Genomic DNA, 288,358 nt, shown 5'->3' with positions numbered 1-288,358 from the left:
ACATTCGAATTCGAATGTGACATTCGAATTCGAATGTGACATTCGAAAACTGTAAATAACATTCGAAAATCGAATTTTTAAGAATATTCGTTCTTATCAACATTGTATTATGTAAATCGAATTTCTACAATAACATTCGTTCTAACATTCGAATTCGGATATAAACACATTCGCCCATCCCTAGTTTGCGCTCATCAGGTTTACTGCTTGTATTACGAGTTGAAAGTAAACATGATTGCGTGAGCGCAATAGTGATTTATGCTAGAATGATTACAACAACTTCAGAGCTTTGGTTAACTGTTTTGCAAAACATAAAAGTGTCATAAAACACATAAAAAATACATTACAAAGTATAGTTACACTTAGAATAACAACATCTAATAAAAATTATTTAAAAAAAAAATTGCACACAAAAGTTATCAAGGCTCAAAAATAGGAGGTATCAGGTGTTAGAAAAACCCAATGTGCTTTAACATAAAAATTCATACATATACATTTCTAAAGATGTATATATATATATATATATATATATATATATATATATATATATATATATATATATATATATATATATATATATATATATTTATATATATGTGTGTGTGTGTGTCTTTATATGTGTCTACATGTATTTATATGTGTATATATGTATTTACAGACATACAGTATATACATATATAAATGCATATGTATACATATATAGAGATATACAGTATATGTGTGCATTGGAGCCCTTTCTTGTTGAAAACATGTAAAAGCATATTTATTGAATATTCATATTTAATAAAGGTTTTAACTATGTAAATATTATACATTCCAATGTTCTGTTATGTATTTCTAAATAGATATATATATATATATATGGATTATGTATATATCTATACCTATATATAATTATATAGATATATATTTTACCAAAAAACATCAGATATATGTAGAAATATTTATTTATTCTATTACGTGCAGAACATAGGAATGTGAAATATTCACATTTACATGTTGGGTTAGCACAAATGAGAATATGCGATCGTGTTTGTGCGAGAGTGGGGTGTTTTTTTTTTCACTTTTTTTCCCCATTGACTTCTTTGGGGGAAAACGTGAACACGCAAGCAATATTCTAAATGGATTTTTGCACTCATTGGGTTAGCACGAAAACATTTTACTTTCAACTCATAATACTAGTGCAACCCATTGAGCGCAAAAATCTTACTTCTAGCACAATTAACGCTCAAGCTGTAATCTGGCCATTAATGTTTAGACTAAAAGTCAGTAATTGAATGTTAAAAGATTAATCTTTCTACAGAAATCAAAAAGGAATAAAATATCTTACTGTACAATGTCTTGGATTTTTTTCATTTTCAGGTGAAAACACTGTATATCAGCTCACCTTTTCTTTTTTTAATTATAAAAACATTGAATTAGAGAACTGTTTAACCCTTTAAGGACACAGTTTGCTCAATTGTTTTATGACGGAAAAATTCCGCCATATGTCCTTAAGAGGTTAACAGCAAAATTGGGTTCAATGCACAAAAACCTTCATATTTGATGCTGTATAAGTAGATTAGTAGTATAACATGACAGAAAAGCAATGCCATATTGATGTTGACTGACAAATGTTTCTGAATGCAGATTTAATTTTACTTAAAGGGTCATTAATCATCTATTGCTTTTGTGTAAAAACTGTGCTTTATCACACGCTCCTAAAAAGCTCAAAAAGCAAAATCTGTAACCTAGGTTTTCAAAATGTTGCAAATTGCCTAAGCTAGCCCTTGATTTGCATGTGTAGGTTATATTTCCTTTAAGAGGGCAAGAACAAATTTTACACAAAAGCAATAGGTGTTCAATGCCTCTTTAACAATTAAAGGGATTTTGTAGTGGAAAAATTATATGCTGTAATTCTTGAATGTGAAATAGGGTTAAAAACAGATTAAGTTCCACTCGGGAGCTGCAAAGAAATGTTGGTCCCAAGCTTTAAACAGCAAGGGAGCCAGATAGCTGTGAAGTCACATGTCACTTACAATCATGAGCTGTGTTGAGCTCAGAAGCAGTACTTGCAGCTCCAGAGGTGGTCTTTACCTATGTGTTTAACCACTTTTTGTTAGTAGTGCAAAATTGCCATGTCTGAAACTGCACTGCAATGTCCCTTTAATATAAATGTATGGCTTTTGAACTGAATTATTTTTTGTGACTAAGTAATTTTATAATGAACATGTTTATAACTCAACAATCCATTACAAATTCATAGGTTCAACATTTGGAGAGCATAGTAGTATGAAGGCACCAGGAAATAGAACTACTCCTCTATGTGTGCATTCCCCCTTAAAGGGACATAATCATAAAAATTGAAATGTGCATTAGTGCATCTTAATTTTGAATACAAGTAAGTTTGCAGTATATTTTCATTAGCAAAAAAGCTTGGATGAAGACTTCGCCGGGATGGAAGACTTCTTCTTTGCCGCTTGGATGAAGACATCACCCGGATTGGATGAAGAGTTCGGCCCGGCTGGTCGAAGACGACTCAAGGTAGGGAGATCTTCTGGGGCTTAGTGTTAGGTTTTTTTAAGGGGGCTTTGGGTGGATTTAGAGTAGGGGTATGTGGGTGAGGGGTGGTATTGTGTTTTTTTTTTACAGGCAAAAGAGCTGATTACTTTGGGGCATGCCCCGCAAAAAGCCCTTTTAAGGGATGGTAAAAGAGCTGGTTAATTTTTAATTTAGAATAGGGTAGGGCATTTTTTTTATTTTGGGGGGCTTTATTATTTTATTAGGGGGCTTAGAATAGGTGTAATTAGCTTAAAATTCTTGAAATCTTTTTTTATTTTTTGTAATTTAGTGTTTGTTTGTTTTTTGTAATTTAGTTTAGTGTATTTAATTGTATTTTAGTTTAGATATTTGTAGTTTATTTAATTTATTGATAGTGTAGGTGTATTTGTAACTTAGGTTAGGATTTATTTTACAGGTAAATTGGTAATTATTTTAACAAGGTAGCTATTAAATAGTTATTAACTATTTAATAGCTATTGTACCTAGTTAAAATAAATACCAGGTAACTTGGTAATTTTACAGGTAACTTGGTAATTATTTTAACAAGGTAGCTATTAAATAGTTATTAACCATTTAATAGCTATTGTACCTAGTTAAAATAAATACCAAGTTATCTGTAAAATAAATATAAACCCTAAAATAGCTACAATGTAATTATTAATTATATTGTAGCTATCTTAGGGTTTATTTTATAGGTAAGTATTTAGATTTAAATAGGAATATTTTAAATATTAATATTAATTAGATTTATTTTAGTAAGAATTTAGTTAGGGGTGTTAGAGTTAAATAGGGTTATTATACTTAATATATATATAATATAATAACTATATTAACTATATTAACCCTAATATAATTAGGGTTAATATAGTTAATATATATAATATAATAACTATATTAACTATATTAACCCTAATATAATTAGGGTTAATATAGTTAATATAGGTGGCGGCGGTGTAGGGGGATTAGATTAGGGGTTAATGTATTTAATATAGGTGGCGGCGGTGTAGGGGGATTAGATTAGGGGGTAATACATTTATTATAGGTGGCGGCGGTTTAGGGGGATTTAGATTAGAGGCAAAAGAGCTGATTACTTTGTGACAATGCCCCGCAAAAAGCCCTTTTAAGGGCTGGCAATAGAGCTGTTTACTTTGGGGCAATGCCACGCAAAAAGCCCTTTTCAGGGCTATTTGTAGGGTTAGACTTAGGTTTAGTGGTAGGGATATTTTAGTATTTTAGGGGTTAATTAATTTAATATAGGTGGCGGCGGTGTAGGGGGATTAGATTAGGGGTTAATACATTTAATATACCTGGCAGCGGTGTAGGGGGATTAGATTAAGGGTTAATAATTTTAATATAGCTGGTGGCGGTGTAGGGGGATTAAATTAGGGGTTAATAATTTTAATATAGCTGGCGGCGTGGTAGGGCGATTAGATTAGGGGTTAATAATTTTAATATAGCTGGCGGCGGGGTAGGAGCTCACATTAGGGGGTAGGTAATGTAGGTGGCGGCGGTGTAAGGGGCTCACATTAGGGGGTAGGTAATGTAGATGGCGGCGGTGTAAGGAGCTCACATTAGGGGGTAGGTAATGTAGGTGGCGGCAGTGTAAGGGGCTCACATTAGGGGGTAGGTAATGTAGATGGCGGTGGTGTAGGGGCTCACATTAGGGGGTTATACATTTAATGTAGGTGGCAGCGGGGTTCGGGAGTGGCGGTTTAGGGGTTAAATACTTTATTAGGGATTGCGGCGGAGGATCGCGGTTGACAGGTAGATAGACATTGCGCATGTGTTAGGTGTTAGGTTTTATTTAGCAGCTAGTTTAGGGAGTTACGGGGCTCCAATAGACAGCGTAAGGCTTACTACGCCTGCAATTTGTGGCAAGGTGAAAATGGAGTAGGATTTCTCCATTTTCACCACGTAAGTCCTTACGCTGTATATTGGATACCAAACTGCGCTGGTTTGGTATACCTGTCTATGGGCCAAAAAACTTAGGCCGAAGACAGAAATATACAAGCGTAACTTCTATGTTACGCCGTATATGTGATACCAAACAAGCTTTTGCGGGCGACGCTGCGTATCGGATAGAGGCCATGCTGCACAGGCCCTGCGCACTAGCATTCAAACTCCACAGCTTCTCATAGAGATGACAGAGGTGTGTTTTGTATCAGCAAACACTTAATTTGTTTCTTACAAGCTACCACTGACTCTGTGAGCAGGCAAGGTGTCTGGTGCATGAGGGCGTATGAGGCTGAAACAGGATTAACTTTTATAAGAAGCATATTTACTAATCTAAGTAAATTGCAATCATGCTTCTATTTCAAAATGAAATGCACTGATGCACATTTACATTTTGACTGCTGTGTACCTTAAAAGGGACATTAAACCCTAAAATGTTCTTTCATGATTCAGATAGAGAATACAATTTTAAACAACTTTCTAATTTACTTCTATTATCTAATTTGCTTAATTCTCTTGATAGTCTTTCTTGAAAAGCATATCTAGATAGGCTCAGTAGCTGCTAATTGGTAGCTGCACATAGATGCCTTGTGTGATTGGCTGACCCATGTGCATTGCTATTTCTTCAACAACGAATATCTAAAGAACGAAGCAAATTATATAATTGAAGTAAATTGGAATGTTGTTTAAAATTGTATTCTCTATCTGAATCATGAAAGAAATTTTTGGTTTTTAATGTTCCTTTAAATCCTGCTGCTCTAAACACAGCCCTAGTTATCCTAGTCCAAAATAACATCAATGGATAATAGTACTTACAGTATCTCCTAGGTACCTATATAAACATGTATTGTATTTAGGCATATATTGCCATAAAGTGGATAACTTAAAGGGGCATGAAACCTCAAATGTTTCTTTCATGATTACGATAGAGCATACAATTTTAAACAACTTTCCAAATTACTTCTATTACTATTATTTGCTTTGTTCTCTTGGTATCCTTTATTGAAGGAGCAGCAATGCACTACTGGAAGCTACCTGAACACATCAGGTAAGCCAATGGCAAGAGGCATATATGTGCAGCCTCCAATCAGCATCTAGCCCAAGTAGTGCGTTGCTGCTCTTGAGCCTAGGTATTATTTTCAAGGATAACAAGAGAACAAAGCAAATTAGATTATAGAAGTAAATTGGAAAGTTGTTTACATTTGCATGCTCTATCTGAATCATAAAATAATAAATTTGGTTTGATATCCCTTTAATATAATACTACATAGTCATAGCAACCCACCTTATTACTTACCCACCAATGACATATTCACTCTCAAAAATTAAAAACACAAATAAAAGATATCAATGACATAAACACTTATCTAATAACCATACTTGAGAGAATTAACCTACCACAACTCTATCAAAGAGAAGAGTGATATAGGATATATTGACCATAGGTACTTTCACCAAATGCTGTGTAAGGATTGATGATGTGCATGGAATAATCATAAACCATTTATACATTGAGAGAGTGGAGAGGTTTTTTGATCCTGGCGTGCAATCTATGGCCCCTAGGACATCTGGCATTCCTCCCCAAGCATAAAAGCCCTTCTTCACACTGAATCATCCCTCAATGTCAGATCTCTGCTATGTTTGTCTAGTTTCTCATCATGTTTACATTAAGGGTTTTTTGACACTGTGTCTGGCACTATTCATAATATGAAATCTTTGGTGCACTTGTCCGTTTTTAAGTATTGATGTTCCTTTTTAAATGCACATTTATTGAGTAGTATCATTGTTCTGTCTTAGTGTCAGTCTTCTTACTAGATCTAAGGATTTCATCTTCTATGAACTTTGCTATACATTGCACAAATATAATCTATTTTTACACTTACCCAGTTCAGAGAAACAAATCTCTATGAGATCTGGGGATTGATCCTTATTTCTATGATGATCACATGGCAGCTATAAAGTCATAAAACCCCTCATTTGAATGCTAGGATCCCTCTTTCAATTTAGGGGGTCTTATAGTTTCTTCTAGAGTGGGGTTGTAATTGAATCTTTAATGCCACAAGCACCCCAAAACAGGATCAATGCTCTGATGTATTTGTTTTTGATATTATAATTGCCTGGCAACAAGACAGACACAGGACCACACATATAAAAGGGAGGATTGCCTTAGAATGTGGGTTCTAACACCCTCTGCACCCCCCTCCCCCAACATGATTTTATTCATATCAAATAAACTAAACCCCATATGAGAGCTATTATGTGTGAGTATGTTGTGATATGTCATTAGGGAAAAAAGATTCCAATGGAGCCACTATCCTGCCACTGCATAAATACATTATGTGTGCTCCATTAGCGCCATCTCCACCACAGACAAAATAGCAGTTTAAGGTGACTGCCATTGTTATGTCAAGTATCTGCTTCTTAAAGGGATATGATAATAGTCATTTGAAAGAACAGACTTCCCGAGGCTGAGATATAGGGCTCCATATATCAAGTAGTGGATGCTGATTCAGAGGTCCCTCATTTCATGCTTGCCTGAAACAAAAATTAAGAAGCTCCTTAACCTGTCCGCCTTTTAGATGGCGGAGTGAAATCATTCCTATCCGATACAATCAGTATGATTGACAGCCCCTAAAAGCAGCCGATTGGCTGCCAGTGAACACCAGAAATACTTGTGCAATAACAAGTGCAGACAGCATATGCTGTCTGCATTTAGCGATGTCGAGCGGACACAATTCTCTATAGCGAATCATGTCCACTTGACAAATGATAAATCAACCCCATCGTCTCTTTACGTATCCACAAATACATGCAACTGGCAATGAGAAATGACTATAGCCCTAGCTGTGTTCTCCTTCCTTGTAATATCACCATGCTTATACATGCTAATTTATAAATCTAGAGCTATGGATTGCATGGTTTAGGCCTGAAACAGCAGCTTTGCACAAGGTTGCAACACCGACACCCCCACTCCACCCCCGGCAATCTGGGTTGTTTCACTGAACCTGAAATCTATCCGATATGCAGCGTCGCCTGCAAAAGCCAGCGACGCCGGTTTTTGCACGTTTTTGGTATCTTATATACAGCGTAGCATACAAGTTACGCTCGTATATTTCACCCGTCGGACGTAGTTTTTTTTACCCATAGACTAACATATAAAAGACGCACAATTTGGTATCCAATATCCAGCGCAAGGACTTACGTGGCGAAAATGGAGAACTCTTACTCCATTTTCACCTCGCCATAAATAGCAGCCGTAGCAAGCCTTGCGCTGAGTATTGGAGCAACATAACTCCCTAAAATGCCTGCAAAAAACCCCTAACGCATGCGCAATGTCTATCTACCTGTCAACCGCAATCCCCCACCGCAATAACTAATAAAAAAGTGTATTAACCCCTAAACCGCCATAGCCCACAACGCAATAAACCTATTCTAGTATTAACCCCTAAACCGCCATAGCCCACAACGCAATACACCTATTAAAGTATTAACCCCTAAACCGCCATAGCCCACATAGCCTATTAAATCTATTAACCCCCTAATCTGCTGCCACCAATGTCGCCGCCACTATAATAAAGTTATTAACCCCTAAACCTAACCCTAACACCCCCTAACTTAATTATTATTTAAATAAATCTAAATAATATTACTATTAATAACTAAAGTATTCCTATTTAAAACTAAATACTTACCTATAAAATAAACCCACAGGCCTAGATTTGGAGTTCGGCGTTAGCCGTGAAAACCAGCGTTAGAGGCTCCTAACGCGGGTTTCTTACGGACTCCGGTATTTAGAGTTCAGTTACCGACACTCAAAAAAAACCTAACGCTCACATTTCTACCGACACCTCAGACCCAATAGTAAACATATACCGACAAAAAAAAGATCCACGAATCAAAAAAAAAATATTACACAAACTACACTTACAGTCATACAAACACTATACTATGTTTATTTTTCATATTTAATAATTTTTCATCAAAATACAAAGGATTAAAGTTGCGAGATCTCGGGTGTTAGAAAAAAAACAACACAAATCCATTTTCCCATTGACTTACATTGACACACGGGAAAAGACCCTCATATACCTACATCTAACTAATAACATTATCACAAACATACACTCATCGATGCATACAAACAATATACACCACATGACATACACAAAATATTTATTTATTACAAAAAGAACACAATTTAGTTACTTTTTCACAAAAGCTCATGACGTCATTCACTTTACGAGGAAAACCAGTCTTAGAAAAAAAACAAGAACAAATTTTAGAGCCTCCATTGACTTCTATTGGGAAGACGTGCTCGTGCACGCGAAACCCTCATTTCCCTAACGCACGCAAATAGCGTAGACAGAAAAACTCCAAATACCAGCGCTAGAAAAGACATGATTTCATGCGTTAGACCCAGCTATGATAAATAGATCAAGAAATGACTATTTCCCTATGGTGGATTTATGGATTTTACTGTTTGAATATTCACAACACCATTAAATTGTTTCAGACTTTTATATTACATCAACTACAAATCAACATCACTAGTAACAACATTTTTGTTTTAAAAATATTACATTTAAACGGACACAAAAATAATGTCAACTTTTCAGGATTCACAAACACTACACAATGGGAAACAATTCTCATTTACCTTTATTATTGCATTTCAGTTATTCAACTCATATGCTTGCAGCAACAGCATATCTACATAGGCTTAACACATGATCACTCATGGATGCACATACATTACTTTTAACATTCACTCATACATGTGCATTCAAATGATGGGGGAAAAACACATTACATTCTCTAGAGGAATCACAAAACACAACATATGGATTTTACTGTACTTTTAACATCATGATTCCATCACCAGAAACCATTAGGAATTACGTACAACAAGAACATCAGTACACCAGATTACAGATGTCACTTTATGGGAAGGAACAACAATGCCAGACCGCTATACAGGGAGTGCAGAATTATTAGGCAAATGAGTATTTTGACCACATCATCCTCTTTATGCATGTTGTCTTACTCCAAGCTGTATAGGCTCGAAAGCCTACTACCAATTAAGCATATTAGGTGATGTGCATCTCTGTAATGAGAAGGGGTGTGGTCTAATGACATCAACACCCTATATCAAGTGTGCATAATTATTAGGCAACTTCCTTTCCTTTGGCAAAATGGGTCAAAAGAAGGACTTGACAGGCTCAGAAAAGTCAAAAATAGTGAGATATCTTGCAGAGGGATGCAGCACTCTTAAAATTGCAAAGCTTCTGAAGCGTGATCATCGAACAATCAAGCGTTTCATTCAAAATAGTCAACAGGGTCGCAAGAAGCGTGTGGAAAAACTAAGGCGCAAAATAACTGCCCATGAACTGAGAAAAGTCAAGCGTGCAGCTGCCAAGATGCCACTTGCCACCAGTTTGGCCATATTTCAGAGCTGCAACATCACTGGAGTGCCCAAAAGCACAAGGTGTGCAATACTCAGAGACATGGCCAAGGTAAGAAAGGCTGAAAGACAACCACCACTGAACAAGACACACAAGCTGAAACGTCAAGACTGGGCCAAGAAATATCTCAAGACTGATTTTTCTAAGGTTTTATGGACTGATGAAATGAGAGTGAGTCTTGATGGGCCAGATGGATGGGCCCGTGGCTGGATTGGTAAAGGGCAGAGAGCTCCAGTCCGACTCAGACGCCAGCAAGGTGGAGGTGGAGTATTGGTTTGGGCTGGTATCATCAAAGATGAGCTTGTGGGGCCTTTTCGGGTTGAGGATGGAGTGAAGCTCAACTCCCAGTCCTACTGCCAGTTTCTGGAAGACACCTTCTTCAAGCAGTGGTACAGGAAGAAGTCTGCATCCTTCAAGAAAAACATGATTTTCATGCAGGACAATGCTCCATCACACGCGTCCAAGTACTCCACAGCGTGGCTGGCAAGAAAGGGTATAAAAGAAGAAAATCTAATGACATGGCCTCCTTGTTCACCTGATCTGAACCCCATTGAGAACCTGTGGTCCATCATCAAATGTGAGATTTACAAGGAGGGAAAACAGTACACCTCTCTGAACAGTGTCTGGGAGGCTGTGGTTGCTGCTGCACGCAATGTTGATGGTGAACAGATCAAAACACTGACAGAATCCATGGATGGCAGGCTTTTGAGTGTCCTTGCAAAGAAAGGTGGCTATATTGGTCACTGATTTGTTTTTGTTTTGTTTTTGAATGTCAGAAATGTATATTTGTGAATGTTGAGATGTTATATTGGTTTCACTGGTAAAAATAAATAATTGAAATGGGTATATATTTGTTTTTTGTTAAGTTGCCTAATAATTATGCACAGTAATAGTCACCTGCACACACAGATATCCCCCTAAAATAGCTAAAACTAAAAACAAACTAAAAACTACTTCCAAAAATATTCAGCTTTGATATTAATGAGTTTTTTGGGTTCATTGAGAACATGGTTGTTGTTCAATAATTCAATTAATCCTCAAAAATACAACTTGCCTAATAATTCTGCACTCCCTGTATAGAAGTCAGCATATGTGGGACACAATCACAATATATACGTACATGTACATAACACGCATCACCCATCACGCAACCACAAAGCACACATTTAGATTTTATTCAGCACACAATAACAATGTAGCACAATACAACAACACAATGAGGATTTCAGAACTACATAGGCAGGTTAATAATATCATGACGTCATTAGAAGATTCAACCATACACATCACAGATTCACGACTGTACCGCCACTTTCGGAACTTTAACACTCAATACTACAATACAACATATACGTAAATAACAGTTTGGAACAGCATTATTAAGGCGATTTATATTATTAATATTAATAAATATTAATAAATATTGTCAGATCGCAAATCACTTATATATATAATACTACAGATGACAGCCGGAAGTTCTTCAGTATTAGTGCCATTTGAATGGGACGCATACAATATTGACATCTCGGCAATCACTTATATATACAATACTACAGATGACAGCCGGAAGTTATTCAGTATTAGTGCGATTTGAAAGGGACGCATACAATATTGACATCTCGGCAATCACTTATATATACAATACTACAGATGGCAGACGGGAATTTCTGAATTATTATTGCGATTTTAAAGGGACGCGTACAATATTCACATCTCGGCAATCACTTATAAATACAATACTACAGATGGCAGACGGGAAGTTCGGAATTATTATTGCGATTTTAAAGGGACGCATACAATATTGACAGCTCGGCAATCACTTATATATACAATACTACAGATGGCAGACGGGAAGTTCGGAATTATTATTGTGATTTTAAAGGGACGCGTACAATATTGACAGCTCGGAAATCACTTATATATACAATACTACAGATGACAGCCGGAAGTTATTCAGCATTAGTGCGATTTTAAAGGGACGCATACAATATTGACAGCTCGGCAATCACTTATATATACAATCCTACAGATGGCAGCTGTTACTTTATCCTTTACAAACAATATTGCAGCAACATTGATCGATCACATTCGATGCACATTATACACAACTATGCACTTTCATTCATGTTAGCCTGGACGTGTGTTTGTTACTATAAGATCGCGTTTAAGAAATATTGATTACGCATATGAACAAACATTACAAACATGCACTGTATGTGTGATCTTTGACACTTTCACATTGAGAATCATTGTTTGAAAATAACATTTCAGCAAACAACAAATAAACGCCCACTGTGAAAGCATTCGCGCCGCTCACATACAAACAGGTGAATACAATCAGCAATCATTACAAACTCACTACCATTGGACTAATTGTACTATAAATCCCCCAAACAACATGGCCAATGCATCACTTGTGATCCACATTAGATCAAGTACTTACCTTGTTACGCTGTTTTGAAAGATGGATGACGATGACATGGTAGACGCTGCTGGGGCTGCTATTGGCGAACTAGCTGTTGGTCAAATCAGGCAGCCTCGGCGGCTCAGACTGAGACGAAGGGGTCATCTGGTTCGAGGTCCTCGTGTCTACAGGGTGAGACCCACCTTGGAAAACATGAGCGATTTTGAGGTTTTTGATAAGTATCGGCTCGATCGCGAACAGCTTATTGGCCTTTACGATCTTCTTAAACCTCATTTGGAGCCACGTATAAGAATAAGGACTGCTGTTCCCGCCATGAGTAAGATGCTAAGCTGTCTATACGTCCTGGCCTCCGGGAGTTTTCAATCCGGAGAACTGTACATGCATGGCCTGGCTCAAGGTACATTCTCTGGGGTGTTTGATAACTTTCTGGACGCCATGGTACGTATCAGTAAGCAATACATAGGATTCCCACAGAATGATGGTGATTGGAGGCACCTGAAGCGGGAATTCTTTGATATTGCTCAAATGCCCAATGTCTTGGGAGCCATAGATTGTACCCACATTGCGCTGCGTGCTCCAATTGATGACTCGCCCTTCAGAAATCGCAAACATTTTCATAGCCTCAACGTGCAGTATGTTTGTGATGCACAGATGAGGATTATGCATGTGTGTGCGAATTTTGGAGGAGCTTGTCATGATGCCCGCATCCTCTCTCTGTCATCCCTGTGGAGACAGTTTGAGGAAAGACAAATGCCCCCTGGTTATCTCGTTGGTGAGTATTTGTGCACAACATGGTTAATTATTTTGACAATTGCCACTGTAGTTTTAAAATGTTAGCGTAATGTTCAGCTATAGGATGCAATTTAACCATATATTTTCCCCCCGCTAATGTCTACTTTTAGTTCAATGCAGATATGTAGCATGTCTTACCTTAAATGCTCAGATAGAGAATGTAATGTAACCATGTAGTTATCATTTTACACAAGGCTTGATTTAGGAGAAATACGCATATGTAGCATGTCTTAGCTGAAATGTGAAGATATTAGCTAATGCAATTTAACCATGTCATTGTCTCTTTCCGCAAATGTCTTTTAGTTCAATGCAGATATGTAGCATGTCTTACCTTAAATGCTCAGATAGAGAATGTAATGTAACCATGTAGTTAGCATTTTACACAAGGCTTGATTTAGGAGAAATACGCATATGTAGCATGTCTTAGATGAAATGTGAAGATATTAGCTAATGCAATTTAACCATGTCATTGTCTCTTTCCACAAATGTCTTTTAGTTCAATGCAGATATGTAGCATGTCTTACCTTAAATGCTCAGATAGAGAATGTAATGTAACCATGTAATTAGCATTTTACACAAGGCTTGATTTAGGAGAAATACGCATATGTAGCATGTCTTAGATGAAATGGGAAGATATTAGCTAATGCAATTTAACCATGTCATTGTCTCTTTCCGCAAATGTCTTTTAGTTCAATGCAGATATGTAGCATGTCTTACCTTAAATGCTCAGATAGAGAATGTAATGTAACCATGTAGTTAGCATTTTACACAAGGCTTGATTTAGGAGAAATACGCATATGTAGCATGTCTTAGCTGAAATGTGAAGATATTAGCTAATGCAATTTAACCATGTCATTGTCTCTTTCCGCAAATGTCTTTTAGTTCAATGCATATATGTAGCATGTCTTACCTTAAATGCTCAGATAGAGAATGTAATGTAACCATGTAGTTAGCATTTTACACAAGGCTTGATTTAGGAGAAATACGCATATGTAGCATGTCTTAGCTGAAATGGGAAGATAGAGAATAATATTGAACTATATATTTTAAAGTTAAAATAAACATTTGTTAATGGATTATCGTGTACAAAACTTTTTATTGTACTACAAATACTATTTTGAGGATTCTGTTGGAATTATGTTCTGTTCATAATTTATAGGTGATTCTGGGTACATGAGCCGGCCTTGGCTCATTACCCCCTTGCGTAGCCCGACTGATGTGTCTGAGGAGCGCTACAATAGGGCTCATATGAGAACCAGGGCGGTGGTTGAACGGATGTTCGGGCTCCTGAAGATGAGGTTCAGGTGCCTGGACAGGTCGGGAGGAGCCCTCCAGTACAACCCAAAGAAGGTGGCTAAGATCTTTGTAGCCTGTAACGTCCTGCATAATATTGCACAGCGGGCTGGGATGCTGCAGGCCGTCCGGCCGGACAGAAACCTCCTCAGAGATGAGGAGGATGATCCTGTTCTAGAGGGGCCATTCCGGGATGAGGGGCTCAATGTCAGAGCAGACATCATCAACCGCAACTTTAGACGGTAAAGAATAGAAGTTAGACTGGAGTATTATCAATAGATGTGAACTGTAGGGAAATGACAAGTAGAGAATTGTGCAAACTTGTTAGGATTGTTCATCAAATGCTAAAAATGTGTTTCATTTATTAATATAGGTGATGCTCTGGCCATTGGGTCCTGTAGCGAGTCTTTGACACCTGGTTTTTAAAGAGGACATCAGCTGGTAAGTATAAATGTCTGGACTGTTGCTGGCATGAATTGTACACAAATACATCATATGGCATACATTTTCTAAACTAGTATTTAGTTTACACATTACTTAAAATGAAAATACTCAGAAAGGGATCCTCTAGCATGACTATGGTTCAATGTCACACATTAGAGGTTTGTTCTGCTCAATATGACTCATCTTCACACTTGATAGAACATAACACAAGATGCTACACAGTAAGCTAGTGACAGAAATTTCTTATGAAATGGTGGGTGGGAGAGGGCTAGAGAAATGATTCACACACTTGTAGTAATTTTGAATAAACCTTTTATGCCATTAGGGAGCTGACTTAAGCTAAAGACTGAAAGGGAAGAATTAGAAGCCTGACAGTGAAGATTGCCCAGACTGACAGTGGAAAAAGCCAAGATTGAAATTGAAGTATACCAATGGGATCATGTCTGGCATTATCTTTCAAATCTGCTGACCTTGAAAAGCATACAAAGACATGTTCACATGGTAAGTGCCAACTATTTAATAGAATAAGGCTGTTGAGGCATCCTATTGGAGACACTTAGATGATTTTCAAATTTTTAGATGGTATTTCACAGTCCTCTATTTTTGAAATGATGAATAAGACACCTATTGAAGATCAACTTTTTACCCCTGAATTGACTTTCAAAGACCATGCATTATCCAGGTTGGTGTACCAATGCATGCTAGTTAAGAATCACAGGAAGAATGTTGAATATTAGTAGCTTCCATACATTAGTCATATTTAGTTCTTAATTAGATATTTAGGGATCACAATCAGACACTTAGATGAATTTCTAATTTTTAGATGGGATTTCAGTCCTCTATTTTTGAAATGATGAATAAGACACCTATTGAAGATCAACTGTTTACCCCTGAATTGACTTTCAAAGACCATGCATTATCCAGGTTGGTGTACCAATGCATGCTAGTTAACCCTTTAAGGACACAGCTTTCAGTTTGCTCAATTGTTTTATGACGGAAAAATTCCGTCATATGTCCTTAAGAGGTTAAGAATCACAGGAAGAATGTTGATTATTGGTAGCTTACATACATTAGTCATACATATTTCATCATTAGATATTTAGGGATCACAATCATAAAAAGGAATACATATTATAGTTGATATAGAGGTATTTGAATGGACATGAAATATGACATTTATGTTCAACATATATATTATTGAAATGTGATATACATTTTTATGTATAATTAGAAAATCAGATTTTTTTTTTTATTTTATTACACAATATTTTTTTATTTTTTTAAAATATAATTAATAAATATCTTTAAAAAATGTTGAACAAAGTTCGAGCATAGACACAAGATGATTGTAAATGTATTTTATGAATCTTTGACTACGTGTGTATTAACTTTTGTAAAAAAAAATTTTACATTTCAGATTGGCATCTGATAACTTCCAGGAATATTTTTTTATTTTTGGTTCAGAAACTATTAAATTTTAAAATGGTAATAATAAACATTTTAGTATTAAATACACTCTTTGGAACAGATTATAATAAATATCCATATAATCTGTCAATAAAAATCAATTTGACTCCCATGACTGGTAGTTGTCTATTTGACAAGCACATGCATAAGATCAAATAATGCATTAATTGTGGAAAATCCACTGATTCAGAGAATATTACATTAAACTATCTTTTTTAACATTCATTGGGGAGTGAGATCCATCGATGCTTTTCTTTTGAAATTCTTAGATGTTAAAATAATTTCGGATATGTAGTCAATTTCACAAAAAATAATTTTTTTCACTTTTAAGAAGGGGAAGTGGTTCAATTACATTAAAGTGACAGTGTTGTTGAATGTAAAATTAATTTTATAAGATCTTGCATCTTCCTTAGGTATCTCAAAACATTATTTGCTAAATTATTTTAATTTTTACATTTATAAATGGTAGGTCATTTAACTTTATATTTTTCACAAGCTAGTTATTGGATGGCAGATTAATCGATTTGATTTTCTAGTGGAGTCATTTAACTATAGTTAATAATATTATGTAGTTTTTAAAATCTTACCTCTTGGGTTAGACATCACATATCTATATATAATTTTCATTCCCCTTTAGTTTATTTTGACAATGTTAAATCAACATTACAAATGTTTTGGTCCTTAAAGGGACATTCACAAAGTATATTGTGTATTGATTTTTAAATAATTCATAAAAGAATTTAAACATATTTAGAAAGTACTATAGAATTACATTCAGTCTTTAAATATACTTTGTAAAAAAAAAATCAATGCACATATCTTAGTCAATTACATAAGGTATCTATGTGCAACCAACAATCAGCATCAAAATAGCCTATGTAGATATGTATTTAATCCAAAAATATATATAATTACAATCTAATGATTGAATACCAAAACATATTAAGTTGTTCAAATATTATAATCTTATCCAAAATGCATACATTACATATAGCTTAATGTCCCTCTAAGCTGAAGACTCCGAAATACCTCCTTTACAATATATATTTCAGTCAGTGTGTAAAACAATCCAGAAGTTAATCTAAATTTTATATACTCATATGTTATACTAATTTATCAAAAGGAAGGTGCCTAGGTTTCTGATATTTCAAGCATTATTGTGAAATGTTTATTTAAAGGGACATGAACTAAAAATATACTTAAAGGGAGACAGTTAAAAAATTAATGATTTATACATTCTGAATGAGTATTCTATTTTAAGCAACTTTAAAAATTGTCTCATATTATGAATGCTCCTTGTGATGTTGCTATCATTACTTTAAAAATAAGGCATTAAATAGATAATTTATTAGCTTCAGTACTCTGGACTGAACTTGGTTTTTTGTGGTGGATTAATTTATCCAACAATCATCAAGGACAACCCAGGTTTTTTGAAACAATTGTCCGTAATCTCAAATATCATTATTGATTTGCAAAGAAAGATAACAAGATAATTGTTAACATTTGAGAATCGGATTAAATTATAACGTTGATTAACATTTCATGCTCAATCTGAATCACCAACGCTAAATTTGTTTGGACAGTGTCCCTTTAAGAGATTTAAAGAGTGTATTTACTTCTCTTCCTATCTTGACATACTTTGCTTGAAAAGCATATCGAGATAGGCTCAGTAGATGAAGATTGGTGGATGCACATAGATGCCTTATGTGATTGTCTCAACCATGTGCATTTAAATTTCTTCTGTTGAGGATATCTAAATACTAAGATAAATTGATTTACATTTTAAAGTCTAAACAATCTTCTATCTCTACAGATCATTTGATACAATTGTTTGTTTGTAATGTCTATTTAAAAATAAAGACGCCATTGCACAATAACATATATGAGCACTTCAGACAAATACAAGCTCGAGGTTTATTTACTAATAACAAACAAACCTGTAGTTTAACATTTATAAACAGATTATCCAAGTGAATGACCTTATAACCTGAATTTGAACATTCAGAAATATTGCGTGGGAAACGCATCTTGAAACACCAGATTAGCATCTTTAAACATTAAAGTCTAATGTCACGCAATAGCACACAATCAATGTGCATTATGAAATACATTTAATAGAGCAATATCAATACTTCACAATAAGTCAATAAATGGATTTTATGAACAATAAAGACATACAATATTAAATGTGTATTTGTATTAAAGAAACAGACCGTTATTAAACCGAGAAATGTCTACAACATTAATAATGTGACAGTATTAGATGTTAAATAGAATTTAATCATTAATATTTAACGGATCACGGATATTAAATCTGCGTCACACATATCCGCATGACAGGCCCATGAGTTACAAATAAGTCTACATGAAAAATGAAGTTACAGCACCACCATGAGGTATGTGTAAGGAAATTACTAAGATATGAAACATTAAGGAACGGCCAATCAGAGTTCATCACACAAACACAACTTGAGTCAGGATGGTCTCACAGACATTCTAACAATATTTCAAACTTTTATCCAATCAGATGTACAGATAACTTGTCCCATGGTGCATCTCATGTTTACTTCACCATATAAAAGTCCATTACACGTTGCCATCTTTGTCAGTTCTCTAATGCCTGCAGGCAGTTTATATTATTATTATAATATATTTATTGGACAACCCAGCAGGCATGTCAGCTCCCAGGTTCACCAAGGAGGAGAGCGCTGCACTGGTCCACGCCGTCAAGGACTTTTATCCCCAGCTGTTTGGGAACAAGAGGAGGTTGACAGATGCGCCTGTTAAGAAGGCCCTCTGGGAGTCTATCACCAATGCGGTTAGATTGGTGTGTGACGTCCAGAGGACCCAGGATCAGATCATGAGGAGATTCGGAGATATGAGGTTGCGGTTAACCAAAAAAGTCAACCTCATAAGGGACTGGGTACAAGCCCGTAAAAGAGGTGGCAAAAGAGAGGCCCCGCGGAAACTGTACCTACTCCCTTATGAGGTGACTTTATGCGAGCTCCTCAATCTCCGGGTCCCCAAAAGATTCAGATCCTCGCCATCCTCGGCCTCCTCTTCTTCCCTCCCAGCTGCGGGATCTGAAAGTCCTGACGCGGGGGCCAGGGCAGCTGCTTCTCCGTCCGGTGGCCTGGGAGGAGATGGAGAATCTGAACCAGGTAATTATCCAACTTCATATAATATCTTATTTTTTTTTTTTTTTAATCAATAAATGTGTATATAGTCAGATACTAAAGCTATACAGATCTCACAACATACACTACATATGATGTTTAGATATCTGATTTTAGATTAGTGACACATGAAATAGGAATGATGTGTCTTGCGCTCTACAGAATATGCGTCACAGAGCAAAAATGGAATTGCGCATACACGTTAACATGGCTTTGCTGTAAGTGGCATTGCTTTATACATGTTGGTCAAATGACGGATGCGTAATTCCGCTTTGAATCATTGCGCAATGATCGCCAAAATTGAATTGCGCATACATGTTAACATGGCTTTGCTGTAAGTGGCATTGCTTTATACATGTTGGTCAAATGACGGATGCGTAATTCCGCTTTGAATCATTGCGCAATGATCGCGAAAATGGAATTGCGCATACACGTTAACATGGCTTTGCTGTAAGTGGCATTGCTTTATACATGTTGGTCAAATGACGGATAAGTAATTCCGCTTTGAATCATTGCGCAATGATCGCGAAAATGGAATTGCGCATACACGTTAACATGGCTTTGCTGTAAGTGGCATTGCTTTATACATGTTGGTCAAATGACGGATGCGTAATTCCGCTTTGAATCATTGCGCAATGATCGCGAAAATGGAATTGCGCATACACGTTAACATGGCTTTGCTGTAAGTGGCATTGCTTTATACATGTTGGTCAAAATGAAATGTGAATTATTATATATGTGAAGAATACAGTATTCTTATTTTCAATATTATACATAATAAAAAAAGAAGAATCCAAATAAATTATAACATATGCACATCAATTGATGAGAATGAAATAACACCAAAAAATAATTAAAGCTACAGTAAACAACACAACTGATTGAAAATAAGAGTACAGGATATATTTATCATGAATTGAATTGAGGAAACAATTAACTCATGGGACTACCAAAGGATTAATAGTTTTAAATTGATTTGCTAATAATGTAAAGATTTTAAACATGGCATGATTTGTATTAATGATATGCAATCCTCATTTAATATATTACAGATATGGATGTTGCTGCTGGATCCTTAAGGCAGGGCTTGTCACAGTATGGTATGTCTCATTTTAATTGACATTTGTCTTAGAAACATGGACAGAACATTACATACTAAATCCACATTGTTCAATATTTATATGTAATGTCCCTTTAATAGATGAAAATTAAATAATTCTTCGGATATCCTTAAATAACATATTAGATTTGAATTGCATGCTCAATCCCATTCATTACATCAACATATGGAGTAGAGAATTCATTAACACCAACATTGTCAAATCAATATAATTTTATATTAAAGGGATACTGATCTACAATTATTAATGTTGTCATTCAGATAGAGTATGCAATATTAATAAACATTTAAATATAATACTATCATCATATGTGACATATTCTATTGCTAAATGTATTTTAAAATCAAGAATGTACGTTTATCTGCATCTCAATTTTGGTTGAACAACCTGGGTTTTTATTGATGATTGGTGGATACCTTCAACAAACAATATTTATTGAATACAATATTGCTTATCTGCCTTTAAGATTAAAATGTAGCAACATTCAAATTATAATAGGAGTCAATGTTAAATCATTTTGAACAGTTTGAACAGAGAAATCAATTATTTAAATTAATCATGTCAGTGTCCCTTTAATAAACAATAGATTCATTCATCTTTACATTCTTTGGATTAAACAATATTGATATATAATTCACATATTCACTGTTGGAGTTACTTTATAGATATCAGCATACTCTAACAGCACCATGATTACATATTTGTACTAATCAATTTGGTTTTGTATTGTGATAAATATGTGTTGTGTCCTAAACAAGATTACTGTACATTGCACAAATGGCTCGATGTGCCACATGTGTTTGTTTAGATTTGTCAACAGCTGATCTTCAAAATGTGGTTTGTGTGTATTCTTTTAAGAACATTGATCAATGGGTATATTTAGATATGCAATAGCATCGTATGAGATGAGTTTGATGTCTAATATAGTCTGAAATTAAACATATGTTCAATACATCATTTTTAACAGAATCCCCTTGATTCAATCAAGCATTTTCTGGTTTAATGACTGCTCTATTCTTCACATTTTCAAGTTGATTAATCTTAAAATTCGATACAGATGTGATTTAGTGATATCCCAAATGTGTTTCCTAATATATATCTATATCATTCATAGAGAGAGTTGGTGTGGTGAGCCCACAGGAATCCAGCAGTGACATAGAGCCGCCTTTGCGGTCTCCTGGTAAGTCCATTGACTCATTTATATGTCATTGAAGGTGTATTGGTAATCAATATTATGAGCATGATTCTGATGAAGCATAACATTTGAAACAAACATATAATTTTCTCTTCTGATTATATATTAATTTTCTTTTAATATGGAAAGATTAATAATTAAAACTTTATTAGTCTACACATTTGTTATTCAGAAGATGTATAGCATATGTTTGCTTCCATGTTCATTTTTGACAACAGTCATCAAGTGATACACACATGAGAAATCTTAAATGTTCTATGTACTATGCTTTTATGATTTTTAAATTAATACAAACAATACATCGAAAATATGAATCATTGAGAATAACAAATCTAATGTAATTTGTATGCTCCATCAAAATGATGTAAATCATAACTTTGGGTGTGTATATCTTTAATGCAACATTGATGTGTGTCTTTGAACAACAGTAACATAAGTTATAATATCTGTTCTTAACGTGTACACAATATGTTATGTTTTACAGAGATTGATTTAACATATGTGACGGAGGAGGAAGAGGCTGCCTTGGAGTCTAATGGTATGTGAAATATATCTATCATGTTTCCAACATGTTGCTTTATTTGAAATCATTTCATTGAAGACATTCAAAGTCTACAGCTTTTGCACTTTAAAAAGGAATATTATTTGTCTGTTCAAATACACTACTGCCCCCTTTCTATATCAGGCAGCATGAAAATATTATTTTTTTAAAAAATGTATAATTCATGCCATCATTATGTCACATTTCTAAGTATATTGAAAACATAATCAATTTAAATGCGTTGATTTGATTTCATGATGTATGAGATGTTAATATATATTTATTAAATTTTCAGATGGATCCACCACTTCTGGTCATCTGGTTTCCGCCCCTGCCCAGTCCCCTGACCAGTCACAGACCCCTGCCCATGCCCAGACCCATGCCCAGACCCCTGCCCATGCCCAGACCACTGCCCAGGCCCAGACCCCTGCCCATGCCCAGACCACTGCCCATGCCCAGACTCCTGCCCATGCCCAGACCCCTGCCAGCCCTTCCCATTTATCATTTCATGCCCCTCCCAAAAAATGCCCCTACAACCCCCTTCGCCGCTCTCCCCGTATTATGGCCCGTACAGCTGCCCAGACCCCAACTCCCCACTCCCCAGCTGTACGGCCTACCCCGGAGCATCAGCTCATCCCTCCCCAAGCCAATCCCATCCCTCCCCAAGCCAATCCCATCCCTCCCCAACCCAATCCCATGCCTCCCCCCTGTCTCAACCTTCATTGTCCTGGGTGTCGGATTGTCCTTCCCAGGCACAGCTGTAAGTATCATTCAAAATCAACATTATAAGATACTTAAAGGTACACTGAAGGAAAATATTTTCTATTGTGATTCAAATAGAGCATGCAATGTTAATCAAATTTATAATTTACTACTCTTATGAATTATTCTTCATTCTCTTGATATCTTTATTGAAACAAAGAAATGCCTATAATTATTTTAAAAAATAAAATAATTGTGGACATCATTTCTTTATTGTTGGATGAATGTATCCATCAACCAGCAGGGACAAACAAAGTTGATAAACAAATATGGCCTGCCCTAAAAACCGACATTCTTGCATTCAAAATCTAGCTATAGAATTCAAACATTTAAAGAATATGTGTAATTTTTAAATATTTGTAATGTCATGCTCTATCTGAATCAGTCAATTAAATATTTAGGTTCAGTGTCCCTTTAATTGGATATCACTACATATACCAATCACCACTACTTGGATCCAACAATTAATGTACAAATGTTTATACATTATCTCTTGTCTAACCCAGTGGGTATGTAATTTCTTCAGGTTGCTATGTTTACACAGCTTGTCCTCAATGCCAAAATGTTTAAGGATAGGTGTGCCTACCACAGTATAATTAAAATATTTAAATTGCTAATGTAAGTACAATGTAAATCCTTTAACAAGATTTTATACACTCAAGCTGTATAAGTGGATCATCTAAAACCAATTAAAGGGGACAACATGTTTGAGTAAACTGTCCCTTTAATGATTTCGGTCTGTCTGAATAACATATTTCATGTGTAAAGAATAAATTTAAACTAATTGATGTAAAGAATGATTTGTCTTTATGATGACAATGTATCTTTTCTATTTTTTTCGTCTGTTGTGTAATTATCATTAATATTTAATTTATTCTTTATTTTAGGCTGTGACTCAGCATGGCTCATGCTAGAAGGTATAGCAAGAGTAGAGCAGGCCGTGTTGAGGAACGCAGCTGTCCTGAGAGGGATGAACGACACCATGCAGGCCCAGCTCCGGGTTCAGGACTTGACTCTGCGTGAAATTATGCGATTAAGTTCAAGGCCTGAATCTGGAGCTGGACATGCACAGGACGATGAAGAGGATGACCAGTAAGTGGAGGATCTGGAGATGCTCCAAGGTGGCAGATAAGAATCCTCCGTCCACATGTTGATGTTTTTTTTTATTGTTGCCATTTGGCCTTTTTAAAAGTTTATTGTTGTGCCTGTAGCACTCTTTTACCTTGTCATATGTCTCCAATGGGGCTATGGTGGCCCTTGGCAACTCTCTTCATGGACTGTGATGCACTGTGTTACCTTGTCATATGTCTCCAATGGGGCTATGGTGGCCCTTGGCAACTCTCTTCATGGACTGTGATGCACTGTGTTACCTTGTCATATGTCTCCAATGGGGCTATGGTGGCCCTTGGTAACTCTCTTCATGGACTGTGATGCACTCTTTTACCTTGTCATATGTCTCCAATAGGGCTATGGTGGCCCTTGGCAACTCTCTTCATGGACTGTGATGCACTCTTTTACCTTGTCATATGTCTCCAATGGGGCTATGGTGGCCCTTGGCAACTCTCTTCATGGACTGTGATGCACTGTGTTACCTTGTCATATGTCTCCAATGGGGCTATGGTGGCCCTTGGTAACTCTCTTCATGGACTGTGATGCACTCTTTTACCTTGTCATATGTCTCCAATGGGGCTATGGTGGCCCTTGGCAACTCTCTTCATGGACTGTGATGCACTGTGTTACCTTGTCATATGTCTCCAATGGGGCTATGGTGGCCCTTGGCAACTCTCTTCATGGACTGTGATGCACTCTGTTACCTTGTCATATGGCTCAAATATTCCTTATTTTTACAAGATTATTTCTAAACGTTGTTGATGTTTTCTTACATACTAATAAAAGACATGTAATTGCACGATTCTTTGTCCTCATTCTTCATGTTATTTTTTTAAAGCTCTAGTTTATCTTGTTGATCCTTAAAGGGACCTACCAAAAATATTTTTTTTTTAAAAATCATATATGTAAGACAATTGTAAATGACTTTAAGATTAACATCTCCAATGTAATCTTATTATTTGTCTTTATATATTTTTCTCTTAGCTTTATCATTGCATGATTATGATTAGCATAGTAATTGTTTTATATATGTATATATAGATTGTTATTTGTGTATATATGTATATTTCAATTTTCACATCCATGTGTGTATTTAGAAACTCTGCATGAATTGATGCACCTTTAACAAATGATCTGAGGATTGATACAATGATATAATCCCTGTAAAGTGTTCATTTTATTGAAATAGTATTGTCTATGTGTATCCTCTTTTTAAAAACAAAATAATGTCCCTTTAAGGGATGGTGAGCACAATTGTTAATGAATGTATTTCCATTTCTAAAGCGTTTTTGTCCTTTTTACATGAACAAGGACATATAATCTTATTAATAAACAATCTTATTGTAATGTTGACAGCACATGTATTTCATTTTCTATTCTATCTTATTGTAAAAGTGTAACCAAATAAATCTCTGTGTGTAATGCAAATATTTTAGATGATGAATATTTTTTTAAAAATATGTTAACAAAATAATTCTACTCCCATATATAGCTATAGGTAGGCTGACCATATTTAAACTTGAATAAATGACACGTTTAATCAATCCATGTATCATTATTGTTATTCCAAAACAATCAAAACATATCTTAAAACATCAATGGCATATGTATTTCTCATGTGTATCTTTTAAATGTTAAAGATATACACCATAGCTATAGTTCAAGGGACAGTCAAGTCCGAAAAGATGATTCATGATTTGGTGACATTCCTAGATAGCAATCTAGACACATACTAGTTCCTAAAATATAAATACGTTTTTTAGTGATATGCCAAGCTGTCAACTGAGTCCTTGTATTGGCTGCGGTTTTTCAGCTATCTCGGATGCGCCATGTTGCTTAAAACGTCACCTGCCAGGCTGTCCAATGATTCCTTGTATTGACTGACGTTCTTACGTGATCAAGAATGTGCCTTTTATTGGATGGCGTTTTGACGCGATCAAGGATGCGCCTTTTTTTTTGGGCGTTCTTACGTGATCAAGAATGTGCCTTTTATTGGATGGCGTTCTTACGTGATCAAGGAAGCGCCATGTTAAGACGTCACATGCAAAGGTAAAAAAACGTATGATTGGATTACGTAGTCCCGCAATATTTGTTTGTGCACGTTAAACACGTTTGTGACTGCAGCCAATTTTAAAAACCTTGCGAATATGTATTATTTGCATCATGTTACATTGTTGACCCGTAGCTGATAAAGACCACCACATTCTCTTTTGCTGGATGTCTGGTTGAATAAACGAACGAAAGCAAAATGTTTTCATGCATATGATATTTCGAGGCAAGTGCAAATCTCTATAGTCCATGTTGTTTAATATGTTTGTCAACAATATGTTCCTTTTTCATAAAAATGACTGTTGTTTTTAATGTTAAAGATATCTAATTAATAAATATGCGCTATTGTGTTAGAATAAAGTAATCAATATGCATTTAGCTTTATCATATGCTAAATATATGATGCCGACTTCTTCTAAATGTAATTTCGTTGTATATTTTATTAAAGGTTCATTAGACACTCACATTATAAATCAAAACTTTTTATTTTGTCTCTAGTTAGATAGTCCATTGTTTAACAAATACACGTTTCATTTTGCTTCTGTTCAAAGAAAATGTAATTAATTTTCAGACTCCTCGCCCAGCCTCTGAGTTTTATGTGAGTACCATCTCCAGCTTTCTCCTGTTTGTGTAAAGGGTCTTTTCATATGTTAATGATGGGGTATTGTCATGTTTTACGGTTGTAATGGGGGTTCATCTATATTTTCAATAGAGCTAACCCGATTTTCTTTGAAAGTGTTTGAAGCTTTGTAATATTGATATCAGTATATGTTAATCTTGTTTTTTGTAGTAGTGTCTATTACATACAGTTCTGTTAAAAATATAGTATACTGTCCCTTTAATGCAAATGTTGATTTTTGTATCATGCATGAGTTCCACATTGTTTAATCTTCAAATATATTATTGTTAGCATATTTTCACCCCCCACTCCTAAAAGGACTTTAAACCATATTCATTGTTCAAACAAATGTCTTTCTAAAAAAAAATTACCACAATAATGTCTCTTTAAGAAAATATACTTTATTTAACACGTCAATATAAATCTGATTTCAATATTTAATTTTTGACCAAGTACATGTAGATATACCAACAAGCTTTAAATATGTGTTAGCATATGTAATTTTGTTAAAGGGACAGTTTAGAAAACAAATAATGTTTTGCATTATTCTAAAAGTCAATTTTGTAATATCAATGATATCAAAGGTTTCTCACCAATTAATCATTTGTCTTTGTTTATTTAAATTTGCTAGCTAAACCTATGAGGTTTGTGTGCTCATTTCTTCGAGCTTGAAGAGTGCATGTAATCATTATACAATTTGACCACTAGAGGGCATTTGGATAGCATTTGTATATGTAAAACCTTGTGCTCATACAGCATATTATTTACCATGTATTGATCATTGATATCTAAAAGGTTGTTATGTCAGAACAACAAATAAGTGGTCATTTTTCCTAGTCATAGATACAAGGTTAAGCACATAAGTCACACGTATTTCTCCATGTTTTGTTGTTTCCAACTTGATAATGCGTAATACAGTGTTTTCTTTGTAATCAATAATTTTCTGACTGTCCCTTTAAGCTGTGTTATTGGCATTCAAACAGTAATATGCCATCATGGATAATTGTAATGGTAATTTTGTTTGCGATTTGGGAAACAGTTTGGACATCATCACATCACAGAAACCAATCAATATCATGAACAAGGATAGGTATGTGATGATGTGGTTTCACACACTTATAACCCACACTCTGCAAACAATCTTCCTCCATGGACCCGGTCCCATAGAAGTAGATTATATACAGAGTGTGGTCCACAAGTGTATGAAAACCACATCATCACATACCTATCCATTACACATTAAATAAAAAAAACATTAAAGATGAAAATAAATACTTACTTCCTCTTCCTTCCCCTCTTCCCACGGGGCTGAGGCTCTGGGAGGGGCAACTGCCGACTCCGAAGAGTTCTCCTTGGAGATGTTGTGGGAAGAGTGGAAGGAAGAGTACTGGGACGACCAAGGTGAGGAGGAGAAGATGGCTGAGGAGGAGAAGATGGCTGAGGAGGAGAAGATGGCTGAGGAGGAGAAGATGGCTGAGGAGGAGAAGCTGGCTGAAGAGGAGGAGATGGCTGAAGAGGATGAGATGGCTGAAGAGGAGTAGATGGCCCGGCAGGAGTAGATGGCCCGGCAGGAGTAGATGGGCCGGCAGGAGTAGATGGGCCAGCAGGAGGAGATGGCCCAGCAGCAAGAGGCCCAGCAGCAGGAGGCCCAGCAGCAGGAGGCGGACCAGGAGGTAGACCAGCATGCGCCTCCCGGAAAAAATTGAACATCTCTTGGTGCAGATTAAAGATTCTGTTTTGGCCTTGTTCGATTCTATTGAGTATGTTTATTATTTGGTTTTGTCCTTCAATTATTTGATTTTGTCCATCAAAAATTCGAGTGCGGCCTTCGATATTTTGTATCCGGGAGTTACGCATCTGGTCTATGTAGTCCAGTAGAACCCGCACCTCCGCTATTTCCTCTTGTTGTGCTTGGCGGGGTACCCGTGCACGGCGGGGTGCCCGTGCACGGCGGTGTGCGGGTCCTTGAGGGTCCTCTGGTTCCGCGGGCTCCTCCTCTGCTTCCGGGGCCTCTTCATCAGCTTCCGTGCGCTCTTCGTCACGGGGGGCCTCTTCCCTCCGAAGTGGAAATTCCTCCTCACCACTCTCATCCCGGGGAGATAGATGAGGCTGTGTTTCTTGTGCTGCCTCCTCCCCAGACTCTGTATATTAAAAAAAAAAAAAAAAATGTATATATTAGCATATTTGCAAATCAAGCTTTAAATGACTTAGCTTACGATACAATTACAAATGCAGAATCATTAATCCACTTTGAAATCTAACAAACAATCAATATGATTTCCGCTTTTTCAAAACCGTGTTTGTGATATCTCTGGTCAATCTGAATGTTTTCGCGTTTGTTTTCAGTCTGTTTAAATGCACACCTAACCTATAGCCTAGATACTGATGTAACCGCAAAGTAATTGCATGCGTGTAAACAACGTTATAGCATTAATCTGATCCTTAAAGGGACATGAAACCCAATGTTTTATCTTTCATGATTTAGAAGCATTCATTTATTATCAACTTTCTAATGTACTTTTCTTATCTAATTAGCTTCATTCTCTGGATATTCTTTGCTGAAAAGCATATCTAAATATGCTTATAAGATGCTGATTGTTAGCTGAATATAGCTGCCTCCTGTGATTGTTTCACCGTGTGCATGGCTATTTCTTAATTAAAATATATCTCAAGAATGATTCAAATTAGGTAATATAAGTACATTTGAATGTTTTGTCAAATTGTATTCGCTACCTCAATCATGAAAGTAAAGGTTTGCGTATAGTGTCCCTTGAAATACATTCGTAAGTGAAATTATTGTTCAATGAGCTTACCGTCAGATGAGAGTGGCAGGTTCCCGGTATCAATTCCTCCGATACCGACTATTTCCACCTCGGAGATGCTGGGCCGCAACATTTCCTCCCATCGGCAGTACTCTATTTCCAGGGCAGGTCCGCCACCGGTTCCTGCGGCATGTCGGGCCTCCAGGCTTAACTTTTTCTTGAGATCCATCTTACAGTCCCGGTAGCGATGTTTTATCGAATCAAGATCTCTGTTCCGGCCACCCACTGCATTGACTGCATTTCTTATCTCATTCCAGAGCCTCCTCTTGTCAGTCGGGGTAGTCTTCTGGTGCTGCAGCCTCCTATACCTGGCCATATAGGCCTCTATGAGGGCCTCCTTCTCCTCCATCGAAAACCTCGCCTCCCTAGTCGCCTTGGCCTTCCCCTGTGACGATGCCCTCTGTTTCCCGGACTGTAAAGCCCTACTCTGTCCGCCACTGGGCCCAGCCACTTGTTCATCTTGAACCAAGTGGCTGGGTCCACCCACCGCTTCCACCCCCGCTTCCTGCCCCCCTTCCTGCCCTGTTCCTCTCCCCCTCCCTCTCCTCCCCCCTCTACCTCTCCCCTGCCTGGCCTCCATCTGTTCCCTAAACTAAACCCCAAATAATCAAACAAAAAGTGAGTGTGATGAAATGAAAGGGGGTCAAAATAAAGAACTAAAAAGACAAAAAAAGTGCTGAAAGTGGGAGAGGGATGTAAAAAAACAAAGAGGGTAAGGAGTATTTAAATAAACCAAAAGAAGAAGAAGACTAAAAGGAGGATATGTAAACTAAATGTAACTAGGGGATGGGTATGGGATGGGTATGGGGTATGGGATAAGAGTAAATGGGATGAAAGGGAATGGGACTAGAGGGAATGGGGTATGGAGTGTAGTATGAGGGGGTAGGGGGTATGGAGTGTATGTAGTGTTATTGATAAGTGTATGTATGTATTGAATGTGTTTGCGTGTAAATGTGTTACGTGTACAGAAAAATCACTCGCTCGCTAACTCACACTACTACTAATTCTCACTAACACACTACTACTAATTCTCACTAACAAACACTCCCACTAACTCTCACTAACTACCACTAACTTACGCTCCCACTAACAACTCTCACTAACAACTCCCACTCCCACTAACTCACTCACGCTCCCACTAACAGACTCTCTCCCACTCCCACTAACTCCTACTAACTCACTCACGATAACACTAACAACTGACTCTCTCAAGCTAACACTAACTCACTCACAATAATGCACCAACTCTCTAATCTTAAACCTCCAATCTCCAAAGACCCACCAGCAACACAGTCAAAGAAGCCCTGCTTGTGTGGTGCTTATATACCCTGTGTAAATGTTTAATGATGTACCAATTTCCGTTGTAAATTGTGTTCAGGTGTGCTTTATTAGCAATTAATATTAGTGCAATGTGTATTAGTTGTGTGAATTTGCGCATGCTCATTTGGAGTTAGTATTTGTGGAATGTGTAGAATGCGATGATGTCATAGTGGTCGTTTTCTCTAACATTGTCCAATAGTATTCTTTTTAAATGTGAATTTGCGATGGTGTGTTATTAGTGAAGTGTTGTATATGTATGTTTGTCCTAATATATAGTTATATTGAATGCGATTATTTTTCTAGTGTATGTATATATTTTTTATTCCTTGTTGTTATTTTGCGAATTTCCGCATCTTAAAGTATATGCGTATTCCCCGTATTAAATTTTATTAAAAATCTCCCCGCTTGTGAATGTGTAATGCTTGTGTGCTTTGTTGATTGATTGTTGTTGTGACATTTGCAGCGTGTTATTGTTGTGCATGATGTGGTATGCGTCATATGACCGAGCTGTGCGTATTCTCGCGAGATCGAGTGTTAGGTGAAAAAAGCTATTTTTTTGCTTTCCCATTGATCTCTATGGGAGACTGTCTTACGCGGGCAGTATTACGCGTGTGACATACACGCGTTAGGAGCATCGTTAGATGGTCTGTTTTGAACTCTAAATACCGGAGTCAAGCAATGACGTGCGTTAGACATAAAACACGCGTGGCGTTAGCAACCCATCTACCGCCGAACTCCAAATCTAGCCGTAAGATAGCTACAATATAATTAATAATTACATTGTACCTATTTTAGGATTTATTTTTATTTTACAGGCAACTTTGTATTTATTTTAACTAGGTACAATAGCTATTAAATAGTTAATAACTATTTAATAGCTACCTAGTTAAAATAATTACAAAATTACCTGTAAAATAAATCCTAACTTAAGTTACAATTACACCTAATGCTACACTATCATTAAATTAATTAAATAAATTAACTATGATTAGCTAAAATTAAATACAATTAAATAAACTAAACTATAGTACAAAAAAAACAAACACTAAATTACAAAAATAAAAAAAAATGACAAGGTTTGAATTAATTACGCCTAATCTAAGCCCCCTAATAAAATAAAAATACCCCCAAAATAATAAAATGCCCTACCCTATACTATATTACAAATAGCCCTTAAAAGGGCCTTTTGCGGGGCATTGCCCCAAAGTAATCAGCTCTTTTACCTGTAAAAAAAAAAGAACAATCCCCCCCCAACATTACAACCCACCACCCACACACTCCTACTCTAAAACCCACCCGATCCCCCCTTAAAAAACCTAACACTACCCCATTGAAGATCACCCTACTTTGAGCCGTCTTCATCCAGCCGGGCACAAGTGGTCATCCGATCCGGCCAGAAGTCTTCATCCGATGGGGCAGAAGAGGACATCCAGACCGGCAGAAGTCTTCATCCTATCCAGGCAGAAGAGGACATCCGGACTGGCAGACGTTTTAATCCAAGCGGCATCTTCTATCTTCATCCATCCGACGAGGAGCGGCTCCATCTTGAAGACATCCGGCGCGGAGCATCCTTCCAGCACGACGGACTAACGATGAATGATGGTTCCTTTAAATGACGTCATCCAAGATGGCGTCCCTCGAATTCCGATTGGCTGATAGGATCCTATCAGCCAATCAGAATTAAGGTAGGAAAAATCTGATTGGCTGATTTAATCAGCCAATCGGATTGAAGTTCAATCCGATTGGCTGATTGGATCAGCCAATAGAATGCGAGGAAAATTCTATTGGTTGATTAAATCAACCAATCGGATTTTTCCTACCTTAATTCTGATTGGCTGATAGAATTATATCAGCCAATCGGAATTCGAGGGATGCCATCTTGGATGACATCATTTAAAGGAACCGTCATTCGTCGTTAGTCCGTCGTGCTGGAAGGATGCTCCGCGCCGGATGTCTTCAAGATGGAGCCGCTCCTCATCGGATGGATGAAGATAGAAGATGCCGCTTGGATGAAGACGTCTGCCGGTCTGGATGTACTCTTCTGCCCGGATAGGATGAAGACTTCTGCTGGTCTGGATGTCCTCTTCTGCCCCATCGGATGAAGACTTCTGGCCGTATCGGATGACCACTTGTGCCCGACTGGGTGAAGACGGCTCAAGGTAGGGTGATCTTCAATGGGGTAGTGTTAGGTTTTTTTAAGAGGGGATCGGGTGGGTTTTAGAGTAGGGGTGTGTGGGTGGTGGGTTGTAATGTTGGGGGGAGGATTGTTCTTTTTTTTACAGGTAAAAGAGCTGATTAATTTGGGGCAATGCCCCGCAAAAGGCCCTTTTAAGGGCTATTTGTAATTTAGTATAGGGTAGGGCATTTTATTATTTTGGGGGGCTTTTTTATTTTATTAGGGGGCTTAGATTAGGTGTAATTAGTTTAAACTTCTTGTAATTTTTTTTATTTTTTGTAATTTAGTGTTGTTTTTTTTGTACTATAGTTTAGTTTATTTAATTGTATTTAATTTTAGCTAATTGTAGTTAATTTATTTAATTAATTTAATGATAGTGTAGTGTTAGGTGTAATTGTAATTTAGGTTAGGATTTATTTTACAGGTAATTTTGTAATTATTTTAACTAGGTAGCTATTAAATAGTTATTAACTATTTAATAGCTATTGTACCTAGTTAAAATAAATACAAAGTTGCCTGTAAAATAAATCCTAACCTAAGTTACAATTACACCTAACACTACACTATCATTAAATTAATTAAATAAATTAACTACAATTAGCTAAAATTAAATACAATTAAATAAACTAAACTATAGTACAAAAAAACAAACAAACACTAAATTACAAAAAATAAAAAAAATTACAAGAAGTTTAAACTGATTGCACCTAATCTAAGCCCCTAAAGGGTTAGGTTTAGGGGTTAATAACTTTATTATAGTGGCGGCGACGTTGGCGGCGGCAGATTAGGGGGTTAATAGATTTAATAGGCTATGTGGGCTATGGCGGTTTAGGGGTTAATACTTTAATAGGTGTATTGCGTTGTGGGCTATGGCGGTTTAGGGGTTAATACTAGAATAGGTTTATTGCGGTGTGGGCTATGGCGGTTTAGGGGTTAATACATTTATTATTAGGAGTGAGAGGGGGGATTGCGGATATAGGGGTATAAGTGTGGGGCTTATTTTTGAGAGGCGTGTTAGACAGTTACGGGAGATTTAAAATTTTTGTTACTTTTATTAGGCGCCGGCAGTTTCTAACGTGCCGTAAGTCACTGGCAACTCCAGAAATTTGTACTTACGCTTATTTCTGGACATCGCTAGTTTATCCGACTTACGGCACTTAGGAAATGCCGGCAAAATATATGTAATACTCCGATGTGTGAGGTGAAATTACGGGGGGCGCGGGTTTCCATGCTTGCGCCAAAACCTGCGCCGTATATCGGGTAGCGCCCCTGGTTGATAGTTTTTCAACTCGCAAATTCTTAAATATACAATTGTATTTGTTTAATTGAGAATAAAAATTTCTATAACATACTACAGCTTGAGACAGCGAAGATGGGAGAGAATTCATCGGACAGAGCAGATAAGCTTTATGCAAGATTGAAAAATCTTTTATCTCTGCATGATAGATCGCTCTCTGCCAAAGAAATATGCAACCTCCGCAGAGGATCCCAGCAAAATCCTACTAAATTTCACAAGATAGGGGATATGCAAAAAAAACCCTGCTTATTATTCTGCAGCAGCTGAGCACTTAGGTAGGCAGCATGCATGTCTGGAGCACTGTATGACAGGAAAAAGAGCTGCCATCTGTATAAAATCCTTGTAAAACTGCTGCCATCTAGTGTTCTTCCAAATGTATAAAATCCTTGTAAAACTGCTGCCATCTAGTGTTCTTCCAAATGTATAAAATCCTTGTAAAACTGCTGCCATCTAGTGTTCTTCCAAATGTATAAAATCCTTGTAAAACTGCTGCCATCTAGTGTTCTTCCAAATGTATAAAATCCTTGTAAAACTGCTGCCATATAGTGCAGCGGACACATTCATACTTTCCTGCTTTTTAACAAGAGATACTAAAAGAACAAAGAAAATTTGATAATATTAGTAAATTGAAAATTAAAGGGATATGAAAACCCCAAAAATATTTTATGACTCAGACAGAGAGCACCATTTTAAATTATTTCCAATTTACTTCTATTATAACATGTACTTCGTTCTCATGATATTTTGTGTTGAAGAGATAACTAGGTAGGCATCTGGGGCACTACATGACAGGAAAAAGCTGCCATATAGCGCTCCATAAATGGGCTTGCTACTAAGCATATATTCCTGCGTTTCAACAAAAGATATCAAAAGAATGAAGAAGATGAACATCAGAAGTCAATAAGAAATGTGTTTTAAATCACATGCTCTATCTAAATCACAACATACATTTTTGGGGTTTCATATCCCTTTTAAATGCTTTATCTGAATCACAAAAGAGAATTTTGGGGTTTCATGTTCCTTGAAGTTGTGATACATTCAATAGATCTAATCATCATTTTAGATTAATTTAATAGGTTAGAGTTTCATTAGATTAGATACTTCCTTATAGAGAATTATTCATTCATTTATTATTATTTTTTTAGATTATTTTACTAATTAATTTCTTGAGTAAGTGCATAGATTTTGTGATTATGTATTGATCCCTAATATCAAATAATAATTATTTACTATAGTATATATCTAGGACACGTTTTAAGTTACTTAAGGACAGATAAGAGTGGAGTGCAAATGTTTGCGCACAAGTTATTACAGGTTGCAAGTAAACGCGGTCGATTGAGCGCAATTGAAGTTAACACTCATCAGGTTTGCACATCCTCAGAGCTCTGGTTAACTGTTTTGCGAAACATAAAAGTGTCACAAAACACATAAAAAATGCATTACACAAGACAGTTACCCTCATAACACTAACTAATAAACATTATTTAAAAACAAATATTGCACAAAATAGTTATAAGGGCTCAAAGAAACGAGATCTCAGGCGCTAGGTAAAAAAGGCAGGCAAAGAGCTATAACATAGACATACATACTGTACATATACATGTCTAATGATGTTTATGTATGTATATATATATATATATATATTTATTTTTTTAAAGGGAATACAGGGACTCAGGTCGATGATATGAGATATACTGAAGTCCTGTGACCTAATACATGCTTCAAGTGATGTGGCTTATTGTCAATGTTTGCGCTAATCCCTTGAATATTATTTAAAGGAACAGTAAACATTATTTTGCCAATATATATATATATATATATATATATATATACTGTATATATGTCTATGTATGTATACATATGTTTTTATGTATTTACATGTGTATATGTATGTACAAGAAACAAAGATGTAGAGCAATATCCTTTTAAATAATACTTAACATTTATTATATCCAGATAGGAATTGTATTAAAAGTCCAAATCCACACCAACAATAAAAACAAACATCAAAGAACAGCTGTGTGCAGGAGCTTACGCGTTTCAGCTATAGAGCCGTTGTCATAGCTTATCTTAGCAGTGAAAACCACACTACTTATAACCTAACTAACACAGCCATAGGTTAAGAACAAAGGTTACACAGCTGAATGATAATGATAAATTAAGCCTTAAGGGATCAACTCACTAAGATATAAGGAAAATACTTAGTGTAAAAGTCTTATTCATATAATAAAGCATACCAATTCTCTATACAAATGCCAGATAATAAATAAATCTTGAGACTGTGTGAACTGTACATATTTATAAGGTTTAAGGCGAAAAGATTAGATACATGTTGACACAGATTGCGGTATTAGAGCATATATATTATATGCACTCAATTACTAAAACAATAAATAAAAATAATACTGACTAAGGTCTCTTAGGGTAAGCTGATAGTATAAATTTAAGGACCCTGATGTCCCAGGAAACCCTCATAGGAAAAATAATAAATAAATATAAGGGATATTTACACATCTGAGATAATTCAAAAACCCTTAATAGTAAAAGTGAAACCATAGGGGTATCAAACCTGGGATGTCGGTATCAAAGGTTACTATGCTAGCCACTCTGTCAGGAGGCATTTGTATGGCTATATGATAATAGGTTATTAACTAAATAAGGTATATAGCCAGGTACTCATGGCAAATCCAGAGAACACGTCAAATTACAGATAGGAGAAAGTTTCCCTCTACCTAATGCTCAGTGAGTTTGAAAAAATACTACTAAATTAGGTAAAGTACGTTAGAGCATTGAATAAACGTTAATAAAGGTAATATAGATGTCAAAAATGAATAGTTGATAATTAAGTGATCTGGGGGTATTTAAACCCTGGTCTTTGGCATCAAGGGTAATAGAACTGTTAGTGTACCATACTAGATAGATGTCTACAGTCAACAATAAAGTATATGTCACAAACATACAAAGAATTGTCTATAATCTATGCCTTAGCTATATAATTCAAATAAGATGAAGATTTACTGATAATAATGGCTTATAACAATGATAAAATCTACAGAGGTACATCTAATTCTGCCAATAATTAATCAGATCATATTCGGAATTGAATCCCCGCGGAGTTCGGGTATCCAGTCTATATATCCAGTACATTTCATTTCTGCTCAAAATTTTATTTTTGTCACCTCCTCTCTTGGGCAGGATAGTTTTGTCTATATCCTGCCACCTAAATGAATCCTTAAGGGAGGTGAAGGGACGCCCGACAGTGAGCGGCATTGGCTCACTACTCGAGCACCTGTCTCAATGGCTTGATGCCATCCTTCGCCCCCTGGTAGTCTCGCTGAATAGTTAACTTAGAGATACCAAGCACATTTCGAAATTGGTGAGTGACATTAGGTGGGTTCCATCAGTGCACTCCTGGCTCTCTATTGATGTAGTCGCTTTGTATTCTTCCATACCCCATCAGAGAGGGTTGGAGGCTATATGTTTTTTTCTTAAAAAATACTCTGACTACACCCCTGAGTTCCAGGAATTTGTAGCTGATGTTACCATTTTTTTGCTCACACATAACTTTTTTAAGTTTGAGGGCACTTTCTACCTACAAATTTGTTGGACAGCCATGGGGGGAATCAATCAATTATCTTGGCGTTACTTTAAGGGCAGGAGGGGATGGCAAAATTACCACAGATGTATACAGGAAGCCCATAGCAGGCAATACCTTACTGCATGCTAATTCCTGCCACCCTGACTTTGTACCCTACACAGTAGCCAAGAGGCAATACGTCAGACTTAAGAGAAACTGTAGCAACAGTGGTCTATATCACACCAGAGCCGATGAACTCAGCTCTCGTTTAAAACAGAGAGGCTATCCCTACAAAGTAATTTATCAAGCCCGTACTGAGGTGAATGGGATCGATTGCGACCATCTTTTACAGGATGTGGTTGAGGCTAGATCTAAAGAGACTACTAATCAGTTTTTAGGAGTGACTTTTGTCACAGGCCACAGTGCACAATATTGTTAAGAAGCATTTCAAACTTCTCATTGTAGACAACAAACTTATTGACTGTGTAGACAGAGGTATCAGATGCTCATTCAGACGTGGCAAGACTATTGGGAATATTGTTTCTCCCTCTGACTTGCCCCCTCCCTCAGTCGAACAAGAGCTTGTGGCTAACCCATCTGTTTATGTTCAGGTGTGGGAGAAACAAATGTAAACCTTATGACTATGCCTTAATCTCCAAGACCTTTAAATCTGAAGTAACACAGGAAAACTTTGACATCAAACACTGCCTTAATTGCAATTCTACCTATGTTATATATGTCATCACATGTGTTCTGTGCAATCAGCAGTATGTTGGACAAACGACACATGAAGTGGGGTCTAGAATAAGATTTTTCAATTATTTCTATAGGAAAATCTACTGCCCCACTTGTCCAACATTTTGCTCTTTGCCATAACAAAAGTTTGGATTCATTCAGGTGGCAGGTTATAGACAAAACTATCCTGCCCAAGAGAGAAGGTGAGAAAAATAAAATTTTGAGCAGAAATGAAATGTACTGGATATATAGACTGGATACCCGAACTCCGCAGGGATTCAATTCAGAATATGATCTGATTAATTATTGGCAGAATTAGATGTACCTCTGTAGATTTCATCATTGTTATAAGCCATTATTATCAGTAAAATCTTCATCTTTTTTTAATTATATAGCTATAGCATAGATTATAGACAATTCTTTGTATGTTTGTGACATATACTTTATTGTTGACTGGAGACATCTATCTAGCATGGTACACTGACATCTCTATTACCCTTGATGCAGAAGACCTGGGTTTAAATACCCCCGGATAACTTAATTATCAACTATTTATTTTTGACATCTATATTACCTTTATTAACGTACTTTACCTAATTTAGAAGTATTTTTTCAAACTCACTGAGCATTAGGTTGAGGGAAACTTTCTCCTATTTGTAATTTGACGTGGATTTGCCATGAGTACCTGACTATATACCTTATTTAGTTAATAACCTATTATCATATAGCCATACAAATGCCTCCTGACAGAGTGACTAGCATAGTACCCTTTGATCCCGAGGTCCCAGGTTTGATACCCCTCTGGTTTCACTTTTACTATAAAGAGTTTTTTTAATTATCTCAGATGTGTACATATCCCTTATATTTATTTATTATTTTTCCTATGAGGGTTTCCTGGGATGTCAGGGTCCTTAAATTTATACTATCAGCTTACCATAAGAGACCTTAGTCAGTATTATTTTTATTTATTTTTTTAGTAATTGAGTGTATATATGCTCTAATACCGCAATCTGTGTCAACATGTATCCAATCTTTTCGCCTTAAATCTTATAAATATGTACAGTTCACACAGTCTCAAGATGTATTTATTATCTGGCATTTGTATAGAGAATTGGTATGCTTTATTATATGAATAAGACTTGTACTTTTACACTAAGTATTTTCCTTATATCTTAGTGAGTTGATCCCTTAAGGCTTAATTTATCATTATCATTCAGCTGTGTAACCTTTGTTCTTAACTTATGACTGTGTTAGTTAGGGTATAAGTAGTGTGGTTTTCAATGCTAAGATAAGCTATGACAACGGCTCTATAGCTGAAACGCGTAAGCTCCTGCACACAGCTGTTCTTTGATGTTTGTTTTTATTGTTGGTGTGGATTTGGACTTTTAATACAATTCCTATCTGGATATAATAAATGTTAAGTATTATTTAAAAGGATATTGCTCTACATCTTTGTTTCTTATGCTTCCGTGTTCAGCATAGAGCATTATCCACCCTTGCCTTCTGATTATCGGTGAGTAGTATGAGCCCATTTCAGCCTGCCTGGAAGTTTAGCCTGATTTGCCTCAGATCTCCTACATCCAAGTGCACCCTTTACTGGAAGGACTCTCTTCTTGTTTTATATTTAAAGATCAACTTCGGAGGTGCTAGCCGCCTCACTGGCCAAGTTTTGCCTTACCGCAACTATACAGACCGGAGAAGGTTGCAGCGGATTGGCTGGCATAGCACATACCCGGAACAAGCCCATGTCTTGGCGTCTGGCGTTACAGCAGTATGGCCGGTGTCTGAGAGGAGCCCATCCGTGACGTTGTACGCTAACCATTTGGAAGAAGTTAGCTATCACTGCATATAACGGAGGAGCCTGCTGACACAGTGAAGGATCTGCAATTTCAGCATCTGAAGTGGTGGGACAGACCCAGGGTTTCTTTGTGGGGTTCTTGCAACAAGCGCGTTTCTTACAGTGGATGCAGGTTCTTGCAAAGCCAATCTTGTACACATGTATCCTACACGCATGCCCCCATCTAGAGGTCACTCACTGATTTGATATTGTTTAACAAGTGATCATTTATTGGATTTCTCCTCTGCTGGGCTAGGCTTATTTGGGCTCCCCTCACATATATATACATATACTTTATTATTTGAATATCAAGCCTTCATTACAATAATTAATTTGAAGGATATCCCTGACTCTATACATTCTCCTCTTGAACTATATGTATTTACAGGCATATATACACATATAAACACATAAATACACATGTACACATATATAGACATATATAGAAGTACAGTTAAGAAGCTGAAAACATTTAAAACCATTTATGCAATATTCATATTTAAGAAAGCGTTTAACTATGTATTTACTGTAAATAGTTAGCATATTCCAATGTTCTGCACAGAGCAGAATATGTTCTTTTTTTCTCCATTGACTTCTATGGGGGAATAGGTTATTGTGTACGATATTCTAAGTTCAACTTTTTGCGCACGTCGGGTTAGATCGAGAGCGATAACTTTTTACATTCAACTCATAAAACGAATGCAACCCGACATGGCCAAAAAGTTTACTTCTAGCGCAATTAGCGCACTAGCGGAAGTGCTAAATAGAGCTCCACTCATAATCTGGTTCTTAGCAGTTTAAGCCCTTAACTGCTGAGCCATTTCCACCTCTGTATTGAGCTGTTTTGGAGTTTTTCCATATTTTGAAATTGTAGATCTTTATCTGATGATAACAGTGACCAGTTCTCTCTTAGTTCTTGTACAAAGCCATTCTTTCCCAAGGTGAATGTAGTAATGAAGGTCATTCTTTCTTCCTCTTTTGCTTATTCTTTAGTTTTTAAGACGTCTTGTTGTGTCAAATGTATAACTCTGTCTTTACACTCCTTTAATAAGTCCTTTTGGTAGCCCCTCCTGAATTTTTCATCCATTTCCAACAGTTGTTCAGTTTTGAATTGTGGATCAGTATTGTTCCTTATGGTTCTCTTATACTGTGATACTGGCAATGCTTTCTTTAGGCTTGGTGGATGGCAACTAGTAGCGTGAAGCACTGAGTTCTTATCTGTATCCTTTGAGTATAGTGTTGTGCAGATTCTGCCATTGTTCTTATAAATCCGCAGGTCCAAGAAGTCCACTGTGTTTTTATCATACGTCAGTTTAAACTTAACTGTAGGGTGGACTTTATTTAGATCCTCTGACCATTGTAAAAATCCCATCTCTGATCCTTGCCATAATAAGAACAGATCGTCTATGTATCTGCGGAATAGAATTATTCTTGTGTCTGTATATATATGAATATCTATTTAAAAACACTTTGAAAATATTCTGCTAAGTGCAGAACATTGAAATGTGAAATATTTATAGCAAATACACAGTGTAACACTTTATTAAATATGAATATTGCATAAATATGTTTTTACATATTTTCATTTACTTAACTACAAAGGGCTCCAATGCACTTCTATATATGTGTACATATGTATTTATGTGTTTATATGTGTATACATGTCTGTAAATACATATGTACACATATAAATACATACAGGTATGTACACACACACACATATATCTATACACATACATATACATATTTAGAGATGTATATGTGTGTATCTCTTTGTTAAAGTCCTTTGCCTCCCTTTTTTCACACACCTGAGACCTCATATATTTGAACCCTTATAACTATTGTGTGCAATATTTTTATGTGAATAATTTTTATTAGACTGTGTTATTATGAGTGTAACTATACTTTGTAATGTATTTTTGATGTGTTTTGTGACCCGTTGTTGTTCTGCAAAACATTTAGCCAGAACTCTGAAGTCACTGTAATCATTCTAGCGTAAATCACAATTGTGCTCAAGTGATCGTATTTACTTTCAACTTGTAATTCCAGCTGTAAGCCCAAACACCTGCAATAAACATCTTTTCATTCTAGACATTTTTGGAATTCAGCATTCGTTTGCTAAACAAATACAGACTATGACACAGGCAGCAGCAGCAGCAGTGTGCAAACCCCAATCTTTTTGTGTTGCACTTTTACACTGATAAATCCCACAACGAAAAGACCCAGACCTACTGCATATGGCAAACAAATGTCAATTTTAAAAAAAAATTGCCCATGCCTAGTTTATACCCTATTTGATGTCTTCTGTTTCGTTCTTTTCTCAACCATGTAAATGTAATGGGGATTACACATATAATGCCTCAATGTATATAAAAATGTTTTATGACAAATAATAAAAATAATATTCTAACATTAATGTGTACCATGAAATAAACCCTCTGTTTTGTGTTTGAGAATAAACACATTTGTCTTTTCTTGTCTGTTCATGTTACAAATGGCATCTTCCTCATTTCTTCTTAAATGTTCCAAATCTATCTAGGCAATCCTGAAAAACAATAACGTATCATTTATCTCATCCTCCCTAAGGTGTACAGGAAAAGATAACTAAATCAAGGAAATTACATGAGAACTTCACAAAACAGCATTAACCATGCAGTGTATAAGATCATAGCCAGCAATTGAGGTCTTTTATTAATATTTAAGTATAATTACTAAAATACTGCTCCAGGGGAGTCATTAAAATAATAAACTTCCCAAAACAATCTCCAACTGACAGAAACAGAAATAGCAATTGATAATTGTTCGCCCACATACAATAATATATTTCTGATTTGCATTTCAAATTAATTGAGAAGAAAACGGGTATTCTCTACCATTCATTTTAAAATGACAGGGATATCTCTAACCAATTACTATTTAGTCTTTAACAGTAATCCATTCTAATTCAGCAAATTATCATTTGATTTAGAAAATGTAGTTTCTGTCTTTTTGTTTACGATTTTCATTATTGATAGTTCTTTGTATGTATGTAGTTTGCTAATGTAGCTAAAATATTTTATTGTATAAAATAGAGTTACATTAAAATGATAACAGGAAATTTTAGCTGTTTGTTACACCTCGTATATCTCTCCATTTTTATGATTAAGCCCAACAGAACAACATAGGAACTGGTGGGATGTTGCATTGTTAGTACATCTACTGGAGCATCTTTCTTGATTATATCATAGTGAATTTTAGTATTTTACAGCCTCTCACTCTTCTCTATTCTCTCCAGTCTTAACAACTCCTGTATTATTCTATGACCCTTGCCAACAATTGTGTAGAATTCTCTTCACCATCTACAAAGACCTTTTCTGCTTAACCAGTTCCTGATTCTATCTTATTACAATGGGGTTAAAAACATAGGTCAATTTGTGCTTGTTAGCCACAAGGATTGCAGTCCCTGAGAGAAGCATGCCTGATGAGCCAATCAGGAGTGCCAGTCACACTACATGCCAATCAGCAGCCATGTTCTGCTCAGGAGTTGCAATGCTTGTTACTTCCAAGAATAAATGGAGGTAAATTTTGCAGTCATGGAAATTTAATGAGTGGATGCAAATTAGTGTGAATTTGCCCATGCAGAAAAAGCCAAACAAAATGCTGCTGGAGGTCATCTGATCTAATCATTGAATCGAAAACCTAATCACATATCTAGTAGCTGGTTCTCTCAGACGTTTTCTTGATGATAGTTTCTTTTTTTTACCTTACGCAGTTTTATCCAGTAAAATGATTGCTCAGATATTTTGGGGCAGTTGTCATTTTACTTGGAACCTACTAAGAAGGGTAACAGCTCATCGCCACACTCAACTAACCCTTGGGAATGATTGGCTATATATCACCACTGGTGCCTGGAACCATTACTGGGTGAAACTATCAGAGGTACAGATCATAGACATAGTTATACATATTTAAAATAGAACTAAGTTAAAAGTCAATGTCAAAAAGGGAAAAATAATTGAACATGGGTCAGTTGGTCATAAACAATAGATGAACTGTTCAGGGAGGATGGACAGTGACCTCCATCTCTGTCAGCCACTTAAAAGGGATTAATGTTCAAGTCAAATGAGGTAGCTGTAAATATATATATATGAGTTATATGTGAGAGAGTTGGATGGCCACAAAAAGAGTGATATGTATGTAGGGTAAAACCGAAGAAGGCTCAAAGAAGACCTGTAAGGCAAACAGCCACATGGAAACTATTCAAAGGGTTCTGCTTTAGGGGCTAACAGATTTAGAAAACACTTGAAAAAGGTACAGTATATGCTAACCTGAGGTTCATTTCCAGAAGTACTAGTCAGTTGCTGACTACTGTTTAACTTACCATTGGATACTAAATTTGTCCTACCGAGGCTTCCATTGGAAGTGCACACGAACCGGTATTCCGTGCAATTTGTTACAACAAACAAATTCAGCCTGCAATGAATGTTTGTATGGCTTGGCTGTGTGGCTCAAAGCAGCAATCAAAGTGGATCCAGATGACAGAGAAACGCTACAGTTACTTCCCTGAAGAAGTCTCTCTTATGAAATGATATCTGTGATCCTAGAAATGTATTCTATAACTAGCATCAGAGTTGTAAAATACGGAATAAGCCACATATCGACAAGAGTTTGTATTGTTTATAAAAATAGAGACCTATTTGTCTCTCCTATTAACTTTTTGTGGAATAAAAACCTTTGTGGAGCACATTTTACATCAATAATTAATTTGTGGAAGGATAATTTCAAGTGATTTTATGTTTGTCTTGACATACTATAAGCACTGTGAACTGTGTAAGCTTGTAGAAGGACATTATTATTAATAGGGGGGAGCTTGGCCATGCTGGTAAATGGCTGCCTTAATGATTAGCTCCAAGGCCCTGAGTCCCACAGTCTGACAAAAATAGCACGTCTACGACCCTAATCACCATTCCAACACCAGCACAGGGCAGGACGAAGTACTGAGACCACTATGAGAGCCCTTTGAACATCTGCACTCCATTACTGACAAAGAGAGGGTGTGAGGCTGCAGGGCGTGACTCCCTATTATGGAGGAAATACCAAATAACATAATAACATAGTAGATGAGATTAAAAAAAGACCAAAGTCCATCAAGTTCAACCTATACAAATCTAATATACTGTACTTACAAAAAGCTCCAGTTGAGCTTAAATTAATCCCACTATAAGGTGATCTATTTAATACAAGCAATCATATCCATGAATTTTGTTTCTAGCCAAAAATCTATCTAAACCATTTTTAAATGTATCTAGGGTATTGGCATTCACTACCTCCTTTGGTAATGAGTTCCAAAATTTTATTGCTCTTACAGTGAAAAAACATTTCCGTTGCAGGAGATTAAATCTTATTACCTCCAACCTTAAATTGTGCCCTCTTGTCATAAACAATTTTCTTGGAATAAACAGAGTTTCTGCCATCCTTGTATATGGGCCTTGAATATATTTATAAAAAGCAATCATGTCACCACTCAAGAGCCTTTTTTCTAGAGAAAACAGACCCAGTTTGGCTAGCCTATCCTGATAGCTTAAATTCTCCATTCCCCTTATTAGCTTTGTGGCCCTTCTCTGAACTTTTTCTAGTCCTGCAATATCTTTTATTACGATTGGTCCCCAGAACTGCACTCCATACTCAAGGTGAGGTCTTACCAAGGATTTATATAGTGACTGAACTATGCTTTCCTCCCTTGAATCAATGCCTTTTTTAATACATGCTAGTATTTTATTAGCCTTTGAAGCCGCTGCCCCCGCATTGTGCACCCATCTTTAGCTTGTTATCTATTACTACTCCTAAATTCCTTTCCTCCTCTGTTTGGCTAAGTCTTGTTCCATTTAAATAATACATTGCCTGCTTATTTTTACTTCCAAAATGTAGAACCTTGCATTTTACCTAATTAAATCTCATTTTCCATTTACCTGCCCATTCCTTGAATTTTTCCAGATCCCTTTGTAACAAAAGTTCATCCTGCTCTGAACTAATGACCTTACTTAACTTAGTATAATCTGCAAAAATAGAGATGTCGCTATTTAATCCTTGTTCCAAGTCATTAAAAAAATATAAAAAAGAACCAAGGCCTAGTACTGATCCCTGGGGGACTCCATTGATTACCTTTGTCCAATCTGAGTATGACCCATTTACTACTACTCGTTGCTTCCTATCTTTTATCCAGTTATTTATCCATGAGCTAACATTTTCAGCTATTCTCAGTCTATTAATTTTGTACATTAATCTCTCATGAGGCACTGTATGAAATGCCTTTGCAAAATCTAAGTATATCACATCAACTGCTTCTCCTTTATCTATATTTTTGCTTACTTCCTCATAGAATCTAATTATATTAGTTTGACATGATCTATTTCTCATAAAACTATGCTGATTTGAACTTATAGGGGCCTATTTATCAAGCTCCGTATGGAGCTTGATGCCCTGTGTTTCTGGTGAGCCTTCAGGCTCGCCAGGAACAATTTATGAAGCATAACCTGTCTGCCTGCTCTGAGGTGGCGGACAGTCATCGCCGGAAATCAACCCGATCCAATACGAATCTGCAGGGGGCGGTATTGCACCAGCAGGTCACAAGAACTGCTGGTGCAATGATAACTGCTGACAGCGTATGCTGTCGGCATTTATCGATGTGTGGCGGACATGATACGCAATATCAGATCATGTCCGTCCGCACAATAATAAATCGGCCCTTTAATCTTGTTTACACGAATATGCTCATCAATATAATCCCTTATAATGCCTTCAAATATATTCCCCACTATTGATGTCAGACTAACGGGTCTATAGCTTCCTGGATCATCCCTGCTTCCCTTTTTGAAGAGTGGCACCACATCAGCTTTACACCAATGTCGTCGCTTCTCCCACAGCTACAGCCGCAGCTAGGTAGCTAACACACCCACATCCATAGGTGTCTCCCATTGACGCAATCTCTACAATACTATTTCCCATACCAGATATGCCTAGCAAAAAAACAGTAAAAGATGGAGGGCCTACAAAAATCAAAGATGATTAATCACTACCTAAAACAAGCCGATAACACCAAACAGGTTGAGGTGAAACAGACAAATAACAAAGCCATATCCATTGAAGTACAAATACACCAACCACTAACTGAACATACTTCAGTTGGTATCACAAAAGAAGACTTAAAACTACTGTCTTCAAAAGAAGATGTGAAGGCAATGATGTCAGAGATGCACAACTTGTCCCGGGAACTAAAAAAGGACATCAAGCATGTAGATCAATGAGTGTCCACACTGTAAAGTGGCCACTCTACTACTACACAAGACCTAAAACAAGTCTCATAACTCCTTTATTACCAAGATGAAGCAAAACGATATTTAATGGACAAAGTGGAGGACCTAGACAATAGGGGACGCAGAAATAACTTCCACATAAAGGGAATCCCTGAGAATGTACTACCAGCAGCCATCCATGGATATTTACAAAATCTTTTTAGGACCATCAATGGCACTGCAGCTTCTCCTGATGTCCCTATAGAAAGAGATCATAGAGCCACCTGTCGAAGCCCCACCACGAAACATAACAGTAAAATTATTCAACTTTAAAGATAAAGAGAAGATTATGAAAAATGCTTGCCTAAAACTGCAGGTCATGCATGCAGTAATCCACATGCAAGTGTTCACAGATTTAAGGCCAACCACACTTCAGAAGAGAAGAGACCTGCATTACAGATGGGAATTTCCAGTCAGCATACTAGTATACAAAGGATATACAATTGCTACATTTAATAAAATGGATGACCTACAGTGACTCTCCAAATAAAAGTTCACCCACCAACTAATCAACTACCTGCTCTCAAACCCTCAAATACTAACGTTAACCCACAAAAAGAGGCAAGCTCTTAATCATGCCAAATGGCTATACTGAACATTATTACCTACTCTCATTATACTACCGGTGGATGAGACTCCACTGTACTGGTTGCAGCTAACAACATGCATCATAACTAGGGTGATCATATTGCAGCTTTAAAAAGGGACACATATGAAAAATATATATGTCAGGGGTCTTATACAACACATTTCTTTAACAAGCCATGAAAACAGCCCTAACATGTATTTTTTACATGTGTCCCTTTTTAAAGCGGCAATATGGTCACCCTTATCATAACCTACTGACTACATCTGGACTACCTTGGCCTAAGTTAGACTCCAGTATGGGCAAGTACAAACACATCCCAGGGACAGTTTAAAGGGACAGTCTAGTATAAATTAAACTTTTATTATTCAGATAGGACTTTTAATTTTAATCAACTTTCCAATTTACTTTTATCATCAAATTTGCTTTTTTTCTCTTGGTATTCTTAGTTTAAACTAAACATAGGTAGGCTCATATGCTAATTTCTAAGCCTTTGAGGGCTGCCTCTTATCACATGCTTTTTAACTCTCTTTTCAACACAAAGAGACAGAAAGTACACATGGGCCATATAGATAACACTGTGTTCAGGCACAGGAGGTTATTTAAGATTTAGCACAAAACAATGCTAAATTTAAGACAATAGATAATAAACAGTCACAGTCATGTGATCAGGGGGCTGGAAGAAGGTTCTTAGATAGAAGGTAATCACAGAGGTAAAAAGTATATTAATATAACTGTTGGTTTTGCAAAACTGGGGAATGGGTAATAAAGGGATTATCTATCTTTTAAAATAATAACAATTCTATGGTAGACTGTCCCTTTAAATGTTTGCTTTCATTGCTTATTGTTTCTACTGCACTTGATTGTTTGGTTTATAATACCTGCCCCCCCCCCTTTCTGGAGATGTTTCATTAAGAATATATCACTCTTGTTTTTTTTTTTGCTATATGTAATGGCCTAGTACGCAGTCCTGTTTCTCTCTTAAATGTGTTATATACATGGGTCTCCAGGAATAATGCTATTGCTAACAATTTTTATCTATTTCTATTCACTTTAAATTGTTGTCTGGCTGGGGGTAAGGGATACTACCCCCAGTGGTTTAATTAAAATCAAACTGTTGCATTGTTTAGTAAAACTTGAATACAGTTCTTACTCACCTACCGTACATCACATTTCCTCCCACATTACTGGCAATAGCTGTGGATTCATTACCACTTACTGTTACATTCAGCAGTCCCCTCTGGAAATAAACCACTCTTCCAATCTAACTAACGAGAGAACCTTTTTCACAGATTCCATTCTACACCACCTTATCTTTGCACCAACCTTTTTCTTTCTCCTTACACAATGCCCAGCCCCACAAATGAGGCGTTTGCCTCCCGCTCACTACAAATTATTACAATAAACACCAAAGGGTTGAATAGTCTTGAAAAAAAGAAGGATGGCCTTCAGAGATCTATAGAGATCAAATGGAGACATTATTTACTTTCGAGAGACACACTTTAAAAAAGGTATGGGACCCAAATTACTTAGCTGCAAATAACATACAGCATTCCTATCCTCTGGTCCTACCAAAACAAGTGGTGTTGGTATATTGCTCAAAAGCTCATTGCAGTTCCAAGCTACACACATCAAAAATACACTAATGGGAAGTTTGTCATTGTGGTTGTTCTCCTCTTTAGAATGCCGATAACACTGGCCAACATGTATTTACCCAATCAAAACCAACATGTAGTAATGAAAAAAAATGAAAAAGTGGCCCTGAAAACAGCCCTGGCATGTATTTTTTATATGTGTCCCTTTTAAAGCACCAATATGGTCACCTTTATCATAATCTACTGACTACATCTGGACTACCTTGGCCTAAGTTAGACTCCAGTACGGGCAAGTACAAACACATCCCAGGGACAGTTTAAATGTTTGCTTTCATTGCTTATTGTTTCTACTGCACTTGATTGTTTGGTTTATAATACCTGCCCCCCCCCCCTTTCTGGAGGTGTTTTATTAAGCTTATATCACTCTTGGTTTATGCTATATGTAATGGCCTAGTACGCAGTCCTGTTTCTCTCTTAAATGTGTTATATACATGGGTCTACGGGAATAATGCTATTGCTAACAATTTTCATTTATTTCTATTCACTTTAAATTGTTGTCTGGCTGGGGGTAATGGATACCCCCCCCCCCCTGTGGTTTAATTAAAATCAAACTGTTGCATTGTTTAGTAACACTTGAATACAGTTCTTACTCACATAAATCACATTTCCTCCCACATTACTGGCAATAGCTGTGGATTCATTACCACTTACTGTTACATTCAACAATCCCCTCTGGAAATACACAACTCTTCCAATCTAACTAACGAGAGAACCTTTTTCACAGATTCCATCCTACCCCACCTTATCTTTGCACCCCCTTTTTCTTTCTCCTTACACAATGCCCAGCCCCACAAATGAGGCGTTTGCCTCCCGCTCACTACAAATTATTACAATAAAAACCAAAGGGTTGAATAGTACTGAAAAAAAGAAGGATGGCCTTCAGAGATCAATATAGATCAAATGGAGACATTATTTACTTTCGAGAGGCACATTTTAAAAAAGGTATGTAACCCAAATTACTTAGCTGCAAATAACATACAGCATTCCTATCCTCTGGTCCTACCAAAACAAGTGGTGTTGGTATATTGCTCAAAAGCTCATTGCAGTTCCAAGCTACACACATCAAAAAATACACTAATGGGAAGTTTGTCATTGTGGTTGTTCTCCTCTTTAGAAGGCCGGTAACACTGGCCAACATGCATTTACCCAATCAAAACCAACATGTAGTAATGAAAAAAATGAAAAAGTGCCCCTAAAGATACTTGAACTTTCAAAGAGTACTTTCAAAAGACTTACCAGCCATCCTAAAAGGGTAATTAATTCTGTAAATACACAACTAAAACAGCTTCTACTACACAACACCTGGAGAGTGCTACATCCAGTGGAAGAAGATTACACCTTTTACTATCACCGCCATAACTCATACTCCAGGTTAAACTACCTTCTGATTGACTCAGCAGGATTATCCTTGGTTCGTAGAACCTCTATCCTCCCACTAACATGGTCAGATCACTCTCTGGTGTTGTGTCAGTTTGACTGGCCAAACATTCCAGTTCTACTTTTCATATGGAAACTAGATGAATAGGTCTTAGATATTATACTAGTTAGATCACAGATAGCTAAAACATTACGGGAATATTTTAGCCTTAATTAGCCGACCCCCTTCCACTTTCTACCATATGGGAAGCACAAACATGCATAGAGAGGAGGGAATTACTCAAGCTGACAGCACACCAGCAAAAACAAAACAGACAATATCTAAATTCCTTATTGTCCCAGGTATCGTATAGGGAGAAAGAAAATATTAAATTATCCCACATCAGCTCTAGTGTCACAATCACTAGCACAGACCAAGGAACAACTTAACTCACACTTGTTTAAGGCAATACAACAAAAGACACCACACCTAAATCAATGATTCTATGAACATAGAAACAAGCCAGAACCACTCTTGGCTAGAGGCTTAAAACGTCAATAGCTAAAAACTTTTATCCATGGGATTACAGATAACCAGGAAAAAACATCTAAATATAGCGTATCCAGAGTAGAATCCTTCAGAAGCTGCTTGCCGGGAACAGCAGTTAAGAAGCAGCGGCATTAAGACAGCTGCTCCTTAACTAGTCTGTCGAATCTGAGTGGCGGACAGCAATCAACCAATCAGATACAATCAGGTTGATTGACACCCCCTGGGGTGGCATTGCACAAGCAGTTTACCAGAACTGCTGGTACAATGCTAAATGCCGACAGCGTATGCTCTCAGCATTCAGCGATGTCTGTCGGACACGATCCGCTGAGCGGATCATGTCAGACAGACATATGATAAATCGGCCCCTATATCTTAAAAAAACATCCCAATACACAGCAGAGCCCACTTACCCAGACACCTGAAGAGCAGGGTCTGGAACAATACTTTTCAGACCCTAAGCTGCCAACACTATCTGTTGAGGAATCAGATTTCTTAGACTCCCCTTTATCTAACAAGAAGATATCTAAAGCAATCAAAGATATGCCGAATGGAAAGAGCCCAGCTCACAACGGTCTAAGCATTAAATATTACAAGACCTTTGCAACTCAATCCCTTAACTCTTTATTTTTATATAACTCACTTTTGGATAATGGGGGGTTTCCTCCAAGTATGTTGAAGGCACACATCACTGTGCTTCCTAAACTGGGCAAACCCCCTAACAGACCAGAAATGTTTTATATAATTTATCTGCTAAATGCAGATGTAAAATGTTTTGCTGAAATTCTAGCTAACAGGAGAAAAGGGATTTTTACCTAAATTAGTGAACTAGGATCAGGTCTAATTCATACCAAGGAGGCAAGCCCAAGACAACACATTCAGTGTACAGCTCATTTCACACACAACATAATCAGATTCCCACATATTTAATCTCTACAGATGCAGAAAAGGCCATTGACAGAGTGAACTGGTCTTTCCTCCTAACAACACTAGGCCACATGAAATTCAGCAACAAATTTATTAACACAATTTGTACACTATATGGTTCCCCCTAAGCAAAGGTTAAGGGGACAGTCTAGGCCAAAATAAACTTTCATGATTCAGATAGAGCATGTATTTTTAAACAATTTTCCAATGTACTTTTAGCAACAATTTTGCTTTGTTCTCTTGGTATTCTTAGTTGAAAGCTTAACCTAGGAGGTTAATATGCTAATTTCTTCAACCTTGAAGGCCACCTCTTTTCAGAATGCATTTTAACAGTTTTTCACCACTAGAGGGTGTTAGTTCATGTATTTCATATAGATAACACTGTGCTCGTGCACGTGAAGTTATCTGGGAGCAGGCACTGATTGGCTAAACTGCAAGTCTGTCAAAAGAACTGAAATAAAGGGGCAGTTTGCAGAGGCTTAGATACAAGATAATCACAGAGGTTAAACGTATATTAATATAACTGTGTTGGTTATGCAAAACTGGGGAATGGGTAATAAAGGGATTATCTATCTTTTAAAACAATAACAATTCTGGTGTAGGTTGTCCCTTTAAGGTAAACAGACTACTTTCAGACAGTTTCCAAATTTCCAATGGCGCCCAGGCAAGGCTGCCCCCTTTCCCCGTTACTTTTTTGCATTATCTATAGAGACCCATAATGAACCACAAATTACAGGGATAAAAATTGACGATTTAGAATACAAATTGCCAATGTATATGGATGACGTGCTCCTAACCCTAATGAATATAGAAACCTCACTTTTGAAAGTTTTACAGATATTCCAAGATTATGGCAAAGTTTCTATAAACTTAACCTGAAAAAAAATCAGAAAGTCTGAATATATCAACTTTTATATTATGCACTTTGATTGTGAACTCTCCACATGACAATCACTCACAACATGGATAAGCCGACCCTTGGTGTTACGGGAAGACTAAAACAAATTGAAAGACTCTTCTATTTTACTTCAAGGCAGAAAAGGACATTCTTGGACATTAGAAACATGTTGATGACTTGTTTGTATTCTATTCAATTTGTAACGATGCATTCTGTAACAATAAAAATGATAATTAAAGGGGGAGTGGCTAGGCAGTGGCCATGTTAGGTCGCAATATCTGTTGCTCCTAAAGTGATCTGCTTAATCCGCCAATTTAAGCAGTAAATCTGCAAAATACAATAGCACCCGTCTCATCCTGGACTGGACAGAGAAGAGCAGTACTGATCTATACTAAATTTGCAGAATCTATGACCTATAGGACCCAGATCTGGCCGTTGAGTTCTTGGGAGGCGGCCTACAGTAAGGTTCAACACCACTTCCCCCCCGTAAGCCGGGGTATAGCAGTCCTCAGTTGACTGCCCGTTCTACCAAAGAAGGGAACCATCTATCAGGATAATTCATTCACCTGTGGGTGTATGTGAGGAGAAACTGTACAAGCGATGCAGCACATTGAGAATTATTTCCAGAGCTTAGAGGAAGAGTTATGTGGACTTCTCCTGGGTTCTGTAACTACAGTGGTTTCCCTAGATGAAAGCAGCGAAGAAACTATGTCCTCCTGGTCAGACCTGACTAGCGAAGAGATTTCCAACCCTCACACTCAAATGGATGCCCAGCAGGAATTGAAACCTGTGCTGCAGATCATAACCACATGTAGCAGGCCGGTGGAGGAGCTCTATACGATCACAGAAGAAACCGCTTTTCAAGTGATAATGGGGGATGAGTTCAAGATCAGATCTATCTTATTTGGAAATCCCAGCTTATTACCTCTTGTCCATTCTCCGCTGGTTGTGACCGGAGCGAGAGAACAAATAGGTAGCAGTAAGCTCCTAACTATCCAGGGAAATTGGGGCCTTACAGAAATAGGACGCTTGCAAGGGCTACATTCACAGAAAGTGTGCTTCCTTTACTCAGGGTGCCTCATACGAATGAGCCACTCGCAAGATCACCGACACAGAGTGGGCTGAGGAAGAACTGAATCCCCAGATACGAGACTCACCCTTGAGACTGTTATTCTGGATAGAAGCTGGGGAAAATCCCTGCTATTTTTGCAAGACTTCACAACTGGATCAGGTCTGGGCGCGGGGTAAAAACCTGGTGTATATAAGCTGACTTTATGTCCATATCTTGAACGGCAGATATACACTGTCCAACTGTCCCACTTAATTATTTTAATTATTTTACTTAGGCATATTTCTTGTACTTATTGGAATTAGTGGGTGCAACGTCTTGTATGCCATTTATATTTTTTCAGTTCTGCTGTTCTCCTGTCGGTAATGTAATCCAGGTTCCCTATTTCTTGCATAACCTAAACTAAGCTAGCTCTGACCTCTGGTTATAGTATATTGTAGTGAGGAGATCTCCCCAGCATTGTTTAATAATATTACTGTTTGCTTAACGCTATGCACTCTTTGTCACATATATGCTCCTCATTTTGGCCATTCTATTCCCTGAGTTCCTCAAAGCACACGTTAACTTTTTAAATAATTCTGTATCTGATGTGACTTGTAGTTATATACACTTAAGGTAAACTGTTTTTCTTATATTAGACCTCTGTCTGCCCTGTTATATGTATAGGTCTTTATGAGAAGCAGAGTTCTAGATACATGACAAAAACCTGATATATACAAGCTGATATTGTTATGGAATTATGACTGTTTGACATGTTTTATTTAACCCTGTCACTTAGCCCCAGCATATTATTTGTACTTATTGGTCACAAAGGGTTTGAAATCCAAAATTTATGTTACTTATATGTTTCTTAGGTCTTAGATAAGCTGTTCTTTTGCTATTTATACTAACTTGGATATCTTTTTATTGACTACTTAACACAGCTGGGTCTGTCTCATAGATATATCACACTGATGTGAGGAGGCCTACCAGTTTAGCCATTTTACCCCTATACATCAATTTAACCAGTTAAACTTTGCCAAGCCCCTGAACAACTAAGTATAAAGCTCAGTGATCCCTTATATCAATAATTTAGGCTCTTGATTTTCAATATTGTGGATACAGATACATTTACTCACTCCCATAGCCATAACCATATCCTCTCAGGAGTTAGGTAGAGGGGGTTATACTCCAAAATAGTAGCTATTAATGAGTTGTGTACATACCTTAACCCCTGATTAATTAGTATAGTCTCTTATAGCATTTTAGCCCCATCCTGAACACATTTGTAGCTTTGGCTCTGCTGACAGGGGTGTGTATTCTATTGAAACCTCATACTTTCTAATTTGGTTATGATAATATGGGCTCAAATTAGAATTCATCTACTCTAATCCCTCTATGTAGAAATTTGCTTATACTCTGACTTGGGATAGACGTGCCAGATTATATTTCCTGTATCTCTGTTTTTTATAATGAGGCCAGTCATGCCTACTCCTCCTAACAGCTTAACTCTGAAATGTTCTTAACAATGGTTCCCTTACTACTGCTATTACTATTACTAATATATTTATACATCAATAAAGCTCAATTTAACGGTCTTATATAAGTTTTTTTAGTTTTCGCAATGGATCTAAACCCTATAAAAATAGAAAAAGGAGATTCCTTAATAGTGATCCATGAGTGGTCTCTCTAGTTTCAGAAGTTACCTTCCTGGATTATGTTCAAGATTGCATAAGGGGCCCAAAAGTGGTCCTGTTGGTTTTGTTGAAGGTACAGAGCTGTTTTGGCATTGACTCTCGTAAATCTGTGTTTGTATTGATATATACCTCCACTCCACTCTATTTAAATTATATAACAATTGTTAGCTGAATATGTGGAAACCATTTGTATGTAACACTTTCGACATGTTTATGTTTGTTTGCCTTTTGATGAATCTCAATAAAAACATATTAAAAAAAAAAAATGATAATTAAAAATAAATTATTATTATCATTTATTTGTATAGCTCCGCAACATTCCGCAATGCTGGATCTTCTTTTTTTGAGCATATGCCATGTTCTGCTTTTGTGTATTGTTTCTATCTTCTAAGGTTGGCCAACCGATCTTTGAATTATATTTTTATATTTACTATTTGTTAGAAATATTATTTATTAGATATCTCTTTATAGAATAAATTTGGTTTTGATTATTTTTATTGTGTACCTCTACCAATACTTCACCGCCATATCCCGGGTTTTTTGAGGTTTTATCTTGGGTTGATAGTGCTCCCTTTAACTCTTTTCTGTATTCATACTCTTTGTATTGTTCTAGGGGGAACACTATTAATAGGGAGTTTACCTCCATAATGCGAGATAGATAACCTACCAAATTACCTGTTCTTACTCTATCAAGCGGATCCTTGCACAGATTTGAATGTAAGAAATTAAAATATTTTCAAACTATATATCTTTTATATATATATATATATATATATATATATATATATATATACTTGACTCGCAGTGTCCCCTGCTTGAACAAAGTGATCCAAGACAGTTAATGTCATATCCTAATTATATATAAAAGATGTATGTAAACTGATCCTGTCCCTAATAGGGCTTGTTGTTTCTCCATTATAGCATGTTAATAAGTATGTTGTCTCCTACCATTGCTTTTGCTAGGAATCTACCTTTTATCATTGAATTACACCATGTACAAGGAAAGTATGAGCATGAACTTTTCTTTGGTGTAGTTAAATGATTTTTATTGCCTGTTTCACTACTAATCACATATGCCTCAATTGTTTGAATGTATTTAAAATTTAAAAAAATAACCCTTGTCTCTCATTTTCATTCCTTCTTTTAATTGTAGTAGCAATATTGGTCTGCTCACGTATCTGTCCTTTTTGTTATTTAATGACCACTGCTTAACACCTTTCAACAAGTTTGCTATCCATAATAGTGTTATTGACTGTTACATAGTACAATGTACGCCCATAACAACTATTAATTACATTAAACAAAGAGATACATAGGCCACATAGCAGTTACTGTGTCCAAACACATTATTTATGGATACTGTTAGTATACACATAATATAAAGTACATTTCATGGCATATTTATTTATAAACACTCCAGTAGTATAAAATATTTTTGGAAGCACTGCTGAGATATCATAACCTAATACTGAACCAGTATCCTATCCACAATTACTAACTCTAGCCTCAGCTTTTACCCCAACCATATCTTGACTTGACTTTGTATAACTTTGGACCTTTAACATCACTCTGTATCTATCTCTTTATTATGCAGCTTTTACTTTTATTGGTACCATTGAAAGGGTCTTTTAATTTAAGAAAAACTTGGGTGGCGAGCAGTTGAGAGGAGGAATATTTAAGGGTGGAAGTGGCACAGGGAAAGTGGATGATGTGAGTATATAGGAAGTTAGTTTGAATCGTATTGTTTTAAGGGATAATAGAAAGCAAAGGTCACATTGATTTTCCTATCAAATTTTGAACTATTCATAGTAACTATTTTGCAATGCATTTTCATTAAAGGGACAGTCTAGTCCAAAATAAACTTTCATGATGCAGCTAGGGCATGTAATTTTAAACACTTAGTTGAAAGCTAAACCTAGGAGGTTCATATGCTAATTTCTCATATGCCTCTTCTCTCAGGGCATTTTGACAGTTTTTCACCACTAGAGGGTGTTAGTTCATGTGTTGCATATAGATAACACTGTGCTCATGCACGTGGAGTTCCTAGGAGCCAGCACTAATTGGCTAAAATGCAAGTCTGTCAAAACAACTGAAATAAGGGGGCAGTTTGCAGAGGCTTAGAGGCAAGATAATTATAGAGGTAAAATGTGTATTTATATAGCTGTGTTGGTTATACAAAACTAGGTAATGGGTAATAAAGGGATTATCTATCTTTTAAAACAATAACAATTCTGGTGTAGACTGTCCCTTTAATTACTTTGCCCCCTCTCAACAGTTAACTCTAAAAAGTGTGTTTTTCCTAGGTGTTTCATAAGCCTAGATTTGTTACATTGTACTGAACTGTTTGATAAATGCAATAGCTCATTACCATCACTTTTTTGGCTTCAGGACAGGTGATATTATATGAGAATACGCCATAGTCTTTTTAAGGGGTGTGCCCATTGACAGCAAAACAAAGCAAATTTAGCTGACAAAGGGTTAATTCCAATGTCAACCAATATCATTTATCAGCTGTTTTTTGGGCTTCCAGTCCAACTCAAGAAATAGCATTTCTGTATTGGTAAACGTTCCGGCTGGATCCAAGCAGATAGTGTGAAAATCATCCATATGATGCATGCACAGCAATGACTTTAGGAATAACAATTCTCTCGGCCATCGAGTTTTATACTTTATTTAGGCAACAAAATGGATACATCAAGCTCAGCACATGAAGGATGCTGTTAGAATGCCAAACTGAACGTTTTAACAATTTTGGCAGTATTCCAAGATGATTTGGAATAATCTTTTATTATTTTTTATTTGGAAAATAATCTTTTATTATTATATTTTGCACGTGCAATACAATCTGAAATGACATAGATGACACAAGAAAATGGAAATTATGATTGCAACATTGAAAAATGTTGTTTAGCAATTGTACTTAATATTTTTATATTTCAGTCTCACATTTTTAGGATTTTAAAAGTACAGTATTCTCATCAATAGGAAAAGGGTTTTTCACTCAAGTAAGTTAAGTATTTGACATTCAGTCTTGTTTGTTTAAAAGCACAATCTTCTTTAGTTATAGAAATGCAGCAAAGAGAAACCCCATTCTGTACAGTGAGGTTTGGAAATTGCGGCCTGTACAGTGGGTTTTTGAAAATGCGTTCTGTACAGTGAGTTCTCAAACTTTATACTGTTTTTAAAACCTCTTTACGATTTACAGTGTTAAAATCCCGATACAGAAGATAAGATAATTTGCATCTAAATGGGAATTAAAATCCTGCATTGTTCTTTTCTATTTTAGTTAAAAAATCTCGCCAAAATGGAAAAAAAAAAGTTTTTCTTAAAGTATTAAAAAATGTTTTTTTAAAAATTAAAGTTTTGAAAAACATCATTGATCAAGCATGCCCAGTATACCCATAATGCCCATATACACATTTCATTCAGATTGTTCAATTAACATAAACACTACACTATCCAATTGCTAAACACAGACAGCGATCAGCATCCATTATCTGCAATTCCAAGTGGGAAAATTGGGATAAAATCTAATGTGGATAAACAATGTCAGCGATGTTTGACTTGGAAAGATTGTGATCACTTTGTTAACAAAAAAAAGCTATTCTCATTTTTACAACATCAAGAAAAACCCCAGAAATATAGGAATTTACCTAACAAAAAAGATTTCTAAATGGAGACCCTTTGAAATACAGTGCTTAATTGCTAATATATGCCATGCCATTTGAAGTGATTTGATAGTAAGATGGTTCATTATTTACGGTGAGGATATTGCAGAAGATGAATATGGTGGCAGTTATTTGTGCAGCAGAGGTGCTATCGCCAGTGTGGGTAGCATGGAGGCTTTGATAACATTTGAAAACATAAATTCATGGCTCTTAACAAAACTGCACAACCTTAAATCCTCAAACCACAGCTACAGATATACCTCCAGTTATCTCTTAATTATCCTCAAGACATAGAGGTAGATTTACCATAGGTCGAGCGGACGCATACGCTGTTGGCATTTAACATTGCACAACATTTACATTTAACATTGCTTGTGCAATGCCGCCCCCTAGCAGGAGCTGTCAATCATCCAGATCGGATCGGGATGATTTCAGTCCGCCACCTAAAAGGAGAAGTTAAGGAGCAGCGAGACGGAAACAATGGGCGTAAAATGCAGCATCTGCTTCTTAATAAATCTACCCCATATACTTTTTTTTTATATAGCTATTCATCCAGCATTGTAAATGCTATATGAAGAGATATGTTGCTTTATAAAAATATGTATGACTACTAGTGATAAACTGCTGTAACAACCATGTTTCTTATCAGTAGACTAGATTCACTAACAATCTCTCCAAACCCAGCAAATCCTGTGCTATTCTATGGATCTCATTCAATTAAAAGTGAGAAAACACAGCATAAAATTTCACCAAACGAATGCCAAATCTCAAAATGTTGCCCATGCCTACTGCACACCTTTAGTGCAAGCTTAAGTAGCATAGAAACCAGAGACTAGCAAGACCAGTGTTCCCTCTAAGACCAGATTTTTTGAGCAGCCCAGCAGTGAAAAAGTTAATAAGGTAACCATACCTTGCTGTCTGCCTTGCGTAGTGTTTGCTCGCTGCAGGGTGTGGTTCACTAATTAACTGTTTCACTGCTGGACTGCTCACAAAATCTGGCCTTAGAGGGAACATTGAAAGACATTAGTGAATTTAGCCCTCTGTGTTTGTTGCTCATTTATAAAAGTGCTAAATATATATCAATGGTGGTATGTTAATAGAGATGAAATATTTTATTAAAAAATGTACAATATTTGTGTTACAAAGAAGTAAAAACATGTATTATAAGACAAAATAAATACAATGCAACACAATGAGAATGTGCCTTAAAGGGACATAATACTTATATGCTAAATCACTTGAAACTGATGCAGTATAACTGTAAAAAGCTGACAGGAAAATATCACCTAAGCAAATGTATTTCCCATTTAAATCAGAAAATAATTAAAGGGCCATAATACCCAAATGTTTAAACACTTGAAAGTGATGCAGCATAGCTGTAAAAAGCTGACTAGAAAATATCTCCTGAACATCTCTATGTAAAAAAGAAAGATATTTTACCTCAAAAGTTCCTCAGTAGCCACCTCCCATTGTAAAGGATTTCTAAGCAGCATATTAGTGTGTCTGTCCTGGGACATCTGAAGGGATGAGCATTGTGCACTCTCATCTTATTTCACCAATCAGGTAAAGGAAGTTTACAATGAAATCTCATGAGAGTCAAGTCAAATCTCATGAGATCACAGTAAAAGTTCATGACCTCAGCACTGCTGATGCTGATTGGCTGCTGTTCATTTCTTCATTTTTTTAATTTTTTTTACCTGTAGCTGGGAGCAGTTGAGTATAACTTTTTTTTTTTTTTTTTTTTTTTTTTTTTAAATATTTTTTTATTGAGGTAATGCGTAATAACATAAGAGCATAACATATGTCCAGGTACATAATAGGACTGCAAATGAAAACGTAAACTATACAAAGCAACCAAACCACAGGTCTGACAAGGAGAGAATACATTCTGGCCAAGAGTACGAGAGTATGTCTAGGGTGCAGATTATAGAATGCATAGTATACAGGAATGAGAGTAAAAAGAAAGGCCTTGCGTGTTGCATAGATGGTTAACTGGAACATATGGTAGAGAGACCTCATTTTACAACCTTTGGCTTATTAAAGGTTAGAAAGGTCCCCAGCTTACTGTGAAAACCTTAGAGTAATGTATCTATTCAGAGTCACTTGTGGTAAGGTGGGGTTAGCAAAAATGGTTTTATTTTGGGGGTAGGGGAAGTCAGCGGACCAGAGCCGCTCTGGTTAAAAAATAAGGGGAACAGGGGGGGGGGCGCGTATCCGGGTGTGTGAGAGGTATAGCATTGATGTTATGGATTAGTAGGAGTTCTAGTTCTGTGGAGCACGTTGCAAATTTAATGGGGTGAGCAAAATGGCGGTTGAATCATGTCTTCCTCCTAAAACATCAAGAGCTACTCTGAAACCCTACCAAAATTATGAACTAAATGAAGGGAAATTAGCGTATTTAGAGATCATTGTATGGGCTAGGGAGAGATTGATTGGAGATTAGCTGCTGATACAATAATAAAGAAAAAATAGAGTGGGTGGTGTATAATGTTTAGAAACCAGATACTGATATACATTCATTATTATATAAAATGGCAAATATATGGAGCTCGCGACTTGACAGTAATAACCACGGGTATATTATATACATAGTACCTTATTTTATAAAGCTATGATGGCTGGATGTGTGGGATGCTAACTGCAAACTGATCTAGGGGAAGGGCCAAGGGACTGTAGGGGGGGCTTAAAACTGTTTCAGCGAATGGCTGTATCTCTGATCCTTTGGGAAACCTTAAAAATGTTAGTCTGATGATTTAAGTTAACCACTAGAGGATTGCTCAGGACCAATCATGTATTGAGATTGTGGGACTATATATCCTTCCCTAGAGATCCTATCATGGGGACTCAGGGGGCATAATTTTGCGTTTAAAAAGCTTTACAGTATAATAAAGATAAGGGGAGTAGTTGTCAGATACTAGACGATAATTATAGAGCCCAGACGAAATACTAGGCTATATCAAGATTGAGGAAGTAGTATAATTTGCTTCAGGAATAGTTGAGGCTTATTAAGGGTATGAAAGTGGTAATGGGAGGGAAATATAAGAGCTATATATATGTATAAAGGTAGTCAGTATATGTATATATGGCGTTATATGGACTGGCTAGGAAGGGAGCAGGGTCATAACCATGTAATATGTAAAATTAAGGATTAAGCAATGATGTCTGATAACTCCACTAGCTAGGATGAGCATATCATGGAGAAAGTATACTAACGGGTAAAATTGGGGTTATACCATATGTCCTCAGTGGTATTATAAATAAATACAGAGCTCACTAGTATGGGTAGATAAAGAAAAGAGATATGTAAATATTTCACTTAAACCTACATTCATTTGAAACACAATGGTAGTTCTGTATATGCAGTTAAACCCATTTAAAGTAAAAGGGAGTGTCATTACAGCAGAGAACAGATCTATATAGTATGAGTTTGATTGCAAAAATATAGGAGCTGTATTTTCCCATGAGCCCAAATATCCCAAGAAAGGTTACCTAAACGCCAAGTAAGTAGAAAATACTCATGTCTAAAGGCCAACTTCTGCAGCTTAACTTAGAGAGACAATCTTATGTGCTGAAACCTAAAAGTATTAATACATACAGATAGATCCTAAAGAATAGGCAGATGTGGCTCCTGGAGACACCCTATATTGGTAATAACATGGAGATGTAGGATATAGATAGTAGAAAAGATAAGAGTCTTGTAAGAACCCACATCAGATAAACCCCAAAATTAGAACATAATAAGTCCTCTCGATGAATGTAACATATATACAAATTAGCATGTAACCAAGATGGGGGTATATCTCAGGCTGTCAGCCGTCATCACAGGGTAAGAATGTCCTCTTTAGAATGTTCATGGAAGAGTATGCCATGTCTTTCAGAACTATGGGTACTTGAGGGCAAAGCATCACAAATTACATCTAAATCACATCTAGCCGACTCCAACTCTGCTATCACCGCTATAGGGAAGTCTCATGAATGTGATTTTCCCAAGCCCCATGTGTGAACAATAATTAGGGCTGCAGACAAGGAATGTAGTGTTCATTACCATATTCAGGAGATTGAGGCCTGTGTCAGAGGAGAGTTCGTTACGTGTAATACCGGTTTTCTGAGTTACTTCTAGGAACTCTTTGTCAAGCTGGAGCAACGTGTGAGTCAATCCCATCAGGGTTTCAGCTGCCGCTGTCAAGAGAATCATCGGGTCAAGTGAGATTATGGGTGACAGGGCTAGAGATGCTGCGTCTAGGCGACTGTTGGAAGACGGCTGGGGTTCATGATTTGTGCTGGCAGGGATGCCGGATAGGAACTCTAAGATGGGGTGAGTCACGGCAGTATCCGTAAGAACTTTCTCTTGTAGGTGCGTTTCAACTGCGGCTTCTCTCTGCTCCAGCGATCCCACCTTCATGAATATCCGAAAGCTAGGGGCTTGCAGATCGCCGTCGCTCTCAGGAGGCACTCCAAAGCAGCCTATGTCGGTGGGAGATGTTTGTGGCGTAGGTGATTGAAGGATCTCCACCAGCAGCGCAGCGGGGGTCTCCCCTGTCATGGTGTCAGATCTCGATGAGGTAGTAGTGGCCCTCCGATCCCAAGAGGTGGTCTCAGTGCCGACATCAGGCCAGCCATGCCAAAGGAGCTGATGGTATGATGTTATATCGCACTCTGGGGATGTCTCCTGAAGGGGATCTTTCAGTGGAATGCGATCAGGGGTGTCAGTAGCCCCTCCCGCCATTGCTGTTGTTAATGTATTAGAGAGGTCTGAGAAGTGATCATCCATCCGGCCGATCAAACTCAGTAGCAAAGTCTGTAGTGTCCGCTGGCTGTCTTCCATGTAGGCTATTATTATCGGTTGTTCCGAGAATAGGTTAGAATTAATAGCTATGTGTAATACACCGGGAGAGGATGGCGGGAATCTTGCGTACAAAGGCCTCACTGGTCTGGATCAGGCTATGACCGCTATGAAACTCATAAAGCTGGATAGTTTCTTAATCAGCAGGCTTTCATGTAGATAATTAAACCAAGATGTTATCACATTTGTTGCTTAGTTAACAAGAAAAATGAAGATATTTGAGCTCTCTAGCTGGAGATGAGTGAATTTGCGTCCTCTCCCGGTGCTGCTTGGACACGCCCCCCCGAGTATAACTTTTTACACAGAACTTACTCTGCTGAGCTGAGGAGATTGTGAGGTAAAATATCTTCCTTTTTTACATAGAGATGCTCAGGTGATATTTTCCTGTCAGCTTTTTACAGTTATACTGCATCAGTTTCAAGTGATTTAGCATATGAGTAGTATGTCCCTTTAAGCACCAATAATGTCATCTTTATTAAACAAGAATGTTAGATAATTTTCACAGGCATAGATTTTCTTATGCTAAGTACATACAAAAGCAGATCACACTATAAAGTTTTACAAAAACAAATACACCTTGTCTCACAAAACGATGGGTACTGCTGGTATAGAGTGATGCACTATTACAAACATGCATGTGCATCACACACAGGTAGGTACACATAAAAGGAGGTGTGTGTTAATATCTTTGCTACAGGAGAAGGTTGCAGTCCACAGTGTCTCAGGTATTGAACTTTATTAAGCTATAAATGACAAGTAATTTTTTATATTTATTATAAATAAGTAATTAAGCATTGCATCACAAAAAGATGCAACTTTGGAAGTATTGTGGTGCAGGCTCCCTCATGCAAGTCTGCAAAAGGGAAGTTAAAAATTAGTTAAAAGACTGCAGTTTCCTAACTTTCCTATTCCTCAGAGCTGATGGAGTTAAACCCACATTGGTCACTTTTGCTCGGGGTGATTGGGAAACGCTGCTCTTGTGCGATTGGTTGCGCAATAGCAGGGAGTGGGTCTACACAAGCGATAGCTTGTGTAATCATAAAAATTGGCTGCTCACCCCATATGTGAGTAGACAGGTTACCTGCCTATGAACCTTGATTGCCCACTGATTAGTAAATGGGGGTTTTGTGTTTATAATCATAAGTCCTAAATTTTCCCTGGTGTCACTACCATCTCCATCTTTTCAAACATTTCATTTATGTTTCAATTTTCCTGAGAAATTTAAAGGAACAGTAAAAGTCAAAATTACAATTCATGATTCAAACAGAGCATGCAATTTTAAACAACTTTCCAATTTACTTCTATTATCAAATTTGCTTTGTACCTTTCAACAAAGCCATGTGAAAGAAGCAAATTTGATAACAGAATTAAATAGGAAAGTTGTTTACAAATAAATGTTCTATTTGAATCATGAAACATTAGTTTTGATGTTACTTTCCCTTTAAATAAAGTTGTTGTATTTTTCAATTCCCTGCACTTTAAACTTTTATGTATTTGGACTAGATTAGAAGTGGAACACTATTTATCACTCCCACTCATGCGTTAACTCCACTAGACCGACTTTTTGTGTGCGTCAGGTAGCGCGCATTGGGTACTACAAGTTGAAAGTAAAAAGTTTTCAATGGCACCCTAACTGGACGCGCACAAAAATACGAAATCCGACTATTGGAAACGTGTTAACCCCCATAGACTTTAATGGACACCCTTACATGCAAACTGGTTCACATTTTCTCAAATGCCCTAACCCAACAAAGAAGATAGAATATGTTCTATTTATTCATAAATACATATTTATATATATATATATATATATATATATATATATATATATATATATATATTTTTATATATATATATATATATATATATAATATGGTATTATTTTACAATATATATAAACAGTATATATACCTATATATATTTAGGACTATACGTAGTTATATATATATATATATATATATATATATATATATGATAATCTATTTAAAAATACTTAGAACACATTCCCCTATGTGAAGAATATTGGAATGTGAAATATACACAGTAAATACACAGTTATAACACTTTATCAAATATAAATATTGCATAAATATGCGTTTACATGTTTTCATCTACTTTACTGCAAAGGGCTCCAGTGTACATATATATATATATATATATATATATATATATATATATATATATATATATATATATACAGTATATATATATATATATATATATATATATATATATATATATATATATATATATATATATATATATATATATATATATATGCACCAGTTGATTGGAGTAACCGTGTTAGTCCAGAGATTTAGATATCAAAAAAACAGTATTGCATTGAGCAATGATACTTTTTTAATCTTTTTTTCTTATAAATGTATAGTTAGTCCAATAAAAAAATTATCATTGCTCAATGCAATACTCTTGTTATTTTGATATCTATCTATCTATCTATCTATCTATCTATCTATCTATCTATCTGTACATATGTATTTATGTGTTTATATGTGTATATATTTCTGTAAATACATACATACACATAAATTCATAAATACATATGTACACATGCACGCACACACATATATATATATATATATATATATACAGACACACATATTTAGACATGTGTATGTATGTATCTCTATGTTAAAGCCCTTTTATTTCTAACAACTGAGACCTCATATCTTTGAGCCTTTATAACTTTTCTATGCAATTTTTTTTATTAGACAGTGCTATATTGAGTGTAACTGTACTTTTAAATGTAATTGTGATGTGTTTTGTGCAACTTGTTAGTTGATCATAACAGTTCAGCAAAGTTCTGAAGTCGGGCTATACCGACGTGCGGTAAATTCAATTGTGGTGGAACAAACGCATTTACTTTCAACTTTTAATACACGTGCTAATTCCAACGTGCACAAATAGTCGTGATAAACCCCTTTTAACTTGCACGCAACAATTAGTGATCCACTCATAATCTTTTGTAGATGACATTTTCATGATTAAAAGAACAAGAATAGCTCCCTGGAGGAGAGCATCGACGTAGGGGATGGTGACCCCTATCTTAGGCAGTGGAGCAGTCCTGGGAGATATTTAGGCAGAGTGCGGAAGTCACCCACCCTCTTTCTGTTCCTGCAACCACAAGGTGAAGTTTGTTCCTGAGGCTTGCAGTTGCAGTAACTGAGAGGATGAGTGACGTTGCAGAGCAGATGCAGCGGCTAGCAGAAGCGAAGGGCCTGGACTGGCTGAGGTCTTACTTGGCGGCGGCGCATCCCTCTGGACCTGGATCTTCGGCAGCTGCAGGCGGGACGGATCACGGCAGGCCACAACGGCGGTCGAGGCCTCCGGAGCGGCTATCTCCCGACGGCGACAGGACTCAGAGGAGCAGGAGCGGCGCTGGGCCTGAAAGAGATGATCCTGAGCCCAGGCGCCGGTCGTCGAACAGAGGAGGCGGGTCGCAGGAGCGGACGCGTGTGTCGGGTGAGGAGGCCACGCGGCGGATGTCTGTCAGGAGCAGTGACGCGGCAGGTAAGGCCAGGCGGGGAGAGGGGCTGGGCCTCGATGGCGGCAGCAATGGGCGGGAGCCTACGGCCCAGGAAACTAGGCCTGCAGATCAGGGAGCCGGTGAGACGGCGGGGGAGGGTTCTCCTCAGGCCACACAATTACAAAGGGAACAGGGAGAGGAGACAGGAGTGCAGCAACGGAAGGGGGGGGGCTATGACAGGCAGGAAAGGGGCTGATGTAGGTGAGGAGCAGGGGGCAAGGGCGCCCAGGAGTACGGGGAATGAGACTCCTGGGGGGGGCAAAAGAAAAGGAAAAAGTGGTCAGTTAGCAAGGGCGGTAGCGGCAAGGAGTGATGAGGGGGGGGGGTCCCCAGACAAAGCGCGGCGGAGGCCCAAAGGGGGGATAAGGGGCAAGAGATGCGTGATCGGAGGGGGGATGGGATTAGAGTGGCCAGTGTTGGAGATGGGCCATTGGTAGCGAGGGGGGAGGCATATGGGGGGGAGCCTGCCAGGGGGAGAGGGGGTGTGTGCCCCGGGAATAGGGATGAAGGGGGGGTAGGGGTTGGGAGGGGGGGGGGATATGGTTCCCACGCGAGGGGGGGGGGAGATAGGCCTGGGCAAGGGAAGCCTGGGGGTGGGAGGGGTCGGGGGGTTAGAAGGGTCGCTAGAGGAAGGGGAAAAGGAAAGAGGGGGCGGGGAGCTTGGAGGAAGAGGGGGACGGGCGGACCTGGGCAGGGCTAACGTGTCTTCTTTATTTCCAGCAGGTGATGAGGAGGAGTTGGAGGGACAGAGGGGTGGTAGGGCAGAACTCTCTGCTGAGCCTGCGGGACCGGACCTGGAAGGAGATGCACTGTGGATAGACTATTCCTACAGTGATCTGGAATCTGACGATCCTGGAGAGGGCACTTCATCTGGACCGGTGGCAACACGGCAGGTAGGGGAACCTGGCCGCCTTGGAGCAGTTAATCAGGTCCTTGGGGGCAGGGGGTCTTGGGCGGGATGGTATTGGGGGGAGCGTGGAAGGTAGGCAAGGGTTGGGATCTAGAGAAGGAAGTATTAGGAGTGTAGGACAGGTTAGGGATGTCACTGTCTCCTCTTTACAGATACGGCCACGGGAGGAGGACCCCCTGGCGCGCCGCAGCCCAAGAAGGTCGGGAGCGGAACGGCGTCGGGATAAATCCCGCTCGCCCAGGGAGAGGACGCAGCAGCGGAGAAGGGGACGGTCTCCTACGTGGGGGAGGATCGACAGGTCCCGGGAAAGGAGCAGTCGGAGGAGGAGATCTCGGTCTCCATCCCAGAGGAGGAGGACGTACAGACCCAGAGGGAGGGAGCCTAGGAAACAGCCGGACACTGGGACAGGAGTAGCGGCAGCGCCGATGGAAATGGCCGGAGCTGGGACGGCGCCCAGGAGTGGAGGTGAGGGTGCTATCACTGACACGGGTGTGGCTGGAGGAGAGCATGGCTTAGGTGTGCAGAATATGATGAGTGGTTTAAGGGATCTGCTGACGCAGTTTGAAAGGCGGCTGGTGGGGCAGCAGGGGAACGTTGCAGCAGCTTGGGGCGTGGGGTCCGTGGCAACAGTGGGGGGCGCAAGTCAGGGGGCTGGGAATGCAGGCCAGGGAACAGGTGGGGCCGTACCAGTGGCTGGGTGGTAGCTAGTGCTGGTGAAGTACGGAAGGTGCCGGAGAGCGCAATGAGAAGACCCTGCCTGTGCTCAATTGGGCCGCTAGGGATTCATCTTACTCAGGAGCTTAAGGAGAAAATATGGAAGAGGGAGTTCTTGGAAATATTTTCTCTGCTGCCGCTGGAACAGGTGATGGAGATTAAAGAGGACACGAAAGGTGACAAGGAGAAGAAAGAAGAGGACGAAAGGAAGAAGAGGTATCGTAAATTGCCAAAAACTCTATCTAATTGGTCGAGGGCATTCTGTATTCTAGCGGCGGTGGTAGGCGAAAAATTCCCGGAGCAATGCTCCGCGTTGTTCTGTTATTACGACGAGATCTCTGGGGCGTACAAGACCTATGGTGGCCTAGCGTGGTGGCGGTACGATGAGCAGTTCCCCCAGAGGATGGCGGTGGGACGACAGGGATATGGGGATATGGCTGGAGTTAATGACTCCGCTGCGTGGGTCCTTTCGTGGCATCGGGGGAACGGGGGGAGGTGGAACGTCCTCTAGCAGCGTTGGGGGTGGCGTAGCAGTTGCTATTAGAAAAGGGCTCTGCTCCCAATATAATGAAGGGCAATGTAAATTCGGAACCGGGTGCAAGTACAAACATGCTTGCTCAGGATGTGATGGTGCCCATTCGTGCTTCAAGAGAAGCGGGGGAGGGGGTAAACCGGGCGAGGCTGTAGGAAGGATGGTTCCTTGGTTAGAGCGATTCGCTAGGGTCCGGGGTAAGGCGGGTGACGCGGAACTCTTGCTGACGGGTTTTAGCTCTGGGTTCTGGATTCCATTTGAGGACAAAGGGGGGGTTCAAATTTCGGGGGAATCTAAAATTGGCAAAAGAATTGCCGGAGGTAGTTCAAGGTAAACTCGACAAAGAAGTGGCTTTGGGGAGGATGGCGGGCCCCTTTTCTCACCCGATGTTTCGGAATTTGAGGGTATCTCCGTTGGGGGTGGTGCCAAAAAAGGCAGCAGGTCAGTACCGCATGATTCACCATTTATCCTATCCTAAAGGGACATCAGTTAATGATAGGATCGACCCCGCAGTAGCGGCCGTGAGGTATGCATCATTTGATAAGGCGGTGGGGTTGGTAAGGGAGGCTGGCGTTGGTGTATTAATGGGTAAGGTCGATGTGGAGGCTGCCTTTCGGCTATTGCCAGTGCACCCGGTGTGTCATCATTTACTGGGTTGTTTTTTCCGTGGTTTCTTTTACGTGGACCTCTGCCTCCCGATGGGCTGCTCCATATCGTGTGCTTACTTCGAGAAGTTCAGCACCTTTGTGGAATGGGTGGTGCAGCTGTGAGCGGGGTTGGCATCGGTCGTCCATTATTTGGACGACTTCCTATTTGTGGGGGCCGCCGACACATTGGATTGTGTTAGGCTAATGGACCAATTTTTTACGGGAACTGAGGAATTCGGAATCCCGGTTGCCCATGAAAAAACCGAAGGTCCATCCACAACGTTGAGTTTCTTGGGGATCGAAATTGATTCCATTCGTATGGAGTGCCGGTTGCCGTTGGACAAACTGGACGACCTAAAAGGGGTCATTAAGGGGGAGCTTGGGAAGCGCAGGCTTCGCCTTTGTGAGATCCAGTCGTTGGTGGGCAAACTAAACTTTGCTTGTAGAATTATTCCGGTGGGGAGGGTTTTCTGTAGGAGGCTCTCCCTGGCCACGGTGGGAGTCACAGCCCCCAAAAGGTGGATTACCTGGGGGCAGACCTTAAGGAACACTTAAGAATATGGTTGTTGTTTTTGGCAGAGTTCAATGGTCGGGCGTTGGTTCACGGGAAAGCGGTGTCGAATGATGAGCTGCACCTGTTTACGGATGCAGCGGGGTCCCTGGGTTTTGGAGCCTATTGCCAAGGGGAGCTGGGTGGCTGGGAAATGGCCAGCACAATGGGTCAGCCAAGGTCTAACGAAGAATCTGGTCTTTTTGGAACTCTTTCCGTTACTGGTAACTGTGAGGGTGTGGAGGGACAGGATTAGGGATAGGAAGGTGGTATTCCATTCGGACAACCTGGGGGTGGTCTTTGCTGTTAATAGGTTGACGTCTTGCTCCCTGCCGGTGGTTCGCCAGTTGAGGCTGTTTGTGCTGGACTGCATGCGGATGAATGTGCTGTTTCACGCTGTGCATGTGCCTGGTTACCAGAATACCATAGCTGACGCTCTTTCTCGCTTTCAGTGGTCGAGATTTCGAGAGGTGGCACCAGAAGCGGAGATGGAAGGAGTCAATTGCCCGCCAGAGTTGTTGGAGCTGGAAGTATGGAGTTAATCAGGGTGGCAAGGGGAGCGGTAGCTCCAGGTACGTGGAATGCTTATGTTCGAACATGGAAGCAATGGTGGGAGGTGATCACGACAGAGGGCATGGTAGCTTCTAGGGAATGGTGGATTCAAGGCTTGCTGTCTTGGATAAAAGAGTGGAACCAAAGGGGGCTCTCTAGGTCACTGGTAAGGAGAAATATGGCGGCATTAAGATTCCTGTTTAAACTTTTGGGGTGGGAAGATTTGACGGGGTTATTCCTTGTCCGTTTGGCAGTGAAGGGGTTGTGTAAGAAAAAAGTGGAGAAGGACAGACGGAGGCCAATTGGTTTCCAACTTCTGCTGCGGATCTTGGCCGTCGTGCAGACGGTGTGTACCTCAGGGTATGAGGTATTGTTGTTTAGAGCAGTTTTTTCGACAGCATTCTTTGGGGCTTTTCGGGTATCAGAACTGGTGGGGGCGAATAAGTGGGATGGGGGGGGCCTACAGGCCAGGGATGTGTCAATTAAGGATGAGGTGGTTTGAATTTGGCTCCGGGGGTCCAAGACTGATCAGGAGGGGCGGGGTAGGTTGATAAAGCTTGGGGAAGCACGGGGGCAGGGTGCCCGGTTGCCCACATGAGGGCATTTTTGGATATCCGGCCACAGACTTCTTTGCCGTTGTTTATACACAAAGATGGCTCGGTTTATCTCGCTTCCAATTCTTGGCGGTGCTTCATCGGGCATTAAGGGACTTAGGGTACACAGCGGAAGAATTTGGAACGCATTCGTTCCGAATTGGGGCTGCCACTGAGGCTGCTAGTTTGGGTTTGGGGGAGAGTGTGATAAAAAGGATTGGTGGTTAGAAGTCTGGATGTTTTCGTTCATATGTTAGACCTGACCTGGTGGCTTAGGATGTTTTTCTTGTTTTTCAGGTCAAGTTCAGTGTTGGATTGTGGGCCACTCCTATATATATTGGGCCCGTAAGGCGGCAGCGGTCATGGATGAAGGTGCACAGTTGAAATTTAAGGAGGAGGCAGTGTTGTTGCGGTGGCTTGGGGTCAGGGGATTGAGGTGGGACCAGGTTCTGAGAAAGGTGGTAGACCATGCCAGGTTATTCCAGCCTCCGGACATTATGGTCGTCCATGCGGGGGGCAATGATTTGGGGTTTTTGTCCCAGAAAGATTTGGTGGATAAGATCAGGAGGGATTTGGGTAGACTGAGGGAATTATTCCCTTGGGTGATAATAGTTTGGTCCGATATCGAACCACGTTCATAGTGGCGGGCGGCATGGGATTTTAGGAAGTTGGAGGCCTCTAGAAAGAAGATTAACAGGACAGTGACCAGTTTTGTGGGCAGACTTGGAGGGTTTGGCATTCGCCATGTAGAATTTGAAGGGGAGACAGGTCATTGTTTTCTCTTAAAGGATGGGGTTCACCTCAATGAGGTTGGATTGCACCTCTTTAATTTTAACATCAAAGAAGGGGTGCAGAAGGCCTTAGCCCGGGTGGGGTTGGCTCGTCAGTGACGCGCTGTGGCGGGGGTGCTTGTCTTTTATGTGTGGTTAGGTGAATGGGTACCTCCCTAAAGAGGCGGGAGAGAGTTGGGGGGGATGTACCTGGTGGTATGCCAGTGGAAGGTACATCTCTTGGCAAGCATCCCAGGTTATGAGGTTAATGTGTTAACGGTTTAAGTAATTTGTTGAATGTATAGTTATATATCATAAAAGATTTAATAAATGCGGGCTACGGCCTTTACACCCACTTTTGTGTCTTGTATCCTTTATTAGCGGAACGCATGCCTAGTATGGGGTCATAGCTCCCTGGAGGAGAGCATCGACGTAGGGGATGGTGACCCCTATCTTAGGCAGTGGAGCAGTCCTGGGAGATATTTAGGTAGAGTGCGGAAGTCACTCACCCTCTTTCTGTTCCTGCAACCACAAGGTGAAGTTCCCTCCCTCCCCTTTTGTTGATGTGTTCGTGGCTTAGCAGGTTGCGGGGGTGCTTGTCTTTTATGTGTGGTTAGTTGAATGGGTACCTCCCTAAAGAGGCGGGAGAGAGTTGGGGGGGATGTACCTGGTGGTATGCCAGTGGAAGGTACATCTCTTGGCAAGCATACCAGGTTATGAGGTTAATGTGTTAACGGTTTAAGTAATTTGTTGAATGTATAGTTATATATCATAAAAGATTTAATAAATGCGGGCTACGGCCTTTACACCCACTTTTGTGTCTTGTATCCTTTATTAGCGGAATGCATGCCTAGTATGGGGTCAACCCAAATATTTTCTTTCATGGTTCAGATAACGCATACAATTTTAAACAGCTTTCCTATTTACTTCTATAATCTAATTTGCTTCATTCTCTTGGTGTGTTTTGTTGAAGGAGAAGTAATGCACTACTGGGATCTAGCTGAAAGACAATGATAAAAGGCATATATATGCAGTCACCAATAAGCAGCTTCTGAGCCTACCTAGCTATACTTTTGAATAAAGGATACAATGAGAGCGAAACACATTAGATAACAGAAATAATGTGGAACTTTATTTAAATTGCATTTTCTGTCTGAATCATGAAAGAAAAAAATTGGGTTTAATGTTCCTTTAATTGTTCCAGTCACTTAAAGGGAAAGTCTAGGCCAAAATAAACTTTCATGATTCAGATAGAGCATATAATTTTAAACAATTTCCCAATTTACTTTTATCACCAATTTTGCTTTGTTCTCTTGGTATTCTTAGTTGAAAGCTTAACCTAGGAGGTTCATATGCTAATTTCTTAGACCTTGAAGCCCACCTCTTTCAGATTGCATTTTAACAGTTTTTCACCACTAGAGGGTGTTAGTTCATGTATTTCATATAGATAACACTGTGCTCGTGCATGAGAAGTTATCTGGGAGCAGGCACTGATTGGCTAGACTGCAAGTCTGTCAAAAGAACTGAAAAAAGGGGCAGTTTGCAGAGGCTTAGATACAAGATAATCACAGAGGTAAAAAGTATATGATTATAACTGTGTTGGTTATGCAAAACTGGGAAATGGGTAGTAAAGGGATTATCTATCTTTAAAAACAATAAAAATCCTGGTGTAGACTGTCCCTTTAACAATGGCTTTTTTTGGTGTCCGTTTAGGATGATTTGAATAAAGGTGTTTTGATGTTCTAGCATCTAGAAACAAAAACACAATGTAGATCTGTAAGAATGCACATGGCTCACCTAAAACCGTTAGAATGCTCCAGCTACCAGTTTATACAGAAAATCAAATGCTTAACCAACAAGATGATTGGGTACACTTTGAATTATTTTTTCTGGCATTACATCTTGTGGAGCAAACTATTTTCAGACATCAAGTCCTAAAGTACAAAAGCGGGTTATGTTTTCCATTTACCAAGATGCTAATTTTACTTGACCACTGTCTAGAGTTAGTGCTGAGTTAAGTAATCATACATTTAAATATTACTTTTACTACTGCAATAAAATTGAACTTCATTCATCATAAAACAAATTGTGGAATCAAATGGAATTTGATAAATATACTTCTTATTGCCACTCCTCAGAAAATTACAGAAGGACTTAACCATGTCTGAACAAGGTTGGTTTTGGCAATTTTTAGGATTTATTTATTTTATTTTTTTTAACTTAATTTTGAATTATCCTATTCAAAATATCCACTTAGTGGTAGTATAATATAATATAAAAGCTACCTCTACTCAATAGATTGTATAACTTCTTATAAACACTGAATATTTTATGAAATAATTGTTCCTTATTTCTGTCTAATTCAACAGACTCAAAATATGATTGATAGTGACCGTAATGTAAGGCTATAAACATTAACTTTCCTAAAATATCTGCTTAACAGTCGTTTTGGTTTCTAAATGGAATCATAAAATTATGAAGTCATTTATATGTATTAACTGTGTAAACGTAAAAAAAATATATATAATTTGAAGTACCTATTAATTTAATTTGTAAATTAAGGGACATAAAACACAAAATTTTTGGTTCATGATTCAGATAGAGCATACGATTTAAAACGACGTTCCATTTAATTCTATTATCTAATTTGCTTTGTTCTTTTGGTATCCTTTGTTGAAAAGGATATTGAGGTCGGCTCAGGAGCTGGGAGCTTGTTGCTGATTGGTGGCTGCAATGTATATGCCTGTTGACATTTGCTTACCAATGTGTTCAGCTAGCTCCCAGTAGTGCAATGCTGTTCCTTCAATAAATTATACCAAGAGAATGAAGCAAATTGCTAATATAAGTAAACTGGAAAGTCACATATCAGGTGAGCCAATGACAACAAGCATATACGGTATGTGCAGCCACCAATGAGCAGCTAGCTGCCAGCACTGTATTGCTGCTCCTGCCCCTACCTAGGTATGCTTTTTAACAAAGGATACCAAAAGAACAAAGCAATTAAGACAATATGAGTAAATTGGAAAGTTGTTTAAAATAGCATGCTCTATATAATGCAAATACATCAAATTTCATGTCCCTATATATAGGCTGACCATATTGCCGCTTTAAAAAGGGACACATGAAAAATACATATGTCAGGGTTCTTATAACAGAACATTATTCAAAGCATTTCTTTAAACAACCCTGACATATGTATTTTTCATATGTGTCCCTTTTTAAAGCAGCAGTATGGTCAGCCTACGCCTATATAGAACTAGTCAAAGCTGTATGAAAACCCTGTTACTTTTACAACCCTATATTCAGCAGAGCCTCATTTGCACACTCCCTTTTTTGCCTGTTTTATATTTGTCTCTAAATGTCCTCAGCAGAAGAGATAGGTAAGGGGAAAGCCTTGGTTCCAACACGTGGCACTGGTTACTTTATAGAAACTAAACCTTTCTTCAATATTTAAACTAGCAGATTTTTTTTAAAATATATATATATATATATATATATATATATATATATATATATATATATACGCACTATTATCAGGTTAACCTTTGCTTTAAACACATCAGTATGCCTAGCATGTATTTAGTGTTTAATATCCCTTTAATTAAGGCAAAACATGCATGCAATCAATGAAAATAAGTACTTAACTGTTCTTTAACTCACAAACATTCTATCATGTCTATGAAATAGCAGCAAATAGACAAGTTAAATGATTTATTTTGCATGTAAATGGTTAAAGGGACATGAAACCCAAACGTTTTCTTTCATGATTCAGATAGAGCATATAATTTTAAACCAGTTTCCAATTTACTTTTATTATCTAATTTGCTTCATTCTCTTGAATTAAGCAGCAATGCACTACTGGAAGTTAGATGAATGAATTTGTGAGCCAATAGCACAATGTATCTTAAGTCAACCTAGGTTTCCCTTAAGAAAAAAAAAAAAAGATATCAAGAGAACAAAAAAATTAGATAATAGAAGTAAATTGGAAAGTTATTTAAAATGACATGCTCTATCTGAATCATGAAAGGAAAGAAATGGGTTTCATGTCCCTTTAAGCAAATGCTGTTTACATTAAAAATGAAGAAAGGAAAGAAATGGGTTTCATGTCCCTTTAAGCAAATGCTATTTACATTAAAAATGAAAAAAGCAGCAAACGCATGTTTGTAAACTTTAAATGCTGCATTAATGCTGCCCATTGGCTGAAAAGGACAGTTCTCACGGATGTACTTGTGTAGAACAATAAACCTTTGCTCAGAACATGAACATCCAACTTTGTGAAAAAAACAAAACCCTGTAATATTAGATGGAACACACAAAAGTACAGTAACTAATTAAGTATAAAATGTTTACATGCAAAATTAAAGACGTGATAATGTTTGAAACTTTTTATTTAAATATGTGATGGAGGATTTTGGAATTTAAAGGAACATGGAAATCAAAATTAAACATGTAGGGTTCAGACAGAGCAAGCAATTGCAGACTAAGTAGCAAGCATGCGTTACTGGGAGCTAGCTGGTGATAGGTGTCTACACACATATTCCTCTTTTCATTGGCTCACCAGTTATGGCCAGCTAAATTCCAGCAATGTATTGCTGGCTCTGAAGCTGACTCTCATTGATACAAATATTTTTTGTGCTTCTTATCCTGAAAGTATAAAAACTATCCTACAAATATTATTATATATGTAACCTATGCACTTTGACATTTCACACTAATAAGTCTGTAGCTTTATACCCTATGTTAAATAGGATCTGACATTACAAAATGTTATTTACAGTTTCACAAATTATTTTGTAGGAATAAATAAACATGACTTTTAAATCAACTTACAAGCCATTTGAATTTTAAATAATAAAAAAAAAAATTATATTTAAGATTTTTCTCCAAGTCAGTTATTTCACCTGACCTTAAAAAAGTTGGTATAATGTCAGTTTAAAGTCAGATTTTTGTGAATAGACTCCATGGACCCATTTTCCATTTGGACGTATTGATCCGTATAGTAAACATGTAGCCTGTGATACTTCTATGGTAATAAGTGCTAAAATATTAACATCTTTACTTTAAAAAGTCAGGTAATAAGAAGTCACTTTTATGTAGCTCTGCTATGAGGCCGCTGAAACAGAAAACATTACACAGAACCATGAGGGCCAGCACGTGGCTGTATCTGCTGATCTCTTTACATGCAATGACTTTAGCCCATAGATCATAAATTGTCATTAACTTGTAGACAGATAGTTGCCTGATTTTTTTCAAAAGAGAAACATAATTACATATCACAGATCAAAGCAAAATAATTTAATATATTTATATATAATATATTCTATAGAACCTTCCTAAATAATTGTATAAATTTATATTTTTCCTCAGCATAGTAAAATACTTTTTTGTTTACTTTGCTACCAAATAAATGATTATCATCATTTTTTTAGTAAAGAAAATTGAATTGGTCACATCATTATACATACTTGCTTTTCCAGCAGCAAGTTGGATACAAAGCACCATATAATGGAAATACATCTAATGTCATTTTAATTATATGATAGTGACATATTGGTATCTATTCAATCAAAATGGTGATAGATTTTGACCATATTATGAGTTTATGGTATGCAAATGTGATCATCTTTCATGGCAGCTATTTTGTTTTTTTAGTGCCATTGAAAATATTCAAAGTTGGAAATTAAAATTATTATACACAGCAGATATATAAGTAACAAGTGGCAAATATATTTTTCACTAGTATTATGTAATTTTTGCTTAAATATATGAAAATGGCTTGTGTCAACTTGTACATAAAAACTTTGCTGAATAGATTCCATTAGTGTCTCAATCATAAAGTTCAAAACACTATATTTTAAAAAAAAAAGACCATCCAGATGGTCTCATAAATTTCTAAAAGCACATTATTTACAACAGATTGTTGTACTGGTTTTTAAATCTGATGAAACATACAAAAAAACCATTGCAACAATTAAATAAAAGCACCATTAGTGTTGATAACAGTTGGCAGCCATTTTGTCTCACAAGTTCAGAGTTAAGGACTTTTTGCTGTAGCAGCTGGCGGTTTCATGTATTCCTTAAAGTTAATAGAGATGCTCTACAGAACCATCAATTCTAATGTTTGTGGCCAAGCAGAATAATAATTGACCACTAGAAACTTCAGTTCCTGCTGTTGCCAGATTTAATGCATTACTCCCTCAGTCTGGTTTTTCCCACCTACTGTTGAGGCCTCTTACTTGTTTGACCTTTTCAGCCACCACATTTTAGCTAATTGACAGTTTCCTGTTATATAAAGTCTGATTGATGCAGTCTTTGAGGCCACTTGGATATCTTTGACTTGTTCAAAAATTCTGTTACAATTTCACCAAATAAAATCATGATATCTGTAAAATGCTAATAAAATTAGCTTTAAGTACATTGCCTCAGCATGTTTCAGGAGAGAAATAAATGTGTACAAGATCAATGGATCTTGTGTAAATAAACTGGCAAATGGCAAAGCTTTGCTTTCCCTGAAGGCATAGCACTTTGAAACACAATTTCCTTTCTGTATAATTAATTATTATTTTCAACTGGCAAAATATATCCGGAAACATTAATTTTAAAATGATACGATCAGCTTATAAGGTATTTCAACATGCTGGTAGATCAAAAGGTATTTAAGAAATTATTATTTCCGTGGTTTCATGGCTGCCACTCTGCCAGAGGAAAGCTGTAGTATTGACAATTTCAAATATAGTCATTAGTGGGTCAAAGTGTGTCGCTATAGTTTTTCTTTTTTGTACACGAGTTACAACATTGCTTTCCATAAAATTTGTGATTGCAGACACCATGCTGTGGAACCAGTGAGCACCAGTTGAAGTAATCTACACAAGAGGGATCATCTGCAAAAAAAAAAAAAAGCAAAAAAAAAAAATGAGAATTTTTGACCAATTACTTCAGAGGTGTATAAAGTTGACTCAATAATTGCATTTAAGAAACGATTCCTGTATACAAACATAAATTCATGAAATATGTCAAGATAACAAAACTGTGAAGTTTAAAGAGGCAGTAAACCTAGAAAATAATTTTATATAATTCTGCACATAGTGCAGAATTATATAACATTATCTTAGCCAAACTTTATTCAACATAATATTGCCGGTGAAATTTGATTAAAAAATAAAAAGAGGGTTTTTCAGACCGCCGCTCTTGCTCTACTGAGCGGGTCTGGTTTTCCCCCTGAGCACATCTGGGCAGCTGTCTAGTCACAGCCCGGCCCGATCGCGTCATTACACTCAATGCAGCTCGCTCCTGCTCTGTCTGATAGCTGGAGCGAGCTACATTGAGTGTAATGGCACGATTGGGCCAGGCTGTGACTAGACAGCTGCCCCGATGCGCTCAGGTTGAAAACCAGACCCGCTCAGTAGAGCAAGAGCGGTGGTCTGAAAAACCCTATTTTTTTAATAAAATTTCACCGGCAATATTATGTTGAATAAGGTTTGGCTAAGATAATGTTATATAATTCTGCACTATGTGCAGAATTATATAACATTATTTTCTAGGTTTACTGCCCCTTTAAGGGGCCGATTTATCAAGCTCCGTATGGATCTTGATGCCCCTTATAATTGTTGCTAAAACACTTTAAGGGAAGATACGTGAGAAGGATTTCCTCCTTTTTTTCTACTGCCCAGGTGTGAGCAACTATGTATGTTTATACACCATATAAATATGCAAGATTGTAATTGGTTAGCACGGATTCTTTTGTTCTGGGAAATTAAATAGCATATACATTACTCATTTGAGAAAATAAAACTGCACTATTAATAGAAAATTGCTAAAATGCAGCTGGTAATCAACATTCAAATGCAATGCTAGAATTTAATATCAAAATGTTAATATTTGTAGAACAGATATCAAGTGGAACATTTTCCCTAACAAGAAAAGAATATAGAGAGAAAAAAAAGAGAAGGGGAGTATGATTAAGCCTTAAGTTACTTAATCAGTTGATTACAAAAAAGATGAAGTGGTGCCAGAGAAACAACTAATATAATGACTAGTCGCAGGGACCAAGTGAGCACTTAATCTGTCAGAGAAACAAGAGGTCAGCCATGCCAAATGCAACTGAGCTTTCTGGCATGAGTAGTGAAGACACATCTGTATTGATTATAATATCACTTATTAAATAATATGATGAAAATACTGTAAATATTATACCTTTCCTTTCTGTTGGTGGGCAAAAGTTTGTATTACAAGCTTGAGAATTTGGAGGTTTCTGATGTGACAAACAACCAGAGGAAGGTCTTCCATGACGAAAACATTGTACGATCCGAACTTGTACACCTCCTCCACAGGTTACAGAGCACTTAAGTAATGCAAAAAAACATTAAGTTATTAATGTAAGTAATTGCAACATTAACACATGGAACATTTTTAAAGACTTTCAAATTCTTGTGAAAAAATGTTTAAAATAAAACCGGTTACTTACTTTTAAAATGACTGTAATAACTGTTAAATAGGTCTCAGTTTTGTACAATCCCTAAATTAATAAGAGCTCAATATTTATGTGCTGCCCCTTAAACTGAAATATATCAGCTTTGCTCAAAAATGTGGTGTTATTATATCATGTGCCTGTTCACCTCTCTCTTTATTTGTCTGCACCTCGATAATGTCCTTGCCTCTAAGCTGTATTTATATAACTCATTAGCACATTGTTAAAGGGACATGAAACCCAATTGTTTTTCTTTTATGATTCAGATAGAGAATACAGTTTTAAAAATGTTTCCATTTACTTCTATTATAAAATTTGCATATTTCTCAGGTTATTCTTTATTCTACCATCTACCAACTTTAAGTTCTGATACCATTCACTGCAACCCCCAATACTGCAAGAGATTACCCCCTTATAATACCCCATCTATTCAGGAACCTTTAACCTAAGAAACCTTCTCACCATAAGAAAACCCTTTTACCATAACCAGCATTATCTCTATATATTTTCTCAAACAATCTGAATATGTGGAGAGCTTAATTATTACATTCTGTCCTTATATTTATTGGTTCACTATGTAACCCATCATTGATATTTTTAAAATAATTTCAAAGGAAAGAATTGCTTATCCTATATAATAAAAGGCCAAGTGTGTTTGTTCGAAGCTGTCATGCACAGTAGAGACTGCGCAAGGACAAACACACTTGGCCTACCTCACCTGGCATCTGGCATGGAGTGGGTGTAGCCAGACGGGCGTGGTGTGGGCGGGTCAGGTATGATGTGGGCGGAGCTGGTGTGACGTGGGTGGGGTCGGGTGTGACGTGGGTGTGGTGGGGCGTGGCCGACGGGGCATGGGTGGGGCCGGATTTGATGTGAGAGATAGTAGAGAGCTCTAAAGGGGGGGAGACAGCAAAAGAGAGGGGGGAGAGACAGCAAAAGAGAGGGTGGAGAGAGAGCAAAAAGAGGGGGGGAGTGAGCAAAAAGAGGGGGGAAGAGAGAGAGCAAAAGAGAGGAAGAGACACAGCAAAAGAGAGAGGGGAGAGAGAGCACAAAAGAGGGAGAGAGAGAGCACAAAAGATGGGGAGAGAGAGCTCAAAAGAGAGAGGGGAGAGAGAGAGCGCAAAAGAGGGGAGAGAGAGAGCGCAAAAGAGGGGGGAGAGAGAGCGCAAAAGAGAAGGGGGAGAGAGAGCTCAAAAGAGAAGGGGGAGAGAGCGCAAAAGAGAGTAGTAGATAGCGCTTAAGAGAGGGGGGAGAGGGAGCAAAAGGGGGGGGGGAGAGAGCAAAAGAGGGGGGGGGAGAGAGCAAAAGAGAGGGGGGGAGAGAGAGAGCAAAAGAGAGGAGAGAGATAGATAGCAAAAGAGAGGGGGGAGAGGGGGCAAAAGAGGGAGGAGAGAGCGCAAAAGAGGGGGGAGAGCGCAAAAGAGAGGGGGAGAGAGCACAAAAGAGGGGGAGAGAGCGCAAAAGAGGGGGGAGAGAGCGCAAAAGAGGGGAAAGAGAGCAAAAGAGAGGGGGAGAGAGCGCAAAAGAGAGAGGGAGAGAGTGCAAAAGAGAGGGGGAGAGAGTGCAAAAGAGGGGGAGAGTGCAAAAAAGGGGGGAGAGAGCGCAAAAGAGGGGGGAGAGAGAGCAAAAGAGGGGGAGAGAGAGCAAAAGAGGGGGAAGGAGAGCAAAAGAGGGGAGAGAGCAAAAGAGGGGAAGAGAGAACAAAAGAGGGGAAGAGAGAGCAAAATAGGGGAGAGAGAGCAAAAGAGGGGGAGAGAGAGAGAGCAAAAGAGGGGGGAGAGAGCAGAAGAGGTGCGGGGAAGAGAGAGCACAAAAGAGAGGGGGGAGAGAGAGGAAGCAAGGGTTGGAACCGCGGTACTTAAAAAAATTGGCCCGTGTACACAGGCTTTAGGACTAGTACAGCCATCATAAGAGGTTAACCAGATTGGGGAATTTTCTTAGGCAGTAAGGTCAAAATGGATGAGTAACTTTAGGTAAGGTGCTAAATACTAATGATATTGAAGTTAATTCATTATACAATATTTCTAAAGAATAAAAATGGGGATGCATTTAATATAGATTTTCTGAGAAATTCTGAGAATGGATTTAATTACTTGAATTACAAAAGTATTGGAATGCTGGTTTAACTTATAAGAACAGAAAAAAATGCCTATTGGATGTAATTAACCACAAGGTTGGAATTTAGCCCTTTTTATTAGAAATGTTAACAAATTATAAGTATTAGAAAAATAAATGTGTTCTGTATATGAAAATAAAGTACAAGCATACTATTTTTATGTTACTTAATCAAGGTTTCGAAGGTTTAAGAAATGCTCAATTTAAACTTATTCAAAATATGGAAAGTTTCTGAAATGAAAAAGGTATCATTCAATTTCTGTCACATCAATAATTATGTCCTCTCCAAGAAAAACTACTTTTTAACCCCTTAAGGACACGGCCATTTTTCAATTTCTTTCCCTTAAGGACCAGGGCTATTTTTACATTTCTGCGGTGTTTGTGTTTAGCTGTAATTTTCTTCTTACTCATTTACTGTACCCACACATATTATATACCATTTTTCTCGCCATTAAATGGACTTTCTAAAGATACCATTATTTTCATCATATCTTATAATTTACTATAAAAAAAATTATAAAATATGAGGAAAAAATGGAAAAAAACACACTTTTTCTAACTTTGACCCCCAAAATCTGTTACACATCTACAACCACCAAAAAACACCCATGCTAAATAGTTTCTAAATTTTGTCCTGAGTTTAGAAATACCCAATATTTACATGTTCTTTGCGTTTTTCGCAAGTTATAGGGCAATAAGTACAAGTAGCACTTTTCTATTTCCAAACCACTTTTTTTCAAAATTAGCGCTAGTTACATTGGGACACTGATATTTTTCAGGAATCCCTGAATATCCCTTGACATGTATATATATTTTTTTAGAAGACATCCCAAATTAATGATCTAGGCCCATTTTGGTATATTTCATGCCACCATTTCACCGCCAAATGAGATCAAATAAAAAAAAATTCCCTTTTTCATAATTTTTTTCACAAACTTTAGGTTTCTCACTGAAATGATTTGCAAACAACTTGTGCAATTATGGCATAAATGGTTGTAAACGCTTCTCTGGGATCCCCTTTGTTCATAAACAGCAAACATATATGGCTTTGGCATTGCTTTTTGGTAATTAGAAGGCCGCTAAATGCCACTGCGCACCACACATGTATTATGCCCAGCAGTGAAGGGGTTAATTAGGGAGCATGTAGGGAGCTTCTAGGGTTAATTTTAGCTTTAGTGTAGTGTAGTAGACAACCCCAAGTATTGATCTAGGCCCATCTTGGTATATTTCATGCCACCATGTCACCGCCAAATGTGATCAAATAAAAAAAAATGTTAAATTTTTTACAATTTTAGGTTTCTCACTGAAATTATTAACAAACAACTTGTGCAATTATGGCATAAATGGTTGTAAATGCTTCTCTGGGATCCCCTTTGTTCAGAAATAGCAGACATATATGGCTTTTGTGTTGCTTTTTGGTAATTAGAAGGCTGCTAAATGCTGCTGCGCATCACACGTGTATTATGCCCAGCAGTGCAGGGGTTAATTAGATAGCTTGTAGGGAGCTTGCAGGGTTAATTTTAGCTTTAGTGTAGAGATCAGCCTCCCACCTGAGAGATCCCACCCCCTGATCCCTCCCAAACATCTCTCTTCCCTCCCCCGCCCCACAATTGTCCCCGCCATCTTAAGTACAGGCAGAAACTCTGCCAGTACTAAAATAAAAAAAAAATATCTGTTTAGCTGTGATGGACCCCCCCTTAGCCCCTAACCTCTCTGATCCCCCCCAAACAGCTCTATAACACTTGCCCACATACTATTTGCTGGCAGCTGTCTGCCAGTACCCAATTTGCCTCCAAAAAATGTTTTTTTTTGCATGTAATTAAATCTGTAGTGTTAATTCTGTAGTGTAGCTGCCCCCCCTAATACCCTCCTCCCCCTCCCAGATCCTTTTGAAAATTATTTCCCCCCCTGCCTCTCCCTCTCTCCCATTCATAAATTCATTGGTGGCAGTGGCTGTTATGCGATCGCGTGCATATATGCGCGCGCACGCGCGCTCCCTGCAGGCCCCCGCACGCTCCCGGCACCCGGCGTGCACATTGCACATTCAGGAACCGGATGCCGGGTAGCGATGGGCCGCCCACCCGCCTCCCTGCAGCTGCTCCCACCCACCAAGGATCGGGCCCATCGCTACCGGTGCAGAGAGGGCCACAGAGTGGCTCTCTCTGCATCTGTTTTGGAAAAAAGGTATTGCAGTGATGCCTCAATGTCGAGGCATCACAGCAATACCTTGAAAGCGGCTGGAAGCGATCAGGATCGCTTCCAGCCGCTTTAAACCCTGATGTCGTACAGGGTACGTCGCTGGTCTTTAAAGACCAGGTTGTGTGCGACGTACCCTGTACGACATGTGTCGTTAAGGGGTTAAACTAATGATGAACATCATTTGAGTTATTTAGTTTATTTATTTTCTCCAGGACTATTAAACATAGCTTTTCTTAAAGGGACAGTCAAGTCAAAAAAAAACTTTAATGATTTAAATAGGGCATGTCATTTTAAACAACTTCCCAATTGACTTTCATCACCAATTTTGCTTTGTTCTTTTGGTATTCTTAGTTGAAAGCTAAACCTAGGAGGTTCATATGCTAATTTATAAGACCTTGAAGACTGCCTCTAATCTGAATGCATTTTGACCACTAGAGGGCATTAGTTCATGTGTTCCATATAGATAACATTAATCTCATGCACGTGAAGTGACTTAGGAGTGAGCACTGATTGCCTAAAATGCAAGTCTGTCAAAAGAACTGAAATAAGGGGGCAGTCAGCAGAAACTTAGAAACAAGGTAATTACAGAGGTGAAAAGTGTATTATTATAGCTGTGTTTGTTATGCAAAACTGGGGAATGGGTAATAAAGGCATTATCTTTCTTTTTAAACAACCAAAATTCTGGTGTTGACTATCCCTTTAAGGACTTTTCATACAAACATTGTATATTTGATTTAGGGAAACTATCCCAGAGATCACTCTTATTAGACATATCTCTTAATTTCATACAGCAGATTCAATAAAATGCAAGAGGGGACACCAAATAATGAATTAATTACCTGGGATAATTCATTAAAAATACATTACTTTAACTTTATATGTGATCTATAATTTGCTCGGCATAAATTGAGATTTTTTTCTAATGAATTCTCATAGAATCTTGGAAATAACATAAATTATGCTTACCTGATAAATTATTTTCCATCGTGGGGAGGAGAGTCCACGGCTTCATTCATTACTTATGGGAATTAAGATCCTGGCTACCAGGAGGAGGCAAAGACACCTCCAGCCAAAGGCTTAAATACCTCCCCCACTCCCCTCATCCCCCAGTCATTCTGCCGAGGGAACAAGGAACAGTAGGAGAAATATAAGGGTATAAATGGTGCCAGAAGAAAATATTACATTTAGGGCCGCCCACCGGAGATACGGGCGGGAGCCGTGGACTCTCCTCCCTACGATGGAAATGAAATTATCAGGTAAGCATAATTTATGTCTTCCATCTAAAGGGGAGGAGAGTTCATGGCTTCATTCATTACTTATGGGAAACATATTCCCAAGCTCTAGAGGACACTGAATGAAACCGGGAGGGCACCACAGCCTGTAGAACCGTTCTCCCAAAAACAGCTTCCACAGAAGCAGCTTTGTAAAACTTTGTGAAAGTATGCAAGAAGGACCAGTTAGCAGCCTTACAAATCTGCTCCATAGAAGCCTCATTTCTTTCATGTAATTAACAAGAGTCCATGAGCTAGTGACGTATGGGATATACATTCCTACCAGGAGGGGCAAAGTTTCCCAAACCTTAAAATGCCTATAAATACACCCCTCACCACACCCACAAATCAGTTTTACAAACTTTGCCTCCAAGGGAGGTGGTGAAGTAAGTTTGTGCTAGATTCTACGTTGATATGCGCTCCGCAGCAAGTTGGAGCCCGGTTTTCCTCTCAGCGTGCAGTGAATGTCAGAGGGATGTGAAGAGAGTATTGCCTATTGAATGCAGTGATCTCCTTCTACGGGGTCTATTTCATAAGGTTCTCTGTTATCGGTCGTAGAGATTCATCTCTTACCTCCCTTTTCAGATCGACGATATACTCTTATATTTACCATTACCTCTACTGATTCTCGTTTCAGTACTGGTTTGGCTTTCTACAAACATGTAGATGAGTGTCCTGGGGTAAGTAAGTCTTATTTTCTGTGACACTCTAAGCTATGGTTGGGCACTTTATTTATAAAGTTCTAAATATATGTATTCAAACATTTATTTGCCTTGACTCAGAATGTTCAACTTTCCTTATTTTCAGACAGTCAGTTTCATATTTGGGATTATGCATTGAATTATCATATTTTTCTTACCTCAAAAATTTGACTTTTTTCCCTGTGGGCTGTTAGGCTCGCGGGGGCTGAAAATGCTTCATTTTATTGCGTCATTCTTGGCGCGGACTTTTTTGGCGCAAAAATTCTTTTCCGTTTCCGGCGTCATACGTGTCGCCGGAAGTTTCGTCATTTTTTGACGTTATTTTGCGCCAAAAATGTCGGCGTTCCGGATGTGGCGTCATTTTTGGCGCCAAAAGCATTTAGGCGCCAAATAATGTGGGCGTCTTATTTGGCGCTAAAAAATATGGGCGTCGCTTTTGTCTCCACATTATTTCAGTCTCATTTTTCATTTGCTTCTGGTTGCTAGAAGCTTGATATTTGGCATTCTTTCCCATTCCTGAAACTGTCTTATAAGGAATTTGATCTATTTTGCTTTATATGTTGTTTTTTCTCTTACATATTGCAAGATGTCTCACGTTGCATCTGAGCCAGAAGATACTACAGGAAAATCACTGCCTGCTGGATCTACCAAAGCTAAGTGTATCTGCTGTAAATTTTTGGTAGCTATTCCTCCAGCTGTTGTTTGTAATAATTGTCATGACAAACTTGTTAAAGCAGATAAAATTTCCTTTAGTAATGTACCATTGCCTGTTGCAGTTCCCTCAACATCTAAGGTGCAGAATGTTCCTGATAACATAAGAGATTTTGTTTCTGAATCCATAAAGAAGGCTTTGTCTGTTATTTCTCCTTCTAGTAAACGTAAAAAGTCTTTTAAATCTTCTCTCTCTACAGATGAATTTTTAAATGAACACCATCATTCTGATTCTTTGGACTCTTCTGGTTCAGAGGATTCTATCTCAGAGATTGATGCTGATAAATCTTCATATTTATTTAAGATGGAATTTATTCGCTCTTTACTTAAAGAAGTACTAATTGCTTTAGAAATAGAGGATTCTAGTCCTCTTGATACTAATTCTATACGTTTGGATAAGGTTTTTAAAGCTCCTGCGGTTATTCCAGAAGTTTTTCCTGTTCCTAATGCTATTTCTGCAGTGATTTCCAAAGAATGGGATAAATTGGGTAATTCATTTACTCCTTCTAAACGTTTTAAGCAATTATATCCTGTTCCGCCTGACAGGTTAGAATTTTGGGACAAAATCCCTAAAGTTGATGGGGCTATTTCTACCCTTGCTAAACGTACTACCATTCCTACGTCAGATGGTTCCTCGTTTAAGGATCCTTTAGATAGAAAAATTGAATCTTTTCTAAGAAAAGCTTATCTGTGTTCAGGTAATCTTCTTAGACCTGCTATATCATTGGCTGATGTTGCTGCAGCTTCAACTTTTTGGTTGGAAACTCTAGCGCAACAAGTAGCAAATCGTGATTCTCATGATATTATTATTCTTCTCCAGCATGCTAATAATTTTATCTGTGATGCCATTTTTGATATTATTAGAGTTGATGTTAGGTTTATGTCTCTGGCTATCTTAGCCAGAAGAGCTTTATGGCTTAAGACTTGGAATGCTGATATGGCTTCTAAATCAACTCTACTTTCCATTTCTTTCCAGGGAAACAAATTATTTGGTTCTCAGTTGGATTCTATTATTTCAACTGTTACTGGTGGGAAAGGAACTTTTTTACCGCAGGATAAAAAATCTAAAGGTAAAAACAGGGCTAACAATCGTTTTCGTTCCTTTCGTTTCAACAAAGAACAAAAGCCTGATCCTTCGTCCTCAGGAGCAGTTTCAGTTTGGAAACCATCTCCAGTCTGGAATAAATCCAAGCCTGCTAGAAAGGCAAAGCCTGCTTCTAAGTTCACATGAAGGTACGGCCCTCATTCCAGTTCAGCTGGTAGGGGGCAGGTTACGTTTTTTCAAAGAAATTTGGATCAATTCTGTTCACAATCTTTGGATTCAGAACATTGTTTCAGAAGGGTACAGAATTGGTTTCAAGATGAGACCTCCTGCAAAGAGATTTTTTCTTTCCCGTGTCCCAGTAAATCCAGTGAAAGCTCAAGCATTTCTGAATTGTGTTTCAGATCTAGAGTTGGCTGGAGTAATTATGCCAGTTCCAGTTCCGGAACAGGGGATGGGGTTTTATTCAAATCTCTTCATTGTACCAAAGAAGGAGAATTCCTTCAGACCAGTTCTGGATCTAAAATTATTGAATCGTTATGTAAGGATACCAACGTTCAAGATGGTAACTGTAAGGACTATATTGCCTTTTGTTCAGCAAGGGAATTATATGTCCACAATAGATTTACAGGATGCATATCTGCATATTCCGATTCATCCAGATCATTTTCAGTTCCTGAGATTCTCTTTTCTAGACAAGCATTACCAATTTGTGGCTCTACCGTTTGGCCTTGCTACAGCTCCAAGAATTTTCACAAAGATTCTCGGTGCCCTTCTGTCTGTAATCAGAGAACAGGGTATTGTGGTATTTCCTTATTTGGACGATATCTTGGTACTTGCTCAGTCTTTACATTTAGCAGAGTCTCATACGAATCGACTTGTGTTGTTTCTTCAAGATCATGGTTGGAGGATCAATTTACCAAAAAGTTCTTTGATTCCTCAAACAAGGGTATCCTTTCTGGGTTTCCAGATAGATTCAGTGTCCATGACCCTGTCTTTAACAGACAAGAGACGTCTAAAATTGATTACAGCTTGTCGAAACCTTCAGTCTCAATCATTCCCTTCGGTAGCCTTATGCATGGAAATTCTAGGTCTTATGACTGCTGCATCGGACGCGATCCCCTTTGCTCGTTTTCACATGCGACCTCTTCAGCTCTGTATGCTGAACCAATGGTGCAGGGATTACACGAAGATATATCAATTAATATCTTTAAAACCGATTGTTCGACACTCTCTAACGTGGTGGACAGATCACCATCGTTTAATTCAGGGGGCTTCTTTTGTTCTTCCGACCTGGACTGTAATTTCAACAGATGCAAGTCTCACAGGTTGGGGAGCTGTGTGGGGATCTCTGACGGCACAGGGAGTTTGGGAATCTCAGGAGGTGAGATTACCGATCAATATTTTGGAACTCCGTGCAATTTTCAGAGCTCTTCAGTTTTGGCCTCTTCTGAAGAGAGAATCGTTCATTTGTTTTCAGACAGACAATGTCACAACTGTGGCATACATCAATCATCAAGGAGGGACTCACAGTCCTCTGGCTATGAAAGAAGTATCTCGAATTTTGGTTTGGGCGGAATCCAGCTCCTGTCTAATCTCTGCGGTTCATATCCCAGGTGTAGACAATTGGGAAGCGGATTATCTCAGTCGCCAAACGTTGCATCCGGGCGAATGGTCTCTTCACCCAGAGGTATTTCTTCAGATTGTTCAAATGTGGGGGCTTCCAGAGATAGATCTGATGGCTTCTCATCTAAACAAGAAACTTCCCAGGTATCTGTCCAGATCCCGGGATCCTCAGGCGGAGGCAGTGGATGCATTATCACTTCCTTGGAAGTATCATCCTGCCTATATCTTTCCGCCTCTAGTTCTTCTTCCAAGAGTAATCTCCAAGATTCTGAGGGAATGCTCGTTTGTTCTGCTAATAGCTCCGGCATGGCCTCACAGGTTTTGGTATGCGGATCTTGTCCGGATGGCATCTTGCCAACCATGGACTCTTCCGTTAAGACCAGACCTTCTGTCGCAAGGTCCTTTTTTCCATCCGGATCTGAAATCCTTAAATTTAAAGGTATGGAGATTGAACGCTTGATTCTTAGTCAAAGAGGTTTCTCTGACTCTGTGATTGATACTATGTTACAGGCTCGTAAATCTGTATCTAGAGAGATATATTATAGAGTCTGGAAGACTTATATTTCTTGGTGTCTTACTCATCATTTTTCTTGGTATTCTTTTAGAATTCCGAGAATATTACAATTTCTTCAGGATGGTTTAGATAAGGGTTTGTCCGCAAGTTCCTTGAAAGGACAAATCTCTGCTCTTTCTGTTCTTTTTCACAGAAAGATTGCTATTCTTCCTGATATTCATTGTTTTGTACAAGCTTTGGTTCGTATAAAACCTGTCATTAAGTCAATTTCTCCTCCATGGAGTTTGAATTTGGTTCTGGGAGCTCTTCAAGCTCCTCCGTTTGAACCTATGCATTCATTGGACATTAAATTGCTTTCTTGGAAAGTTTTGTTCCTTTTGGCCATCTCTTCTGCCAGAAGAGTTTCTGAATTATCTGCTCTTTCTTGTGAGTCTCCTTTTCTGATTTTTCATCAGGATAAGGCGGTGTTGCGAACTTCTTTTGAATTTTTACCTAAGGTTGTGAATTCCAACAACATTAGTAGAGAAATCGTGGTTCCTTCATTATGTCCTAATCCTAAGAATTCTAAGGAAAAATCGTTACATTCTTTGGATGTTGTTAGAGCTTTGAAATATTATGTTGAAGCTACTAAATCTTTCCGAAAGACTTCTAGTCTATTTGTCATCTTTTCTGGTTCTAGAAAAGGCCAGAAAGCTTCTGCCATTTCTTTGGCATCCTGGTTGAAATCTTTAATTCATCTTGCCTATGTTAAATCGGGTAAGACTCCGCCTCAGCGGATTACAGCTCATTCTACTAGGTCAGTTTCTACTTCCTGGGCGTTTAGGAATGAAGCTTCAGTTGATCAGATTTGCAAAGCAGCGACTTGGTCCTCTTTGCATACTTTTACTAAATTCTACCATTTTGATGTATTCTCTTCTTCTGAAGCAGTTTTTGGTAGAAAGGTACTTCAGGCAGTGGTTTCGGTTTGAATCTTCTGCTTATGTTTTTCATTAAACTTTATTTTGGGTGTGGATTATTTTCAGCAGGAATTGGCTGTCTTTATTTTATCCCTCCCTCTCTAGTGACTCTTGTGTGGAAAGATCCACATCTTGGGTATTCATTATCCCATACGTCACTAGCTCATGGACTCTTGTTAATTACATGAAAGAAAACATAATTTATGTAAGAACTTACCTGATAAATTCATTTCTTTCATATTAACAAGAGTCCATGAGGCCCACCCTTTTTTGTGGTGGTTATGATTTTTTTGTATAAAGCACAATTATTCCAATTCCTTATTTTATATGCTTCGCACTTTTTTTCTTATCACCCCACTTCTTGGCTATTCGTTAAACTGATTTGTGGGTGTGGTGAGGGGTGTATTTATAGGCATTTTAAGGTTTGGGAAACTTTGCCCCTCCTGGTAGGAATGTATATCCCATACGTCACTAGCTCATGGACTCTTGTTAATATGAAAGAAATGAATTTATCAGGTAAGTTCTTACATAAATTATGTTTTTTGAAAGCCCAAGATGAAGCCACTGCTCTAGTGGAATGAGCCGTAATCCTCTGAGGGGGCTTGTGTCCCGCCGTCTCATAGGCGAGGCGTATCAAGCTCCTCAGCCAAAAAGCCAAAGAAGTAGCAGAGGCCCGCTGACCCCTGCGCTTCCCTGAATAGACTACAAAAAGAGAGTTAGATTGTATGAAATCCTTAGTCGCCTGAAGATAGAACTTCCAGGCACGAACCACATCCAGATTATGAAGTAGCCTCTCCTTAGAAGAAGAGGGGCTAGGACACAAAGAAGGAACAACTATTTCCTGATTGATGTTACGGTCAGACACCACCTTGGGAAGAAATCCCAAGCCAATGCAAAGAACAGCCTTATCCGCATGAAACACAAGATAAGGGGGCTCATGCTGCAAGGCTGCCAGTTCGGAAACTCTGCGGGCCGATGCAATGGATAACAGAAACAAAACTTTCCAAGACAGGTTCCTTATGTCAAGAGAATGCATAGGCTCAAATGAAGCTCTGTAACACTTTAAGAACCAAATTCAAGCTCCACATGGGCGCAGACTGCCTAAATACAGGCCTGATTCTAGACAGGGCCTGAACAAAGGACTGAATGTCAGGGAGCTCAGCAAGCTTCCTATGCAACAACACTGATAGAGCAGAGATCTGTCCCTTCAAGGAACTAGTGGCAAGACCCTTCTCCAAACCCTCTTGGAGAAAGGACAAAATCCTGGATACCTTCACCTTGTGCCAAGGATATCCATGTCTTCCACACCAGGACAAGTAAACTCTCCACACCTTATGGTAGATGCGTCGAGTGACTGGCTTCCTTGCCTGAACTAGAGTATCAATCACGGTTTCAGAAAAACCTCTCTTGGCTAGGCCTAAGCGTTCATTCTCCACGCAGTTAGCCTCAGGGAATCTAGATTCTGATGTTGAAAAGGACCCTGTTCCAGCAGGTCCCTGCGACAGGGTAACCTCCACGGCGGAGAGGATGACATCTCCACCAGTTCCACAAACCACGTCCTCCGCGGCCATGAAGGAGCAATCGAAATGGGCGACGCTGTCTTCTGCTTTATGCATGCCACTATACGAGGTAGAATAGTAATGGAGGAAAAATGTACACTAGACTGAACTTCCAAGGTACCGCCAACGCATCTATCAGCTCCGCTTGGGGGTCCCTCGACCTCAATACATATTGGGGAAGCTTGCAATTTAATCGGGGCGCCCTGAGATCGATCTCTGGCGTCCCCCATATGAGATAAATCTCTGCAAACACCTCTGCTGAGAAAGTCTGTTTCCCAGTTGTCCACTCCAGGGATGTGGATCTCTGAGAGTGAACAGCCGTGGGTCTACTCCCACCCCAGAATCCGAGACACCTCAATCATTGCAAGGGAGCTCCTTGTACCCCCCGCAGTGATTGATGTATGCCACTGAGGTAATGTTGTCCGTCTGGAACCTGATGAAGATGCATTCCCCCAGACAGGGCCCCACCTTCAGAGCATTGTAGATAGCTCGCAGTTCCAGGATATTTATTGGAAGAAGACACTCAAGATGAGACCATTTTCCCTGTGCCATCCTGGCATCCCAAACAGCTTCCCATCCCATCAGACTCGCGTCCGTGGTCACAATTTCCTAGGACAGTCTCAAGAAGGATGTCCCCATGGACAACTGGACCGGACGGATCCACCAAGAGAGGGAAGACCGAGTCCGTGCATCCATGGATATCAGCTGTGACAGATCGGTATGATCGCTGTTCCACTGCCTCAACATGCACAGTTAAAGAGGTCTGAAATGAAATCTTGCGAATGGAATGACGTCTATGCTGGAGACCATGAGCCCAATCAACTCCATACACTGAGCTACTGAGGGACTCCTTGAGGACTGAAGGGCAAGACAGGTGGACGCAATCTTCCTGCATCGCTGAGGAATATCTTCATGGACACGGAGTTTAGTATCGTGCCCAGAAACTCCACTCTGGTGCTGTGAACCAGGGAGCTCTTCCCAGAGTTGATCTTCCAACCGTGAGATTGAAGTAATAGAAGCAGAACCCTTGAGTTAACTTTTGCCAGATGAAAGGACGGGCCTGAACCAGAATGTCGTCCAGGTAGGGCAACGAAATACCCCTGGATCTGGGCACTGCAAGCAGTGCCCTCAGAACCGTCTTGAAGATTCTCAGAGCTGTCGGAAGACCGAAGGGAAGGGCAACAAATTAAAAATGTTGGTCCAGAAACGCAAATCTGAGAAACTTGAAGTGGGCCCTGTGAATTGGAACATACAGGTAGGCATCCTTCAAGTCTATTGTGGTCATGAACTGCCCCTCTTGAACTAGAGGCAAAATGGACCTGATTGTTTCCATTTTGAATGATGGAAAGGACAGGAACTTGTTTAAACACTTTAAATCCAGAATCGGACGGAACGTGCCCTCCTTCTTTGAAACCACAAACAGATTTGAATAGTACCCTAGACCCCTTTCTGCATGGGGTACTGGTATGATAACGCCTAGAGATAATAGATCCCTCACACACTCTAGGAAGGCCTCTATCTTTTCCGGCCTTAAAGACAGGTTTGAAACAAGGAATCTGCCCCTGGGCGGAAGGGACCTGAACCCTATCCTGTAACCCTGGGCGACAACCTCCAGAACCCAAGGGTCCTGAACATCCTGCAACCAGGCGTTGGAAAAAAGAGACAATCTTCCCCCTACGTCCATAAACCTGTCAGGGGCCACCCCTTCATGCCAATTTTGTTTTGGCAGGCTTCTTGTTCTGCTTAGACTTGTTCCAAGCCTGAGCGGGCTTCTGGCATTGGGCCTTGTCCGTGCAAAAGGGACTAAAATTAGAACCCTTCGGCTTAGCCTTCTTATCCTGGGGCAGGAAGGCACCCTTGCCTCCCGTAACCGTGGATATAATCGAGTCCAGGCCTGGACCAAACAAAATCTTACCTTGAAAAGGCAGGGACAGTAACCTCAGCTTAGAAGTCATGTCCGCCGATGAAGATTTTAGCCACAGCGCCCTGCGTGCTAAAACAGAAAAACCTGACACCTTAGCGTTCAGACGAATAATCTACATATTGGCGTCGCAAATGAAAGAATTGGCAACCTTCAGCGCCTTAATCCTTTTCTGAACCTCTTTGCCCTCAATCATCTCGCACAGAGAATCACACCAATATGACGCAGCTCCGGCAACATTTTCCTTAATGTGTTTTCCAACTTTTTATCCATGGGCTCCTTGAACGACGAGCTATCCTCTAGAGGAATAGTCGTACGCTTAGCGAGAGTGGAGAGTGGAAAGTGGAGATAGCCCCATCCACCTTGGGAATGGTTCCCCACAGCTCAAGCTGGGCCTCCGGAACGGGGAAAAGCTTTTTAAAATTAGAAGAAGGAGAAAAGGATGAACCTAATCGCTCCCATTCATTCTATATAATATTTGCCATCTTTACAGGAAACGGGAAGGTCTGGGGCATCACCCTGTCCTCTTACACCCTGTCCAGCTTAGGAATGTAGGGTTCTTCTGGAAGCTTCGGCTATGGAACCTCCAGAGTAGCAAGTACTTGCTTCAGCAAAAAGAGCAAATTCTCCATTTTAAACCTATAGCCAGGCTCCTCCACCGCCTGAGGTTTAGATGACACGGACTCCGAACCAGAAGGAACCCCCTCCGAAGTGTTGGAGTGGGTCTCATCATCGTACCACTCCACAGGAGTTTCCGACATAGATGAGTCCTGTGTCGGGCCGCTCTGGAAATATCTATGCTTGCACTTAGCAGAAAACGATAAGGCATGGATCACTTTAGAGACTGCCATTTAAAGTTGGTCTGCAAAATCTGGTGGCCAGCAAATCTCCCCCGAAGGGGTAAAAGTCGGACCCTGGGGCACTGCATGTGGAATAGGGGACGCGAATATGGAACTCACCTCACGGGACGGAGAGCCCTCAGAGGTGGACGGCTCAGTAGTACTTGACATTCTCTTATTTTTAGATGTCGTAGCTCTTTCAAGGCATGTGGAACATAGTTGTGCAGGCTGGTCTACCGGAACCTCACAATAAACACAGGTAAAAGACTTAGATAAAGAGGGAGTACCCTTCAACGTGTCAGAATCCACCATAGCTTTTATCTTAATTAGCAAACAGGCACCTTTATAATCGCCAATGGCCGGGGCACTCACCACCTCCTCAGACCCGGACTAGAGAAACCGCTTTTTCTCCTCCGTCACAGATCAGACCGGAAGTGAAGCCCTAACAGGACTGCCCCTTCCTAAAGGAGAAAACGCGCTAAAAAGGGCGCGCAAAAAAACTCCCGGAATGAACCTGTCAGTTCCATCACATTGCTAGAGTCTCATCCTACACATAACGCAGCAATGGCACAATAAAGAATATCATGTATAAACCACCCCTGTTCAATAATCCCCTTACCAGGAATAGTAACCCTTGATTCTATAAAGATAAAAGGCACCACACTGTGGCCCTGTCCTCTGTGTTATCAATATAATAAAAAATGAAATGATCTTACCAGAATCCATGCCGTGGAACAGGAACACGGCCCTTTAAGTGTGACAGATAGTAGCATCGCTCCTGACATGGACTTGAGAGAAGAAAGCAGTCTGCAAAAGTCGTCAACGCCGATTGCTGTAGGAGCTGTTAATATGAGTCAGGATGGTGTCGCAGAGGAGAGCTCTCCCTGCATCTCCGGACTCTAACTTTCACCCAGGGCCTCAACTCAAAGGCTTGTTATGGCTACTTAAACTCTCGTCCCATAGCGAAGAGTAGTACTCTCCATAAGAGACCTCCAAAACTTTGGCACCTCTCTGCCCTCCTCCTGTGAAGAAAAGAATGACTGGAGGATGAGGGGAGTGGGGGAGGTATTTAAGCCTTTGGCTGGGGTGCCTTTGCCTCCTCCTGGTGGCTAGGTTCTTAATTCCCATAAGTAATGAATTAAGCCGTGGATTCTCCTCCCCTTTCGATGGAAAACCTTCTATGCATGCATTTATGCTTGTTGTATTGTATATTTTCTAGGTAGGGAGCTACACAAAAAATAAAGAAAAAAGAAGAAGAAAACATATATAATTGACTAAAAAAAGCTTACTGTAATTTAAAGCCAATTGAAGAAATCAATAGAAGGATTTCAAAACATGACATAGGCTTTTTGATATGTTACAAATTTAAATAGTAAGAGATCCAGATAGCATAAAATTATAATATTCTATTTGAGAAAACATATGGAGGCCCATTTATCATGAATCTGGTGGACATGATCCGCTGTAGCGATCATGTCCGCCAGACATTGATAAATGCCGACAGCTTACGCTGTCGGCATTTATCATTGCACAAGCAGTTCTGGTGAACTGCTTGTGCAATGTCACCCCCGCTAGCAGGGGGTGTCAATCAACCCGATCGTATCTTAAGACCGCTGCTTCTTAACTCCTGTTTCCGGCGAGTCTGAAAGCTTGCACGGAAACAAATGTATTTGGCCCCATTCAGGCCATAATAAATCGGCCCCATTGTCTTAAGGCAATATTTTATTTTTAAAAATTACCTGTTGCCAAGGATATACATGCCATCCATTATAGACACTATACGGTATTTGCACTAGGCATGGTTTATTACTGCATGGCTGCTCCAGTGCTATATTTACTTTCTTGACACTACGGCATCTTCTGATAGGCTGAGTTATGAGCTTGCCATTAATATCTTTTTCACCACATTTCAGTTCTCTCTTTTTCACACCAGGACCACATGTTGTTGAACACTGTATTAAGGAAAATAATTAAACAATTATTATTCTACAGGAAACAACTATAAAATGACAGAGCAGGAAACATTGAATTTAATAAGAATTAATCTGCCTGGGGTAAGGCAAAATAAAAAAAAATCATTGCATACAGCCAATTACAATATACATTTTCAGTTCTAGAACCCTACCATATTTTGCAAGTGTATAGCAATATTACAGAGGATCATGTGACCCATATTTTAATGCAATTCCCTCTAGTCTAAGCTTTCAGGTGTGTCTAGACAATTTTGTCAGAGAGAAAAGCATTTACCTTGCTCACTAATTTTGGTTACCCTAAACTTGAGCTTTAGTTTAATAGAGTTTCTAGTAATACATTTTCACAATTGTTACATTATCATTTTTAATATCAACATTGTTATATTACACATCATTTGAAAGTGGATTCTCTCTTCTTTAAAACAAATGGATGTATTTTTGACTGAGGAAGAATTACAATTTCAGTGTGCTCTATAAACGTGGTGTTTCATTTTAAGGCACTGCCATTTTGTCACATTAACCATGTGACCCTACATTTCAAAGAGGACATTTTCTCCATTGAGGGGGTCTTCTTACCCTCTGCATTGCCATTGGGCTAATTTTAGAACTAATTCTCCCCAGAATAAGACTACATACAAAGAAACAAACTGGTTGGAACTTCCATATCAATTTGCCTGTCTGTGTGTGTCTATATATTTATATTTTTTTTAAATATAATTTTTTATATAAATATATATATATATATATATATATATATTAGTGATTTTGTTTTAATAGTATATGTAAAAGTAATAGATATCTATACCTCGCCCCATGCAGATATCACCCATTGCGCTTTGTCATTTTTGGGGCAACGTTCTAAGACACAGTTTTCTATTTGTTCTGGCTTCAGATGAGCAGCACACATATTTTCAGAAAGCATCTTATAGCTTCCTGAATGAAAACTTTTGCAGTAAACCTCTCGGTTCTTGGTCCCTCTGCCACAACTCCTGGAACACTAAAAAATGAAACAAACAAAAAAAAGATATAATTTTATTTTCATTATAGTTAGCTAATTAAAGGGATACTGAACCCATTTTTTTCTTTCATGATTCAGAGAGAGTATGCAGTTGTAATGTAATCCTATTATCAAATAAATGTAGCCACCAATAAGCAAACACTATCAAGGGTTCTGAACCAAAAATGGGCCGGCTTGTAAGCTTACATTCCTGCTTTTTCAAATTAAAATACCAAGAGAACAAAGAAAAATTGATTATAGGAATAAGTTAGAAAGTTGCTTAAAATTGCGTACTCTACCTGAATCATGAAAGAGTAAATTTGGGTTCAGTAATCCTTTAATTATCATTTTTCCAAAGTACCCTTTGCTGAACATAAAGTAATATGTGGCTTCTAAACATCAGGACATTTTATAACAGCAGTTAGTAGTCAGTATGGTTTAAAAGTATTCTAAATTTTGACAATGAATGACTGTATACAGAAGAATTGATTTTGAGCTCCTGGGAAATCCTTATTACAGAACTACAGACATCTGTTAGGATGCTTTAACTTATAATGAACATTTATGGTTCACAGCTTTGTATTCACACAAAAAAAAGATCTTAATTCTGTTTAAGGATCAAGGACCCCGATGATCAAAAACTCAAAATAGAAATCACACAAAATCTTAGGGGTTTCTTATTTAAGCATTATTTTGTAAAGTGTGTATTTCTCCTTCAGACCCAGAGCCTTGCATATCAAGATAAAAAGCTCTTAAGACAAAATTTGCCTTTCTAAAAATCTTTGAGGGATCTCTCAGTACTGACAAACCTTCTTAGATTTGAGCTTTACAAAACTGAGTTTTAAAAAAGAGATATATATTTCTACTGTGATCAATGTTCCCTCTAAGACCTGTTTTGTGTGCGGCCCAGCAGTGAGACAGTTAATACGAGAACCATACTTTGCAGTCTGCATTGTGCAGTGTTTGCTTACTGTAGGGTGGGCTTACCTAATTAACCGTTTCACTGCTGGGCCGCACACAAAACTAGCGTTAGAGGGAACACTGACTATGATATATGTTTATTAAAATTAAACAAAATAAGTGTTTTCTGAAATACTTATTTCAATTGGTGAACAAACAAGATAAGAAACATATATTGAAATTATTTTATATTTAATGGTGTTATTTTTCTTTACTTCGTTTTTTTTCTTCTTCTTGTCTCGTTTTGAAGCATCTAACAAATTAAAAAACAACTATCTGTTCATGAGTACCTGAGACCATGGACCTGTGCTCCATTCGGCGGGGCATTCATGGCCATTGCATGCCTGTTCCTGGGTAGGAGTGGTAATAGGACAGTTTGAATGTCCAACCAATTCTTCAGTATTCGTTGCTGTTTTCTGGACACACTGAATCTGACGTATTTGTCTCCCGCCGCCACATGATGCGCTACACGAACTCCACTCACTAGTTAACCAGCTGTTGATAAAAGACAGATTTTTACCTGAAGCTTAAAATATATTGCAACTCATTTTTGCCTGAAAAATAATTATAATTCAATACTCAAACATCTGTGCCAGAGGTAATACCCATTTAATTTAATTGGCTCTAGCTCCATTAAAATCTCAGGATTAATGCTGCTGGACACGATTAATGTTGTTCTATATCTCCACTTTTAAGTAATGTTAAGGAAGCAGAGAAATATGAAGCAATTAATTTTTAGAAATACATGAAAAAATTCATGTCATGTTTTACTCCTTTCCGGGTTTCAGAGACAAAAATTAGTAACCGAGAATTCTTATTTTATGCATTAAAGGGATGTTGCAGTCAAGCATTTTCTATTACGTATATTAAAAAACAACAATTAAGTAAGTTATAATATTATTGCTTGAAAAGGTTTAAGGGAATGCATTTAAACTTAAAATTGAACCTAGTATGATATATATATATATATATATATATATATATATATATATATATATATATATATATATATATATGTTTGCCTACCACTAATATTTATTTTGAAAAAAAATATATATTTTTTTTTACTTAAAGCACTGTAAGTTTTTTTTGTGTATGTTTATTTTATCAATTTAAAGGGACATTAACAACCTTTATCATTTGTGTATAACATGCTTTGTCCAAAAAGTAAAATCTGTAACCTAGGTTTTCAAATGCTCTAAACCTGTTGTTCGTTTTTTGCATTTGCAGGTCACATAGTTTTCTTTTGGGGCTCTCTTTGGAGTGTGGAACAAGAACATTTTTTGCACAAAAGAATGGGGTGTCTAATGCGCTTTTAAATGCAAACTAAGTTTTCAGTTTAATGTACACTAATCAGACCTACCAACAGTCCCTATTAGAGGGGGACAGTCCCTATGTCTGAGCTCTGCCCCGTCCCTCTGAGACGGCTATATGTCCTGAACAATTTTGCTTAGCCCCACCCACAGACACCCACAAAAAGCACAGGCATGACCATTGACTGCCCATACACACCCATGATCCCGCCCACTTTCCGCAAATAACTTTGCCCCTTCTGGCATGGCCCCACCCACAAAACAACCCCCCTTGCCCTCCTGAGTCCCTCCTATGTCCCTAATACATGGCAACAATTGTCCATAGACAGCCAAGTATGCACTCCAGATATTTTCAGACTTCAGACAATTTCACTGCCTTAAAGGACCAGTCAACATTGTAGATTTGCATAATTAACAAATGCATGATAAGAAGACAATGCAATAGCACTTAGTCTGAACTTCAAGTGAGTAGTAGATTTTTGTTAAATAAATTGCAAAGTTATGTCTATTTCCACTCCCCTGTACCATGTGACAGCCATCAGCCAATCACAAATGCATATATACGTATATGCTGTGAATTCTTGCACAACATAAAAAGACTGCACATTTTGTTAATGGAAGTAAATTGGAAAGTTGTTTAAAATTGCTGCTCTATCTGAATCATGAAGTTTAATTTTGACTTGAGTGTCCCTTTAAAGTAATGGTAAACTCTCACCTTTATAAAAACAGATCCGGAATGTTAGTGATATTTTAGATGGAGTTTAATTTATCAGTTGTTAGGAAGTTGCACTATAACTTACTTTCTATAACTTACTTTTTAATATATATATGAAATTCGAATACCCCACACTCCGCCCCCTAGTTCAAAAGCCAATTTTTTTGTGACCTAAACAGTTTGAATTGTTGTCCAATAAGCGCTCTGGCTACAATAAAAGACGCCCAAAAGGGAGATAAATAAAAAGAGAGAAGCGCTCAACCTGAGAACAAACAATAGCATAATAGCTTGTTCTATGGCTAGTTTACCACCCAAGAAGCAGCCTCTTTTTGCTCAACATGGGCCTTTCACAGAGAAGAACTTTCCTGAAGCATATCAGTCTGATCCTGACTTCACAGTACAGTCCAGCCCCGAAATACCAGGCAATCCCTCTCTGAACGAGAGAAATAGCAAAACCCCAGACGTACGTTCTGGCCTATTGTGGGCCTCGTCAGTGAGGTGCAGCCATATCCCTCTAGGCACACTGAGCAACGGGTCCATGTCTGGATTCCCGCATCACACTTAGGGAGACTTCCCTAAGTGTCATAATTTGCATAAATAAAAAGAGAGAAGCGCTCAACCTGAGAACGAACAACAGCATAATAGCTTGTTCTATGGCTAGTTACCACCCAAGAAGCAGCCTTTCACAGAGAAGAACTTTCCTAAAGCATATCAGTCTGATCCTGACTTCACAGTACATTTCATTACATTATCATTTGCATAAATAAAAAGTAGACATGTGCATGGCAAAAAAATTTGGTTCGGTTCGGATCGATTCGGATTTTTTAGAATTTCGGTTCGGAGCGATTCGAATTCAGAAAAATTTGAATCAATTCAGTTCGGATTTGTTTTGGATTCATTCGGATTCGAATAAATTCGGTTCGGATTTGTTTCGGATTCATTCGGATTCGAATAAATTCGGCTGGATTCGGTTCGGTTCGGAAATTCGGAATTTTGGTAAGTGTTAGGTGGGATTAGACTAGTATTATGTACTAAATTCGGCTGGATTCGGTTCGATTCGGTTCAGTTCGGAATTTCGGTAAGTGTTAGGTGGGATTAGGCTTATACTGTACAATAGTAGTGTAATCCATGGCCATCCGAATTTACCAAATAAATCCGAAGTAATTCGGATTTATTCGGTATATTCAGCAGTATTTTAATTCGGAAATTCGGTTTGATCCAAATTTCCGAATTTTCCGAATTTTCCGAATTTCCGAATCGATCCAAAACGAATCGCACATATCTAATAAAAAGAGAGAAGCGCTCAACCTGAGAACGAACAATAGCATAATAGCTTGTTCTATGGCTAGTTACCACCCAAGAAGCAGCCTCTTTTTGCTCAACATTGGCCTTTCACAGAGAAGAACTTTCTTGAAGCATATCAGTCTGATCCTGACTTCACAGTACAGTCCAGCCCCGAAATACCAGGCAATCCCTCTCTGAACGAGAGAAATAGCAAAACCCCAGACATACATTTTGGCCTATTGTGGGCCTCGTCAGTGAGGTGCAGCCATATCCCTCTAGGCACACTGAGCAACGGGTCCACGTCTGGATTCCCGCATCACACTTAGGGAGACTTCCCTAAGTGTCATCATTTGCATAAATAAAAAGAGAGAAGCGCTAAACCTGAGAACGAACAATAGCATAATAGCTTGTTCTATGGCTAGTTACCACCCAAGAAGCAGCCTCTTTTTGCTCAACATGGGCCTTTCACAGAGAAGAACTTTCCTAAAGCATATCAGTCTGATCCTGACTTCACAGTACATTTCATTACATTATCATTTGCATAAATAAAAAGTAGACATGTGCATGGCAAAAAAATTTGGTTCGGTTCGGATCGATTCGGATTTTTTCGAATTTTGGTTCGGAGCGATTCGAATTCAGAAAAATTTGAATCAATTCAGTTCGGATTTGTTTCGGATTCGAATAAATTCGGTTCGGATTTGTTTCGGATTCATTCGGATTCAAATAAATTCGGCTGGATTCGGTTCGGTTCGGAAATTCGGAATTTCGGTAAGTGTTAGGTGGGATTAGACTAGTATTATGTACTAAATTCGGCTGGATTCGGTTCGATTCAGTTCAGTTCGGAATTTCGGTAAGTGTTAGGTGGGATTAGACTTATACTGTACAATAGTAGTGTAATCCATGGCCATCCGAATTTACCAAATAAATCCGAAGTAATTCGGATTTATTCGGTAAATTCGGCAGTATTTTAATTCGGAAATTCGGTTTGATCCGAATTTCCGAATTTGCCGAATTTTCCGAATTTCCGAATCGATCCGAAACGAATCGCACATATCTAATAAAAAGAGAGAAGCGCTCAACCTGAGAACGAACAATAGCATAATAGCTTGTTCTATGGCTAGTTACCACCCAAGAAGCAGCCTCTTTTTGCTCAACATGGGCCTTTCACAGAGAAGAACTTTCTTGAAGCATATCAGTCTGATCCTGACTTCACAGTACAGTCCAGCCCCGAAATACCAGGCAATCCCTCTCTGAACGAGAGAAATAGCAAAACCTCAGACGTACGTTTCGGCCTATTGTGGGCCTCGTCAGTGAGGTGCAGCCATATCCCTCTAGGCACACTGAGCAACGGGTCCACGTCTGGATTCCCGCATCAAACTTAGGGAGACTTCCCTAAGTGTCATCATTTGCATAAATAAAAAGAGAGAAGCGCTAAACCTGAGAACGAACAATAGCATAATAGCTTGTTCTATGGCTAGTTACCACCCAAGAAGCAGCCTCTTTTTGCTCAACATGGGCCTTTCACAGAGAAGAACTTTCCTGAAGCATATCAGTCTGATCTTGACTTCACAGTACAGTCCAGCCCCGAAATACCAGGCAATCCCTCTCTGAATGAGAGAAATAGCAAAACCCCAGACGTACGTTTTGGCCTATTGTGGGCCTCGTCAGTGAGGTGCAGCCATATCCCTCTAGGCACACTGAGCAATGGGTCCACATCTGGATTCCCGCATCACACTTAGGGAAACTTCCCTAAGTGTCATCATTTGCATAAATAAAAAGAGAGAAGCGCTCAACCTGAGAACGAACAATAGCATAATAGCTTGTTCTATGGCTAGTTACCACCCAAGAAGCAGCCTCTTTTTGCTCAACATGGGCCTTTCACAGAGAAGAACTTTCCTGAAGCATATCAGTCTGATCCTGACTTCACAGTACAGTCCAGCCCCGAAATACCAGGCAATCCCTCTCTGAACGAGAGAAATAGCAAAACCCCAGACGTACGTTTCGGCCTATTGTGGCACACTGAGCAACGGGTCCACGGCTGTATTCCCGCATCACACTTAGGGAGACTTCCCTAAGTGTCATCATTTGCATAAATAAAAAGAGAGAAGTGCTCAACTTGAGAACGAACAATAGCATAATAGCTTGTTCTATGGCTAGTTACCACCCAAGAAGCAGCCTCTTTTTGCTCAACATGGGCCTTTCACAGAGAAGAACTTTCCTAAAGCATATCAGTCTGATCCTGACTTCACAGTACAGTCCAGCCCCGAAATACCAGGCAATCCCTCTCTGAACGAGAGAAATAGCAAAACCCCAGACGTAAGTTTCTCCCAAAAGGGAGATTGCTGACTGGGGAACAGTTCAAACCTTTAGCTCACAGTAAAATTGAGTTTTGAAGTGGATGGCAGAGAGATGGGTATTTGAATTTTATGTGTACGTTAAAAATTAAGTTCTAGTGCATCTTAATTATAACTGATTAATTAAACTCCACTTATCACTAACCTTCCAGATCTGTTTTTATAAAGGGAAGAGTTTACCATGACTTTATAGTTCCCATGAGTGCCAGCCTCCAGAGCATACACCAGGCTCCACAGTATTCACAAAAAGCACGATGAAGCTGCACTCTCAAAGGTGTAAATGTTTATTTCAACAAAAACAAGAGCAATGTTTCGGGGCTCCTGACCCTTCCTCAAACACATGAGAAGCTTGAGAAAGGGGTAGGAACGCTCAAATGTTGCTCTTGTTTTTGCTGATATAGACTTCTACACCTTTGATAGAGCAGCTTCACCTGGCAACAAATGTTGGGAGGTATGTAATTATGTAATTCTTTATGTGCACATATCTTTATTACTTTATTATTGAGATATCTGTCCATACTCAGGATTACATATGTATGAATTAATGTGATTTTAGCATATGATGGATAAGATAATGTTTTAACAAGGGAACTATCAGTCTATTTTATTACATCCATATTAAAACATAACTACTCCGGTTAAGCGTCTCTATACTATAAAAAATGAATAATTAACACTTACTAAGCTGGGCAAGGTTGAATATTGCATGGTTTTGACGGAGGAAGAAGCTTGTTCTGTGGTCCACACAAGGAAGAATTTACTTGAAGCTGATGATCTTGTAAGCAAATAAACGTTGCTGGCATGAATCCTTTAGAACAAAATAAAAACAGGAAAGGTTAATCACTTGTACAGATTAACAACATGTACAATATAGCTTTGAATCAGTGACGGAATCCTTGAGAACAGACATACTGTTTTTTTTGTTTTTTAAACATCACGTTTAATTACCCATCAGCCTACCTTTATAGATAAACTTTTTTTTTTTTAAGTTAATCAACTTGCTTATATAAGTTTCATATCAGCAAAACCTAGACTGGTATTCACGACAATTAAATAAATAAATAAATACATCTTTCTAGAAAATCAGCATTTTTTCAAAGCAAAATGTATTTGAACATGATAAGAGTGTTTCAGGAGTCTAACTTTGACAATGGCCTAGATTACAAGAGTAGTGTAAACATTGTAGCGAACATCACTAGAGAGCAGTCCATAGCACTTCCATTTTTACTTCCATATTACAAGTTCAGAGTAAAATGTTAGCACTTGAGCAAAAGTCTAGGGCGCTCTAACATCTGTTGGTCTAATCTCTGATATAATAGACTTCTTTGGTGCACTGTGTATATGTTTGTATGAGTGAGTATGTGTGTGACTGTACATACACATGCATACACACACACAACCATATATATATATATACAGTATACATATATATATATACTCTGTAACACTGTATACTGTATATCTATCTATATATTCACACACATACAGTTACACTTCCCAGTCCAACACTTTGTCATTTACCATATGCATTTCAATCACTGTTAATACATGTAGTTTAATGGAAAAAACATTTATATTACATTTAATATATATATATATATATATATATATATATATATATATATATGTGTGTGTGTGTTTGTGTGTGTTTGTGTGTGTGAAACAATTAATTTTAATATATTATATGTGTTTTTGCTGTGCTTTTATTCTAGCGCTAACACTTTACCTCAGGATTCCAGGCTCGCACCCCGAGTTATCTTTTGAAATTATAGGGTGCGTTAATATCATATGCGGTAACATTCCCTGATGAATATCTTTTACCATTTACTTGTAATGCCATATTGTGCTCTATTCTTAGCACAGAGTCACAATATGGATAGCTCACCCTGAACTATCAATAGAGCTCCACTTGTAATCTAGGGCCAATATGTTTAACTCTGTTGTAGGAGTTAAATGCACAGTAAAATATGGGAATTTAGATAAAAATAAAATACTCTACCAAAATAGAAAGAAAGAACCTGAATGACTAGAGAAACTAGGAATACCAGCCTGTGCTTATGCACCAGCTTTTGGGTGCCATATTAAAGAGATTAAAGCAATAGCAATGCACATGGGTGAGCCAATAACACCAGACATCTATGTGCAGCCACCAATCAGCAGCTCCTGAGCCTATTTAAATATGCTTTTCAACAAAGGATATCATGAAAATTAAGCAAATTAGATAATAGAAGTAAAGTGGAAAGTTAGGCAGAAGAAAAAGTGGATGGCACTCAGAGCGTGAATAAAATAAAAAGGTTAGAGAGATTTTTGGGAGGGATCAAGGAAGGGGGAAGGTAAGGGGGTAATCCTACATTGAAGAAAATAATAATAAAAAAGGTCTAAAACTGCAGGGGCGAAACTACAGGGGGTGCAGAGGTTGCAACTGCGACTGGGCCCCTGAGGGTGGGGCCCAAATTTAAAAAAAAGAAAAATATTTTAATAAAAAACGTTGATCTGCCACTGCCTGCACTGATATCATGTGAGTGTGACATGATACTTTACTAGTGTCTCTGACTACAGGGGTTAGTCTTTCTGTTTTACCCATTGGTGTTTATGTATATGTGTGTGTGTGTGTATGTGTGTATGTATGTGACTGTGTGTGTATTTATGCATGTATGTGTGTGTGTATGTATGTATGTATGTGACTGTGTGTGTATTTATGTATGTGTGTGTGTGTATGTTTGTGGAACCAGCAAATTACAGACCTTGTTACTACAGCATGGGGGGCAGGGGGTAAACAGTGTCACTATAGAGTACCACTATATACAGTTAGGGTTGCCACCTCAGCCAAGTTTTCCTGGACACTTATGGGTTACACATACTGCAGGGTGTGCAGGGAGGAACGTGTATTGTGTTTCTGGACAGCACTATAAATATTCCTCCCTGCACACCCTGCAGCATGTGTAACTTATAAGTGTTCTGTATTTTAAGGGATGAGTGGCAACCCTAATATACAGTACGGGGGAGGGGGCTAGACCATGTCAATGACTACTGTGGTCAAGTAGGGTCAGGCCAGCCATCTCACCAGCAGCCTACAGACTGTGTCACTGACTCACTTTGTACAGTACGGGTGGGTTAAACAGTATCACTATATACAGTAATAGGGGGTCAGACCATCTCACAGACTGTGGGCACTGGGCACCTCCTTTTGAAGACGTAATCTGAATAAAAAAAATGTTTCTGTGTTAAATGTAAAAAAAAAAAAAAAAAAAAGCTATGTATCAAATTCACCTTTTTTGGGTGGGGTAGGGGGCCCTTCTTAGATTCTTGCACCTGGGCCCTGTGGTTTCTAGTTACGCCTCTGTAAAACTGCATACTGGCAGACTGTCTGCCAGTACTCAAGATGGGGTAACCAGTGGGGGGGGGGGGGAGGGAAGATAGGTTTTTGAGAGGGATAAGGTAGGGATCAGTGGGTGGGAAGTGTCAGGTGGGAGGGTAATCTCTATACGATAGCTAAAATTAACCTTACAAGCTATATGATTAACACCTTAACTGCTGAGAATAATAAAAGTGTTGTGCACAGCTGCAATTAGCAGCCTTCTAATTACAAAAGCGGTTTGTAAATATATTCAGTGAGAAACCTAAAGTTTGTGAAAAAGTTAAGGATTTTTTTTTATTTCATCACATTTGGCAGTGAAATGGGGGCATGAAATATACCAAAATGGGCCTATATCAATATTTTGGGTTGTCTACTAAATGCTAAAAATGCTTTGATCTTTTGGAGAAGTTTTAGTTTGAAATGCCCGGTCCTTAAGGGGTTTAAGTGAGTCCTATACTTTATGATTCTTCTATCAATATTGTCTACAAGATTATGCTATATGGAACCCCTTTTTTGTACTTTATGTTTTCTGGAACTTGTGTATTGTTACCCACATGATTTGAAGTGAAGCAGTCATTTTGGAATTACAATGATTATTGACTCACTTACTTTATAATTGCATTTTATATATTTGTTTTTATTAGAAACATATATATATATATATATATATATATATATATATATTCTAATTTATTTTATTTTCTCTTTATTTTTGAGAAACTTTGTGTCTGGCTCCCCCTAGAAGGTACTTTTTACAGGTTATCTCTTTATGCATTCCTTATTTAACTTTTATACTATAATGTCCTATTAATAATAAGCATTCTATGCATATTTAAATCATTCATATTACCTCTAGTATGTAAAATGATTAATCTATATACTCTCAGAATATTTATCACTGTTATTTACCTCCACCGCAAGTAACAGAGCACTCTGTATAGACAGGGTCCCAAGAAAAGTTGTTTGCTTTCTTAGTTGTACTTTGAGATGCAGGTAGAGTATATTCCCATGCAAGACCTGGATTCTTTCCTTGATAAAGAATCTATAAAAAGGAAGAAATATACCAATTCATTATTACTATTATCCTATGCAAATAATACAGATATCAAAATAATATTACATTAATGCTCTATTTGCTACCTGTGTGTAGAGATTTTTAGCGATCTACATTCTAACTCACTTTTATATATGCAGTTATTTCTATGTCACTTCAACCTTAATGACATTGTGGTGGGAGGGAGGCTAGTGTGGTTTGAACTAGGGATGGGCGAATGTGGTGAAAGAGCAATTCGCTTAATAGAACGAATAGTTCTGTCAAAATTTGTTTTGGACAATCGAATGATGAAAAGAACAAAAATTCATTAAAATTCAGTAATCAAATGTTATTTACATTTTTTTAATGTTACTTTCAGTTTCGAATGTTCATAATTAGATTGAATAGCCACATTCAAAATTTTGAATGTAAACTTCGATTTAAAAAATACTATTCAGAAGTTCAATAGTTCAAGTAGAAGGGAATTTAGTAAACTGATACAGAATAGATACAAATATATCTATTCAAATTTTTCTATTTTGAATATTGCCTAATTTGAAGATTATATTTAAAGTAAGCATTAGAAATACTATTACAAATATATTGGTTCAAATTTGTCTATGCAATATTTGAATTAGAAAAGTTCAAATCGAATATTACATTTAAAGACAGCATTAGAAATACTATTACATTAAAAGAATGTTAGAATGTTATACAAAGAATCGAAACTCGAAACGAACGAACAAATGTTTTAAAATTCATTCAATTTTTTGAATGTTGAAAACATTCGCCCATCCCTAATCTGAGCGAATGGCACTGCCTTGTCACTTTAAGCAGAACTTGTTTTAAAACCGAACCTATTGAAGGAGCTGGGGAGTGGAGGACCACAGGTGTTAGGTAACAGTGCTGTAAAATCAGCAAGCAAGATATTCTCCCTCCCAGTCTGACTTTCCAAGTGGAAGGACAATAATTGTTCATTGACTTCATGTGCTACTGTTCATTATTTACACATTCTCAAAGTTTATTTCTGGCTTTTCTAGGAAGACAACACTTATCTCCAGAGCACACTATCAGCCACCCCATTCAACCGATAGTAACCTGAAGCAGCCATTTGTCTCCACCACGCTGTGCACTATTGGTTTTGGCGCACCATGTACAAGCAGGCTGTACACAATATTAAAAAAAAAAAAATGAACTCAGGTATTAAAAAATCCAAAAGCAATGTGCAGAGGCACTGTAAGAATGTTCTAAGTATCCTGACAGCTCAATCTGCCCCCAGATGTTTGTAGAGTAAACACTGAGATTGAGACAGGGCTAAAAAACAGATCATTTGGAAGTTCCTTCATTGGTCATCTACCTCCTTCAAAACACATAGATTACAAACCTTCATAAGTCATCCTCCATCTCATTGGTCAACGCTCATAAAGCATTTTTCTCTATAGATCATTCAGCCTCCTACTTCATCTTCTCATTATATATATACACAATATGTAATTTTTTTAATAAGGTCTTTAACCCTTTGAGTGCTAATGACGGCTCTGAGCCATCACAGAGTTTCCCACTCTGGTGCTAATGACGACTCAGAGCAGTCACTAGCACTCTCCCACCTTGAGGGAGATCTGGGGGTTGCCAACCGGTCCTACCCCGGCGATCGTACCTGTAGAGTGACAGGCATTGCCGGGGCATCACGTTTTGTGTGGTGACGTCACGCGCAATGACGTGATGACGTCACCGCGCAACTTTATTAACAATTTGTCAATACAAGGTATAGGGAAAGGGGGCACACTGCTTAGAAGCCTGTATCTCAGGCATCTAAGCAGCTACAGACCCCCAAGACCCACCGTTGGAAAGGTAATCGCCTAACCTTTCCAATTGTGTAAGGGGATCTGGAAACAAAATTAAAAAAAAGTTAAAACATTTTTTTTCACAAAATAAAAAAATAAATTAAATCAGCTTAACACCCAGGTGGGAAAGTGCTTAGCACTCAAAGGGTTAAAGGGACACTAAAGACTTCATGCACCTCTCTCTAAATATGGATGCTGACATTTTGAAACTTAGGCTTCCCCGCAGGTATATGAAGAAAAGTTGTTGCACATGTGAAGACACATCAGCACTGGAATGCATTGAAAGCCAGATTTCAACACGGTAGTACCCATGACTAGAGGGATGTGGTAGAATAACTTCAGTACTATGACAAGCAAATGTTAAAAAGTCAGTATACCCAGAGAATACAACTTAAAATCACAGGCTTGAGATGTAAAGGTGTCTATCAACAAAGGTGCAAGACCTAAAAGGATGATAAACTTAAAAGGGATAGTGAAGTCCAAATTAAACTTTCATGATTCAGATAGGGCATGTAATTTTAAACAACTTTCTTATTTATTTTTATAATCAAATTTGCTTTGTTCTCTTGGTATTCTTAGTTTAAAGCTAAACCTAGGTAGGCTCAAATGCTAATTTCTAAGCCCTTGAAGGCAGCCTCTTATCTGAATGCATTTGACAGTTTTTTTTCAGCTAGAAGGCATTAGTTCATGTGTTTCATATATATAACATTGTGCTCAGGCACGTGGAGTTATTTAAGAGTCAGCACTAATTGCCTGAAATGTAAGTCTGTCAAAAGGTCTAAGATAAGGATGCAGTCTGCAGAAGCTTAGATAAAAGGTAATTACAGAGGTAAAAAGTATATTTCTATAACAGTGTTGGTTATGCAAAACTGGGGAATGGTAAATAAAGGGATTATCTATCTTTTTAAACAATAACATTTTTGGTGTTTACTATCCCTTTAATATTTATAATCTCCTTGCAAAATGTTTAATGAAGGAAAGTAAAAGAAAAAAGGAATCCCAGGACCCTGAGGCACATAATCACGCACTTCCAGTTATTTTTACCTTAAATTATAAACAGCCGTAATCCAATACTTTTAACGTTTAACTGTCTTTCATATGCAATGCAGATAAAAATTAGTAGTAACATGTCCCTTTAAAAAAAAAAAAAAGTATTTAAAAGAGTACAAAGACTTTCAAAACCATTTTCTGTAGCGAAATGAGACAGTTTATTTAGCTGAATCAACTTAACAATCATTCAACAAATACAATGAACCTACAAGAAACACATAAGCAAATCCTAAATGTATTTGTGAAAATTCTCCTGGAGAAATATTTGTTTATTCAGCATGACAGTTATGTAACTAGGTCATTTTGTGTCTAAAATTCAGGTGTTTGGAGAGCCATTTAAACTTGGATGGCTAATCACAAAGTGTTTTCTCATTTGCTGTGTGCACCGCTGATATAAATTTGATTTGAGTCCCTGTCAAACAGTGCAACTGATATTTCATGGACTTTCATTACTTTGTAAGTATTGCAGCTCCCGTTGGTGGCCACTGAAACAGCCCCGGGCTTCAAAACTGGTCAAATTTGTATTCTTCTATCTTTTATGATTGTGAAAATAAGAATATAACTTTTTTAATTAATCCACTAGGGGATACAACAATATAAAAAAATGAACCCAATGAATAATAAAGAGTTCATAAGCTGCTGTAAAGAAAAAAAAAGAGTAATTTTTAACTCAATATTTATGTGAAGGTCAATTACACTTTGTTAAACAGGTTTTTTTTTATGTACATACTTAAGATCTGCACTTATAAAATAACTTTTGTTTTTGGCTGATGTGCTTAAGGCTATTGGTAAGGAATTCAAATCAGACTCAGTAGAGTTCTAAACACAGGATTATTTGGAGATTTTTTTTTTTAAATAGGACTTGTTCCACATTTTAATTGAATTATTTTGATCCATATAACTAAAATCTTCATGAAATTCAATAAAAATAGAACACACTTAAAAACAATGAATAATTTGTTGGATTTCGGCTATGAACAATAATGTGGCTAGGATTATATAGTAACAGTTAACTATGCTTTTATTTTTAAATGATTAGTAAAAATGAAGAGTATTAAATATTATTAGTAATAATTTCAGCCATTTTTGCTTTATTATGTGATTGTAATTCAGTAAAGGGCCATTCAACTCTTAAAGGGACATAAAACCCATTTTATTTCTTTCATGATTGAGACACCCATGCAATTATAAACAACATTCCAATTTCTATTATCTAATTTGCTTCATTATCTTGGTATCCTTTGTAGAAAAGAATATATAGGTAGGCTCAGGAGCAGCAATGTATTCCGCAAGCTGCTAACTGGTGGCTGCATATATATGCCTCTTGTTATTGGCTAACCACATGTGCTCAGCTACTTCCCAGTAGTGATTTGCTTCTCCTTCAACATAGGATACTAAGAGACAAAGCTAATTTGAATTGTTTAAAATTGCATGCTCTAATTGAATCAGAAAAATAAAAACTTTTGGGCTTCATATACCTTTAAGGACCAGATTATGAGTGGAGCACAAAATATCACTTAAAGGGACACTGAACCCAATTGTTTTCTTTCATGATTCAGATAGAGCATGCAATTTTAAGCAACTTTCTAATTTACTTCTATTATCAAATTTTCTTCATTCTCTTGCTATTTTTATTTGAAAAAGAAGGCATATATGCTAAGGAGCCAGCAAATGTTTGGTTCAGAACCATGGAAAGCACTTGTTTATTGGTGCTGTCCAATCAGCAAGGACAACCCAGGTTGTTCACCAAAAATGGGCCGGCATCTAAACTTACATTCTTGCTTTTCAAATAAACATACCAAGAGAATGAAAAAAATTTGATAATAGGAGTAAATTAGAAAGTTGCTTAAAATTGCATGCTCTATCTGAATCATGAAAGAAAACAATTGGGTTCAGTGTCCCTTTAAGTGATATTTTGTGCTCCACTCATAATCTGGTCCTTAAAGGTATATGAAGCCCAAAAGTTTTTATTTTTCTGATTCAATTAGAAAATGCAATTTTAAACAATTCAAATTAGCTTTGTTTGTATTTGCGCTCCACTCAGTAATACCAGTGCACGCAAATGTGCGCTGGTATTACAAGTTAGGTGAAATGCAAATGCAACCTCGTGTTCGCATTGCATGGAAGCATTGAGAGCGCACTTCCATAGACTTTCACAAACTCATGGTAGCAATAGCCAGCCACTTGTAATGGTTGGTTGTTTATCGCATGCCTGTAAATGGGCGATTTTGCCCGTTTGCTGGCGCACAATAAATTAGTGCTCCATCTAGCCCTAAATGTTTTAGCATGCATATAAAAAACACTGTCTACACATGTTAAAATATGTATTTATAATAAAAAGAAATAAGATTAGTGAAGTGGTTTATTTTGATGTTGATTGTAACAGACAAAAGTCTTTGCAATACTGGTCTGTGTATAGAAGCTTACTCGCTGATAAGTAAAACTCTATTTTTTTTCCTTGTGTGCAAGATTCACCACAATAAGGGGCAGTTTACGAGTGACGCGCTCTCGTTAGCATGAGGGGCATAAACGTGATCGCAAAATTGTTGTTTTTTACGCTTGAATCCATATTACAAGTGGAAAAGTGAGGAAATACTGTACATTATCTAGGAGATAATGGAAAAGTAAGGCCTTAGCCTGTAATGAAATTAAGGGGTGAGGCACTGAGGAGAGTGAGCTAGCTGTGTGGCAACAATGTTGCAAAGATGTGGGAGCTCTTACTCACCTGTATAAATGTTTAGAGTGTGCAGGCCCAAGCCTTTTTTCCACTCGTTCCAGAAAGTTGTCCCTCCCTCCTGCCCTGGTTAGCTGGACAAGCGGCTGTTCGGGTGCTGCTAGGGTACCTTAGTTTGTCTGGCACTCTCATGCTTAGTAGACCGAGAGGAGGTAGGCCCGGACTGGTAAGTTTAACTCCCCTCTCGAGGTCATGTTTCACGACTCGACCTTTGGGAGGCCTATTGGTTGCAGTTGTATTTGATGCATCCTAGCTAGGCTGGCGGTTTGGTCTCAGGGTGTTAATATGCGAGTGACGACCACGAGGAGAAACTATGTCCCTAGGACCGGGCCTGGGAGTGCTCCTCCTAGAGTGCCTGGCTGAACATCTTGAGTGAACAGCATTATTCCTAATAAGAGTAGTAGCTGAGCTCCGCCGTCTGAGTAGCCTGAGCCCAGACCTGCATTAGCATGGGTTTATTCAGTACTAGGGCGCCGCTTGCCGCCATATTCCCTTGCCTTTAAGGCTAAGTTATCAGTTGCTGTTTTTTGTATTAATAAATACGACCTTGTGGTCTTTAAAGGGCCACTAAACCCAAAATCTTTCTTTCATGATTCAGATAGAACATACAAATTTAAACAACATTGCAATTTACTTCTATTATTTATTTTGCTTAATTTTTTAGATATCCTTATTTGAAGAAAAAGCAATGCACATGGGTGAGCCAATCACATGAGGCTTCTATGTGCAGTAACCAATCAGCAGCTACTGAGCATATCTAGATATGCTTTTCCGCAAAGAATATCAAGAGAATAAAACAAATTAGATAATGGAAGTAAATTAGAAAGATGTTTAAAAATGCATTCTCTTTCTAAATAATGAAAGAAAAAATGTTGGTTTCATGTCCCTTTAACCCATCTCTCTGTGTGTCTGTGTTTTCTCTCATGCTTAAGCTAGCCACGAAGCGACTAGGACCTTCAATCCCTTATGAATTAACCTTAATATAAATGTTGCTAAAGATTTCAAATCCGTTTTTCATATGAATGTGAAATTACTATCACTTTCGAGATAGGAAAAAAAGCTATATATTTTTTACTCAGTTACTGCAATCTTTTTCTTGTCTGGGACTAGTGGACTAGCCCTGCCAATGAGACCCATTTGTTTCTAAAGGACTAAGTCTGAAGTTCGTATTCTTTAAAAATCTTGAAGTAATGGCAACTTAAAAAGACCTACTGTATCCACGGTATAATAAACCGCACTACCACAATATAGCAGACTAAACAAATGAAGTACAACCTGCAATATCTGTAAAAATTGTATTTGAAGTACTAACTGTAATATCTATAAGATTTATTTCAAATAGCACTAACCACTAAACTTTCTAACATTCAACTTTAACTAAAGTGAAATAGAACTGTAATGGCATTTTCTGTGTGTGAAGTGTTTGATAACTGTCAACAATTGAAAGCTAAAATAATTGATATTTTTTATATCCAAACTACAAAACTTGACTTGTATTTTACCTTAAGAAAATCTAAATCTGTTAAAAATAAAATACAATAACTATCCAGGCCACAAGTAATAATAAAAATATTACTTTTAAGGCTTTTACACTTGACAGATGAGTATTAATATCCATGATCTTAAAACCATTTTTTCAGCCTATTTCAGTGCTTTATGCCAGAATTCATCTTAATATCCCCATGAAACAGCCTTTTGCTTTTAGCTGCAAAATATAGATGTTCCAGACATATTTTTCAACAAAGACAATCATTCCATTTGGGATTTTGTTTCTTTTTAATTAATTGTCCATTACAGCTATATGTTTTGAATATTTTAAAGCTGTAAACTTAATTGCATTATAGGGAGAAACAATTGATAACAAAAGCGGTAGTCCTGTGCCAGCCTTGCCATACTAATAAATGAAATAAAGGTTTTAAAACAGTTTAAAATATTTTAGCAGCTTTTGAAATTTAATTTTAAAAATCATATTCCTAATAGTACATTGGAAATACAAAACCTATACAGCATGAACTATTTGGAACAATCTTTGTGCCAAATTCTACAGCAAAGATATTGGCAGAGATAATAGCACTAGTTCCAATTTGCATAATATATTGATAACCTGCAGAGTAATGTATTTAATATTAAAATCAATGCAGAATACTGGAGATGTGATAATAGGAAATATAATAATTTTAGAGTTATTATGGAACATGTCCAACTGTAATTAAGGCGTTTGCTTAATATTAAATGAAGACATTTCCTGACAAGTCCAGAATGAAAATGGCTGTGTACAAAAGCTGCAATATGAAGTTGAAATGGCCTGCAGGTAAACAGCCTACTTAACTGGACCAAATCCATGCTCCGTTCAGCCAAATGCCAATTGCTTCCAGATTGAAATCTCCTACAACATGTCCAAGATGAGAGATTCTTACACAGCAACCACCTGACTTCAGACACAACACTCAGCAGCCCCTGACCGCAGGGCAGAGAGTTATAAAATTTACAGCTTCTTAGGTTCAAAACCACAGACTCCAAGTCTGGAACTTGCCAAATGTACTAAAATAAAATATAATGTAATACTTATTGCAGCAGATTCCAACCTGATGTTGTTCTGTATATTTTTATTTTTAGCAAAAAAACTAAGCAAAAAACTCTTAAAGGGACATGAAACCCAAAGTTCTCTTTTATGATTCACATAGAGCACACATTTCTAAACAACTTTTCATTTTATTTGTATTATCAAATTATCTTCATATACTTTGCTGAATGAGCAGCAATGTATTACTGGGAACTAGCAGAACACATTGCTAAGCAAATGGCAAGAGGCATTTTGCAGCCAACAATCAGAAGCTAGCTTCCAGCTCCTGAGCCTACCTATGTATGCTTTTCCACTAAGGATACCAAGAAAACTAAGCAAATTTGACAATAGAAGTAAATTAGAAAGTTGTTGAAAATTGTATAATTTATCTTAATTATGAAAGAAGCAAAACGTGGATTTCATGTCCCTTTAACCCCTTGAGTGTTAACGATGGCTCTGAGCCATTGCAGAGTTTCCCACTCTGGTGCTAACAACGGCTCAGAGCCGTCGCTAGCACTCTCCCACCTTGAGGGAGATCTGGAGGCTCCCACCCGCTTTTACCCCGGCGATCATGCCTGTAGAGTGACAGGCATCGCCGGGGCTTCCCGTTTTGCGTGGTGATGTCATGTGCAATAACTTGATGACGTCACCGCACAACTTTATTTATACTTAACAATGTTAAGTATAGGAGCAGGGGGCATGCTGCTTAGAAGCCTGTATCTCAGGCATCTAAGCAGCTATAGACCCCCCAAGACCCACCATTGGAAAGGTAATCGCCTAACCTTCCCAACAGTGTAAGTCTTGGGGGTCTGAAAAAAAAAAAAGTTAAAAAACAAATTGTTCAAAACATAAAAAATAAAAATAAACCATTAAAAAATCTTAGCACCCAGGTGGGAAAGTGCTTAGCACTCAAAGGGTTAAAGGGACAAAAATGTGCATTTTTTTTCTCATGTATATAAAATAGCACAAAATAAAGATATTCAAAAAATGTTTGCAAAAACGTTAAAGATATTGAAATTGATATTTAAATTATCACCAAATGCATTCCTGTTCCTGACTCATTACTGGGACAGGCTGCAGATAAGATAAACAATAAAATAAAATATTTACTTTCCCCTTAAAGGAACATTATAATACCAAAATGGAAATGCTGTAATTTACTGATGACATCTTATAGTGGGCCTGTTGATCTTAAGCTCTCCGCTCAGATGAGATAATCTAAAATGATCCTCCAGCACTGTGAGATCAATTAAAAGATTCCAGGAAGGCAAATGTTGCTGTACTTCTCTAAGGGGCTTTCTGGATGTTAAGGAGAGACAAGCTCAGTGCAATACAGAACTACATGATAGTTTTGTTACACTTATTTTGCATTTTAAAGTATTTAGATTCTGTATACAGCAGTGTATTTAGGATTGTAATTTTACAAATTCTGATTATGTGTTGAAAATGTTGGTGCAACTTTAACAAATACAGATCTTACTTTGTATACTGCGTTGCACTTTGTATGTTTTATGTGAAATGAGCCTGACCATTTTAGAAAGTGGGAAGGACCAGAAATGCGTGTGCAATGTTAAATGCCAACATGCTGTCGGCATTTATTGATGTCATGCGGACATGATCCGCTAACGGATCATGTCCGTCAGACATTTAATAAATCTACCCCTTTATATTAGTGTCAGGTGCTCCCCAGGTAACTTCACTCTCCCCTGTGAAATGCTCTATTGCAGAGAGCTTCATTACTTTCTATAGGAGGCAGCTCTCATCTCTCTGGGATTTTAAGGTTCCACCTTTTTTTCTTCAGTGAGTTCAGCCCCTGTGAAGTCAACACTATAATTTCTCTCCATACTGGAGCCCTATGTGATCTTAGTGCCCTATATGTTTTGACAACAGATAAGAACCATGGGCCAAACAAGTCTGCCCACATAGTTTGTATGCTAAATTGTATGCAAATCCCCTTACGTCAATTGCGTATCCTATCTTTTTAATGGGACTTGCCTAACGCCGGTATTACGAGTCTTGTAATCCATATCTAGGCATTCCTGAAGTTTCCCACAGAGTTTGTCTTTACCATATCTAATGGAAGTGTATTCAATGAATCGACTAACCTTTCAGTGACGCAAGGCCTTGTGCGGTTGGGTGGTCCTAGAAACACATTCATATAGTTGTAAAGTGGTTAAGCTCAAAATTAAATACCTCATGAAATTATAGGGATATTAAATTAAAAAAACTACCATGCATGTAAAAAAAGGAACGTTTTAACATATTAGTAATAGTTTTGTAGGAAAATGTTTTGGGTTAAAGTGGTTTAAAAGGATTCTGAAACAAACAGCAATAAATTATTTTGATAAATGAATCCCTAGATGTCAGTTTATCATTGGCTCATAATGATTACTACCACAGATCTATTGGTGGGCACTGGGCAGGAAACAAAATAGTATATTAATGAATTAATGAAGGTCAAATTTGCAAAAATGAAAACTGTAATATATACACTTGCTTTTAAATGCAATACAGAAAAAAGTGAACTAAATAAATCTTACTTGATGTGATTTTTTTCACCTTTAACTACTATTTTATTATATTTCTAATAGTCCTGGGTTGTTGAGTTGTGTGTGTAGATTTGGTGGGATGACAGCATATACTTCCAGATGAAAATGTTTCATATACTTTATGTAGAAGTTTCATAGAAAGAAAGAACCATAGATCTTTAACACATACACATATTTAGGCCTACCAGCCTTTCTTGCCATTAACAGACATCCCAAGTCTCCCTGAAGTTCAGGGAGTCTCCCTGATTGTAATAGGGGCTCCCTGATGCCAGCAAATGGAGTGCAATCTCCCTGAAACTCCAAGTACTATGATCTAATGTGGCCCAAGTCCGGAAAAGTGTTTCTTTAAAAGTATAACCTTTAGTTGCTGGGACGTTATAGAACCCTCAAAGCATGCATCAGTAACCAAAAAGCCCCCACTGATTCTAATAAAATAAAAACACAAATACTAACTTATTTAGTGCCCGTAATTAAACTTCGGATTCTAAAATATTTGAGCATTCAACAGACGTACGATCACTGGAAAATAGGTTTGTTGTATGTGGTTGTGCAATAAAGCTCCTTTTTTTTTAATGTTACTTTAGTGGGAAGCTACTTTAATGATACGTCTCTATCTTATTTAGGGTTTCAAGGTGTCCAATATATAACTGGGAGGGGTGGCGGCGGCGCAGTAGCGGGAGAAGCCACCTCCCTGAAATGAGTATTTGCAGGTTGGGATGTCTGCATTAACCAAGTACAGAGGAGGACTAGGCTAGGGTACAGGGTGGCAATTGTCTCCTGTGTTGCCTTTGATAATGGAATCAGTGCTGGTGCAATCTCAGTGACTGCCAATTTTCTTTTCTTCATATGTGTGCCCATAGGATGTGCCTGGTGTGCACAGTAAATCACCATATAGTTTATTTCAGCATTTTCAGGATTTCAAAAAGTGTATTTGTTTGAATGAAAGCTTTCCCTTTTTATTAAACTCTTCAATTTCAGATATCTCAAAAACTACAGAATTAATTTATTTTCAATTTATAGTGCTTCCAAATCATTGCCAAAATACTCCATTTCAGCATTTAAAAATCATATTTTGAATCAAGTTAAACTAAGAATGCATTAAAGATAGACAGACAGACAGAGATAGATAGATAGATAGTTTGATAGATAGATACATACATACATAAATAGATAGATAATAGATAGATAGATAGATAGATAGATAGATAGATAGATACATAGATAGATAGATACATAAATAGTTCGATAGATAGATAGATAGATAGATAGATACATACATACATAAATAGATAATAGATAGATAGATAGATAGATAGATAGACACATAGTAAACTCTGCTTGTTAACATTCATGGGCTATTACAAAGTAAGCACAATGCAGTTACACACCAAAAAATGTAAGCTTAAAAAAAACAAAAAATCAATAATAATAATAAAACATTCATTTGCATAGTGTCTGGTGAGTGGATGAAAATATACATAAAATGTATCGAAACAAGAGGTTAAATAATGTTATTAATTTGTATAATAATTTTTCCTTGGTATTTCTTATAACGAAATTAGTAAAATACTCACCAATAAATTGAAAGTCTATAAAATTTTGGACTAAGTAGAAATATGCCAGTCCAGGCCATAATTACACGTTTGCTTTGGTCAGAAATGTCAGTTTGGTAACTGGACCTTTTATCACACACATACTGAAGTAAGAAACATGGCACTTAATGTATTACTAACGTAGTAGTAAGTAATAACTGCTAGAAGTTTTAACCATCTTTAAAGGGACAGTCAAGTAAAAAAAAAAAACTTTCATGATTCAGATAGGGCATGTAATTTTAAACAACTTTCCAAATTGTCTTTTATCACCAATTTAGCTTTTTTCTCTTGGTATTCTTAGCTGAAAGCTAAACCTAGGAATGCTCATATAATAATTTCTAAGCCCTTGAAGGCCGCATTTTGTTGCATGCTTTTTTATTGTGGCAGACACTGCACTAATTGGATGAAATGCAAGTCAATAGAAAATAAATAAAATGTCATGTGATCAGGGGGCTGTCAGAAGATGCTTAGATGCAAGGTAATCACAGAGGTAAAAAGTATATTAATATAACAGTGTTGGTTATGCAAAAACTGGGGAATGGGTAATAAAGGAATTATCTATCTTTTTAAACAACAAAAATTCTGGTGTTGACTGTCCCTTTAATAGTTCTATTTCTAAATGTTAATTTATTTGAATCCATATCTAGGCAAATACATAAATACTGAAGATAAAAGCATTTTTAAGTAATGTTTTCCTACACTGTTAGATAACAAGGTTAAAGGAAATAGTATCTCTATTTAAAATGCTTTTATATGCATTATGGTCAATTAAAACATTTCTATATTTTCCTGAATAATATATTTAAATAGACCCCAATGAGTAATCTTTGAGTGATATGCTCACACTTTGGTGACAACACAAAGCTAACTCACTGCTGGGCCGAATTCCACTAAGTGGGGTAGATTTATTAAATGTCGACTGGACATGATTCGCTATAGTGAATCATGTTCGCTCGACATCGCTAAATGCAGACAGCATACCCTGTCCGCATTTATCATTGCACAAGCATTTCTGGTGAAATTCTTCTGCAATGCCGCCTCCGTCTCACTGGCCGCTAACAGGGGCTGCCAATCATCCTGATCATATCGGATAAGGATGATTTAATTCCGCCATACTCTACAATCTCAGGATCGCTGACCGTTACAAATTATTATGGTCAATATTAGTATTATGGCAATCACCCTGATACCTTTTAACAAAACGTATCACATATAATAAGAGATGCTACTATAGGTATGTAAACACAATAAACAACACTACTGCTTTTACAAACAATCTGCATATTTATCATCATAGGCTTTCAAATCTTACTTCCAAAACAAGTGTCTCATTTGTTGGTCCTACTGCATACAGACTTTCAGGATGTTGAACTGAGCGTTGGTAAGTAAAAGTTGTTCCGGCAAAAGAGAACTTCCCAGGCCAATCAATTGTCCAGTCTCCTGTTAAATAATACTTTTTGTTTAGATTCCGCACTGCAAGGTAGCTGGTGGAGATCTCAAGCTCGTGAAAATGGATGCTTCTTGCGCCAGCTGGAATTGTGACAACGTAATAATAGTCTGAAATATTGAAATAAAAAAATACTTTATTATTGTTAACAATAAAGCAGCAACAGTATAATAAAATGTAGGCCCATATGCACAAAGCATGATTCACAAAAACTTTTCTTTTATCTTAAATCTAATTTATGATTTGAAAATCAATTTTGTATCTGGATACCATCTTACATGTTTACCTGTAAATTAAGTAATATCTCTTAGTGAAAAGTAACTAACTGTGTGTGCAGTAGTGGACCTACTTAACAGGGGGCTCTGATTCAACATTTTTTTGCCCCCCCTCAAAGGTAACTCAGTAGTAAACAATAGCATTAGTATATACACTGCTCTGTATAATTATGTTGAGGATAGATATATATAGATAGATAGATAGATAGACCTGCAATCTGCACTTATAAAAGGCTCCCCTGTACATATTCTGCACATGTCTATGTATAGACTGGCTACTATGGGCCACTACACCTGCTGCACCAATGGTAGTTCCACCCCTGTGTGTGTGTCATGGTTTCCAATTTGATGCCCAAGGGAAACACTGTAGCCCTTTATTTATTTTTTCTGGCTTCTTCTACTCTACTTTTGCTCCACACAGTTTGTTACACTTCTCTGCAACTGGTAAATTCTAGTGAGGCAGTGTTCCATCTAAGGTCAGGTTTGTGAGCAGCCCAGCAGTGAAACAGATAATAAGAGAACCACACCTTGAGGTCACCATTGTGTAGTGTTTGCTAATTGCTCTAATTAAGTGTTTCACTGCTGGGCCGCTTACAGAATTACACTTAGAGGGAACACTGGTTGCCAGGTGTTCAGAATTCAAACAGACTGTCCAGTATTTTTAGAAAGCTGTCCAGTAAAATCTTCACAAACAATACTGGACACTTAAATGTCCAGTTTTTTTTAAAAAGCTTTTGATTGCTACATATAACAGGTCTCCTATGCCTAAATGCATTACAAATATCATGCAGAAAGAAGTAAAGGGCAGTCAATGAAGTCAAATTGCTTCTGTATGCATGTTACTGGCAGCCAATGAGGTAAAATTATTGATTTGTATGTTACTGGCAGCCAAGGGGTAAAATCGCTGCTCAGTTGGGAAAGATATACCTCATAACAGATTTCCAGTATTTTTGTGGAGGATAGCTGGCAACAGTTCTAGTGACTGAAGAATATTTCAGAAAATGCGTTTAAAACAAAACATTTCCGCCACAATGGTTGTAGATGCATATGCATGTCTACAGCTTGGACTATGGGAAGCACAAGAGATTTTCTCGAACATTGAGATTCTTGTGGAAACGCACGTGCCCCTCTGGTCTTGTTTTGTTGATGATATTTTTTTTACTTTGGAGAGGTAGTGAAGAACTTCTAAATTCTTTTATTGACACATTGAATACAGATAATGGCTATAATATTTTTCTGACTAGAGAGATTAGCCAGAATGAAGCAACTTTTTTTTAGATCTAAAGATCTGTAAAGAAGGAAATAGTCTAAATACCAAGGTATATAGAAAGTCGACAGCCACAAATAGCCTGATACATGCTAGCAGCCACCTGAAAGTCTGAAGTCTAGTATTCCAGTAGAACAGTTCCTGCGTCTAAAGAGGAACTGTTCTAGTGAAAATGATTTAAAGAAAAGGCAAAAGAAATGTCATCCAGGTTTCTAAAAAGGGGATACTCAAAACGCCAAATTAAAAAAGCATGGATTAGATCCAGACAGAGTTCTAGACTTCCTCTACAACAAGCAGGTAAAAACCAGGATGTAGGGAAGGTCAGTTTAATAACGAGGTATAACTCACACTGGAAGCAGATTAGAGAAATTATGAAAACATATTGGCACATTTTAACAGTTGATCCAGATTTAAAAGAACATATAGGGGACTATCCACTAATAACAGCACGTAGAGCACGGAGTTTAAAGGATAGGCTGGTACATAATAAATATACAAAGAGAGAAACTCCAAAATCCTGGCTAAGTAAGGGAAGTAGATGGCTTGGTTGCAGGCCTTGTGGCCACTGTGTGTATTGCAGGTTTATCCAAAAAACAAATAAATTTGGTAGAAATCTGGATGAGCAATATGATATAAGACAATGGATAACCTGCAACACAACAGATGTCATTTACCTTTTACATTGTTATTGTCCAAAATATTACATAGGGAAACAAAGAGAGATCTCAAAGATCGAGTCAGGGAGCATAGGGACGACATTAGGGGAAAATACAAGATAGCCCTGTAGGAAGGCATTTTGAAAGTTAACATAATTCTGATTTCGCAATTCTTAAGGTTACAGGGATTGAACATATTAAGCAACATCGCCGTTGAGGGGATGTAGATAAACTTTTATTGCAACATGAAAGTAGATGGATGTACAAACTGAACACCCTGGCACCAAATGGTCTAAATGAAAAAAAAAAAAGATTTTTCCTGCTTTCTATAGTATATGTAGTATTTCTATATTGAACTGTAAAATTTTAGTCATTAATTTTTAATCATGTATCTTTGAAAATTATTTTATACCCCTATAGAAAAAATGCTCTTCATTGAATTTTTATTCTGAATGTAATTTTGTTGAAATGTGTCAGTATAAAAGGGTTTTGTAAAACCTGGTTCTTTAAATAAAAAGAAAAATTTCCTATGGATTTGTGAGATGCCATGACGGTTCACTCTATTTACCCTAGAAGTTGATATTGTAAGTGATTTTAGGGATGGTGTAGAAATTGTGTAAAAAGATACAATGTAATAAGCTTGATCCCATTGAAATAGATCCGGTGCCCTTTAAAATAAAAGGTGAACATGAGCGAAACAAGGAGGAGCTGAAAACTAAATAAATAGCCAGCACTCCATGATGGAGGTATCTGATGAAGCCCTGTAAATAAGCCCTTTTCTGAGAGGGGCGAAACGCGTCATACTGGCACTCATCTAACCGGAACTTTAAACTGTGAGCCGAATGTATCCTGCTTGTCTCCCCACCCACTGAATACAGATTTTGGAACCGAGCCCGGATATATATTTTAGAGGCATGTCTTCTAGCCAGACTCTAGGACGAGACACCAAGTAGAGTGTTGCAGTGGATAAGTGCCACTGGTATCCATAAAAGTTGAGCGGTTAGATATTGGGGGTTCAATTTGTGCAAAGCAGATACAAACTGTCCTACACCCAACGGTGGTCTGCCACTTGAATTATATTGTGAGCGTATTTCTACACTAAGTGCACCAAGGGTTGAAGTGGTGTGATTTATTCTCTTCTGTGGATTGAAGCATAGGATTTTAAACGCAAGTTTGTTTCCCTTTACTGGAATTGCATCTAGCAATTTGGAAGCTGGGTACAAATAAGAGAACTGTTGCTGTTTTCCTTGCTTGGGAAATATTTTTTTGAGCGTGTCATGTACAATTATGTGCTCAATTTAGGCTTCTAAATCATCTGTATTAATAGAATATTTTGGACTACATCAAGGCTCATATTGTTTTTGTATAGTATTTTTTATTTTACACTTTGTGGGGTTTTGGGGGTTTGTTTAAGGTATATGAAGAAGAGGAAGAAATAAATACTTTTTGATTAAAGATTTTGTGTGCTGCCTTGTCATTCTTTGATATCCATTAATATTGTGGATATCTCTTTCTGTTCTTATTTTTGGTACTACCGGTTGTAGATGAACGTTGAATGGTTTGCCAACACTTTGGAGTTCATTATTTCAAACAAATATTTAAATTCAACAATTCAAAGGTCGAATGAGCTATTTGAATCAGGCTAATACTTAATTTATGCTATTTTTTGTTTATCTATTTTTCTTTGTGATCTTTAACATTTATATAATTATTTCTGTAAATATAAAATATTTCAGTATTTAAGATATTGAAAACTCATATTAAATTAAATATGCATGTTTTTATATGTATTTTACATTTAGAAATACTAGTAGTAAAGGGCATTTTAACAATTAACATCTAGGAGAGGTTCTTAGAACTTTTGGTCCATTACAGCCTCATACAATAAATAAGACAAATGTCGTTAGTTAAATCAATAGGAACTGAGTACAAATTATGTTGTAGATTTGTATGGAATCTGAAAACAGTCTTCACAGCTGTAATCTGGTGAGTGCAAAAATGTAAACTCAGCAGCAATTTTATTTTATTTTATGGTTGTCTAACCCTAACCCTAACATAACCCTAAGCCTAACACCCCCTAACTTAAATATAATTAAAATAACTCTAAATAAAACTATTATTAACTAAATAATTCCTATTTAAAACTAAATACAAACTTACCTGTAAAAAAAACCTAAGCTAGCTACAATATAACTAATAGTTACATTGTAGCTATCTTAGGTTTTATTTTTATTTCACAGGTAAGTTTGTATTTATTTTAACTAGGTAGACTAATATAGTTATTAACTATTTACTAGCTACCTACTTAAAATAAATACAAAGTTACCTGTAAAATAAAACCTAACCTGCCTTACACTAAAACCTAACATTACAATAGAATGAAATAAATTAAATTAATAAAATACAATTTACTAACTTACAAAAAAAAATAAACACTAAATTACAAAAAATAAAAAATGAAATTATCAAAAATAAACCTAAACTAAACATTGCCCTGAAAAGGGCATTTGGATGGGCATTAAAAGGGCATTTACCTCTTTACGAATTGCCCAAAACCCTAACCTAAAAAAAAACCCACCCAAAAAAACCTTAAAAAACCTAACACTAACCCCCGATGATCCACTTACAGTTATCGAAGTCCGGACATCCAGCCGGCGAAGTCCTCATCTAAGCGGCAAGAAGTCTTCCTCCAGGAGGCCACTTCGATCTTCATTTAGCCGGCGAAGTCCTCATTCAAGCGGCAAGAAGTCTTCATCCAGACGGCATCTTCTATCTTCATCCATCCAGCGAGGAGCGGGTCCATCTTCAAGACATCCGGCGCGGAGCATCCTCTTCTTATGGTCGCCGCCGTAAACTAAAGGTTCCCTTTAAGTGACGTCATCCAAGATGGCGTCCCTTACATTCATATTGGCTGAAAGATTTCTATCAGCCAATAGGAATTAAAGGGGAAGAAATCCTATTGGCTGTTGCAATCAGCCAATAGGATTGAGCTTTCATCCTACTGGCTGATCCAATCAGCCAATAGGATTGAGCTCTCATTCTATTGGCTGTTCCAATCACTGGAATTTATTTTAAGTAGGTAGCTAGTATTTATTTTAAGTAGGTACCTAGTAAATAGTTAATAACTATTTAATAACTAGTCTACCTAGTTAAAATAAATACAAACTTACCTGTGAATTAAAAATAAAACCTAAGATAGCTACAATATAACTATTAGCTAGGTTTTTTTTTTACAGGAAAGTTTGTATTTAGTTTTAAACAGAAATTATTTAGTTAATAATTGTAAGGTTTATTTAGATTTATTTTAATATATTTAAGTTAGGAGGTGATTTAGGCTTAGGGTTACGTTAGAGTTAGTTTTAGGGGTTAATAATTTTAGTATAGTGGAGGCGACATTGGGGACGGCAGATTAGGGGTTAATAAGTGTAGGTAGGTGGCGGCGATGTTAGGGGCAGCAGATTAGGGGTTAATAACTGTAGGCAAGTGGCAGCAATATCGGGGGCGGCAGATTAGAGGTTAATAACTGTATGTAGGTGGCAACGATGTCGGGGGTGGCAGATAAGGGGTGTTTAGACATGGGGTTTATGTTAGGGTGTTAGGTTTAAACTTAACTTTTTCTTTCCCCATAGAAATCAATGGGGCTGCGTTACGGAGCTTTTCATTCCGTGATTGCAGGTGTTAGGCTTTTTTTTTGCCGGCTCTCCCCATTGATGTCTATGTGGAAATCGTGCACGAGCACGTCAAAGCAGCGCTTGATTTTGGTGCGGTATGGAGCTCAACGCAACCATATCGTCCGCACAAGCCTGGTTTTTTAAAACCTGCAATAGCAGCGCTACAGGGAGGTGAATTAATGCCGAAAATGTTGCGGTCGTTAATTTCCTTATAGCGCTCAAAACTCGTAATCTCGCTGATAGTTATTTATATGACACACATGAACGAACGCTCTCTAGCTGTGAAAAAACTGTCAAAAAGCACTGAGATAAGAGGCGGCCTTCAAGGGCATATAATTTACATATAAAGTCTACCTATGTTTAGCTTTCAACAAAGAATACCAAAAGAACAAAGCAAATTTGATGATAAAATTAAATTGGAAAGTAATCTAAAATTGCATGCCCTATCTGAATTATGAAAGTTTAATTTTGACTAGACTGTCCCTTTAACACCTGACTAAGGCCCAGAATACAAGTTGAGCGCTACTGATAGCCCAGGGTTAAATTAGCGCACAAACTGATATTACAAGACCATAGTAAAACAGATTTAACAGAGAAGGTTTAGAGCAGTCGACATCCCTTTAGCATGCCTTATACTTTCAATGTATATTGCAACAGCGCTAAACATCTCATATTACAAGTTGAAATTTATGGGTTGCCCTCGAGCGCAAGGCAAAATAGCACTAAATGAATTAGCATGACTTGAGATGTGAAGTAAACTATTAGGGTTAGAAAAAAGATTCACAAAGTAAATATATTTTAATAAAGTATCACACTCATATATAGAAATTTTTAATCTAAAATATACGTTTATTATTGAAATAAATGTTTAAAAAGGGTTTAAAATGGATATGGTATTTCTCAAGGTATATGTCAAGGTGTTTTACTGGGAAGGGCTCAAAAGTATATAAATATTTGTATGTGTGTATGTTATACAGGGAGTGCAGAATTATTAGGCAAATGAGTATTTTGACCACATCATCCTCTTTATGCATGTTGTCTTACTCCAAGCTGTATAGGCTCGAAAGCCTACTACCAATTAAGCATATTAGGTGATGTACATCTCTGTAATGAGAAGGGGTGTGGTCTAATGACATCAACACCCTATATCAGGTGTGCATAATTAGGCAACTTCCTTTCCTTTGGTAAAATGGGTCAAAAGAAGGACTTGACAGGCTCAGAAAAGTCAAAAGTAGTGAGATATCTTGCAGAGGGATGCAGCACTCTTAAAATTGCAAAGCTTCTGAAGCGTGATCATCGAACAATCAAGCGTTTCATTCAAAATAGTCAACAGGGTCGCAAGAAGCGTGTGGAAAAACCAAGGCGCAAAATAACTGCCCATGAACTGAGAAAAGTCAAGCGTGCAGCTGCCAAGATGCCACTTGCCACCAGTTTTGCCATATTTCAGAGCTGCAACATCACTGGAGTGCCCAAAAGCACAAGGTGTGCAATACTCAGAGACATGGCCAAGGTAAGAAAGGCTGAAAGACGACCACCACTGAACAAGACACACAAGCTGAAACGTCAAGACTGGGCCAAGAAATATCTCAAGACTGATTTTTCTAAGGTTTTATGGACTGATGAAATGAGAGTGAGTCTTGATGGGCCAGATGGATGGGCCCGTTGCTGGATTGGTAAAGGGCATAGAGCTCCAGTCCGACTCAGACGCCAGCAAGGTGGAGGTGGAGTACTGGTTTGGGCTGGTATCATCAAAGATGAGCTTGTGGGGCCTTTTCGGGTTGAGGATGGAGTCAAGCTCAACTCCCAGTCCTACTGCCAGTTTCTGGAAGACACCTTCTTCAAGCAGTGGTACAGGAAGAAGTCTGCATCCTTCAAGAAAAACATGATTTTCATGCAGGACAATGCTCCATCACACGCATCCAAGTACTCCACAGCGTGGCTGGCAAGAAAGGGTATAAAAGAAGAAAATCTACTGACATGGCCTCCTTGTTCACCTGATCTGAACCCCATTGAGAACCTGTGGTCCATCATCAAATGTGAGATTTACAAGGAGGGAAAACAGTACACCTCTCTGAACAGTGTCTGGGAGGCTGTGGTTGCTGCTGCACGCAATGTTGATGGTGAACAGATCAAAACACTGACAGAATCCATGGATGGCAGGCTTTTGAGTGTCCTTGCAAAGAAAGGTGGCTATATTGGTCACTGATTTGTTTTTGTTTTGTTTTTGAATGTCAGAAATGTATATTTGTGAATGTTGAGATGTTATATTGGTTTCACTGGTAAAAATAAATAATTGAAATGGGTATATATTTGTTTTTGGTTAAGTTGCCTAATAATTATGCACAGTAATAGTCACCTGCACACACAGATATCCCCCTAAAATAGCTATAACTAAAAAGAAACTAAAAACTACTTCCAAAACTATTCAGCTTTGATATTAATGAGTTTTTTGGGTTCATTGAGAACATGGTTGTTGTTCAATAATAAAATTAATCCTCAAAAATACAACTTGCCTAATAATTCTGCACTCCCTGTATACGTGTGTATATATGTTGATACATGTGTATGTATGTGTTTATATGTGTAAAATGTGTATATGCATGCATACATATACATATGTATATATATATATATATATATATATATATATATATATATATATATATATATATATATAGTTTTCAAATAGGATAAGCACTCACTGGACTTCAGCCGTCTGTGTTATAAACAATTTTATTCCTGACGTTTCGGGACAAAAACAGTCCCTTCCTCTGACAAACAACAATACAAAATGCCAAACTTATAAAGGTGAATAAAGCCCTCCCCTGTGTTCAAAACCAATCAATGTAATCTGCGTGTTAAGACTGGAGAAACAAATCCCCTGATAGGTTAGAGACAAAAGGTCAAACAAGATGATAGGATAGGAAAAGTGTCAATCAAGGTGCATATTCGTCTGGATAATAAAAGTGAAATAAAGTGATGAAAAGTGTATGCAAATAAGTTAAAAACAACGTCCTGGGTCAGCAAATGATAGATAACCATATACAGACAACCAAGGGTGTCAGTCATAATATAGAGTGAGGTTAGTGTGGCATAGATTTACACCATAAGAATAACCAATGGCGTTGATCCACACAAATCTCCTAGCCCAATCAGCCAATCACATAACACGTCTGTCAAGTGGTCAGATGGGTCACAACTCATCCGGCACCACCTCCAAAACTGCCCGTCCTGTGTGGACATTAAGACCCCGTGGTTGTAATGTCCCCAATTCAAACATCCATCTGGCTTCTTTCTTTAGGAGAATTGTCGCTCTATCGCCACCTTTGTTCAATTTTGGAACATGGTCTATGATCCGAAATCTCATGTCTGTGACTGTGTGACCACACAGGATGGCAATGCTATCTTTAATGAGAGTTCATTGATCCATCTATAGTAATGGGAGTCTATTGATTCATATATTTCAATGAGATTTGATGAGTCTTTGTGAACTTGCTTGATATAGGTTTGGTTCTCAGTTCACTCTGATATAGTATTATGATTATTCTGCATACCACCACTATTTTTCCTCTTATGATAAAAAATTTACATAATGGGTATATTTTTAAATAAGATACTATTTTCACAATAGGACACCAAGGTTTTTAATTTGTATTTATTTTTATTTTCACAACGTTCCTTGGCCAGCAAATAGCCATGGAGGTGTTTAGAGAGTGTTTGGCTGTGAGGGCATAGAAGTGCACACAACGTCATCATTATTATTTTCTCTAGTATGTCTGGGATCTTGGTTTGATCTAGACACCATTGGAGCTAAACATATTTGATATATATTTGATATATATATATGTTTAATTATGTTTATTTGTTTGTGTTAGGATAGTATAAGTAGTTTGCATGATTAAGTTATATTGTTTGATTACACACTGATAGTGGCTTGTTGCCACATCACTAATCTGTATGGGGAACACTTAACATGATAGGTATTGACACCTATACACGGTGTTGCCATGACAGTTTCTTTACACGTATTAGGCTATAAGGTATTACCTATAGATTTTGGTTAGAATTGACGAGCTCACATTTAGGATTTATGGTTCTGTTAACATATTGACAGCCTTATACAATTAGTAGCCGTTGTGACATTATCTAAGATGTTCTTGGTTTACAAACACTTTTTAGTTTGTGAGTGGCTCCGATGAGTTTGCATTTGGGGAGATCTGATTTAAATAGCACGAAGATTATAATTTTGTTTCTTATAGTTTTGTTTCTTACATTGGAATATGGTAGTTTCCTTGTATATTTAATTGTATTGGTAACTAGGGGTGTCTTCCAGTAGTCTCCACTTACCGACATAGTAAGCAAGCGCTGTCCATAGAATACACAGTACTCATGAAAACATGGGCGTGCATGGTGGCTATAAACCACATGATTGGTGCTTCAGTGGTGTGTGGCTCCACTCTATAATAAGATTGGTTAGAGACGCATGTTTTCAATATTGAGTCAACAGAGCACATGATTGGTGCTTCAGTGGTGTGTGGCTCCACACGGACACACTATTGGTTAGCGACGTGCGTTTGATAGTACACACTTGTTGGGTTCTAATTTAGCATCAGACAGGATAGTGGTTATTCTCTCTGTTAGAACAGACCTGATGGGAGAGTGTGGCGAAGCTGGGCCCTTATTACTCCTGACATGATCGGTTTATACCACTGTCCTTATACAGTCTATGTATCCATGATCGGTTCCCTTTGGGGTTACGATTTGACTTAACACAGTGGGGATATACATGGGTCCCTTATGGACAGCTGGTGACTAGCATGATAAGTGTATTCTGAGGGATATTAATCTTTAGACAGAGTGATACTGTGTGACACGGGCAGTTTTGGAGGTGGTGCCGGATGAGTTGTGACTCATCTGACCACTTGACAGACGTGTTATGTGATTGGCTGATTGGGCTAGGAGATTTGTGTGGATCAACGCCATTGGTTATTCTTATGATGTAGATCTATGCCACACTAACCTTACTCTATATTATGACTGACACCCTTGGTTGTCTGTATATGGTTATCTATCATTTGCTGACCCAGGACGTTGTTTTTAACTTATTTGCATACACTTTTCATCACTTTATTTTACTTTTATTATCCAGAGGAATATGCACCTTGATTGACACTTTTCCTATCCTATCATCTTGTTTGACCTTTTGTCTCTAACCTATCAGGGTTTTTTTTTCTCCAGTCTTAACACGCAGATTACATTGATTGGTTTTGAACACAGGGGAGGGCTTTATTCACCTTTATAAGTTTGGCATTTTGTATTGTTGTTTGTCAGAGGAAGGGACTGTTTTTGTCCCGAAACGTCACGAATAAAATTGTTTATAACACAGACGGCTGAAGTCCAGTGAGTGCTTATCCTATTTGAAAACTATTGAAATATCTTTATAGCACTCTGGCGGTTGATGACAGATAGTGAGAGTGCACACACCTACAACAAGAATATATATATATATATATATATATATATATAAAATAAGAAAAAGGCTTGCACTCACTGGATTAGTGACAAAGTGCTTTAATTAGCACATCAAAAAATGTGTGACGTTTCGGGGATCAATCACCCCTTCATCAGACCAAACGATTGGTCTGATGAAGGGGTGATTGATCCCCGAAACGTCACACATTTTTTGATGTGCTAATTAAAGCACTTTGTCACTAATCCAGTAAGTGGAAGCCTTTTTCTTATTTTATAATTACATTTGCCTGCACCCTGGTAGATGTTATTTGAGTGGCAGTGCACTCTTTTTGTTATATTATATATATACATATATATACTTGAAGCCCTTCCCAGTCAAATACCTTGAACTATGCAATATCATTTTTAAACAAATGTATTTTGTTTCTTATGGTGGGTTTTAATGGAAATACTTGAAATATCTATTTTTTTCACTTAGAAGAAAATTTTCTTTTTATTTTAAAATATTTATTTCTGTATATATACAATATATATATTTATTCATATGGATATATAGCTATAGAAAAATATATATTTTACAAATATATATACAGATACTTATAGAAATATAGATTTAAAAGGGACATTTTCTTCTAAGTGGTATGTGAAGTATTCTTAACGCTCCTTCAGCTTTAGCATGGTTGTCCTAGCGCACCTTCAGTTACCATTCAAGCGAAAGCTTGAAGAGGGTTCTGTTGCGCACCTCATAGAAGACTATGGGCAAAGGGAGTTAGAGCTTGCGTGCTTTCCTACTTCCAGATGTTCCAGATGTCTTTTGTGCTAAAGCGATACATTTTTATATAAATTTGTAATACCAGTGCAAACATGGAGGCGCTACTGGTTAACCTTGAGCAGTGATAGCACTCAAGAGTGCATACATGTTTGCGCTCCACTTGTAATCTAGCCCAAAATGAATGTGCACTTGCAAGATGTAATGTCATTGAAAAAATGGATGGCAACAACAATCTACACCAGATTAATTGGTTAACACTTTGTGGCTCAGTTTTTGCACAAGCAATGTAAACTCTAATGACATACTCTAATGAATCAGTGCATTTCATTTTTGCATTATAGTATCCCTTTATATAAAAAGAACGGAACTTTATATCATCTAAGCCTGCTTTAAAACAGTTTTATCGTCACAAATTTATATTTGAGGCTTTGCCATATGGTATATTGTCCACATTATTTGCTGAAAAACAAAATAAAGCCGCAGTGTGCTAAGGGAAAAGCAGAATACAAATTTCCATGTATCAAAGCAGTAAAACATCCTTACCATTGGATTTGTGATGATTCAGATATTGCCCTGCGTAAAACTTGCATGTTGAATTATCACCTTTACAAACCCCACAGGCATCCAAAGTTGCTTTTGATCCAAGAATATAATCGCATCCTACAAGCTGCCACCAGAATTACAAAATAAAACGTGCGTTAGCAGCCTATAAGTGTCTAAAGGTATCAAATCACAGGATGAGATGGCTAATTTCTTAATGCGCTCTCTATGCCAAACTGAAATGAAAACCATCGCTGCAGCTTGTACATTCTGTAAGATTATATTTTACACAATTACAGATAAAACAAATCTGAATTCAGACAATTAACTCCTTAGTTAAAAGGCTGTTTGTGGTCATATGAGATTTCAAAGGGAAATTTATTCAGAATGTTCTATTTGGTTGCATCAGCAGTGCCTTTTAATGATTTATAAATGTACATCTTTTATGATCTTGTAATCAGATGCAAAATAATGAACATTTAAAATGGTCTTCAGAGTTCACATATATTATTTTTAGGCTTTGATGCCGTTTTGTTTACAAATATGTCATACTAGCAATTTACATGGCTTTTATATTTTCAGCAGAGGTGGTACAGACACTGCAGTCTTAAAGCTTTTTCTTAACTTTGTATTCATATAAATTATATCATTCATTTGAAAGAGTGATGTTGAATTTTTGCTTGACTGGATAAAATGTGAAGTAAAAGCAGTCAAAATTAAAACTGTAGCGGTACTACTTATATACTTCTTACTAAAGCTCATTTGGTACTTCCTGTTAATGGTCATTGGCTGATATGTTCTAATACCATGGTAACTAACAGCCAATTAGTATTAAAAAGAAGTAAATGTCAACCAATACAAATAAGGAAAAACATACACAAATGTTACTTCTATATTGGTTTCAATTTACATCTAAATGCTCAGTTACTTAAAGCAACACATAACACTTTGTAATTACATACAAAAGACATTTATCTCATCTTGCTATAGAATGACATCAGCCAAGATTAAACATTTTTTTAAAACAAACACCTTGTATGCAAATATTGTTTTATCCGAATTCCACACGCCCACTTGCCTTATTTGAAGGAGCCATTCTAACTTGTTACCGGAGAACACAAGGCTAGCGACCTTCATTATGCTAGTAAAACTGTGTTGTTTCACTGTTTGTAATGTTATTGTCTCTGCTGATTTAAATTAGGGGCATATTTATGACAGTGTTAGGTTTCTGAGGCACGCTATGTGCACTTCCAGTCCTTGGAACTGCAAAACCCATATTTTTCAGACTTAAAGGGACAGTGTACACCAAAATTGTTACAGTTGTGTACAATTGTCACATCGCCGGAATTCAACCCGATCGAGTACGATCGGGTTGATTGACACCTCCCTGCTGGAGGCCGATTGTAAGCGAATCTGCAGGGGGCGGCGTTACACCAGCAGCTCTTGTGAGCTGCTGGTGCAATGCTGAATACGGACAGCGTATTGCTCTCCGCATTCAGCAAGGTCTTGCGGACCTGATCTTATCACCTGTAAAGTGCAACACATCTTATCACCTGTAAAGTGCAACTACAGAAAAAGTGCTAAAACATTTATAAACACATATATACATAAAATGGTCACATCTGATGTAAGGCAAATCACTTAGCATGCAACACCCTGCTGAACCAAGCCCTATATATGATAGGTCTTGTCTGGCCAGGAAAAACATGGGGATCTATGTATGCATAAGTGTCACAAAGATGGCACTAATGTTGCTGTTTAATGAGGCAGATGGTAAAGTATTCATTTTCCATGCTTTAGCAGTTCCGTTAATAATGTCACTTGTTAGTAAGCAGTAAAAGCACATACATCCGTGCAGGTCAAAGCAAGCATAGAGCAAATAGTTAAAGGGACACTGAACCCAAAATGTTTCTTTTTTTAATGATTCAGATAGAGCATGCAATTTCTAATTTACTCCTATTATCCATTTTTCTTCGTTCTCTTGCTATCTTTATTTGAAAAAGAAGACATGTAAGCTTTTTTTTGGTTCAGTACTCTGGACAGCACTTTTCTATTGGTGGATGAATTTATCCACCAACCAGCAAGGACAACCCAGGTTGTTCACCAAAAATGGGCCGGCATATAAACTTACATTCTTGCATTTCAAATAAAGATACAAAGAGAATAAATAAAATTTGATACTAGGAGTAAATTATAAAGTTGATTAAAATGTCATGCTCTATTTGAATCACGAAATACAAAATTTGGGTTCAGTGTCCCTTTAAGCATCCAGCAGTTAGCCAAACAGCTGAGTTAATAGCACAGCAGCATAACAAAAAGCATACATATTAGCAATGTCCCATTTCAAATGACTTGAGACAGTTCATATAACATATGAGTACAGCAAGGAGGCAATTTATTGATAAGCTAAACCATAACAACAGGAATATTCTTCTTACGTGTCAATATGACAAAAATTAAGAAAGAGAATGGTATGATAATTACTGAAAACTATAGGAAACCAATAGCCACCAATAGCCTTCTTCAGGCCTCTAGTCACCATCCAGAGGTTCTGAAATGAGGTATTCCAGTTGGTCAGTTCCTTCGGATTAGAAGGAACTACTCAACAAAATCTTCTTTCGAGAGACATTCCAATGAGATGAAAGAGAGATTTAGTAGAAGAGGTTACTCTAAAAGATGTATTGACACTGCATATAAAAGAGCAAGCGGCAGCAATAGAGATGTCCTTCTCTATGGTAGGGATAGAACTAATGAAGTTAGGAATGAAAATAGTCCAAGGTTAGTCATAAAATATAATTGCCATTGGAACACAATACAAAGGATACTGAAGGATAACTGGAAACTATTGGTGGCTGATGAGAGGTTGGCAGAGGATGTAGGACAATATCCCATTATCACAGCTCGGCGAGCACCTCATCTTAGAGATAAACTCATTCACAGTAATTATGTAGCTTCACCCAAAAAGTGCTAAAATCACGGGAAATTTCCCCTGTGGAAAATGTGTAACCTGTGAATTTATGGAAAGATCCAAAAGGTTTTCCACAAATGGAGTTAAATTCTATAACATTAGATTCTACTTTAACTGCAATACAGAAGGCATAGTTTATCTCCTTCACTGCTCATGTCCCATTTTTTATGTAGGAAAAACAAAGAGAAAATTCAAGGATAGAATAAGGGAACACAGGGATGATGTTAAGAACAAAAACTTGGATAGCAGCATAGCTAGACACTATATGGATTGCCATGATAGCAATCCAGAGTCACTTAAATTTATAGGGATAGATAAAGGTATAGTTAATGGAAGAGGGGGCGACCAGGATAAATGTCTAGTAAGGAAAGAGTCAAGATGGACGTATTGTTTAAATACTCTATCAACTTATAGGTTGAAAGAAAATATAGACTACTCTTGTTTCCTAGGGCAACAATGTATGCAGTCATATATCTGACATGTATTAAGGGTTAGATTTATGGTAGTTGTTAAAGCAATGTATTATGGGAATCAGTGTGAATTGATAAGGTACAAGAAATTATAAATTATATACAAAGTTTTCTCTATAAATAGTGCATTGTATTTTGTACCCTTTTGCACTAGTTTGAATTGATAATACATGATGTATTGTTCCTATATTTATATGTATAAAAATTATAATCTATATATAATGTATCTCTAAAATAGTGTATTCCATGTATATGCCCTCTGCTGTCTGGTCCCTGATATGCTTATAGATATATATTAGAACTTCTGAATGAACTTTGTTTCTGATGTATATGTAATATGAGCTAAAATGTATTATCATAGATTTGATAGATATTGTTCCTTTATCATACTATTCCTTATTCTGCTGGATTTGATGAATTCCATAATAATGCATTGGTCTTTTTGCTTGTAGATTTGCATTAGTCACTTTATTCATATTTATTTCTTTGGTCATAATATAACAACCAATAACATTTCACCATTCATCTGAGGGCTGGATGTTCACAAACCAATAAATTCTAGGTCTGTCCAGTGATGTCATTACGCCCTGACGAAGCCCCGTTGTTCAGCCAATGGGGGTGGCTACACGGTCTGATGCCGAAAGACTTTTCAAATTGATGGCGCTGAAATAGAGGCTTTCTTGCTAACTACAAGATGTTTCCAGACGAAAATCGAAGGCAGTCACTGACTACTGTTGGCACGAGTACAGGATCCATGCTTAAAGGGTACATTGACATACAGTCATAGGGAGAGGTATTGCATAAGTCAACGGAACCGCTAGACGGGGAGCCTGTTTTATGGTTGGCAGGTGATCCGGAATACATTAACTTGCCTCCTTACTGTACTCCTTATGTGTTATATGGACTGTCTCAAGTCATTTGAAATGGGACATTGTTAATATGCATACTTGCTGTTACGCTGCTGTGCTATTAACTCAGCTTTTTTGGCTAACTGCTGGATGCTTAACTATTTACTCTATGCTTGCTTTGACCTGCACGGATGTACAGTATGTGCTTCTACTGCTTACTAACAAGTGACATTATTAACGGAACTGCTAAAGCATGGAAAATGAATACTTTACCATCTGCCTCATTTAACAGCAACATTATTGCCATCTTTGTGACACTTATGCATACATAGATCCCCATGTTTTTCCTGGCCAGACAAGACCTATCATATATAGGGTTTGGTTCCGCAGGGTGTTGCATGCTAAGTGATTTGCCTTACATCAGATGTGACCATTTTATGTATATATGTGTTTATAAATGTTTTAGCACTTTTTCTATAGTTGCACTTTACAGGTGATAAGATAATATAACCATGTTGGTTTTGCAAAACTGTGGAATGGGTAATAAAGGCATTATCTAGCTTTTTAAACAATAAAAAATTGTTGTCCCTTTAAATTACAGGAAAAGGAGGCAAAATGATAGGAAGGTATAATGTAAAGCCATTTTAATATGTATAATTAAATGTTTTATATTACAATCAAAAGTGTTTGCTCTCCCTTTATAATTTTTAAAAGAAAAATAATGTTGCCCTGTTTGAATAACTGAAACCTTTTTGAGTACAATGTCCCTTTAAGCAGGTGTCTGGAATCCAAAGTATACAGTCCACAACTGCAGACTTGTTGGACATGCAGCAACAAACTGTATGGCCTTGATCATTATATTAGGTGAATGAGGGATGAGTAGCTTATGTTCTCCTGCAACTGATTACTCTTCTTTCAGTTTCAGATCAGCCATTGGGGCCTATCTATCAAGTTCCGTAAGGAGCTTGAGGGCCCGTGTTTCTTCAGACTCACCAGAAACAGCATTTATAAAGCAGCAGTCTAAAGACCGCTGCTCCATAACCCTGTCCGCCTGCTCTGAGCAGGCGGACAGGAATCGCGAGTACGATCGGGTTGATTGACACTCACTCTTGTGATCTGCTGGTGCAATGCTGAATACGGAGAGCGTATTGCTCTCTGTATTCAGCGAGGTCTTGCGGACCTGATCCGCACTGTCGGATCAGGTCTGCAAGACCTTTGATATAAATAGGCCTCATAGAGTGCCAGCTAAATCATTTTATAAGAAGTTGGTTGGCAAAGGTCTGGATCAACCTCATTGTGGATAGAATGTATTTCATTATTCCATTATTATGTGCTGAAGATGTTTGATGCTCCCAATGTTAGTTTAAAGTTATATAAAAAACGTTTCTGTTAGGTTAACAGCCATGTCACTTCTTGTTCAACCGCTGGATAAACAGACTGGTATTGTATGGCCTACGCTAGTCCTTGGGGCATGGAACCTACATATAACTGAATAATTCTGCTAATGTTTATGTTGGGAACTTACGTTTACCACAAATTATCTGCCTGAACAACTGGGGTCATTATTAGTGGGGGTTTTCTTCCATACTCATATTAATTGTAAGGAAGTATTTCTTAACCTTTTCCCCCTGGAGCAAATTAGACAAAACTTTATCTGTTTTTAGATGGCTGCACCTGTGTATTTTTAGTTCTTATTGGTGCCATTTTCTTCCTGCTGTCTGTCTCCAGTTCGCTTTATCTGCTTTTTTGTTTCAAACATCTGATTAACTAAGAAACCTCATCTGAAGCGAGTCTGTTAAAGAAATCACCATTCTTACAATGTATAAGACTCTCTTCTTTTAAATGAGTTAGTTTACTTATGGAGAAGAGGCGTCCATTTAAAAAATGACCCCATGGTAACAATATTCAACATTCCACTGAGCGATTCTAATGTTTTTCTATGTAGCACTGGGGTTAAGTTTTGATTTTTTTTTATATGAGTGCTCCATTCTCAAACCTACAAATTATGTGTTTAGTTATTGTTAAAAAGTACATCATGTAAATAGTATGCTATAATAGTAAATCACAAAAATGGATGTTATTGATGTGAAGATAGCAGAGGATGGGGGATTGAAGAGATTTAAAATAAATCAAGTGACTGAACAAAGTAAACTGGACAAACATATTACGTAGAAAAAAAGAGCCAAATCCTTGTTGCAGAGTAATTGAATGGAAGAAATAGCAGTAAAAGAACAATACTAATAAATCATACCTCACAACTGCCATCAATGCAGACATCATATCCATTTGCAGAGCAAGGCGTTCCATCTTTAACTTTGCTGGCCATTGCAAAGAAAAAGTCAAAATCTTCTGCTGTGCAGTAGAGTTTGCAAATATTTTCTTCTAGAATAAAAACATGAAGACATTTACTTTTCATCATAGTAAAGAGGAGGATTGTAACATTATATGAACATACATTGTTTATATATTCATATGTTTATATAATCTGTTGACGGGGAAAACATAAATTGTCAATGTATATTACAGCAATAAGAGGCCAAATAAATCATATGTATATATGTATATATATATATATATATATATATATATATATATATATATATATATATATATATTGTAATATGTTATTCTATATTTAAAGGGATATGAAACCCCCAAAAATGATTTTGTGATTCTGACAGAGGGTACCATTTTTAAAAAGTTTCCAATTTATTTCTATGATCAAATTTGCTTTGTTCCAATATTCTAAATTGAAGAGAGACCTAGGTAGACATCTGGAGCACTACATAGCAGGAAATAGTGCTGCAATCTAATTATCTTGCAAATGGATAACATTTTTGCAAAACTGCTGCCATATAGTGCTCCAGAAATAGTTCGTCTCCTAAGAATAATCACTGCTTTTCATCAAAAGATACCAAGAGAAAACAACTTTCTAATTTACTTCTATTATCTATATTGCTTCATTCTCCTGATATCCTTTGCTGAAAAGCATATCTAGATAGGCTTAGTAGATGCTGATTGGTGGCTGCACATAGATGTCTCGTGTGATTGGCTCACCAATATATATTGCTATTTCTTAAGCAAAGGATATTTAAAGAATGAAGCACGTTAGATAATAGAAGTCAATTGAAATGTTGATTAAAATTGTATTCTCTACCTGAATCATGAAAGAAAAATTCTGGGTTTAGGGTCCTTTTAAGTCTTACAACACAATTTCTAAAGTAGCAGAAAGATGTGCAATTATTTTTTATTTTAAATTAAGTATCATTAATTTCCAACAGCTTTTTTTATTTTAAGAAGAGAGATGTAACTTGATGTACCTTAGATATTCACACTGAATATCCTTGAAACATAAAAAAGTTTGATATGATTTTTATAATTCATTTAATCTCTAATATAGTCTGAAGCTGTCTTAATACTAGAAAATTAACTTAAAGCTATTTCATCTCAAATATAGTTTCTGAAGCTGTCTTAATAGTACTAGAAAATTAACTCAAACCCAAATCACAGATGAAATATAAGCAAAATATGAATATGTAGTGTTCATTATTTATTTTGCAGGAAAAAAAATGAAGCACATTTGCATGAAGTATAACACAGGAACCCTGCAAATTCTTCTAGTAAGATGTCAGTTTTAAAAACGTATAAAATATTTTGCAACGCAATATGTGTATATATATATATATATATATATATATATATATATATATATATATATACACATATTAATGTGAAAAAGGCTTGGGTTAGAGGAAACAATGTGATACATAATGATACAAAGATATTTTAGGAAATAAGAGTTAAAAAACAACCCTATCATTTATTGGGGAACATGCATGTTTATAAAAAAACCCTAATGATTTTTAGCACAGGAAATACAAGCAACTGAAATAAATGGGGGGCGGATCAAGCAGGTATAAACAAATATGGACAAATACAAAGGCATAACTTGTGGGGTAGAGTACCTTATAATGTTGAGAGAGAAACATAAGTTAACAATCAGATAGATATAAAGATAGATGCAGAAGTATAAAATAAAAGACCAAGTAATTATTTGAGGTTCATCCCTTTCAACAACTCACCTTCCACTTGAGTGTAAGGTTTCCATTTGTAATACCAGCCCCTGAAGGGCTTGCTGTTGTATTCTGCACACTGTTGGGCACGGAAGTCCAGGGTGTTAGGTGGACATAGCTGAATATTACAAAGTTGATAGATATGATTGGAACCTTGGCAGAATTTGCCTCCATACTGTGGTCTAAAATAAAAATGATCAAGAAAAATTGTATTTGATATTTAACATATTTAAAGAAAGAGACAGTTTATCCATTTTATACTACAACCTCATACTGTTTAATATCTCTTTAACATTCCGCACAGCCTTGTTTGCACACTCTCTTTTATCACCTGTTTTATATATGTTCCTAATTGTCCTCAGCAGATAAGGAAGAAAACCTTGATTACAACATGGCGGCACCCATTACTTTGTAGACGTGGGGAAAAATGAATACTGAAAATATACTTGAACGTTTTTTTTTTTTACTCCACATAATAAGAATCTTATATTACAATCTCAAATGTTTTAATGTCACTTTAACTCAAAGAAGAAGAAATGTGGATGCCTATTCAATATAGAGACCCAAGATTACTGGATTATCCCTCTTTGTATTTTTTATACTATATTTTGCTTGCCTTTTTAGTAATAAAAACTATTTTCTTTAATCATAGCATGTTTAAACTGGCATACAAATGCAAAATGAAAATGCTCTAATGAATATATCTATGCATTTAACTATGCTAAGGAGTTAAACACATAGGGCCAGATTAAGAGTGGAGCGCTAACAGTTATGCACAAGCAATAAGGGGTTTATAGTGGGTGTTTGCTAGTGTCAGGTTTTCTGCCCGTATTACAGGTTGAAAGTAAACACGGTTGTTTGAGTACAATCTTGATTTGCACTAGAAGGATTACCGCAACTTCAGAGCTCTGGTTAACTGTTTAGCAAAACAAAAGAGTGTCACAAAACACATCAAAAATACGTTACAAAGTACAGTTACATTCATAATAACACCATCTAATATAATAATATTAACATCTTCCCTCTGTTTCACCCCGCCTCATGCTACTGCATCAAGTAAAGAAAAAAAACAGCAATTCCCTAATATTTACAAAATCTGTAATGCTCTCGCCAATTCTGTACAGCCTGTTGCTCCTTTATTTCTCCATTACTTAAAGTGAATGTCAAGTTTGATGAATCAGTGTCCGGTTTTTAAAAACCCTATTAAAACAGGGGCACTTTCATTCATCAAACTTTACACTTCACTTGTTTTGTTAAAATACTTACCTTTTAATCTGAAAAGCCGCTCCAGCGCTTCCCCATCGCAAGCCTCTTCATATGTCAAAAATGATTAATTCGGCTTCCTCCAATCACGGTGTTGCCTTAGGCAATGATTCCCCTGGGGGGAAGCCGTAATTGGAGGATGCCGTATTCATCATTGCTGACGTATGAAGTGACGAGTGTCAGGAGGGGGAAATCGCTGGAGCGGCAACAATCAGGGGCCCGATTCGATATGCAGCGTCGCCCGCAAAAGCCGGCAACGTCAAAATTTGCGCTGGTTTGGTATCACATATACGGCGTAACATAGAAGTTACGCTAGTATATTTCTGCCTTCGCTCATAGTTTTTTGGGCCATAGGCAGGTATACCAAACCAGCGCAGTTTGGTATCCAATATACAGCGTAAGGACTTACGTGGCGAAAATGGAGAAATCTTACTCCATTTTCACCTCGCCACAAAATGCAGCCGTAGTAAGCCTTACGCTGTATATTGGAGCCCTGTAACTCCCTAAACCACCTGCTAAATAAAACCTAACACCTAACGCATGCGCAATGTCTATCTACCTGTCAACCGCGATCCCCCGCCGCAATCCCTAATAATATTTAACCCCTAAACCGCCGCTCCCGGACCCCGCAGCCACCTACATTAAATGTCTTACCCCCTAATGTGATCCCCCTACACCGTCGCCAGCTACATTACTTACCCCCTAAAGTGAGCCCCTACCCCGCCGCCATCTATCTTACCTACCCCCTAAAGTGAGCCCTTTACACCGCCGCCATCTATTTTAAAAATATTAACCCCTAATTTAATCTCCCTACACCGCTGCCAGCTATATTAACTATATTAACCCTAATTATATTAGGGTTAATATAGTTAATATAGTTATTATATTATATATATTAACTATATTAACCCGGCTTGGGGGGGAAGCCGTAATTGGAGGATGCCGTATTCATCATTGCTGAGGAATGAAGTGACGAGTGGCAGGAGGGGGAAATCGCTGGAGCGGCTTTCAAGATTAAAAGCTATTTTAAGAAAACGAGTGAAATGTAAAGTTTGATGAATGAAAGTGCCCCTGTTTTTAATAGGGTTTTGTATAAACTGGGCACTGATACATCAAACTTGACATTCACTTTAATATTATGCTGCAAAGAATAATATCAGCATTCAATTTGTATTGATACTAGGGAACAGTATCACATACCATAAGAATTCAATTTCTTTAAATATTGTTTTTTATTTATTTCAAAAATATAAATTTTTTATTTATATATTGCCACTAAACAAGGCCTTATAAAAAACAACATTAAAGTTTTGTGTTTATTGTGTAATAGAAATGAACAGGAAAAGTACGGGAAATGAGCTATCACTAGGCTTACTTTGGGTTGTTGCAGTGTCTCTCCTGATACATAACGCCTCCTCCACAATTCCGTGAACACTCAGACCAGTCTGACCAATCAGACCATCCACCATTCACCGGCTTTGGACCATGATCACCAACTCTTACGCACTGTCCTCTTCGACACCACTGGAAACATAAATCATGCATTAAAATTAGCATTTCATTTTGTGTATATTAATATTTGTATTTCAGCAAAATGATCCTTGATCTTAGTGCTGAGTGTCAATATTAATAATCCCTAATTAAATTGTTCTGTGTGCATGAATATAAATTAATTATATTATTGTCAACATTATTAATATTAATATAATATAATAAAATAATAATAATCATAAGTAGTGGTAGTAGAAGTAGCAGTAGTATTATTACTTAACACACTGTTCCGACTGTGGGGACGGTATTTTAAATATCGTAAATCTAAACTATTAATTTTAAGCTTATATAAGAGCAAGTTACATAGGTGGTAAATCACCATAGAATAGGCTAACAATAGTATTGAGCCAGTTGTTCGTTCCTTTGGGTGTGCTTCCCTCTGTGTGTATTTAGTCTCCCTATAGGAAAAAGGGAAAACCAGACGTGGACTCCTTGCTCAGTGTGCTTAGAGGAATATGGCTACACCTTACTGACGAGGCCCAATGAGGGCCGAAACGACTGTCTGGGGTTGCTGTGTTCCTTGTTCAGAGAGGAATTGCCTGGTATTTCGGCACTAGACTGACCGTAATAGGCGGGATCAGACTGATATACTACAGGAAAGTTCTCCTCTTTGAAAAGCATTACTGGGCTAAAAGAAGCTGCACCCAGGTGGTAAATCCACATATAACAGGCTAACAATAGTACTGAGCCAGTTGTTTGTTCCTGTGAGTGTGCTTCTCTCTGTGTGTATTTAGTCTCCCTATGGGGAAAAGGGGAAACCAGATGTGGACTCCTTGCTCAGTGTGCTTAGAGGAATATGGCTACACCTCACTGACAAGGTCCATTGAAGGCCGAAACGATCATCTGGGGTTGCTGTGTTCCTTGTTCAGAGAAGAATTGCCTGGTATTTCGGTGCTGGACTGACCGTAATAGGCGGGATCAGACTGATATACTACAGGAAAGTTATTTTCTGTGAAAAGCATTACTGGGATAAAAGAAGCTGCACCCAGGTGGTAAATCGCCATAGAACAGGCTAACAATAGTATTGAGACAGTTATTCGTTCCTGTGAGTGTGCTTCTCTCTGTGTGTATATATATATATATATATATATATATATATATATGATTTTATATATCTATATATATATATATATATATATTTATATAAAATGAATAGTTGCTGAAGCAATGTGCAATCATAAGGTTGAATTCCCTGTTTAAAAAAGGTCATTTTGCTTTAGGATGTAACAATGAAGTTTAAAAAGACATGAAATTTTGAAATTAAAGATCCATAAAATATTTCATTATGTATTTCTAAAAGATAACTTTTCCAAAGCATTTTCATTGTTTATGTTCTCTACTTTTTTATTTTCTTCCACTGCCTCAGAAACCCTGTAATCTACAGGAACACATCAATATATAATTCCAAATTTGCCACAGCAATAATAAGATAAACACAACACAAACTTCACTGAATATGCCCCTGGACAAAAAAAATCAAAAAAACAATGCAAATCTTTCTGACAAAAATACATTTTAAATGCATATTTATTGTATTGATATCTTTTACAAAGAAGTACTGAAATACGTATATTTACCATACATATATAAAAAGAATGTCCCTTTAAATGGATATTTTAGCATTTATTCCTAGGCATAAAATGGTATGCTTATTAAATTATCTGGCATGCTTATATTAGTTTGTGTCAATGCTTCTCAAAGAGCTATTGAAGGTTATTGGGATTATTTGCATCAGGCACGTGGAATCTGGGCTGAATTTACACCGCCAGTGCCTTTATGCAAAGGTTAATTAGATGCTCCTTGATTTAATATAACTCCCTTGATTCCACTAATGCCACTACTAACATGCTCACACTACTGCAAATCCAAATATCATATAATGACTTAGGAAGAGCCTATATATGGCCCAGTACATTTTCTAGATGCCTGTACTGGGCAGCTAACTGTACAGATCACATGCTTGCTTGCTAGAGAGTTTGAAAGGCAAATTGTGTAACTTAGGTTCCCATCAAAATGCTGCAAATTGTCTAAACTAGCAACATAAGGGATTAAAGGCGTGAGTAAGGAAATAACAAAACCCCATAATAAGAAAACACCCACTGCCCTATCAAATATAACAAGGAGACAACAGTTGGCGGTAAAGACTATAATGGTTGCGTCTAAGTTGATAGATTTGTCACATAGTCAGAGACCAAATAAACATATTAAGTTTTACCATAGGGATGGCCGCGACTGAGTTCCTAGTACCTCAAGTAAAAAAAGATGTCAAGGCCCCACAAGCGGGATCAGCAACAAACCCCCATGCTCACCCCAAGGTAAAGGCATCAGGGCATTCAAGGACTTAGTCTGACCCGCCTACTCTAGGGTACATCATCCCTCCCATCAGCCTCACCATTACTCCTAATAGAGTATACTCCAACACTTACGGGGCCATTGGTTCCTCCAGGCTGCACAAACCAGCACTCACCAGGTTAAGACCAAAATTACAAAACACTGTCTTATCATTGTCTTATCAAGACTAGCTTTAGTAAACTGAACCAAGCCACGTTATCCCCAACAACCCTATGGAAGCTGTAAACCTTAAAGCCGCCAGCCAGCCTCTCAGAGAGGGTGGGTGGGACAAACAGCAGAAAAAGAGTTGCTGAAACCTCCAGCAGCAGCTTTTAAACCGGTAACCATGACACTCCCCACACTATGTTACAATGCTGCAAACTTATTCTCACAAACCCACTCACTTGTACTCACTCACTTACTTATACTCACTAACCCACTCACTTATATTCACTAACTTATAATCACTAACCCACTCACTTATACTCACTAAACAACTCACTAACCCACTCACTTATACTCACTAACCCACTCACTTGTACTCACTAACCCACTCACTTGTACTAACTAACCCACTCACTTGTACTAACTAACTAACTTATAATCACTAACCCACTCACTTATATTCACTAACTCACTAACCCACTCACTTATATTCACTAACCCACTCACTTATACTCCTAAACCCACTCACTTGTACTCACTCACTTATGCTTACTAACTCACTTATATTCACTAACTCTCTCAAATACACTCACTTACTCACTTATACAATCCCACACTATGTTACAATGCTGCAAACTTATTCTTACTAACCCACTCACTTGTACTCACTAACTCACTTATACTCACTAACCCACTCACTTATACTCACAAACCCACTCACTTGTACTCAAAAACCCACTTACTTATACTCACTAACCCAATCATTTGTACTCACTAACCCAATCACTTATACTCACTCACTTATGCTTACTAACTCACTTATAATCACTAACCCATTCACTTATACTCACAAACCCACTCACTTATACTCACAAACCCACTCACTTATACTCACTAACCCACTCACTTGTACTCACTAACCCACTCACTTGTACTCACTAACTCACTCACTTATACTCACTAACTCACTCACTTATACTCACTAACCCACTCACTTATACTCACTAACCCACTCACTTGTACTCACTAACCCACTCAGTTGTATTCACTAACCCACTCACTTGTACTCCCTAACTCACTCACACTCACTACCCACTCACTTATACTCACAAACCCACTCACTTGTACTCACTAACCCACTCACTTGTGCTCACTAACCCACTCACTTATACTCATTAACTTACTTATACTCACTAACTCATTTATACTCACTAATACACTAACTTATACTCACTAACTCACTTATACTCACTAACCCACTCACTTATACTCACAAACCCACTCACTTATACTCACTAACCCCCTCACTTGTACTCACTAACCCACTCACTTGTACTCACTAACCCACTCACTTAAACTCACTAATTAACTTATAATCACTAACCCACTCACTTAAATTCACTAACTCACTAACCCACTCACTTATATTCACTAACTCACTAACCAACTCACTTATACTCCTAAACCCACTCACTTGTACTCACTCACTTATGCTTACTAACTCACTTATATTCACTAACTCTCTCAAATACACTCACTTACTCACTTTTACACTCCCACACTATGTTACAATGCTGCAAACTTATTTTTACTAACCCACTCACTTGTACTCACTAAATCACTTATACTCACAAACCCACTCACTTATACTCACAAACCCACTCACTTGTACTCACTAACCCACTCACTTGTACTCACTAACTCACTCACTTATACTCACTAACCCACTCACTTGTACTCACTAACCCACTCACTTGTACTCACTAACCCACTCACTTGTACTCACTAACTCACTCACTTGTACTCACTAACCCACTCACTTGTACTCACTAACTCACTCACTTGTACTCACTAACCCACTCACTTGTACTCACTAACTCACTTATACTCACTAACCCACTCACTTATACTCACAAGCCCACTCACTTATACTCACAAACCCACTAACTTGTACTCACTAACCCACTCACTTGTACTCACTAACCCACTCACTTGTACTCACTAACTCACTCACTTGTACTCACTAACCCACTCACTTGTACTCACTAACCCACTAACTTGTACTCACTAACCCACTCACTTGTACTCACTTATGCTTACTAACTCACTTATATTCACTAACCCTCTCACATATACTCACTTACTCACTTATACTCACTAACCCACTCACTTATACTCACTTTTACTCACTAACCCACTCACTTAAACTTGCTAACTAACTTATACTCACTAACCCACTCACTTATAATTATTATCTCACTTATACTCAATAACCCACTCACTTATACTCACTAACTCATTTATACTCACTAAACCACTCACTTCTACTCACTAACTAACTTATAATCACTAACCCACTCACTTATGTTCACTATCTCACTTCTACTCACTAACTCACTCACTTATACTCACTAACTCACTTATACTCACTAACCCACTCACTTACACTCAATAACTCATGTATACTCACTAAACTACTCACGTATACTCACTAACTCATGTATACTCACTAAACCACTCACGTATACTCACTAACTCATGTATACTCACTAAACCACTCACTTATACTCACTAACTCACTTATATTTACTAACCCACTCACTTAAACTCACTAACTAACTTATAATCACTATCTCACTCACTTATACTCACTAACTCACGTATACTCACTAACCCACTCACTCACTTATACTTACTAACCCACTCACTTATACTCACTAATTTACTGACACTGATTTAAAAAGTGAAAAAACACAGTAAAATAATTTACATCAATATATTTTTATTATTATTTCAATTTATATTTATTATCTCACTTATACTCAATAACCCACTCACTTATACTCACTAACTCATTTATACTCACTAAACCACACACTTCTACTCACTAACTAACTTATAATCACTAACCCACTCACTTATGTTCACTATCTCACTTCTACTCACTAACTCACTCACTTATACTCACTAACTCACTTATACTCACTAACCCACTCACTTACACTCAATAACTCATGTATACTCACTAAACTACTCACGTATACTCACTAACTCATGTATACTCACTAAACCACTCACGTATACTCACTAACTCATGTATACTCACTAAACCACTCACTTATACTCACTAACTCACTTATATTTACTAACCCACTCACTTAAACTCACTAACTAACTTATAATCACTATCTCACTCACTTATACTCACTAACTCACGTATACTCACTAACCCACTCACTCACTTATACTTACTAACCCACTCACTTATACTCACTAATTTACTGACACTGATTTAAAAAGTGAAAAAACACAGTAAAATAATTTACATCAATATATTTTTATTATTATTTCAATTTACTTTTTCACAGTCTTACCCTCTTCATATGTCACTATTGCCTGACTCTGCAACAACTCTTAACACAATATTTGGAAATACATCTGCCTTCTATTTAGAAAACAGTACTACTTACTTATATGATTATTATCTTACCATATTCAGCCCACACACTGTGCCTTCTGCCGCTGGCATGAATTTTGTCTCACATCTGTGACCAGTTTTGTGACACCAAAGAGACTTGCATATGTCCTACAAAAATATATATTGTAATAGGTCAAACACAAGTTCATGGAGGTATAATGTTCTGCATAATGTACAGAACAGAAGCAAATTTCAGAGAAATGGTAGTACATACTCTGACATAGGACGGTGGAAGCATCTCTATTACTAGTGAGTGTTTTGAATGCACAAAACAGCTGCAAAACATATGTAGAACAAATAATGGAATAAAAAATAGTTTTCATATTTATAGGGCTAACCTAAACATGCGTCAGAAGGTCTTTCATATTGCAAGTTTGATTTAAAGTATGGAACTGTAGCGAGGGGGGGGGGAGCTGGCTGTTACAGCAGGAAGTTAAAAGGACAGTCTACTCCAATTGTTTTATTTTTTTAAAAGATAGATAATCCCTTTATTACCCATTCCCCAGTTTTTGCATAACCAGCACTGTTATATTAATATACTTTTTTCCTCTGTGATTACCTTGTATCTAAGCCTCTGCAGCCAATTCCCCATTATTTCAGGTCTATTTACAGACTTCCATTTTAGCCAATTAGAGCTGGGTCCTGCACAACTCCATGGGAGTGAGCACAATGTTATCTATATGGCACAAATGAATTAGCAGTGTCTTGCTGTGAAAGCTATTAAAAATGCATGAAATAAGAGGCGGTCTATAGTGGCTTAGAAACCAGCAAAAATGTAGATGTTTAAGCGTTATAAAGTTTATTAATATAACTATGTTGGTTGTGCAAAGCTGGGGAATGGATAGTAAAGGCGTTATCTATCTTTTTAAACAATAACAATTTTCAAATAGACTGTCTCTTTAAAGTGACATTTAACACTAAGGTTTAGTTTCCATTTCAGTCATGAACTGTGCAAATTGGTGGTAACAAGAACTTCCATTGAAGTCTATGGAGACGTTTTACATTATCACCAGTTTACAATAGAAATGGAATCTAGACCCAAATAAATGCTAGATAAAATAATGTATTCAAAGCAAAGCTTAACCTTTTTTAAATGATATTAGTAGATAAAATATTGAAAGTGTAAAATGTTTGTGTCCAGAAAGCAATTGGTGCCTCCATGTTTTAACCTAAGCTTCCTTCCCCCCCTGAGGCCAATTATGGACAGTTATAAATGGATCACTAGAGTACCAGTGACTGTTTGGCATAAAGATGTGTTAAGGTAATGGTAAACTCACTACATGCAATATGTTATAGCATTAAGGTAAAATAATACATTGAGGCTCTCATTTATAGGCTGAATAATGTAGGAGACCAAATAATCAACAACTTGATTCCCCCTGTTACCTTGTTCCTGGCCACCTCCATGTTAAAGCCATTTTTTCCTATTTTGACTGGCATATGGTGCAGCCAATAGGGGATGCACCATACGCCCTATGTATTTTCTCATCATCACGCTCCCATGATGATGAGAGGGTTCTCAGTTAGGATTCCCAATTGGGCAGCTGCATTTCTCAGACATTCCGACATCAGCCTAAAGATTGTAAACAGTGAATCCTCTAATGAATACTGATTCACTGTTGGTCTTTATTTATTTTGAATAATATTTTTAGGAGGTGTTATAAAGAATAAAAAGATAAAAATGTATGGGGTATATATACATAATTTATAAAGAGGTCTACTAGGAAGGAACAACCCCCCCCCCCCCCGCAATAATGTCCTAATGTCCATACGGTAAATAAACATTGACTCTCAAATCTGAAAAGTAAAAAAATGTGGGATATACCTAATGTTAACATTTACTATAGCAACACTCAAATGCTTGTTTGTGCTAGAGGTATGTAGGGATGCTGGAATATGCCACCGAGACCGCAGCAGTAAAGAGTGAATCTCAATATTCAATAGACGATTCACTGTTTGCAATCATGAGGCCTATTGGCTGCACCATATGCCAGTCAAAATAGGAAAACAATTGCTTTAACACAGAGGTGACAGGAACAAGGTAACAGTGGGATTAAAAGTTGTTGCTAATTTGGTCTCCTACATTATTTAGCCTAAAACTCAGAGCCTCAATTTATTATTCTAACTTAAAGTGAATGTAAATTTTGATGCTAAAGTGCCCGGTTTTTAAAAATTCGATTAAAAACAGGGGCACTTTAATTCATCAAAATGTATATTTCACTCGTGTTGTGAAAAAAACTTACCTTTTAATCTTGACAGCAGCTCCAGCTTCCTCCACCCGTCGCAAAGCCTCTTCCTGGGTCTAAAATGAGAAATCAGGCTTCCTCCAATAACGGCGTTGAATCAGACACTGATTCCTCCGGGGGGGGGGGGGGGGGGAGCCGTGTTTGGAGGATGACCTAGCCATCATTTCTGACATCAGAAATGGCTTGCGACGACCGGGGAAAGCTGGAGCTGCTGTCAAGTTTAAAAGGTAAGTATTTTTTCACAACAAGTTAAATGTAAATTTAGATGAATTAAATTTTTTTTTAAAAACCGGGCACTTTAGCATCAAAATTTACATTCACTTTAAAGCTATGACATATTGCAGACTTCATGTAGTGAGTTTACCATCACTTTAAGACTGGAGTCTGCACTTCCACTTTTAACAGGCATTGGAAAACTCACAATATTCAAAATTAAATTACAGTAAAAGGGAGCAAAATGAATAATGCAATTATGTAGCAAAGTTTTAAAATATAATTAAAGATTTTATAATACAGTTTCAAGGTGTTTCATTTTCCTTTAACATGATTCATGGCTTGTCATCTTGTCATCTATATGTAGATTTTAGAAAGCTTAGAAAGGCTAGAATCAAAGGTGAATTGCTCAATAAGCAACTCAGGCAACAGCCAAAGGTCACCTTTTCTTTGAAGACTGCCTTTCTGATTCATCAAAGGATAAAACAATACACATCCCATTTTACAAATGTATCAAAGAGCATAATCTAAACATGCTGTATTTCTTTAATGTGCATTAAAAAGTGTTAAAAGAAGTTTACATTTAACTGAAAACTAATATAGGTTTATTAGTTGTATCTGTCCTACTAATTCACACTGGCTGGCTGATAGTCCGTTTGCTGACTAGGTGATAGGTACTTCCTGCTAAAGCTTACTAGGTGATAGGTACTTCCTGTTAAAGCTTACTAGGTGATAGGTACTTCCTGTTAAAGCTTACTAGGTGATAGGTACTTCCTGCTAAGACTGAAGATTAGTAGGAAGTACCTATAATTCAAGGAGCATTAGTAAAGAGAATAGCTGATACCAATATCTTTATTTAAATGCTAATAGTTTGATTTCAGATACAGATTTATTTAAAAGGGACAGTAAACCCTATGAGATTACAAAATAAAATATTTAATTATGTGTAGAATTTTCTTTTTGCATACTTCCATTAGTTATTCTGCCCTCTTTTTCCTGTAATTTTAGTTTGAAAATGGTGGGTTTTAGAATTGAAACAACAGGAAATGTGCATAGCTGATCTAATAACGAACTACAAACAATAGTGATTTAGCTCACAAAATGACAGTGGCTAACTGTGTCTACTCCAGTAATAAGCCCAGATTGGCTCCTACAAATAAGGGAAGTCGTGCATCAAGTTTTAGTATTGAAAAACAAGAGCAGCAGACAAGATGTTAATGCATTCCACAAACTTTCACACTCACGTTTATTAATTTATATATTACAATACCTAACTTAAAGGGACATGAAACCTAATTTTTTTCTTCCATGATTGTTGAAGAGATATCTAGAAAAGTAGTGTGAACATGCCTGAAGCAATGCATGACAGGAAATAGTGCTGCCATCTAGTGTTCTTGCTAATGTTTAACTTTGTTACAAAACTACTGCCATATAGTGCTTCAGACATTCCTGAACGTACCTTCCTGCAAAAGAAAAAAATTGGGCATTATATCCCTTTAAGGAAATTAAACTAAAAACTGTGCAGCATATAAAGATGTTGACAGTTAAAGGGACAGTCTAGGCCAAAATAAACTTTCATGATTCAGATAGAGAATGTAATTTTAAACAATTTTCCAATTTACTTTTATCACCAATTTTGCTTTGTTCTCTTGGTATTCTTAGTTGAAAGCTTAACCTAGGAGGTTCATATGCTAATTTCGTAGACCTTGAAGTCCACCTCTTTTCAGAATGCATTTTAACAGTTTTTCACCACTAGAGGGTGTTAGTTCATGTATTTCATATAGATAACACTGTGCTTGTGCACGTGAACTTATCTGGGAGCAGGCACTGATTGGCTAAACTGCAAGTCTGTCAAAAGAACTGAAATAAAGGGGCAGTTTGCAGAGGCTTAGATACAAGATAATCACAGAGGTTAAAAGTATATTATTATAACTGTTGGTTATGCAAAACTGGGGAATGGGTAATAAAGGGATTATCTATCTTTTAAACCAATAAAAATTCTGGTGTAGACTGTCACTTTAATACCTTGTAGTTACAAGATGTATATAGTACCTTCACAAAAGTTAGGCTGCATTGCTTTGCTTTCGGTCCAAACTGCCATTTACACTGGGCATCTGCATCATACAGCTGTCCAGGTAGCTTTTCTGGATACTTGAAATGACCCGGTTGTTTGGGCTCATCAACAAGACAGGAGGATTGAGCTGTACTGTGTTAGAATTACAGGGTGAGTCATTTGCATAGCTTCATGTGTAAATCTTGTTAGAGATTTAGGTTAAAATAAATATTTAGCAAATATAAACATTATTTGACATTGAACAGCTATTTAGAGAAGAATAAAATGTAGAGCTAATTTAAAGAGACATTAAATGCAAAATAGCATGTGCCAATTCTAACTATGTGTTTAACCCTTTTGTGTAAATTTAGAACATGTCATTTTTAAATTGTAATGTTCCTTTAGAAAAATGTGAGAAAGAATGTACAGCATACTTACCTTAATAATCCATTTTTACTTTTGCCCTACCAATACTTTTCTGTACTCATTAAAAATGTTTTTTATAATGTTATAATCAGAAAGGTAGATAATAGAAATTAGGATTTAAAATGTTGTAGTTTCTGATGTCAGCAATTCTTGAAGCAAAGGGGTAATCTTACATTGAGGGTCAATTTCGTAACACAGGTCAATATTTCAGAAACCTCAAACACAAGGGGTCATATACAGTTATAGCTATTAAACACATTAAAGGGACACTGAACCCAAATGTTTTCTTTCATGATTCAGATAGAACATGCAATTTTAAGCAACTTTCTAATTTACTCCTATTATCAATTGTTCTTTATTCTCTTGGTATCTTTATTTGAAATGCAAGAATGTAAGTTTAGATGCCGGCCCATTTTTGGTGAACAACCTGGGTTGTCCTTGCTGATTGGTGGCTAAATTTATCCACCAATAAAAAAGTGCTGTCCAGAGTCCTGATCCAAGAAAAAAGCTTAGATGCCTTCTTTTTCAAGCAAGAGAACAAAGAAAAATTGATAATAGGAGTAAATTAGAAAGTTTCTTAAAATTGCATGCTCTGTCTGAATCCTGAAAGAAAACATTTGGGTTCAGTGTCCCTTTTTTTAAAATATTTACTAGAAATGTGCATGGTGCAGGGTACCCTCTATCTGCTGTTCTCCTCTCCAGATGGTTTTTGTAGTTGTTACTGTGTTTATCCACCCAACAAAAATCACCAAAACACACATTTGTTTGTTCCACTGTTTCTTGGGGGTCACAAAAACTTTGATACACATTCTAAGTTCTGCTATTTTCTAGGGACCTGCAAAAAGTAATGCAGAGAGCCACATATGGCTCATGGACCACCAGCTGGCCATGCCTTTATAAAACAACTGAGAAGCTGATGGGGAAACAAAGTAACAACTAAAGCCACCGCTAAAAGTCAACACTTTGGCTGAAATGACTCACTTCAGATGCAGCATAAAAAAAGAATATACCCATGATTCCTGCAGACAACTGACAAATGGATGCCTGTGCCAAGCAGGAGTAAATGAGGTCATGTGTTAAATGAGCATTATAGAATATTTCAGAAAATGGGTTTAAATCACTACTATTTTTGTATTACTTCCCAAACCCTATATTTTTCTTCTGTTGTCACAGGCCTGGCAGTGGTTGTTCTGTGTCAATACATGCCCTAAGTCAATACAAGGAGGTTTGTTTTGTCAGTGGTTGTTTAATATTTAGAGTCAGAAATAGAAGCTACTTGATAGCTAGAGCTCACAATATTTTTTGTTAAATATTCTTGCTATTGTGAAATTTGCTACCAAGTGCAGCCAATGAAGAATTTGCTGGATATGATTAATGTATATTTTCAGATGTTAACCAGCAGCCATTATTTTTCCTGACCTTTCACAATTCTGAAGAATAAGGAGCAGGTAATGTTTCAGTTTTTTATACATAAAAATGTGGTCCAGACAAATATTCATTTATTCCAATAAACTATTTCACAACACTTCTGTTGTATCCCTACTGTCTGTATCCTATTTCAAATAGCATTGTAATTTGATTTAAAGGGAATAGACATCAGTTTAAAACAATCCCTTGGACTGGTTCAAATTTCAGCACAATGTTTAGACCACGTGGTACTGTGAGACCAATGTACAAAAAATATGCAATTCACAGTGAAAATATCCCTAAATACTCAGACTGTCTCAACATGACAAGACATAAAAGGTGCTGGTAAAGTTAAACACCTGGCAAACAAAACATAAGGTCAAGTTCACAGACACGAAAGCTTTAAACACAAGGAAAACATCTGCTCTCTTCATCTTCCCTGGGTAAGTTAAGATGTCAGACTTTGACATAAGTGGCCAAAGATAGGATTTAATTACACAATGACTGACAAAGTTTAAAGAACTCCTGGAACTTACAATATTATATTCTGAACGTAAAACTCAACTGACTGTTTAAAAAGGATACAAATGAAACTAAATGGAAAATAAGCACTGTGAAATAGTATTCTATTATATGATTTATAACTGCCTTTAACTGACCTTAGCAGAGGAGATAAGACAAGATAACAGCTTTTCAACATAGGAAAACCTAGATTGCAACATGGAAGGATCTGCTACTATGGACATTTCTCTTGTGCCTTAAATATTTAAACAACTAATCTAATTAAAAACCTCAGTGCTTTGAATTATTGAAACTCTCTCTCTTTCTCTTTTTTTATTTATCTTTCTCTCTCTCTCTCTCTCTCTCTCTCTCTCTCTCTCTCTCTCTCTCTCTCTCTCTCTCTCTCTCTCTCTCTCTATATATATATATATATATATATATATATATATATAGTATATATACTTAAATATTTAAAGATCTCTCTTTAAATATTTTAATGATTTCTTTACTGTAATAACTGATTTCAGATTTAATAAAAGGTAAACCATTATTACAGTACTGCTAAGCCTTTAACTATCTAACTTACACATCTGAATCTCTAGGAAATGCTTTAATGCTATGCAAGCCAGGACAGATCCCCTCAGTTACCAGATATAGCACAACACTTTGGCATAAGACAAGACAATAGCACAGGTATGCAAGTTTAAAAATCATCAACTTCAGAGGTTTTAAAACATATAGATTACAAGTGTCACGCTAACGTTAGCACATGCAATATTAAAATAATATTGTGCCCTTGTTAACTTGCACACATATTACAAGTTGAAAGTAAATGCGACCACACAAGCGCAAATGAAGACCTCATGTAATCCGTTAATTGTATTAAAGGGACAGTCTACACCAGAATTTTTATTGTTTTAAAAGATAGATAATCCCTTTATTACCCATTTCCCAGTTTTGCATAACTAACACAGTTATATTAATATACTTTTAACCTCTGTGATTATCTTGTATCTAAGCCTCTGCAAACTGCCCCTTTTTCACTTCTTTTGACAGACTTGCAGTCTAGCCAATCAGTGCCTGCTCCCAGATAACTTCTCATGCACGAGCACAGTGTTATCTATATGAAATACGTGAACTAACACCCTCTAGTGGTGAAAAACTGTTAAAATGCAATCTGAAAGAGGTGGGCTTCAAGGTCTAAGAAATTAGCATATGAACCTCCTAGGTTAAGCTTTCAACTAAGAATACCAAGAGAACAAAGCAAAATTGGTGATAAAAGTAAATTGGAAAATTGTTTAAAATTACATGCTCTATCTGAATCATGAAAGTTTATTTTGGCCTAAACTGTCCCTTTAAACACAACATAAATACTTTAAATTTATCAGTTACACTTAAATATACACTATCTATTAAAAATTATTTAAATGAATATTAAAAAAAGTTAGAAGGGTTAAAGGGTAAATGGTAAATGACGAGGTGTTTAAAAGGAAAGGGCTATAATGTATATATAAATACATATACATGTGTATGTTTGTATATATGTGTGTATACATGTGTGTTTATGTTTTTTTTATATATATATATATATATATATGTGTGTGTGTGTGTTAAGAACATTGGAATGTAAAATATTCATAACTACCTTCAGGTTAGCACAGTAGGTTCAACTTCTGTCACGTTAGCACAACGAATGATAAGTGTTATTTATGGAGAAAAGAAATTAGCGAGGTAGCAATATCCGAAGTCCTGAAGTTAGTGCGTGTCGGCTTTCGCTCGCACACAAACATTTTACTAACCCACGTGTGTTAAAAGTTTACTTCTGGTAGTGTTTGCGTGCGAAATAGAGCGACACTTGTAATCTGGCTCATTACCTACAGTATATCTATATGTATATAAAGGCCCAACAGAGGCTGTATTTTCTTTGCCAAATGAAGATGTTCAATCTGTCACAGGAGATTAATTAAATCCGTTCTTTTTCTGTTTTGGGTCAGCTACCAAATTTGATATTAGAAAATAACAACAAACAGCTTGGGCTGCTGAGAGGATTATAGGTGTTCCCCAGCCCCCCTTCAGAATCTGTACTCTTCCAGAATGAGAACGCATTAGTGACTCATCTCACCCTGGCCACAACATCTTTGTATATAGGTGAGACATCCCACCCATTACGGGACCGCATAAGAGAACATATTTATGCAATAAAGAATTCTGACTCATATCATTCAGTTCCAGTTCATTTTAGGAGGTTTCAATCATAATAGTGATCCTACACATTTAAAGTTTGTAGGTGTTTCAGAAAGATTGGAGACAAGAAGACTTTAATATTAAACCATTGCAAACTTAAGCTAAATGGTTATTTAATATGCAATCTCTCACTCCAAAAGGGCTTAAATGTAGATTTCGATTTAAAGGGACAGTCTAGTCAAAATTAAACTTTCATGATTCAGATAGGGCATGCAATTTTAAACAACTTTCCAATTTACTTTCATTATCAAGTTTGCTTTTGTTCCCTTGGTGGTATTTTTGAAAAGCTAAACCTAGGTAGGCTCAAACTGATTTCTAAACAGTTGAAAACCTCCTCCTAGCTCAGAGCATTTTGAAAGTTTTTCACAGTCTAGTTCATGTGTGTCATATAAATATAATTGTGCTCACTCCCGTGGAGTTATTTAGGAGTCTTAACTGATTGGCTAAACTGCATGTCTGTCAATGATATAAGGGGGCAGTCTGCAGAGGTTTAGATACAAGGTAATCACATAGGTAAAACATATATTAATATAACTGTGCTAGTTATGCAAAACTGGGGAATGGGTAATAAAGGGATTATCTATAGCTTTAAACAAAAACAATTTGGGTGTAGGCTGTCCCTTTAAAATGGTTTTAGTTCATATATATTAGATACATCAAAATAAAATGTAATATATCCTCTTTCTCCATTGTTATTTTTATGATATATATATATATATATATATATATATATATATATATAGTAATTAATATATGTTTTATTTTGCTATTTTACCTTTTGATTTATAAATTGTCTGAGGGTATAGGATCACCATCCAGCGTGTATCTGGCCTTAGGTGATGATGTCACATTGATTGATGCACGTTTCGGGACTCTGCCCCTTCTCAAGAGACTCCGGTTGTTTGCTGAATGTCCATTTACTCTTTACATGGTGTGCCATGGTTATAAGTGATTGCTACTGAGAGGAAGAGGCACTGGAGGGTGGTTAACCTCCAAGATAAATAAAATAGTCCTGAGAACATTACAGTTTAGCTGGGATTTTCCGATACTACTACCGTGTTCTTAAGACCGTATGTACAACTGAGAGTGGCAGAAAATTAAAATCAGAGATTGTAGCAAGAACAGATGCCTGTTTTATAAGTGGAGGAACTTTAAAAGATTACAGAAGTTACCTGATTTGAGGAGAACTGTATTAAAGGGACAGTTTACTCAAAAAAATTCTCCCCTTTAATTTGTTCCCAATGATCCACTTTACCTGCTGGAGTGTATTAAATTGTTTACAAGTGGCTCCTTTACCCTTATATTGGCATTTGAAATTGTTAATTTAGCATGTGGTATCCCCACCTATTCTGAAAGTTTGTGGCCGCGCGTACCAGCTATAGATAAGCTTTGTAAACACAGCCAGCAGAAGAAATTACACTCCCAGTGTGATAAAGCAGAGATAAGGTAATACAATGTTGATTTTCCATTGTTCTCTCAAAGTACTGGTGATTGTTTTAAGGACAGATATAAGATAAAGAAGCAGGTATATGTACACAATGTGATACAGTAAAAAGATCAGATTATACCTACAAGCTCAACCCATTTTATTAGGTTGTGGCTTCAAAACACAAAATCAGAGCTTTAATATACACAAATAAGCCTTAAAAAGCTAATTTTCATACATTTTTTACTCTGCAGTTGGTAAAAAAGCAATTGTAAACACATTAAGGGAAAAACTATTTTACCGTATACTGTCCCTTTAAGTAAACTCCAGTCTGGCCTTGTTGATGTCATGGGACCAGGGGTGCCCACCTACCTGTTCGCCAATGGGTAAGGCAAGGCGCCATCACAGGTTTCTTCCGCAGTTTTGATAGCGCCTGACAGTACGGATGCGTCTTAGGGCGTGCGCTCGGGAAATGCCTTGGCGTGCGTGTGGGCGTGCGTGGGTACGGAGGATTGTCTCAGGTGCTTAACATCAGTGTGAGGAATCCTAGTGACACACCTCTCTCTTTTCCGCTTCCTCATTGGGTACTTGGTATTCTAGGCCTTCGTTGCCTGGGATACAGGGGGCGTTCCTGGGCCTTTGTAGGTTTAAATTTAGCTCTGGCTTATTGCTAAATTATTTTGCCAGTTTACCTGCATAACTAAGCGTTGTACCTTGTCATGATTCCCTTCCTACTATTTGACTTCCTGGTTTTGACCTTTGGCCTGACCCCTGTTTATGATACCTGCTGCTTGGACTGACCTCTTATATCCTGACTATGCCTTTTATACGTTCCTTATCTGTACCTTGCCTTGGATTACTTGCTTTTTGCTATTGGGCTTCACCAATACAAAACTCAGCCTATCATGGAGCCCGCAAGAGCATCAGATACTATTGCGTCCCTTTTGCAACAGCTGGCAGTTATGACACAAACTCTTCAGGAATTACAAGCCAGTCATGAAAATCTGTTGCAGCAAGTTAGAACTCAGGAACAACGCACAGCTGCTACATCTTCCGCAGCTCCAGCTCAGAGAGGTATGAAGTGCTTACCAGCGAACCAGCTATTGTTTTACCTGATAAATTCGCCGGAGACTGCAAGCATTATAGAGCCTTCATTACTTCCTTTGAATTACTATATTCCTTGAAACCCGCGCCTATGCCCCCTATTATATTTAAGGTGTGTACTGTGATTTCATTACTTACAGGCCCGACATGGGCACAATCCAGCCCTTAATACCTGGGAAATATTAGTTAATGCCATGAATGTCCTCTATGATGACCCTTTACGCTCTGCCACTGCTCGAGGTACCTTACAATCCTTACGGCAGGGGAGGAGACCAGTGGAGGACTACATTTCTGAGTTCAGAGAAGTGGCCTCTGATACGGCACTTAACGAGGTGGCCCTCATTGACCAATTTCGCATAAGTCTTTCTGACCAACTCAAGGATAAACTTGCATGGATTGGAGTTCCCGCTACTTTAGAGGACCTAATCGTAGCAGTAACTCAATTAGATCATCACTTTCGGGAAAGAAGACAGGAGAGACAGAATGTTGCACTACCTTTACTTAGACGATCAGACTACCTCCTGTTCCTGTGCCGTCATCCGCTACTGGACCGACTGATATTATGGAACCTATGTAAATTGGACTGCTGCGCAGACCACTATCTAATATGGAAAGAGCCAGAAGAAGGAACCTTCATCTTTGCTTACACTGTGCTAAACCTGGTCATGTTCTTAAGGACTGTCCCATTAGACTAGTTACGGGTATGTTGTCAGCCCAAGCCACCTGTCTTAATATGCCTATTTACGATTCCTCTTCTTACCTTGTCATTTCTGTTTCCCTGCAGCTGGACGAGAACGTCATTAACCTTTCTGCTATTATTGATTTTGGTGCCAGCAGTTGTTTTTTGGATGTCAATCTAGCCTCCCAATTACACATTCCTATACGCCAAAAGAAACAGTATCTTAAAGACTGGTTCAGTCGCTCAGGAATCAATACCAGTGGTACTTCGTATTGGAGATCGGCATCAAGAAGTGATCATCTGGGACATTGTTCCATCACCATTATTTCCCGTCATCTTGGGTATTACTTGGCTACGCAAACATAACCCACAGATCAACTGGACTACCAGACAATTATTATTTAAGTCCCTTCACTTTTTATCTGATTGTCTTCTTCATAATGTTAATTCCTCTACTCTTTTGGTCTCTGCTACTACAACATTTCTACCCCTAAAATTCCATGACTTTGCTAACGTTTTTGAGAAAAAGGGAGCAGATGTGTTACCACCCCATAGGGCATATGATTGCCCCATTGATCTCCTCCCAGGGGCTCCACTTCCATGTGGTCGGCTTTATAACCTCTCCGAGCCTGAAACTAAGGTGTTAAAGGAGTACATCGAATAAAGCTTGGCTAATGGATTTATACGCCCTTTCTCATCACCAGTGGGTGCAGGCATTTTCTTTGTGGGTAAGAAGGATGGTGGTCTTCGGCCTTGTGTGGACTAACGCGCTCTTAATGGCATCACCGTTAAGAATCGTTACCCACTTCTTCTCATGTCTGAGCTACTGGATAGGGTTAAAGATGCCCAGTTCTTTACTAAGATTGACTTGAGAGGGCCTATAACCTCATTCGTGTTAAGAAAGGGCATGAAAGGAAGACCGCATTCCATTCCCGATTTAGCCATTTCAAGTACTTAGTAATGCCGTTTGGGCTATGTAATGCCCCTGCCACGTTCCAGCGTTTTATCAATGAAGTCTTCAGGGACCTACTTGATACCTTTTTGGTCGTGTACCTGGATGATATATTGATATTTTCTAAAACACTTCCAGAACATGAGAGTCATGTGAGAATTGTCCTACAGCTTCTCCGATTCCACAAGTTATATGCTAAACTTGAGAAAAGCGTATTTGAGGTATCATCCTTTGAATTCCTTGGATATAGTCTTTCGCCTGGACAAGTCGAGATGGATCCAAAAAAGATCAAAGTCATTCTCGAATGGCCTATTTCACAAAATAAGTGCATGGTCCAGCAGTTCATTGGCTTCTCCAATTTATATAGAAGATTTAACAGGAACTTTTCCTCTATTTGTGCTCCTATCACTGCACTTACCAAGAACCATGTACCCTTCGAATGGAATACTGCCGCACAAAAGGGCTTTCTTTATCTCAAATCCCTCTTTACTCAAGCCCAAATTTTGGGACAACCTGATACTTCATCCTCGTTCTACCGCGAGACTGACGCCTCTGAAGTGGCCATTGGTGCTGTTCTCTCTCAGAAGTCAGGAGAGAAAAATCTAAATCCTATAGCTTTTATTTCATGCAAACTCAACAGTGCAGAGAGAAACTACGATGTGGGAGAGCGATAACTGGCCAACAGCTCTTGAAGAATGGAGTTATCTGCTCGATGGTGCCACCCATCCCGTAGTGGTGTCTACTGATCAAAAGAACTTAGAGTATATACCCACTGCCAAAAAGTTAAAACCGCGTCAAGCAAGATGGGACCTCTTCTTTTCCCGATTCGAGTTACAAATTACCTATCGTCCTGGGTCACAAAACAGAAAGGCTGATGCTTTAACTAGGATGTATGTTCCTGCTAGTCAACGTGTACCCATCATGCAACATCATCATGATAATCCTATGGCTGGTCATAGAGGTGTTAATAATACAATTGAACTCATCCAACATCTGTTTTGGTGGCCTTCTCTATCTTCTAATGTACAATCTTTTGTCAACACATACAGCAAAACCTGCCAGTCTGTTACAACCCTTATCCATATCAACCCAGCCTTGGTGAGAAATTTTCATGAACTTCATTGTTTAGCTACCTCTGGCTCACGGTTGTAACACTATCATGGTTGTAGTTGACCGCTGTATAAAGTTGGCACCTTTTGTTCCCGTTGCAGGATTACCCACTGCTCAGCACATGGCTAAACTCTTCATTCAGCATGTGTTTCGTCTCCATGGATTCCCAACCTATATCATCTCTGATAGAGGATCTCAGTTTACGTCCCGCTTTTGGACCCAATTCTGTCACAGTCTTAATATAACTCGTAATCTGTCTGTCGTTTACCATTCCCAGTCCCACAGGCAGACCGAACGGACCATCCAAGGTAAATCAGAGACCACAACAGCCGGCGCTCCACTAGAGTGGTAGGTCGCAGGATGCTGACGTCATCAAAAAACAGCAGCAGAGAAAAGAGGTCACGTGAAATCAGACAGGGTGCTAGCCTAGGAGGCAGGAACCAAACAGCCAATGAAAAAAATCCACATTTAATGGGATAAAAAATACATAAGTTATTTAGACAGACACAGTAGGATACAAGGCAGCGTGACCCATTTTGCGCCCACTAGTGGTGCTTAATCATAGACTTAATTAGAGCACATAAGAGACCTCTTTATATAGGGAAAAATTGGCCTCACATTTGCCCACATATCGCTTAAGGACAAAAAACATAAATAAATTAAAATGAAACATGAATAACCATAATGTACAAATAATGCACAAGTAAAACTGATAATTGTTTAGTTCATATAGTAAAAAAATAGCTTAAATTAAGGTATATTCATTCCATTTTGAAATACCGTTTAATGGCTGCTAGGATGCAATTTCAGAGTAAAGGAATAAGGGAAAATATAAATGGCAGTAAGACTATGCACACAGTAACATAGTAACATGCCCTATTTAAAACTAATAATAAAAGGTTAATCTTGTACTTCATGCTATAATACAGAATGCCCCCAATGTATGCTACCAACAATGCTATGTGCAATATGACCCCACACATTTAATTTATCTAGATTAAACAAAATAACTGATATCCCATTCCTTATTCATGCCATTGGGGATTCTTGTTTTTAGTTTGAAGATCCAGTAGAGTTCTTTTTTATCTAAGATCTTGAATTTATTTCCTCCTCTAACTGAGATTCTTGCCACATCAATAGCTTTTATTGAGAATTTACCCACATTTGTAAAATGTATACTGTTGAAGTGCTGAGCCACTATGGAATCTTTGTTGTAGTTCTTGACATCATTGAAATGTTCACGAGCTCTAGTGCACATTCGTCTTGTCGTTTTCCTAACATATTGGCAGTGGCAAATCAAACACTCCAACAGTTACACTATGAATGTTGTTTTACAATTAGCATAAAATTCAATGATAAAAAAAGAATTGTCTACTGTAGATCTAAACTCTTGGCAGTATCCACCATGTCACATGTCAAGCAACCTCTGCTGCCACGTTTATAATTGCCCTTTGCTGTCAGCCAAGTACAACCTTTCCTTGATTTCTGTACTAGGCTAGGTTCTAGTTTAGTGACTAAGGTAACTGGTTTCTTTGAGACAAATTTACACATGCTTATGGTATCCTTCAGAACATCATCATATAAACAACTTCCTATTAAAGATCTAGACAATTTCAGGAAATTGATTGGTGTACTCAGTGATGAATAACCCCCCCCCCCCCCGTTTTACTCCTTTTTCTTTATTTTTTATTTTTTTTATTGAGGTTCAGCGCAAGGCAAACATACAGTAATAGTTAATATACAATAAAAAAGACAGTAGTTTCCCAATATACAGTCAAAACAAGATAAGCAAATACGTCTTCACTAACAGAATTTGCTGAACAAATTATTTACCTACAGGAAGACACATGGGGCCACTTTTGGACCACCTAAAGTTGCTGGAAATTAAGTATATAATAAGTAATCACAAGTTAAGAGGACAACTCTTGAGTCCCAAATGATGAACCTCTTTTTACTTTAATTTCTCAATGTATCACAATATAACCAGTAACTTATATATAGAAAACAATATAGATCACCTGGACCTGTGAATAATATGAGTTCTATAATATTGTACAGTGCAGATGGTGTAGGTATAACATAGGGTGTGATTCAAGTATGTGCTTAAAAAATTAAAAAAATAAGGGAGAAATGTATAATCTTATACCAGATGCTATGCTGTATAAACAAGAAACACATGGTCACCACTAAACTCAAAATATATACTTCAACCTGAGTCTGTAATAGATAAATCTAGAAAACCCAATATTTAGGGAACGTAGCACCGGAGCTCAGAGGGAGACTTACAAATCGCTTTACTTATCTTATGGAATATCTGTTCAAATGAATAACTAAATAAAAAATAACCTGAACATTGAGGTGTAGCACATTCAGAGGTATTGTGAGTAAAGTTTTACACCAAGTCTAAACCATGATCTATGTCTTTAATATCTAGTAGTGATCAGTGGAGATCAGCTATGAGTAGTTATTTTCCTACCACTGATCTCATCACTCAAAAGCTATAGCGTAGTTGCTGATATAGGGCACTATCCATGGATAGGATTTCATATGCTCAGCTTTATGATAAGGATGTCAGATGTTTACTGTCTGAGCTCATAGGGAAGTGCAAATTTAGGTGCAATATATTTACCCAGCAAGAATATGGTTGGTACAGAGGGTGATGTATATTTGGAGATATGAAATGTCTGACCCGCTGTCTTGGCCGCAGACAGCAAGACAGGGAGAACAAGGAATTATGCTTGCATATGATCATCAAGTGACAACCTGCTTATATACATAAAGAATCTCCCACATCAAACTATTCACCTGGATTACCCAGAGAAATTGGTTACCCTTGTAATGGGTAATAAGTTAGGTATGCCTGCTCCTGATCTAGCATGTCTGCTCATATACCTCTAATAATTAAAATAGCTGGATAACTAACATGAAGCGTTTAGGAGTAAGGGTCTAGTAGGCAGTTAACTCTTTCATAGTGTGTAGTAAAAGTTATATACTAATGGATGTGCAGCAAATAAAAAATGAACTTGGAGTTAAAGAGTCAGACCCTTCAGTGTAGATATAATAAGACCTCGTTGTAGAAAACATGCAAACTTACATTACTAAACAACAATCAACTTAGCGATTCAGCACCTACATGCAGTAAAGCTGATTGGTGGTTATATTAATAGAAATAGAATACTATATAAAAAATTATCGGCATTAGAATAGAAAAACAGTAACTACTCACAGTTATGGAACACGTATATAGAGGAACAAGTAGTAATAAAACTTTAGCTAACTTATAACACAGAGTTCTCCTTCTAGTGCTGCTGTCCACAAATAAAGTCTGCCTGATCGATTATCTTGGAACTAGGCAGGGTTTATACATAATACAGAGTGTTCTCTTTAACCCACCCCAGTTGATACCATACATGAGGCAAGGTGTATAAAATTACCAAGGATGGGTCCAAAAATGAGAGTATGTGGAAATATATCTGTCATGTATGTCCCTCCATGAAGTATGTTCAGAAAAAGATGTATAGGCAGTTTAATATAGGTCGCTTTGTTACTGTACAATAAAGCTTGGATCTGCAAAATGCTTAGAGGTGTCTCCGGTTGTCTTTCAATGTAGATATCCATAAATATGAGACCGTCAACCTTTAGAGTATTAAGAAGTGGTTTTGATGTTTGTGACCTAAGTTGCAGTGCTTCTCTTGTCGAGCATTCATCTGCAGCAGACATGGTGTCCCTTGGTGAAGCCATATCTTCTGTAATGTTGGACACATATGACCAGTCGGCTTCACTGCAGTGATCCGCCAAAGGTTCTCCACATGGCTCTGTAATCTCAGTAATTGCGAGACACTCATTGCTATCAGCCGGGTTGCTGCATGAGGTATGCTGAAAGGCTGTTACCAATGAGTGCTCCATTTTAATAAAGTGGATTTCCAGGATCAGAAGCAGTTCTTCTTCCCACGTGGCCACCATCTGTGCTATCTTGTCAAAAGAACTACTTACACAAGTCTGAAGCGACAAGCAATAGCTAAGCTCAGTGTTGCTGGTTATTTTAAATGTTTTTGGGGATTACAAGCCCAAAGTGTGCTTCCTAACGACAGGGCCCTGAGGTACCCTGCTGTGGGGGTATTGTGCAGGCCAAGACCTCAAAGTGGCTCAGAGCACTGATGCCAGCAGTGATTTCCTTCAATATTAGGTTTGTCTTCTGTAGAAGATCTCAGATCTATTCTTTAAATTATAGGTAGCACATTTAGAATTCATTAATTAAGGAAAATTGTTGGAAATCTGGAGCAGCATACAGTTGTGCATCTGAACATGGACGCTGCCCAGAAGTTCCCCCTTCTTTAGTATTTTTTGTCTTTATTGACGCTTGAAAATTACTGATTTCCATCCTTGCTGCATTTAGTTTTTTGACGATCATATCCCCTTGCTTCTAGCCTTTCACATAGATCCATAGATTGTTGCATGTACACATCCAAATCCATGGTGTTCCTTCTTAGCCTGATAAACTGCCCCCTGGGTATTGCATGGATTAGGTTATGGGGATGGCATGAACTAGCATAAAAGACTGTATTCCCAGCACTGGGTTTACAAAATGTTTGAAAAACTACTACATTTCTTTTCCCATCACCTCTCAGTATCACATCCAGAAAGTTAATTTTGTTGGCACTAAAAACTCCCACAAATCTTAGTTGTGTGTCATTCTGGTTAACATAATCCAAAAACCTATTAAAAACCTCATCATCTAGAGGTTCACTGAAAATCAGAATCAAATAGTCAACGAACCTCCTATAAAACAAAATGCTATCCACAAAAGGGTTATTATGGTCAAAAATATATTTAATCTCCCAGAAACGTAGATACAAATTGGCAAATGATGGGGCATATTTTGCCCCCATTGCAGTGCCGCAGCACAGAAAATAAAATATATAATCAAATAGGAAGAAATTATGTGTGAGGAGGAACTTCAGAACAGAGCATATGTACATGACTATATCAGTATTATCATTTGTAAATTTGTTCAAGAAAAACTTAACCACTGATATACCTGTGCAGCGTGGAATAACTGTTTAAAGAGATACAACATCAATTACTACCCAACTGTGTCCGTCCTGCCATACTATTTTCTCCAAAAATTCCAATAAGTGATGAGAATCCCTCAGATATGAAAAAAGACCTTTAACTAACATTTGGAGTATCTCATCCATCTATTCGGACAGAGGCTTCAAAAGGGTCAGAACGGACCAACCAAACCCTTGAACAGTATCTACGCTGCTATTCGTCCCATCTACAAAATGATTTGAAGGAACATTTACCCCTTGCTGAATATGCATATAACAATCAAAGACATTCATCTACGGCTTGAGCCCCTTCTATGCAAACTATGGGTGCCATCTACCTTCTTTCCCTGATCTTCCATCCCTTATTCTTGTACCTGATGTGTCCACCCATCTACACAACCTCAGAGCTCTACTCCGCAACCTTCATCAGCAACTAACCATTGCCCAACAGCAACAAAAGATCCAGGCTGACCGTAAACGAAAATCTTCCCCCACATACAATGTAGGTGATAAGGTATGGTTAGCCACCAGACACCTTCGATTAGCATGCCCAACTAAAAAACTTGGACCTCATTTTCTTGGCCCTTTTTCCATAAACAAGGGGATAAACTTAGTTGCTGTTCAGTTACAACTCCCTGACTCCCTTAAGATACATTCTGTTTTCCATGTATCATTGATAAAACCCTTTTCTGTTAATCCTTATCCAAATTGGGTGGCAGTTCCTCTTCCTCGTGTACTGGTGAATAACGATGAAAAATTTGAAGTCCAAGATACTTCCTTAAGAGACAGGGACGTCTGGAGTATCTTGTCCATTGGAAAGGATATGGTCCCGAGGAACGTTCCTGGGAACCTGTTGGTAATCTCCATGATGCTGCCAAGGTGCATGCCTTCCATCGGAGACATCCTGACAGGCCTTCCTGGGTTTGCATCCGGAGGCCACTCCTTGGTGGGGGGCTCTGTCATGGGACCAGGGGTGCCCCCCTAACTGTTCGCCGATGGGTAAGGCGGAGGATGCCGTCACAGGTTTCATCCATGGCTGTGATAGCGCCTGGCACTACAGTTGTGCTTTAGGGCGCTTGCGCGTGGATGTGCTCAAGGGCATGCCTTGGCGTTCGTGTGTGTGCAGGTGGGCGCGCATGTGCACGGAGGATTGTGTCGGTGCTTTCCATCAGTGTGAAGAATCTTTTCTGCTTCCTCATTGGGTACTTGGTATTCTAGTAATTAAAAAGAGAGAAGCGCTCAACCTGGGAACCAACAATAGCATAATAGCTTGTTCTATAGCTAGTTACCAAACAAGAAGCAACCTCTTTTTGCTCAACATGTGCCTTTCACAGAGAAGAATTTTCCTGAAGCATATCAGTTTGATCCTGACCTCACAGTACAGTCAAGCCCTGAAATACCAGGCAATCCCTCTCTGAACGAGAGAACCAGCAAAACCCCAGACGTACGTTTCGGCCTATTGTGGGCCTCACCAGTGAGGTGAAGCTATATCCCTCTAGGCACATTGGGCAACGGGTCCACGTCTGTATTCCCGCAGCACACTTAGCGAGACTTCTCTAAGCGTCATAATTTTCATAAATAAAAAAAAAACGTTTGTCTGTGGTTTTCATGTTCCTTGTTCAGAGGATAATTGCCTGGTATTTCGGGGCTGGACTGACCATGTTGGCGGGATCAGACTGATATACTACAAGAAAGTTTTCCTCTGTGAAAAGCACAGAAAGAAACTACTCCCAGGTGACAACCGGGCCATAGAACAAGGTATTGATGCTGCTGTTTGTTCCTGGCAGACTGCTTCTATTTCTGTTTTGCATATGTAAATATGACCCTGGGGATAGCCTCCCTAAGGGTGATGGGGGAAACCAGACGTGGACTCCTTGCCCAATGTGCTTAGAGGGATATGGCTGCACCTCACTGACGAGGCCCAAAGGAGGCTGAAATGATCATCTGGGGTTGTCATGTTCCTTGTTCAGAGGAGAATTGCCTGGTATTTCAGGGCTGGACTGAACATGTTGGCGGGATCAGACTGATATACTACAGGAAATTTTTCCTCTGTGAAAAGCACAATTGGGCAGAAAGAAGCTACTCCCAGGTGGCAACCGGGCCATAGAACAAGCTATTGATGCTGCTGTTCGTTCCTGGCAGACTGCTTCTCTTTCTGTTTTGCATATGTAAATATGACCCTGGGGATAGTCTCCCTAAGGGTGATGGGGGAAACCAAACATGGATTCCTTACCCATTGTGCTTAGAGGGATATGGCTGCACCTCACTGACGAGGCCCAAAGAAGGCTGAAACGATCATCTGGGGTTGTCATGTTCCTTGTTCAGAGGAGAATTGCCTGGTATTTCGGGGCTGGACTGACCATGTTGGCGGGATCAGACTTATATACTACAGGAAATTTTTCCTCTGTGAAAAGCACAATTGGGCAGAAAGAATCTACTCCCAGGTGGCAACGGGGCCATAGAACAAGCTATTGATGCTGCTGTTCGTTCCTAGCAGACTGCTTCTCTTTCTGTTTTGCACTTGGGCATGGAGGATTGTCTCAGGTGCTTTCCATCAGTGTGAGGAATCCTAGTGACACAACTCTCTCTTTTCCGCTTCCTAATTGGGTACTTGGTATTTTAGGCCTTTGTTGCCTGGGATACAGGGGGCGGCCTTTGTAGGTATAAATTCCAGTTTGAGCCCTGGCTTATTGCTGAGTTATTTTGCCAGTTTACCTGAATAACAAAACATTGTACCTTGTCCTGATTCTCTTCCTACTATTTGACTTCCTGGTTTTGACCTTTGGCCTGAACCCCGTTTATGATACCTGCTGCCTGGACTGACCTCTATTATCCTGACTATGCCTTTTAGACCTTCCTTATCTGTATCTTTTTTTTTTACATATTTTTTATGCAGTATGAAGGGAGAATGATAGTTTGAGTGAATGGTTTGGGGCCCCTGTAATTATTATATTGATTACTGGATCTTTGGCTATTTTGCACATAGATTTAAATAAAATATTTTTTTGCATACTATTAAAGGTGCTGGGTTTATATATTTTATTATGATATACGTGAAGATTGGATAATATATTTTACTACATACTCTAATAAGGCATTTTTGATACAGTCATAATTATCCATTTTGTTGATCTCACCAATTATCCAGAGAACGTTAAGATGTAAATGGGGTAGCAAAACGCGTAGTATGTTTAAACATTTAAAAGTCCCAGGAGCAACAATTTGGAACTTTAATTGTAGTCAACTTCCAATATTAATAATAATCAGAAAGAACGTACTGGAATTGAGTGCATATACATTTTTTTGTGAATTGGAACACCAAAGATTGTAGAAAATGTCTTGCTATGTTGTAAATTCATATAGGAATTATTTTTAGTGGATGATAATGGATTCTCACCTAAGAAACTTCCTCAGGTATTGTCTACTACATGCAGACCATGAGAAGACACCATTGTTTCCAGTTAGTGTTGGAGACATAATGCTACCTTCACTCTTTCTGCATGGATTTCCTTCACCATCATGAATCATCCCGAAACTATAAAAAAGAGAAGTGTCACACTTTAATAAAAAGGATGATACTATAAACAAATGTAAACAAATATATTCAAGAACATATCTTATTTGATTGGCAATAAGGTGTCATAGTCAACCTCTTTTCCTTTTCCTTAGCTTTTCCTTCTATTTGTTTCCTTTTACCCTTCTTCTACATAACCACTTTCCCTATTTTCCCACAAATTTCACTGTCTCCCTACACTACACTACGGAATAGTTACCAATGCATTTTGTGAAACAAGATCAGGATATACTTAAAGAGTTATGAAACCCAATTTGTTTTCTTTCATGATTCAGATAGAGCATGCAACTTTCTAATTTACTCCTATTAACAATTTTTTTTTTGTTCTCCATTTTTGGTTTAGCACCCTGGGTAGCACTTGCTGATTGTTGGCTACATCAATCATTCTATAAACACTTCTTCATAAATAAAATACAGGAAATGTTGGGCACCACAAATTGCGGGGCCAGGGACGGGAGCCACTCTCGTCCCACTCAGAGCACAGTCCTGAAATTTGGTGTGCCCAATGTAAACACTAGATGTAAATGAGCTTGTGCACTGATTTTTGCAATCTGCTAGCTGGATTATTTCTGCATGGGCATGTAGTATGCATTCGAACCTCTTTCATCAAGCATCATGACAGAGGTGAGGTAAATTGCTGGAAAAGCGGGAAATTAAGGTATAAATGTAAAATTATTTTTTTTTATGTGCTTAATTAAAAATTGTATGGTGGATTTTATTTTAAATTTAATGTCCCTTTAATGAACTCCATATATTTATATTTTTATATTTGCATTTTATTTAGCCCCATACTATTTATCTCTAATCAATAAGTTAATTAAACTTCCATGCAATTTTAAAAAAAATCCATTATCAAGTTCACTCTCTTGGTAACATATGTTGAAGAGCAAATAATTCACAGATCATATACTTATTTGATTGGCTGATGGTTGTCATGTGATACATAAGACAGGGTAATGAAAGGAATTTTAAATTCCTGAAAAATGTCTGCTGCTCATTTGAAATGTTATCGAATTGTATATTTATTTTACATTTGTTGATTATTATTATTATTATCATCAGGTATTTGTAGAGCACCGACACATTCCACAGTGCTCTACAAATACCTGATAATAATAATAATAATCAACAAATGTAAAATAAATAGACAATTCAAAAATGTTTTAAATGAGCAGCAGACATTTTTCAGGAATTTCAAATTCCTTTCATTACCCTGTCCTATGTATCACATAACAACCAACAGCCAATCACATAAGTATATGATCTGTGAACTATTTGCTCTTCAACATATGTTATTAAACTTTTCTATTGTATTTAATTATCCTATTTAATGGTATTATTACTTACTTGTGGCCAGACTCGTGAGCAATAGTAAAAGCTAAACCCAGGCCTGTGTCTTCATTAATGGTACAACTTCTGTATTTGCTACACATCCCATTAATAGGTGCAAAACCTGAGCACAAACAGAAAAACATGGGTCATAAAAGAGTCTAACATTAAATGCATGAACTCTGTTAATATGTTTAATATAAAACATAAACGTTGCAGTTTGCAAATTTACATTAAATCAGAATATTCTATTTCCATTTAATCAGACAATATTAATTACTGTTAATTAATGTGTACCCTGTTGATCAGACACTTTGAAATTTCATAGGAAAGTTTATTTACCCAAAGTATCACATGGTTCATTTTTCCAGGAGCAAATATCTAATCCTGTTAATAATATAGCATGGTCATGTCGTTTTCCATTTTTTCCCGTGAGAGAAGACTGCCACTGACAAAAATTGTTTAATGATTGATCCGCATGATGATTGATAGTTAATCCTGCCTAACAAAAGGGGAGAAAAATAATTATTCACAATAACAGGAAAACCTTTACCCTGATTTATATTGAAATTTAGAAAAATGGTTAATTCTGACATACATGTGAAAATATATTTATAGTATGTTCCATTATACCTATAGGGATTTTATAGATATTGCCACTGATTATTAAAAATTAGAGCTCCCCTCACAATCTAGCTTTAAAAAAGCAGTTTTACTGTTAATAATTTATATTATTTTTTGTCATTTTTTTATATGTAATGTTTTAATAACGTGCCTAAGTTTTCATGCACCCTAAATTCGACCTTGTTAAGATCTAAACTGAGAAACACGAACAGCAAAATGCATATTTTAAATTCCAATGTTCTTAGAAAATAATGTATTTTTAATATTAAATATATAATTATATATATATCTGATACTGTTCATGTAAAATACACACATATATATATATATTTATATATATATATATATATATATATATAGAGAGAGAGAGAGAGAGAGAGAGAGAGAGAGAGAGAAAGAAAGAGAGAGAGAGAGAGAGAGAAATGTGTATTCATTGATAAAAATACAATTATCCTGTAAGTGAAGATCATTGGAATGTGAAATATGTACAGTAAAACACATAAATATAAATATATATATATATATATATTAGGGCTGCACCAAAAATTGCGGATGCGGTTTTAAACCGCGATAATTTGCCACGGTTTTAAAACTGCAAGAGTACGCGATTTAAAAAATAAATAAATCTTCAGATGTGTCTGTACTGCATTGATTTGTATGTGATTTCTTGCAAACCAGCTCCATCTAGTGGTTGCTTTTAGCACACATTTGTAAAATGGCTGTTTTAACTTTCACTTTCTGTTTGTGATCGCAGTAGCAGCCAATCAATCTATAGAAGTCTAAAAGAAGAGCCCCTGCAGAAGGGTGAAGAGGAGGGAAAGCCACTTACTTATATTTCCCCCTAGGGACGTCTGCATTCTGAAACTTAGGGTATGTAAACATTATGGAACCTCCCACATAATCTCCTGCTCTCTGAGAAATGGCTCAAATACATAGCAGATGCAGTTAACCCCACGGCTGCCAAAAAGGCTAAATCTGAAGTCCCCTCTGCTATTAGCTGAATCTACAATGTATCTGATATCAGCAAGGCACAGCATTTCTGAAAGGAGCAGCCCCCATCCCTACTGCTATTTGCCTGTATTGGATTCCTGCACAGGAGCAGGGCTCATTTTCAGTCAAGATAAAATGTTTAAAAAAAGAAAAATTATATATATATATATATATATATATATATATATATATATATATATATATATATATATATATACATGTGGTTTGTATTTGTATGCTTCCAGAGTGCATTGGACATTAGGAAGCATGTACTTTAAGATTCTGTAGTGTTAAATAAACTTTTTATTGAAAAATTATGAAATTTGCGATTAAATTGAAATCGCGTTTTTTTTTAAATCCCCCCTCCCATATATCGCCCAGCCCTATATATATATATATATATATATATATATATATATATAAATAAATAAATAAATCAATGTAAATATTTGCATAGGAAATTAGCACACCTAGGCAAGTATCCACGCTTGCTTTTCCCCAGAAATTCTTAATATACAATGTTACCATTGCACAAGAGAATTGTGGGTAAGATATGCAAATTAAATATGCAAATTCTCAGTTTTTTGCTTCAAAATACTGTTTTGACACAGAGATCCTTTTAACAGGATTTTTACAGCAAACTAGAAATCACTCACTAGACAATCCTGTTTCGTTCTTTTTGGAACTCATCAGTAGGAGATAGATTTCTGGTTGCTGCAATGGTAAAGCTATTTTCATGGTTAAACCAAAATTCATTAAAATTATGGGGGGAGATAAAAAACTGAAATTATAATCCTCCATGTCTCAAAATTAAATCAATGTAAATATTTGCATAGGAAATTAGCACACCTAGGCAAGTATCCCCGCTTGCCTTTCCCCAAAAATTCTTAATATACAATGCTACTATTGCACAAGAGAATTGTGGGTAAGATATGCAAATTAGGCTTGTCTAGTGAGTGATTTCTAGTTTGCTGTAAAAATCCTGTTAAAAGGATCGCTGTGTCAAAACAGTATTTTGAAGCAAAAAAACTGAGAATTTGCATATTTAATTTGCATATCTTACCCACAATTCTCTTGTGCAATGGTAACATTGTATATTAAGAATTTCTGGGGAAAAGCAAGCAGGGATACTTGCCTAGGTGTGCTAATTTCCTATGCAAATATTTACATTGATTTAATTTTGAGACATGGAGGATTTTAATTTCAGTTTTTTATCTCCCCCCATAATTTTAATGAATTTTGGTTTAACCATGAAAATAGCTTTACCAATGCAGCAACCAGAAATCTATCTCCTATTGATGAGTTCCAAAAAGAATGAAACAGGCTTGTCTAGTGAGTGATTTCTAGTTTGTTGTAAAAATCCTGTTAAAAGGATTGCTGTGTCAAAACAATATTTTGAAGCAAAAAAACAGAGAATTTGCATATTTAATTTCCATATCTTACCCACAATTCTCTTGTGCAATGGTAACATTGTATATTAGGAATTTCTGGGGAAAAGCAAGCAGGGATACTTGCCTAGGTGTGCTAATTTCCTATGCAAATATTTACATTGATTTAATTTTGAGACATGGAGGATTTTATTTTCAGTTTTTTATCACCCCCCATAATTTTAATGAATTTATATATATATATATATATATATATATATATATATATATATATATATATATATATTTATTTAGACATGTCTATGTATGTAGCTCTTAAAGCCCCTTGCAGTCCTTTTCTTTTCTAATTCCTAAAACCTCATATCTTTGAGCCCTTATAACTTTTTATTGCAATGTGTAACTGTACTGTTAAATGTATTTTTGATGTTTTTTGTGCAACTTTTTATTAGAGCATAACAGTTAACCATAGCTCAGAAGTCACGCTATCTTGACGAGTGTTAAATTAATTTGTGCTCAAGCAAACCTGTTAAACCCCTTATCGCTTGGGCATAACAGCACTGGCCAGAAAACTCATATAAAAGAACACTATTTTAAAAACTTAAAAAATATTCTATTATTTTTATTTATTTATTTACTATTTTTGTTGCAAAATTGGTAAGTTAAAGCTGTTAATTTTGATTGTTAATCTAACAGGAAATGCAACTTATACCTCCCAACATTTGTGTCCGTGTTGGGAAGAGACAGATTCATGATTGGATCATGTGCATGTCTGGGCTGTGAGTGTGCTTGTTTGTGTGGCTTATGGGTGTGTCTGTGTAGCCTGTGGGTGGGGCAAATGAAAATTCTGCAAATAGGGACATATGCCTGCCTCATACAAATATTACAGAGCTTGGAATTAGGGAATTTTCCTCTCAAATAAGGACAGTTTGGCAGCTTGAGACCTGTTTGCTCACTGGCTCATAAGCAGACAGTGAATCATATAACATTTATTTTCTCAGTACAGGGACATCCATTTTACAAAAATAAATAATTCAATAAATAAAAACACTGTATTACATTTTAAAATGCCCAGTTTTAGATGCAACACAAAAAAAAAAGATCCTTTAATAAATGAGACAATCATTACACATATTCTGGACTGTTGTTTGTGCTGTTTCCAGGCCTCCCAAGTATTCCTATTTGAGAGGCATAGTCCATAATTCTAAGCTCTATTCTAAGGCCCTCTGAAACAGCCATATGTCCTAATTTGAAAGATATCCCTTAGCCTCTCCCACAGACCACCCAGACATAGCTATGTACCACCCAGGCACACCCACTGACTAAACAGACATGTCTATAATCCCGCCCACTATCCACCTGTGACTCCACCACTCCTGACACGTCCCCGACCACAAAAGAGCAATGCCTCCCTTTAAGCTCCTGAGTCCCTCATAAAAAAGGAACAAATGCTGGCAGGTATGTTGTTTCTATTGGCAATAACATGCAACAATTATATTTCTCTATAATTATAATATACTGATCTAGTAGTATGTAAACTAGACAAGGAGCAGTTCTGCTGGAACAAAAGCAAAATAAACAAACATGCTTTCAAATATAAGTCTGCAAATATCTGACATTAATTCTCACTAATACAAAGCTGAGATCATTAAAAAGACAATGGATAAATTCCAGTCTTTATGTTACTGTATAATTTTGCATTTTTACAGTTTATACTTAAAGGGACATTATACGGCAAAAAATACATGCTGTAATTCACTAGAGAATATCATTTTAGCACTACTGTAACTGCATGTGTTTAACTCTCACAAAACACCTAGTTAAAGTACAGCTTGGGAGTGACAGATAAGTTGCAGTGTCAGTAGTGATAAAATCACATAATCTAACAAATTAAAAAATTAAATTTTTTAACTTTATTGGCTCTTTAACCCCTTCAGAATGGAGGCAACTGTTCAAGTTTGGAATGTAAACAAAAGTGGAGACAGGATGTCACATGATCGTGACTGAGATCATGTGACTCCAAACAACATTGATTGGCTCCTGGTGGACTGAATGCATTGCTAGGAACGTTCCCCAGTCAAATCCACTGGAGTTTCTACAAGGAGGAGATCAGGATGTCGAAAAAGTTAGGATGTTCCATGCCGTCTTAAAGGCATTAAAGCCCAGCGCTTTTAGGACGACCTGGAATATCCTAACGGCATCTAGGAGTTAAAGGAACATAGAGGAACAATAAAAAAAAACGCTTTTAGTAGCTTGAACTGATATATGTGTTTAACCTCCATCATTCCTATAATGAATGTTTAAATTAATATAAAACTCTTCCCGATAATAACGGAACAAGATATAATAAAAAGTGTTAGACAATCAGAGATGGCAACAAAAGTAATTAGCTGGAAAGAATCTCAACTCAAATTAGTAAATAATTATTACCTTACCCCAAATAGGATCTATAAGTGGACTAAAAATAAACAACAAAGTAAATGTACTAAATGTCAAGTGGAGTTGGCGGATATTATGTATTACAAGTGGTCCTTTCCAAAAATCAGACAACTATGGAATAAAGTAAATTTTTGGTTAAATACACTTTTGGATAATAAGATATCTTTTACTAGTACTCATGTTTTTTTTTTACAGTGATTGTCCTAACACTGGAGAGCAAACATTGATCAATATGACTATATTAGCTGTACGGAATTTAATACTTAAGGCTGGAAAGCAACAGCACCTCCCAGCATCAATTAATTAGTCGATAAGCTTCATTTACAAATGACAATAGAGATGCATGATACGGGTTTACTTTCTAAAATGCATATTAAGTTGTTTTTTTCCAAATAGAAAAAACATTTTAGCTTGGTCAGCACCAGCCCAGCTACAATTCCTTGATATTTTCATGAAATCAAAGGTTTTTCAAGAGTCAGTTTTGGAAGGTTCTCTTCCACAGCATTGGATGAATACCAGAAGGCCAGTGGTTCAGTTATTATAGAGGATAGAGCGGACCCTGGACTCCTGGGGAGAGAGGGGGGGGTCATGGAGGGGTGTTTATATATTTTTCTCTCTAGAACACAGTCTGAGTCTTATATACGTGAGATATTGTGGGAGGTAGAGGTACAATAGCATTAACTAGAAACTTAATATATTGCAGAAAATGTATCTCAGTAACATGAATATATGATGTTAATATATGGTATGACGATACTGTGTTCCTTAATAGGAAAGAACATTCATGAGATATTAGTGGAAGAGCTTCTAATTAGTTAGGATATCATGTTTATGTTTTTCTCTTTTTTTTCTTTTTTGTTGTTTATCGTTTGTATGACAATTTATGTTAGAAGAACTTAATTTACACTGTATATGGGAGCTGCAACTCCATAAGATAGTGAAAAAAATATTGTCTCTATTTCGGAATCAATAAAGTTGGTGTAAAAAAAAAAAAAAAAAAAACGCTTTAAGGTGCTTGAACAGATATATGTGTTTAACCTCCGTCATTGCTATAATGAATGTATAGTAAAATATCTTAAAAACTTACTGGTTCTTCATCTAAAAGGAGTAGACTTACAACCACAATATTGATATCAGTTCCAATAGTACCGTCCTTGAAGAGACTAGAAACCTGAAAGGAAAAGAAAGGCAATGGACTGAGATTGGATTCTGTCTGAATAAACCAACATTTTCTTGTCAGAATTTCACATGTGTGTCCCCCCTCTCTAGTTTCCACACAACCTATCAACCAATGCACATGACCAGGAAGTTCACAACTGATACTGATGTATCTGTTTTAATTTTAATTTATACAGCTTTTACTTATTTTTCCAGGAAAAATAAAATAAATATTTAAAACATGTTTAAATTCTACTCTTTTCATAAGCATGATAGATTTTTGTTAGGTATAACATAAAAACATAGAATTTGACGGTAGATAAGAACCAAAAAGGCCCATCAAGTCTACCCATATTATATGTTACTTTTTCCTTAGGATAGCCTTATGCATGTCCCTTTCAAGCTAAAATACCCTTGGTTTCGTTACTGGATTTACTAGATGCCTGTGTTTTAAAAGGACACTAAAGTCAAAATTAAACTTTCGTGATTAAAATAGAGAACACAGTTTTAAGAGACTTTCAAATTTACTTCCATTATCAATTCTTTCTATATGCACACTTTCTGATGCATCAGCTTCTACTGAGTTCACGGTGTATTCATATACGAGTCTGTGATTGGCTAAAGGCTGTCACATGATACAGGGAAACTGAAAATTGAATAAATTATTTGTAGTGTCTTTTTGTTATGCACTTGTTGATTATGCAATGCTACTATAATTAAAGGAACAGTAAAGTCAAAATTAAACTTTTGCAACATTATTTGCAGCTTTGTTATACAATGTTGCAAAACACTGCTGCCATAGAGTAATAAAAACACATGCACACTCCTGAGATCTTATGAGCCTACCTTGTTTTACTATTTAGTAAAAGACACCAAGAGAACAAAACACTTTTGACAACAGAAGTAAATGTGAAAGTTATTTAAAATTGCATGCTCTGAATTATGAAAGTTTAATTTTGACTTTACTGTCCCTTTAATGGTTCTTTAATTCTTAGCATAAGTTATGTCTTAAAGGTTCATTAAACACTTACGGCTAGATTTGGAGTTTGGCGGTAAAAGGGCTGTTAACGCTCCGCGGGTTTTTTTCTGGCCGCACCATAAATTTAACTCTGGTATCGAGAGTTCAAACAAATGCTGCGTTAGGCTCCAAAAAAGGAGCGTAGAGCATTTTTACCGCAAATACAACTCTCGATACCAGAGTTGCTTACGGACGCGGCCGGCCTCAAAAACGTGCTCGTGCACGATTCTCCCATAGGAAACAATGGGGCTGTTTGAGCTGAAAAAAAACCTAACACCTGCAAAAAAGCAGCGTTCAGCTCCTAACGCAGCCCCATTGTTTCCTATGGGGAAACACTTCCTACGTCTGCACCTAACACTCTAACATGTACCCCGAGTCTAAACACCCCTAACCTTACACTTATTAACCCCTAATCTGCCGCCCCCCGCTATCGCTGACCCCTGCATTACACTTTTAACCCCTAATCTGCCGCTCCGTAAACCGCCGCCACCTACGTTATCCCTATGTACCCCTAATCTGCTGCCCTAACATCGCCGACCCCTATGTTATATTTATTAACCCCTAATCTGCCCCCCACAACGTCGCCGACACCTACCTACACTTATTAACCCCTAATCTGCCGAGCGGACCTGAGCGCTACTATAATAAAGTTATTAACCCCTAATCCGCCTCACTAACCCTATCATAAATAGTATTAACCCCTAATCTGCCCTCCCTAACATCGCCGACACCTACCTTCAATTATTAACCCCTAATCTGCCGACCGGAGCTCACCGCTATTCTAATAAATGTATTAACCCCTAAAGCTAAGTCTAACCCTAACACTAACACCCCCCTAAGTTAAATATAATTTTTATCTAACGAAATAAATTAACTCTTATTAAATAAATGATTCCTATTTAAAGCTAAATACTTACCTGTAAAATAAATCCTAATATAGCTACAATATAAATTACATTTATATTATAGCTATTTTAGGATTAATATTTATTTTACAGGTAACTTTGTATTTATTTTAACCAGGTACAATAGCTATTAAATAGTTAATAACTATTTAATAGTTACCTAGTTAAAATAATTACAAATTTACCTGTAAAATAAATCCTAACCTAAGATATAATTAAACCTAACACTACCCTATCAATAAAATAATTAAATAAACTACCTACAATTACCTACAATTAACCTAACACTACACTATCAATAAATTAATTAAACACAAATGCTACAAATAAATACAATTAAATAAACTATCTAAAGTACAAAAAATAAAAAAGAACTAAGTTACAGAAAATAAAAAAATATTTACAAACATAAGAAAAATATTACAACAATTTTAAACTAATTACACCTACTCTAAGCCCCCTAATAAAATAACAAAGACCCCCAAAATAAAAAATTCCCTACCCTATTCTAAAATACAAAAATTACAAGCTCTTTTACCTTACCAGCCCTGAACAGGGCCCTTTGCGGGGCATGCCCCAAGAATTTCAGCTCTTTTGCCTGTAAAAAAAAAACATACAATACCCCCCCCCCAACATTACAACCCACCACCCACATACCCCTAATCTAACCCAAACCCCCCTTAAATAAACCTAACACTAAGCCCCTGATGATCTTCCTACCTTGTCTTCACCATGCCAGGTTCACCGATCCGTCCTGGCTCCAAGATCTTCATCCAACCCAAGCGGGGGTTGGCGATCCATAATCCGGTGCTCCAAAGTCTTCCTCCTATCCGGCAAGAAGAGGACATCCGGACCGGCAAACATCTTCTCCAAGCGGCATCTTCTATGTTCTTCCGTCCGATGACGACCGGCTCCATCTTGAAGACCTCCAGCGCGGATCCATCCTCTTCTTCCGACGACTAGACGACGAATGACGGTTCCTTTAAGGGACGTCATCCAAGATGGCGTCCCTCGAATTCCGATTGGCTGATAGGATTCTATCAGCCAATCGGAATTAAGGTAGGAATTTTCTGATTGGCTGATGGAATCAGCCAATCAGAATCAAGTTCAATCCGATTGGCTGATCCAATCAGCCAATCAGATTGAGCTCGCATTGTATTGGCTGATCGGAACAGCCAATAGAATGCGAGCTCAATCTGATTGGCTGATTGGATCAGCCAATCGGATTGAACTTGATTCTGATTGGCTGATTCCATCAGCCAATCAGAATATTCCTACCTTAATTCCGATTGGCTGATAGAATCCTATCAGCCAATCGGAATTCGAGGGACGCCATCTTGGATGACGTCCCTTAAAGGAACCGTCATTCGTCGTCTAGTCGTCGGAAGAAGAGGATGGATCCGCGCTGGAGGTCTTCAAGATGGAGCCGGTCGTCATCGGATGGAAGAACATAGAAGATGCCGCTTGGAGAAGATGTTTGCCGGTCCGGATGTCCTCTTCTTGCCGGATAGGAGGAAGACTTTGGAGCACCGGATTATGGATCGCCAACCCCCGCTTGGGTTGGATGAAGATCTTGGAGCCAGGACGGATCGGTGAACCTGGCATGGTGAAGACAAGGTAGGAAGATCATCAGGGGCTTAGTGTTAGGTTTATTTAAGGGGGGTTTGGGTTAGATTAGGGGTATGTGGGTGGTGGGTTGTAATGTTGGGGGGGGGGGTATTGTATGTTTTTTTTTTACAGGCAAAAGAGCTGAAATTCTTGGGGCATGCCCCGCAAAGGGCCCTGTTCAGGGCTGGTAAGGTAAAAGAGCTTGTAATTTTTGTATTTTAGAATAGGGTAGGGAATTTTTTATTTTGGGGGTCTTTGTTATTTTATTAGGGGGCTTAGAGTAGGTGTAATTAGTTTAAAATTGTTGTAATATTTTTCTTATGTTTGTAAATATTTTTTTATTTTCTGTAACTTAGTTCTTTTTTATTTTTTGTACTTTAGATAGTTTATTTAATTGTATTTATTTGTAGCATTTGTGTTTAATTAATTTATTGATAGTGTAGTGTTAGGTTAATTGTAGGTAATTGTAGGTAGTTTATTTAATTATTTTATTGATAGGGTAGTGTTAGGTTTAATTATAACTTAGGTTAGGATTTATTTTACAGGTAAATTTGTAATTATTTTAACTAGGTAACTATTAAATAGTTATTAACTATTTAATAGCTATTGTACCTGGTTAAAATAAATACAAAGTTACCTGTAAAATAAATATTAATCCTAAAATAGCTATAATATAAATGTAATTTATATTGTAGCTATATTAGGATTTATTTTACAGGTAAGTATTTAGCTTTAAATAGGAATCATTTATTTAATAAGAGTTAATTTATTTCGTTAGATAAAAATTATATTTAACTTAGGGGGGTGTTAGTGTTAGGGTTAGACTTAGCTTTAGGGGTTAATACATTTATTAGAATAGCGGTGAGCTCCGGTCGGCAGATTAGGGGTTAATAATTGAAGGTAGGTGTCGGCGATGTTAGGGAGGGCAGATTAGGGGTTAATACTATTTATGATAGGGTTAGTGAGGCGGATTAGGGGTTAATAACTTTATTATAGTAGCGCTCAGGTCCGCTCGGCAGATTAGGGGTTAATAAGTGTAGGTAGGTGTCGGCGACGTTGTGGGGGGCAGATTAGGGGTTAATAAATATAACATAGGGGTCGGCGATGTTAGGGGCAGAAGATTAGGGGTACATAGGGATAACGTAGGTGGCGGCGATTTGCGGTCGGAAGATTAGGGGTTAATTATTTTAAGTAGCTTGCGGCGACGTTGTGTGGGGCAAGTTAGGGGTTAATAAATATAATATAGGGGTCGGCGGGGTTAGGGGCAGCAGATTAGGGGTACATAAGTATAACGTAGGTGGCGGTCGGCAGATTAGGGGTTAAAAATTTTAATCGAGTGGCGGCGATGTGGGGGGACCTCGGTTTAGGGGTACATAGGTAGTTTATGGGTGTTAGTGTAGTTTAGGGTACAGTAGTTAAGAGCTTTATGAACCGGCGTTAGCCAGAAAGCTCTTAACTCCTGCTATTTTCAGGCGGCTAGAATCTTGTCGTTAGAGCTCTAACGCTCACTGCAGAAACGACTCTAAATACCAGCGTTAGAAAGATCCCATTGAAAAGATAGGCTACGCAAATGGCGTAGGGGGATCTGCGGTATGGAAAAGTCGCGGCTGTAAAGTGAGCGTTAGACCCTTTAATCACTGACTCCAAATACCAGCGGGCGCCCAAAACCAGCGTTAGGAGCCTCTAACGCTGGTTTTGACGGCTACCGCCGAACTCTAAATCTAGGCCTTAGACATAATGAAGTATTCACAGCAAATATGAGGCTAAGAATAACATGTATCTGTTATTTTAAAATTATATTAGCTGTTTTCATTCTGAAGAAAGTTTGTTTTAGTTTTCATAAAGTAAGGGGCACTGCAATGTTAAAACCTAGGTTTCCTTTAAGAAAAAAAAATGCTTGTTCATCTCCTCTACTGAGGCCATTTCAGAACATTTCTACATGAGGTATCAGACAATGGCCTATATTTATCAAAGTCTGGCGGACCTGATCCGACAGTGCGGATCAGGTCCGCCAGACCTCGCTGAATACGGAGAGCAATACGCTCTCCGTATTCAGCATTGCACCAGCAGCTCACAAGAGCTACTGGTGCAACACCGCCCCCTGCAGACTCGCAGGCAGCAGAGGGGTGTCAATCAACCGATCGTACTCGATCGGGTTGAATTGCGGCGATGTCTGTCCGCCTGCTCAGAGCAGGCGGACAGGTTATGGAGCAGCGGTCTTTGTGACCGCTGCTTCATAACTGCTCTTTCTGGCGAGCCTGCAGGCTCGCCAGAAACACGGGGCTTAAAGCTCCATTCAGAGCTTGATGGATAGGCCCCAATGGCTTTTATAATATTGTAGTGTTAGGCTTGGAAAGTCTGCAGTGTGCACATCCAGTTCTCAGTGAAGAGAAGGAGAGAAAAATAAGACATTATTCAAAGTATTGGAGCAAGGAAGAAAGAAATAAAGATATGCTCAGCTTTACATGTAAGTTTGCCGGATTTGTGTAGCATGGAGCTTATCTGAGCTCATGGATAACGACCATTTCTTACCATGTTCATAACGGTCAGTATGTAAGTGGTCACGCTATCTCTCCCATGCTTCTCCACCATTTTCTTATCAGCCACAACAAGAGTTTCAACTATTAAACTTCCAGAATTTTGGAATTTTGCAGCTGATCTTTTGGATCTTAATAGACTTGGATATTCATCTGATCTGAGGTATTTATCTTCCTGTTGTTTTGGTGAAACTATATTTAAAAAAAAAAAAAAATATATATATATATATATATATATAAAAGACAAATAATGTAAGTGAAAAAATAATACAGTTACCAAGATCCATAGCTTTAATTAAAATAGCATTGCTAAGATATCTTAATGAATGTCACAATCAAAAACATAGGGGCAGATTTCTGAAAGTGCGAGCGGACATGATACGATGTAGCGTTTCATGTCTGCCGCACATCAATAAATGCCGACAGCGATTTATCATTGCACAAGCAGTTCTAGTGAACTGCTTGTGCAATGCCACCCTTTGCAGGGTGTCAATCAGCCCGATCGTATAGGATCAAGCGGATTGATGTCCGCAGCCTCAGAGCAGGCGGAAAAGTTATGGAGCAGCGGTCTTTAGACCACTGCTTCATAACTGCTGTTAGGGGCATGATAATTCGGCCCCATAGAGTTTACTCTGTTACACTGTAAAAGTAATCATTAGAATGTTGCATCTGCTAATTCATTATAATTCTATATCGAGCTGGGTTAGGGTCTATATGGGACTAGGTTAGGGTCTTTATGGCACTGGGTTGGGGTCTATATAGAGCTGGGTTAGGGTCTATATGGCACTGGGTTATGCTTGTTAGAATCAGTGTAACATTCAGGGTAAGAATTATAGTTAGGAATTGGGGTTTACATTAAAAGGACACAAAATTCTTATCTCTCACTGTTTTCACATTGAGACCAATGCTTCTAGCCTTTTTTTTTATAGCCAATACAGAACTTATGTATTGAAATGGTTAGTGCAGGTGAGGACACAACAGGCCAAACCATCTATTTCACATAACAAATAAAGGTAAAGGAGCTGTATGGAAACAAATTGTAACTTTTCAAATAAGTCTTATTTGGTCTATGTCTACACAATGCTGATACTACTATATAAACAGTTGTTTGATAGATAGATAAACAGTATATACATTGCAACTGTGAAAATATGACACAAATAATGCTTTAAAAAAGGTATATTTGAATTGAATTGCAATGTTTTTTACTCACATTTGCTATGGCTTCCACAGAAATGCTGCTTATGAATATTTCCAGTAATAGTTTTCTGAGCATTTGACTGATTTCTTTGGTAAAGTGTATCAGCCTTGTGGAGTGATATTTTGTGCTCTGCCGACCGTTTATAAAGTATATGTGGGTAATGACCATCAGGTGATGTAAAATTGTGTTCTTCCGCAAGTTGCTGGGATAGGGGTGATATAAAAAATTCTTCTGTATGTGTCCTTAAGAAACCTGACTAAAAAAGAAGATATAATATTAGAATAGATTAATAAAAACACACAATTAAAACCCTTTCTTAATTTTCTAAATAACAGCACATGAAACAAGAGATGATTTACAACTACTAGGTTAATATCAGGCTATGCACAAATATTAAACAAATTAACTGAAACCCCTTCTATACTCGTGCATTTCTATATCCATCCATTTTTTTGTTTAGCTCAGGGAAGGGAAAGCCAAGAGAAGAAAAGACAAGGGAGAGCCAAACTAAAAGGAAATCTCAAACTATGAAATGTGGGTATAAAATGTGCAGAGGAAGGGGGAGTTGAGTAATGGAGCCATTGGAAATGGAACCAAAGGATTTGTGGCCAGAATTAGGGCAAGGAGAACTGTTCCTAAAAGTTACCTAATTTTATGAAGAACAATAGGTACCATTAAAGTACTGTTGGTAGATGGAAATGAATGGAAAAAAAATCTAAAGGAACAATTTGCCATTAAAGGCTGCATTAATATCTTCTGTTTTGGAACATATAATGAAAGTTATGGACATTTTATTTTAAGGACATCTCACAAAACATTTGGACTACAGGGGCCTCTTGATAGTTAATGTCTAGTTGATCAGATGAAAGCATGCATGGGGGACAAGAAACTCCTCATTTGAAAGATCTGGTTCATCTCTTTCAAAATTGTAGTCACTTGTAAAATATTGTGAGAGATAGACAATCAGCTTCATTTTAGAGGGAATAAAAAGATCTCTTATTTGAAAGGGCAAACTTTGTGTGAAGGTGTTATAGGGAAATATGAGCTGTGTATGAGCCCACAATTCTCCAAAGAGGAATTGTCTCTGTACTTGGGAGATTTCACATCACACACACACACAACACAATGATGTCACATGTCACACACCAAAGGGGTGCTGGGAATGAAAAATGACTCCAGTACCCAGTGCACAAAACGTAAATTCAAAAGTTTAACAAGGCGTTTCTTAGGTGAGTTTGCCGTGCATGCAACAAGCCTTTTACTTTTGAAGTACTTGTTGATATGTTTTGCAAATGCTATATTGCAAAGTTGACTCAAAATATAAGAATAACTTTCTAATGTGATAGATGACATAATATATTGGAAATGCAAGCAAATAGAAATAAAACTATAATAAAGGCATGGTAATGCCTTTTGTATTCACTTCATATTAAAATGTGTTGCCTTATTTAATGAAAATATAAGGAGAAATAGGAAGTGCTCTTCTAATATGCAATCCAGGTGCAAACAAGAGTGCAAACAAGTAAATGCTGCTGTGTCCGGGACTTACCCCAAGGGAGCTGTAACCGCCCCCGGATAAACTTGCTTGTGCCGTGCAGTGCTTCAAAGGGGAGCTCTAGTATACCCGGGGGACCTCCGCAGTCTAACCGAAAATGTATCGGTGGGCTGACAGCTCCAAACCATCCAGCAATAAGGTAAGACTCCAACAGTGCTTCTGGCTGTCCACGTGTGCACTCAGGCGTCCGTCATGACGTAGCGGGATCTCCGGTCGGGGGGCGGTGCTCTTTCTTCACCCGGGTTTCACAGCAGGTAAAACTAATAGACAGGGGCTGGAAGCTGATCCCAAGCTGGTGTAAAATTAAAAAGTGACAAAGAAGGCAGGATCCAGCTTTATGCTAAATAAAATCCAAGTTTTATTGGCAAAGTTAAAACGCCAAACAGGCTTGATGAACAGCAAAACAAGAAAAGGTGCGTGAGCGTGACACCAAGGCTATGCGTGAGCCTTGGTGTCACGCTCACGCACCTTTTCTTGTTTTGCTGTTCATCAAGCCTGTTTGGCTTGAAAATGAACAATTTAGAGCTAGATCCCGAGTGGAGTGCCATTTATCGCTCCCACTCGTACGCTAACTGTGATCAACTTCAGCTTTTGCGTGATTCGGATACTGCACGTATTACAAGTTGAAAGATAAATGTTTTATATTTATGTGCTAACCCGATGCGCACAAAAAGGTAAAGTTACAATATTGCAACCGCGTTAAGCCAACAAGTCGCTCAAACTTGATCACATTTTCTTAAGTGTGCTAAGCCAACATGAAATATTAATATTTCACATTTCAGTATTCTTCACATAGAAGAATATGTTCTATGTATAGTTAAAGGGACAGTTTACTCAAAAAATTTCTCCCCTTTAATAAGTATTTATTAAGTATTTCCATTACCCTTATATTGGCATTTGAAATAGTTTATTTAGCCTGTTGTATCCCCACCCATCCTGAAAGTTTTTGGCCTCGACACCAAGCTGTGTTAACACAGCCAGTAGAGGAAATTAAACTCCCAGTGGGTTATAGAAGAGATAAGGTAATAAAATGTTAATTTTCCCTTGTTCTCTCCAAGTATTGAGGATTTTTTTATGGACAGATATAAGATAAAGAAGTAGGTTTATGTACACAATGTGATAAAGTAATGAGATCTGATTACACCTACAAGCTCAACACATTTTATTAGGCTGTGACTTCAAAACACAAAATCAGCTATTTCATATACACAAATAAGCCTTAAAAAAACAAATTGCATAAATTTTATACTCTGCAGCTGGTAAATAAAGCAATTGGAAACACATTAAGGGAAAAACAATTTTATAGTATACCGTCCCTTTAAATAAATATATATATATATATATATATATATATATATATATATATATATACATATATGATGTTTTTTTGTAAAATATATACCTATGCCTATATAGGAAACATAATCCCCTGTGTGTAGACCATTGGAATGTGAATGCTGTTATTCTTAGTGTGTTCAATAAATTCCACACTTTTTAATATTACTACTTGCTCCGTCCTTATTGGTCTGCATTACTGACCTATTGTAGCCTGTGCTACTCCCCGACTCTTCGAGAGCACGCTGTGCCGGTGATCGATGTATCCATCCGCACACTCTGACGTTGGCATCTGGGCGTCTCACCTCAGTCTTTCTGCGACTGGTTGGTCCCGTGCTGCTTGGCTCGGCACTCCGGTTGTGCCGTCTCTTATGTGAGTAGTTCTCTGGAGGGTGGCTCGGATCTCCAAGCTGCTTGTGCTCTACGTTATCACCCTATGTGGCACCTCTTCTATTCCCCATTTTTATAGAATGTATAATATTTGCAGTACAAACACAGATAAACACTTTATTATATATGAATATTGAATAAATTATTTTTCATGTTTTCAGTTACTTGACTGCAAAGGGCTCCAATTAATATATATATATATATATATATATATATATATATATATATATATATATATATATATACATATATATACACACACATACAAATTCATATGTACACCTGAGACCTTGGACTCTGGACAGCACTTGTTTAATGGTGGGTGCATTTAGCCACCAATCAACAAGCACAACCCAGGTTGTGAACCAAAAATGGGCTAGCTTCTTAACTTACATTCTTGCTTTTCAATAAAGATAGCAAGGGAATTAAGAAAAATTGATAATAGGAGCAAATTAGAAAGTTGCTTAAAATTGCATGTTCTATCTGAATCATGGAAGAAAAAATTTGGGTTCAGTGTCCCTTAACCCCTTCACCTAAAATGACGTATATATACGTTGTGTGGTACTTTAGCTATCATACTGCACAACGTATATTTACGTCGTCGCTTCAGGATGCCCCAGCAATCTCGGCTTTTAAGTTACAGCCGAGATCTTGAGCTCCTAAAGCTTCAGGCATCTCTCGCATGTGGAGCCGAAATGCGATCAGTGCTCCGCCTCCATATGAGGGCAGTGGCGGCTGGTGAATTTTTAGGATGGGGGTGCACAAGACCCTCCCCCTATTAGAAAGACACGCCCCTTTGAAAATCCACGCCCCTTTTTAAAAACCACGCCCCTTTAACAAGCCACACCCATTTTTAAAAGCCACACCCCTTAGTGAAAGCCACGCCCCTCAAATGGCCCCACCCATTTGAACCAGCGGTGTTTTTGGTCATCGTCTTCTTGAAATATCCAGCCCCGGCCTGGGGGTAACTTCAACTGAAGTTTGTGACTGATTCCTCAACATTATTCTCAAGTATCTGCTGATATTGAGTGGAATCCATGAGACCCTCAACAATATTCCCAGTAGTACAGGTCTTTGGAGGTGGTCTGTGGGCTGTTTTTGACCGTTCTCACCATCCTTTGCCTTTGCCTCTGGCCCTCTCTGATATTTTACTTGCCCTGCCACTTCTGGCCTTAACAAGAACTGTGCCTGTGGTCTTCCATATCCTCACCATGCATTGCTCACTGTGTTCCTCATAGTGGACACAGAAATCTTAAATCTATGAATGCATACTCTTCAGTACAGCCATGTTCATGTGCGACAGTGCACAAATGGAGGAGCCTACACTACCTGCCCATGTCTAGTCTTAAAATATACATGATGGTGCTCAGTTAAATTATATAATAACATATATATATATTAACCAAATGATTAATTAAAGCTGCAAAATAATAAGAATGTTGAATGTACATTTATGAAAACATATATATTCCTGGATTTAAAGAACCTTCCACTTTATAGAGAAATACAACCAGATTTAAATTACTGTTGCCCCAGCCCCCAGTGTTCGATATTAGGCAATGCAGCCAAAGGCCTTGGCAACATGAAGATAAATACACCCACATTTTACTTTCTACAAAAGAAGATTATTTCTATTACACTAGTGCTTAATAATTAACTTCAACAGTAAAGATTAAAACAGAATGTTGATAACTCAAGTACAATTTTTGTAAATTAAGTCAATCCGCCTGTCTTTTTTTGAGGCAAATAAATCAATAACATTTTCGGTGAATGTAGGCATGTCATTGATCAATTGTTTTTCAATTGTGAGCATGGCTAGAGCAGTCAGTCTTTCCTCAGTCATGGTGCTCCTTAGAAATGTCTTAACTCGTTTTAAGTTGAGAAACATCTCTCAGCCTCAGCAGTTGTCACGGGAATAGTCGAAATAATTTGCAACAGTTTGTAGGTCTCCGAGAAAGTACTGTCCAAGTTATTTTCTATTACAAACTGTAGAAGACTGATGGCACCATTCATATTTCGGAAATCTGGTCTTCTGTAAATTACTCCTAGTTCAGTTTTCAGCCGATCTTTCTGTAATGTGTGATAAACCGCTGATGTTTGTTCAAGAAGCTGATTTGGAAAAATTTTCTCGTAATCTGCAAATTTTTCCGCTTGGAGGAGAGAAACAGCCGAGTAGTGAGTTATAAAAGAAAATCTATCTTTTACTTGATTTGTGATAGCATCGCATATCTCTTTAGCTGCCACAGTCTGAGCAATGTGAATATTTTCTCTCTTCCTTTTCCTAGATGTTTCCTCTGTTTCTGATATCGTCATGGTCACTGTGTCCATTCTTTCCCTTTCGTTTTCCATTGTCTGCTGGAAAGTGTTAATATGTTTTCGAATAAGTGCCGCATCTGTTTGTGTTTTCTGAAGTTGGTTGTATAACACATCTACATGTGGCATAATATTGTGAAAAACTGTAAGCCAAAACACGAATACCGAGTCTTGTAACATACGCCGAATAGCCCCCGCTTGATTTATAGCTATTTCTTTTTTCGATGTTGACTCTATTTTTTCCATGCATTCAATTAACTGTTCCCTGTTTTCAAAAACTGTATTGACGGTTCGACTCTTGAAATTCCACCTGGTGGCTGAACCATGAGGTATCCTTCTTCTAACAGTTTCATCTAGAATAGCTATCCTTTGTGGCGAGTTACTAAAAAAGTTAGTAATGTCACTTAGATTTGAAAAAAATACTCGAACTTGTTGATTTTGACTGCTTGCTTGGCTGACAATTAAATTGAGCTGATGTGCATAGCAATGCACAAAATGTGCATTCTTGTAGGTACGTTTAATTATAGCCTGAACACCTGCATGCTGACCACTCATCACGCTTGCACCGTCGTAACTCTGCGATATCAGTTTCTCTGGGTTGTCTATAACTTTTTCCAAAGTAGCTTGAATACACGTAGCTAAAGATTCTGCATCATGTCCAGCTGGATTAGTGAATTCCCAGAATCTCTCAACCGGTTGTCCGTTACCTATAATGTATCTAAAAACAACAACCAATTGGAAGGCAGATGAAACATCAGTAGTTTCATCTGCTATCACTGCTACAAAACTTGCATTTGAGATTTCCTTCTTTATTTGGTTCTGGCAAACAGTAAGCATACAGTCTAATAAATCGTTTTGAATTTCTTTTGACGTTCCTTTAAAAACAGTGGCACTAGCGAGATGTTCTTTTAGAGATGCATCAAGCTCTGCTGAGAAGTTTATAAGACCTCTGAAAATGCCTGGATTTAATGAATCATCGCGTTCGTCATGTCCTCGAAGTGCAAGCTCAAATGCGCCGCAAAATAAAATACAATTAATTATTTTGGAAAGAACATAGCGATTTTTGGTTACTTGCTCATTATGTCTTTTAATATTCAAACGATATGCACTGTCAAGTTGTTGCCGAATATCAACCCTTCCTAGCAAATTAAACTCTAATGTGGAGTTTAAATGTGATTGGGAGCAATTATGTTTATTGGTTTTTTGACTTAAATGTGATAAATCGGCGACCCCATAACTCACCCAGCTTGAATCCCCACTTTGTTTTGCAAACAGGAGACAATAAAAACAAAAGAGCCTGTTAGATAATTCACAACCACAAATCCATGGATATTTATCATATACCTCGGGTTTGAATTCTCTTTTGTAATCTCTAGTTTTACATTTTGTCACCTGGGTAAGGTTAAGCATAGGTGTTGGCCTGAGCATTTTAATTTCCATTTTTCTTTCAATGGGCAACGTTGAAAAATGTAATTGCTTTAGCTCAGATACACTAATTTTACTAAGTGCCATCTTAACTGTTAGTTTACACACAAAGAACAGTCCTTTGCTCTTATCTAATATATAACTTGTAGGTAGGTAGCTCTGCAGCTGTTAGAAAATATACAACTTAATATTTAGTAGTTTGACGGTTGTTATCTAATATATAACTTGTAGGTAGGTAGCTCTGCAGCTGTTAGAAAATATACAACTTAATAGTTTAATAGTTTGGCGGTTGTTATGTAATATATAACTTGTAGGTAGGTAGCTCTGCAGCTGTTAGAAAATATACAACTTAATAGTTTAATAGTTTGGCGGTTGTTATGTAATATATAACTTGTAGGTAGGTAGCTCTGCAACTGTTAGAAAATATACAACTCAACTTGAAGTAATAGTTTAATAGTTTGGCGGTTGTTATGTAATATATAACTTGTAGGTAGGTAGCTCTGCAGCTGTTAAAAAATATATTAAAAGTTTAATAGTTTTGTGGTTGTTATGTAATATATAACTTGTAGGTAGGTAGCTCTGCAGCTATTAGAAAATATACAACTCAACTTGCAGTAATAGTTTAATCGTTTGGCGGTTGTTATGTAATATATAACTTGTAGGTAGGTAGCTCTGCAGCTATTAGAAAATATACAACTCAACTTGCAGTAATAGTTTAATAGTTTGGCAGTTGTTATGTAATATATAACTTGTAGGTACTTTATGTAGCTCTGCAGCTGTTAGAAAATCTACAACACTAGTAGGCAACGGCAAGTAGTTTTGCGGTGCTGGTTGTTATAAAATATATTGCAGGCAGCTGTTAGAAAATATCAACTACAACTAATAGGTAATATCTTATAATAATTATAATAATATAGCTCACTATATATAAAATATCAAATATTAAATATGCCGGTTTACTGCCTAATTTTAGTATCAGCAGCAGCACAGCAGTTAACTGTTTTTTTTTGAGAAAAAAAACTTTGTTCTTTTTTTTCAAAACTTCTAATTGCAATCTGCTAATTAATCTGCTAAAATACTTAAATTAAATGTATTAATGTTTAATGGTAAACAACCGTGACAGCCGTCAACGGTCAACAACTAGTAGTATCAAAAGCAGCACAGCAGTTAACTGCTTTTATTGTGAAAAAAAACTTTGTTCTTTTTTTTCAAAACTTCTAATTGCAATCTGCTAATTAATCTGCTAAAATACTTAAATTAAATGTATTAATGTTTAATGGTAAACAACCGTGACAGCCGTCAACGGTCAACAACTAGTAGTATCAAAAGCAGCACAGCAGTTAACTGCTTTTATTGTGAAAAAAAACTTTGTTCTTTTTTTTTCAAAACTTCTAATTGCAATCTGCTAATTAATCTGCTAAAATACTTAAATTAAATGTATTAATGTTTAATGGTAAACAACCGTGACAGCCGTCAACGGTCAACTAGTAGTACAGCACAGCAGTTAACTACTTTCTGTATTTGTAATAAAAAAAAAAAATATATATATTTTTTGCAAAACTTCTAATCTGCTGACAAAAATTTTATTTTATTATTCCCAAATTACTCCACTAAACTTACTGACTAAAGCCAATTGTTTTAAGAGAGAACTCCCACTCTACCTAAGTACTCTAAATGTTAAGTTAAAACACTAAATGAACTTTTTTTTCTCACACACACTGGTGTCTGTCTCACTGACTCCTCTAGTCTCTAATAGTAATCTCAACTCTGTTGTGTAAATTTAATTTAGTAATTTTAGTTAACTAACTAATATACAGTTAGTTTAAAATTTTAAACTAAGCTAATAAGCTCAGCCTCAGCAGCTGCAGGCCTGAAACAAAATAAGGCCCACTGCCCACCCACTGTAACTAAGGCAGCTTAAGCTAACTTAAACTATAGTCAGTATTCGCTGCTAAATTATTATATTTGTTAAACTTAGTAAAGAAACTTTTCTGTCAGGAGTCCTGGACTCAGTGTCAGCAACACCACGTCTGCAGCCAGCAAGGGCTGCCTAAATCGTTTTTTTTGAGGCAACTCAAGTTGTGAACAAAAGTAAACAGAACAGACTCAGAGCTCAGCAAACAAGGCTCCTATCCGCTCAACGGCTATCTCCTCTCTGAGATTTTCGCGCCGTTGAGGGGGAGGAGGCTTGTGGGGGCGGTCACGTGACGCTAGTAGCGTATCAGAGGCGAGACTCACCCATGACAGGCAGACTGGGAGGAGCCAGAGCACAGGCTGAAGTCAGCTTGCACACTTCAGCCTGTGCGAATAGGGCTCAATTACCAGTGCCGGGCTGGGAGGAGCAACGCCTGCACAGTGATACATAGAGATCACTGTGCAGGATAGGGTTTTGCTTGATCGCACGTGCGATCAGTGACTGTGAGTGACAGAGACTCAGAGAGGAGGAGACGCTAGTGACTCACTGACTGATGCGGTCTCACTCTCTACGCTGGTGACGTCAGCGTCGGTCCGCCTGGGTCCTAGCTCCCTCCTGCTTCAAGACTTAGACAGACTATGGGGTTATTATCATGGTGTGGTGTGTGTGGTACCGTACTGACACTGACTTCACACTGTACTGTACCCGGTGCTGAGGCAGCTAGTGGCTAACAAAAATAACAAAAAACACACACACAATAATAAAAAAAAAAAAAAAAAAATATTAAACAATTTTTTTTTTTGGCTGATTTTTTTTTTTTTTGCCCCATTTTTTTTTCTCCTTGCCCCCTGGGGGGTTCACGTGCGATTGTGCACAACTGGAGGAGCCTCCACTGTATGAGGGCAGAAGCCTGATTGTTACAAGGGACCTGGAGTGATGGGGAAGCTACACTACAAAAAAGGGAGTGTGGGGATCCTAAAATAAAGATCGCTGGTGGGGGGGGGGGGGGACACTACGTTATGAAACAGTTAAAAAAAAAATTCAGGTACTGGCAGATAGCTGCTAGTACCTAAGATGGCAGCAATAGTTAGGGCAGGGGAGGTTTTTTAGGTGGGATCAGGGAGGTTTGAGGGTTAGGGCAATTCTACACTGCAGAAACAAAATAAAAACATTATAAAACATAAAAAAAGTTTTTATTTTTTTTATTGGCAGACTGCCAGTACTTAAGATGGGGGTGACCAGTGGGGGGAGGGAAGAGAGCTATTTGGGAGGGATCAGGGGGTGAGGAGTGTTAGGTAGGAGGCTAATCGACACTACGGCTAACATTAAGCTTTCAAGCTAATTAATCCCTTAACTGCTGGGAATAATAGAAGTGTGGTGCGCAGCTGCAATTAGTGGCCTTCTAATTGCCAAAAAAGCAATGGCAAAGCCATATATGTCTGCTATTTCTAAACAAAAGGCATCTCAGAGAAACGTTTACAAACATTTGTGCCATGATTGCAAAAGCAGAATGTAAATAATTTCTGTGAGAAACCCCAAGTTTGTGAAAAAGTACCACATTTTTTTATTTGATGGCATTTGGCTGTGAAATGGTGGCATGAAATATACCAAAATGGGCCTAGATCAATACCTTGGGTTGTCTACTTAAAAAAAAAATATATATATAGATTTGATAGGTAAATAAAAAAACAAGGCTCTATTTCTGTTTAAATGGAGTGATAGCAAAAATGTTAAAAATGCTCTGGTATTTTGGCCAAGTTTTTGTCTGGATGTCCCGGTAGTAAAAGGGTTAAACAAATTTCCTATTGAACCCTATATAATACTTTTGCAATGTTTGATAAGGAATATCATCTGGTCAACATTTTTATTTATTTAATTAATTAATTTATTTATTTATTGCAATTTCATTCAAACCAGAGTGTGCGTTGTCCAGCTGATTTTCTTTGTGGAATAGTAGAAATTCCCTTAGAGATATTTGTGTGACCCACAGTGACACATTAGTGGGTGGTAAGGTTCTTTGAATAACATTGTATTTCTTCACATTTTAGGTATACACAAGAGAGATACCCTTATAACTGGAAAACTATTATTTAAAGAAAACATTTCTACATACAAAAGGGATGTTTTGACAAGTTTACTCCACTGTAATAACTATTAACGTTTATAAATTACTACTTACATGAAGGTGATACAGAATGAATGAATCTTTATAATACTCTTTTTTTCCGCTTCATTATGCATGAATACAAAAAAAAGAGTATTTTAAACAACTCCATTCTGTTTTGTATATATACTTAAGTAGCTTGCATTCCAAAGTACAAAAGCCAATAATAAAGAATTAATAATCCCTCTATATACAAACACATCATTATTTCTGCTTGACTTGTGCATAAATATTTTAAATTGAATTCACAGTGCAACACTGCAACTCTAAGGGCTGGGTTACAAGTGGAGCGCTAATTTATTGCGCGCCCGTAAACGTGGAAATTCGCCTGTTTACGGGTGCGCAATAAGCTATTGATTAGAGCTTTGAAAATTAACCAGAGGTCTGACCTGATTTTAAAAATGTGCCCCAATTGCCTTCAAACTAAAGTGTGAAGTTCTATAATAACAATAAAAGAAGCTAGCATCTTTAATTTAAAAAAAAAAACTAAACAAAAACTGTACAAAGCAGTTTTTAGGGGTTAAAGTAAACGGGTTAGGGGTGTTATGAATTGTTAATCTTAGTCCCATATTATTTCAATTTGCAATTAGGCAAAGTAGCTATCTGCCTATGACAGACATCCCAACTCTCCCTGAAGTTCAGGGAGTCTCCCTGATTGTAATAGCAGCTCCCTGATGCCAGCAAATGGAATGCAATCTCCCTGAAACTCCAAGTACTATGATCTAAAGTGGCCCAAATCCAGAAAAGTGTTTCTTTAAGGAATAAAAGGAAAAGAGAGAGGCGCCTCTCTCTTTTCCTTTTTTGTCTACAGCCGAGTATCCATCCGGATTACTTCTGGGAGTGCAGCCGCGATTCTACTTGGATCATTCACAGCTTCCATTCAGCACCAGCGCTCCTTTGGGGATTCTCTGATCCTTTCTTTTCTTTAAGGAATTCCTTTAGTTGCTGGGACGTTATAGAACCCTTAAAGCATGCATCAGTAACCAAAAAGCCCCCACTGATTTTAATAAAATAAAACACAAATACTACCTTATTTCCTGCACATAATTAAACTTTTTATTCTAAAATATTTAGGCATTTAACAAGCGTACGGTCACTGGAAAATAGGTTTGTTGTATGAGGTTGTGCAATAAAGCTACTTTTTAAATGTGACTTTGGTGGGAAGCTACTTTAATGATAAGTCCCTATCTTATTTAGGGTTTCAAGGTGTCCAATATATAATGGGGGGGGCAGCGCAGTAGCGGGTGAAGCCACCTCCCTGATATGAGTTTTTGCAGGTTGGGATATCTGTTATGGGCTATTTTGCTCATAGACAACATGGATGGTTAAGAAATATAATTTTTCAAACCAGCTGGCATGTAGAGTCCTCTTAATGGGCCTTTGGCAGTAAGTGTATGTGCTGCTAGCTACACAAATTGGCACCATTGTAACCTGTACTTAGAGTCACTACATGTGTAAAACTACCTTTTGGTAGAGCTAGCAGCTTTATTAAAAATAACTCATAATGTCAGCTCTAAGGTCAAGAACAAGGCATTGAGTTGGGTGCAAAACATATGCATTTAAAGGAAGATTTTTTTTCTAATATATTAAGTTATACATTGGTTTTACATAACTTTTACATATACATTGGGTTGGTTTTTATGCTATATTATTCCTTTCCAAAGTACCACACATATCAGTTCTTAAAGTACCATAGAAATTGTTTTCATTTCATATAAAAGTTACTTTCATTTTCCCTACCCCTGTATCATGTGACAGCCATCAGCCAATCACAAATCTCATATACATATATACTGTGATTTTTTTAAATAATACATGCTCAGTAGGAGCTAGTGCCTCAAAAAGTGCATATAAAAAGATTGTGCATATTTTGATAATAGAAGTAAATTGGAAAGTTTTTATTTTTAAATTGCATGCTCTATCAGAATCATGAAAGTTTAATTTTGATTCTACTACTGTCCCTTTAAAAACACCTTCTAGACAGTCCTATATATAAAATAAGGCAGTCACCTGTAAATTAAACCCTTCCAGGCAGCCACATGTAGATCAGTGATTACCCCTTTTGCACTACCACATATAGGGCTAGATTACAACTGTCACACTAACTGTTGTACGCAAGCAATAAGGGGTATATTGCTGCTCTTTGCGCATGTCGGAAATACCATGCGTATTACGAGTTGAAAGTAAACGCATTCACTTGAGCGCAATTGAATTAAATGCAAGTCAAGATAGTGTCAATTCAGAGCTCTGGTAAACTGTTACGCTCAAAGTTGCACAAAAAAGATTTAAAAAAAATACATTTAAAAGTACAGTTACACTCATAATTAAAAAAAATATTGCATAAAAAAGTTATAAGGGCTTAAAGTTATAAGGTCTCAGTTGTCCAGTTGCCAGGGTGCTGAATGCAGGTAGAGATAAAGGTAATAGAAGACAGCACTCGCTGGGCTTAAGGATAAGCAATAGAAGCTTTTATTTACGTGACGTTTCGGGGAAAGCTCTCCTTCATCAGACGGTCTGATGAAAGGGAGCTGTCCCCGAAACGTTACGTAATAAAAGCTTCTATTGCTTATCCTTAAGCCCAGCGAGTGCTGTCTTCTATTACCTATATATATATATATATATATATATATATATATATGTTTATATGTGTCTATTTACAGACCAGGCACATATACACATAGAAACACAAATACATATGTATATAAACATTTATATAAGTGTATTGGATTCCTCAGCAGTCAAGTAGCTGAAAACGTGAAAAATCATATTTATGCAATATTCATATTTAATAAAGTGTTTAACTGTATGTACTGTAAATATGTCACATTCCAATGTTATTCACATAGGGGAATATGGTCCAAGTATTTTTAACCCCTTAGTGACCAGACGTTTCCATTCGTTGACCGTTTGGGACCAGAGCTATTTTTACATTTCTTCGGTGTTTGTATTTAGCTGTAATTTTCCTCTTACTCATTTAATGTACCCACACATATTATATACCATTTTTCTTGCCATTAAATTCACTTTCTAAAGATACCATTATTTTCATCATATTTTATAATTTACTATAAGAATACTATATATATATATATATAAATTATGATGGAAAAAATGAAAAAAAAAACACACTTTTTCTAACTTTGACCCCCAAAATCTGTTGTACATCTACAACCACCAAAAAACACCATGCTAAATAGTTTATAAATTGTGTCCTGAGTTAGAAATACCTAATGTTTACATGTTCTTTGCTTTTTTTGCAAGTTATAGGGCAAATAAGTACAAGTACCACTTTGCTATTTCCAAACCATTTTTTTTCCCTCCAAAATCTAGCGATAGTTACATTGTAACACTGTCAGGAATCCCTGAATAACCCTTCACATGTCTATATATTTTTTTAGTAGACAACCCAAAGTATTGATCTAGGTTAATTTTGTTATATTTTATGCCACCATTTCACCGCCAAATGCGATCAAAGAAAAAAAAATTGTTCACTTTTTTACTAACTTTTTCACAAACTTTCGGGTTTCTTACTGAAATTATTTACAAACAGCTTGTGCAATTATGGCATAAATGGTTGTAAATGCTTCTCTGGGATCCCCTTTGTTTAGAAATAGCAGACATTTAGGCTTTGGCATTACTTTATGGTAATTAGAAGGCCCCTAAATGGACGCTGCGCACCCACACTTGTATTATAGCCAGCATTTAAGGGGTTAATTAGGTAGCTTGTAGGGTTTAATTTTAGCTTTAGTTTAGTGTAATGCGATCAATTAAAAAAAAAAAATGTTACATTTTCACTAACTTTTTTTAATATAATCTTTTAATGTCCAACAAAAAAGCAATGATTATACAATAATACAAAATGGTAACAGAACACCGGGAAGGTTATCAATGTCAATGTCAATTAATATATTAATTACAGACATGGGGGTCCATTTATTAATGTGCGGACGGACATGATCTGATATAGCGGGTCATGTCCGCCACACATCGATAAATACCAACAGCATACGCTGTCGGCATTTATCATTGCACCAGCAGTTCTTGTGAATTGCTGGTGCAATACCACCCCCTGCAGATTCCCGGGCCAGGGGGTGTCAATCAGCCTGATAGTATCCGATCGGGCGGATTGCTGTCCGCCACCTCAGAGGTGGCGGACAAGTTAAGGAGCAGCGGTCTTAGGACCGCTGCTTCTTAACTTCCGCTTTAGCCGGAACTGAAGCGGAGTGGGTCTGAGGCAGCATCCGCTGCTTTATAAATAGACCCCATGGTATAACAAAACACAAAAGTCCATAGAAAAATGAGTTGAGAGAAAAAAAAAAAAAAGCAAAACATACATCCTCTGTAGATGTATACTTTAGAATTCCTTCCAGAAAAATATATTCGATCCTTAAGTTCCCAAATAAGAATAACAAATATGCCAAACATACCTATTTGTTGGAGTTTTTACTATTCTAAGAGAAGAGAAAAAAAATAGAAAAGAAGAAAAAAAAAAAAAAAAGGAGAACTCTCTCTCAGCCCTCGACTCCCCCAAACTCCCCCCACCCTACAATATATGCTTCCATTCCACCGGATACCAGTCAGTAGCAAGAATCGCAAGGATGAATTCTGATGATTGCCTCATAGGGTGGGGAATTTGAAGTTGAAATGCTATCAGGAAAGATATAAGAACCTTATCCCATTTATTCAGAAAAAATGTCACTTTATTCTTAGAAGTGGACAAAGCCTTGTATTGCTCCACTGCTATTTGTAGTCTAATTTTCTTTAATAAAAAAAAAAAGACTAAAACTGTGACTATGCTTGTCCTTACAAGATTTGAGGATAAGCTGTCTCGCAATGAGAATGGCTGTATTAATCAAATATCTGTTTTGAGAATTCAGAGTGTTAAATGAAAAAAATATATGATATTGATTCAACATAATTTTGGTATCCATAAATTTATTCAACCAGAAACCGATTTGAGGCCATAGTTTTTGTATCTTAGGACATTGCCAGAAACAGTGGAGAAGATCCACTTCCCATGAACGACATCTGGAGCATGAAATTCTATCAGAGGGATTCCATTTGATCTCATGAGAGGGGTTATATATGATCTATTTATTAGCTTCATATGGGCATCTTTCCAAGATATTGATACTGTATACTGGTTAATTCTAGTAAAGCATTTTTTAAAATCATCAAATTGAAGATTCTGTAGATCCTTAATCCATTTAGAATATAGCATCCTTAGATCCTTTTTACCCTGTTTTGATATGTACGTATTATATAGCAGAGCTGTGGAATGGAGGCCTGACTGATAAGTTTTAATCAACGCATCCATCACACCAAAAGAGCAATGTTCTTTACTACAGATCTTCTTGGACTGACAAAAAATGTCTCACTTGGAGGTAAGCAAAAAAATCTTTATGGCTCAGACTAAATCTTGAACCAGCTGATTGAATAATTTGATTGTGTTTGTATCTTCATCGAAAATGGAATGACAAATTTAAGGCACTTCCGAGCCCATTTATGAAAGATTTTGGATTCTAAACCAGGCTTAAATTCTGGGTTCCCTTGTATAGGCAAAAAGGAAGAGGACAGATTATTTATAGATAGCCCTTTGCAGCTTTTATTCCAGGCCTTAACTATATTAAGAAATGTATACTTGGGAATAAAAAAAATTAAACTATCAATTCTAGGAATATGTAGAATAGCTTTGAGGGAGTACAGGAAAATAATATTTTCTTCTACTTGATAACTTGTGATATAGTCTGAACCTGCTAACCAATCTAAAGCAAATTTGGCCATACTTGACCAATTATATATTTCAATATCGGGCAGTGCCATACCACCATCTTCTTTAGCACGGGTGAGCCTATAAATAGAAATGCAGGGTTTACCTTTACCCCAGAAAATTTTTTGAACATTGTGAATAGAATTTTCTTATATCTTTGTTATGAATAAAAACTGGTAAATTTTGTATAAGAAAAAAAAAGATTTTTAGTATTGTTTTTACCAAAGATATTTTTGCAGAGAGAGATATGGGAAGTCTTGATCAATCACGTAAAGAAGCTAAAATTTTGGTCCATAACTGCGAATAATTCAAATCATACCATCGATTAGGCTCCTTGGAAAGCACTATTCCAAGATATTTCATATTTTCTGTTGCAAGGACAAAAGGGTTTTCTGTTAAACTGTTCTTATGTTTAATTATCCATAATATTTCTGACTTATTAGTATTTATTTTGTAACCTGAAAAGGAACTATATATTTTCAGAATATAAAATAATTTTGGTAAAGAATCCTTGTTGTTTCTCATATATAGTAAAATATCATCCGCATACAAAGATAATACATCATTTCTATCCCCAATCGAGACCCCCACTAGTATGTCTCTGCAAAATGCTGCAAGAGATTCTAAAGAAATATTAAAAAGGAGTGGGGAGAGTGGGCAGCCCTGTCTAGTCCCTTTCTGAAGATAGATATATGACAATTTATTGGCATTTATGAAAATAGAGGATGCAGGATTTTTATAATTCAGTTTGATGAAATTAGAAAAGTGACCAGAGAACCCAATTTTTTAGAGAGAAGTAAACAAGTGGTCCCATGAAATTGAATCAAACACCTTTTTGATCTAAAGTGATCAGCGCAAAGTCCCCTGATTCCTGTTTTTTACCTTCCTGTAAATAGTATTTACCCCAATAGTACTTTATAAGCGTCAAAACTATTCTAATATTTTTCATTGAGGTTCTCCCATGCATAAAGTCAGTTTGGTCAGGATGAATAAGAAGATTAAGAGCTTTTTAAGGCGATTGGCTATGATGGAAGCTAAAAGTTTGTAGTCACAATTAAGCAGTGAAATAAGGCAATAAGATTCGGAGACTCAGGGTCCTTCTCCTTTTTTTAAAATGAACACTATATTAGCTAAGGTAAAAAACGTAGATGACATCTCATTTTGTATGTAGTATTTGTTGAAGAGAAGGAAAGGACAGGAGTCAAATGCTCCTATTAAGCTCTTATAAAGCTCTGACAGAATCTGGTCTGGGCCAGGAGCTTTCAATTTGCAGAGCTCTTAAGTGCTTGTACAATTTCATCCTGTTAATTTCTCTATTCAACTCTACAAGCGCCTCTGAAGAGATTTTAGGAAGATCTACTGACCGCCAGAAAAATTCCTTGTTAGTTAAAGATATGTGCTCCTGCGTATAAATCTACTGGAAATGTTGGAAGAAGATATCCTGGATCTCTTTAATATTCGTCCAGCGGTACTCACCAGCTCTAATTGCTTCAATAAAGTTCTTTTTTTCCTACTTTTCACTATATTAACTAGAAATTTAGAGGACTTGGGGACAAATTTATTGAAGATAGCTTTGTTTTTAATCTCTGCTTTAACAATCTGTTGATTAAAAAAGGCTTCTCTTTCAAGTTTTGCCTTTTGATATTCCTCCCAGTTATCTTTATTCTGATGTTGTATATAGATTATATACTTATTTCTGAGTTGGTTGGCTAATTGGAGTTCTCTAGCTTTCCATATCCTTTTTTTAACCATGTATACCTTAATCTCTCCTCTGAGAACAGCTTTCGCGGTTTCTCAATATATCTCTGGTTTAGATACAGATTTCAGGTTAATCATTTTAAACTCTAGCCACCTCCCAATTAGCCAATTCCTAAATCCTAAATCATTTACAAGATATGTAGGAAAGAAAAAAATCCCTACGCCTTTTTCATATATCTTCTTACTGTTAATTGAAAATGTGATGATTGCATACAGCTCTCTAACCCTCCCCCTCTACCTTTTTGCCGCCATCTTGGGTACTGGCAGCTGTCTGCCAGCACCCAATTTGCCCCCCAAAATGATTTTTTTTTAATTTTATATGTAAAATATAATGTTTTTTGTAGTGTAGTGTAGCTGCCCCCTCAATTCCCAGATCCCTTGCCCAGCATGTATTTTTTCCCCCTCCCTCTCTCTCCTCCTCATACATTGACGATATTGCAGTGTAAATGTAGCTCTTGGTATAATTTGTTGAAAGAGCAGAAATGCACTACTGAGAACTAGCGCCATATACGTGTATATATATATACGTGTATACGTTCCCAGTAATGTACTGTTGCGCCTGAGCCTACTTAGATATACTTTAACCCCTTAATGACCAACAATGTATGGGGTACGTCCTGCAAAAAAATGCAGTTAACGACCAAGGACGTACCCCGTACGTTGTTGGTCTTTGAAAGCGGTGGAAGCGATCCTGAACGCTTCCAGCCGCTTTCATGTTATTGCAGTGATGCCTCAAAATTGAGGCATCCTGCAATAACAGTTTCTGGCAGTACCCAAGATGGCGCAAAATAATGTAGAAGGGGAGGGTTAGGGATCTGTTTGGGGGGGGGGGATCAGGGAGGTTGGGGGCTAAGGGAGGATCCTACACAGCAGAATTAAAAAAAAAAAAAACTTTTATTTTAGTACTGGCAGACTTTCTGCCAGTACTTAAGATGGCGGGGACAATTGTGGGGTGGGGGAGATAAGAGAGCTGTTTGGGAGGGATCAGGGGGTTGTGATGTGTCAGGTGGGAGGCTGATTTCTACACTAAAGCTAAATTAACCCTTTAAGGTCCCTACAAGCTACCTAATTAACCCCTTCACTGCCAGACATAATACACGTGTGATGCGCAGCGGCATTTAGGGGCCCTCCTAATTACCAAAAAGCAACGCCAAAGCCATATATGTCTGCTATTTCTGAACAAGGGGGATCCCCAGAAAAGCATTTACCAAACATTTGTGCCATAATTGCACAAGTGTTTGTAAATAATTTCAGTGAGAAACCTAAAATTGTGAAAATGTAACATTTTTATTAATTTGATCGCAATTGGCGATGAAATGGTGGCATAAAATATACCAAGATGGGCCTACGATTATACTTGGGGTTGTCTACTACACTACACTAAAGCTAAAATTAACCCTACAAGCTCACTACAAGCTACCTAATTAACACCTTCACTGCTGGGCATAATACAAGTGTGGTGCACAGCAGCATTTAGCGGCCTCCTAATTACCAAAAAGCAATGCCAAAGCCATAAATGTCTGCACAAGCTGTTTGTAAATAATTTCAGTAAGAAACATAAAATTGCAAAAAAAAATTACGTTTTTTTTAGTTTTGATCGCATTTGGCGGTGAAATGGTGGCATGAAATGTACCAAAATGGGCCTAGATCAATACTTTGGGATGTCTTCTAAAAAATATATATACATGTCAAGGGATATTCAGGGATTCCTGAAAGATATCAGTGTCCCAATATAACTATCGCTAATTCTGAAAAAAGTGGTTTGGAAATAGCAAAGTGTTACTTGTATTTATGGCCCTATAACTTGCAAAAAAAAGCAAAGAACATGTAAACATTGGGTATTTCTAAACTCAGGACAAAATTTAGAAACTATTTAGCATGGGTGTTTTCTGGTGGTTGTAGATGTGTAACAAATTTTGGGGGTCAAAGTTAGAAAAAGTGTGTTTTCCCATTTTTCCTCATATTTTATCATTTTTTTATAGTAAATTATAAGATGAAAATAATGGTATCTTTAGAAAGTCCATTTAATGGTGAGAAAAACTGTATATAATATGTGTGGGTACAGTAAATGAGTAAGAGGAAAATTACAGCTAAACACAAACACCACAAATATAAAATAGCCTTGGTCACAAAACGGACAGAAAATGGAAAAGTGCTCTGGTCACTATGGGGTTAAAAAAGATACTAAGAGGACATAGTAAATTAGATAATAGAAGTAAACTGGAAGGTTGTTTAAAATTGCGCTGCTCTATCTGAATCATGAAAGACAATTTTGGATTTAATGTCTCTTTAAATATATTTAGAAACGAAAAGGCAAAAAAATATGTATAAAAAATAATGCCAGCAACTTTCCTTTTTCTTATGCACAATATTTTTAAGGAATAGGGGTAATAATTTAAAAGTAGCATTGCCTTCAAAGTTTAATGTATAAACTACAAAGCTCATCAGAACTAATGTCTTCTTTCGTCTAAAACTAACTTTATACAAATGATTTCAGAGGCATGACATTACTTTGTTTTTTATACATTATAGATCAAATATGATTTTAGAAAAAGGAATTATTTTGCTTTAGATAATCACACTGCAGGCTAATAATATTAATATTATAAACTAAATTAATCCTATTTAAAACTAAATACTTACCTATAAAATAAACCCTAAGATAGCTACAATATAATTAATAATTACATTGTAGCTATTTTAGGATTTATGTTTTCTTTTACAGGTAACTTTGTATTTATTTTAGCTAGGTACAATAGCTAAAATCCATCGGATGACCAGCGGTGCCCGGCTGGGTGAAGACGGCTCAAGGTTGGGTGATCTTCAATGGGGTAGTGCTAGGTTTTTTTAAGGGGGGATCGGGTGGGTTTTAGAGTAGGGGTGTGTGGGTGGTGGGTTGTAATGTTGGGGGTATTGTATTTCTTTTTTTTTAAACAGGTAAAGAGCTGATTACTTTGGGGCAATGCCCCACAAAAAGCCCTTTTAAGGGCTGGTAAAAGAGCTGATTACTTTGGGGCAATGCCCCACAAAAGGCCCCTTTTAAGGGCTATTTGTAATTTAGTTTAGGGTAGGGAATTTTATTTATTTTGGGGGGCTTTTTTATTTTATTAGGGGGCTTAGATTAGGTGTAATTAGATTAAACTTCTTGTAATATTTTTTTGTAATATAGTTTAGTTTATTTAATTGTATTTTAATTTTAGATGATTGTAGTTAATTTATTTAATTAATTTATTGATAGTGTAGTGTTAGGTGTATTTGTAACTTAGGTTAGGATTTATTTTACAGGTAATTTCGTAATCATTTTAACTAGGTAGCTATTAAATAGTTATTAACTATTTAATAGCTATTGTACCTAGCTAAAATAAATACAAAGTTACCTGTAAAATAAATATAAATCCTAAAATAGCTACAATGTAATTATTAAATATATTGTAGCTATCTTAGGGTTTATTTTATAGGTAAGTATTTAGTTTTAAATAGGAATAATTTAGTTTATAATATTAATATTATTTAGATTTATTTAAATAATAATTAAGTTAGGGAGTGTTAGGGTTAGACTTAGGTTTAGGGGGTAATACATTTAATGTAGGTGGCGGCGGTGTAGGGGGGTCAGATTAGGGGTTAATATATTTAATGTAGGTGGCGACGGTGTAGGGGGGTCAGATTAGGGGTTAATATATTTAATGTAGGTGGCGGCGGTGTAGGGGGTAAGATTAGGGGGTAATACATTTAATGTAGGTGGCGGCAGGGTCTGGGAGCGGCGGTTTAGGGGTTAAACACTTTATTTAGTGGCGGCAGGGTCCGGGAGTGGCGGTTTAGCGCTTAAACACTTTATTAGGTATTGCGGTGGGGGATTGCGGTTGACAGGTAGATAGACATTGCGCATGCATTAGGTGTTAGGGTTTTTTTTTGGTAGGCATTTTAGGGAGTTACGGTGCTCCCATATTCAGCGCACGGCCTGCTACGGCTGCATTTTATGGCGAGGTGAAAAATGGAGTAAGTTTTAGCCATTTTCGCCACGTAAGGCCTTGCGCTGGATGATGGATACCAAATTGAGCGGGTTTTATATGTTAGTCTATGGGGGAAAAAACTACGTCCGACGGGTGAATTATACGTGCTGCATTTATATGCGGCGCTGTATATAGGATACCAAACCCGCGCGAAAACCGGCGTCGCCGGCTTTTGCAGGCGACGCTGCATATCGGATGGGGCCCTTGATTTCTTACTAGTTCAGGGCAAGTGTAAATGTAAAGCTTTGTTGTGGAGAGAGAGAGAGAGTCTTGGTATCCTTTGTTGAAAAGTATTCCAAGGTAGGCTGGGAGCTAGCTACTGATTGGTGGCTGCACATATATGCCTCCTGTGATTGGCTTACCAATGTGTTCACCTAGTTTTCAGTGGTGCATTGCTGCTTCTCAAGAAAGGATTCCAAGAGAATGAAGCAAAATTGATAATAGAAGTAAATTGTTTGTTTACATATGTATGGTCTAATTGAATCATGAAAGAAAAAAATGGGTTGAATGTCCATTTAAGTAAAACAATAATACAAAACTTGTAAGAGACATGACAAAATTTGACAAACAAATACAGCAGAAAATTGTGGGCCCTATATTCTGTTGGGAATTTACAGTCTAGAAGGGTAGGAGGGTAAGATACAGAAGGTGAGCACTGCAAGGGTGAGAATTATGTTAATACAGAGTTAGATGAGGGCAATTATTAGGTAAGTGGAATTCATGTCACTGAGTTGGGTGGTAGGCTTCCCTGAACAAAAATGTCTTTAGAGGGCGTTTAAAAGAAGGCAAATTAGGGGAAGGTCTTACAGCACAAGGAAGTGCATTCTAGAGGGTAGGTGCCACACAAGAGAATTTCTGCAGTCTAACATGGGAATAGGTGTCAAAGAAGCAAAGAGTAGGTCATTGTTGGATGTTAGAGGGTGGCCTGGATTATATTTATTGATTAGTGAGGACAGGTAGTGGGGAGTGGCGTTGGTAAGGGCTTTGTAGGTCAGGGTGAGAATTTTCAGCTGTGAATGGGGGGAACCAGTGAAGGGACTCGCAGAGAGGTGCAGCAGATACAATGCAGGAAAGGTGGGTTAGCTTGGCAGAGGTATTTAGGATGGATTGCAGGGGGAGAGGTGGGAGAGAGGAAAGCCAGATAGTAGGTTTTTGCAGTAGACAAGTTGGGAAATTACAAGGGAGTTGATTATTTGCTTTGTAGTTTCAGCACTCAGAAACAGGCAAATTTTGGAAATATTGCGTAGGTGGTGGCGGTAGGATGAAGAGAATGATTGGATGTGGCAGATGAAGGACAGACTGGAGTCAAGTGTAACTTTGAAACAGCAGATTTGGGGTGATGGGGAAATAGTTATACTGTCGACAGGGATTAAAAAGTCAGAAAAAAGATTAGAGCTACATGGGGGATTAGAAGGCTCAGTCTTGGACATGTTAATCTTTAGCTGGTGAGAGACCACCCAGGAAGATATGAAAGATAAGCAGTCTGTGCTAGCAGTCTGATCTAATATTCTCCCTCATTTATTTTATTTTTCATAAAAAATGCATACATAAAGAAATATTTTTATTAAAAGGGACACTAGACACTAAATACATTTCATGCACCTCCCTCTAATCATGGGAGCTGCCATTATGGAACCTAGGTTACCCTGCAGGTATCTGAAGGAGAGTTGTTGGACATGTGAAAACACATCAGCATTGGAATGTAGTGAAAGATAGATTTCAAATATGGCGACACCCATGACAAGAGGGAATAACCTCAATACTATGATTATGAAATTTATTAAGTGTTTAATGTCCCATTATTCATTAAACCTGATTCAAAAGGTGAATCACACCACCCAATGTGATTAAATTATCATGTATCCATGAAAGGGATATTAATTTCTCGGATTTTTTCTAAATAATCTGGGACCAAAATGTTTCATGAGTAGTGGTATGATGAAGATTTCCTATAGGGATGATGCAAAATTCTCCTGATTAATGGAGTGCTTACATGTTGAGGCAAGAGCTTGAGTTGAGATAGTATCTGGGAGTCAAGGGTGGAGGTTGCGGTATTTTGTAATATGTAATAATGAAAATATTAATAATAACAACAAGGTGGTTATTTACATATGTAGCTAATAATAGTGGATATAAAACAGTAATTGTTGTAATAAAAAGCACTAAGCGGTGTGTTATAGAAAATGCAATATGTATTAATAATGAACACACAGTGCATAATTATGTTACATTTAAACAACATTTACTGTCCCTTTTAAGACAAAACATGGCAGTGCCCAATGACATTTAGAAGATTAACAATTTTCAGAATTAAATTAAAGGAAAAACAAAATAAAATAATTAAGGTATATTGCAAAGTTTTCCCTTAACCCCTTAAGGACCAGCGATGTACTCTGTTTCTTTGGGGTTTGCGTTACTAATAGAGCGGACTCGCCGCCAGCTATTTCTGGTGACCAGAGGGTAGGGTGTGTGACAAGGGAGGAGGGAGGGTATGATAGTGGGGCCCTGCCACTTGCGGCGGGACACACGCTATTATAAACAAAGAAACCCTTAACGACCGGTGACATATATGGTACCTCTCAGTCGTTAAGGGGTTAAAGTATTTCTTCTTAAAATATCTACTAACAGTTAAAGGACCAGTAAATACAGTAGATGTGCATAATCAACAAATGCACAATAACAAGACAATGCGATAGCACTTAGGGGACGATTTAACAATGTGCAGGCGGACATGATCCGCTGTAGCGGATCATGTCCATCGCACATCGATTAATGCCGACAGCATACGCTGTTGGCATTTATCACTGCACAAGCATTTCTAGCGAAATGCTTGTGCAATGCCCCCCCTGCACATTTGGCCGCTAGCAGGGGGTGTCAATCAACCCAATCGTATCTGATCGGGCTGATTGCTGTCCACAGCCTCAGAGGTGGCGGACAAGTTAAGGAGTAGCAGTCTTACGACCGCAGCTTCTTAACTTCCGCTTCAGGCGGACCTGAAGTGGAGTGGGTCAGAAGCAGCATCCGCTGCTTCATAAATTGACCCCTTAGGCTGAACTTCAAATGAGTAGTAGATTTTTTTCTGACAAATTTCAGTTATGTCTATTTCCACTCCTCCTGTACCATGTGACAGCCATCAGCCAATTACAAATGCATATAAGTATATTCTGTGAATGCTTGCACATGCTCAGTAGGAGCTGGTGACTCAAAAAGTTAAAATATATAAAGACTGTGCACATTTTGTTAATTGAAGCAAATTGGAAAGTTGTTTAAAATTGCATGTTTTATCTGAATCTGGAAAGTTTAATTTAACACTTGAGTGTCCCTTTAATATATAGGTCCTGTAAACTAGGGTTGCCAGGTGTCCAGTATTCAGCCGGACAGTCTAGTATTTTAGCAGGCTGTCTAGTAAAATCTTTACAAAAATACTGCACACTTGAATGCCTACTAGGTGTCAGCTAAATGTGGGTTCGGCATATGAGTCCCTAAAAGGGACTCATATGCCTCTGTGCATTACAAATATGACCCAAAAAGAAGAAACACTCTTGGCAGTCAAGGGGATCAAATAACTGTTGCATGCAAGTGTTACTTGCAACCAATGGGATAAAATGACTGCTTAGTTCTGAAAAATATACATGTGGGATCAAGGGTGGTAAAAAAGAAATGAAAGTCCGGAGCGCAAGGTCAGTATAATAAAACTTGACTTTTAATAGATGCCTATGACAAATTGAAAAAGTGAGTATAAAACACTGTGTACATGACAGGGAAGAGGTAGACCATAAATACTGACATGTTTTGGCACCCTGGCCGTAATCTCTCGCTAATGGTCAAGTGTTCTAAGGAGATTATTATACCCATTTCCTAGTTGCCCATAGGTTAAAACGTTAATTGGTATTTATAATTAAAAACCACGGACCCTCCCCATCAACCTGTCCAATTCTAAAAACAATTGAAAGTTAACTCTTTACTGCAGCCAAGAAGAAAGTGTAAAATCCTAAACATACACACATTATGTCACATACACATTCCATTATCAGAATGTACAAAAAAGTGCACAAAAAAACATCATTGAGCAGTTCACTGGTTAAGATTAAAAACATAATCCCTATTGTAGTAGTTTTCTTCCCCCAGGGATACCCTTATTACTGATTCAAAGGTGTATTATTATATTATTATTATTATTGTCCCTGTTATAAACTGCCTACTAAACCATGTATTGTCCTGCCTCTACTTATAGTTAGATATACTCTACAATCAGGAAATGTATGTAGTATATGGTAAGTACAGTAAACAATTGTGCTGTACTGTAATTCAATTATAATTCTGAAAAAATGCAGAAAAGGAAATAAAAGAAAATAAAAAAGGAAAAAAGGAAATTCTGGACACTCTCTGGGTAATTAGTTCCAAAAAATTAAGTCGAACTCTGAATTTAAGCCATTTGGTACTCTGGTATTGAGTTTGTGTATCCAGAATACCTCCTTTTTTGCTAATATTCTTTCATGATCTCCTCCCCTTCTAGATCGTTGTACTAGGTCAATAATTGTCCATACCAAAGAGTCTGCCTTATTGTCATGCACAGTACTGAAATGCAGGATGAGTGGTATAGTCAAGATGTCCACTTTGATATTAGAAAGGTGCTCTCCGATCATTGTCCGGACCTCCCTGGTGGTAAGGTACATACTGAATCCGGCATTCAGTGCATGACAAAATGTATATTGCATTGATGGATCTGCAATTTACACAAAAACTAACATTGACATTTTCCCCAGTCTAAAAATTCTGGAAGACCTCTCCTTGCTGGATGTGCTTGCATGCCTTGCAGTTCCTAAAGCTGCATTTGCAAACCCCTTTACACTGTAGCCATGAACTAGTGACTTTCTTTAAGCTAGGCAATTGTGTGGGGGATAAGATATTACCCAATGTCCTTGCTTTTCTAAAAGAATATCTACAACCTTGTTCTAAGATTTTACATAGCTTCTCGTCTGCTGTCAAACAGGGGAGATGTATCTTTACAATACCACAGATTTCCTTGTACTGTCCACGGTATTGTGTGACCCCCACCTACCACCTAGGTCCCAGTCGCCTATAAGTTGTCCGGTATTTTTAAGGAGCACAGATGGTAACCGAATAAGGAATAATGAAACCAACAGAACTCAAGACACTTGTCTAACATCCTAACACCATCACAACCCTTGAAACCTGGATTTGGACACCCATGTTTTATTTACATATTCCAAAGAATTTGTTTAAAGGGATACTTAGACTCAGATTTTTTATTTTATGATTCAGAAAGAGCATGCAATTTTAAGCAACTTTGTAATTTACTCCTTTTATCAAATTTCTTTGTTCTCTTGCTATCTTTATTTGAAAAGCAGGAATGTAAAGCTTAGTAGCCGGCCCATTTTAGGTTCAGCACCCTTGATAGAGCTTGCTTATTGGTGGCTACATTTAGCCACCAATCAGCAAATGCTACCCAGCTGCTGAACCAAAAATGGGCCAGCTCCTTAGCTTTGCATTCCTGCTTTTCAAATAAAGATAGCAAGAGAACGAAGACAAATTGATAATAGCAGTAAATTAGAAAGTTAATTAAAATTGCATGCTCTATCTGAATTATTAAAGAAAAACATTGGGTTTAGTTTCCTTTTAACAAGTATAAGTGAAAGAACATAAAGCATTCAACAGCGGTTATCCACAAGACACAAGACACTGGTAAAAAAAAAAAATTAGATCTATTCAGCATATGATACACTAATGTAGTAGCAAATGCCATATTTTTATGTAAATGTATCAAATATTATTACAGGGACATAAATGTGTATATAAGAACATTTCCACAACAAATTTTGTTAACACAAAAATGTGATGCAAAACTATAAAATTTTCCAGCTAAAGATTATTAATCCCGTGCAACTGATAACATGTGGTCTGTTATTTTGCACACTTGAGCAATCAATCTTGTATGATCAGGTATTACAAGTTGCTGGTAATGTTTAACCAAACCATTTTTAACACACATGATAATAATAACATAGAACATCCTATACTTTTAATGGGAAGAGGCTGTAAGAGTCGTCCAGTAGAAGCAGTTCTCTGTTAAGTGTTGCGCTTGTATGTAATGGATAGAAATGTGCGATTCGTTTCAGATCGATTCGGAAATTCGGCCGAATTCGTAAAATTCGGGATTCGAATCGATTCGAATATCCGAATTAAAATAATGCAGAATCTACCGAATAAATCTGAATTCGTTCGGATTTATTCGGATTTATTCGGTAGATTCGGATGGCCATGGATTACACTAGTATTGTACAGTATATTAAGTTATATCACTCTGCTATGGGTTACACCTAATATACAGTACATATACTAGTCTAATACACAGCACATCCCACCTAACACTTACCGAAATTCCGAATTTCCGAATCAAACCGAATTTATTTGAATCCGAATAATCCGAAACGAATTGATTAGAATTTTTCCGAATTTGAATCAATCCGAACCGAAATTCGAAAAAATCTGAATCGATCCGAACCGAAGTTTTTCGCCATGCACATGTCTAGTAATGGAAAAAACGAATTATTATCAATTAATTCTTACTATTGTGCATTTAGACAACACATTAAAATGCTATAGAAAATAATGAGTGGAGGTAAATTAAGGCACAGTTATTGTGAAACAAGGGTTATACATAAAAAATGGTTTTGGGGAAGGATTAAAGAGTCAAAGTATATGAGAAGGGTTGGGAATGAGCAGAGGTCAAGGGTGGATGTGTGGGTGAGCGTTTGCGGGTTATATGAATTTTAGTGTGGATTCTCACAGAAATCTTTAATCTGAGGGAAATCACACACCTGCACTATCTGTCATGAATAACGTAACATGCGGTATAATACCATGCGCATAACATATATTTACTATTGACTTGTATTCTGAGCGTCAAATTGCAAGCAGCATGGCGGTATGGATTGCACTCCAGCGATGTTAAAGCTCCATACCCCTTTCATTTTGGCACTCAAATTGAATTCTTAGCCCCTATGTTTTTCCCATTTTCACTATTGCCCCATAATTTCCACTACACTATTAACACCTGTTAATTCGTCCTGTATCTGTTCTGGATTGGTTGGGAGAAGCAATTTCTAAGTCATTTACAAAAGGGCAGTGGAAAGGTAGTCAAGCTTTTAAAGAAACAGTAAAGTCAAAATGAAACTTTCATGATTCAGATAGCACTGGTGTTTTTAAACAACTTTCTAATTTACTTCTATTATCTCATTTTGTTTTGTTCTCTTGGTACCCTTTGTTGAAAAGCATACTACGTAGGCTTAGAAGCAGCAATGCACTACCGGGCACTAAAATGTGAAGGCGAGCATATAAAAGAAGTTAAACTTTAATCCAATGGTACCTTCTGTGTTCTAATCCTTAGGATCTCTATTGGAAAACCTGCCGTACAGTCAAGTTTCCTTCCTTGTAGATATGCCTAGGTATCCATGCTCCGCTACTATCTGAACACCCAACACAGTTTCAAATATACAAAACATACATGGGCATTTACAGACTCATATACAACTACGAGTCTGTGATTGGTCATTGACAGTTATGTGGGACAAAGGGGACAAGGAAACAATTAAGAAATGAAAACTACTATATCTCTGAATGGATGCTCGGCACATAATTTATTATGCCATGTTAAAATCCTATATTATTGAGTGGTCCTTTAACCCTTTGAGTGCTAAGCACTTTCCCACCTGGGTGCTAAGAATTTTTTATTTATTTTTTGAACAAATTTATTTTTCTTTCAGACTGCCAAGACTTACACTATTGGAAAGATTAGGCAGTTACCTTTATAATGGTGGGTCTTGGGGATCTGTAGCTGCTTAGATGCCTGAGATACAGGCTTCTAAGCAGCATGCCCCCTGCTCCTATACTTACATTGTTAAGTATAAATAAAGTTGCGCGGGGTGACGTCATCACGTTATTGCGTGTGATGTCACCACGCAAAACGGGAAGCCCCGGCGATGCCTGTCACTCTACAGGCACGATCGCCGGGGTAGGAGCGGGTGGGAGCCCCCCATATCTCCCTCAAGGTGGGAGACTGCTAGTGACGGCTCTAAGCCGTCATTAGCACCAGAGTGGGAAACTCTGTGATGGCTCAGAGCCGCCATTAGCACTCAAAGGGTTAACTTTCATTGAAAAAATGATATAGTACAGATATAAATGAAGAATCGTACAACTTGAGCATTTTTTTTTGCGTAACTTTGGCTTAGCACTCATGCAGTATCCAACTTGAATTTTACTGCATGCCTCATAGAAGTCTATTATGTGAGGGATTTAGCGCACACACACTATCCAACGTGCAGAGGTAAGAATACAATAGGCTTTATTGCACAAGCACACAAAAAAACAACTTTGGACTAATATGAGTACAAAATTAAAGCACTGTTAATTGTGATTGAGAATTACACAATAATGCTCATATTTTTGAGCTCTACTTGCAATCTAGCCCTTTATGGCGAATTACATTTTGAGATATTAATGTCCCTTTAAGATCCAAAGAATATAATTTATTTTGAGTAACATATAACTCGATAACTTAGCTAATCTATAAAACAATCACTGCAGACTTATTAAAAAGAACTTAACCAACTTTTTTATTTAATAGTGTATATACATTTATTCACTTAGAAATATGCAGACGTTGGTGCTAGGCAGAGAACATGCCAACATTTTAATTTACCTGCAAATAATAGACTTGTGGTTTTTTTCCCTTGTAATTAACTTAGTAATGAAAATGTCATAATTATTTTGAATAATATTTTTTAAGTACTAATTAAAGTTTTATATTTTGCTTACTGTTTGAAATCTAAATTGGATTTCTAACAAATTACCTTTTTTTAAAGGGTTCCTATCATGCCAAGAAATGCAATATTTTTGTCTTTATATAAATTATGTAGCATAACCTATTTACAGCTTCACATTCTCTCAATCTGGCAAGCTGTTTAATATTCATTACAGTTGCATACAGCCAATGAGGTCCTCTACATATGTATTAAGTGTGTCACTGGTAAACACAGTGGAGATATCATAACTCTAACCACATTAGCATGGAGAAGAGATGTGAATCTTTTGCTTAAAGGAATATGAAACCTAAAACTTTACTTTCATGATTCAGAAAGAGTACACAATTTTAAAGGTACAGTATACACCAATTTGCATATAACTGTATGTAATAGGACACTACTATAAAGAATAATGTGCACAGATAGTGATATACAAATCCAGTATAAAGCCTTTTAAAGGAATAGTCTAGTCAAAATTAAACTTTGATGATTCAGATAGAGCATGCAATTGTAAGCAACTTTCTAATTTACTCCTGTTATCAATTTTTCTTTGTTCTCTTGTTATCTTTATTTGTTGTAATAGGGGCCAGACCTTTTGTGGTTCAGCACCTGGGTAGCGCTTGCTGATTGGTGGCTTCATTTAGACACCAATCAGAAAGTTCTACCCAGGTGCTAAAATAAAAATGGGCTGGCTCCTAGGCTTACATTCTTGCTTTTTCAAATAAAGATACCAAGTGAATAAAGAAAAATCGATAATAGGAGTAAATTAGAAAGTTGCTTAAAATTGCCTGCTCTATCTAAATCATGAAAGTTTAATTTTGACTAGACTGTCCTTTTAAAAGGTTTTATACTGGATTTTTATATCAGTATCTATGCATATTATTCTTTATAGTGTCTAGATTATTCCTTTAAAAACTTACTTAGAAGCTCCAAATTTAGAACTGTTGATGAGATTAGTCTGGAACACACACTGAAAGGGGTTGAGAGCAGACCTTCCCCCCTCCCCTGCATATGAATAGACCCATTAAAAAACAGAAGCAATGAAGCAAAGTCTGTATACATAAGTATATATCTAACACTTTGGGGCTCGGTTAGGAGTCTGAAAATCAACACAATGTTATTCAAATATAAGCAAAAATATAGATTTTTACAAAAACACAACCAGATGGGCTATATAAATGGATCATCTACAACACATTTATGCAAAGAAAAATCTTGTGTACAATGTACTTTAAAACAATTTTCCAATTTACTTCTACTATCAACTTTGCTTCATTCTCTTGGTATCATTTGTTGAAGGAGCAGTAATGTACTATTGGGACCTAGCTAAAAACATTGTGTGAACCATAAGCAAGAGGCATATGTGTGCAGCACCAATCAGCAGCTATCTCCCAGTAGTGCAGGGCTTCTCCTGAGCCTACCTAGATATGCATTTCAACAAAGGATACTAAAAAAATAAAAAGAAGCAGATTAGATATCAAAAGTAAACTGGAGAATTGTTTAAAATTAAATCTCAATCTGAATCATGTCAGTTTCATTTTACTCCCCCTTTAAATGGGGGGGGGAGGGGAAACATTACCACTTAAATTACAGGAAAATAATTTTTCTTAACTATGAATAATACAACGTTTTAAGTGGAACAACATTTTTGTTTAAATGTCTGTTTAAAGGGACATTAAACCCCAAAATTTTCTTTCATGATTCAGATAGAGAATACCATTTTAAACAACTTTCTAATTTACTTCTATTATCTAATTTGCTTCATTCTCTTGATATTTTTTCCTGAAAAGCATATCTAAAAAGGCTCAGTAGCTGCTGATGGGTGGCTGCACCTAGATGCCTCATGTGATTGGCTCACCCATGTGCATTGCTATTTCTTTAACAAAAGATATCTAAAGAATGAAGCAAATTAGATAATAGAAGTAAATTGGAATGTTGTTTAAAATTGTATTTTCTATCTGAATCATGAAAGAAAATCTTTGGGTTTAATGTCCCTTTAAACATTTGATAAACATACTTGTGCTTAAATATCCCAAACTTCAAATGTTCATTTTTCTAATTAAAATATTTTACCCCAATAATAATCAATTATTTGGATTAAAACAGTGTTTTTAACAGGGAATACAAATGTGGACATTCAATTAAAAAGTAAAAAGTAGCATTGGAATAACAATTAGGTTTTGTGTATAATAAATATTCATTCATGACTTAGACCGAGCATACAATTTTAAGCTGAAAGGTTTATATAGGTAAGCTCAGGAGCAGCAAATAACCTAGGTTCTAGCTGCTGATTGGTCGCTGCATATATATACCGATTGTCACCCATGTGTTCAGTTACAAACCAGTAGTGCATTGTTGCTTCTTCAACAAACGATGCCAAGGGAATGAAACTAATGTTATAATAGAAGTAAACTAGAAAGTTGTTTAAAATTGTATGATCTACCTAAATCATGAAAGAAAAATTTTGGGTTTCATGTCCCTTTAAGGGAGAACACTAAATGGTTAATTATATTGAGGGATTTGGGTTAGTTAGAAAGTCACCATAAATAAAGAAGACTCAAACACACTGATAAACACTATGACATCATTAAGACTTACTAGCTTTGCAAATTAAAGTGAATGACAACTTTCATGATAAAATGCCCAGTTTAAAAAAAAAAAAAACTATTAAAGGACCAGTCAACACATTAGATTTGCATAATCAACAAATGCAAGATAACAAGACAATGCAATAGCACTTAGTCTGAACTTTATATGAGTAGTAGATTTTTTTATAACAAATTTCAAAGTTATGTCTATTTCCACTCCCCTTGTACCATGTGATAGCAATCAGCCAATCACAAATGCATATGCGTATAGTCTTTGAATTCTTGCACATGCTCAGTAGGATCTGGTGACTCAAAAAGTGTAAATATAAAAGACTATGCACATTTTTTTTAATGGAAGTAAATTGGAAAGTTGTTTAAAATTACATGCTGTATCTGAATCATGAAAATGTAATTTAACCTGAGTGTCCCTTTAAAAGCAGGGGCACTTTCATTCATGAAAGTTTACATTGCACAGGATTTTACAAATCCTTCCTTCTTCTCCTGAAACACCGGATCGCCGATCCCATGCCTGCAGCTCCTCTGTACTTCATCAGCAATGACGAAATTGGCTCTCTCCAATCACGGCTTCCCCCCCCCAGGAGCGTTCATCTGGTGAGGCCACGCCGTGATTGGAGGAAACCGGTTTTGTCATTGCTGTGATAGTACAGCAGGACGAAGCAGGCGGGGGGATCGGCGATCTGGTGTTTAAGGAGAATAAGGTAAGTATTTGTAAAATCCGGTGCAATGTAAACTTTCATGAATGAAATTGCCCCTGTTTTTAATAGTATTTTAAAAACCAGGCACTTGATCATGAAAGTTGACATTCACTTTAACAACCATGAAAATATCAAGGCATGAGCAGACAAGTGTGTGAGACAAAAGCAAACAGCATGTGCGTAAACATGGAGCCAAAAGTGAAAACAGTTCTTAATGGACCAATTCTCTATCTAAACAACCGTAATCCTTCTGAGGATAATACAATAACTCAGTGTGCCTTTTGTAAACCCATTATAATAATAATCATTTCATATCTATAGTCACTCTTTCATGATAGACGCGTAACGCTTATTCAAGTAATGCTCATCACATTTTGACGAATAAAACATGAAGACCTGAACAGAGAAGAAAATAGAAAAAAAGATAGGGAGAAAAATGTTGCAGATACAGACAAATAATTAGGGTTAAAGGGACAGTAAAGTCACAATTAGACATTAATGATTTAGACAGAGTATACAATTACAGCTGCTGATTCTTTTTTTTTTTTTAAATCCATTCTATAATGAATACAACCACATTCACATTTTCAATGTAGGTAGTGGTTTCACAGAAAGTGCCAACAGCTATTTCTAGGATTTGAAAACAATTTAATTCACTTCAGTAAGTTAAAGGGACACTGTACCCAATTTTTTTCTTCCGTGATTCAGATTGAGCATGAAATTTTAAGCAACTTTATAATTTACTATTATCAAATTTTCTTCATTCTCTTGGTATCTTTATTTGAAATGCACAAATGTAAGTTTAGATGCTGGCCCATTTTTGGTGAACAACCTGGGTTGTCCTTGCTGATTGGTGGATAAATTCATCCACCAATAAAAAAGTGCTGTCCAGAGTACTGAAACAAAAAAAAAAAAAAAAAAAAAGCTTAGATGCCTTCTTTTTCAAATAAAGATAGCAAGAGAACGAAGAAAAATTGATAATAGGAGCAAATTAGAAAGTTGCTTAAAATTGCATGCTCTATCTGAATTACAAAAGAAAAAAATTGGGTTCAGTGTCCCTTTAAATGGATCATTGGAATGGGAACACAATAAAGGGACAGGAAATACATTTTTTTTTATCATTCAGACAGTGCATGTAATTTAAAACAACTTTTCCATTTACTTCTGTTATCACATGTGCTTTGTTTTCTTGGTATCCTTTGTTGAAAAGCATACCTAAGTAGGCTCAGGAACATTAATGCACTAGTTGGAGTTTAGCTGCTGATTGGTGACTGCACATGTATGCCTCCTGTCATTGGCTCACCCGATGTGTTCAGCTAGCTCCTTCAACAATTGCTACTAAGAGAATTAAGTAAATTTGTGAATAGAAGTAGTAGTGGAAAGTTGTTGGAAACTGTATGCTCTATCTGAATAATTCAAGAATAACTTTGGGTTTCATAACCCTTTAAATGTGAGAACATTTTACAGTACAATGTCACTTTAAATATATGAGCCAGAGTACAACCCCTTGTCAGTTTGTTAGTATTTGTTTTTCTCTTTTTTTTAATGTTTACGTCATTTTCTCTGTTCTTGACGCCATTTATTTAAAGGGGCATGAAACCCAAAAAAATGTTTTCATGATTTAGGTAGAACAATTTTAAACAACTTTCCAGTCTACTTATATTATCAAATTTGCTTCATTCTCTTGGTATCATTTGTTAAAGGAGCAGCAATGCACTACTGGTTTCTAACTGAACACACAGGTGAGCCAATGACAATCGGCATATATATATTTATATATGCAGCCACCAATCAGCAGCTAGAACCTAGGTTATTTACTGCTCCTGAGCTTTCCTAGATAAACTTATCAGCAAAGGATAACAAGAGAAGGAAGCAAATAAAAAAATAGAAGTAAATTGAAAAATTGTTTAAAATTATCCTTCCAGTGGGGTTAAGGGGTGATAGGCAATAAAATGTTAAGTATTGGGGGGCGGAGCTAGCCGCTGAAGAGATCAGACGTGCACATTAAGAGCTCCTGGCATTTTGGATTATTTAAAAGCCACAAAAGGGTTTTTATGGATATCTAACTACTTAATTTGAATAAATATATTACTGGCTTTGCATTGCGCTCCACTGAAGTGACTTTGAATCTACACTGGGAACGATGTTTGCCCCAGAGACCTCGGAGAAGCCATGAGGTAGCTAATTGCGGGCGCCATTTCTAAGGGAGACGCAGCCAGTCATATAGAGGCTTGTGTTTTTGTGAGACCAACAGTAGACCAGCTTGCAAGAGTCCGAGCATAAAAATCAGGGGGATAACTCATGAATACTACAAGTATGGGGTGCTTGTCCTACAGGACCCTTCAGAAGCTCCTCTCTGCACAGCTCAAGTGCATAGGGGAAGCGGTGAACGCAGCAATACGCTCACACGAGCACGGGGCCCCTATGGTCAAAGCAGCTGGAACACAGGGAGGTATACAGCAGAGTCTCCCCAACCAGAGCTCTAGCACACTAGAGGGGTTGGTTCCCAAGGACCGGGCTCCCCCTGCGACGGAGGAGTATCTGGCTACTATGGCCCTCAGTGGACTGAAGGGACAGCTGCCAACAGGTCAGGACAATGGAGCGGCAGACCGAGACTGTGGAACTGTGCGACCGATGACTCGGGTGTCTGTAGATGGACAGGCAGCAATTGAGTGTGTCACCGGCTACGTGCAGAGACCAGAGGTTCAACGGCAGCGGTCTCTGGTACTGAGCGTAGAAAGGAAGGTGGAAATGGCTGACATGAAACAAAAGCGGTTGTTTCTGGAACTGGTAACGAAGCACCTTATATTTGCGCTAGCCTGGCACCCTAATGTTAAAGCGGGAGTAGGATGAAGGAGACAGTTCTTGGTAACCCCATGATGATATCCGCGTTGACTTTTTGTTACTTGCTAGTTAACACTGGGGTTTATACTTCAAACGTTTGGTTATGGGTACCTTTGTTAAGACATTTAGTGCAAAAGCATATGACGATCACTGATCTGAAGTACTGTTTTGTAAGTGTCGTCATTTGCCACCCTTAGCTGCTAACCATCTATCAATGGTCTATCTACCTTGCTTCATACTGTGAACTGCCTAATACGGAGCTTATGCTGGCTCATAGACTTTAATAGTATAACGTCAGTATGCACATCATTACAGTTCATAAACAATAGGGAATGCAGATTGTTTTTGTATATGTGTTATCTACATAATTATTGTAAGCATAAACCATGTTCACGGTTGTTCGCAACCCTCTATCCCAATGCTAACTCACTGTTATTTTCTACTTTGTGAATTTAGCTTCTGAGTCTGTAAAGTATTCTATGGAAACATTAAGGTATTGCTATTCAGTGAGTCAGTATATGACTACAAAAGCGCTGGTTGTGAAATAAGTTACATCTGTAGCAGAGGCTTATGTAACTTTAACATATCTCAAGCTACACGGGATAAATATTGCTAACAGGATAGAGACCTGCCTTTGTCTCTCCTCCTACTCGCAGGGTCCATATGTCTATATACCCATATCTGCTGTAATAACCTCCTTAGTATTAAGTGGCTACTAGGGCTAACTTTTTCCATTATACAATGTGAAGCTATTTGTAGAGCATTGTTTGTCTTATACCATTAGTAAAAGTTCATTTATACTGTGTTGCAACTTAAATATGCTAGTATTAACCTGTTATACGCTCTGGCTTACTAATACTAAGCGCCCAAAAATAGGTATTTCAAGCTCTTAACAATACCGTCAGGGTCATTACATTACCCTAATAAATAACATCCCAGTGCGAATGATATAGTGCCGTTCAAGATCAACCCTGATAGTAATACTGTGGGACCTTGATGTCACTTTATTTTGCAGTTTGCTTTTCTTATGTAGTTTGTTGGCTTTTTCCACCATAGGCTGCGGACATCTTATCTGTATATCTTACCTGTGGGTTAGTGGGGAGCCCCGGGGGAGATACTTTTGTAAATTTGTGAAATGGATGTCTTGACAGCTATATTATTGCTATATTAATTGTGGGTCACAAATATGATTCTTTTAATGATACTGTTATACCATCCCTATGAGTCTGTCCGTTCTGGGGGCGAGAGGGGGCCCTCAGTGTGGACAAGTATATTTTGCTATGGTATTATCTAAGTATCATTATTACACTTTTGTTCGTGACGATACTTGCATTGTATGGGTTTCTCCTTCTGGGCCAGTGGCCAGGGCCCTGAGGGAGTCCATGCAGGGGGAGTTTAACCCACGAACATGCTAACTTTTGGTTAATTATTATAAAATCTCGTATACAGCGAGATGTAGGGTCTGGTAGGAAATTGGATGCCATTAACACGAGATCCCTAAGGTGTAGTCGGCAGTTGATTGTCATACTACTCATGAGACAACTAACTTATTCCCACAAGATGGATGTTAGCTTAAACTATGTAATCTAGTGACGCTACACAGTAAAGTCCCATAGCCTAGTAGGTGGGCTCTCAGCTCTGCAAGGGGTCCAGATTCTTGCTATACGTTTTATTTTAAAGAAAGCTATGGAAAGTACATTATGTCCAGAACAAGCAACACTTAGCTTTAACTATTATATTCTGTTAAGTCTAATTACCCTTATGTTTATGGATCTTAGCACTAGCTCACCTCCTCCCCCCCCCATAAGTAGAGCCCTTACCAGGGTTCCAATTAGGCGGACTATTTTCGCCTCAATCCCTTTAATTCTATAAGAAATATGTGTCCTCATTGACTTCAATTAAATTGTTTACTCTTTGGGTGTGGAATTACGTTTCTGCATAAAGTTTTTATCTTATGTGTTTAACGTTAGTTAATTCTTCTCGGACATATGTGTTTGAACTCCATGTTTAAAGATATTTGAGTAGGGGTCCTGCGTGACCCCAATTGTTACTTTTCACTTTTAAATCAAATAAAAATTTATTACAAAAAAAAAAAAATGTTAAGTATTGTCATTAGTATATACAGAAAGAGATAAGATAGGGAGGCTTTTGTGTACAAAGAGAAAGATAAGATAAGGAGGGCTGCAAGCTCAGCCCATTTAAATTGGTTGTTTTCATCATGCAAAAGCTTATATTTCATACACAAAAATAAAGCTAAATCAGCAATTTAGCAGTTTCCCATGTATTTTACAATTTGAAGCTGGTATAACAAGTCATTGCTAACACATTAATGGGAAACTAATTTTACTATTCACTGTCTCTTTAAAGGGGCATTGAACTTACAATGTAATCTTATTTAGAATGTTTAATTAAAGGGACAGTCTAGCCAAAATTAAACTTTCATTATTCGGATAGGACATGTAATTTTAATCAACTTTCAGATTTACTTTTATCATCAAATTTTCTTTTTTCTCTTAGTATTCTTAGTTTAAACTAAACCTAGGCAGACTCATATGCTAAACCCTTGAGGGCTGCCTCTTATCACATGCTTTTAAAATGTCTTTTCAACACAAAGAGACAAAGTACACGTGGGCCATATAGATAATACTGTGTACAGGCACAGGGAGTTATTTAAGATTTAGCCCAACACAATGCTAACTGCCAGACATTAGATAATAAACAGTCACAGTCATTTGATCAGGGGGCTGGAAGAAGAGTCCTAGATACAAGGTAATCACAGAGGTAAAAAGTACATTAATATAACTGTGTTGGTTATGCAAAACTGGGGAATGGGTAATAAAGGGATTTTCTATCTTTTAAAACAATAACAATTCTATGGTAGACTGTCTACACCAGAATTGTTATTGTTTTAAAAGATAGATAAACCCTTGCTTACCCATTCCCTAGTTTTGCATAACCAACACAGTTATATTTATATATTTTTTACCTCTGTGATCATCTTGTATATAAGCCTCTACAGACTGCCCCTTTATTTCAGTTCTTTTGACAGACTTGCAGTTTAGCCAATCAGTGATGGCTCCCAGGTAACTTCACGTGCACGAGCACGGTGTTATCTATATGAAAAACATGAACTAACACCCTCTAGTGGTGAAAAACCTGTTAAAATGCATTCTTAAGAGGTGGCCTTCAAGGTCTAAGAAATTAGCATATGAACCTCCTAGGTTAAGCTTTCAACTAAGAATGCCAACAGAACAAAGAAAAATTGGTGATAAAAGTAAATTGGAAAATTGTTTAAAATTACATGCCCTATCTGAATCATGAAAGTTTTTTTTTTTGGACTAGACTGTCCCTTTAAGGGAAACATTGAAATATACATGTCTTGCCTTTGTAAAATAACTCTGGAAATGATGCGTATTCCACTTCTTCTAAAGAGGCTGGAATCCTTCTATGACACTTAGGGCCCGATATTCAAAACCTCGCCGGCGTAGAAAGAAATCACACAAAATATTTCTATTGTAATGTAGGAGTCTCTGTTTCTCATAAAGAACACTACATAGCAACATAAACATTTCTCAAGACAAAATTTGTGTTTCCAATTTTTTTTTTTAAGCGCCTTGCCGTACCGACGAGACTTCTTGGAATATTTTGCCTGACCAAGATTTTGGATATTAGATCCTTAATGTTTGGTGAAATATAATTGACCCTGCAACAGTTTTACACAGAGATTGGTTGGTTCTTCCATTTCCCTGTCCCCAGTATCATGTGACGGCCATCAGCGGATTACAGACGTATATGTTTACAAACTGTGAAATCTTGCAAATGTCCAGTAGGAACTGGTGTCTCAGCAAGTATACATAATAAGAATGTACACAACTTGTTTTTTTCCCCATAGATATTGGGCCAAGACTGAGATTGTAATAAACCTAAAAAGATCACAAACTTTTGAATGCATACAAATATTAAAAAAAGGTTCTGTGCTGTTGCATAATGAATTTACAATAAATCCCAATATTTCTATTTTGTTCATTAATCATTTCTGTAAAAATGTATAGGAATATCTGTGCTATAAGTACTTTATTCTAGCATTAAAGGGATAGGAAAGTCAAAATTAAACTTGAATGATTCAGATAGAGCATGCAATTTTAAGACCCTTTAAATTCACCTCTAATTTAAAACGTGCTTCGTTTTCTTGGTATCCCTTGTTGAAAAAGAATACGCACATATCCTACACTAGTGTGAGCTAGCTGCTGATTGGTGCCTGCACACATTTGTCTCTTGTGATTGGCGTACTAGATGTGTTCAGCTAGCTGCCAGTAGTGCAATGATGTTCCTTCAGCAAAGGATAACAAGAAAATGAAGTAAATTTGATAATAGAAGTAAATTGGAAAGTTGTTTAAAATTGTATGTTCTATCCAAATCAAAAAGGAAAGTGTTGTGGTTTCCTGTCCCTTTAATACATATGAGGCATTTAAGTTTTTTCCAATCTGTGAAAAAAGCAAAGTGTTTTGTAGCCTTTTAAAGTTTTTAAAATATGTCTAATATTGTTACAAACATTGTTGCAAACGCTGATTCCACCTTCCATATGATCCTGAAAACAGATGTATGCTCCTGAGTCTACCTAAGTATGCCCTCATGGAAAGGAAAGTGTCAAAAAGGATACTAAGAGAACAAAGTAAATTCAACAATGGAGGCAAATTGTTAAAGAGACATAAAGCGCTCTGAAAAATATTTATTGATTTAGATAGAGTGTAAACTTTACAATAAATAAACTGTCCAGTTTACTTCTATTATCAATTTTACTTTATTCTCTTGTTATAATTTTTCAAAAAGCAGGTATATTGAAATTTGTACTTCATGATTTAGATAGAGCATGCAATTTGAAACAACTGTTCCTTTAAGTTTATATTTTTAAATAGAATGTTCTCCCTAAATCATTCAAGATGAACTTTGACCTTCACACCCTTTGATTGACTAGTAGTTGACTAGGCGTTTGCGACAAATTAAATCCATTATCTGATTGGTTGTGCATCCAGTGACCTCACGGAGACACAGACCAATCAGATCATGCAATAACCGCCAAGGGCAGATACGCTCCAGAGAGTTCTGTTCTAATCAAAGCCTCGGGCACCGCAACCACCTCTGGGAACCTAACCATGAGCCCCACCCCCCACAATGTGCTTTATAAGGTTCTCGGACAGACCAGACTGTTATCCGATGGCTATTTGTCTGTCAGATTAACCTTTAAAAGCACGTTGTGGGGGGTGGGACCCGTGGTTAGGTTCCCAGAGGTGGTTGCGGTGCCCGAAGCTCTGATTAGAACAGAACTCTCTGGAGCATATCTGCCCTCGGCCGTTATTGCATAAACTGATTGGTCCGTGTCTCTGTGAGGTCACCGGATGCACAACCAATCGGATAATGGATTCAGTTTGTCGCTAGCACCTTGTAGTAGTTGGGGTATATTTATCTGACTTTAAAATAAAACACCATTTAATTTATAAATTTGCATTCAAGCATGCTTAGTTCATTCTCATTAACATATTAAAAGGTCAGCCTTTGTACATGGCTATTATAATGCATAAACCTAAACAAAAGCTGTGCAAATGTTTTAAAACTTTATACATAATTAACCTTAAAGGGACACTAAAACCAATTTTTTTTTCATGATTCAGATAGAGCATAAAACTTTAAGCAACTTTCTAATTTACTCCTATTATAAATTTTTCTTTGTTCTCTTGCAATCTTTATTTTAAAATCAGGAATTTAAATCTTAGCAGCCAGCCCATTTTAGGTTCAGCACCATGGATAGCACTTGCTTATTGGAGGCTTACATTTACCCACCAATAAGCAAGCATAACCCAGGTTCTCAACCAAAAATGGGCCGGCTTGTATGCATCACATTTCTGCTTTTTAAATAAAGATAGCAAGAGAACAAAGAATAATTTATAAGAGGAGTAAAATAGAAAGTTGCTAAAAATTGCATGCTCCATCTGAATTATGAAAGAAAAAAATTGGGTTTAGTGTCCCTTTAAATGAAAAGCCATTGCATTTTGTACAACCCTAAAACTTAACAGTCTTTAAATGAATATGAAGTCTTAGTTCTGTATTTAATTAACTGCACAGCTAAACCACAACATTTTGAAACAGACAAATAGCACATTTTCAAAGATAGTCTAATATTGGTTTACAAAACATAATTAAGTTATAAATAAATTCCATATGTTGCTGTTTAATACAGGAACTTCTCTGAGGACATGTTAGAATATTATGATGTGTGGCTCCCAAACAGTTAATTTCTACACAGTGTTTTATATTGTTGTGGTCTGTATATGAAACAGATATTACCAGCCAGGATAAAGTCTATTAAAACAAACTTAATTTGATGATTTATTTGTTGTTAAAGGGACATGGAAGTCAAAATGAAGCTATCATGATTGACATAGACTTTCCTTGAGAGCATACTGAGGTATTACTTGAGCATTATGTAGCAGCACTGTGTGTAGAAATGGAAGCCCCTCATCCTGTATGTATGAGAGAGATCACATGATGCTGTCTGTGTGGAAGCCCCGCCCCCTGTGACTGTGAGTGAGTCTGATGTAACAAAAACAGCCATGACGCTGTCCTGTCATAAATAAAAACTATAAAATGACATTTCCTCTTTCCAGCTAAATGAATATTTGTCTAACAGTGTCTCCCAGTTTTGAAAGACCATAATTCATTATTATATGAACATTTTCACAATCAATAATATTCTCCTGTAGCAGATGTTCCTTATGTAATATTGACTAACAAACAATCATTTCAGGATGCCTCAAATTTATTAATTTAAAAAATACAAACTTTATTTTAATACATAATAGAACCCTTAGAGGCAGGCTGCTCACATATAAATGTTTGGATGCCTATTATCCAAATACAGATAATCTCTCAGTTTGTGTTTAGTCTTTTTTTATTAAACAGTGTTTAATTTTCACTACCTTAGTTTACCATAGAGTTTTACAATAGAGTGGCTAGAGCTCCCTCTACAGGTTGCTTGTATAGCATTTTTACATACCCTGATGAACAAATTTACACTGACAGAGAAGTGACGAGAGGGACAGTGGCAGACTTCTAAACTCATGAAAATCTTGCAATATCTGATTTTTTTAAAATTATCTTAGCTGTATAAAGTTTTATTTTAAAAAGGGGCACATGGGTAAGGTGTGAAATAAATTTCAGGGACATTTTGCAGTACAGCCACGCCCATGTATGATTTGCACAGCCCTGCCCACTTCAATCCACCCAAAACAAGCATATTAATTACTAGTGGTATTATTTAGTCACAGTACTGTTATCAAAAAGGTAATCGTTGTTCTAAATACATATAGACTATTACTTGCATTTTAGAACATAAAATTCAAAGTAAAGACACAGACAGAGAACACTGGGATTTACAGATGGGGGGAGTAAATTTTTATCATGTTATTTAAAATATATATACTGTATATATTATGAAGTTTTGATTTCAGATTAAGTTTGGATTCTGGAATTCCAGAATTGGAAATTTGTGGCTGTAGTAACATTATGTAAATCATTTTTATTATTTGGGGAGATTATCTATTTTCTCTTAAAAAAATAAATAAATTAGGATTTATTGCAACATTTCATCAAATTATAGGGATCAAAAGAAAGGAGCAGTAGTTTGCTTTGTAACGTAGAGAATAAAGTGGTTATTTCAGCGACTGGTTTAGTTATTATTTAGTTTTCGTTTGCACTTTCTTTTCCTACCCTTTTCGGCTCACATTGTTATTAATATGATTATTCTGCAAACAAAAAAAAAAAGTAAAAAAATAAAAAAGGGGAAGAGGCAAGAAATAACATATCCCAATATATTCTATTATGAAATGTGTAAGCATCTTTTGTATTACTGCTTCCTGCGTGCTAAATCTTTTTTTCCTGTTCTGGCTATAGTACACTGTTTTCTTTATCTTTTCTTCTTTTCTTATCTCTATTTTCTTTTTGATGCCACAAAAAAATGCTTTCTTTAAATGTAGAATAATTAGCTCATGAAAAAGAAATAAAACACTGGGCGTCATTTCAAAGAACAGAAATAAGTTATACATACTGTATAATGAAGGCATATACTCAGATATATTATTATAAAGAAAATAAATCACTGTGTAAATAAAACAAAATCACTACATAACTAAAGAACTGAATTATTGATATACAGGGAGTGCAGAATTATTAGGCAAGTTGTATTTTTGAGGATTAATTTTATTATTGAACAACAACCATGTTCTCAATGAACCCAAAAAACTCAAAGCTGAATAGTTTTGGAAGTAGTTTTTAGTTTGTTTTTAGTTATAGCTATTTTAGGGGGATATCTGTGTGTGCAGGTGACTATTACTGTGCATAATTATTAGGCAACTTAACAAAAAACAAATATATACCCATTTCAATTATTTATTTTTACCAGTGAAACCAATATAACATCTCAACATTCACAAATATACATTTCTGACATTCAAAAACAAAACAAAAACAAATCAGTGACCAATATAGCCACCTTTCTTTGCAAGGACACTCAAAAGCCTGCCATCCATGGATTCTGTCAGTGTTTTGATCTGTTCACCATCAACATTGCGTGCAGCAGCAACCACAGCCTCCCAGACACTGTTCAGAGAGGTGTACTGTTTTCCCTCCTTGTAAATCTCACATTTGATGATGGACCACAGGTTCTCAATGGGGTTCAGTTCAGGTGAACAAGGAGGCCATGTCATTAGATTTTCTTCTTTTATACCCTTTCTTGCCAGCCACGCTGTGGAGTACTTGGACGCGTGTGATGGAGCATTGTCCTGCATGAAAATCATGTTTTTCTTGAAGGATGCAGACTTCTTCCTGTACCACTGCTTGAAGAAGGTGTCTTCCAGAAACTGGCAGTAGGACTGGGAGTTGAGCTTGACTCCATCCTCAACCCGAAAAGGCCCCACAAGCTCATCTTTGATGATACCAGCCCAAACCAGTACTCCACCTCCACCTTGCTGGCGTCTGAGTCGGACTGGAGCTCTCTGCCCTTTACCAATCCAGCCACGGGCCCATCCATCTGGCCCATCAAGACCCACTCTCATTTCATCAGTCCATAAAACCTTAGAAAAATCAGTCTTGAGATATTTCTTGGCCCAGTCTTGACGTTTCAGCTTGTGTGTCTTGTTCAGTGGTGGTCGTCTTTCAGCCCTTCTTACCTTGGCCATGTCTCTGAGTATTGCACACCTTGTGCTTTTGGGCACTCCAGTGATGTTGCAGCTCTGAAATATGGCCAAACTGGTGGCAAATGGCATCTTGGCAGCTGCACGCTTGACTTTTCTCAGTTCATGGGCAGTTATTTTGCGCCTTGGTTTTTCCACACGCTTCTTGCGACCCTGTTGACTATTTTGAATGAAACGCTTGATTGTTCGATGATCACGCTTCAGAAGCTTTGCAATTTTAAGAGTGCTGCATCCCTCTGCAAGATATCTCACTATTTTTGACTTTTCTGAGCCTGTCAAGTCCTTCTTTTGACCCATTTTGCCAAAGGAAAGGAAGTTGCCTAATAATTATGCACACCTGATATAGGGTGTTGATGTCATTAGACCACACCCCTTCTCATTACAGAGATGCACATCACCTAATATGCTTAATTGGTAGTAGGCTTTCGAGCCTATACAGCTTGGAGTAAGACAACATGCATAAAGAGGATGATGTGGTCAAAATACTCATTTGCCTAATAATTCTGCACTCACTGTATTTAATAGCAACCAAATGTTTGTGAAAGCCAGTCTTTAAATGGACATTGTTCCCAGTGGTCCATTTTCCCTGCTGTAGTGTATTACATTTTATAACTAGCTCGTTTATCTTCAATTTGTCATTTGAAATAGCTGCATCTGCCTGTTGAAACCGCCACCTATACTGAAAATGTCAATATTGCAGTATTGGCTATAGAAAGGCTATGTGAACAAGAGGCTGCAGTAGCAATCAACATCCCAGTGAGGGTGGGAGAAATACTACAGAACAGCCCATTTGAAAGTTTTTCTGCAACTCTGTAAATACAATGAACTCTTATAAGCAGCTTGTCTCAGAACACAAATGTTAAAAAAAGTCTGAGTTTACATTGTCACATAATGTAATCTCTTTATATATTCTGTAACCCTTGATATAAAGATCAGGTCTTGAAAAGGATCCACACTACGTTTACCAATATTGGTCTTGAAAGTCTCATACAGATGCAACAAGGCTTGCTTGAATCTACATCTTATTGCCATATAGGTGTATTTATGCCCAGGCAAAGAAAATCCATGTCTAGTGACACAGACTTTGGGGATAACAAATTTTAAGCCTCTTGTGTCCTTGGTTATAAAAACATCTTTAAGGGTATAACACTCCAGGGTGAAGGTAAATAAGGGCATTAACAACATGGGCATTGTGGATTACATGACATTTACACCCACGTGGCACTGATATGCATTTGTCAGCTGGGGGCACACAGCATCTTATTAGGGGATGAAGGATCATGTGTCCCCCTACAGCCACCATTCATCAACATGGCGCAACCACTGCAAAGTTTCCAGCATAGTAATTAACTCATTTGGGAATATAGCTGGCATAAAATAGTCTTCAAACTCAGGCCTCCAGGGCATAGTAATAAAAGCAGATACAGGAGCCATGTATCTGATATCTCTTATAGACACATAGCTGACATAGGGCCAGATTACAAGGGGAGCAATATTTAATGCTCCCACTTAAGCGTTAACTGAGCTAGAAGAATTTTCCACTGCTCCGAAAATACACAAAATACTCTGCTCTTATGGATATCAAACAATTGCAAACACAACACAGGTTTATATAAAAAAATCTTTGTTAAATATATGTGTGCCACATTTATTGGCACCCTTTTAGTCGATATTTTGTGCTACCTCCCTTTGCAAAGATAACAGCTCTGAGTCTTCGACTATAATGCCTAATGAGGTTGGAGAATACATGGCAAGGGATCTGAAACCATTCCTCCATACAGAATCTCTCCAGATCTTTCCAATTTAAAGGTCAACAATGGTGGACTCTGCTCTTCAGTTCATCCCACAGGTTTTCTATTGGGTTCAAGTCAGGGGACTGGGATGGTCATGGCAGGACCAATTTTGTTGTCAGTAAACCATTTTTGTCTTGATTTTGATGTATGTTTTGGATCATAGTCTTGCTGGAAGTTCCAACCATGGCCCATTTTAAAGGGTCAGTCTAGGCCAAAATAAACTTTCATGATTCAGATAGAGCATGTAATTTAAAACAATTTTCCAATTTACTTTTATCACCAATTTTGCTTTGTTCTCTTGGTATTCTTAGTTGAAAGCTTAACCTAATTTCTTAGACTTTGAAGGCCACCTCTTTTCAGAATGCATTTTAACAGTTTTTCACCACTAGAGGGTGTTAGCTCACGTATTTCATATAGATAACACTGTGCTCGTGCACGTGAAGTTATCTGGGAGCAGGTACTGATTGGCTAAACTGCAAATATGTCAAAAGAACTGAAATAAATGGGATTAGATACAAGGTTAAAAGTATATTATTATAACTGTTGTTTATGAAAAACTGGGGAATGGGTAATAAAGGGACTATCTATCTTTTAAAACAATAAAAATTCTGGTGTAGACTGTCCCTTTAAGCTTTCTGGCAGATGCAGTCAGGTGTTTATTAAATATCTGTTAATATTTGATAGAATCAATCCATGATGCCATGTATCCTAACAAAATGTCCATGTACTCTTGCAGAGCAGCTTCAAAATATAAAAGGGCCACCACCATATTTAACCATGGGCATGAGGTATGTTTCCATATGGCTACCCCTCTGTGTGCACCAAACACACCTCTGGTGTTTATTGCCAAAAGCTCTATTTTGATTTCATCTGACCATAGAACCCAATCCCATTTGAAGTTCCAGTAATGTCTGGCAAACTGAAGACACTTGAGGGGTTTTTTTTTGGATGAGAGTAGAGGATTTTTTTCTTGAACCCCTTCCAAACAACTTGTGGTGATGTAGTTGATGTCGGATTGTAGTTTTGGAGACCTTTTGACCCCAAAGCGCAATTAACTTCTGCAATTCCCCAGCTGTGATCCTTGGAGATATTTGGGCCCCTTAAACCATCCTCTTCACAGTGCGCTGAGACAATATAAACACACGTCCTCTTCCGGGTTGATTCATAACATTTCTAGATGACTGGAACTTCTTAATTAATGTCCTGATGGTGGAAATGGGCATTTTCAATGCTTTTGCTATTTTCTTATATCCACTTCTCATTTTGTGAAGCTCAACAATCTTTTGCCAGACATCACAGATATATTCTTTGGTCTTCCCCATTGTAACAAATGACTAAGGGAATTTGGCCTATGTGTTACCTCATATTTATACCCATTTTTAAGGTAATTTTATTTGTTTTGTACCCATTCTTATTCCTAATGTTGCCAATTCCCATTTGAGGGTTTAATATCTCCCCCTTAAGATTTCTTACCCTAACTTCAACCTTAATCATTGATTGTTGTTTTATTTTCTTCTCTTTTGGTATGGTCCAGGGGCAGAACTACCATTGGTGCAATAGGTGCAGTGGCACCAGGGCCGAAGTGATAGTGTGGGGCCATAGCAGCCAATCTATATATATGTGTGTGCAGAATGTGTACAATCCTAATGCTGGGGAGACTTTTGCAGGTACATCCATCAATTATCAATCCTTAAAATCATTATACAGAGCAGCATGTGTATTATTACTATTGCTTACTACTAAGTTACCTTTGGGGGCCCCATAAATGTTTGTACTAGGGCCCTCTGTTGAGTAGATTTGCTACTGTATCTATCTGTCTATTATCTATCTATCCATCCATTCTATTTATCTATCTATCTATCTATCTAATTGATGCATCTAATCTATCTATATATCATCTACCTATCTATCTATCTTGCTCTCTCACCCTCTCTCAATCCCTTCTATTTCAGTAACTTTTACTATATCTTTTTCAGCCTCTCCCAGGCCCTCTCCCTGGGCCCAATGATCTAAAGCTATCTGGGCTGGTGAGATTATTAAAGAACGCTCACCAGTTCTTCTATTTCCCTGGTGGAATAGTCTAAAGCCACTTTTTACCCTGAAAACAGGGTCTCTCCCTAAGGGGCATATACTACATTTTTGTATGAAAAGTGCACAATAAAATTTGTATTTTAAACATCATACAAAACGAATAATTGAACCATTCACACAAAAATAAGCAGGGAAAAATTGTATTGTATTTTTATCAAAAACATACAATTTGTATGTAAATTACACAGGGATAAATCATATTAATTAAGTATCTACATTGTAAATCGTTATTTAAGTAAACTGGATGTGCAAAAAAAGAAAAAAAATTTGCTCAAAAGTACAAAATACAAAGCACAATTGTTATTTTTTCGTAAAATTGACTGAACATGGGCGTATATAAAAAACTGGCTCTCTAATGCCAGCATCATTCTGTAAATATTTTAAAACTGAAGGTCTCACAGATTTTTTCTCGTCAACTAAAAGGTGGTGAGCTTTTCTCAAAACACTCAAAATACTTATACCCCTAATGGACAAACACATGCAATAGTAAGATGCTACACGCAGAAAGCAGCGTAATGTGATTTATATTGGCTGCAGGATTTTTGTTTTTAAAGGGCGCCCCCTGCTCACTAATACCTTTGCTTCTTTCTTTATATTTAGTTTTTTTCTTTACCTAGGGAGATTCTGCACGTATATTCATAACATCCATACAATGCAAAAAGACATGAGTTTATTGACCTGAGGTATAAACTGCCCACAAAACATATTTAATAAAGAAAATAAACAAAATTGACTTGAAGAGCTGGGTGGTAGAATCAACCAGGCAAAGGATTTATTGGAGGAAAGGTGTTAATCTAACACCTAATAAGCTGCAATAAATATGTAATAGATTCCCATGGTTCCACACATTGTAAATCTAAACAGTTCCTATTTCCTTTATTTTCTCAGTGCTTGTAAAACTGTCTTAGAGGAAGTGTAAACCTGTTCACAGTGCACCTTCCCAGGGGCATACATAACACCTGTGTGTCCCTGGTCTTTCCAGCAAATCCATAACCTCATCTCTGCAGGCTCCTACTGTGCACAGCCACCATTAGATACTTCCTAGGAATGTTTTTGTGGGGAAAAAAACTAAACAGAGGCATTCATACTAATATGTTACCATCCCTATGAATTCTTAAAGACTCTATAAAGACACTCTTTGTTACACCTAAAAGAACACATTTTAAAATGTATTAACTTTATATTGATAAAAATGGATAATCTTCAGTTTTGTTTGTTTTTTTAAATAATATTATGATATTTGGTATTACTTGTGAAAGGGTGTCACTGTCCACAAAGCATGTGTAAGATCTTACAGTTTATATATGCATGTGTTATTGGCTGATGGTTGTCACATGATACAGTGAGCAGGGAAATGGAAGCAACCTTTAAAAATTCTCAAACAAAATCTGCTGTGGAAGCTGCAGGAGTTGTCCTTATTAACCAGTGAGAAGTCTGTATTTAAGGATGAGTTGCACGGGTAATTAAATAATATTTGCTAAATTAATAATTGGGATGATAATAAATGAAATTAAAAATGTATTTTTAAGAACAAAAAAAATACAGTGTTTTGAATTTTTACACTTGACAAAAACATTGGCCTAGATCACTGGTTTTCAAACCTGTCCTAAGGCCTCCACAACAGACCAGATTTTAAGGATTACATTGGTTGAGAGCAGGTAAAATAACCAGGTTTACTAATCAGCTGATTATTTCACCTGTGCTCTAGTTCAGATATCTTCAAAATCTGGCCTGTTAGGGAGGTCTGCGGACAGGTTTGAAAAACAGTGATCTAGAAGCATCAAAACTGTTTGTGAAACTAATAATCAATACGGGAAAATTTGCCACAATATTGCTACTCCAAAACTGACAGTTTCAAAGAAATGTGTGCCCGCCCCTCTTTACAGCTGCGAGTTGTGACTTAAAGGAGCATTAAAGTTAAAATGTATCTTTAACGATTCCAATGGAGTTTATACTTTTAAACAACTTTTTCAATTTTTATTTCTATTGCTAAATTTGTTTTGTTCTTTTGGTACTCTTTGTTGAAAAGCATACTTAGCTAGGCTCGGAAGCAGCAATGCACTACTGGGAGCTAGATGCTGATTGGTGGCTGCACATATGCGTCCTGTCTTTGGCTCACCCTTTTCATTTAGCTCCTGACTTCTTAGTACTAGTGGACTATACTGCACCATTCTTTACTGTAACACACCAAATCTTTAAATGAAACAACTTCCTTGAATATGCAAGTGTGTGGATTTAAATAAACCAGTAGATGGCAGTAAATAGAAGAAGATAAAGTCTCTATTCTTTATATGAACTCTCTTGTCTTCTCTCTCTCTTGTATCTCTGTATCCTTGATATTGTTAAAAACAAGGGTAGCTGCTTGAACTCTGCTAATTTTTAAGGGGGTTTAGTTAGAGCAACAGGCTCCAAATTTTGATTATGCTGTGCTCGTAAGTGTGTAACATCTTGTCAATTCATGTGATTTCCTATGTAACAAGTTAGGTCATGTAAACAAACAGTTAAACGCAGACATATTCCTGGTCAAACATTCAGGCATAAGGTGCAGATATAAGACATATAACGTTTCTCAGTAAAAGTAGGAACTGTGCCATTAACCCTTTAACTGCTGAGCCTTTTCCTCCCATGTGCTGAGCTGTTTTGTAGTTTTTAGATGCTGCTCACATTTAAGCCCTACTATAGGCCATTTTCCAGTGAGAAATTCCCATGAATATATCTTTTTTTTTTTGGGAGATCCAGCAGATTCAAACTATACGCTTATTTTATGTATATGCCATGATGTTTAAGAAATCTGCAACAAAAAGTGTGGAGAAAATTGCATTTTTTTAAGTTAAGATTTTAATAAACAAGGTTATAATGAATAGTTTGTGCATTTTCCCTAAACTCTTTAGTAAAAAGAGGGATTTATCCTCATATAAATAAGGGCCTTTTGGTATAGTCATGTAACTTTGATCTCTATATACGGTCTCCCATGAGCCTCTTTGCAAATAAATGTACATTTATTCATTTATTAACACTCACATAGGGGCTTTATTTTAAAGAGGGGTCTTGGGGTCTATAGGTCATATGTGTGTGTATGTGTATATATTAAAGGGATAATAAAAGTCAACATTAAACTTTAATGATTCCAATTGAACATGCAATTTTATACACAAGTTTCCAATTTACTTCTATTATGAAATTTGCTTTGTTCTCTTGTTATCCTTTGTTTAGAGTAAACCTTAGTAGGCTGTGCATGTGTCTATAGCATCAGAATTTGTAACTATGTATTGCATTGCTATAAACAATGTTGCAAACACTTATGCCAGATGGCTAAAAACATATACACACTCCTGAGCTCACTTAAAGGGACATGAAAACCCAAATTTTTCTTTCATGATTCAGATAGAGAATACAATTTTAAACAACTTTCCAATTTACTTCTTTTATTTAATTTCCTTCATTCTCTTGTTATTTTTTGCTAAAATGTTTATCTATGAAAGCTCAGGAGCAGCAGAGAATCTAGGTTCTAGCTGCTGATTGGTCGCTGCATATATATATATACAGATTGCCATTGGCTCACCCATGTGTTCATTTAGAAACCTGTAGTGCATTGCTGCTCCTTCAACAAATTATACCAAGAGAATAAAACAAATTAAATAATAGAAGTAAATTAGAAAGATGTTTAAAATTGTATTCTCTATCTGAATCATGAAAGAAATGTTTTGGGTTTCATGTCCCTTTAAGTTTAATTTTAACCTTACTGCCCCTTTAAGTTCCATTACAATCAATTGAGCTGCATCTATCTTGTAACCATTCATAGAACGACTTAGACTGTGACAGATACCGGCTTTACAAGGTCACATGAGAGATAATGCATGCTGCAAAGGGTTATCCACTTAAGATAAAAAGCTGATTTCAAAATTGCCAATCAATTAGAGCTCTTACCGTGATTTTATAAGTTGAAAGGAAATAAAACAGCTGTATTTTTTTTTGGAATTATTGTTTTGGTATTTGATGCTTTCTAAGCAGACTATTTCTAATAAGTTGTGTGTGTATGAATGCATTTATGTGTGTGTATAGTGTGTAGTGTGCGTGTATTTATGAGTGTGTAGTGAATAGTGTGCATGGGTACAGTATAGTGTGGGTGTATGTATGAGTGTGTAGCGAATAGTGTGTGTGTGTACTGTATAGTGTGGGTGTATGTATGAGTGTGTAGTGTATAGTGTGCGTGGGTGTGTAGTGTATAGTAGGTGTATGAGTGTGTAGAGTGTATAGTGTGCATGTATGTATGAGTGTGTAGTGTATAGTGTGTGTATGAGTGTGTAGAGTGTGCGTGTATGTATGAATGTGTAGTGAATAGTGTGTGTGTGTACTGTATAGTGTGGGTGTATGTATGAGTGTGTAGTGTATAGTGTGTGTGGTTGTGTAGTGGATAGTAGGTGTGTAGAGTGTATAGTGTGTGTATGTATGAGTGTGTAGTGTATAGTGTGTGTGTGTATGTATGAATGTGTAGTGAATAGTGTGTGTGTGTGTACTGTATAGTGTGGGTGTATGTATGAGTGTGTAGTGTATAGTGTGGGTGTATGTATGAGTGTGTAGTGTATAGTGTGCATGGGTGTGTAGTGTATAGTAGGTGTATGAGTGTGTAGAGCGTATAGTGTGCGTGTATGTAAGCAAGTGTAGTGTATAGTGTGTGTGTAGTGTATAATGTGTGTATTAGTGTGCGTGTATGTATTAGTGTGTAGAGTGTTGTGTGTGTAGTTCATAGTGTGCGTGTATGTATGAGTATATAGTGTGTGTGTGTGGAGTGTATAGTGTGTCTGTAGTGTATAGTGTCTGTGCATGTATAAGTGTATAGTGTATAGTGTGTGTGTATGTGTGCGTGTGTGTAGTTTATAGTGTGTGTGCGTGTATAATTTAAGTGTGTGTGTATAGGTGTGTGACTGGTTGTTGTGTATATTGTGTGTGCATGTGTGTGTTTAGGTCAGTGTGTGAATGTGTGTAGATATGCGTGTTGAGTGTATACTATATGTCTGTAGTTTGAGTGTAGTGTGTGTGTATGTGTAGTGTAGTTTATAGCAGTTTAAGTGTAATGTGTGGTTGTGTGTGTAGTGTCAGTGTAATGTGTGTGTATGTCTATGTGCATGTGATTAGTGTGTGAGCGTGTTTTACTCCCTATCGCAGATCAGTCAAGCTAGTAACCCTTAAAAATGCATCTTTTCTTACTAAACTCTTCTGTGCAAGGGATGACAACTGTGAACTAAATTACTGAATCTTTTGGGCCAACCAAAAAAAATTAGATCAAAGAGGCCCTCTAGTCTATTGAAATGCAATTGCTTTTAAATCACTTTGTGGTGTTGTACGCTTGAAAGGATGGGTCATTGCATCTTTATTGTTGAGAGCCTACTGCTAATGAAAGGAACAATAAGAAGCTAAGAGCTGCCAACCGTAGAGAAAAAAACACACCGCTTTTAGTCTAATTGCACCGAACAAAGAATATAGGAAGGAGAAGCATCCAAGTGACAAAAGTAATTGGTGTAAAAAGGATATTGAGGCTATTCACAATCTTGATAATATTGTTCGGATTGACAGTATGATGGCTAAACTTGGACTTTAACAGAATGGGTGGTTGTTCACATTATTAAACAAAAAACAGCCACTTTTATCTGCTGATTCTCAGCTACTGTCAAAAGGTGATCCTGAGGCTATATTCAGAGTGAGAATAATTTGCCATAAGGTGAGAACATAGGATGCTTTTAATTATTCAATATACAAATTGCTAGACAAGCAGATTATCAGGTAATTAGGAGATTCCCTCTGTTGCACCCATGGAGGATAATCAGGGGATTACATGATTACTAAAGACTGACACTCCTCATGCCCCTAAGGTTTCCATATAAACTCCTTGCCAGAATCTGGCCATGTTACTGTTCAATTTGGATTCCTCCCAGATAGCCAATCCAATGTAAATATAAATCAGCCTGTCTTTTTTTGGAAGTTATCTTAAAGGGGCAGATAGAGCATATCATTTTAAACAACTTTGCAATTTTCTTCTGTTAGTAAATTTGCTTTATTTTTATAGTATCCTTTGTTGAATAAACAGCAATGCACTGCTGGAAACTAGCTAGCTAAACACATGGAGTGAACCAAAGACAAGAGGCATATATCTGCAGCCACCAATCACCAGCTAGTTCCCAGTATTGTATTGCTGCTACTGAACCTACCTAGGTATGATTTTCAACAAATGATATTATTATTGGAGAACAAAAATATTATCTGGGGTGCTTATAACCCCCTGGAATCACCTCTGAGTAATAGTAGGAATCATCACTCTACTCCAATTCTGCCTCAAATCCTAGTGCTGGCTAAAATGAGATAAGTACTCTCAGTACTATGGCACAAACTGTGTACAAACTCCCACAAACAAAAGGTCTATATATATTTATATATTAATAATGAAGAGAAGATCCAACCACACTTTTTTCCCCCAAACGAAGCTCAGTTACAGTATGTCATTATAAACAACCCTAAAAAAGCACTCATAATACTGGATATATTTATGCAACAATGTTGTCACATTGCGAATGCATGAATGGCGGACTATTTACATGTGCGGTGTTATTATGTGAGGGCACTTCTGCCATATTAAACCGTTTAAAAACGGTTACTCAAAAGTTGGGAAAGGCTTTTCTGCAAGCAGGAAAGGTTTGAGATTTATAATATTCAATGACTATATATATATATATATATATATATATATATATATATATATATATATATATATATATATATATATATATATATATATATATATATATATATCTCCCTAATTGTCCTCAACAGAAGAGATAGATAATGGGAAAACTTAATTATCAACATGGTGGTGCACATTACTTTATAGAACTCAATGTAATACAGAAAAACAACTATCAATGTTAAATTAAAAGAAAATAATAAAAGTATGTTGAAAAGTTTTTTACTACACATAAACATTTTGGGCCAGATTACAAGTGGCACGCTAATGATAGTGTGGGACGCGATAAGCAATATTGCTGGACCGCACTAACATTAGTTAGCAGCTTGATATTACGAGTCCATGGTAATATTGTATATTGTATAGTACAACATGTTTCTGGTCTTTGTCTATAGGTGTTTTGCAGAATAAAAATAATATTATCAACTACATATTGTATATACAGTATATATATATATATACACACACACACATACACACAACAATTGCATTTTTTCCTTCCAGAATGGTCTTTATGACATATCTAAAGACTTTTCTTAGATCATATATCAGAAATATAGACACTCATTCATAAAACCTATGTGATCATTAGTAGCTGCTTAGTATAGTTATCTTTATAAGTTATTTCTTTATATGGTGAATATATAATAGATATATACATCTTTCTAGTAATTTGAGAAATATTTTATTTTATTTGAATTGTATTAGATTTAATCAGAAGTATCTTTAGAGGTTTATACTATTAATGTATCGTTTATACTTATATGTTAATGATCTTAAAATATTATTATCTCATTCAACTTAAAGAGTGGTATATTCTATGGGGAATTTACCACTCCATGCGCTCTATGGGGTATCGATAATATTCGTCTGTTCGAAACTTCCCATGAAAAGGTTGGCATAACTCAAAAATTTGAAATCTATTTTAGCTCCCAGTGAATAAAAAAAAGAAAAAAGAGGGAAAGTCTAATAAAGATGTACAGGGTAATCAATTAGAAGGGTTCTACCCTTGTCATAGATGCAAATCTTGCAAGTTTATTAAATTCCGATTTCAAATTAAACATTTGAGACACCATTAAATGTACAGATTTGAATATAGTTTACATTATACAATGTCCGTGTAAAAAGCAATACTTAGGTCAAACAGGTCAACCTTTAAGAGACAGAATAAGACAACACCTTCATAACATTGAAAAAGTTTTTAAAGACCACCTACTATCTCTGCATTTTAAGGAAGCTCATAACCAAATCCCTAAAGGTCTGTTATACTGGGGGGGTTAAAAAGGTAACCATGAAAAGAGGGGGTAATATTACTAGACAGCTATTGTACACAGAAGCAGAGCTTATTGTAAATTTTGCTACATTAACACCAGTAGCACTTAATGCAGAATTAGATTTGAGCCCCTTTAATTAAACCCTCCCTTTATAAGCAAAGAAAGTATTTTTTTATTAAATAAACATGTAAATTCCCCATAGAATATACAACTCTTTAAGTTGAATGAGATAATAATATTTTAAGATCATCAACATATAAGTATAAACGATACATTAATAGTATAAACCTCTAAATATACTTCTGATTAAATCTAATAAAATTCAAATAAAATAAAATCTTTCTCTAATTACTAGAAATATGTATATATCTATTATATATTCACCATATAAAGAAATAACTCATGAAGATAACTATACTAAGCAGCTACTAATGATCACATAGGTTTTATGAATGAGTATCTATATTTCTGATATATGATCTAAGAAAAGTCTTTAGATATGTCATTAAGGCCATTCCGGAAGGAAAGAGAAAAGAAAATGGAATTGTAACTGTCCATAATTGTTGTGAATATATACTGTATATATATATATATATATATATATATATATATATATATATAGTTGATAATATTATCTTTTTTCTGCAAAACACCTTTAGACAAAGACCAGAAACATGTTGTACTATACAAATTACTATTATTATTTCTATAATAAAGAATACTCACATGAATAGGGAGATATACCACTCACATTGGAATTCAATATACCTTTAAAGAATGGAAAAAGGGAATACACCTTTAAGAATGAAGCATGGAAATATGGTTAAAGGGACAGTCAACACTTACTTTAACATGTTTTTATATTGAAAATAACAAAACGGAGGTCCGCCTACACTATACCCCTCCTGCCTTGCCGCCTTGCTTCTGTCCTAATCAGCGGCGCTAACTACTCTAATACCCGGTAAATATGGATGCCAGACTCCCCCCACCATTACGTAGCTGCCTTCTTCTTCAACTGATAAGCAAATCAGAATCCAGTCCTCGGACTGAAATTGCACGCGCTTGCAATTTCTGTCCGATGCCTGGATTCTGATTTGCTTATAAGTTGAAGAAGAAGGCAGCTACGTAATGGTGGGGGGAGTCCGGCATCCATATTTACTGGGTATTAGAGTAGTTAGCGCCGCTGATTAGGACAGAAGCAAGGCGGCAAGGCAGGAGGGGTATAGTGTAGGCGGACCTCCGTTTTGTTATTTTCAATATAAAAACATGTTAAAGTAAGTGTTGACTGTCCCTTTAAGATAGGTATAAATATAAGCAGATCCGCTTCAACAAGTCATCTTGATAAAGGCAGTCTTTTGCCGAAACGCGTTGAAAACAGTGACTTGTTTGTTCATCTTATGATTATTCTATGGAAACTTTGAAGACAGAAGATTTCTATTGCCTTGAATTTGGAAAAAGAAGTCCTATTCGGTTGCCTGATTGGCTCATCAAAGGTCAGGCGACCCAGCTGACAGCATAGGCAGGGAAGATGCTGTAACCTTCCCGCTACCGCCAACAGTTCTTAGCGAGGACGAGAGAAACAGCCAGAGGAGTCTGCCATTAAAGGGACAGTCTACACCAGAATTGTTATTGTTTAAAAAGATAGATTATCCCTTTATTACACAATCCCCAGTTTTGCATAACCAACATGCTTATATTAATATAGTTTTTACCTCTGTTATTACCTTGTATCTAAGCCTCTGCAGACTGCCCCCTTATCTCAGTGGTTTTGACAGACATGCAGCTTAGCCAACCATTTCAGACTCCTAAATAACTCCACGGGAGTGAGCACAATGTTATCTGTATGATACACATGAACTGTCCGTAATTGTTGTGAATATATATATATATATATATATATATATATATATATATATATATATATAATATGTAGTTGATAATATTATCTTTTTTCTGCAAAATACCTATAGACAAAGACCGGAAACATGTTGTACTATACAAATTACTATTATTATTTCTATAATAAAGAATACCCACATGAATAGGGAGATATACCTCTCACATTGGAATTCAATATACCTTTAAAGAATGGAAAAAGGGAATACACCTTTAAGAATGAAGCATGGAAATATGGTTAATATAGGTATAAATATAAGCAGATCCGCTTCAACAAGTCATCTTGATAAAGGCAGTCTTTTGCCGAAACGCGTTGAAAACAGTGACTTGTTTGTTCATCTTATGATTATTCTATGGAAACTTTGAAGACAGAAGATTTCTATCGCCTTGAATTTGGAAAAAGAAGTCCTATGAGTTGCCCGATTGGCTCATCAAAGGTCAGGTGACCCAGCTGACAGCATAGGCAGGGAAGACGCTGTAACCTTCCCGCTACCGCCAACAGTTCTTAGCGAGGACGAGAGAAACAGCCAGAGGAGTCTGCCATTAAAGGGACAGTCTACACCAGAATTGTTATTGTTTAAAAAGATTATCCCTTTATTATCCAATCCCCAGTTTTGCATAACCAACATGTTTATATTAATATCGTTTTTACCTCGGTTATTACTTTGTATCTAAGCCTCTGCAGACTGCCCCCTTATCTCAGTGGTTTTGACATGCAGTTTAGCCAACCCGTTCAGACTCCTAAATAACTCCACGGGAGTGAGCACAATGTTATCTGTATGATACACATGAACTAGTACTGTCTAACTGTGAAAAACTTTCAAAATGCTCTGAGCTAGGAGGCGGTTTTCAACGGTTTAGAAATCAGTTTGAGGCTACCTAGGTTTAGCTTTTCAAAAATACCACCAAGGGAACAAAGCAAATTTGATGATAAAAGTAAATTGGAAAGTTGTTTACAATTGCATGCCCTATCAGAATCATGAAAGTTTAATTTTGACTAGACTGTCCCTTTAAGCTGCAACTGCTACAAGGATAGGAAGCCAAATCAGATGTCCGGTAAGACTATTACACTGACCAGTCAGTTATTTCTTCTTGACGGCTAATTTGCCTTGCTGGAGAGACATAACATACATCAGCGTATTTCACCTGTTGCTATACTAATAGCCAAACTGTCAGGAAACACAACACTAAACTGCTAGCACATATAACGGATAAATATACCTAACTGACACTGAACTATGTTTTAGAGATCATGAAATTATAAGCGATACATCTTATTTTTACTATTTTACACCTACAAGCTGTATATTACCAAATATTGCTTGACACATACAGAGCTCCGCACCTTTTTTCTAAATATTATCCCTGAATTATCAGTGGGACTTTTTTGTTGAAAATTATCCCAGTAATATCCTTTGGGAGCTTACACTCCTTATTAAAATCTAGTGGGTACTACTGTATAGCGATATATTTGTTACATATTATTAGGTCTCTGTTATTTAATATTTAGACACTAATTCCTACTACGGAATACAGAGCGTGGATTACGCTATTGATTGCTGAATCTGTTAGTCTGACACTACTTGTGGATTACTACTTGTAGTATTATATAATACTGTAGTATTATATTGCTTTTTAATATTGCATAGATTTTTAAAGCGACACCATACACACACACACATATATATATATATATATATATATATATATATATATATATATATATATATATATATATATATATATATATATATATATATATATATATTATAACATTTGTCTGTTGCATACTACTGCCATTTTATATCTGCATTTTTTAATTTTGTGTTTATTAAATATTAATTTATTATCTATCTATATCTATGGAAATCTATTTTTGGTAGATTTATAAAGAATATACTGCTATAAGTCACCTAAATTATTCTATACTATTCCTCAGCTTAAGTTAGCGCCACTCATTTTTTTTCTTTTTTTAATAAATAGAAAAGGATTTCTTTAGCAAGGAGTTATGGAGTTAGCTCTCGCTCAAGTGAAAAAAAAATTAGCGCACCTCTTGTAATCTGGCCTTTTATATTTACACTCACAAATCTTTAATTATAGTATTGTCCACTGAGGGAAAATGTTCTCTGAAGGCTGTAACATTCTAGTTCTCCGACCAAACTGTCAGCAAAGTATTAAGTATGCACACACTTCTGACAGCATAGAAGTTTATTTTTAGATTTGAAAAGGAAACTTCTTAGTTGCAGTTTAAACTCTTGCTTCATAATTCAACAATTCCATAACAATACTTATTGTTTTATGATTTTTTTATCATTACCTATGTATAGATATATCCATTCACATAGATAAACAAGCCAACTTGATCATTCTACCCTGTTTGTCCTGCTTCTCAACAGACTACTTATAAATGCTTCTGCCTGCTTTATTTACCTCATTAATCATCACATATCTTCAGCTACTCCTCTATGTCAGCCTCTTCACTAGCTCCTCATAGCCTCTATGATATATGTAATATATATGATATATATGATATATGTAATTCACTATTCTAGCCCTCACTTACAGAGCCTTTACAACACTGCACCTCCGTACACAACTCATCTGATGTGCAAATACTCTCAAAACCTTTCTCTCTGCTCTGCTTCTGACATATTCTTCTAAAACTTCTCATCACCTCCTGTCACTTGTTATCACAGGCCTTCCTTCAGTAGTGTCAGCCACTACTCCTGTGTGCATAGCTGTCAATCCTCCCTTAAAACTCTATTTAGATAAGCCTGCCATCTTACTTTCTAATATCTCTGACTTCTGTAAGTCACAACAGGGCCAGACATAGGGGGTACAACTTGTTCGGTATGGCAGGGAGCGATGCTGGTGGATGAATTAGGGTTGTCTTTTTCTCTGCCCCATTTAGGACATCGAGGAGAACAGGGTGGTTGTCTTAGGATGCAGCAGAAAGAGGGAACTATACTACACATATTGATTGGATATAGAGTGATGACAATGAAATGGTGCCGCCCTATGGACCACAAGCCACCAGGCTTTCCTTCCCAACTTCTTTCAGGGCAGTGTTGAGTGCAAGTGAAGAGTCAATGCTATTACAGAGTTCTTCTCAAACCTCTGATTCTCAGCCTGTCACATGAGGTGGCACAGCACACCATTTATAGGTCTGAGATAATTCCAGTGAAGGTCTGATAAGAAAAGCAAGTACAGTGGCACATGCATCTTGTTTGATATCTGTTCTGAGCATATAACTGGCAAAAGTTGATGCAGGGGAATATTCATCCAATCTGCGGTCTGCTCTGGGCACACAATAGGCATATGGGAATGCAAGGGACCATGCATCTTGTCTCAGGTCCCTTCTAGTCACATGTCTGGTTGAAGAGGATTCAGGGCCCGTACATTAGTCTCAGGTATATGTTGACAAGATTCCTGCCGTAATTGTTATCACAATGATGTTCAGTTCTTCTCTTTGCATATTAATCAGGAATTGGCTAAGTTACACTCTCTGCTGCTAACAACTACTATTTCTAAAAATTATTAAAGGGACAAGAATGTGCAAAAAGAAAATTCTGTAATGTGTTCTATGCACGCAGTAGTGCAATAATAAAATACTTTATGTCTTTAACCTCTGCAAAGTTTAGCTCCAAAGCAGCAATGCACTACTGAGAGCTAGTGGAGCATATCTGGTAAACCGAGGACAAGAGGCATATGTGCGTAGCCACCAATTCCCAGCTAGCTCCTAGTAGTGCATTGCTGCTCCTGAACATTTCAACCAAGGATACTAAAAATAAATTGGATAATAGAAGTAAATTGCACACGCTATCTGAACCATGACAATTTAATTTTCAAATGTATGTCTCTTTAATCCCAATCAGGAAGGCAAATAAATATAAATGTTCCTGTGTTGAACAAAATTATATTTTCCTGTGGAGCCTTTTGTCATCCTCTAATAAAGCTGTTGAATTTCTGTCTATTGGCCAATAGGAAGCAAATGCAACATCTTAGTTTTACTTAAATTCATTTTTATTTTTTTTTATTATTAAAGATTTTTATTGAGGTTATGCAAATAGTAAACAATAAACAGAAGTTCAGTAACATGCATGCATTAGGTACAGTAATATTTGTTTAGCTTTTACATTCTCATAGAATTATTTGAATTACCGTGTACATTGCAGCGGTAAATTAGGAAGACAGTACATTACTTTTGTACAAAATACTGAATATACATATGGGAACCTCATTTTCTATTTTTTATTTTTATGGGGAATGAAAGCACCTCAACAAGGCTAGCAGACCACTCATGGGCCTTTATACTTGAAATGAATAGGAAGGGGAGCTCTAATATTACATACGGTCACTTTTGGACCTAGAAATTAAGTTAATATCTTATAACAAACTGTGCCACACAAAATTATATATAAACACAGTAATATATACAACCTGGTATGTAAGGCGTATAACAAACATGTAACACTGTATGCTCAGTTATATTATATGCAACCAATCTAGTACTATCTATATATCCAACCAAGGGAAAATGGAGCAAAATACTATGAGCCAGAGTTAGACTAACATGGGTTAACATACATACTTCTTGAAGTGCCAGGGGACTCGGGGCATAGTGGTATAAATTATGCGATGGAAAGCTTAGTATCTTAGGGTTGGGAATCGTGTCTGCTAGTATAGGAGTTTTAAAATATATTTCTAAACATTTACAAATCATCAACTAAAACAACATAATATATTGAGAATACTGCCTGAGGATTTAAAGCATCTTAACTAAGATATAGAGAGGACTACAAGTTAAGGATATCCTATCACAGACACTGACAGGGCTAAATACCTATAAGGGACAGAGGAGAGTACACCGGCACAATTTACAGATAAATGTCTGTGCAACCACATTCTACAACTAGGAATAACTATAACTATAAACAGCAGCATATATCAGAACAGAGTCTCATATCAATTGTATTCCCCTTATAGTTCAGGCCAGGCCGTCTAAGACACAGTACATTCTGCTATAGATTACTTCACAAGGATGGCCATGTAAATATGCAATGTTCTGTAACAGCTCAGCCGTGTGGCATAGGCACATCACCCAATTCCGGAACGCCAAAAACCCTTCAGAGGATCAGCCTTCACATCGCCCTCCCAAGCAAGGCTCAGGGCGACATCCAGGTGAGCCGCTACAAAAGGCATACCATATAGCTGGAGTAGAACTTTTACTAGTACTGTGGATTTGTCTGGCGCAGTATTTACCGCCCATGTAGCTTGTAAATCTAGCAGTGACCAGCATCTCACCAAAACCTCGCTGTCGCCTCTGTCGTGTGATACGGCTGGTACCCCTCTAATACCCGCAACATACCAATAAGATTCCGGCTTCTCTGGTAGGCACAAGTCCCCATTATTCTGCTCCAACGGGTGGCCATCAGAAGGCCATATTTGCTGCTCACCTAGTGAAGCGAAGATCTTGGTATTGTTAGGTGACTTAGCCGAGCGGCCCGGTAAGGACACTACTGGTGATTGAAGCGAGACCAACTCCACATCTTCAGTACGGTCCGCTGTGAATATCATAAGCGTGGTCTCTGGGGTATGGGTAGTATCGAAAGTAGCAGTATTTTTCTTTGTCACAGAGTCAGGAATAATTTCTTCCACCATGTTGTTCAGCTCGTGCCCCATATGAGTACTCCATGTATCCTCTGGGGCCTCTATAGCTACTGAGTTCTTATGTCCGCGATCTTTCCTCAGCGGTATAGAACCATCTCCACAATCATCCGCTGTCCAGCATATCTCTCTAGGTAGGGTCTTTTCCATGAAGTTTGCAGGCATGAGAAGGCTGGAAAGCTCAAACTGTAGGTCCCGACAATAAAGTTCCACAAGTTGCACCATATTGCGCTCCCACGTGTCTATGGCATCCATATTTAGCAATAGCTCTCAGCTTAAATAGTAAGAAAGATGCTGTTCTGTTAGTAAAACAGGAAGTATTCTTCAGCTCAGACGGCTGATCTTTATCTGGTAGTGTCAAAGCACTTTCTTCCGCACACCTAACTAGGTATACTAAACTGTACAGCTCTACGGCTGTTTAAACCTGGTATATATCAGGAAACAGGGGGCTAAACAGAGTGCCAGGCCGTGAAAAGGCCACCGCTGCGCACTTTATCTAATCTGGTCTGCCTGGCTGAGGTTCAAGACAAAAAGTGCAAAATTTCGATCTTCATATATTAGCCAACATATAGCACTTTATATAAACTTAAAAGTCAGTTCTCATGAGCGATATACAGCAGATGTATCAGCTCAATATCACAGCCGTTTCTATAAAGCAGCCATCTTGGTCGGTGTCAGGACCCGCCCCCCCTTAAATTCATTTTTTAATAATATAGTTTTCTAAATACAACATTCTTTTAACCCCTAGAGTGCCAAGCCTGGCAAATTGCACTTTATGAACCTAGCACATGTTATGCACTACACAAAATCGCTGGCGAATTCCTCATACATTTAAGCGTGGGAAATCATATGTTTCCTATAGTAAGAAAAAAAAAAAACATTCCCATCACCTTTTTTTGTATCCTTCATGTTTTCACTGTATTGTTGAATTAAAAACACTCTTATATGGAATGGATATATGCAACTGTGTAGTATAGGGTTGCATTTAGCCTACAGACAGCTCTGGTGACCATAATCACTTTTATTCCCATTGCATTCTCCAATTCTCTTGTTTCTATGAACCATCAATTACATTCTCTGCTCTACAGAAGGAAAATGCATTTGTTGATATTTTGTAATTGGTTTAACACCCACAGAGTTGTGGAATTTGTTTATATACTGCATGCAATATATACTGATAAACAGATAAATTAGTAGATAGATAGATAGATAGATAGATTCCATAACTGTTATCCCAATTATGGACATAACATTGTATATACATTTCACGCTCCCCATTGTACTACTCTCTCCTTCTTTGACCAATACTCTTCTCCCTTTATGCTAGTCCCATTAGTACCCCCCCCCCCCCCCCAGTTTTCCCAGTCTGACCATATTTGTGTACTGGCAAATCCCTTTTCTAACATTGATTCTCATCCCAACTCTACTTCACCATGCCTTTGTTGTGCTTCCCATAAATCTGATCCTACCCATATGATACTACACACAAAGAACACTACAGCTCTACTAAATAAGTCTCTTTAATTAAGTACATAAAAGCAATTTCTCACATCTCACAGTGAAATCTAGCCAAACCCTTTCTCAATGTATCATGTGATGCAAATGAATATAAACTGTTGATCTTGCTAATTGAAATGCCAAACATGTGATTGAAGAGATCTCCCACTGAAGCCACCAGTATAGAAAAATAATCTGGGCTTCTCAATACAAAAGGCCCAATCAACCATTGTAAATGCTTTTAAAGGCTTTAGATTGGAAGACAGTGTTTACATTCTTTACAGCTGAAATTCATTGTTCTGTCTTAATCATCTGACACTAGATATACAAATTAGCGTTCTGTGGACACTTCTCTCATGTATTCAATACATATGGAATCTGATGCGTTAGATATTGTGATGTTATTAAATAACATGTAGCTTAAAATTATTAACAAATAAAATGTAATTATCAATAAAATGTCCACTAAAATGTCAAACAAAAGTAATGATACTTCTTGACGACTTAATGTTTCAGTGATAGTTTAAAATGCATTTGAATAAAATATGACCATATTTTAATCTCTAGTGCCCATATGCTCAGATTTATTAAACACAGTGTTCTCCAAAATACCCTTTTAATGGTTGCTCCACCCACCTGATTTTCCTGACCACCCAGCTATTTGAATAAAATATGACCATATTTTAATCTCTAGTGCCCATATGCTCAGATTTATTAAACACAGTGTTCTCCAAAATACCCTTTTAATGGTTGCTCCACCCACCTGATTTTCCTGACCACCCAGCTAACATATAAGACAAAAATAATCTAAAATCAGCTAATATCAACATTTTTAAATGTGTATTGCACACATGATTATTAAATAAACTTAAGTTAAATTATGCAATAAGTTTGTGCTTTAGATAACAGGAAATGTTATCATGTGACACTGCTCCCAGCCGTCTACTTTATAGTGCCACCTGGTGGAGAACACTGTAACACTTCTATGCATTTATGCACAATTCTGTATGTTCTGTATCATTAGTATCTCCACATACTACACGTCTGCACAAGGCAGAGCATGATAAATATTGGATATCAGTCTCCTGGTGCCTGGTAACATCATGTTCCTAAAGCCCTAGCTTGTTTATAGTGGAAGGGAGCGAGAACAAAGCTACTCCTTTCCCCTTTTGCTTAAAAAGGACAGAACTTGGAGCATGAAACATATCAGAAAAATTGCAGTTTGTACACTAAGTTAGTGTCCAACATATGCCTATTTCTAGCCACAGAAAGAAAAGCATTGCAGTGTGTTTTCAGTTACCACAGTTAGCCCACAGAGGTTAACTGTGAATTTCCCATCTACAAGGAAACTTATTATTTGCAGGCTACAAAATTATCATTGTTATTATACAGTTCCAACAGGAAGCCCATTTTGTTTGCAGCAAGCCGGTAAGGCTGCTGCGACTCTTTATAGCAGCCAGGCTAAGCTTTTCCCTGCACGGTGCTGGCAGGGGCAGTGCATCACGCACGGGTGTCCTGCCCCAGAACCACAAAAAAGATAAGGGCAAATCAAAGTGATTTAAAAGGTGTGGCCTAAGAAAATGCTAGGCAGAATGATATATCAAAGCTGTATTATTAGTCTGATACAGATGTATTTTCCAAAATGATATTATTTGTTTAAATATAAATGTAATTTATCCCAGGTTAAAAAAAAATAAAATAAACTGTTCCTTTTATTTGATCTCTCCTGCTAAGGCCATTTATTTAAATTAGCCGAAAAGAATAAATCTCGGATGTTTCAGTGTCCCTTTAACACCTTGATTGTTGGTATGTTCAAAGCCATGAGCTGATGTAGGCTTTCAGGGTAAGCTGAAAAATAACTGCTGCAAGAGTACACAGCAGTGATTTTACCCATTGATAGACTGTGCTTTCGTTGCAATCTTGGATCAAATGAATAGTGAGTCTGACTGGTCAGCCTGAGTTACTGGCAATCATAAGGATAAATCATTGCTGGAAGTGAGTAAAAGGTAATCAAGGGCTCAATCTCTGCAGTATTCAAGTAACTAGCAAGTTATAACATTGTTTAAGAATAATAAGAATAAAATAAACCTGAATTAATAATACATTGAAAACTGAAATTGAAGAAATGCCAGGATTAGATATTGAACTTTAAAACAGTAAAACACAAAGGTAAACACATGTATTAAAGTGGAAGATGCATACATTCTAAAAGAATATATCATAGACTTAAAGGGACACTGAACTCAATTTTTTTCTTTCGTGATTCAGATACAGCATGCAATTTTAAGCAGCTTTCTAATTTACTCCTATTATCACATTTTCTTCATTCTCTTGGTATCTTTATTTGAAAAGCAAGAATGTAAGTTTAGATGCCGGCCCATTTTTGGTGAACAACCTGGGTTGTTCTTGCTGATTGGTGGATAAATTCACCCACCAATAAACAAGTGCTGTCCAGCGTACTGAATCAAAATTGGCTGGCTCCTTAGCTTAGATGCCTTCTTTTTCAAATAAAGATAGCAAGAGAACGAAGAAAAATTGATAATAGGAGTAAATTAGAAAGTTGCTTAAAATTGCTGCTCTATCTGAATCACGAAAGAAAAAATTTGGGTTCAGTGTCCCTTTAAGGAACGTCACAAGACATTGAAATGACTTACCAGCCCCTCACAAGTAGCTATGGCCACAGAAGAATTGTCATAGTTCCTAATAATGCCCTGATAGAAGCATCGCTCCACACTCTGATCCACATCTGCTACAAATCCATCTTTATCCACAACTTGCACAACTAGCTCAGGAGATAGAAAAGGAGAAGGCTGCAGTTCCAAATGAAGCTCCTGTCCAAATGCTGAAAACCTGTAGTGCAAGGAAGGCTTTGAACTTCGCGTTGATCTCCTTTTTCTACTGTTGTGCAAAATGTCATGTGAAATGAATGCTCCATTAGAGTCCACTTCCACAGGTGTTACAAAGATATAATCTGAAAACATATATCAACGCGGATGAAAAGGAGATTTAAAACACACTGTCAGACATGCTACTTACATGAACTAAAGAGAAATATGGCAAACAGCAAACAGTATTTCAGCACATGTGACATTTTAGCGATTTTCAAATGTCACCTTAGCGTTCGGGTTTAGGATGATGATCAAGGTTAGGATTTACTGTTAGTGTTAGGTAACAAACACTCTTGCGACATTTGAAAGGCATTGATATGATGAGCACTACACAAATAAGACATACTATTTTATTTGCCACATTTCAGCCGTAAAGCCCAATGTTTCAACTATTTGTTATAGCTAAAGTATACTGAAATATAAGATAAGACATAAATCATAAGACATTTGAGGCACTAATAGTACGCAAAATTAGATAACACTAAATATAAACAATTTTCAGCTTTAAGGAGAAATTATATATAATAATATATATATATATATATATATATATATATATATATATATATATATATATATATATATATATGCAATTAAGCAAAGCAAAACAAATAATCTGCAACGAAAATAGTATTTACACTGTCATTTTGTTAGTAACATTTGTATCACTTTACAGTCCAACAAGATAACTGATGAAAGCGCCTTGAATATTTTTAAAGGGACATTATGCTAAAAAAATTTATCTGTACCATCTAAAATAGAACGTTTTAAATGTTTTACAGTACTTCATTTTTGGAAAAATTTAAGTTCTTGTGCTAAAAAAAAAAAAAAAAAGTTTTTTTTTTGTGGGAGATAATCAATCAATCACTGTGTAGAATGTTACTGGTTCAGTGTCCTGGATCTTGCAGGATGCCCTCTAGCCTCTCTGGAGGCAGCTGAAAAACTATATTTTTCTAGGTAAATCAAAGGGACAGTGAACAAAAAAAGTTTTTCTTGTATATATTTTTTACTGTGCATGAAGAAACATTTTATGGGGAGGTTTAATTTTCATTTTAAAAGGAAAATTAAATAAAACAGACATAATGTTTATTTATGAATAATTAACCCCTTGAGTGCTATCGACAGCTCTTAATAGTCGCAGAGTTTCCCACTCTGGTGCTAACGATGACTCAAAACCGTCGCTAGCACTCTCCCACCTTGAGGGAGCCTGGGGGCTCCCATCCGTCCTACCCCGGCGATCGGGCCTGTATAGTGACAGGCATCACCAGGGCTTCACATTTTGCATGGTAAGGGCACGCGCAATGACGTGATGACGTCACCGTGCAACTTTATTAACAAAATACAATGAGAAGTAAAGGGAAAGGGGGCATGCTGCTTAGAAGCCTGTATCTCAGGCATCTAAGCAGCTAAATACCCCCAAGACCTAATGTTGGAAAGGTAATCCCCTAGCCTTTCCAACGGTATATGGGGATCTGAAAGAAGAATGCCCTGACATTCCTAAACGCTGTGCAATGATTGGTTGATATGTGAAGTAGCCTGTTTATATCTGTTGTTAACTGGCCTGCAAAATAATGCATATTTTACAAACAAAATCACAGGTTTACTTTTTATATATATTTTGTTATACTGTAAATACTTTGTGATGCCTAAATACAAAATTGACTTTTATGTCCCTTTAAGGCAAACAAAAAGATACAACTTTATTTGAAAAAAAAAAAAGTAAACAACAACAATCTAGAAACAATAGTTGTTTGTACTTTGTACTGGAACCCAGCAGAGACAAATGGACTAAGTACACTAAGAAGATTGCTATAATTACTTTATCTTGCCATTTGTCACCTCCAGGAGGTCTAGAGATCAATCATCTCTTCCCTAATCAGGGCTCAATAATAGCTAATTAATTTTAGGATAAAAGCAATTGCCTAAAATAAAAAGACGAGACCTGTGCGTTCTCATAGTTTGTCATTTCTACCTTATTTGTCACTTTTATCACATTAAACCCTATTGACCTATGTAGCATTTCTAAATTAAAAAGTGTATGAAAGTTTGTAAGAAATGATGGCATGAAAACAAATATTGTTACATTTTGTAAATGTTGTAAGTGATCTCTGGTGATTAAAGATAAGGGGCAGCTTAACAAATGTTTAAGTGTCTGCTGCTACTTCCAAACAATACATCAAGGGTATTCGCTAGTGCTGAACTAAATGAATAGCAGAACTTCTCAGAGTTCATCAAGCTAGGCTGCAGGAAGCCACATCTGCAGAAGCAAGGGGTCTCCATGGCAACGCTGAAAGGCAGCACATATACAACACTCTCGATCTGTCACTAATTCAATATATCAAAGAGAGCTGAATTTTTAACCCTTCTTTTAAGGCTCACTTATAACATTTGACAGTAAATATATTATATTATATATTATAGGCAAATAAAGTGATGCAAAACCAGATATAAAGTGGCACAAGTAACTTTTCTTCTGCTTTATATGTTGTACTAGCAGTCAATGTTAATAGAAAAGTTTTGCAGTCTTAAAGGGACGTCTTATATATTTTTTTATTTCATATAAAAGATACAATTTTCAAAATGTGTTATGCTATTTTTATGATCTTGTGCTAAAAATAATAATTAAAAAATCTTGTCATGTTTGCATAGGAGGATCTCCCCCACTAGAGTTGTGGGACTTGTCTTTATCAGTCAGTGAGCATTTAAAGGATTTGAAACCCAAACAATGTGTTTTGTGATTCAGACAGAGCAAACAATTTTAAAAAAAGTTTCCAATTAGCTTCCATTATTAAATCTGCTTCACTCTCATGGTATTATTTGTTGAAGAGATACCTAGGTAGGCGTCTGGAGCACTACATGACAGGAAATAGTGCTGCCCTCTAGTGCTCTTCCAAATGGATAACATTCTTGCAGAACTGCTGCCATATAGCGGCCCAGACACATGCATGCTGCTGAGCTTACATTCCTGCGTTTTAAATAAAAGAGAACAAGAGAACAAAGAAAAACATAGAATACAAATAAATTAAAAAGGTTGCTTAAAGGGACATAATACTCATATGCTAAATCACTTGAAAATGATGCAGCATAACTGTAAAAAGCTGACAGGAAAATATCACCTGAGCATCTCTGTGTAAAAAAGAAAGATATTTTACCTCACAATTTCCTCAGAGCAGAGTAAGTTCTGTGTAAAAAGTTATACTCAGCTGCAGGTAAAAAAAATAATAAAAATAAAGAAATGAACAGCAGCCAATCAGCATCAGCAGTGCTGAGGTCATGAACTCTTTTACGGTGATCTCATGAGATTTGACTTAACTCTCATGAGATTCCATTGTAAACTTCCCTAAACTGAATAGGGAAATAACATGAGAGTGCACGAGGCTCATCCTTTCAGCTGTCCCGGGACAGACATACTAATACTGTATGCTGCTTAGAAATCCTTTACAATGGGATGTGGCTACTGAGGAACTTTTGAGGTAAAATCTCTTTCTTTTTTACATAGAGATGCTCAGGTGATATTTTCTAGTCAGCTTTTTACAGCTATGCTGCATCACTTTCAAGTGTTTAAACATTTGGGTATTATGGCCCTTTAAAATTGTATGTTCGATCTAAATCATAAAATACATTTTTGGGTTTCATGTACTAAATAAAACCAATGTTTTTCTGTGGGAGTTGTTCCTATAAGCCATTGAGCACTAGAGCCCCAGGACCTAGTTCATTGACTAAATTAACATGTTTAAACTACTTACATATACACAATAAAATAATTTTCAGTAATATGTCCCTTTAATATCTTTAAAGGGGTATTGAACACTAGATTTTTCATTGCATTAATGTTTTGTAGATGACCCATTTATATAGCCCACCTGGGAGTGTTTTTGTAAAAAATTATAGTTTTGCTTATTTTTTTATAAGATTGTGCTGATTTTCAGACTTCTAACCAAGCCCCAAAGTTTTAAATGTATACTGATGTCTACAGACTCCAACTTGCTACTGTTTGTGTTAAGGGTCTTTTCATATGCAGGAGAGGAGGTAGGGGGGAGTGTCTGCTGTTCCTGTTTCCCCAGTCCCTTTCACTGGGTATCTTAGCCTAACCTCACCAACAGTGCTAAACTGGGAATTTATAAGTAAGTTTTTAAAAGTTTTTATACTGGATTTTTGATCAGCATCTGTGCATATTCTTCTTTATAGTGGTGTCTATTACATGCAGTTATATGAAAACTGGTGTATACTGTCTCTTTAAGCTACAAATATAAATTCAATATGTTTAAATGCTTCTGTTTAAATGGATAAAAAAAATGAAAATATATATTAGAGCATTTTATTACTGCACTATTGCTTGAATATAACTGTGTATTTAACTGCTGGAAATGGATTAAACACATAGTTAAAATGGATGCAGATCAGCAATAAACTACTGCAAGCTAGCTAAAAACATCAGGTGAGTCAATGACAAAAGAAATTTGTGTGTAGCCACCAATTATCAGCTAGCTCCCAGTAGTGTAGGGTACGCACATATTATTTTTTAACAAAGGATACCAAAAGGACTATGTTCTGTCAAGATTTGCTTCTCCGTCAAAATTTGCTACCACAATTGTTCAGTAGCAAATTTTGACGGAAATGAGAATTAGTCCTCGGATTCCTCATGAAAGCGGTCACGTACATGTGCACATGCGCAGTAACATTATGTTATAATAAATTTCGACAGAGAATTTATTTTAACAGTTTTATTTTAAGAAGTTTTTAAAAATGTTTGTTTACATATATTAAAAATTCTTATCTGTTAATACACAGTAGCAGGGTACTGTATTAAAAAACGTATTAATTTTATTTTATATAAGTTCTCTGTCGATATTTGCTACCACATAATGTTACTGTGCATGCGCGCATGTGACTGCTTTCATGAGGAATACGGGGACTCATTTTCTTCTCTGTCTAAATTTGCTACTGAACGATGTGCGCATGCTTGTATTTGCGTAATCACATTCCACGCATTCTTTTGAAACATATGTGGAGTGCAATTACATAATTGTACGCATGCGCAAATCGTGGTAGCACATTTCGACGGATAAGCAAATCTCAACAGAACACAGTTAATTTAAAAACAGAAGTCAGTTTAAAAGTGTCCTAAAAGTACATGCTCTATCTGAATCATGCAAGTTTAAAGGGACACTGAACCCAATTTTTTTCATTCGTAATTCAGAGCATGCAATTTTAAGCAACTTTCTAATTTATTCCTATTATCAAATTTTCTTCATTCTCTTGGTATGTTTATTTGAAAAGCAAGAATGTAAGTTTAGATGCCCGCCCATTTTTGGTGAACAACCTAGGTTGTCCTTGCTGATTGGACAGCACCAATAAACAAGAGCTGTCCATGGTTCTGAACCAATAATTTGCTGGCTCCTTAGCTTAGATGCCTTCTTTTTCAAATAAAGATAGCAAGAGAACAATGAAAAAATGATAATAGAAGTCAACTAGAAAGTTGCTTAAAACTGCATACTCTATCTGAATCATGAAAGAAAATATTTGGGTTCAGTGTCTCTTTAAGTATGACTTTCCTATCCCTTTAAAGGGACAGTCTACACTAAAATTGTTTAAAAAGATAATTAATGCCTTTACTACCCATTTCCTAACTTCACACAAACCAACATTGATAACTTATTATACTTTATAACATTTAAACCTCTAAATGTTTGCCTTTTTCTAAGCCACTATAGACAGGCTCTTATCGCATACTTTTTTTATTTGCTTTTCAGAACAGGAGACTCCTAGCTCATGTGGGCTATATAGATAACATTGTGTTCAGAGAGGTTATTTAAGATTTAGCACAGTACTAAATGCAAGTCAATAGATAATAAATAAAAAGTCATGTGATCAGGCGGCTGTCAGAAGATTCTTAGATAGAAGGTAATCACAGAGGTAAAAAGTCTATTACTATAACTATGTTGTTTATGCAAAACTGAGGAATGGGTAATAAAGGGATTATCTATCGTTTAAACCAATACAAATTGTATTGTAATCTGTCCCTTTAAGTGCATAATAATAATAATAAAACTATTTAAAAACATACTACAAGCAGACAAATGTAGAGTTATTCATATAGTAATGGAATGCAGGGGCAGGGAAGCCACATGGAATAATTATCTTTTTACTTCAAGCTTTACAAGTGAAATATTCGCCTTTTTTATTTTTAGTATTTCGCCTCAGTTGCTCCTAACCCATTCTTTGCCTGAGGGGTCAGCTACACATTCTCTGCAGTACACCTACTCTGAGCTATATCATATCTAGTTTTCTGCACAGACATCACACCTGGGAACTTTCATGATTTGACTTTGAGACTTTGTGTAGTTATAATCTTAGGGTACATTTTTTTTCAGGCAAATTCATCCATTTGATTAATTTACCTACTTATTTACTGGCTTCTGGTTACTCAGGGAGGGATTTCTGAAAGTGATATGTTCCACTGCCATAGCACTGTCTACAGAATGTTTTCAAAATTCTTTGAAATAATAGCCCTCAATTGTATTTTCTCAGTATAGATAATTGGTGCATGTAACATTTTTTATTTAAAAGGATCTCAGTGTGAGCTTAAAGGGACATGAAACGCTTAAAGACTGATATAAAGTGTTAATTATGCTTAGTTCAAAAATAATAATAATATATATTCCTTATTTATTTTGCTTAATTTGCTGTAAAATGCCTTGAATTAAGTACAAATATTGTGCTTGCCCAGGGAGGTCAGAATTCTGTAGCCTTGGATTCCTTCAATATACTGCAATCCTGCTACAGATACATAGTGAATACTTAGATCAGTGGACTAACTCGTTTACAACAAGCCCTAATTGGTTGTAATTACAGAAGATACACTCACTCAAACTTTTAAATCATTTTGCAACCCGTTAGTAAAGTGGATTTTAAATGGTTTTAAAATGTTTATTTCTTTTGTAGATCTTTTGCAATGCAGTAATTTAATTGCTAATACTTTGCATATAAAATTATTTTACTGACATTTAAACTGCAGAGTTCCCAAGTATGACAATCATAACTATTCTGTCATAACTATTTTGTATTAAAGTATTATCCTGTTTCCAAACACACTTCTCTCATTGCAGGTTATACCTGGTGATTAAGGTTTACAAATGATTTGTTATATAACAATATTGCAGCAGCAAGAGAATATGATTCATGCTGTAAATTAAAAGTTCCATAAAATAAATAGAAGTTAGAGAATATTGTAAATGTAGCTTATTATTCAACTCAAGGGAAAGTATTTTGTTTAGAGAATTTAGATCAGTAGTTTATTAAAAAAAAGTAATAATAATGCTATCAGCAACAGAATAATTCAGTAAAATACAAAGTAGTAACTCAAGTAATAAAAAATAACTGAAAAGTTTGTGCATTTCAGTAGAAAATTATTATAGACATAAAAACAAAAATAAAAAAAAAGAATAAAAATATTTACAAACAAATATCTAACCAAGAACCCCAATAACTGCAATGAAATAACCCCAAATTTGATCTGCACATATAAAGCAATTTAATGTTAAAATAAAAATTGTATACAAACCATGGTTAAATCCAGTAACTCCATTATCACTGGTCAAAGATGCTGCAAAGGACACACAACATAGGCAATAAAGTTGAAATGTCTGCAAAAAGAAAAAAAAACAAAACAATCTATTGAAAAGTTATGAGAGTGAGAAACATGTTTTATATACAAATATTGCACACATGTAACTTGCCTTAGCTAAATTTCCAATCCACAGGATTGTCAGAAATTGCAGAGATGTGCATTTGAGTATAGTGATAGGAAAAGTCAAAATTAATAGTGCAAAATAATCCATCTTCTTCAGGACTTGTATTCTCATAGTTACTCCAAAAATCATGCAGAGGAATAGAGAGCATATTCTCAGGATACTGAAGCAAATGACATTCTTGAAATCAGTGCATGGAGATTTAGTGTGAAGAGTACCCAGAAGTGACAAACAAAAGCAGGATGATACAGTGGAGGGAGAAATTCATAGCTTGTGCACATCATTTTATAGTCATTTACTACAAAGTCCACACAGCAGCATTTCCACAGAATACAAATCCATTCAAGCACAAGTTTAGGATTTCCATCCTTAGCCCCTCCCCTTGGTTGTTACACCTCCAGTGATGTCATCTGTCACTCTAATGCATTCCAGGATTTTTAGTTTAAACAAGTTCAGTTTTTGTTCCCTTATTCTCACTTTTTATTACAACAAATTTACAGATCTCATAACATTAAAAGTGACAAACCACTGAAATGCCAAATAGATTAATTAGAAAATGTACAATAACTATGCATGTTACAAGCTACCACTGTTTAGTTAAAGGGACATAAAACCCAGTTTAAAAACAGTTTTAAGCAAGATTACAATTTACTTCTGTATTCAAATTTTCTTCATTTTCTTGTTATACTTTGTTGAAAAGCAGGAAGGTAATTTCAGGAGCGTGCACGTGTCTGCAGTACTATATGGCAGCAGTTTTGCAATAATGTTATACATTAGCAAGAGCACTAGATGGCAGCACTATTTCCTGTCATGTGATGCTTTAGACATGTGCACGCTACCTATCTAGATACCTCTTCAACAAAGAATAACAAGTGAAAAAAAGCAAAATTGATAATTGAAGTAAATTGGACCTTTTTTAAAAATTATATTCTCTATCTGAATCATGAAAAACATTTTTTGGATTTCATGTCCCTTTAAACCACTGTTGAGCAACATAACCTTATTTTTTATTGAGGATTATTATTATTGGTCATTTGTAGAGTGCCAACAGATTAATACTCATGAGTTTTTACTATTTAACTTGTCACTCTGTATGCTAATGTGAGGTCATTTTTGTTTTTATTAGGACATCAATTATCTACTTATCCAGATAAATCGAACCCAGCACACTGCAACAGATTAGCACACCATGCTGATGCCTCACATAAAATAATAATATTGTTTTATAATTTGCAGAATTTTTTTTGTAAATGTAATAAATTATTTTTGCTTAACAAGTGTTAAAATAACAATGTACTAAAAAATTTCCCATACTCGGAATTCCAAAAGCCAAACAGAAATCCAATTTTTTTTAAATAAAATTATTAAAATTACTTTTTTTCCCCGGCTGTAAGTCACAATCTTCTATGCCTGTGTCTTTGGTTTGATTTTTGTTTTCTAAAATGCAAATAATAGTCTAGATTTATTTAAAACAACAAACATGACCTTTATGATTAGAGTACTGTACTATCTTGCTGATGGTACTATGTATACAGAAGTATTAGGAATGATATAAAACTACATTTAGGTTACATGTATAAGCTGTATAATGACATGTAAATATTACCTAAATGACATAAGATTGTTATTTCCACTATTTCCCCTCCCCAAACTGTCCCATTTTACAGTTGCAAATATTCCAAAATCCAAACTATTCTGAAATCCAAACATTTTCCGGTCCCAAGCCATTTGCATAAAGGGTTTTCTAGCTGTATATGAAAAAGTAGTGGTTAATGTTTTTTAAATATTTTTGAATATAAAAGTAAAACCTGTTTAAATGTAAAAAATATTTACCAGAAGTGTATGTTTATTTAAAACCAATAAGATATTCATTGTTTATTGGCTGATAGGGACATCTCCTAAACAAAACTGGGTTTATTCAGCTCAGGGGCATCTATTTTCAAGAAAAAAACAAACAAGAAAAAAAAAAATACCATACTTCTCTGGGACACAGAATTGTTTGAGTATGATGTGCTTTTATGTTTGAATATTTTTATTATCAAATTTCTTGTTCACTTACAATACAAAAAGATTTTCAACCGATTCTCCAAAAAATACAAGCATTAGAATATCAGGAGACAACAATTCCAACATATCCAATCCCCCAGTTCCTCCCATATATCTTAATACACTTCATATTTCCAAGGGACACATTTTTTAATGTAGAGGGCCCTGCGGGGCAAACCAGATTTAAAACTCTACAAGCCGGCCACCTGTTTTTGGAATCTACTCCAGAAAGGTTGTTACAGAATTATTATTTTGTGAACCTATTAAAAATAAAAAAAATAAGAAACATAGTGTAGGCTGAAAGATTCTTATCTCTAATAATGATCCAATAAACATTTAGATTAAGGCAAATAATTTTCCCAGAAGCCCCTTTCAAGTGAATGGGCTCTAGGAAGGATAGGGGGGGTAAGGGAAGGGGGGTGGGGGGGGGAGGATAGTATCCCTGCTCCCAGCGATCCTTCGAGACCTACAGGAGTTGCTCAGACTCTGTATTTAGGAATCAGGTTGGGCAATGTGTTCTCTCCTGGAAAGTGTTGAGTTACTAATCCAATAGTACCATATCTTCTGAAAAGAGGACCTATTATTTAACGTATCTGCTGCGGATTCGTACATAGTATAGGTGTAGCAGATTTTATTGTGTATTTCCGACCATGGGGGAGATCCTACCTTCCAATATTTTGCAATACAAACCCTTGTCACTGTACACAGAATTCTAATGAACGTGTTAAGATATCTATGGAATTTATCTATGTGTTCGTGTAGCAGTGCCTGTTGTATAGTGAGGGTGACCTCCTCCTCCAGCAGTTGGCTAATAAGAGCGGAGAGTTTTTGCCAAGTCCCCTGTATCTCCCTACAGTCCCACCACATATGTTTATAGGACCCTAATTCACTGCATCCTCTATAACATAAGTTACTGCCATTTGGTTGCATATGAGCCATCCTCATTGGGGTTAGATACCATCTAAATATGGTCTTCATGACATTTTCCTTTAAATCCATACTAATTAATCCCCTATCAGCTCCCTGAATCACTTCCTCCCATTCCTGTATTCCTTTAAGTATATTCAGGTCTTTCTCCCATGCTACCATTACCATGGATTTAGTTCTGTTTGGAGGTGTCTGCAGTGTTATGTATATTCTAGAAATATTGTGTTTAGTCCTTACAAGACTTGCGCCACAGGCCTCTAACACCGTAGGTTTTCCACTCTTTGATTTTTTTCAGGAAGGAACGTAAGGAGGAGCTCAATTGGAGATAAAGGTACCAGTGGAGTTTTAGAGGTGCAAGTTTTGTCTGCAACTGGGTGAAAGTGAGAAACTGTCCCCCTTTCACCACATCCGCTACCCTGTAGAGCCCTTTGTTTTCCCATTTGGTAACCAGTATGCGAGAGTCTCCCGATAGAAAGCATCTAATTGGTGTCAGTAAAGAGTGTTTAGGAAACAAGTCTGTTCTCTTAAGTGCCTTTATCCAAGTCTTTGTGGTCAGGTCTGAGGTGTATGTCTTAGCATGTACCTTAACTGAATGAGTAGAATGTGTGTCCCATAGGATTGAATCTCTTTCCTCCCATCCTCCCAGCTCCATCTCCAAAAACAACCAGGTAGCCTCTTCCGATTTCCTCAGGAGACAGGAGTCTTGGGCTAATCTGGCGGCCCTATAATATTCCAGAAGATCCGGTGCACCCCCCACTGCTCTACTCCTACAAACCACCTGTTTCGCTATTCTAGCCGATTTCGGCTCCCTTATATAATGTGCTTTTAAAAGGACACTGAACCCAATTTTTTTATTTTGTGATTCAGATAGAGCATGCAATTTTAAGCAACTTTCTAATTTACTCCAATTATCAATGTTTCTTCGTTCTCTTGCTATCTTTATTTGAAAAAGAAGGCATCTAAGCTAAGCCCATTTTTGGTGCAGACCCTGGACATCACTTGTTTATTGGTGGGTGAATATATCCACTAATCAGCAAGAACAACCCAGGTTGTTTACCAAAAATGGTCCGGCATCTAAACTTACATTCTTGCTTTTCAAATAAAGATACCAAGAGAATAAAGAAAAATTGATAATAGGAGTAAATTAGAAAGTTGCTTAACATTGCATTCTCTATCTGAATCGCAAAAGAAAAAAAATTGGGTTCAGTGTCCCTTTAATTCAATCCAAACTGACCAAGTTTTGTTGGATGAAGCTCATTATTGAGGGGAAAACAACTTTTTTAAAGGGACATTATACAATCTTTTCATAAATGTTTTTAAGATGATTCATTTATATAGCCCATCTGGGAGTGTTTTTGTAAAAAATCTATAGTTTTTCTTATTTTTAAATAAAATTGTGCTGATTTTCAGACTCCTAACCAAGCCCCAAAGTTTTAGATGTAGACTGATTTATACAGACTTCAGACTGCTTCTGTTTGTATAATGTGTCTTTTCATATGCAGGCAGGGGACGGGGAGGTTATGCTTTCAGCCCCTTTCAGTGGGTGTCCCAGGCTTATCTCATCAACAGTGCTAAACTGGGAGTAAGTTTTTAAAAGGTTTATACTGGATTTTTAGATCAGTATCTGTGTATATTCTTCTTTATAGTGTCTATTACATGCAGTTAGAGTGAAGGTCAATTTAGATGAATCGGTGCCCAGTTTTTAATAATCCTATTAAAAACAAGGGCACTTTAATTCATCACAATTGACATTTCACTTGTTTCCTTCAAAAACTGACCCTACGTCAGAAACGACTAATACGGCTTCCTCCAATCACAGCTTTCCCCCTGGGGGAATCATGGCCTGAGGCATCGTCCGTGATTGGAGGAAGCCGGATTTGTCATTTTGGACCCGCAAAGAGGACTTGCGACGGGTGGAGGAAGCTCTGCAGCGGCTGTCAGGATTAAAAGGTACGTTTTTGAAGAAAAAAGTGAAATGTCAATTTTGATGAATTAAAATGCCCTTGTTTTTAATAGGATTATTAAAAACCGGGCACCGATTCATCTAAATTGACCTTCACTTTAAATGAAAATTGATGTATACTGCCCTTTAAGCTTCTGTCATTTTATATTAATCATGATCAATTCAGTGAGATCTTATAAACTTTAGTAAAGAGGTGGAATAGCAATAAGACAGGAAATCCAATGGATTCCTCACTTAAAATTAATTCTTTGCAAAAGAAACTTAATCTCACATGTTTAAAACAAATTGTGATACATATTTGTGGAAAACTGAAGACTTATAGTTTCTTCTTCATTACTCTTATTATCTGCTTCTCAAATATATTTATTAGCATTACACATGAGAAAACAGTAAATATTTGATAATTATTACCATACAGATTAAAAATCAAATAGGTCAGTGCATTAGTTAAAGGGACATTCCACCCACATTTTTTCTTTTATGATTTAGAAAGAGAATGCAATTTTAAACATCTTTCTAATTTACTTATATTATCTAATTTGTTTTATTCTCTTGATATTCTTTGATGAAAAGCATATCTAGATATGCTCCCTAGCTGCTGATTGGTTGCTGCACATAGAAGCCTCGTGTGATTGGCTCACCATGTGCATTGCTTTTTCTTCAACTAGGGATATTTAAAAAATGAAGCAAAATAAATAATAGAAGTAAATTGTAATGTTGTTTAAATTTCTATTCTCTATCTGAATCATGAAAGAAAGATTTTGGGTTTAGTGGCCCTTTAATACCAATAAGAGCAAATGATGAACATGTTTCGTTGTTATTGCACCTGGCCACACCCAGAAAAGCATATATAGGTATGTGCGTATCCGCAAGTTACGACCATAGGCCAACCCTCATTGGTTTTTGATTGGACGATACGCTTCTATGCCTTTCTAAATGTTACAAAGTAGCAAGCAGCTTTGAATAAGTGTTTAATTCTTGCTAAGATCGAAACTGATATGCACATATTTAACAATGCTAGTGACTATCCTGTTACAATGTGTTACATGAGAAAATCAAGCGGAATGAAAATAGTTGCTTGCATAGAAACTGCCAATGATATGTACTGTGAGAGTGATTACATGCAGTAAAAGGAACATTATTAAAAAAAAGATTGAAAAAGCTTTTTTTAACCCTTTAACTACTGAGCCATTTCAACCCCTGTGCTGTGCTTTTTTTTGTGTGCAGTTTTTAGATCCTGCTCACAATTAAAGAAACATTAAACACTAAGGGCTAGATTACAAGTGGAGAGCTAAATTATCGCAATAATTAATCAGCCATTAAAAAGGGCTGGTTATGGCTACCACAAGCTCTCGGTAGCAATAAGCGCTTATAAAATTAACCAGAGATCAGATCTATGGTTAATGTTATAAATGTGCCCCAAATGCCCTCAAAATACAGTCCAGCATTTTTTTTATTGAAAAATAAAGATAGCAGCATCTTTATTCTTTAATAAAATAACTAGGCAATATTTTGGGGCTAAAGTTGGTGGGAGTGGAGTGTTAGTAAAAAACGGCACGGAAAAGTGCATTTATATTGCTGTTTATGGGAACTGTGTGTTATATGCATATATAATTATGTGTTAAAACATGTATATACACATATTAACACGTACATATACTGTATATGTATATAATCATATACATATATATTTAAAATTGATGCCATTGCTGCACTACTTACCCCCTTCACTGCGCTGAAGTTTTCAGAACGAGGGTACTATAGGAGCCTATGAAAGCACTCTCATGTGAGGGCAATGCTACCCAGCAATGCGTATGCAAGGTTTGGTTCGCATTGCTGTTAACTTGTAATACCAGCACACATTAGTATGCGCTGGTATTACACAGTGAAGCACAAATATTGCTTTCATGAAATCGATATTTAGTGCTCCATTTGTACTCTGTCCCAATATAAATTCTCGATAGAATGATGCAATAAAAAAAAAAGATTAGTCTGAGAATGACGTGTAGATGTATATTTAAGTTTCATTAGGAGTTTAAATATTGACAAAATAAGTGTAAAGTTTTAGTGTCTTTAAAAAAATGGGAGCTGCCATGTTGTAATAACTTAGGTTACATTTTCTGTTATGGCCAATTAGGGGCAGTTATAAATAGGTCACTAGAGTGTTTAGCCAATGGCTGTGTGGAATATAACAGTGTTTTGCCCTTCTATTTTTAACAGGAACTGAGAAGCTAACAATTTCAGAATAGATTTACAGGACAAGGGGAAATATATATATATATATATATATATATACATACATACATATACACTCACACATATATATATTATTTTTTTTCAGGAGACTCAGTAGAATCGAACTATACCAATATTTTACGTATATAATGACATATAATAAACCTGCAAAATCATTTTTAATACACAATTCAATAAACAAGGTTATAAACAATAGTGTGTGTGTTTTCCCCCCTAAACTCTATAGTAAAAAAAGGGGTTTATCCACATATAAATAAGGGCCTTTTGGTATCTTTATGTAACATAGATCTGCACATAGGGGCTCCCATAAGCCTCTATTCAACTAAATGAACATTAATTCACACCAGGTGATGACTATTACCACAGTGATCTCCTTGATATTAAAACTTATATAGAGGGACATCTGGGCTTTAACAATAGGTCTTTTGGGTTCTCTAGGCATTTTGATGACCTATTAGAAGTGCATAAAAATGTGCATTTTAAACTTTTTTTTAATGAGTGATTTTACTTTATATCCCAAGACACAAAGCATTTGAATGAGCAGGTGATTGACTTTCAAATGGTGGGGTTTCTAGGACTTAAAGGGGCATTGTACACTAGATTTTTATTTGCATAAATGTTTTGTAGATGATCCATTTACATAGCCAATCTGTCAGTGTTTTTATAAAAATGTATAGTTTTGCTTATTTTTTAAGAACATTGTGCTGATTTTCAGACTCCTAAACAAGCCCCAAAGTGCCAGACGTATACATGCGTTTACAGACTCCTGCTGGCTCCTGTTTATGTTATCTGCCTTTTCATATGCAGGGAAGGTGGGAGGTGGAGAGTGTCTGCTCTTTTTGTTTACCCAGCCCCTTTCAGTGGGCATCCCAGACTACCTCATCAACAGTTCTAAGTTTTTAAAGATTTTATATTGGATTTGTAGATCTTTTTTATAGTAGTGTCTATTACATGCAGTTATATGAAAATTGGTGTATACTGTCCCTTTAAGGGAGCTAAGATCAAGGGGTTAGATTACCTACCCTCCATCCAGCTCCTTTAAAGGGACAGTCTACAGCAAAATGTTATTGTTTAAAAAGATAGATAACGCCTTTACTACCCATTCCCCAGCTTTGCACAACCAACAATGTTATATTAATATACTTTATAACAGTTAAACCTCTAAATGTCTGCCTGTTTCTAAGCCACCACAGACAGTCTCTTATCACATGCTTTTTCATTAGCTTTTCACAAAAAGACACTGCTAATTAATTTGTGCCATATAGCTTACATTGTGTTCTCTCCCATGGAGTTTTGCAGGACACAGCATTGAAACGCAAGCTAATTGATAATAAATAAATAGCCCTGAGATAAGGGGGCAGTCTGCAGAGCCTTAGATACAAGGTAATCACTGAGGTAAAAAGTATATTAACCTCTTAAGGACATATGACGGAAATTTTCCGTCATAAAACAATTGAGCAAACTGAAAGCTGTGTCCTTAAAGGGTTAATATTATATATATATATATATATATATATATATATATATATATATATATATATATATATATATATAAAATATAATTTTGGAGTAGACTGTCCCTTTAAACCCTGTGGTACTGCACAACAATTCCTGGTCTTGGTCACCAGATTCCCCCAGAGATGCCAGACCAATAGATAACCAGGGATGCAGGGTAAGTGCAGGTGACTTAAAAAAGCTCTGAAAGCACCCGCCCCTTCAATGACAACCACATTCTAAATACATTGTGAGGAGGGGGTTAAAATAAGGATCTTAAAACATCGCACTTAGTGGTGCATATTTATTGAAATAAAAATTACCAAAGCACCATTTAAATGGCCAGTAAATACAGTAGATTTGCAAAATGAACAAATGCATGATAAAAAGACAATGCAACAGCACTTAGGGGTCGATTTATCCAAAAAATTGTCTGCCTTCACCCCCTACGACTGCAGGATATCACAAGAACCTGCAGTCTGTATTTATCAAGCAGAGGTCATCAGATCGCTGCTTCCCTAACCTCTTCTCTACCTCTTAGGTGGAGAATTTCAATCTCCCCAGTTTCGTCCGACCGGGGAGATTGACAGCTCCTGCCCGCTTGTTATTGGCTGTGCACGGGCAGGGGGCAGCGTTGCACAAGAGCGCAAAATAGTGTTCTTGTGCAATGCTGAATTCTGCCAGTGGAATTCAGTCCACCAGAGGCAAGCTGCGGCGGACATGGGCGCATATGTACGCCCCTGTCCGCCATAGCCTGATAAATCTAGCCCTTAGTCTAAACTAAATTAAAATGAGTAGTAGATTTTTTTCTGACAAATTTCAAAGTTAGTCTATTTCCACTCCTCCTGTATCATGTGACAGCCATCAGCCAATCACAAATGCATATATGAAAAATTCTGTGAATTCTAACACATGCTCAGTTGGAGCTGGTGACTCAAAAAGTGTAAATATAAAAAGACTGCACATTTAATTGAAGAAAGTTGGAAAGTTGTTTAAAATTGCTGCTCTATCTAAATCATAAATATTTTAATTTTGACTTTAGTGTCCCTTTAAATATATATTTTAGACCCTGCATATCCTATGTTACTTACCTTCTCATAAAAATGGGCATTAGAGAAGAATCTGGCAACTACAGGCCAGTTAGTTTAACTTCAGTAGTAGGGAAATTAATGGAAAGCCTCTTAAAAGAAAGAATTATGACTTACATAAAGACAAACAATTTAGAGGACCAAAATCAGCATGGTTTTACTTCAGGGAGATCATGTCAGACTAATTCTAATTGACTTCTTTGATTATGTAACAAAATTATTAGACAAGGGTGGAGCAGTTGATGTAGCATATCTAGATTTCAGCAAAGCATTTGACACCGTCCCACACAATAAACTAATTCACAAACTGTATCTCCTTGGTCTAGATTCAAAAATTGTGAACTGGGTGGAATGCTGGCTTAAGGACAGAAAACAAAGTGTCTAAGTAAATGGAGTTCATTCAGCAGAGGGGGCTGTTACTAGTGGTGTTCCTCAGGGGTCAGTTCTGGGGCCTGTTTTGTTTAACATATTTATCTGCAATATCAGCAAAGGGCTACAGGGGAAAGTATGTCTTTTTGCAGATGACACAAAAATTTGTAACAGAGTGGATGTTCCAGGGGGGTAGACAAAATGAGAAGTGATATACAACAATTGGAGGATTGGACAAACGACTGGGATCTAAAGTTTAACACAGCAAAGTGTAAAATAATGCATTTAGGGAAGAAAAATACAAATGTTAATTACAGACTCAATGACACTTTACTGACTGTTACAGATGAGGAACAGGACTTGGGAATTATTATTTCAGATGATTTAAAACTTAGTAAACAATGCAGTAATGCAGCGAGTAAGGCTAGCAGAATGCTTGGATGTATTGGTAGAAGTATTTGCAGCAGAAATAGTAAGATTCTTATGCCACTTTATAGATCATTAGTTAGGCCTCATTGAGTATTTTGTGCAGTTATGGAGGCCATATCTTCAGAAGGATATTAACAAACTTGAATCTGTGCAAAGGAGGGCTACCAAAATGGTACATGGTCTAAAAAATAAAACTTACCAGGATAGGCTCAATGACCTAAATATGTATAGCTTAGAGGAGAGAAGGAAAAGAGGTGATATGATAGCAACTTTCAAGTACATTAAAGGGTTTAGTAAAACTGAGGCTGTGGGTATTTTACATAAAATGGAAAATTCAAGAACAAGGGGTCATGAGCTCAAGCTAAAGGGTAGTAGATTCAGGAGTAATTTGAGGAAGCACTTCTTTACAGAAAGAGTGATTGATTTATGGAATAAACTTCCTCAAGAGGTAGTAGCAACAAACACTGTGGGGGACTTTAAAATGCATGGGACAAGCATAAGGCTATCTTACAAACTAGATAAGTTTATACTGTTAGGTAAGGTCGGGCAGACTTGCTGGGCCTATGGCTCTTATCTGCCGTCAATATCTGTGTTTCTATGTTTCTATTTTTCTCCCACACATATCCGTCATTTGGTTCAAAACATATTCTTACAGTGATTGGCTGGACAGTACAGCCAATGAAAAGCCACTCTATTAACATGAAAGGTAGCTCTTTTCTCGATATAATAAGTATCTGATACTTAGGGCAACGCAAAAGGTCTTTCTCATTTTTTTTTTAAATTAAATTTAATGTCTCTTTAAGTTATGTAGCACAATAATGTTTAGCTACATAGTCATGGCTGCTGTGCAGCTGTCTCTGCATTATTTTTGTTTGTGGCTAGTCTAACCAGCTAACAGCTGGTGTCCAAAAAAGAAAAAGTGATGCAGATTAATAAAATGAAATGATCTTCTACAATGACTTTACCCACACCACAATAAAGCGTTTCTGTGACCATAATAAAAATCTAACCACTTCTGACACGCCCCCAAACTCCAATTAACCCTGAGCCTTCCTTGCCATTAACCCTACCATCCACTGTGAAAACCCCATTCTAAACCAACTCCCTCAGACAGAAAACTGTAAACTTTTCTAACATGCACATAAAAGAGCACTATTTAACATGTTAAAATATTATTATTAGTATTGTTGTTATTATTCTTATTATTATTATTATTATTATTATTATTAAGGTTATGTTAAAGCTGTTTAGTTTGCTTTTGAAGCAAGGGAGTATGCAAGTGGACCTTAAAGGGAAAGTGTACACCAATTTTCATATAACTGTATGTAATACAAACTACTATAAAGAATAATATGCACACAGATACTGATATAAAAATCCAGTATAAAACCTTTTAAAGGGATAGTCTAGTCAAAATTAAACTTTCATGATTCAGATAGCGCAATTTTAAGCAACTTTCTAATTTACTCCTGTTATCAATTTTTCTTTGTTCTCTTGTTGATGAGGTTAGGCTGGGACACCCAGTGAAAAGGGGCTGGGAAAGCAGAAAGTGCAGCAGCAAGAATCTCTAGACTTGTGTATACATCTGATACTTTGGGGTTTTACAAAAACACCCCAGTTGGGCTATATAAATGGATTGTATACAAAACATTTATGCAAAGTAAAATATAGGTACAATGTCCTTTTAAAGACTGATTGCTCACTGGCTAAATAGCAGAACTTATACTACTTTATTTGTAGATAAAATTATATATATATATTTTAACATATAATGTAATGTAGGTGTTTCTCCTCCACATCCAGAACCCTGCATAGCTAGATAAACAGCTCTTTGCTTTTCTAAAAATTTTGAGGGACCTCACAATACTGACAAGACTTCTTAGATAATCTCACCAGATCAGGAAACTTTAGATAATCAGGCCCTTTGTGAGTGATTATGGACCTGATGATCTAAAAGTAATCAAGGTGGAAAAAAATGACGCAAAATCTTTATTTTTATTTTTTTCTTATTATATTGTAGCGTAGTTTTTTTTACCAACCATGCATGTCGTGATAAACAGCTCTCAAGCTACAATTTGCCTTTCTTATATTGTTTTATTGCCTTTGCAGCACTGACAAGTCCCTTTAGATTATCTCACTGAGTGGAGACCTTTAGATCTTTAGGCCCCATCTATCTTCCAGATGCATTTCAGTATGTCTATTTTTTCCATGTGAACCAGTATCTGAATCCTCTAGTAAACTGAATCTAGCTGTTTTCCCAAAAAGAAAGAAAGACAAATGAATAATTGAATTCTATAACAAACAGCTCACCAGGTCCTACACTATATGCTCAGTATGATTTCTATGTGAATCACACTATGGCAGGACCAACCAAACTAAGAAGACAGGGCCACATCTAGCCTTCCAAGGATCCAACCAAGACGGTCATCTAATGTCACGTGGCTGGGTCTGGAAGCACCTTGCAAAGAAACGCTGAAAAGAAGAAACCATTGGAGGTGAGTATCAGGCTGAGTACATGGTCTGTTCTACCGGACTGATGGACTTTCACTGGCTTAACTGCAAGAGGACCGAAGAGCAAGGCAATCTGTAATATATGATTGTTGGATTGTGCCTGTAAACTTGTGAGGACAGAGTAACTGCTTGTTAACTAATAGATCATGGGAGTTTCTTAACTGCTAATACCTACCACACTGTACTGGAGGATGAAGAAGTATTTCCAGTTGTGTCTTTAAAGTGACTTGATATTAAAGTGATAGTCTAGTCAAAATTAAACTTTCATGATTCAGATAGTAGAGCAGGTCATTTTAAGCAACTTTCTAATTTACTCATCTTATCAAATGTTCTTTGTTCTCTTTTTAAATTTATTTGAAAAAGCAAGAATGTAAGCATAGCAGCCAAACCATTTCTGGTTCAGCACCTGGGTAGCGCATTTAGATTGGTGTCTAAATTTAGCCGCCAATCAGCAAGTGCTACCCAGGTTCTGAAAAAAAATGGGCCGGCATATAAGCTTACATTCAAATAAAGATACAGGAGAACAAAGAAAAATTGATAATAGGAGCAAATTAGAAAGTTGCTTAAAATTGCATGCTCTATCTGAATCATTAATGTTTAATTTTGACTAGACTATTCCTTTAAAGGGACAGTTCACCCCAAAAAAATCTCCCATTTAAATTGTTCCCAATGATCCATTTTACCTGCTGGAGTGTATTAAAATGTTTACAAGTAGCTCCTTTACCCCTATTTTTGCCTTTGAAATAGCTGATTTATCTGGTGGTATCCCCACCTATACTGAAAGTTTTGATGCTGGAGTCTCAGCTATTGAATAGCCTAAGTAAACACAGCCAGCAGAAAAAAATACACTCTCAGTGGGGTGCAAGATAGTTAAGTAATAAAATGATAATTTTCCATTGTTCTCTCTATGTATTGAGCTTTAGTTTTCCAGACAAATATAAGTTAAGAAAGCTAGTGTGTTTACACAAAGTTATAACATAATGAGATATGATATTACATGAAGCTCAACCTATTGTAATAGGTTGTGGTTTAAAAGCACAAAACGAGCTACTTCATATACACAAATAAACCTGAAAATGCAATTTCTCAAATATTTTATACTCTGCAGCTGGTATAACAAGTCATTGAAAATACATTAAAATAAAAACAATTTTACAGTGTACTGTCCCTTTAAGGTGGTTCCACAATAGATATTTTTGATATTTTTGTATTTTTCATGGACTTTAATCAGACTTTTTATAAAACTCGAGTTTCAAGAATTTATTCAAACAAGCAGTGAGGGAGACGTTCCTACTTTTACTATTTCTCTATAGACTTTTTACATTGAAAATATACTAACACATTTTTAATCTTTCATGCTTTATTCAATCAAATAAAGTTTAATTTTGACTGTAGTGTCCCTTTAAAGTTTACTGGCCTGTTTATTCATTAACATTAATTAATTTCCTATGTACTTTTTTAACTAAAAATGTGATTAGAATCAATGTTTTTTTAGGCATTATCTTTAGCATTAGATGACGTGTACAATGTAAGGTGACCCTCGGTCAACCGCCCTCATAGTGAACGTCCCTCCATATAAAAAATAGGTAGGCCCCCCTGCATTTTGGACTTGCAAACTCTATTGGCTTTAATAAATCTGTTTCAGTTTCTTGGATAATACAATGTAAGTACATTTCCCATAGTTAGCGTTGCCGCCTTTAAAAAAAAAAAAAAAAAAAATACCAATCATACTCATTAGCATAAATGTTCATAAATAATTATACAGCATAAATTAGGAACTAAAGCTGCTAGGACTGATTTTAAATTATCATTGGTTTATAATTAGATTCTGATAAACTTGAAGGGACACTGAACCCAAATGTTTTATTTTGTGATTCAGATAGAGCATGCAATTTTAAGCAACTTTCTAATTTACTCCTATTATCAATGTTTCTTCGTTCTCTTGCTATATTTATTTGAAAATGAAGGCATCTACATTTTTTTATTAGTTCAGTACTCTGGACAGCACTTTTTTATTGGTGGATGAATGTATCCACCAATCAGCAAGAACAACCCAGGTTGTTCACCAAAAATGGGCCGGCATCTAAACTTACATTCTTGCATGTCAAATAAAGATATCAAGAGAATGAAGAAAATTTGATAATAGGAGTAAATTAGAAAGTTGCTTAAAATTTCATGCTCTATCTGAATCGCGAAAGACAAAATTTGGGTTTAGTGTCCCTTTAAACTAAGTTTCACCCTGATATCTTATTTATTTCTATATTGAATTTTTATTCTCAACTTTGAACTGAACCTTTAACATACCGGCCATGTCAGTAAAATACCGGCTGGGTGGCAGCAATACTACCCACAGTTGAGGATGTTTACCTGCGGCAGCTAAAGAAAAATAATACTTATCAATGCAAAACATGGATTGCATCATGGGATATAAAAATGAGAACACAATTTAACTTGCTGCATGCCGAAAACAATAGCTTGAAAGTAATCCATGGATAGGTTAGAGGTAATACACTTCTCTATGATGTGGCTTTAGTAATTTTATTTTCAAAGTGACTGGAATCAAAACAGTGCAGTTCTAAGACCACTTAAAAGGAAATATCAACCAAATGTAAAGATGCCTTTTTCACATGAGGTATCTCACATTTCAGTTTATCCTTGCGTATACGTAATTTAGTAATCATGTTCCTTTCAAGTGCATAATGCTGGAACAATTATGTAGTTAGCTTTGTGGGCATTAGAATCACTTATGTACTCCCCCTCCTTATTTCTTTACACCTGTAAGGGAAAATAAATATCCCCCCATGTGTTCTAGCCTACAGAATGTATAGTGTCTTCAGTTTGTATTCCCCTCAAAATAAACAACTGTTACTTGGTAGGGTTTCGTTTTTATTGGATAAGTAGGTGAAAATTTAGAAATTAGCTTGCAAGGCATAATTATTTTAATCATCATTTTCATCATCAGAATATACTTTAACTGTAACATTTTGAAAGAAAAAAAAAGACCCCTTAAAACAAATATGTTAGTATAATAATACTTAAACATAAATTGTCCCCCATATTAGGTGATATATTCCTAA

At 37.0% G+C, this 288,358-nt stretch overlaps 1 protein-coding gene across 1 annotated transcript; it reads right to left on the bottom strand.

The window, feature by feature from the left end:
- Positions 1–78,455: 78,455 nt before the first annotated feature.
- Positions 78,456–272,453, bottom strand: ADAMTS18 (ADAM metallopeptidase with thrombospondin type 1 motif 18; the record flags this gene model as incomplete). Its single annotated transcript, XM_053715800.1, has 23 exons — positions 78,456–80,966; positions 82,279–82,426; positions 99,746–99,958; positions 100,785–100,976; positions 102,227–102,431; positions 108,284–108,410; positions 111,870–112,002; positions 125,638–125,882; positions 138,429–138,552; positions 144,963–145,093; positions 146,794–146,966; positions 149,423–149,571; positions 155,585–155,680; positions 160,084–160,237; positions 178,382–178,519; positions 179,906–180,011; positions 180,230–180,389; positions 186,443–186,496; positions 192,547–192,743; positions 193,765–194,008; positions 264,214–264,530; positions 272,012–272,093; positions 272,187–272,453. Coding segments are annotated over 23 exons (3,789 nt in total), but the record flags the coding sequence as incomplete, so codon positions are not given.
- Positions 272,454–288,358: the final 15,905 nt, after the last annotated feature.

The sequence above is a fragment of the Bombina bombina genome, chromosome 1 (assembly GCF_027579735.1).
Source record: "Bombina bombina isolate aBomBom1 chromosome 1, aBomBom1.pri, whole genome shotgun sequence".
NCBI lineage: Eukaryota > Metazoa > Chordata > Amphibia > Anura > Bombinatoridae > Bombina > Bombina bombina.
Note: the sequence above shows the minus strand (reverse complement) of the source record. Positions and strands in the feature narration are given on the sequence as shown.